General features: G+C 38.2%; 4 protein-coding genes across 15 annotated transcripts; 3 read left to right on the top strand and 1 right to left on the bottom strand.

Annotated features, from left to right (window-relative positions):
- Nucleotides 1-9,825: 9,825 nt before the first annotated feature.
- On the top strand, nucleotides 9,826-41,648 carry CREM (cAMP responsive element modulator). 12 transcript variants are annotated; one of them, XM_030446142.1, is made up of 8 exons: nucleotides 9,826-10,487; nucleotides 14,817-14,936; nucleotides 21,307-21,453; nucleotides 24,739-24,830; nucleotides 24,965-25,110; nucleotides 30,327-30,515; nucleotides 38,671-38,827; nucleotides 40,526-41,648. In XM_030446142.1, exons 2-8 carry the CDS (start codon nucleotides 14,817-14,819, stop codon nucleotides 40,668-40,670), a joined length of 996 nt encoding a protein of 331 aa, XP_030302002.1. In that variant the 5' UTR covers nucleotides 9,826-10,487; the 3' UTR covers nucleotides 40,671-41,648. The 12 variants fall into 12 exon arrangements, with proteins under 12 accessions (XP_030302002.1, XP_030302003.1, XP_030302001.1 ...); XM_030446143.1 differs by having other exon boundaries at nucleotides 14,813-14,936; nucleotides 40,927-41,648; XM_030446141.1 differs by having other exon boundaries at nucleotides 14,813-14,936.
- A 23,129-nt stretch (nucleotides 41,649-64,777) lies between these two features.
- CCNY (cyclin Y) lies at nucleotides 64,778-172,061 on the top strand. Its single transcript, XM_030445595.1, has 10 exons — nucleotides 64,778-65,070; nucleotides 123,869-123,943; nucleotides 129,394-129,428; nucleotides 139,164-139,264; nucleotides 142,105-142,140; nucleotides 145,684-145,741; nucleotides 145,842-145,961; nucleotides 159,034-159,200; nucleotides 163,604-163,766; nucleotides 169,309-172,061. The coding sequence occupies exons 1-10, from the start codon at nucleotides 64,917-64,919 to the stop codon at nucleotides 169,423-169,425; spliced, it is 1,026 nt and encodes a 341-aa protein (XP_030301455.1). The 5' UTR covers nucleotides 64,778-64,916; the 3' UTR covers nucleotides 169,426-172,061.
- Nucleotides 172,062-184,203: 12,142 nt separating this feature from the next.
- Nucleotides 184,204-188,545, top strand: GJD4 (gap junction protein delta 4). Its single transcript, XM_008503877.1, has 2 exons — nucleotides 184,204-184,267; nucleotides 187,371-188,545. Exons 1-2 carry the CDS (start codon nucleotides 184,204-184,206, stop codon nucleotides 188,543-188,545), a joined length of 1,239 nt encoding a protein of 412 aa, XP_008502099.1.
- A 14,943-nt stretch (nucleotides 188,546-203,488) lies between these two features.
- On the bottom strand, nucleotides 203,489-206,580 carry FZD8 (frizzled class receptor 8). The gene has a single exon (XM_030445614.1). It carries the CDS (start codon nucleotides 206,151-206,153, stop codon nucleotides 204,147-204,149), a length of 2,007 nt encoding a protein of 668 aa, XP_030301474.1. The 5' UTR covers nucleotides 206,154-206,580; the 3' UTR covers nucleotides 203,489-204,146.
- Nucleotides 206,581-272,238: the final 65,658 nt, after the last annotated feature.

Raw genomic sequence — 272,238 nt, 5'->3', positions numbered from 1 at the left:
AATCCTTATACCCTTTTCCATCAAGTTTCTTTGTCAAGACTAACCAGGGAGTTAGCACTTGAAAATACACAGTGAGGTATTGCTGGAGTCTGAGATAAGGATGCTGTGAGTTCTACTGTATGTGGCTAAAATCATCCCATCTGTCCCACGGTGCTCCCTGCGTATCCAGAAGAAGAGAGAGGTTCTCCTACAGACCCTTAAGAAATAAATTTAATGTATCCACTCAGAACAAGACTGAAACTTGTGCGTATGCACCAGTGCTTTCCATTAGTGGGTTCATGATTTATGCATCAGTGAGTTCAATTCAATGTTAGCTCTGCAGTGGAGCTGCTTCTGCTTGCTGAAACCCAGATGTTGATCAGGTGAATTAATCATGCTTGGCAGACATGTCAAGACTATCAGCTAAGAAAGCTGCCATTTTACAAAGCTTACCTTATTAATGGAGTGTTCAGCAAACTTAGCCATGTCTTGCTGCATTTGTTGATGACAGCAAATGTTCAGATCTACTTTAAATCCTGCTTATCCTTGCTTATCTCGGGCTCAGTGCTATCTCCTGGTGTCTGTAGCTAATGGAATCATAGATGGGTGACACAGATGGAAATTTGTGTCGAGTTTTCATAGGATGGCCCTATGAAGAAGTCAGCCTCTCAGTAAATTCCTATAAAATCTTTATCAATTCTTGATTAGAGTAGTAAGCTACACAGATTAATTTTGTAGTACCTACATATGCCACCTAAAAACTTGCCACACCATGTCTACAAATTTAACCTTTCTATGATTGCATTTGCTATCATCTGCTTGTCATTAAAACCAGTATTGCAATAGTTCCTGAAATGCACATTGTTTCTATGCATTTGTTTTCTCTTATCTGATACTTCTGTTTCTCTGTTTGTATTAGCTTTTTTCCTTTTCTCTTATGCAATAAATTATTTTCTAAGGAGGTGTGTATTTTGTTTCAGTTTATGCTACACTAACACTTGTTCTGGTCCAAAATTAGGAATCCCATAGGCCTATGTCAATACAAACACTATATGAAATATGTCATTATGTGACTTACTGCTTTATTGAGAGGCTGTTTTACAGACTGCAGTCTGAACTGTGAGTAAATAGGCCACATTTCTCACCACCACCATTGCATTTGCAGATGTCTTCCATACTACTATCTGCACTTTTTGTCTCAAATTTCAAATCCCCTTGTTACAGTAAGTAAGTAAGACCCCTTAACAATTTTTATGTAGAAAAGAAGAATATTTGCTAAATTCTGAGAAAGTTACCTGTCTCTCCTTCTCTTGCAGCAACATTGTTTAGTTTGTGCACAAGATTTATGCTGGATTAATAGTGTTACGTTTGTATATTAAATTTTCATTAAATTAGTTACTCTGCATTGCTGGTGCAACTAATGATATTTAAATAATTTCAAAATATTTCTTTCTAAAAAAACAAGATAAATGAAAGCAGGAATGGACCTTTATATCATGACAGTTATTTTTAATCTAGACTTTTATTGTGGCTGTCTTTCATAGGGTGATGTACAAAGTATGAGTATAAATTGAATGTACCTTTAATGATTATAAAAATCCACATTAATAAATTATTATCCTTGTAGCTTTCATTTTTTCAAGCTTATGAAGAATTTAAAATGTGTGATCATTTTATCTTACCCCTTTAATTCTTGGTAAGAAATGGAAGCGCACTGCAATCGTGTCCACTAGATGGCAGTGCTGAATATCGAAAAAAATCCTTTAAAAGTTTTTAAACTTTCACAGCCTACACAAAATCTAACAAAATCTACATCTTTTTTAATTCATGAAATAGGAAAACAAACAAGAACTGAGCTCTCGCAAACAACATTTATTATCTAGCCATCAGCTGCTTAGTTAAATTACCAGTTAAACAGATTTGTTCTGTCATTGCCCAGGAACTGAGATTGCTTGAAAAAAGTTCACAAATGTTATTTTTCTCTTCGTTGTTAAAAAAATGGGAACCAAGTTATTTTCATGTCACTGTAACTAAGCAGATAAATTATGTATGAGCAATTATCTAGGTTAGATGGCTGGGTCATGACCTGGTTTGCTTCCCATAATTTATTGAAGATTTTCCTTTCAGGGTTTTGATTTGAATATAAAACCACTCCCGAAGTTTCATGTAGCAAATTAGCTATTGCTTCTACTGTTCATGTTTTAGCTTCTATGCGTAGAATCTCAAAGATTTGATGAGTTACCAAGTGTGGTAAGAGAGTTAAGTACAGAGAGCTGGCAGATCGTGGTGCAGTAGGAAAAGGAAAGAGCCACATGAGGGCACTGTACACAGTGGAAGGAAAGTTCCGAAGTTACTTCACTTCTTCTCATTTGTTACTAAGGAAGACATTTGTTTACACCATCAGCAATGAGCCAAGCAAAACTCTACAAACAGACCAATGTTATTCTAACCTCCTCTCCTTCCCCTTTAGTTCAGAAAGTGTGTATTTGCCTACAGATAGTGATTCAACACCCCTTTTTCAGTAGTGTGACTACTTTTTATCATACATCATATGCACAATCATGCTTCTTTTTATTTGCTAGCAAAAAAAAAAAAGTTTTGGAGAAAATAGCCATGTAAGTCTTGACTGTTTCTACCACTATACTAAAAATGTAAACCCCAGAGTACTTTTCTTTGACATCTCAGGGGGAGGGGTGGATGGGGGTGGGTGGTACAGGTGGAAGAAAAACATTTGAACTTGTTTATTGCACGACCTTTAGTGATGATGAGTCTTGTACAATACAACTTAGCATTCAAACAAAGCTGAATTTGCACAACTGCTGTCTCCAGAGGAAAAAAAACAAACAACAACCAAACAACCAACCAAACAACCCCAAAAAAACACCCAAGTAATATCCATTTTCAATAAAATTATAAATAGGAAACATCTAGTGCCCATTTCTAAAACATTATTTTCCAAATTAAACTAGGTATTATTCCACTGACATTTTTTTTTTTTTTTGAGAAACAATTTTAAAAAAAATATATATTTGCCTCAAATAGTTGAGTAAACAGTATTTTTCATACTTAATGGAGACTGTAATGTGCAAAACTAGCATACAAATAGAATCAGAAAAAACAGTTCATTAATAAAACAGCTGGCAAAATAGCATCATCAAGGAGATAGATTAGATGAGCTACCATTTGATAAAAGATACTTCCTCTGCAGGAAAAATATGTTGTTAGCCATTTATGTGTGTTACTGACAGATTAAGAATTTAGTATTCTTGACACAAAAGAAGAAAGATCTGTCACATAAACTAGACTCTGAATAGCCTGACAATCTTCTATTATAATGAATATTATTCAATTTAATTAATTTTCATTTGTATCTCTTCCTTCAGTTTATAGCTTCCAGACACTTCTACTTTGTGTCTAGTGAGCTACATTTATTCAGCTGCTTTTGCTTTCATTTTTTATTTCTCATTTTTGTTCCTCACTCTCATTTACAACCATTTGCCATCAACAAAAATTTCTGCTCCCCCATCAAAAACAACATACAGGTGCTCGAAAATCTAGTTTACAGCCAGGCTCTTAATCAAATTCTTCTTAGCATTTTTTGCATATTTTCATTGCATATTTTTTAATTAATATGAGATCTTTATATGCATTTGTCTTTTACTGCATTATCTGAATGGTTCATGTCATTCACCTTTGTGTGAGTCAGTTTATCAGTGTCTGTATTAGTGCCTGACCCTTATTGCACTGGTTTACCTTGCTTTACAGGATAAATCTGCAAAGCATGATTGAACAACAGCAAACAGTCTGTGGCATTCCTGTGGTACCTCACACACATTAAAGCTACCTGAGCCTTTCTGAACTTTTCAGAGATTTTTCATACTGTCAAACTCTGTTTTCTGTGTACTTCCTTTAACACAGCATATTCAGAAGACTTTTAATAGCAAAGTTTTATGTATTTACATTTTAAATACCATTCAAGGAGTTGTTTGGAAAATAAATATTCATGTAATAAACACAAATGATTGTTTTATACAAACCTTATACTTTTAACCAAAGAAGTTCAAAGATCTCTACAAACAGTAATAAACTGTAAATGGTTAAGAAGTGCATAGTATGTTCATAAGTAATTAGCATATATGGAGAGTTTAGTATTCAGCAGGCAAAATGAGAAAATCTTGGATTAGACCTCAATCACTATTCTTTTTTATTGCTGCAGCAGAAATACCATCATTCATGTATCTTGAACACACAAGGCAACCCTTTAAACCTATCAGCCACCTCATACTGCTACCTAGTCAGAATATTATCTTTTTACTATAATAATTTCTCTCATGAAATTATGTCATGAGTGACATTATCTGTCATGAGTGACAGATGAGCTCACAGCAGTTCATAGAATATCAAGTTTTGTGCCTGACTGTGGGTTTCTCCATTTTTTCTTTGCTCTGGCTCCAGCATGTAGGGACACAACAATGCTGAAGACCCAAACTAGGAATGGTAGATGAGAAAAAAACCACTGTCAATTCTTCTTCTCATAAGGCTTTCCTTACAAACACCATACCAAACATATAGCTACACATTCTCAAATCATTTTAGTTGCTTGTGGTGTGTTCAAGCAGTGATGAATAACATGACTGCACTGCAGCTGCTAGGGTGCTCTGGTTGGCTTTGGCGTATTTTGGCACATCAATAAGTGCCCCTCCTTTCAAACTACAGGATATACCAGACAGGAGAGTATAACTTCTGATTTATGATTAGTATTTTACAAAATTAGATTTCTGATTTAAAATCCTTAAAAAGTATATGAAAAAACAAACCCACAAACAAACCACATTGAAATGTTCTATTACTCTGAAATGGGGTGTAAAATATTGCTGCACTACTCTAAGTTATTATTTGAAGTCAAATCATTACAAATGCAAGAAAACCAAAGTAATAAAATTCCATCAAAATGGAACTAGTAGTACTTGATACTCCCTTCAGCAGTAATAATCTTCAGGCCTTCCAAATAAAGTAATGAAGCTCTTTATGTGACACAGGACCTCTGTCATACTTGGTACTCCTCAAGGCTGTTCCTGTCTGTGCTTCTGGCTTCTGCAGCCCACAAAAATCAAGGTGGTACTATGGTACTAATTTAGACAGTATCAATTTTCAGAGGTTGCCCATTCAGTGGTGGGTAGTAGTGAAAAATAAGAATAAAAGGATCAGTAATTTGCTCTTTTAATACTCATACAGCCACTCAATCTTACTTCCATCTTAGCATAGTTTAGGAAAATTAATATTTGTAATTTTCTTTTAAAATTTTTCTTTTAAATTTTCTTTTAAAGAAATAAAATTTTCTTCTAAAACCTATATATATTTGGGAAAAAAGCACTAGGATTTTATCTTTTACAATATTGTTCAACATTTTCCTTTTTAAGGGTGTGTGATTTCTCTTTCTATTTGTAAGCCAACTGAAATGCTTATTATTCTTGCATTGCCAGCACTTTTTCAGAAGGAGAATAGATAGAATAAATAGAATAAATTAAGTCTTATATTTTATATTCACTACAGTATTTTGTATTTTAGAGTCGTTACAGTGTACTTCTTGCCTAATCTGTTCTCTATTTCAGACAGATAAGGATTCTGTTGTAGCATGAAGTTATTGGTTACTTCTGACTTTCATCACAGTTACTTACAAAATAAGTTGTGAAAACTGTGGCTGTGTTGACTGCACTTTCCTGTGACCACTCTTAGACTTTTGTTCTTGTCCTACTCCTTTAAAGTCAATGAAAGAATAGAGGTACGTTTATGTCACAACCATCTAAAACTTAAAGTTTGAATGGTCCACAAAAATAATTATTTTATGGCAATTCAGTTTCTTCTATGTTCCTATACCCAATAAGGAATTAATCTATGACAAAGATGTAGACATCAACTATAAGATTGCCTAAGTGAAGAAAAACAGAACACAGAAAAGCCTAACAGTTAAATTCACTATTATGTGAGAATACATTTACTGCACATCTTTTAGCTAAGCAGTCAGTGGAAATTATTTCTGGCATAATAAACTAATTATAAGTAATAATTTTCTTTATATAAATAACATTTAGAACATTTCAGACACAATTTGAATACAGGTGGGTTTTTTAACCTCTTTAACCTAAAAGTTGTGTTTCATCATGTTCAGGATGTGTAGGTGTGGAAAGGGCTGAAAAGAGTAACAGAAAAAGACTCTAGGGTGACAAAAAAAATCAAAGAACAAACATTTAAACATCAGTCAAGAAAACAATATTGGGATAATTTCACTAATGCATACTCAAAGTTAAATTATTAAATATCAGAATTACTTCAAGTAGAATGACAGCCTGGTTTTCTATCATTAACTATATTACCTTCAAGTGTCTAAATCCTAATTGAATAGAAATCTACAGCTTAATTAACATATCCCCTTTTCTATCTTTACTTATGTCGCCACCCTGATCGGGCACCCAGCGAGACACAGATCAGCCCCCCCCCTTTCTTTATCAAGTCCTCAGAGAAGAGCCAAGGCAGGGCTGGATCCAACCCCATAGTGTCAGACCCAGTCCTCCCTGGGAGAATGACTGAAATGTTACAGACCGAGGAAACACTAAAAGGTCAGATATCCCTTGATCAGAAAAAGGTGAAAAGACACTCAAGGTATTTGAACATATGATTTCATTAAAACTACAGAAGGAATAATTAATAAAAGCTGATACTTTGATTGTTACGTATGCTCAGGTTGTGCAATCATAAAGGCTGATTACTTTGATACATTATTTTGATCCATTTATGTTCAAGCTGGGCAATTTGGGAAAAAAATTGTGGTAAGCATTGGATTACTTAATGATTTTAGGAAAATGAAAGCAAGACTATAGAAGAAAAGTTCAAGAGGTAGACAACCAGTTCTAGATCCAGAGTTTGGTCAGCTAACAGGGGAGGGTTGGTGTCAATGAAGCTCCCCGAGCCACCATCACAGCTACTCTGTTTATAGGCACGGTTGAGACACATCTGATTGAACAACTGGAGTAGGTATATCTCTGCGCTCCCGCAATCCTTATCTCTATCGTTGTCTCCATATGCAGGCCCTAGGCCATATGCACACCATTTACATAGGCGCCAGGCGGTCATTAGCCTGGCAGGACTTTTGTTTTGTCTGAGGACTTGCAATGGTGCCTCACACCACTTCCCAGAACACACGTCCCGAGGGCTGGTCCCTCACAACTTATGCCAAGACAATGTATGAATTTTTTTACATGAAAGCTACATAGTTTTCTAATAATCCTATAACTGAAATGCATCAAATTATTTTAATCCTATTCCTTAATAATGCATGTATATAAAAGATAGCTGTGAAGAACCAGTATGTAAAATCAGTTGTCTGAGGATTACGGAGATGACTTTCATATTTATGTAATATGCCACATGAAGTATTTATGTTCTCTGCAAAAAGCACCGGGTTTCTTTTGGTGTCAGTGCCAGCTGAAGTTTCTTCAACTCCCTGCTCATGCATTTATTCCCTCTCAGTTGATGTAGTACCTCCTGTGATGGTGCAGTGCAGCAGACTGAGGTATTGATACAGGTTGAAATAAACCTTCCTTGATACAGTGTTTCTAACTCAAATTACTTTTCCAGATAAAGTCTTGGGTTGCCCAAGAAGTTGTGTCACTGTAACTGAAGTGGTGGGTATGAGACCAGGGATGTTTTAATTAACATTGCTCTTCCAGTTACACCTCTAACTTCTCTTTACAGAACTTCTGACTTAGCCCAACGAAGAAATAAATAAGTATATAAATTCATAATATAAATAAATTAATGTTCACAACCATCTTATATAAATAATGCCAATCAAAAAGAATCCTGACTTGTGTCCTGGTCTTACGGATTGCTTTTGGTCCTAGCATTTGAAATTAAAGTGGTTCATATCAAGATAATAATTTAGAATTATTTTAGTTAAAGTGATGCATTTCAGTTTTGACCTCAAATAAAAAAATAGTATCTCAACCCTGCCACACTAAGAATGGAAAATTTCCTCTTCATTGTCCTCCCCATTCAGCCCACCAGCCCTGTGGCCAGACTAAACCTTGGCAGGACGCAACTGAATTCAATAAGCTATGTCAGGAGCTGAAGCTCATACTTTTATCACCAAAGACTAAATCCCTTCAGCAGTTAAATAACTCCTCTTATTTACCTCATTAAATTATCAGAGACAAGTGGAATAAATTCACAAACACTTCGAAGTTGCTTATGACTTCCTTGGAAACTAATAGAAAATTATTGTATTTCCAAATTCCCACTGTAAATCTTCCATGGAAATAAATTCTCAGCTTGTTTATAAATAACTCATTCCAGTGGTTTCCGTTATTTAACACACACATTTGAAATATCTTCCTGTTTGTAATCAGATTTCTATCTTCAAAAATATTTTTGAGGTGCTACTAGTATCACAACAGCTACTTTTGGCTTTTTGAATGTACTTGGCAAAGCCAGATCTTCTTCCAAATGCTTCAGCAGATATCCTCAGTAGTTTTACACTTGTTTGCTTATTTGATTATTACATTACTGTATTTTCTAACTGACCAAAGATTTTCTAGTAAAGCATATCTTCTGATGAGTGGGCATAACAACTTTGAACCTAAAGGGCTAGCTGTCAAATCAGAAGTTTATTAATTGTAGGAAGAAAAACTCCTCTACAAAATTCTGCAAAACACATGAAATATATGCAACAAACAAAAAGAGGGAAACAGAACTCAGAACAGGAAGGGGGTGTTGTTCAATATTTCAACGAAGGAAATGTACAATGAAAACTGAAAACTTACATAAGCAATAGGGATGTAAAAATTTTATATTCTTTGCACTAGATTATTATTTTAATAGATGTGTTAATATCTGTGAGGAAAAATAACATATTAAATGCTGAAAAAAAAGAAAAAAAAAACCGCTCATGAATAAATATAATTAAACTTTCGTGAAGTCGTAGATAAGAGATATGTGGTTTTCTCTAAACACAGGAAATCAATACCTAAGTTCTCTTCACTCCATGAATAAGACTGAATATTTGACCTGTACAGACATATTACCAGTCTTGACACACACATCCTCCAATTCTTCAATTGCAATGAGTCATTTGAAATTAACTTAGGATTTTCATTCTTATTTAACACATTATGGAGTCGTCTGACAGAAAACAAAACAAAACAAAAAATTTAAAAATCAAAAACCCAACCATCCATCCAACCAAAAAAAAAACCAACAAAACAAAAAAGCTCCCCCCCCCCGAGGAAAAAAAAATCACCAAAAAACCCAAACAACCCACATATAACGAAACAAAGTAAAAATGGACAAATACATTAAGTAATTTCAGAGTATGAGTGGAGTGATGTATAGACATGTGGTTCAAAATGTGCTTTCACACTTTATAATTCAAATTGTGATCCTTTCTGACTCTATAAAATACTGAACAGCAGTAAGAGTTTAGGTCGCAAGCACTTATGGCGTTTCAGCCTTTCGAAACAGAATATGGGCCTTCTACTTCCTGGAACAAGAAATGCTCCAACATAGGGTACAAGCCAACCATGACTCATGACATTTGAATGTATCCTGTGGCACCGAGGTGGGAAACACGAACGTCGTTCCTGTTCGTTGTCTCATCAATTTCTAATTTATTCAGCCGAAAAAATACAAAATATGATGTCACACATTAATAGGGACAACAGGAGAGGTGCTTTCAGTTCGCAGAGGAATTCAAAGCCAAGCCGAGGGCACTATCTCGGCGGGGCTGCCAGGCTGTTGGCTGTTCCACGGGCCAGCCGCCTGCTGGTCCCTCAGCAGGTGCCCTTGTAACTCAGGATTCCAGCACCCCCAAGGGGACAACGGGCGGTTTGAGGGGAGCCCCTTCCCTTTAGAAGCGGCTCGGGGGTAAGCGCCAGCCTCGCTCTGCCGAGCGCCAGCGCGGCCCCGCCAACAGCCCTTATCGGTGGATTAAGGAGAGCGGCCGGCACTGCGCCCCTGCTATCGCACACCTCGAGCGCAAACCCGGTCCAGGGAACGGGGCCACCCTCCACCCGGCCGCCGCTGAGGGGCCCCGGCCCGAGCCGAGCCGAACCGAACCGAACCATCTCAGCGCTCGGGACTCTTCCCCGACCCCACACACCCTGCTCGAGGAGCCCGCCGGCCAGCGGCCACCGAGCTGCCCGGCAGAGGGCAGGCTCCCCGCACCCCCCCTCCTCCCGCCCCGCAGCCAATGAGAGGCGCTGCCAGCAGCCCGGCTGCGACGGTTGGACATTCCGCCAGCCGCTGGGCGCCCTGTAGCCAATCGCTGACGGCGGCTGAGCCCCGGCTCCGCCTCCCCCGCGGCCGCTGGGGTTGGGAGTCGCCGCAGACGCCATTTCCTCAGCGCCCCCGCGGCGGCGCGGCTGCATCAGCGCTGACGTGAGATCGACGTGCGGCTCCGCCCGGCCCAATCCCCCCCACCCCCTGTGACGGGGGCATCACGTACAGGGCGGCGGGTGAGTGCGGGAGGGGGCGGGGACACGTGTACGCGCAGCCCGACCCCCTGCGGGCTGGGAGCGGGGGTGCGCAGAGGGCAGCGGCCGGGGCTGCCCGCACGGAGGGGAGGGGAGGGCAAGACAGGGTAGGGTAGGGCAGGGGGGCGCTGTGCCGTTCGGCTCAGCCCCGCCGCCGGGAGCGCGCAGGAGGGGGCGGAGGCGCGTCCCCGCCAGCGTCCGGGAGCGCGCACCGCACAAGGAGGGCCGCGCGCGGTCTACGTGCCGCCCTCCCTGGGCACGGCTCTGCCGAGCGGCTTCCGGAGGTCTCCCCAGCCCGGGAAGCGGGGCGTGCGGAGCCCCCCCCGCGCCGTTACAGCGCGGAGCAGGAGTGCCCGTCGGACCCTGTTGGGCAGCAGCTCGGGCCGTCCCTCCGGAGCGAGGCCTGGGAGGGAGGCAGGCTCGACTGGCCTGTCGGCGGTCCGACGGGGGAGGGGCCGGGGCAGTGTGCCTGCACGCTGCGGTCAGAGGCTCCCGGGACGGCCGGTCTCTGGGGCTTGCGGGGTGCTGCCCTGGCCAGCCGGGGGTACGCTGGCCGAGGGTAGGGGGCTGGCCGGGGCAGACAGGCCCTGGTGCCTTGGGACTTTTTCCCCGAAGCCCGGTAATCCTGACTGATGACATCCTTGCCCGTAAAGCTTTCCGCGCTGGACAGGAAAACGGGTGGGAGAGATCACAGTGGGCTCCTACGTCTCGCTTAAGTCTGCATCCACCAGCGCCATGTCGGCGTCTCGGTGCTGAGTGGAGCAGCGTGTCCTGTAGCAGTTAAACGGTTCCACAGGTACCGACACAGGTACCGCTTACTTGTTCAGGGACTGGTTGGGCTCTTCTAAACGCCACCATGTGCCCTTTTCACAGGAGATTCAGCGCTGTCTTACCCCGATTGAGGTGGCAATGCACTGACTGATGGGGAACATCCGTGTGCTCATAGGTTGGGGGTTGAATTTTTTTTGAGGGCCTTGCTAGATACTCTGGGAGGAAAAGGAGGGGAAGAAAATGAAACACAATAGAGCTTAGGATACATAAGAAACTTAGTATTCTGTTGGTACTGAAAACGAGTTACACTTTCAGATATGTTGCACTGTCACTCATTTTACCTGCCCGAATGCTGTGACCACCCTGCCAGTTGGTGCGCTTCACAAAACAATGTAACAAATCATGCACTTAACACTTGAAAACACAGTGATCTTCTGAAACTGTAGTTTTCATGCTCACTTTGAGGTCATCAATGAATGCAAAATAGATGTCTGTAAATTCACATCCTTGCTTTCTAGTAACTTACCAGTAAATAAAAGCCTTCAAAGAGAGCTGGAGCAAGGGCATAAACATAATTCTTAGCCTCTTATGATTTCCTTTGTAATAACCTACCTTTGTAAACAGTCTTTGATGTATAAATTATTGTTGAAATAAAGAAGTTGTCTTTAAAATGTCTCTGGGTATTTAATTAGACAGTTGCACAATTCCAGTTATGCAAAATACTGTGCCAGTTTGCTTATGCAGTTTAATTTCACCAACAGTCATTAGATATTTGAATTACTATTCAGAAATGTAGTTGTAATACAGAAGTATTTAGGGAGTGTTAAAGGGTTTTTTTGTGCTCTTTATTACAGAGGAACACACCTTGACAAAGATGCTATCCTTGAACTTTTATCCAGGGACAAAAACATAAAATGTTCACACTTTTAGCTGTAGATTACTTCCAGTCTTCTAGGTTGCTGGCAACATTTTTCTTTAGCTGATGCCATCAGTGTTGTCCTATTAGGGATGCTGCTGCTGTCAGCTGAAGAAGCTTTTGATGTTCACTATATGCATTGTCTTAATCAGTGTTTACCTGCAACTGACCTACTGTACCTTAGTCTCAGTGACTAAACACATGCTAATACATATTAAAATGTTACTAGCTAGGTAAACAGTTAAACCTCCTGCCAGATCCTAAAGATTTCTTTGCTATTTTGAAGTAAAAAGAAGGTATTTTTGCCTGCACTAAGCCATTCCCTTCCCCCCCCTTTTTTAACTCAAGGGAATAGATAGTACTTCTCTATTACTTTAAAGATTCAGACCAATATTTAAAATTACCAAGGTGGTAAATAAAACGTAGTAATGAATCATACAATGAAAATAACCCATGCATAAGCAGAACTTAAAACCATATACTTTAAAGCTATATGCTTCGTTTCCTTTAAAATAGGAGGAAGATAATGTAAACTTTAAAGCTATATGTGTACTATTACTGATACACTTTTATAAAGGATTTTAAGTGCTTGGAAAAAGATTTTACGTACTTTGAAATGCAAAGCAAACACGTTAAATTTTGCTTGCAGTGTAGACTGAGTGTGATACATGTGAAAACTTAATTTTAGTAGTTTCTGGGCCTGATTAATTATTGTTCCTTATCACAAGCCATATTACTGGTGTTTTAGAAAGCAAAACAAAACAAAAACCAGTTATGATTTTGCTCTGTATCTTTCTGTGTATACAAGCCTGCATGAAGTAATATGGCCCTGTGCCACTTGTAACTCTGTGGTCTTAAATGACTGCAACTGAACTTCAGCTGCAAATTCAGTAATCCCCTATGTTTATGTCTACTGAAAATTCCTAATGTTATAACATACTTGAATTATGATACTAATGTGCTACATTTTATCTTTAGTCATCTTTTACATTGATATTTTATGCCAAATTAACTAGTATATATTTGAAAATTATGTCTTTTTTTTGGTGTTTTTTTTATAGGCTACAGTTAGGTCTTTATATTTGGATGACATTTTTAGTCAGGTCTCTGTATACAGATGTACTAGAATTGCTGTGTTGTCAAAAAAAAGTGCATTAAGTGTATTTTGCTGTTTTCTAGAGTGACAGTTTCATTTTATGGAAGTCAGATAAAAAGCTAAATAAAAGCAGTATGTGAATTTTCAGATTTTACTCTGTTTTACTAAAAGTTTAAGATAGGCAATAATTTGTGTTCAATGTCAGAATATACACAATTACAGATGGAATATCTATTTAAATTATTTGGTATAGTGTATAAGTCTTAATTATATTTCAATTAAAATATTCTCAAAGATTGTGTAATTTTCTGTAAAATAATGTCACAAAAGGAGTTTGGATTTATATTTAGTTTGACTTAATGTAGTTAACTTTTAAACTGTGGGACTAAATTTGGGAGCCTCAAAGTCAGATGTGTAGCATACTTTCATCTCTGTCTCTTCCATGTCTCACACAGTTTAAGACATGACAAAAAACCACAGTAACTATTAAGCAGTTGAAATAGTTGGAAGTTTGATTTCAGATGGGCTTACCATCCCCTCTTTATAGTAATGGAACACAAGGAAGTGAGATTCATTGCCTCTTAATTCCCACAGCTGTGTCATGTTGAGACCCTTCACAGCCTCAATTCCTTGTGCAGGGTGTAGGCGGGAGCGTGCTCACAGGGCATCCTGCCTGCCTCTGCCTTACCCAGTCCTGTCACTGTTCTGTCTGTAAAATGACCTGTTGCCATGGCAATGTTTGTGACATCACCTGTTCCATATTGCTGCTTCAGTGAAGGGTTTTGTAGGAGAGGGAGGGAGTTGAAGAAAACCCAGCTCTTGTTTCAAAGCATACACCTTCCGTTATGACTAAGTGTGCCAAGTAATATAAAAAAGCAAATGTCAGATAATTGCATTTTTGTATAGCAGATCTATTTGGAAGCTTTCTCTCCAGAGTTTAAACTTACAGCTTAAATTGAGGGTCAGAGACTTGCTTATTCTTCTGTGAAACTTACCTTGCTTTTAAACCTGTAAAATTAAGAAAAATCGTTGTTTGTCTTCAGCCATGAGTAGTTTACAGACCATTCAAGCATAGATCCCACCTGAGGGTCAGTATCTCAAGGTTTAAGAGGGCTGTAGCAGCACATGGCTGCTGGTCAATTGGAGCCTTGTCCAGTGGGAGATGAGACTCAAGGGACCTGCTGCAGGCAGTGCTGATGGGCTGCTCTGGAGCACTGTGCTCCCAGCCCCACCATCGACACTGCACAGGACCCTGGGTCTCTCTGCTTGCTCCCCTCCTGAGAACCATTTCTAGAATGGCCCCTTCTCACAGCTTTCTAAAGTACTTGTTTTAGAGCTCCTGGCTAGATGAATGAATGTTTTATTGTGCAGGAATGAGAAGGAAGGCCTTCAGTTAATCTGATAGTTTTGACAGAAATATCCTTATTTTCCATTAGTTGCCTGTTCAAAATATAAAGTGGCCTGAAGCTGCTCAATATATATCCTTGTACTGCATTATTTAGATGTATATGTACTTACTTTTAGACAGATGACCATGGAAATGGTTGAATCACAAGAGGAGGACAGTGCAGTGGATTCTGTGCTAGAGAGAGATGCTGGTCACCTTCAGCATCAGCCAGGCCGAAGTCATGTTTCCCCAGGATCTGAGGTAAGATGAAATGTGGAAAGATCAGAATAATCAATAAAGTCATATGCAGAACTGCTATGATTTTTAAATTACTAATTTGGGTGGAGTTCTCGTGCTCTCTAAGTCTTGTTATTAAATACAAAAAAGGTTTGTTGAAAGTAACACTTCTAGGGAAATGGGCTTTTCAGACTGATCAGCAGGCACTCTTTATTTATTTATTTATTTATTTCCTCTCTTCCAAGATGATTGTTTGTTATGGAGATAGAAATAGGATCTTGAAGAGGTGAGGTGGCTGCAAGATAAAATACAGCTAAAACCATTCTATCTTGAGGATGGGTTGTATAACAAAAATAATAAAAATAATCATGGTTCTTTCCTAGTTCCAGTTTTTGTACAGAACATCTTTCCTCTTCTTGCAAGTACATTTGCAAATTATGTTTGTTTTGTTCCATCCCTATGCGTGCAATGACAATGTCTGGAGTTCTAAAATGTGCTTTATGTGTTCTGTATGGTAGTTGTAACTGGTTTCTTCTTTAATACTCACTGGATAAAAGTTGGCATAATAATTCTCAAAAATATGCACTGAAACATTCATGCTTGAGAGAAATGGTGTTCTTGCCAGTACTACAATTTATAGCTTCAGGAAGCTCTATAGGCCTTAGAAGGATCTTTAAAAACCCCTTAAAGAAATAAAGGAGCTGAATTTAAAAAAAACATTTTAAGAGAATTTCTTCATCATCAAAAGTTACTCCATAAAATTTGATGCTATGTATTTGGTATGTTAGATAACTGATTTACCTTATTGGTGTATTTTAAGGCTAAATGCAGCTGCTTATTGTCAGGTCTTCAGACACAAAGTAGGCTGCAAAATATTTATGAATGTTTTTGTTACCTATGGCATTTGTTGTGGGTTTGATCCTTGCAACATTGGGAATAGTGTTTGTTTTTTTTCTTCAGAAATGGAGCATGAAACCAAGAATTTTATTTGGCTTGTTCTGTTGATGTAATCCTCTAATCTCTTGCTTCTTTGATAGCTCAGTTCAAATTTTGTGTTTTAACTTCATGGGATTATTTCCATGTAAAATCTGTTGGCTTGTGCCATAGTGTCTGAACAAAATACCTGTGAATTCTGTCACTGTGGACTTTTAAAGTTGATCTAGAGACAAAATGGTCACTGATGCTGTAGGAGGGCTTCTGCCGGATCTCCGAGGAAAACACTTTTAATGCTTAAATGCATTTAATTCTTGAGTACTGTGTGTGAAGGTTCAGCCATACTGGGCATGGGCCTCAGGCTCTTGCACTTAAAACTAATTCTACAGTAACGAAGCCCTTAGTTTTGGAGGCTCAAGATAATACCTAGTTAAGCGTTTACATCGGGGTGGCTCTCCTTTTGGTCAGATGGCCTAGAGGGCCCGCCTGGGACCTGTCAGAACTGCTCTGCGCTCATCGCCGAAGTAGATGTCCCTCTCCTGAGCCTTTCAGAAAGGTGGGGTCGAGGTAATTGTGCCACTGTGCCAAAAACATTGAAGCCGAGAGGTCAGCGGCAGGCAGGGCGGTCACCACCGCCGCCCTGCAGCGGGGACATCACCCGCCGGGCCTGAGGCTGCGGGGAGCCCGCGCCCACCCCCTGGGGCCGTGCGGCTGAACGGCCGCAGCATTTCTGCTGATAAAGCGGCCCCTGACGGAAAGCTTATTGCTGAAGGGCTTTGTTGTGGCAATCCTTTGGCTTAAGATGCAGAGGACTTTCTTATCTTATGTTAGTCCCTGGCAGGCTGTGGAGGTGAGGCGCTTTGTCACGGTGAGGGTTAAAGCCGGACGTTGGGACATTAACCGCTGTGTGAGGCAGGGACCTCGTGTGGGACAGCGTGGGATTGGAAACAGGGTGTTTCTGTGCTGCTGTTCTGGTGTTGGTGTGTTTTGGCTGTTGCAGAAGGGCACAGGTAGCTCCTTATACCTTTTTAGACTCTGAGGAGAGCAGGTAAGAGAAGACATAAAGAAGGCATAAAGAGACTGAAATGGACCTTGTGCAAATGTCCAGTCCTGTCTCCTCAGTTTCTTGCAAATGTTCAGAAATACGAGAAAAGAATTACTTAGTTCTTGCTGAGAGGTAACATGAGTGATCACATGAGTGAAATTAAGGGCTCCTTTTTGGACATATCTGTGAAGTTTGTTTGTTTGTTTGTTTGTTTTTCCTAGCTAAAAATTATTCAACCTTCAGTCAGAACTAAAGCATTTTAATGCTAAGTTTGCAGTTTTCTATGTATTATCAAAGAAACGCAGAATACTTGAGGTTGGTAGGGACCTCTTGAGATCACCTACTCCATCCCCCTATATAAGTAGGGTAAGCCAGAGCAAATTGCCCAGGACCTTGTCCAGTTGGGTTGTGAATATTGGCCAAGGATGGTATAAATATCCTCCCTGGGCACCTGTGCCAGATTTGGACTGTCCTTACAATAAAAATGATGGGGGTTTTTTGTTCATATACAATTTAATGTTTTTTAATTTGCCTGGGTCTTTTGTTTAATTGTTACTTTGGCCAGGGAATGACTAGCAAAATGCTGAGCAATAGAACTGCATAGGAGGTGGGTTCTAAAGAAATATCTACTATTTAGTTTTCCAAAGGTGGACAAAGCATTCAATAAGATGATAATCTCTAGGGGGCAGACATTATGGTGTGCTTAAGCACTCTTAATGTCTCCCCTGTTGGGATGGGGGACAGACATTAAGAATGAGTGGGTTGGAGCACTGCAGTGTGCTGTGGTAGCAGTTCAGTGCTGAAGAGAAATTATTCATTATTAATAGAGAAAAAAAGAGTGGTTTAGTTTCTGTTTTGTTTGTTTTCCTAACTTGTATAAAAGATGTTGTTATATACTCCTGCAGTTTTTTTGTGATGGAAATAAAATAGCTTTCTCTGCAAATGCAAAAATTATTAAATTAGAAAATAGCAAAAATGAGATGCATCTTTAATACATTGAGGCAAAATTGGCAATTTGTCTTTATAGCATTATTTTGAAAGTGAATTAATTAATGTAGAGTAAGATTGTATTTGTGTTAAAATTTCTTGCATACCTCACATTCAGCCAGTAAATGAATTAGTATGGTATTGATCCAGCCACCAAAAGACTTACCTAAGGAAATACTAGTTTGTTAAATTTTGGTGGTTGTCTTTAGAAGTGGTGCTTTAGTGTGCCAAGTCTTTTGCTCTTTTATTAGGTGAATTCAGGATGTGTTTGCCTTTGTTTTCCTTTTCCAGTTCTTTTGCCTTTACTTCTGAAGTCATTGTTGTGTTTAGCATTCTACCAGCAGGGACAGGAGTCAGATAGAGCTGTGTACTGTGTGTCAGCTGTCTCTGATGTATGAGGGACTGAACGCAAACGCAGCCTCCGTTGTACTCCATAGGGAGAAGTTACCTGACCTTGGGTGAAGAGCGTGTGTACATTCACAGTATAACTTGCTCAGATGGAAATGAACCTTGAATGCAGATAACTGATGAGTAGCTTCTTTCTCTGCAAAAATGTGTGTGTCTTAGTATGAAGAAGTTCATGGTTTTTTTTTTTTTTTTTTTTTTTTTTTGCTGGCTACTTTTCTCTCCCCTCTTGGAAGAGAGAGCATCTACTCCAAACAAATTCCATTTGGGTCCATACTGCTATGACAGAATGCATGGTTGATAGTTGTTGAAGCAATTTGACTTGACTGTTGAATACCTATGAGGATCGAACCCAGGAGGACATTACAGTATCACTGCCATTGCCAGGGACACAACCCTTACACTGTTTAACCAGGTGTTTAATAAATTAAGTTTCCTCTCACGCCTTCCTGAGTTGCATCTGTGAATTTTTTAAGTCATAGTGCCCGACAGCCTTTGGAGTAATGATGTTGAGGGTACAATTGCTTATCACTGATGTAAGAAAGTAATTTTTTTGTTAAGTCTGTTGCAGTCAGCATTTATGCAAAAAAACATCAAAAGGTTATTGTGGTTAACATGGGAATATTCGATTGGAAAGCAAGGCAAAGGGAAATGTGAATTGAAATGGGTTTAATAATTTCAACTATTTATAAAAGAGATGCAGATTATGAAGTTGGAAATTTTTTTTTCACTTTATAGAAAACAAACATTTTAAAGTTCAGATATTTGTGGAAACCCAACAAAGAGTGATCAAATAAAACTGAGCTATTTAAAATAGATAAAAATGAACAAATAACTTTAGGCTTGATCCAATTTCAAAATACTGCCATTTCCTCTTCCCATAACACTACTCCTCCATTTAATCTCTTATTTTGAATGATTTGAGACAAAACAGTTTCTCCTGTGATACTGTAAACTTTAGTATGTTTAAAAGAGTGTTAGCTGAGTGGTTTTTCTTTTGCCCTTGTGTGGAACACTCATCGAGGAGCTTTAAATGAATGTAGTGTTTCTTAATCTTGAGTACTGGGTTACTTCCTGATCATATGTGCTTAATCCATTGTGTACTGAAAACAAACTCATAAACTGTTCACCTCCTACTGTTTTGTGGGTGTTGTACTCAAAGTTTTTTCCGATACGCAGAGTATTATATCAGATTGAAGCTCTCACAAACGTAGCAGTAAATTAAGAGGTATGGTTAAATTGCTTTTGTATTGTAAACATTTCAATTGCTCTATGCTTTCCTTGAAGCTTGGGTTTAGGGTGGTACCAGCTTGGACACAAAATCATACTTTTCAGATCTTTGTGACTTTCTAAATCTCATTCTCAAATAGCTATTTCTAGCTGTTTATGAATGACTTCTGGTAATATTACTATTTGTTCTATAGATTGAGAAGAAGTTTTGTGTGTTCTATTCACATGCTGCCATTTAATGCCATTTAAGGAATTATTCCACTTTGGGGTTAGGAGTGCCCTCAATTGTTCTGTTTCCTGAAAAGTGGTTCAGTTTCCTATACCAATTATATAATTACATAGTGAATCTTGACAAGATCCTGCCTGTTTCCTAGAAGCATTGTTTCTTTAAGACAGTTTGAGCCAACAGCTGGTCTTTTTGATAGCAGTGCATCTTCATTGTACTTGAAATTTTTCTCTTGCCTTAAAAAAGGAATATTTCCCAGACAAACAATGGCTTGTGGATCAGGAAAGAAAGCTTCTTTAATATCTGGAATTCAAAAAACCTTTGCTGTGCATACAGATAATTACAAAAGTTTGTTTTTTGTTTTTTTTGTTTTTTTTGTTTGTTTGTTTGTTTGTTTTTTTGTTTTTTTTTTTCACCTTTATTGCTTATACCAGGTACCCATTGGGCCTGAGAACCAAGCTAGGAAGGGAATAACACCAGAATTATATATATGAGTTTAGGCTTATTCTTGTACACATAGAATATAGAAATAAGATTTTTTCAATGCATCTTGCTTTGCGACATGTATCTCCTTATCATATGATTTATGTTTCACAGAACTTGATACTGATTCTAGAGTTTCCTCTTTGCTGCAATGTTTTTTTTTTTTTGCAATTTTTTTTGCAATTAATAATAGCATAAATATTGGACTATTTCTTAGTTCATAGGTGTTTAGCTGTTTTTAATGTGCTAATCCTCAGTACTAATGGTGGAGAGCCAAGGGCTCAAGAAAGTTGTGTGTGCTCTAAAAATCTCATCAGAAAAAGAGATCAGATTATTCCTAGGCAGGACTTTATTTGCTTTACTAGTCTTCAAGAAGATATGGGTGTTCTTTATTTTTGTTTTTGTATCAAAGCACCAATACACTCCAACTGTTTTTCTTCATGTATAAATATATATATTAGGATTTATTGAACTGAAACAGTTTACATCTATTAACATCTATTGCTTTGTTTAACAGTTATTTGGTTTTGCTATGTGAAAAGTGCATGTCTCCAGACATCTATCTGAAAAATAAAATTCTTGTTTAACAAACAAAAGAAAGCCAAAGCAGTTTGGATTTTTTTCCTTTTTTTTTCTTACTAAGAACATTCTGCCCTTTATGTTTTTGCAGCAACATATTGCTTCAGTTAATACTGATATCTTTTATTGCATTTCTTGAGGTTCTTCCTAACCTTAATTCTAGCAATAGCAGATTTAATGTGGGAGAGCATAGGATTTTGTTGGGCTTTTTTTATTGAAAAGAAAACTAGAACTCTGGGGAAAAGAAAAAAAAAACGGAAGAGAAAAAGAAGAGGAAGAACCATTTGTATTTTGATAGGGAAATAGTTTTAAGCTTTCTGTACTCTTCAGAAAGATACACACAACTTTTGTTTGTGGAACTAGTTTATTTCTGTGTGTGATAATTACACACATTTAAATTATTTTAGGTATGGAATCAAAACTACTTTCTTTCAATATCACTTCTAAAAGCATTTGCTGACATCTCAAAGCATGTTACTTAAACATTATGATTGTAATTTTTGCAGGTTTCTGTAGCTGCATCAAGTGCTGGAAGAGGATCTCCAGCTGTAAATCTAGTGCAGTTGCCTTCTGGTCAAACTGTTCATGTCCAGGGTGTCATTCAAGCCACACAGCCCTCAGTCATTCAGTCACCACACATGCAAGCTGTTCAGGTCAGCTCTTTTATTATTTTGCTTTCATTAATATTTGGTGCCTCATGAGTCTTACCCCCAACCCCATCTTCAGTTTCTCTTCATTTGTACCAGTGCTGCAAGATTTAATCATATGATGCTTAAAACAAGGAGGGGGGGAAGGGAGATGGCAAACTGCCAGCCAGCAGCAACTCTATGAAGTATTGTGTAGTGATTACTTAATCTTCCTGTTTATCCTTTAAGAAATTGTGTATCAGAACCTTGAGCTCACACACCTGTAAATTTGTGCAAGAAATAATGTGGCCTTACTTTAGTATATCTAGAAGTTTTCTGGTTTGTTAAGTTCTCTGGGCATGTTTCTAATGACACTATGAATTCATAAATTTACAAGTATCTCATACTGTATTTTTAGAGAGCATCTGGTTGTAATGGAAGCAAACATATTGTAGTCAACTGATTCCTTGTTGCTTTTTGGAGGGCCCTGTTAGAGCATCTGGTATTGCCTTTTGTGAGAATGGATATGTGAAGACCAAAAATATGGGCAGCCTCTAAAAACCCCATATTTATTTGGCAAATCTTCACATATGTAAAGTTGCTGATGTTACAAAACAGGGATCAGTGCAACATGCTTACAAGTTTTGAGAGGTTTGAAATAGTGAAAAAGATTAGAGAGAATGAACTTGCAGTGTTTTGAAAATGAGTTGGCATGCCATTGGTATTTTTCTTGTAGTGAGGAATGCCTTTGCTCTGCTTTTCCTAAAATGTGATTGTGAAATGTCAACTGAATTGCTTTTTGCAAATTGAATTGATATCTCTGGTAAGATAGACTACATACCTGTATTGTGTTAACTGGTTTATCTGCAGTCATCACAGTGTGTTAGGAAAAAGACATGCTCGTCAGTCTTGAGAAGCCATCTTCAATTTTGAGACATCTTAGTTGCTTTCAAGTATAATAAATAAAAATGTTTACGAAAATATTATTTAACTCAGAGATTATAGAAAAATAATAAAACCATGTCCAGATATTTCCTTTTAAGCAGTAGGTATAAATGATGGGAGCTGGTAAGGTTTTGAAATTCTAGATCACTACTGAAATAGATGCAGTAGATGTCCAGACACTTAGGTTTAGTCAAACTTGAAGTCAAATCAGAGTATTCAAAATAAATATGTCAAAAATGTTATTTTAATTCTAAAATGGAAATTTAATTTCTGTCATTTAACAGGGTAAATTTTATCGGAGAAGCATATTACAGTCATGCTTAGCTTCTGTCACTGCTTTTCTTCAAGTCAGTCTAGTCAGGACATAACATGCCAAAATAGAGGACGTGCTCCAAAGCTCAGGAAGAAGAATTTATCTGGAATCTCTTGGCAGCTGTTTCTTTTCAGAGAGTCGACTACTTGTATTGAGTACAATCTGGCAGTTTTCCCTTTCCCAAATGAGTAGAGTCAGGAAAGCTGTATCCTGATTAATATTGACCAGTTAGTTCCAGGGTTTTGCTTTGTTTTCTTTTGAGTGTGCGAATGGCTAATACATTGACTCTACAAGAAGGGCTTGAAGATGCTGTAAAAGACTTGACTACAGAGGTTGTTCAGCTCTTCTGTGATCCTCTTAAGTACTTTATCCAGCCACCTGGCATTTTCCCAGGATCATTTTGCTTTAACTCGATATCCTGTCTCTAGACAGTAAGGAACTTGGGAAATGCTATTGGTTTACTGTGATTTTTATTTTTATTTATTTTAAAGTATGCTGAAGGTTGATGTTAAACCTTTCCCTCCAACACCTGCAGCCTTAAAACCTAAAAGTGTTAAATTATTTTTTTGTAATACTGTTGATTTGGGGATGAAAAAAAATGTTTATCTATATCATGTTTTTTACCTGTTATGTGACTATTGTTTTATTTGAGGGAAGGTTTGAAGTTCAGACTGTTATTTGACTGTTCTACTTCTCTATTACTTGCTATTTGATTCCCTGAACTGTAGTATATGAGGGATTGGCAGACTAACATGAAATTAAATTTTTTCAAATGCAGAGCAATGTAGTGAAGTTGAATTTTGAATGAGTTCTGGGAAAAAATTAGAATGTTTTCCATGGGTTAGCACTGAGAATGTTATTGTTTGCTATTAGAACAGGCTGAAATGCTAAATTGATTTGTCTTGGTGAAAATTAGAACTTAGGAAATTTCTTGAAGAAAATGTCTTCTTCCACATGAAAATTCTCAAAGCATCTTGTGATTTCCTTATCTGCCTCCCTAAGTGCAACTCTTCCTGACTTCTTCAGTCTTCACAAACTAGGAGTGCCTTTTGTCAGCACTTAGTGGAATTGGAAGATTTAAGAGCACTAAATTCTTGTTTTCCTGCTGCTCTGCCTGGGACAAATAGTTCAGGGGGTTTCCCCCCTTGGCAAATGAGAGTGCTTTTTTGAGATACCATACCCAGGCTCTCAGCTGTGTAATATTATCTAAAATTTGAACCTTCTAGTCACTGAATTAACGTTTGTTCAGCGTTAGTTTAACACAGTGTTTAGTCTGAAACAGTGCAGGTGTAGCTGAATGAATGATCAAAAAGATCATTTCCCCCACAAATATTCCAAAACAACAGTCCAAGTAACTAAAGTAAATAGTATGGTTTACTTGCTCAGTAATCACTCAGTTCTGTGTAATGAGATGGTTGCTGGTAAAGATGGTGATTCATCTCCAGGTCTTAATGTTGGCTTGAGTAATTTTAAGAGAACCAGAACCTGTGAAAATACTGTTAGTAAAGGTCTGAGAGAAAGTGACATTGTAGACTTGTCAGAGGTTTCCAAAACTCATGCAGTATTGCTAAGCAGTGTATTTGTATTAATGTATATGTTTTGGTAAATGTAATAAATTTGTATATTTAAATAAGCTTATTTTCTAAATACCTTTGGTATGTTTCTGAAGAGGCATATGTATTGTATACTGTTTTTAAGGTTCATTATTGCAGTATTCTGTATTTCAAATACTTAATTTCCTTTTAAAAGCTAAATAAATTGTATAATATTTTTTTATTTAAATAAATCTTCTGTCTTCACTACTTTTTCAAGGTGTCATTCACAAAAAAGTAACTTTATTTTGCTTGTTTTCCTTTTCAAATGGAAGTTGTCATCTAAGTGGTTATGTGTTGCTAACATAATTTGTGATTTACTTCATAAAAAGAAGTGCAAGATCACATGATTAGTGATAAATTAGTGTATAAACATGGAAGGTATTTTTTAAAAAAATTTTTACTCTGTTGCTCTCTGCTTTTTTAATGAAGTTATGAATTTCAGAAACTTTACTGTTACAGGTAGCATCAATTGCAGATGAATCTGCAGAATCAGAAGGGATAATTGATTCTCAAAAACGTAGGGAAATACTTTCAAGACGGCCTTCCTACAGGTAAGACCTTTTTATTTTGGTCATGCTGTTTGTTATAGGCAGCGTAAATACAACAAAAGTGTTTGATAAAAGCTGACTTTGTTTTGATGGATGTAGAATTTCAAATATATCTAATTATTTCCATCCTTTTCTAGAAAAATTCTGAATGAACTCTCATCAGATGTTCCTGCAGTACCAAAGATTGAAGAAGAAGATAAATCGGAAGATGAAGGATCACCTTCTGGAATTTCTCCAATGGTCATGCCAGCCAGCCTGTATCATGCTAACACAGGGCAATACAGTATGTTTACAAAGATACTATGTGGTGTTCAGAGTAGAGTGTTTCTAAATAATTTCAATTTTTACACTTAATATATCCTGATGTGGTCATTATAGACTTTTAGTCTATTTCTTGCAGTGTTTATTGGTTGTTACATTTAGTCCCTTTAGAACTCCAGTGCATTAAAAATGTGGAGGTGAGGCTTAGGTGAAATGAAAAATACTGTGATGTGATTATGTATTCGTGCTATTCATTACACAAAATATCAATTAGTGATTTAGATTTTTTTTTAAGTCTAACTAAGGCTGTAGTATGAAATTACTTCTTGATTTTGAATTTTCTTGCTTGAAACAGCTGTGTTTCTTCCCTTCTGTTTTCAAGTGTAAACCCTTTAGCTGCAAAATTAACCTAACCTGTGGTCTCCATTATTTGTTATTTCATACAAAAACAACTTAATAGTTAGATTCACAGTCCTGTTCTACAGATTTACTTCCTTTAAATTCCTACATTTATGTTAAAAATGTTGCATAACTCATTCCCCATGGCTTCTTTTCACTTAATCGTATATCATTTAAGCAATAGCTTTCTAATAACTTTTTTCATTTATGTATTGGATAAAACTTCTGCAGGTTTGGGGTATTGATGGTTGGTTGGTTGTTTTTTCATGTATAGACACACTGACATGGAGCTATTTTTCCTTTGACATAATGACAGGAAAATTGTAAAAGAAATGTTATGGGGGTTTTTTTCCCTGAAAGAAGAGAGCAGAAGTCCATTGAAATATTAAAATGGCATATAAAAGAGGATAGAATGGCTCTCTAGCTGTGTTCTAGTCACCCTTAGATTTTTTCAGTTTACTTGCATAAGTTTTTGATTTCTGCAAGTAAGGGAATTATTAACTCTGAGAAAGCAGAATTTCCTATCATCTATTCCTTCAGCATAGAAATAATTTTACTTGCTCTCCTAAGCTGATTTTGTTACCCTTTCTGTAAGGTATAGGTATAAATAAATGTCTGCTTCATGGTGTCCAGCATTGTAAGTGCTCTTTTCTGTGGATTTGTGAGCATGCTAAATGACCTTACCTAGTACAGAATCTGGCAGATACCCTCAACTGAATGAAATTATTATCTTTTATTTTTTTAATTACGTAGACTCTCCTGATCCTGGCTTAGAAACTTGAAAAATTTCGTCTTCCTGGAAATGATTTTGCTTACCCAGTTAACTAATTCATTAATTTGATACTATTTTTTTTTTAAGTCAAATTTTTTAAATTAAAACATTGCACATCTTTTGCTGCTGTGAAATTCATGCGTTCTCTCTTAATTCTTGTTAGGGAAAATTATATCAAAATCTTTCTTAGGATGCTGGTCATTAACCTCAAAGTTGTTGCTTGCCAGAACATTAGACTGCAAGTTGAATCCAAGTGTTAGCAAGGATGGTTTCATCCTTGATCTTGTAGTAAAGGGTGTCTTAATTTGGAATTTACTAAAGAGAACTTGACTGTTGACTTCTAGTCTTGATACATTCAAGGCATAGATCTGCAGTATTGCTGAGCAGCTGTCCTGTTGGCTGCCTGTGATCCTCAAGAACTCCTGCCAGTTAAAACTGGGAACACAGTGGGAATGCAGCATCTCCTGTTTCATTTCAGTCTGGATATGATGCAGAGGGTCGCTACATATGTCTGCTTTATCTTTATGTCTCCTGTCAATAACTCTTCTGTTTATCATTCTGAGTACTCCTCTTTTCTTGGTCAGCATTGGCTGTGTGGATTCTCTTGTGCAGGCATCCAGCAGTTTTTTCATTAAACTTGTACAGTGTCCATGGCAATGGAGAACTGGTCTTGCAGTGTCACTACAGCCATCTGCATTGTGCCCTGGTTTAGAACAGATACACTGTGTTACTACATTTGCTGATTCTCTATTTTCCGTGGTGTTCTATCTGTTCCTGCACAGAAAAGGCAGTTTAGCTGAAAAGATAATTTTTACTGGTGTCTGGATGTCTGGGATGACAATTTTTGGAAGAATTGGATAAGTAAATGTTTCTGACAAAGAAATATATTTTTTTATTAGCAGCAGCAATTGCTCTTTGCTTTATTTTCATGAGCCAGAATGGTATGTTGCCATGGTTTCCAAACATCTTTTTCCTTAGAGCTTCTTGTCTTTGGCTTATGGAAGCATACAGGCTTGTAGGCATGACCAGCTAGATAAAATGTTTTTCTCAGTTACCCCCATCAACATGGGTGTTATCTTCCTATAAGTGGAATTGATAGTTTTGTGTAATGTAGTGTCTTGTGTACAAGCATTGTAGCCTGATCTGACTACACACCTACTCTGTTGGCTGTAGTTCTGTCATGTTAGTTATTGAATACTGGGGAAAAAATTATTTGCATCACCTCCGGTAGTGGTCTAATGGCTCAAGAGCTGTTTGTTCAGTTGTAGGATATGTATCAACTACTGTGTCATTCCCTGCCCCCTTTGCCAACTTGTGAATATTGTGATGTTCTGAAACTATGCATGGGAAATGAAAATTACAATGTTTTTTGTCACCTCTTTGTGTTGCTTGCTGTCTAGGACAGGTTTTTAACAGTTGGAGAATTGAGACATCTTTTGGGAAAGACCAACTTTAGTTGCTTTTCCCATTTTTGGAAGGGAAGGAAAGATCTGATTTTTCTGGTTTAGAGCTGTTGATTATACTCAGAAAATGGTATTAATATAAAATATTCAATTCTAGCTAGGTCAGAAGATACCACTCACATCCACCTGTATTATGTACAACTCCAGCAACTGTCCTGTACCCTTCACAGAAGCCCAGATTTCCAGTATAGTTCCAGAACAACAAAGGTCTGTGTGGTAGCTGAGATCAGGGTGGGGACAGTGTGGTGTTCTGGTAATAAGCAGGAATCAGCCCTTTAAGATTTACTAGAGTTAATTCAGTTTCATGTAGAAAGTACTGGATTGTGAGTTGAACGAATACTTGCAGGACAGCTGTGACATAATTGTTTACCCAGGCTCACTGTGGAGCCAATAATTTTGTGTTATTACATGCTGATGTTTTACTGCTCAGGAACCCAGACTGACTTTTTTGTGTGATAAGGATAGGGTGGTGTGGGCATACCACTCAGTGCTAACTCTGTGAGAGGCAGAAGTATGTTACTTCCTTGGGAGGCAGAGGGGACAAACCATGCTGGGAAGCTCACATGGTGTGAGGTACCTCCTCTTGTTCTGGATTTCCTGAAGAATAAAGGAGAAAATTACTTATTTTGATTGCTTGTCTCTTCCACTGTCCCCCAAAATGGGGTACTTTCTGCTTAGGAGTCCAGACTGGTTGGTTGTTTTTTGGGTTTTTTTTTTTGTGTGTGTGTGTGTGTATGTTGCTTTTTTGTTTTGTTTTGTTATGTTTTTGGTTTTTGTTTTGTTTCTTTTGGTTTTTTTCCTACAATTCTTTATTTAGGAGTCTGTGTCCAGGACCCAGCTAGTTCCTACATTTAATGTTCCCTATTCTGAGGGTAGAACTGGAGGCCCATGCTGGACCCTGCTCCAGTGTTGCACATAAGTCTCAGTGCTTCGTTCAACATGAGAGGAGCTCCTCATTATCCCCTGAAGCTGATTAAGCTGCTGTGATTTGGCTGTGTTTTGGTAGATAACTCGATTACACACTTTAAAAATCATCTGGGCTTCTAGTAGATAGTTACTGTTGTCTAACTGACTAGTAACAGTTTACTAATCAGCTTTTAGTATTTCAGTGTTCTTTGAGGTGTTATTATCTGATGTTGGCCTTTCAAGGTCATAGAATCACAGAATGACATGTTGGAAGGGACTTCAGGGATTATCTGGTCCAACCTTAAGAGGACAGAGATAACCTACTGTTGTCAAGACAGAACATTTGAGATCAGCTATCTTCAAAGCTTACACAAGTGTCTAACAAATCATGTGCTCAGATAACCAAAGCTGAACCTTCAAGGATCTAATTAAATACTGTCAAACTGACTGTGAAAGCAGTCCTGAATCTGTACTCACATGTGACATTTGTGCCATGTCAGATCACTTTAAATACACTGGCAATTTTTGTAGGTTACATGACTTTGGAGGGACAAAGGAGTTTATTACCACTTGGGATCTGTATTCTCATCTAAAAGTTTCAGGAGTATTTTAATTAAAAGAAACATGGATTTAATGGGTGGACCACTTGATGGATAAAGATTTGGCTGGATGGTCACACTCGAAGAGTTGTGGTCAACAGCTCAATATCTGAGTGGAGATTTAGGTTGGATATTAGGAAAAAATACCTCAGTGTGAGTGTGGTGAGACAGTGGACCAGGTTTGCCCAGGGAAGTTGTGGCTGCCCCCTCCCTGGAAGTGTTCAAGGCTGGGTTGGATGGAGCTTGGAGCAACTTGGTCTAGTGGGAGGTTTCCATGCATAGGGCAGGGGGGCTGGAACAAGGTGATCTTTTAAGGTCCCTTCCATCCCAAACTACTTTGTGCTTCTATCATATTTCTTCATTTAAGAAAGACACCGCCAATTTTATAAGGAATATGTAACTAGTAACTTCTATAGGGAATTTGATTTTTGTCTAAATATAAATTTTGGTGATCAACACAGTATGATTTTTTCTAATGGGGAAAATATACTTTTATTTTCATATTGTTTTACATCGGGAAAACTTTGTTCTGTGTCTCTTTTTACCTAAGTATTGGACTTTGTACAGCTTTGTACAACTTGAAAACCACTGTTGGGCTAGACTTTCTTTCCTACTAAGGAAAGGATTGTGTCAGAAGACTTCCTTTTCCTTTTTCTAAAATAGCCTTGTTTTTGTTTTGTGGGAGTCAATAAACACAGCTTTTAATTATTTTTAAAATAACTAACATTAATATTTAAAATAACAATGATTCTCTGTGACTAGGAGCTTTTATTTTTTCTTTTCTCTTGTATTAAAACTACTTTAGAAGAGCTAGTATTTCTGGAAGTATGGAGATAAAACATGGAACAATGCTTTTTATCTGTTATACACATAACGTACTATAGAAAAGGCTTTATATTTGTGGAAATCAGTATTAACATTCTTTAAGTTTTATTGTGTAATTGATCTTCAAGTAAAGAGAGGACAATATGTCCTATCAAACAAAATTTGATTTTAAAATTCATTCATTTTAAGTTCATTTTAAAATGGGAGGTGTGTGTTTTAACATGTGCTTTATCTCTTTCTATTGCCTAACTTTCTTTTTTTTCTTTATGTTTAGTTACTATAACTCAAGGTGGTGCAATCCAGATTTCTAATCCAGCTTCTGATGGTGCCCATGGACTACAGGCATTAAGAATGACAAATTCAGGAACTCCTCAGCCAGGTGCTACCATTGTGCAATATGCAGGACAATCGCCTGATGGCACACAACAATTTTTTGTTCCTGGAAGCCAAGTTGTTGTTCAAGGTATGTTTTATTACTCTAGTAATAATTTTTTTTTACAGTAAAAAAAAATCTTAAAAGGATTTTTATTTTGTGTTGACATTTTTACACTATTAAATATTTGTACGTAACAAGGTGAAAGTCTTAGGATGAGACTCGGTTTCTTTGCTCAGTAAAACAGCTACTTCTTTTGATTTTAAAAAAAAGTTATGAGGAGCAAATAACATACAGAAACACTTTTTGCTTTGAATATTTGTCCAGACTTTGAGAGATATGTTTAGTTGCAGTAAAAGTGCTGTTACAGATGGAAATGAGATGCCGAGACTGCATTTAATTTAAGATATATGAAATTAATTTCACTAACTAATAAAAAACATCTGCTGAAGTTCTTTGGATCTGTTTAGGGCAGAATTTTCTTACAACTTCTGATTATTGTAGTTATTAGAAAAGAGCTCCTTTACTGAGGCTAGTATTCTCACAAAAGAACACTTTGAGGTGCTATAAAATGCACAGTGATTAGTGAATTCTTGAACCTTACTGTAGTTTTGGGCTTGTTTGTTTTTTTTTTTCTACTGTTCCCAGCATTTAGGAAATGCTGACGAAGACTGAGAAGCAATAGGTGTCTTGGCTTCTTATTGATAGTAGGGAAGGTAGGGTTGGGATTTGTGTTAACTGGTGAAAACCTTTGAAAATGATGAAGAGATTTCAGTATGGAGACACTAAATTGATGGCCCCCATGAAGGATACAGAGAATTTCTTTTCCCTGTTTCAGTGAAGTCCAGGTTGAGATGCCTTTTTTTTTTTTCCTGATATGGATGTTTGAAATAAGCTCTATCTTTAAGTGGCTGTGTCTCTCCCATTGCTGTGAAGGAAGCCTTGGATGTAAATAACACTAATAGGTTGCAGATAACTGAACTTGTTGAGACAATGCTAAATAATTATACCAAATTTGAATCTTTCCATTGCTGCTGGTTCATTCTTTGCTGAAATATGTTGTCTTTCCAAGACTTTTCAAAAGCATTTAAAGTAAGCTCTAAGACTGAAAAACCCTAAGCCAAATGTTAGCTTTCTTCATGCAGAGTGCTGTCGCAGCTTCCCTAAATATTATTATGAACACACTCATAGCAAGGCCTTAAGACACAAATGTGGCTGTCCCCAAAACCAATCTCACTCTGCTAGTGCATGTTCACTGAGTATGGGTTGAGTATGTTCTCTATACACGTGTACACTTGCTTAAATTAGAGGGCTTCTTCAGGTTGACTGTAGTATTTTTTTACTTTGTGTGTATTGCTTTGATTGTTCAAAGCTTTATTGGTGAAGGTGTGGAGCGCAGAGAGAGTAGCTCCTCAGATTCTTCCTAAGACCTCCCCAGTCTGTGAAGAAGCATGAAACTTAATAGTTTTATCCAGCAGCATTTCAGTCCTTGGGAACTGCATTTGCTTGCCCTTCTTTACAGATTCTTCATTACAGAGTTGTCTTCTGATGAGGCTGTCCTCTAACCTCCCTGCTCAGTCTCAGTGATGGGCTCAGCTCCTTCATGGTATAGCCCATAAGTGTCTTGCCTGTGATTAAAACTAAAAATGGATCCAGAGACAGTTGCTATATCTGCTCTATCTTGTTTCTGGAAGCCTCTGTCTACTTTTAATTAAATTGATTAATTTTCTGTTTGCGCTCAAAGAAGTTGACTGCTTGAAATTCTCTTATTTCTGTGGCCCAGATAAAGTCCAGTGTTTAGGGATGCTTATAGCTATTGACATAGAAGAAAAATGCTACATAACATATACAGGAAAATATAAAGGGAATAGAAAGTGAGCATGAACCTGGAGATGATGAGAATATTAAAGGTTTCAAGTTATTATATATGCTAATGATACCAGAAAATCATAAATCTTTAATTAAAAAAAATAGCGTATAAAAAAAACTATGAAAGCACCTATGTTTACAGCAATACAGATCTTCAAGAAACCTGAGTTATTCAGGATGGAGTGAAACAATGAAATAATTTGAATATACAAATTGCTAATATGTTCTTGCTACAGGTCATCTTGCCTGTGCTAGAAAGTCTGTAGGAATATAGTTAATTAACATTTATAATTTACATACATTTTGCAGTTAACCATTCACCTAATATCATGATAGCACAGTTTATAATAGGAAAGCAAGATTCTGCTTAGTAATCTTTACACTTACGTGTAGTTTTAGAATGCTTTTGAGTAAATAGCATACATACCTTATTATATTACACCTCGAGTGCTGTGTCCAGTTCTGGGCCCCTCAATTTAAGAAGGATGTAGAGGTCCTGGAACAGGTCCAAAGGAGGGCAACCAGGCTGGTGAAGGGACTCGAGCACAGGCCCTATGAGGAGAGGCTGAGAGAGCTGGGGCTGTTCAGCCTGAAGAAGAGGAGGCTCAGGGAAGACCTCATTGCTGTCTACAACTACCTGAAAGGAGGCTGTAGCGAGGTGGGAACTGGACTCTTTTCACAGACGACCTTCAACAAGACAAGAGGACACAGTCTTAAGTTGTGCCAGGGGAGGTTTAGGTTAGATATTAGAAAGAATTTCTTCACGGAGAGGGTGATTAGGCTATGGAATGGACTGCCCGGTGAGGTGGTAGATTCTCCGTCCCTGGAGACATTTAAAAAAAGACTGGATGTGGCACTCAGTGCCATGGTCTAGCAACTGCTCCGGTGGGTCAAGGGTTGGACTAGATGATCTCTGAGGTCCCTTCCAACCCGGCTAATTCTATGATTCTATGATTCTATGATAATCATAGAAGTGAAAGAAAGAGAGAAAGAAGGGAAGAATGGAGGAAAGAAAGTACCAAATATTGGTGCTAGGGCAGAAAAGATCTCTTTCAGCATTTTTCAGATAGCAGATGTGTTTATATTTTTTCTAAAGTATTTGTTGATGAATCTCATGTTATAATGGATGTCATCACGTAAACCCTGTGCTTGATATTTTCTGGTAACCTGAGATGGGGGAAAGGATTAGTAAAAAAGCATCAAAGGGCATTTAATTTGCTACAAATTTATATACATAGGCAAAATAAAAGGCAGTTCTGATGGTCTGACAGTTTCCTAATGAAGGTTTGGGTTTTTTGCTAGCTGAAGTAAAAAGAAAGTGTTTAATTATTAGTGAAAATCAATGTAGAAAAGTATCAAAAACTCATTCTGTTGGGATCTATGTGGCTTTTCATAATATGGTCAGTGATACTTGAGGTCTGTGGCTTGAATTTCTTGTGTGCTTCAGTTCTGATCTTCTGCTCATGACCCTGAAGTGGTCCTGTAATCACAAGGTGCTCCTTTTTGTCATTGCTGCTTCTATTATTGCTGTTCTTGGCATGGTTTCTAAGCTGATGAATTACCAGTCTTAATTTATTTATTACAGACAAAGAAGTTTGCTCTGCCCTACATACAGACCAGTGGCTGACTGGTCTGATAGTGATTTCATTTGGAATTATATAAATAAAGAGTAATTCCATTAGAACTGAGTGTTTTTATTTTATTTTAATTTATTTTATTATTATTTTTTTTAAACTAAATAAACCAGTTCTCTTGAACTTATTTTGAACAAAAAGGGACTGAAGGGAGAGGTAGCCCTTATCCAGAGTTGCTGTTCTGGCTATTACAGCATGTGAAATCTTTAGGCTGACTTACTTTGAAGCTTTCTTCAATCTTCTCTGAATCTTGTAACTGAAATTAAATGAGTGGATTGGGAGTCCCCCAACTCTGTTCCCCCCTGCCCCCCCAAAGGAGCTTTAGCCTTTCGTTTTCCTATTTGTTATAACTTGTTAAGCTTTCCTGTTTTGCATGTCTGTCTGACAGGAGTTCTCTGCCTTTTTTTCAGAAAAACTTCTCCAATCAAAACAATTGAATGTCATTTTCAGCTCCCTATTTTCTATCCAATCGTGACTTTATCCTGATTAATTTGTGAATTCTAGAGCCACATTTTCGTGTCTGTCAGTCAGTGCTGTGAATTTTCAGGTCTTGCTTTACAGTCAGCTTTGTGCCGAGTGCTTTCTGTAGCTTTATGAATAATTCAGGGGAAAAGAACAAAGGCTAGGTTTATAGAAATATGTAAGAGGAAGAAAAAGGGTTTACTGGAAACAGAATTCTTTGGGCTGCAGATTCAGTGAGCTGTTCCAGTGACAGAGCATATTAATGACAGTGGTAAGCAAGTGAGGTCACTGTGATGTCAGTGCTCTTGCTTGTAATCCTGCACATGCTTGCTAGTTTGGAGCAGTTCATGCTGAGCTCTGGTAGAGGAACAGGAGAATCGTGTATGCAGAAACTGATCATGGCTGTAACAGGAGATGAAACAGGTACAAATTTTGTTAGTCTTCTACATTGTATTTTTGGATGTCTAAACAGTGCTTAGTTGGTATTTGTGACATTTTCTTCTGAACCTGTTGCCGTAACTCCTTTGTCTTTCAAATCTCGTACAAATAGCTTCTGGTTATATCTAATCAGTGTAGGCTTTCAGGGCATTTTTAACAGCTTCATTTTGGGGGAAAATAAAATACTGTTGGTGCATGAGTTCTTGCAGAGATTGATTTAGAGAGTTACAGTAATCTTTACTGTTCAATGCAGGATTTTGCTGAAAAATCCACCACTCTTCTTTTAAATCATTTTTTATTGTGGAGATTGTAATGCATGTTACTATGTTTATAATCTTTTTCTTATTTTGTAGAAATGACACTGCTCTTTTGTTTGGCAGTGAACAGTTTGGTTTTGAGATTTAAATAAGCTTAAGCATAGCTGTAAGACAAAGCTGCGCATTGTTTCAGTAGTGTAAATAAACCCTGTGCTTTCAGTATCAAAGAAAATATTGAATGCAAACAGATTTTAAAAACAGTAATTTCAAGTATTGTAGCACCGGCTTGTTTTCTCCTCCACTGCTCAAATGGTTTGTTCCTCAGCTAATTGAGTTCAAAAGGCTGACGTCATTAGATTTCCTGGAATCGTGTTGCAGTAGGGAACTGGAAAAGTTAAACTCCAAACAAGATACACATTGACGTCAGCTCCAAGTCATGCTGCGATTTAGTCAGTTCCTTTCTGCTTCGTCAATCGCCTCCGGCAGATCTGTAAGGTTAACCCCTTCGCTGCCGGAACCTACGTGCTGCTGCTCATTGCCGGTACTTACTCTTTCATTAATCCAGAGATAAGTATCTTCTTCAAGTCCACGGTTTTGTGTTGTGTGGTGGGTTTTGGTTGTTTTTTTATTTTGGGTTTTTGCTTGTTTGTTTGTTTGTTTGTTTTTGTTTTTTTTTACTCAAAATGTATGATTCATGCCTTGTTAAGCCAGTTTGGTGGTGAAGTTCAAAACCCGTTGATAATCTGGTCCCATCATTATGACTCACAGAAGGAGAGAATAGCTGTACTAATAGGTAGCATTCATCAGGAGTTTTTTCTCCTGGATAGTCATTGAAAGAACTCAAGTGCAGGGATGCTTTCTACTGTTTAGTAAGTTTCCTTTTCCATGAACCTGCTGCTAACTAGGTGGTTGATTTTTATTTTTTAATTAATTTCTCAGAACTTAATTTTCAAGGTTAGTTGTACTCTTCCAAATGTGATTTCTATTTTTTTTGCTTGGCTTTTGTTTGTTTCCTGTGAATAATTTCCTTTTTTTTTGTAGGACTCAACTTAAAGCCTCAGGTTTTCAGTGACTTTTTACTCACTTGCAATTTAAGGAGGGGAAAAAAAAAGAACTGGGAAATGTGTTAGGGAAATGCACCATTGTTGTTAACAATCTCAGTCCTACTTCTGATATTTTAGGAATCTCTATGCAATTTCATTAGAAATGGCCACAGAAGTTTGGCAGTCTGGATCAAAGTGTGTAGGATTTTTGTCTCAGATGCTGAAATGGAAGGAACTCTTCTCTGTAATATGGATGTACATTGCTAGACTCAAACTATGAATTTTAATGTTTTTAATTTTTAAACTGCAGTGTCTGGTTTCAAAGGCCTAACCAAACCACCAAAACGATTATTTATCTCTGTTATCATGCTGGCAGCTGTCTCAGTGAGCCAACTGTTAGGCAGAGACAGACACTCCTGGAACCTGCTCATGCTGTTCACCTAACATGTTGTTACTTACTGTGGTGGTGGCTGATCCCAGCTGAGATTGGACCTCGCCTTTGTTAAGCCGCCTATCAAGAACCGTGTCACACGGAGTCCTCTGAACAGCAGCAGCAGCAGCAGCAGATGTTTGCTGACATCTGAACGTGTGTCAGACAACAAAGTACTTGGTCTTGTCAGGCTGAGGCGACCTCGGTTATGGGTCTTTACTCATAGACTTGATCTACAAAATTATACCTTTGGATTTCTAATTCATTGTAGATAAAGCAAACAAAAATAATAGCTGGGGTTTTTTTTGTTGGGTGGGTTTTTGTTTGTTTTTTTGGTTTTTGGTTTTTTTTTTTTCTACCTGTTAATGAGATAAAAAGGTAGCTCTTACCTTAGAGTCTGTAAAATGTATGCAACGTGGTTAGCATAAAGGTGAGCCTGAAGTATCTAAAATTCCCTTTTTATGTATAGTGAGCTGAGGTATTGTTCCACTGATGTAACTGGGACTGCTAGCATATGTGGTGAACTTAAAGAAAGGATTAAGTAATTTTTGTTTTAGATCTATAAGAAAACCAAGCCCTGTGTTTCTGGCAGCTGCCTGTTAGTGCTCACAGGGCTATCCTGGGCTGATTTCTCTCTCCCTCCCCCATCCCCTGGGGATTATCTGCAGCCCAGGTCAGTTCACTAGTCCAGTTCATCTTGTAATTCCACAAACATTTTCACCAGCAGGATCGAGAGAGGGGGGAGGTGCAAAATGTTTAGGCTGTTAATGATTTTAAGACGTGGTTGTGGAATTGTAGTCTAAACACAGCTTTGATCCGTTTTTTTTTTGTTTTTAATTAGTGAAGGATCTGCATCAACTTAATAAGAACAACAGTAATTTTTAAATTAAGTCTAGTGTTTGGTTTTGGAGTGAGGTTTTTCGCCCTGTACTTGGATAGCATTTCTTTCCACACTATCCATCAGCCTCCTCAAAGTGTTTTTATTTGTATTTTATTTTTCTAAGTTGTTTTTCTATTATGTGCATATTGCTTTAAAGAATTAAATTATAAATTAAGTTTAGTATAACAGTCTCTGAAATGCCATCTTTGATGTTCGGTTTCCCTAATGACAAAAAAATTAAGTTTCTTATATGATAATATAAATATTTATGGAAAGAAATGGGTAAACAGTTGCATATAATTTGAAGAGGGATACATTTTTGTCTGATTTTTTTTTCTATGTCAGAAAAGACACAGAACTTTCACAGTGTTTAAAAGTTGGGGTACATCATATAGGAGCAAAGTACCCCAGGATACAGAGGTAAGACTATTAGAAAGTTATTGGATCCAAATAACATGTCAAATTTCAGATATTGGGGAGATCTCAAAACAGAGAGGCTCAGGAGCAGAATCTGAACTTTTGCACTCTGATTTACTGTGAAGCTACAGCCCTTCTGTGCGACTGTTACCATCTCCCCTTGCCTACTAATGCTGCAGCAGCCAATTTGTGGTCCTCTTGCTCAAGGAATATACTCCTGTTCACCATAAGTTCTTGTCTGTTCCTTTTCATTTTGTCAGCAGCAGCTCCCCCTGATTTCCCAAGGATTTTACCAAACTGCTGCTGTAAAGGATGAGGGGTGGTAGGGATGGAACTGTTACTATTACAAGGCAGGAAGAGAAAGTTGAGTTCTGAAGCAAGATTACTCCTGAAGCCTGTTTATTGGGGTATATTATCGTTTTTATACCCCTGTTTATAAGGGGTAGTTTATAAACCTTAATGGCTGCACCAGCAGAACCATCTTTTCGTGGCGCTGTGCAAACAGGAAATAAATGTGGATACTCTAATAGTTTTTCTCAAACAGTTTTCCCTGTGGTTTGTGAGAAGAGCCATGTGGAAGCTTTGACAAGCTTCAGACTGGCTGTCTACTGGGGTCACATGCTAAATAACTTATTTTTACACTTTGGAAATAAAAGCTAGTAAGATAACAAATCATGGTTGTGACATTACAGGCCTATGAAATACTTTACTTTGCAGGGATCCTGGATGAATCATCAGCAGAAATCTTTTATTTGCAGAGAGACTTGCAGAGTTCTTTTTTTCTGTAAAGTTCAAAATATGGTTCTTTTATGCAGCTGCCACTGGAGACATGCCAGCTTACCAGATTCGATCTCCCAGTACTACTTTACCTCAGGGAGTTGTAATGGCAGCCTCACCAGGGACCTTGCACAGCCCTCAGCAACTGGCAGAAGAGGCAACACGCAAGAGGGAGCTGAGACTAATGAAAAATAGGTAAGACTATGTAACAATTCATACAGCATTGAAAAAAAAAAACCAACCCCAAAACCCCCAAGCATTCTAATGAATTTTTCTTAAGGTCATGAGCACTGCTTGTGACTGATGGAAGGGAGTGCAAGAAATACTTTGTCAGTCAACCCACATCCTAATAGCACTGAGTTTTGGCTGTTAACTCTGGAAAGTTAGAGTTGACCTTATCACTATAGATTTTTTTGTTCTGAAATATTATGGTAATTCAGAAATTAGTATTATTGTTGTCCCTTTGGGGCAATTTTTGTGAAGATCTGCATGTATACTTATTGTTGAATTTAATTTTTTTTCCCTAATGGCAGTAAAATTACCAATGTGGGTTTGTTCATCTTGAAACATCCCAGCAAACAATTGGTTAGGAAAATAACTGAGCATCTAGAAGCTGTCTTAATGATGCTGTCAAGAGGGCTTAATCTGGGATGGAATGATAATTACAGACTTTCCTAAATCCTTGGCTACTGGGATAAGTTCTTGTACAGCCCCCCTGTCATTTTGTGAGGTGACTGTATATTTTTTTACCAAGTTGGCATGGATGACTGTATGCTCTAAATACCACTCTATCTCTTTGCATTCTTCCTGCTGTTCTTAGAGGACTCTTTTTTTGCTTTTATTTTTTTTAATGCATAGCCACTGCTATCAATAGAAGATTAATGGAAGAAATAATCTGCTATGCAGATCTCTAATGCACTAAATAGCCACTTGCTTTATGATTGAATTCATGATATTGCTTTGCTCTCATGCCTGGCCTTTGTTTTAAAATGCGAGGATCACTGCATTGTTGTTGCCCCCTAATGTTTCTCTTCTCTTCAGTTTTAAAACTAGTGTCTATGCTGTCTCATATGACCTGCTGGAAGTTACATTCTCAGAATTTGACAATTTATCCTGTCCAAGAGTTGAAGGAATGGACTCCCAGTACTTCTAGAATTTCTTCTGGAATGGAATGCTTGTTCAGTCATATGCTTCTGAAAATGCTAGCCAAAGCATTTAGTTTTAATATAACACAATTCTGAGTAGAGCTGTGAGGATGGCTCCAGACTGCCAGTAGCCAGCAACAACAACAAAAAAAAATCCCCCAAAACAAACAGATTCAGGTGACTGAAATGTGCTCTGTGGACAAATCTAAATTGTATTTGTTTGGACTTAAATTTTACTGTAGATTACATTACGGTAAGAAAATTACAGCAGGTTGCAAGCTTAGAATCTAGCTTTTCATCTGAAGAGAGTAGTTATTCTTGTGTTTTCTGAAAGTGAGTTCTTTTGGTTTAGCTTTAAGGTTTTGATTGCAGAAGATAATACTCCTGGTAAACATGCAATATGGAGTGTGACTGGAAGAAGAAATGCTGCTTTCATTCTTAACATTTAGGACAGCTCAAGTTAATGCATTATCATTTATTCACTGTTTTTCTAAGTCCCTCTGTGTATTAATTCCATCTTTGTATTTGTTGATGCTGAATTTGTTTCAAGTTCTAGTCATTTTGGATTGTATTTTAACCATGTTATTATTATGGCTGTTATCTGCTGTTCTGTCTGTGCAATCCAACAGTTGTTGTTGTTGGTTGTTGTTGTTATTGTGGAACTGCAGGGATTGCAGGTAATTTTGTTTTTCCAGTCTTTGCCATATTGTGGCTGTTCCTGTAGTCATTTGCCTTGTATTGGTTCCAGGGAAGCTGCCAGAGAATGTCGCAGAAAGAAGAAGGAGTATGTCAAATGTCTTGAAAATCGTGTGGCTGTGCTTGAAAACCAAAACAAGACTCTCATTGAGGAACTCAAGGCCCTCAAAGATCTTTATTGTCATAAAGCAGAGTAATTGTCTTTCATTTGGACCTTGTTTATTATGAACTTTAATCAAGGCATGAGAGGAAGCAATTCTACAGATTGCCATATGAACTTGAGAAAGAGACACTTGAGGCCCTTGTGGAACCCAGTTTTGCTTAGTGTTTTCAGACTGATTTGGGAAATATTCCAAAATTTGGAATTTTATCATAGTCTCCGTACTCTGCTGAGCTTTCTAATGGCATGCAAATGGCTTTTTTGTTTGCACTTTTTACTTCTGCTTTTTGCAGGGAAGCTGCTAAAGAATGTCGGCGTCGGAAGAAAGAATACATAAAATGTCTGGAGAGTCGTGTTGCAGTGCTAGAAGTTCAGAACAAGAAACTTATAGAGGAGCTTGAAACCCTAAAAGACATATGCTCTTCCAAAACAGATTAGTAAAAATATTTATTTTACTGTGAACTGACTTAAATATGTCCAGTTGCTTTATAAGGCAATACATAGCCAACATGAATTATGGCTTTCTCTTTGTGTCATTTATATTATATTCCAACTTTTAACATTCCTGAAATGCTTTCCTGCTTTTTGTAAATTCATAGCTTATTTCAGGTTTTTCATGCTCCTCCCTTCCATCTCCGAAGGACGCAAATGTTAAAAAAGTGTAACAAAGTAAAAAAGCACATAATTTCTGCCAGCTGTTTCTTTGCCATATATTTACATACTACTTTTTACATGTTACTGAGTGTCCTGCATAAGCAAAATATTTTACAGTTGTTTTAGATCAATCATAAAGATAATGCATCTAGTAATACAAGAAAATCAAACAACCTAGGGTATCTCAGGAAAGAGTTTATAAAAGAATGTTATAATTACATGTATGTACTAGAGTACTAGTCTACAGATGATTTTATGGCATATTTTTATATTAGTTGCTTTGTGGAAAAACGTATTGTATTGCTGTCACTGAGTGCCATGGTTAAAGATAGTTTTTAATAGAACCATGTTGTTTAACCTGTGTAGTGTCTGCTTTCCTTTAAACACCTGATTATTTGAGGTGCTTTGAAACTCTTAAGTATCTGAAAGAGGACGAAGGCAAAAAGCATACCTAAACTCATGTACACAGCTGAAAGAAGCTGTCTTTTATGTGGCTATTTAGTTTTTCTGTAGTCTTATAGATTATTTGATTTATTAGAGATGTGTATAAAAATTCAGTTTTGCATCCTCAATACTTCATGTTCTACGTTCTTGACAGTTGAAGCCAGTTGACTATAGCAAAGGCTGATGGTGTAGTTCTTTTCACACTTTCTGCAAAGTACTGAAAGGAAATAAAGTTGACATAAAGGATGAAGCTTTCTAGTAAGCAGCAACTATCTGCTGATCCACAGGGTTCCAGAATAGCCTATAGGTGAGAGCTGCAGATTTTTAATAATAAACCCATGCTAAAGCTGTATTACAGGTCTGGTAAATGTAGTACGTGGTTATACAAAATTGCTCTGGGTATTTCTTTAATTCAGGAATGATCTAATTGATTATTGGCCAGTACAGTCTATGAGCAGAGTGTTAGGGGGCTTTGCTGGAACTAGCAGCACCATTGTCTTACTGATGTGTTAGGCAGAAAAGCTTAGTTCCTACTCAATTGGCTCTTTGGGGGAGAGTGGGAGGGTGTGTGTGTGTGTGATGGATTCATACCATTATTAAAGTCACTGGGATTTCTTCACTTAATTTAAACTGAAGTCACATTTAACCCTATCTTCACTCATACTGTTGGGGCAGTGTGTGGGGGGTTTTTGTTTTTTTTTTTTTTTTTTTTGTTTTTGTTTTTCTGCTTGATGTTTTTATTTTTAATCTGGTTTTCTTTTAGCTTTCCCAAGTAACCTGAAATAGACAAGATAACTTTCTGGAATCTTTTGAAAACTCTGCTGGGTACTTAGGTGAGACCATTTGTAAGAAGAGGTAGTGTATCTCATGTCCCACAGCTACATCAGATGTTTTGAAGAGGAAACAAGCTGCCTTTTGGACCCACTGGCTCTGCTTCAGCTCTGAAACAAAAGTAAAATCAATTGCGAAACATCTATTTCACTGTGAAAATACATCTTAAATGCTACAGTCATCAGAGATCAAAGGTTCATCAGAGGAAAGCTGGACAAGATAACTAGAGCCTGTTGCAGCCTCTACCCTGCAACAAAAATGTCCAGCAAATTGTTCTTTGTGGCTCTATCACTAGAATCTGCTTTCAGTTACAGGTAGGCATTGCTCTTTACGCTCAAGAGATTAGACTGGAAACTCTAGTGGAAAGGAATTTGGGCACATGGTGGATGTCTCTCCAGTATAGAAACTTCTCTTTATCTGCCCAATAATACCTGGTACTAACTGCAGTTAGAAATTTGATAGGCAGAATCTTTGTATGTTTCACATCTGTGTATTCTACAGTAATTTTCCTGGTGGTAATACTTTTAAGACAATATTTTTTATTTAATTGTGTGTGGGAGGGTGCTTTGTTAATAATGGGAGTTAAACCCCAATTCTCCTAATGTGTTTGGTCATTCTGAAAAACTCTGTTTGATCTGTTTATTTGTATCAGGGAGAAGTACCTTTCTTCAGAAAAGTCAACAAAACCTGGGTCATTTAGACTAAGACTGGGAAAAAAAGAAGCTTTGGCATACTCTCTCAGGCTCAGTAATTCAGGTTGTATCCAATTACCAAATATATCAGACACTGAGCTCAAAGTATTTCCCTCTGTGACAACAGCTGGGAATGCTGTCCCTTTGAGTTTCTTCACATCCTATTCTTTGTGTAAATTGTAGATCAGTCCCTTTTTCTAGAAGTACTATCATCTAAAGTTGTGCAGTGCAGGCATGCAAACTCTTAATTTTTGTGAAGGGTCTGTGCTGTGGCTGTCTTAAATAACCTAAGGAGGGAGTATTGGTGGCTGTTGCAGTTCAGGTGAGTACTGGGACTTGCCATCTGTCCCCATTTTCCTGCTTCAGTTCTCAGTTGAACAAGGCTTTGTGTTCAGTACTCTTTCCAAGTAACTTCTTGACCACAAGATCAGAAAGGACCTCTGTAGGGTGTGTGTATTATTGGTTTGACTGCCTTTTCCCACAGTTAGGTGCAATTTCTACTCTGGGAAAAAGCAGTTGCTAAGAACATACAAACAGCAACTTAAGAAGTGTTTGGTCTTATCTTACTTGATGGTTGTGTTAGTGTCTCATTTGACAAGGCTGGGAAGCACCTACCTCTGTAATAAAAACTTAGCTCTGAGCTTTGGATGCCAATATAATTTTCACAGAAACCTGATTCTGTGAAGTGCAGAGTGCTTGATGTGGTGCTGGGAGAAAGGCCCTTTGAACACAATATTAAGTAACATAGAAATAATAAATGAGTTTTCTTATTACAAGAGAATTTGAACACTGCCCAAGCTTTGATTCATCAGTCAGGAATATTGTTCTTTTCAGTACCAGAAAGCAAGGCTGAAATAATCATGATTTTTGTTCTGTAAAAAAAAAAATCACACCCCTGTGGTATGAAACACTTCTCCCTTGCTGAAACCATGCAACTGTTACACATTTATTTGAGACAGAGAGGTAGAGGATCTGCCTTTACATTAGCTGTACAGAAGACTACATGTATGTTAGGGGTTTTTTTATTTTTAAATAGAATTTCATGTATGTCAGGAGGAACAGTCTCTTAAAAAATGTCTTCAACTTCCTAGAGTTGTGGGCAGTGAGGAATGTAACAGTCAGCTTCTTCATTAGGTACAACTTTGAGTCATAGCTGTTTTCTTTCCCATCTCCATCTAAATGGAGTGAGGAGCAGAGTTATAAAGAGAATACTCTTGGCTATTCAAACAGAGCTGTCTCTCGACAGTCTAAAACAGCCAAGGCTGTTGTGACCTGACAAAATAGTGATTAAAATAAGTATGTTATGAGACTAGGTGCGGGTTAGGTTTCTTTGTGCTTTTTGGGTTGTTTTGGTTTGGTTTTCTTTTGATTGTTAGTTCCCATGGACTTTTGTTTGCAAGAAAAATAGTAGTTTGCCTGCCTGCATTGGTACAGTCCTTAAAAGTGCAAGCTCTTGTCTCCCACTTGGTTCTCCAGGGTTTATTCTTCCATTCTTATCAAACATAATCACTGATCTGTTCTGTTATCCTGCAGACATCTGTATAATAGCTAAATTCAGTGGGATCTTTCTTCTTCAAAGAAAACAGAAAGGTCTGCTCAGCTGGTTTGGATTGACTACTTTTGCCCACAGATTTTTTATGCTTTATCCACTTGGTATTTTATGCATGGGTGTATACATGACAAGAATGTATTGAATGCTGAACTGTTAAGCAGCTGATAGAAGTAGCTGCATTTTGGTTGTCAGCATTCCTGTATAAAATAATGTCTTATGGGTAGTGGGTTAAATTTAGTTAGAGATGTGATATGGTACTACGAGGCTTTTCTGGATGAGGGATAACAATGATTTCATAATTTCAGCACAAGTTCTGTTAGTTCTAGTATTTGCTTAACTAAAAAAATTAACAAAATGAGTTAGTTAACTTTTAGGGCAATTTGATATTATCTCCTGCAGACTGGCAATGGCAGCCAGTAAAAATGAATTTATTCTTCTGTCTCTATCAAAGCTTTTCAAGTCTGTTTTCTCAGGTTTCTGGTTTTTCCTACTTTTAAGACAGTTTCTTTAATGGAACTTACTTGTTAGACATAGCTATGACTTTGTCATACGAAGTCTCACAGAGAAAGAGGGTAATGTGAGAGTTGAATGCCATGTGTGTAGACTAAGGAAAAAAATAACATCATTGTATTCTGTAGAGCTGAATGGGAAAAACAGTGAAGGAAGTGTCTTTGTTATGGTACCTGCTGAGGTTTTTCCTCTCCTTTAATAGCCATATCTGTAGCAGGGAGAGCCTTTCTTGCTCCTGAGGCTCGACGAGCTGCTGGCTTCTCCATTGCCTCGTACAAGAGTGAGCCTCTTTCTGTGGGTGTGTGTCCCACCTTTATTAGCCCCCTGGTAATAGGGGCCTGCCCTAACCAGGCACAGGTGGACTCACACCCACTCTTTGGCAGCTCGAGGCACCTGGTTTATCTTGTTTCTCTACACATATCAGTGTATTTGGGTGTGATTAATGCATCTTGTGTATGGAATTATAAGCATAAAAATGTCACAATTGAGAAGTCTGGCTACCCAGCCAGGTCATTGTTTTTGTGGTTTCAAAAATATAATTTCCAAATGGCCTTGACAGAGGCTTTTAATGATCTCCATTTAATGTGGTTGTGGGTTTTTTTGTTTTTTAATTATTTTGCTCATACCAGGTAAAAGTTGCAGGAGAGCTGTTTGAAAAAACCAGTCTGGATGACGAGGTCTGCTTTTTGTAAAGTAATTCTCTGAGAAGTTGGTTTTGCTTGTTTGTTTGTTTTAATTTATTCTTATCTCAGCAGGGTATTTATCACATTCCTACCTTTCAGTAATTCTTGAGAAAGTGAGAGAAGTGCAAGCACATTTCTATAATTTAATGCAAATTGAGGTGTTGTTCTTGATGAAATCAATTGGAAGAACTAAATTCTCAGAGATCCTGGTTGTATGAACTAAAATGTTTCAGAACTTGGTCATCTGCCATACAACTAAGAAAATGTTTAAATCCTCACACACCTCCCTCTTTTCCAGTAAACCATTCAGTTACTTCACAAGTCTGGGGATGAGCCAATAACTGCAGCCTTCCTGACACAAGTGAACCACCAGAATCTGTTGGGATCTTTGAAGCAGATCTCCTTCTATTTCTCTGTTTGAGACCAGCCTCACAGCTTATTCAGAAGGGTGTCTTAACCAGAAAAGAGCCTAAGGTGAAAATATGGCCAGAGAGGAACAGGAAAAAAAAAATCAGAATAGGGTGAACAAAGTTTTTCGAAATCTGTAGCATTGGAGTAAGACAAGCAGGCAACTACTGTCAATTTGCATGTTGGATCTTCTTTTTTTTTTTTTTTTTTTCGTCTGTGTTACTTGTATTAAGAATATTTTGGTCTATGCAGGGAGCCGAGCTCTGCTGTGTTGAGTACAGGATGAAAAGCATTAACATGTGGCAAAGATCTTTCAAAAGTGCATTAAAATAACATGGTTACCAAAGAAGGCATGGGTCATAATAAAGGAAAGCTACGATGTAGGCTTTGATAAATGGAAGAAAACTTAGCTTAATGAAACCTCATTTTCCTATGGTTCATAGCTGCAATCAGTGAATTAATTGGACTCTAAGAGGAGAAAATTCCAGCTTCTTGCTGACAAATTTTTATATTTTGGAGGTATGTTCAGCTCTTTGGAAACACACATTTATTTGTAAGGAAAATGTATTTACAGACAAAGTGTAATTTTATTAAAAAAGCTTAAATGTCTTGCAGACCTAAGCTGTTGGGTCTGAGGTTGTTCTCTGCCTCTGGGCTAAGCCTAAGTAGTTGACTAAAGGGCAATGGAATGTACCCAGATAAATAGTTGCTGGATACTGTCTCGGATTTAAACAGCTACTGATAATTTTGCAGGCTTATAGCTAGGCAAATAAATTAAAATAGGCTGAAATATACTATTTACAAGAAAAAAAAAAGTCTGTCTTTACTGTTAAATTGTAGTAGGTTTGAGCAGAGAGTTTGTATTTCTCTCTTAAATGTTAGTAATTTCTGACTTTTGGGCTAAATTTGAAAGCAAAGTACACAATTTTTTTCCCAGCTGTTTTAGAGTGACACCTTGTGGAGTATAAATGTCTACACTTAATTTCCAAACTGATTAAGCAGCCAAAGTATATTACAGAAGTAGAGAATTTCCTGTATTCCCTGTGGGGGAGAGGGAGAAGGAGGTAGGGGGTGGGGTGATCTGTGGCTATTGAGAACACAGACTCATTTTTCCTGCTCTTCCTATGTTAATATGAAGTTAGTAATATGTCATTTGTAATTTGATGGCCTTCTAACAGAAAAGAAAATGTATTGACGAATTTCTAATTTGTCTTTCTGATTGTCCCATCTAGTGCAAGCTAAAATAATAATAATCTTAACTTATATAACTTTAACAATCATAGAATGTGTCTAAATACTTTAAAAAATATACTGCAAATACTGCTGGTGAAGAAATAATATATTGGAATATATAGGATGGAACATAGTAAACAACTTCTGTATCTTCTGAAACATAATGGTTTGAAGGGAATGGAAATAATACAGTTTAATCCAGGCATTTGGAAGGATCATTTTGGAAATAGAAAGGGAAGGGATAAAAAGTAGGAATACAGAAAACAGGAAAAATATAAAGGCACAGTGATAAAGAAAATCCATTCTTTAGTCTAGATAGAATTCACGTCTCTAATAAATTGCTCCCTATTGTATTAAACCATGAATATACAGTATTTCATCTTGTAGCCATCCCGTAGTCTAGTTTTTCCATAATTCTAATTATGGAAAATCCTAAACAGATTTTTTTTTCCCCTTGATTCAAGAGAATTAGCCGTATACCGTGAGATGTGAACTCAGCATCTAGAGCAACAAATGAATTTCTATATGGTAAGTTGAGTCTGTACTACGAAAATAAAAAAGATGTCTGTTTTCAGAATTGTTGTTACTAAAGAGATTCATTTTATATATCAATAATCTTAATGAACAGTTATTAAATACCATGCAATTTCCAGTCCTAAATTAAGGGTTAACTTGGTCACAGTTTAAAGCTTTTCTTAAAGTTTGTGTTGCAACAGAGAGTCTTAAAAGGGTATCCACTTTCACTGTAGTGTTTGAGTGCAAAGCTTATGAAGTGATCCTGTCCCAGCTGTTTTCAGCATAGTTGGGTTGACTGATGTTGGATCTGTGTATTGCTTCCCCAGACTGGAGCATTCCTGAGGTTAGAAAAGTTATCCTTAAACAACATTTAACATTAGCTCTTGCTCTTTGACTGTCTGAGTAGATCACTTGGCTTCACAGACAAAGCCTTTCTGTTTCCAGGGTGCGCCACCCCCCACCCTTTCAAGACTGAAGGAAATAAATGCTACATTTCTTTAGCCAATATTAGCCTCGGAGATGCTTAAGACTTTATTTAGTCACCCACATCTGCCTAAGTGCCCCTGGGGAAAGTAGCTTTCTCTCGTAACACAGCTGAGCTTTTTTCTTTTACTAACAGCAGAGCTCTCACTGTCCAAAATTGAGGAAGAAAGAGAAAAACCCCGTCTCTACTGAACATTTGTCCAAGACCATATACAGGAGGGAATGGGAACAAATTATTCTCATTTCTACAAGTCGGGGTTTCAAATATGGCTACAGAGGTTCTGAAGAGCTTTTTGAAGTGTGCTAAGGTAATGTAGAGGTATATGAAGTAGGAAAAATTTTCCTCTAGGAAGAGGGGCAAACCCATAATAAAGTTTTAAAACCTGTACTTTAAAGTTTCGTAACTGATTTTAAATCTGGCCAAAGCATTTCCATACCCACTCCTCTGCCCCTTGCAAAGGTTTTGAAAATATGCGGTTTCAGCTGTACAGCAAATCTGAAGAGTCTGGAAGAATCAGTTTACAGCAGCTTATATATATATAGGAAAAAATTGATTCCAGTGCCTATCTTTGCTGAAATTAAAAGAAATAAATCAGTACTTACATGGGTTTATTATGCACTGCATGAAGACTCTACTTTAGATGGAGGAAAACATGATTAACAGTGGCAACTTGAACTTAATTTTTTGTTTGGATATGGGCTAATTTTATTATTCTGGATTATTCTTGGAAACATCTTCATATACAGACAAGAAATCAATAATGTTTCATGATTTATGCAATTGCATAAGAGAAATTTTGTATACATAAAACAGAAAATACAAGTCAATTAGTGTACCTTCTGAACAGGCACAGTAGTTAAGGATGTAGGTCACTTTTTAGAGAATAGTTATCTGAGATCTTGGGCAGATGCCCAGTGGAGTGAAACACACTTAGTGGAATTGCTAATGTAAGAATAATACCATTAAAATAAAACATGCATTTTGCAGAAATACAGAGAAGCGGTGTAAAAACAGTGGTTCAGTCTTAAAATACATTCTTGATAAGGAAATACCCCTATTTGATAAAATATTTTCATGAAATACAGTGACTAAATCACATTTTAAAATGTGATTTTAAATTATATTTTTTATAAACCATCTGCTTTGAATCTTTAGCAATGTAATGCAAGATGAGAGGTATTCAAACATATATGACCAGGTGATACTTGCTGTGATGGTATTTCATCCAGATCATCAGGTTGTGTTTTATCACCTTAGACGATAATTGTGGCACAATTATTTTTTTAAACTTATCTAAGCAAAAGAAAAATTAAACTTCAAATGCAAAACAACCAACCAACCCTCTCCAACAACAAAACCCCAAACCTAGTAAGTGCCTGGGGCAAATGAGTGAGTTACTGTAACAAATAGGATGGAAAAATAGTGACAATTCCCATCTTAGCCAAGTATTCTGCCTGGAATGCTATTCCTAGTTCTCATTCAGCACTTTTGAAGATGAATATGTCCAATGATGACAGAAGCAGAACTACCTGAAGGAAAGAGTACTTCCCATCCAGAACTTGGAGTGCAGATTTACTTGTGCCTCATCACCAGAGTCTTTAGAGGGGGTGATCTTAAACAGCATCTCACATTAGCGCTGGTACCCAAGAGAACTGCAATGGCATTTCTGAAGCTAATGTGGGAAATGTATGGTGCCCTGTTAAGGGCCAGACATTAGATCATACAGTACAACGTTGCAAGTCTAAACTCTAGTGTGGTTAACTGTGTCTCTCTCTTAGCATGCATAAGCTCTTTACACAATAAGTGACTACTTACATTAAGAATTGGAAATGTTTGTAAGAGCAGGAACGGAGAGTGCAAAACCTCTTTCTTCAGTTTCTTAGTTGCTTGAAGGCATATTTGTCTTATATAACAAAGGCCATCTAAAATCTAGGTATTCCTCTGTAGTCTAGTTATCTGTTTTGGTGAGGTAGCAGGCTGTGTTTCCACAGTGAAAACCATAACTCTGAGGATGGAATTGCTTGCCCTAAATCAACTCCTTTCCACTGAATGTACACACAGTTCAGAAAAGAGCTGACTTTACAATAGCTAAAGTTACTTAAGATACACCCAACACCAAAGTTATAGATTCCTGACCTTTACATTAACAGATCGGTCTTGAGGAAAAAAATCTGAGAGGAACAGCTATGCTAAGGCAGTAGAGATTGTATTGTCAGTCAAATGGTGTGGAGATGGCAGACCCTGACTAGCATGGTAGTTAGACTCTTCCCAGAAGAGTTGAGGTTGAATATTTCATTTTAGGTAGTGAAGCCTTTCTTTAGATCTGACCTTACTACCTTATGTTTAAACAAATACAATATTCTTATTAATTCTTCTACCTTGGTGAATGCAAGTAGAAATACTTTCATAAGAATAAACTACAAAAATATCTGTGACCATTAATGCTAGATAATTATTTATTTTCTCTTTTCTTGTCCTTATCAGATAGAATATTTTATTTAGCATAACCCATGACTTAGTAAAAACTTGAGTATATCTGAGTAGTTCTTAACCTTTTGGATGTATTCTAGAAATATATTATGGATATTTACAGGGTTGGACAATAGCGTAAGAGTACAACAGGACTTTACTAATTTATGACTCTGTGAATCTTGGGAATGAGGCAAATATTTATTTAGAACCAAAAATTCCCAGTCCCAGGAGAAGATTCTAAAGTGTTGTTAAGCTATTTTGTTAAAATGTGTTGGATATCTGTCAGTAAGTTGACAGCAATGTTATGTAAACGAGAACTCACTGCTACCTGTGAAATAGTCTCACAACAACCCCCTGAAGTCTTCACAAGGTTTTAGTGTTGTTATTAGGGATAAAGGTATAAAACTGAATGTTGTACAAATTGCAATAAAGTTGCTCAACCCATATCTCTATTCTAACCCAGATAGTTAGTTTATTTGGATTCCAGATGTCAGCTTCAAAAGTGATGTTATTCAGATGAACAACATAAATTAATAATCACAACAGATCTGAAAATGTTTGAAGTTATTTTTGTCTTTTATTTGCTGTACCACTTGCCACTGATGCTGGCAGCTTTAGGACTCATGTGATTACTTCTTGTGAAGATAGAAACCTAATTGTTATCCTGTATTTAAGTGTCTGTGTTCATTCTTACCAGTATCTTACAAAAGCATCTTGACTTACAGAGTTGAGCTGTGGATCTTATGTCCGCAGTTTTGTATGTCTATGACCTTTCAATCCCATCTGCAACCCAGTGGTTGTCTTACACCCTTGCAGTTTCTGTTTGTTATCCTCTGCATCTCCTTAGTTGCCAGAGAAGTACATTTACTCCTTTTCTGTAGAAAATCTCAGAGACACAGAGTTAGTTTCTACTTGCAACTTTTCAGCACCTCATTTCTGTATTTAGCAGTACTCTTCCCTTTATTACAAGAAGGAAATTGTATAGTGATAAAGGCAGCTGCCTCCTGATAAAAATACTTGGTTTGTGTTGGAATAATACTTCATCTTTTTTAATTACACACAAAAAAGGGCACAACAGGAAAACAACCATCCAAAAAAAAAAAACCACACAAGAAGCCCAAAACCAAACATATGATCATATGATCATAGAATCATAGAGTGGCTAGGGTGGGAAGGGACCTCAAAGTTGATCTAGTTACATCTCCCCTACATGGGCAGGGACACTTCCCACTAGATCAATTTGCTCAAGGCCCCATCCAGCCTGGCCTTGAACACTTCCAGGGAGGGCACATCCACAGCTTCCCTGGACAACCTATTCCAGCATCTCACCAACCTCACAGGAAGTATTTTTTTTCCCTAATGTCTAACCTAAATTTCCCCTCTTCAAGTTCTAGAACATTGATCCTTGTTCTCTTTTGGTATACACCCATACAAAAAGCCCTACACCAGCTTTCTTGTAGGCCCCTTCAGATATTGGAAAGCCTCTGTAAGGACACCTCTGAGCCTCCTTGTGTTCTGAACAACCCCAACTTTCCCAATCTGTCTTCATAGGAGAGGTGCTCCAGTCCTCTGATCATTTTTGTGGCTCTCCTCTGGATAGGCTCAAGGACTCTGTCCTTATGTCAATGAAACTGACTCAACAGCTCAGGAGGATAAAACCCCATAATGGAAATAATGACGTTAAACTTGCCCATGATACGTTCATTGGCCTCTTTTGACCTGAAGAAACCAGTTGTTGTGATGAAGATGCCATCTAGTTTATGGCTTTCTGTAAAAATCAACTCTGGAAATCATAAAATGAGGTGAAGATCATACCCTCTTCTTGGAAATTGGCTTGACACAATGAATGCCATTTAACTTACATCCATGACAGCCATAATGCAGGAAGTGATGACAGTGCCTGCTCTGTTCTGACGAGTCTTAGGTTCTCCTTGGATATATGATGAAAGAATCGGGCTGTGCAATTAAGATGCATTTCGAAATATGAAATTGAGCAGAAAAGAATATCTTTTGTGCACTTATCTGTGCCATATTTATTACACACTGGGAACTGAAGCAAAAGCTTTGCATAAATGTGTGTTTGATAATGCTTAGTTAATGGCATATATGCATTTCTCATAGTGATGTTTACTTCTGTGATTTTAGGTCTCAGATCTGTTACCCTGTATCGTAACTCCTGTTCTTGTTACATCCAGCAAGGTCTTTCAAGGGTCATGAATAAGATCTAAATGCTACAGCAATAGTGAAATCCTGATTTCCTTAATTTATTGCCTAAGCTTCTTGTACCATGTTTGGAGATGATAGTCTTGTAAAGAAGATTCTGTAAATCTCATTGGAGTTCTGCTGAGTTCAGTGGTTAGTGGGGACACTACGTTTTTATGTGCAGAAGCTTGAGCTGAGAACAGTGTTCTGCTCTTAGTCCCATACCTAATATAGGGACTTCACATGAAAAATACTAATCCAGGTTGTGCAGTGCTTGTGTCAGGCCTTTTTACAGAGCTGGGTTTTGTGTTTATACAAGGCAAGTCCACTTGCACTAGAGTCAGGTTAGGTTTTGTAGCACCAGGGCCTGAGGCCTGGCATTCTAACCATTTTTTGTGAAAAAAATTTTGGTCAAAAATTGGACAATTTGATTCTATTTTTTTATCCTAAATAACATTTTAAACTCTCATCAGTCCACTTTTCTTAGTCTTTATGATTTTTCTTGTGTATACAGAATATAGTAATGGAGACAGCCACTACTCTGCACTATATTACCATGGGTAAGAGAAGCTTCAAATATTTGAATGATGTTAAGATGAATAAAATAGTGCTACTAAAGGGCCTGTTTCCTTTCTGTGTAAAATGAAAAAAATAACTAGAAAGCTTTGTCAGAGGAAGTTGGATTTCCCAGATTTCTTGGGCAAGAAGTGAATATACTTCACTGAGATATACACAGCTATGAATGTTGTGAATATACAACACTATGAAACTTTTCAGGAAAAGTGAAAAATTAATGTATGTAGAGTAGATAGGTAGATAGATAGATAGATAGATAGATAACACAGTAGTTCAGTCTGGACATATCTGGATCTAGAAACCTTGGACACAATCTGAAAACCCTTGACATTTGTATATAAAAATATTTCCAGAGGAAGTCCCATATGTGTATACTCTCTTTGTAAGTAGAAGTTTTAATGAGATACTCAGGAAAATACACAAGCACCCTTGTCTCAATAATGCCTAGAACTAAACCTGCCCACTATTAACTTGTAGTACAAGAACTGAAGATGTTATTTTCCTCTTCTTTTAGGTGGAATTCAGTAAACCTGGGAAACTACTCCAGAGAAGCTAAGATTTAGTTCTTCCACATTATTCTTGTTCTACAAGTGTGTGAAAATTATTTTTCTAGGACTCTCAAGCCAACACTTCCATAAAAATAACCTTGTATAATCCCAAAGGCATTAGTAAGAACTGAGCAAGCTCTGCATTTGCAGGCCTTTTCTCAAAGGGAAAACCACTTCAAATTTATTATAATTGGTTATTTCCTAATGTAATATATTTTTGTTGTTTTTGTGTAGGTATCAGCCAGATACCATTCTCAATCTTCTCTATTGCATTATCTCCTTTACCACTCAAGCTAGATTGCTAGAAGCCAAGACTAGCATGACATCACAATTAGGGAAACAGAAGCAAGTATTTTGCCATTTCCATGTGTTTAACTGATCATAAGCTGAAGTGAGTGGGTGACTGTGCAGTAGCTGTTAACATTTTCGTTCAGAAAAGTGGCAGGAAAAAAGATTTAGTTTCACTTGATAGCATAGATTCTCATTTCCAGATGAGCTTTTTTCTATTGTTGGAAATAGTAATTCCTGGTGTAACATTATGATTGTATTTTTCCTTCAGCAAAGCAGAAAGCATGAGATCTTTCCAAAATTATATGAGCAGAGGTCCAGCAGCTCTTCTTATGAAATAATTCAGAATTATGATTTCCAGCATGGTAGATAAAGATAACAGGATTAATAAAAAGCAAGTGCTTGTTTCAATAGGTCTATTGCATAGTTCTGATTCTTAATCTGTGCTCAGCAATGCAGTGTGGTGTTCCAGGTTCTTGAAGTAGAAGCCAAGGCTATAACCAATATAGAGGGAATGACACATTGCAGGATTTCATATAAACTGCTTAAGGTACAGTTGTCAGGCACTACTCAAATTCTCTTGATTAAAAATACTGCCTTGCTTTTATTTCAGAATCTTACTTAGAAAAAACAGTGAGATGTCCTGGAAAAGGAAGTGGCAGTATAAGAGAACTAATACATAGAGAGGATTGATGAGAATACATTTGCTCTCAGAGCTTCTGTCTCAGTCACTCAAGCCCCTTGAGTGAGACCATGACCCAGAAAAACAGTTCTATCTTGTTTCTTTTTCTATTTTTCCACTGCTGCTAATGACATCAGCACAAACTTCTTGGTACACTGTGTTAGAAACCAGCTGAAAATTTTTTTGGCTGATGTAGCTTCAACCAGAACAGACTCCTTATGTAGCTGCTTATATGGCTCCACCACTAACAAGGCTGGCAGAGGGGAATAGACATGCATATGAGAGATGGGGACAGCCAGTGTTATAACAGTGCACACATGATTTAAAATGAGTTTCAGATAGCATATTTTAGCTTTCTGGGGAGATCAGTGTAAAAGCTAGGAAGCTACATCACTGGAGGAAGCAAGAGTTCACACCTTATATGTTTATGTGCAGAAGGAAATAATACAATGATTTTCCTTCCTCTGGTCATGTACTGTGCTTTGCCTCATGAAAAGGAAAGGATGATTCCATGTCTTTTTGTGTTTGCCATTTTGAAACAACTTGCATACCATAGTACAATTTAGGAGTTCTGTATATTGGAAACTTCTGTTGTAGTGAGATTTTCAGTAGTGAGATTTTACACTGTTTGCAACATAACCTAATTTGTATGAGAAAAGATTAATGTTCTTAATAAATACAGACAAGCTAAAACTGATCAGTGATGGGTAGAGTGGTGATGCAGTGAATTGCTATTCAGGCTTGGTCTTGGAGATGTTGGGAATCTCCCTATTGACATATCCTACAACTTGAGTTTTAGTGATAAATTATTCCACAGGCTCCCTGGCACATCACTGCTTCAATAGTATCTGGAGTTTTATACATAAAGTTTAAGCATGTATAAAAGCAGGGTATTGGGGAGAGTGAGTGATTGGAGTAAGACAGTTAATTCTTTTGATTAAGGGTATAGATGAAGCTCAAGGAGTCTGTGAGCTCTAAGATGGTAGATAAATGATAGAAAATGGGGGCTTTGTGCATTGTTTTTATGACTAATTTTTTCTCCTTTTGTTTGCTACATAGCCAGCAGCATGATTTATTCTGAGCCTTGACACTTTGCCAGCACATATTTGATGAGAAATACTACCCATCACCAAGATGCATATTTAAGCTATGTAGGCAGTCCCATACCAGCTGTGAATTCTTAACATATCTCAGTCTAAACAACTGGGAAAATGAGGAAACTGGTTTACAGATTCAGAGAAAATACTGTATTATCACTATGCATATACTACCATACTTAAACTGTGGGATGTATCTTTAGCAACTTTATTATTGATAAATGCAATGAAGCTGGAGATGAGAGACTGTACCACTTGAATACAGTCAAAACAGTGGATTTCATTAGCTTCAAATCTTTAAAAGCCAATTGCAAACATCTGACCTGGATTACCTAGCCACTCCAAAGACAGAATTTTGCTTTGAACTCTTGAAGCAAGTTTTGCAATTTGTGTAATTCATCCAGTATTGTAAATTATTTTAGTTCAGAAATTGCAGAAATGTCTTTTTTCATTGGGCTTTTGCCATTTATTGAAAAGATCATGCTGCTTTTTTGGAAGTTTTATAATAACATTTGAAGAAAACTTGCATATGCTTATAGACAGATATTCTGTCCTGTATGATACAAGATCCCTTTCTGCTTTTAAAGAAGGATTTAAGGAAGTTTGTCTTCTCAGTTTAGAGCCAAGCATATATAGGAATTTATACTTTATGTACTTTCATGTTACTTAATAGAACTTGGTAAATTGTCAAAATATGTAATGGTTCCAACTTCCTGGAATGTGAAAATTCTGGTGTCTCTGTCCTTTACAGCTGAACAGCTTTAAAATACAGGGACAGATGCATCACTAAATTATTAATTTTCTTTTGAGTTTTACATTCATGAATGCTACAAAATTATGCTACAATAAACATGGTGTTACACTGAACTGGGTCTCAGAAAAGACATGTTTTAATGCACCTTGTTTCCTGTAGCCCTCCTCAAATAGTATTTTATGAGTGACAGAGGTGTAACAGCAGAGGACACTGGTCAAGTGTTAACTGAAGAATTCCACCAGAGGACAGCATTAACTTAAAAAGAAAAAGAGTGAGATAGATCCTTATTTGAGATAAAAATGTCAATGTCTTCATAAATCATATTCTCTGAAGTGTAATTCATATTTACTAGATTCTCCCCAATGGTAGTCAGCAGTTTTCTACAGAAATTGCTATGCTGAGTTCCCCACTTCACAACATGCTGCTAGATGCAATGCCAAATCTCAAAGCCTTCTGGCTGGCCAGCTGCTAAAATTCCAGAGCTGCCACAAGGACTGCAGGATAGTGAAAATATATAATAATTTCCTCAAGAGTTTAAAATGTATTCTAATTTGTTTTAAGAAGCATCTTTAAATGAGTCTTTTTGCTATTTGATTTTTAGGATAATTTCACAATTGCATTAGAGTATTTTATTACTTGTACTTCTTGGTTTGTTTGTTTTTTTGTTTTTTGTTTTTTGTTTGTTTGTTTGCTAGGACACTCTCTTCTGTATTTTACCACGTGGTCCTCCTCCTTTATCTGCTTTAGTTCTTGTCACCTTCAACTATGTTAAATAGCTTCACAGATGTCCAGAGGGAAGTGTTTGTAGGTCAGTGCCTAATTTTCCCAGGCCCTTTTTGTGGACTCTAGTGGTTTATACCACCTCTGAAAAATGACTTTTTAAACCTATGAGCTTACTATTCTCATGTTGCCATTTCTTCTATCAACTGATGTATCTGCTTGTTGAGTGATGATGACACCAAAGTTAGTAGAGTGGCAAAATGTGTTACAACATAGTAGCATTTGTTTTTACATTTGATGAGAGATACAGGCACTGTCTGCATCAAGCAATGTTAGAATGCAGAAGAGGTATCATAGTAGAATAGAATATCTACAATTACAGACTAATACAGCAATTTTATTTATTTTGCCCCCTTTCCTTTGCACATGAACAACTTGGTGTTCTAAAGATTTTAGTCTTAAAATTACCCTTTGATACAATGGGACTAAATTGTCATTTCTCTGAAAGGGACCTGAGAAACAGGCTTGAAGGAGTTCTTAATAGTCTTGCACAGTCTTCAGTGGAGCACAAAAATTAATGATAGCAACTTAAGTAAAACTAAAGCAAACCTTACCTAGTTAAGGTAGAAAGCTTTTCCTTCCTTTTTTTTTTTTTGGGTTTTGTTGTTGTTGTTGTTGTTGTGGGTTTTTTTTGTTGTTGTGTTATCTTTTTTTTCTAATTTTTTATTTCACCTCTTATTTGAAAATTAACTGAGAAAAGTCTATTTTCACTCAGTACAGATGCTAATACTTAACAGACCTTTACTCAGTTTGAGAATGTGTTTCACAGGAACAGTTCTTGAGATGAGTGTGTACAGTTCACCCTATGTAGTTTCCCTGTCTCTGAAGCCTTTAACTTTTCTTCACATTTGTTCTTCAAACAAAGCCCTCTGTTATTCTAGTTAAAAAGGTTGGTCTTCTGGGGAGCTGTAGGCTAAAGTAATAAACTTCCTTGATGCTCTTCTTCATATAGAGGCTCATAGTGAGCACATGTATGTACAGGCACAAGCTTTTCTGATGAGCTGTGTTTCTGAATACTTGAATCCCTTGCATATTACCCTGTATTAGTTCACAATACAGGACTTGTAAGCTCATATTACACATGAATGTTTGTAACTGCCAGCTGCCATACTATACTCCAAACTCCTAGTTATTGAGAACTGAGTAAAAGTGGGGGGGGGTATTTTCTTAAGATGAATTTGAGGGAAAGCATTTCTGTCTGAACATGCTATCCCAAATTGCTGGGCCTGGTTCAGATTTCATTATTAGTGTAAATTAGGACTAACTGAACTGAAATGAAAGAAGTAATATTTTCCCAGACTTGTATGAAATCAAAACAGATCAACAGATAGATATCCTTTTACAGAATGGGTTCTTGTAGAAGCAAAAAGGATTAAAACACAGTAGGCTCTTATTCATACTCCATACAGACTCTCTGTCTGACAAGTCTGTTGTGGCAGTGCCTATTTTTACAAATTATTTTGTTTTGTTTAGTTAGGCTTTGCTCTTCTAGGGGGTTTATTGTTCAAGATGGGGCACTTCCACTCTCCGTCATAGTTATCACACCATACTATTGGGTGATTATTGCTCCTAATGTGCCAAGATCTCAGATTAAGAAAAGGCAGACAGTCCTGACATAGGAAGACACACCCTGGGACAAAAAACACTAAGTAGGGAGACAATGAAGGGAAAAACCAGAGACTGTATGGGATTGTGCTCTATCTGACTATGACACTAGCATCAGGGGCAATGTTATTTTTCCCCAGTAGTTTTCCAATACAGTTATTCCATTCACTGATGAATTAAGTATATGTGAAACTGTGCCAAAGCTAATCCAGTCAAGTTCCACCCAGATGGTTAAATCCAATTGCCTGTGCCTTCCTCCACAATGTGAAAGCATCCATGGTACAATTTGCTAAACTGACTCCTCCCCACACGTCCCCACAGCAGTATGGGTGATCTTCCCTTGTATGAATAATATATGGGTTTCTGACTGCTTCCCAGTACAGATCTTAACTTGTTCCATCCCTGAAGAAATAAAATGTAAGCCCCACAAATATATACAAAATATATAAATGTTCGAGTATAGTTGCTCCTCTTGCTTGCATCAGTGATTTTAAGCTACTGAATAATATGGCAATAATAATAATAATGAAAAATAATATAATATAAACTTAGATATGTACACTTAGGGAAGTATGCCAACACCTTTTCTCTGGTGTATCATCTTCATTCTTGCATTGACTATTTCCTCCTCTATAGTAAATTACAACTGATAGTATCCTTTAGTTGCCATGCACTTCAGAGCAGGACCTTGACTTTGAATTATTGCCTAGAACAGTATCTCTTCATTGGCTAGCACAAGGTTAATATCCTAACTTATGCATTAAATTTAAATACATGCAGCAGGGAGGTCAGAATTCTTCCTTTATCTTCAAAAGAAAGCTTGATTTATTCTTTACATGTTTCTCTGTGATTCAAGTAAAGTACTTGGTTTCTGAGAAACAAGAATGTAAGGACTAACTTCACCAATATCTAGCTTAAAAAACACTCGAATTAGAACACTGGGCAGTAATGTGCATCTCCTGCATACTTCCTGCTAGGTCTTGATGTCTTCCCTGTGAACAGTATCTGAAGCTTTCTGCTAAGTACCACAGAAACCTCCAGTTATCTCTGATGACAGCACAATAGTTGGGGCAGGCACTGAAAGGCCTTCAGATAACTTGTGACAAGGCTGAAAGGACAATTTTTGAGAAGCACTGGATTTTTCACTCTGAGAAAGAGAAAAAAACCTTAATCCTAGAAAAATCACCACCCTAAGCAAATGGGAAGTCTGCCACAGGACTAGTCCATCCAAATCTATAGGGGTAGGAATCTAAGACATGATCCACAAATGCGTCCTCTTGAGTAACGCAGTGAGAAGCTTTGCTCTGACCCACAATCTGGGTGGGGCAGAATCAAGCATGATGCATTCTGAACTTGCCTTGAAGAAGAAATTCTTTTATTGCTACTGAGTTTAGTCTTGTAACAGTAAATGTAAGCAAAAGCAAACAATTATCAGAAATATAATTAACATTCCTCACTGTTCACCACTGTTAATACTGTAGTGAAAAGAGATTTAGCTACTACAAACAAGAGAATTTTGGCTATGACCCAGCTGACCAGCCAGATCACTTTTAAAATAGGAATGTTCATTTTAAGCTTTTGTTTAAACTCCATGCAACGAGTAGCTCTGTGATAAATTTGAGTATGTAGCATTTTAGCGCAAGTGCTTGCCCAAATGGCTACTAGGACTGTGATTAAACATTAGGTGGCGGTGTGGGGAAGGTATTGGGTGACAGATTTCTCAGTCTGTATTTGAAAGACAGCCGAATCAAAAGATCTGGTTGTCACCAACATTTATCTTAAGGAATTCTTTTTTAAAGTGTGCTTACACTCATTACACTGAAAGAAGTTTTGGATAAAATAAAATTTTTATCTACTCAAAATAGATAAAACTCTCATCTAAGCAAAATTGACCTACATCTGCTGCTTTGAAACACATTTTTCAATGCTCTAGGTTTACTTCAAGCGCAAAATTTAATGGATCACATCATTAATATTTAAACTACTAAAATTAATTTTCTTCTATATAGCGGAAATGCTAGATATTAAAAAAATATCTTTGTGCAGGAATAAGCCTCATGTAAACAGAGGTACCTCAGTGCCGACCAATCTTGAAAGCCTTGGCCTTAGTTGAGGAGCTTTATAGTGCTCCCCAGTTGATGAATTAAGTTGCTCAGGGGGACAAACTCATTACTTCACATAATCTTAAACCTCAGGAATGGAATGGTCTCTAATTGAAGAAAGACACAAAAGATCTACTTGTGACATACATGATACCCCAGCATGTCACACAGTGGACTGTTTTTGCTTTACTGCACCCATATTTATCAAATAATACAATTACATTTGCCTCATACACTTGGTATATCTGAAATAAAGTAATCCTAATTGGAAACCTAATATGCTCTTCTGACACATATTTCACCTATATTCTTTTCTCAGCTCATATACCAGCAGGAGACCATTACCAGCAGCAGTCCCTTTCTTTGACTTTAAATATGTGTTGGAACATTTCTGGCATCATAATGTACTTCAGCAAGCTCCTTAGGGTGAATGAACAGAGGAGGAATAAAAGTATACGAAAATTCAGAACAAAAGATTGACAAGTAGGAAAATAGGTAGCTACATAGTGATTACACAGCAAAAACTGATTGTTCCAAGTTTTAAATAATTTCTATTTAAAAGCATTTTATATGTTTACTTTTAAAATATTAGCTTTACATATCAACCAAAGTTTAAATAATTATTTTTTAATGAAGAAAACATGTCTTTTAAAGCTCTGCTGATTTACTTAGAGAAGCAGACTGCAGTTAACCCATTTGCATCACTATGGTGTTGCTTGTTTTGTTTCAAAGCCTATGAAAATTGTGGAATAAGTGTAAATTGCAACATTTAACTAAGGATTTGCCACACTAGATTTAGAGCTGCTAAGAAGTTTCTAAGTAATTAGGGATTATTACAAGTTTCCTGTATGTATGCCCCCAAAATTTACTGGGATTGGCATGACAAGGCAACACAATGGCTTTCCAGTTAACATTCCCCAAGCATGTACTTAGAAGACAAGGGCACTGTTGCCCTGAGAGTGAACATGCTGGGATACTACCTACCTAGTCAGAAAGGTCATAAATGGGTAAGTGTCCCCAATTACTGCAGGAAGGTAGAATTTAACAGGGCAGGTTAGGGAGCCATGGCAGGCAGGCAAGCAAATAATTATTCCACAGATTTATCTCTAGTTATTTAGAGGTTCTCCTGTGAGATGTGATGAGTTAAGAATAGCAGTGTATTCTGCTGTATATATACTAAGATGACTTGACTCTTACAAAATTGTGTTTGAAATTTTCTGATTGCTGTTTATGCCCTTCAAGATTTAATCAGCTCTGCCAACAAGAGCAGAGTTAATGCCCAGTTCTGGTCTGAGCAGAAGAGCAGGCCCTGTGGACAGCTGAAGAACAGGGTGTGATCCAGGGAGGGGCCAAAGGACCAGCAATAAGCAAGGACCTACATGGTGGTGGGGGTGACCATGAGTTACCATGAGGTCCTACAAGATAACATTTCTGAACCAGAGCAACAGCAAAGCCTTAATTTCCTTTTGTTTAGATTCAAACAACCGGAGACACTAATACACAAAACATGTTAAACTTATTCATCTTGAGCTACTCAGACACAAAAGGGACAGTGTAACTCGACAAACCCATGCTTGGGGAGGTGTCACAAAATTAGTCACAGAAAACAACCTCGAAGTTTTCTTTTGTAATTGTCTTTCTTGCCATTACTTTGTACCCCACAATGGTACATTTTCATCATTTAAACGTTCAAAGGTAGCTGAAAATTAAAATTTAATTTTTCTTTGTGATGCATGATCTTAAAAAAAAATAGGATGAAAATTTGGAAGTCTTTTGTGTAATCATATGACTTTAACAGATCTTTGAAAACATCAGACATCATGAGATGCCCGTAAGAATAACAACTATTGGTTCCCTCAACATGGAGCTGTAAGTCAAAGCATTTTTTATAAATACACAAAAGTGTTTTTCTCTTATAAAATTATCAGTGTATCTACCATGACTCAGACCCCCAGTAGTCATGAGATTTACTTAGACTACAGCTATTCTATAAATAAATAAAACCGAACTAATAAAAAGCTTGCACAAGCCCCATCATTAGCATTACACTGATACCAAAAAGGTGGAACTTGACTGGGAAAACTCTGAACACAGGGAAAGAGGTGTGTGACGGCACACGCACCCTCTCCTTCCTCTTTGGCCAGGTATCTTCGACACCATCAGTCTAAAGAAATTCTTAAGTTCTCAAAGAATTCGTACAGTCTTCAGAAAGCAAAGAAACTAGGGTGAAACTGATCTGCTGGACAAAGGCTCCTAAGCCGTGGGGTGGGTGGTCTGGTCCCTCGGCTGTCAAAGCCTGGATCAGAGGCCGAATCGGCGAAGCTGCGGGCGGGGATGCCGTGATGGGGGCACTGCCATGGGGGGCTCCTGAGGCGCCCAGCCCCACTGAGCCATCCAGTGTGGCTCCCTCAGCGCCCGACAGGCAGCAGCTGCTGCCACCCTTCCCTTCCTTTCTCAAGCAACGTCCTTTGGTTTTATATTATGTAAAAATGTACGTGGATGTGGGGAAGGGGGGGACGGACGGGCAGGGGACGCGCAATGCAGGAGGGCTGTGTTCTCGCCAGCTGGCGGTACGGCTGTGGCGGGGCCGCAGCCCCTTCAGCGCCGGAAGCCCCTGGGCGGGCTCCGGCAGCAGGGCGGGAGACTGCCACGAGTGTCCCCTCTGCCCAACTCGGCACCGCCGTCTCCCGGGAGCGGGCACTGCTGTGGCTGCCGCTTTCGCAATCCGGCTGCCGGGAGGCGTTACCGCCCGCTTGAACCGGAACCGGTTAGCGGGGGCCGCCCGGGGCGGCTGCTGCGGCTGCCGCTGCCGCGGAGGCTGCGTGCGTGGAGCGGGCCCAGCGGCTGCACGGGGGCGGGGGAGGAGCGCGGCGGCCCCGCCGCCGGCGATGGGGCTGTGCTTCGCGGGCCCTGCGCTGCCTGCCCGCCGAGGAGGGCTTAGCTGCCGCAGCCCACGCCGGCGGGCCGCGCTGCGGGGCTGTCTCCGCGGATGAACCGCCGGGGGGACCCGCCGGCGAGTGCAGCCGCAGGGCGCCGCAGCCGCCGCCTCTTCCCCCGCCGCTCCCCCTCCTCTCCGCCGCTGCCCATGGCTTCCAGCCGCCCCTGCTGACCGGCCGCCCCTCGTCTCCTCCCGAGCCGGGCCGGGCCGGGGCCGGGGCCAGGCAGAGAAGATGGGGAACACCACCTCCTGCTGCGTCTCCTCCAGCCCCAAGCTGCGCAGGAATGCCCACTCCCGGCTGGAGTCCTACCGCCCCGAGGCCGAGCTGAGCCGGGAGGACACGGGCTGCAACCTGCAGCACATCAGTGACCGGGAGAACATCGACGGTGAGGGCGGTCGGTCCGGGGACCCCTCGCTTCCCTTCCCTTTCCTACCCCTCCCTGCGGCGCGGCCGCGGTTCTGCCCCGGGTGGCTTCTCCGCGGTTGGGGCTCAGTCCGGGCGCTGACCCCGGCTGTCCCTCCGTGCCGCGGTGGCCCGGGTTTGTCCCCATGTCCGCCCCTGTGGGGCTTAAGGGGTGTCGTGGTACATCTGCGCGGGATTTGTTCTCCAGACCCTCTCCTTCTCTCAGATAGAAGCGTGTGGCGGTGTGCGGGTCCCTTCCAGCCAGGGCCAGGTAGCATCCCCCCCGCCCAGCCGCATCCTCTGGCAAGGTGAAGTTTTTTGGTGCCGGGGCTGTGCAGCCAAGACCCTTCTCCCTCCCGGGCGGGGGTTGAGGTGCCATTGTGGACACTCGTCCGCGCTGCCGAGGCTCGGGTCACTTGAACAACAATCTGGGGGTGCCCAGGGACGCGTCCCTCATCGCAGGGCTGGCAGCGCAGTCCCTGCTGTACCGAACCAGCGTCACCCGCCGGGGATGTCACCTGCCAGGCCTCTCTGCAGGGGTGAGAATTTTAAGGACAAACCCTGCCAGCAGCAGAAGTGGGAGAAATGTTTCCCATGACAACCTTCTCCTCCAGTGACTTTTTCTTCCCCCGTTACTGTCATGATGAGGCACTGCTCTCTGAAATCATAAATACTTCCTTTCCATCTCTTTCTCTGCAGTGATACTCAAGCCATATTCCTGCTGGTTTAGCAATTACTGAATGGGCTGTTGGTTTGGATAACCACAATACAGCTTTAAGTTTTGGTTTAATGTATATATGTAATTTAGTTTTCGATTAGCTGAAGTATTTAGCCTTAGAACTTTACTTGGTAAGAGGTCAGTAATCTCATGGATTAGTTTACATGAACTGCCTTTGGTAGAAAGCCAGAAAGAGGGACTTTGGTGTGCTTCAGTTTGCCCTTCACATTTTTTTCATATCTTATTCAATTGTAATTTTATTAGGGAGTTTGATGTGAAGTCATTTCTTGACACTGGCAAAGTTATGCAGCCCTTAGAGGCAGAGAAGTTCCATCTCTGATTAAGATTATTTCTTTTAATTTCTTTTATTTAAATACACTCTGGAAATATGAATGTTTTTCAGATGTCTTTTCTACATGCAGCTGAAAAATTGGAGGGTAACAAGATCAGTAGGTCTGGTCTGAGAAGCTAGGGAGATGAAAGAAACATTGTTGATCTATGAATGAATAATTCTTCCAACACCAGTGTTGTCCAGCATAGCAACATGATGGTACAGATCTCTCCAACTACACCAACACAATCTGCAGTTAAGTTTTTGGTCAGAGATATGTGAGGCTTTTTGCATTGTTCCAGATAGCTGGTGCTTTTTTTTTGTTTGTTTTTTGGGTTTTTTTTCCAGTTTGGAAGAAACACATAGGTGGAAGCAGTAAGTCCATGTGAAATATGTTAAAGTGTGCATGTAATAGAGATAACTTCATGCATCTTAGTAGTTTTTTTGGAAAAAAAACCCCAACCTGTATACATTGGTTGTTTTGTTTGCTCAAAGCATGTGTATATTCTATCTCTCTTCTCTAAACTGTGGCATGTTTCAAGCCTGGACTGTAACCTGTTGTTACAAAACAGAAACTACATTTATTATAATTAATTTTTAAAGTTGTTTGGTTTCGATCTGCAACTGTTGTTAGTACAATGTCGTAATTTCAAATGGCCAGTCTGCCTTAGATTATGAAAAAGAGAAAACAAGCCTTACTTTAGTCTTGTCCCTTTTTATGTATAGAATCTGAGAAACAAAATTTCACTTGAGGAGACTGGTGCACAATGATGTCTGTAAACACAAAACAACTGGAGAGGCTCTTTTGAAGTGTGCATTGTTGCTGGTCTGGAGTCGTAATCACAGACAATCTTTCAGTGAAAGATGGTAGACTGCTAAATGTGATAAGATGATATTGTGTTCCTGCAACTTTGTTTTCTCTTAAACAAAGTGTTATATTTTTGTTAGATTTTTTTGAAGTTGTATGGCATACGAATGTTTACACATGAGACCCTGGAGTGGGAAACTAGTGGAACTGCTTCAAATTAGCCAGTCTTATATACTTAATTTGGAAATATTAATCAAATCTGCATTGAGGATCATGCCTTTGAATTTTCTCCTGTAGCTGAAGTACACTACCCAATCCAGTAATAGTTTTTCAAGGAATGGTTGGAAGAATCCAATTTCAATAGGAATAGGTTTTATAGTAAGATTTTTACCTCTGTTTCTCTGGTACCTTGTTAGAAACTCTCAATTTGTGTAGTATTAACAGGTGTTTGTGAAGTGGTATCTGAAAGAGATGGGAATTTTAAGAGATTTGATTGGGAGTAAATAATCAAATTACTTATTCTGGAGGATGATGAACTTCTTCCTTTGAGCTTATATAAAAATTCATCCTTGTGTAAAATTGCCTCTGAGTATTGTGCAGTCAACATAACTTTTTAATTTATTTGCTGTTGTGCAGGCTCATGATAATGAAGGACACCTAACAGATTTTTTTTTTTTTTTTTTTTTTTTTTTTTTTTTTTTTTTTTAAGGGCCAGAGGATAGCTGTGATGTACAGAGGTTGCCATCTGGTTTTCATAATTTATTGCTGAGGGGGATGGGGACCTTCAACATTTTTCAGTGCTTCGCATTAAAAAATTTACTGTAAGAAAATTATGGCAGTGGAGTCAAGACTTGCAGATTCCTAGCTTTGTTTGCCATCAAGACATTTTTTTACAGAAGTGTTAATGACAGCAGTAAGTAAGACGGTAGAAATCTTACTGTGTCAGATTTTGTATCTCATTTGCATATAAACTTTTGTCTATGCAGATCATGTAAGCATCTTGGTGTTATTCTTTACATCAGGTTGTCTCACAGTCAGACCCTCTGTTGGTTTAACTTGTGAAAAAGCAGCCAGTGCTGGTGTGCTCAGATAGGGTATCACTTTTTGAAGAATGATTCCTGTAGTAAACTTTTCAAGCATGGAGCTGTAAGGAGGGGACAAAGGGGGTGTCTTACCACAGATACGATGGCATGAAGCAAAGCTGATACCCCATAATGAAACTGGCAAATGTGCTATTTTTGAAATAGAGACTAGGTGGAGAGTTCCTGGGGTAGTTGAAGGAAAGACATTTTTAATGATTAACCCCTCCCTTATCTTATCCTTTCCTCTATCTTCTCTCCTTTGACTCCCCCCAAAAATCTGATTTCCTCCCCCCCCCTCCCATAATCTGCTAATACCACTATGAGATTTTCACTGCTTGCTCAGATAATGTCACCCTCTGTAACTCTGCATCACTGATAAACCTCTTCAGCCCCTTTTCATGCTGGGCCAATCATGTTAATTTTTTCCTGAATAATACAGAGGCTCATAAGAGTGTACTATTTTTTAGAAGCTATTTATTTGTTCATATTTTTTTCTCCACCTTCTTGAAGCTGGCATGTGTCTCTGAAATGAGATTAGTTAGTATTTGTGTGTCATTGTCTATTAAGTTTTATAAGATTTATGGAATTCTAGCAAACTACAGGAAAGTTTTAAAATATCTGGCCCGTTTATCTAATGAAATTTTGCTGAAAAGCAATACTGTTGTTTTCAAGAGCTAGGGCATGATGGGTTCCATGTTGTGCAGGAACTGACCTACATTCACAAAGTCAAGATAAGCACTACAGAAGCAAATTGAAGGTCTAGTATGTTGCACACAGACATTCCTGCTAACACCTGGATTGTAGAAGGGTGCCCCTTAAAAAATAAAATTTGCTTCACAGAAATGAATCTATCAAAAATTTTCTTGTTCCTTTAGCCAGAATTCCTCCACAGAGGTGGTCATATGCTTTTCAGTATTGTTTTCATCACCTAAATATTTGTTCGGAGGTCATATATCAAGGTACAACTGCAATCTTGTGCATCAAACAAATAAAATAGAGCCTGCTGTGGCCTACATCACTGATCATAGTCCTATAGCACACACTGCTAGTGCTGCATTCCTCCTGGCTTTCTTTTTTCCTTCTGTGATCAGCTTCATCTGTTTATTCTGTGTTGTGCCCTGCTTCTCAAAGAGGCACCATCATATTCTACAAAGCCTTTCTAAAACTTCACTTTCACTTTGTTCACACCAAATCAGTGGATTTACACCCTTTATGAAGTCAGTATTTTCATCTTCTGCAGTAGAAGCTTTCAGATCAGGCTGATCATATTGAATTTATTTCTAAACACTTTTATTACTATGCTGCCATCTGATTAATATTTTCTTTGAAAGTGAGTTACACAAGATCACTAGTCTTCACTTGGCAAATTGGTACTTGAGGCAGAATTACAGGAGTTTGAATGACAGGGCTCTGAAAATGGAAGGATGACTCTATTTTGAGGTAGTTTTTTCCATATGTGTGTGTAATAAGAATAATGTATTTAAAACAAATGAAAACTTCTCCAGTGTGTGGTCCCAGATGTTTTACCTGATTTTATGTGCTTACTGAAGTTTTTTCAGACTTTCAGGATATATTTATTGCATCTTCAGGCATTGCTCAGGGTCAAACAGTCTAAAAAGCAGTCCTGAGGTTTGGTGCCTGATATGGTATGGTGCCATTTTCTGAAACACGTGAGACTACAAAATGTGAGTTGCTGTGTGCACATAGCATTTTACTTATACTGAGTGCTTTTTTCAAGCTGCTTGTGTAGCATGAGCTTGGAAGAGGAATCACAGAGTTTTCATGGTTGGAAAAGGCCTCTAAGATCACCGAGTCCAACCATCAATCGAGAAAAAAGCACCATGCCCACCAGAACATGTCCTGAAGTGCCACATATCCATAGTCCTGAATACCTCTAGGGATGGTGACTCCACCACATCCCTGGGCACCCTGTTCCAGTGGCTGACTACTCTTTCAATAACAAAATTCTTCTTAATATCCAATGTAAACCTCTCCTGCTACAACTTCAGGCCATTTCCTCTGGTCCTGTTATTTACTTGGGAGAAGAGGCCAGCACCCACCTCACTATAACCTCCTTTCAGGTAGTTTTAGAAAGCAGTAAGGTCTCCCAAACTAAACAATCCCAGTTCTCAGCCTCTCCTCATAGGACTTCTTCTTTAGATCCTTCACCAGCTTGGTTGCTCTTCACTGGGCACACTCAGCAACTCAGTGTCCTTCTTGTGGAACTGAACACAGTATTACAGCTGCTGCCTCACCAGTGCCAAGTACAGGGGCATGATCACTTCCTTACTCCTGCTGACTCCACACTATTCCTGGTACAAGCCAGGATGCTGTTGGTCACCTGGGCACACTGCTGGCTCATATTCACCTGGGTGTTGACCAGGAACCCCAAGTCTTTTTCTGCCAGGTAGCTTTCCAGGCAATCTTCCCCAAGCCTGTAGCTCTCATAGGTTGTTTTTTATTTATGTGCCGTACAGCTCTATAACGTATATGAACAGCTAGGAAATGTTAATAAAATTGTTAAATTTTAAGATTTGTTATTTTCACAGGATAGTCTCAGCATTATGCTTATGTGATGCCTTCACTTAAAATTTAGAGATGGTTTTATTTAGCTTCACTTAATTTGCTTCTGTGGCCGTTTGTGTAGACCTCGTAAGTCATCATAACCCATTCGCCCAGCCAGCTCAGTTTGAGCATCAGCAGTTGTTAGCTAGAATAGAGGCTGGCTAAGGAGCTATGATTATGGCACTAGTGAAAAATTACTAGTGAAAGGAGGCTGGAGAATTTATGTGAAATCATTCCCTCCCCCCATTTTGCTTTTTTGTTTATTTTCTTGTCATGTTAGCAACATTTTGGGCCTGCTAACTCTAAAAGATTTATTAGACCAACTATTATTCAGTTAAGCCAAATTTCTTGGATCAGCAAGGATGTACCTTTTTAATATATTGGTGTTATTAAGGCTAACTCTCTTTGTTGGTGTAAAGTGTAGAAAACTGTAATATTTGAATGCTAACACAAGTTTATGAAATATAGCTAATCCTGAGATTAAAAGTGAATTGTCATTCACCTCGCATAACATTCCCCACACTCTACTTTGGTTCTTAGAGGGGAGGAGCATTTTCACTGGTATCTGTGTGATACCTTTCTCTTTACAAGGAATAGAGTCAGCCTTCACGTACTCATGCATAATTTTCTTTAAAAAAGAAATCAAATCACCTTTAGTTGAAAAACATGCATCTCAGGCTTTTTGCTTGCTTGTTTCTTTGTCTGCAAAATTATTCTTACCCACCTGTGGCAGAGTTCCAGAAGTTATCAGATAGGAAGTGAAAAGGTTTTCTTTCAACAGTATGGAAACCAATATGAGATTGTGTTGAAATTTTGGAAGCTTATTTTCTTTGCTGTATGGATATTTCATCAGGAGTGGCAACTGATGAGTTATTCCTGAAGCCAAAAGCTGAAGTGTAAAGAGACAAAGCTGTTACAGAAGGTACAGAGGGAGTGGTAACTGCTCCAGGTTTTTGGAAAGCTGGCCTACCCAAAGTCATTATAAGGTGCACTAGTGCTAAATGAAGATGTGATACTGATGATACAGGAATCCCCTCTAGATTTTACTCCAAATCAGTGGATTATTGGCATGCTTTTTTTCTTTGTTTTTTTCTGATTTGCAATCTCTCCTTGCACATTACTACTTTGATAAATGGTACTTTTTTGTTGCTGTGTTGTTATTTGTATTATGACATCTTACTGAATGCTTCCAGCTGGTAAAGAAACTTATGATTGTCTTTGTTCCTGGAAAGAATTTATTGATTTCAGATCCTGAAAGCAGTACTGCACAAGAGAGAAGCTATGCTTGATCAGCAAAGATGTTTTTAATACTATCTTACCCTTTCTTGCTTGTATGTGAACTCTCTTTTAAGAGAGGGTAATACAGGAACTGTGAGTGTGTGTGAGGTTGTGATGTGAAATGACAAATGGCAATAGTTATACATCTGTGCATGTATTTCACCTGGGCTTTTTTATTTTTTAAATGTATCAATTGTTCCATTATATACCGAAATATACTGTGACTTCTTTATTCTCTTTCCTAAGGAAGGAGATTGCATTAGTTGAAGATCCAAACTTTAGGAATTGTAACTGGTCCTGAACAAGGCAGGACATGCCTGCTTCAGCTGAAAGAAACTTTCAGGCTGTGGTCAGTTAACTTTATGAGCAGTAATTACATCTCTGAACTACTTCAAGAGCTGTGTTGTTTTGTAAAATTATGCAAGTTATGTAAAGATGTTGAAGAAGGTCTTTCAGCATTTGAAATTAAAGATTCTGAGGTCTCTGTTCAGAGTTTTAGATCTCATCTCTTTTTCTAGCTTGGAAAAAAGTTGTCTGTGTATTTATACCATCTTATGCACAGTTTGCATTCAGTAAGCTGTAGTCTCTTCTAATTTGTCTTGTATCCCATCCATCATCTTCTCCTCGGCAAATTCTATTGAATTACCAGTGTGAAATACAGGTTAGAAAAAGTTGTGGTTGAGAATACACAGATACTCCTTACAGAAATTTCTAGACACTTGGTTTGCTAAATGTAGGATTGCTGTCTCCTGTGTGTCCAGGAGACAGTATCACAGCTGTTGTGAGTTAGGATCTTTATAATACGTTTGCTTTGCTTTCTTTTCATTTTGGGGGACTTCAAGGGACTTGTATTTGGTTTATTCATTAAGTTTATGAAACTGTGTAACTAAAATCAACGGGGATAATTCATAAAGGTAAGTTACTGAAGAATGTTTTGTGTTCTGCTTCTATGTCTGTACTTACAAAATACAGAATTTTGTTTCTAGTTACTAACACATTTTCAAATACAGCTATAGGTAGATTCTTAAATTTATCGTATCGTCAAACTTGGTAAAATCTGTTGAAGTTGATCATTATTTTGAAATTCTCTGCCATCATTACTATTAAAATAGGGAATATAATTAACCTCTTGACATAGTTGTTCAGATACATGGTTTGAAATTCTAGTATTTTGAATACTAAATAGTAATCAGTTGTAGATTTGTTTGCATTTGGAACATTTCCTGAAAAGAGGTTCTGAAATGAAGATATGGGAGCTTTTGTCTGAGCAGTATCATGATATCTTTTGCTTTGTGTACATATCTAGCAGATTTGAAGTTCCGATGTTACAGTGAACGTCAAGGTATAAGGAAGCTTCTTGATGGAGTGACAAGATCACTTGCACGTGCATCTACTATAAACTATGTGTTGTTCCCACCTGATGTTCCTAGGGAATGCACAGCTCTCAGTGGGACTTCATTCTGGAAGCTTTTTGTTGTGACTATTACTGCCTGGCAGAAATCCATATGCATTTGATTCAGTCAGTGGAGGTGGAAGGGGTGTGTGAAGAGTTTGGAATGCAGTTATATTTTAAGCTTTCAAAGCGTGCTTCCTGCAGCTAAATGTCCTCCTTCCTTTTAAGAGAATTCATTTGGATGGTAAGAGTCTAGTAGTCTGAATGGAGAGTATACAGTGATTTCACAGGGATACATGTGCACTTTATGAGGGTTTAGGTAGGAGGAGGATTCCTATAACTGAGGTTGTCCTGGAGATCCAGTCTGTGATAAAATAATATGCAGGAGGAGAGAGGTCTAACTGTTTGTTTTGTAGACCAATACTGCCTTTGAAAGCTAAAACAAACAAACAAAAAATAATTAAAATTCCATGTATAGGCAGTGATGTAAATTCTAGGAACTTGTTTCCCCTTGGCAAAATGGATATTTAAGTCAAAGGGACGTTGCCAAGTTGAATTTAACTGGAAATGAATGTTTTGTGATAAGCAAGCTCTTGACCTCATGTCACATTTCTTTAAAAATATCATAGTAAAGAGTTATTTTTATAACAGGCATTTGAATCACAGTTTCTGCAATCCTAAAAGCAAAGCTTTATTTTACTGCATAAGAACCTGAACTCAAATTGAACAATTGCTCCTATTTTTTAAAATATCTATTTGTGTGGAGTGGTGGGGTTTTTTTGTTTGTTTGTTTCTTCTTACTGCATGCTTTAATTGTTCAATTTAAATTTGCAGTTCAACAGCAGAGAAGCTATGTGTGGATGTTGGTACAAAAGAGGTCGTAAGGGAGCAAACACATCAGTAGTTCTTTTATATACATCTTTTTATTATCATGTGGGCATCAAGGCATTTGTTATTCTAGACAAAATGGAAGTATAATGCTTGTTAAAATAACTGACAACATGGAGTTTGCTCCTGCAAGGTGCTGAGCAATCAGTTGTCTGTTCAGCTAAGTCCTTACTGAGTTCATCTGATTTATAAGGAGTCCTATTAACTTCAGCCTGCTTGCACCAGTTCTCTTTCCTCAGGTAACTCAGTGTTTTTAAATATATATCTGTCAGAAAATAATAGGGGAAAGTATGTGCTCATAAAGTTTTATTAGTGACATCTTCTAGAGAGTTGGTAATACTTGTTTGTAGTCTGGAGTCTGTTTGATTTCTGGAAAGACCGCTGCAGCATCTGTAAAGTAATAATCTGACAATATTTGTAGAAAATCCTAAGACTTGTTTCAAGAAAGTGGTGCTAGATGGCATTATGTCTATCTATCTTGCTTCTCTTTGGTCTGGTGTCTTTGTTCACCCACTATATTTTCATTAGTTCCTTCTCTTTGTCTTCTGTTTATTCGTCTATGGAAGGGCTCATTGTATTGCAACAGGCAAGCTTTCTTATCCTGCCAGGCTGAAGTTATCCAGGATTGGGTCATGATAGCATTTTTTTGATCCCATAAATAAAATTGTGTTTAGTGTATTTTCTTAATGTAGCTTAAAACAGATGGGAAGAAAAAGGCACAGTTTTCCTATGATGATACATAGCAGTAAACCCAGTAAGCCCTGGGCTTGTGCCTATGTATATTAAATAAATAGGTACTACATTGGTAGTTATCAATTATTTCCATTAGCTCTATTTCTTCGATCAAAAGCTGTCATTGTCATCTCCATGATGGTATGTATTCACCTAGTAAATAATGGAGAATTAGAAATTACTTGCAAATGAATGTGGTTGTGATGAACAACACTCTTTATGTATTCATGCCTGTGCTTAATAATATAATAATAATAATAAGTGACTTATTTTTTTACTGCTGTCTGAGTTTGAAAACAGTGTCTTCAGCTCTTCATTTACGAGAAAGATGAAAATAAACAAGAACAATTCATGAGATTTACAAAGAAAACTGAAGGCAATATGGATATTAAATAACCTTGCAATTACTGTGCATGACTCCAGGGAAAATAATTTATTTTTAAATTAATACATGTCCTCTTCCCATTAAAGGAGATTCTTTTAGTTCCCTGTTAAAGATTTTAATTTTTTTTTAAAGACAGTATTTTGATGCCACAAGTTAGCATTAAAAATAACAGTAGGCATTTTTCAAGCAAAGCAGTCTCTGTCAGCAAGTAATATTTGTGAGAGAATTAAAAGCCCTTGAAATACATTCAAAGACAAGTGACAAACGGGTTGGAAAATACTGTTTTATTCATTGGGACTACAGACTGTAGTAATTTTGGTGTCCCTAAATTGCTTGCTTAAATACGCTTCTCAGCTCAGGGTTAAATACTAATCTGTTGTAAGTAAGCTTAACTCAGTGGAGCTACATTGAAGAAAAATTATCGCTTTATTTTCCAAGGCCACGTATCAAGGCAGCTCTTGAAGTCAAATCCAAGTTTGGGGATTTTCTTCAGGCTGTGTCAGTTTTCTGTGGACTGTAAGCAAGTAAAGAGAGAGGTTTTATGTCATTTTAGACCAAGTGAAAAGTTAATCTAGTTCTTGTAGTAAGATTTTGTGTGTGTATGTATTCATATATGTATATGTTAAAAAACCACCCCATAGTGAAGGCCTCCTGTAAAAAAAAATCAGGGGTTCCGTGTCAATGTAAAATCCATTGGAACAGATGTTGCTTCCAGGAATGTGAAGTCAAATAGAGCTGGGAACAGCCAAAGACTTTGCTGATTCTTTTCACGCTTCTGTGCGCTGTACAATAGCTCTTCCTGACTTCCATTGTTTGTTCTATTCAGAAGCTAGATATCCTTCTGGGTTTTGGTCCTTAGTTTGTGGCTCACATGGGAGTTTTTAATTCTCACCACACCTGGTTGGAAACTGTTTTCCTCTGTTCTTTACTGGTCAGGTGTGAAGGATGGGTACTGGGAAATGCCTGGGGAATAGCAAGGTGAGCAGCAGATGGTATGCTTGCTGGAGCGGTTGGTTGGGACATAGGTAAGACAAGAGCAGCAACTTTGCTCTCCTTTGGAAGTTGAATTTAGAATTAAATTATATATTTGACTTGCTGTTTTCTTTGAGTGAAGTCCAGCAGTGTCTCTGCTTAGAAATTTAGAGTTTCTTTCATAGTAGTTACAACCTTGAGCTATAGAAATCCTTTCTCACCTCTTCAGCCTCCTTGTGAGTTTTAGCAAAGGACAGAATTTTTTTCCTTATTTTCTCTGTGAAATTTTAATTAAAGGGTAGCTGACCAGCTGCTCCTTACATACTTGTCTTCAAGTGCTGCATTAGCATGTAGCAGAAAATTTGAGAAATCCCACAGCTGGTCAAGCCAATGTCTCTGACAGCAGTGGCTGCTCAGAGAATGCATATAGAAACATATGCACTGTACTATACTAGATGAAGAGCCTTACAGAACTGAAGAATACCTGTAAACATGTAGAAGATAGAGACAAGAAATAGAATTGTCTTTGGGTGTGGCCATATGTTGAAAGGAAGTATAGCTTTAGCCTTAAAGGAAAATAAATAAATCCATTTACATTGCTCATTTATAAGCCTTTGTATTGGATTTGCATAGCTTCTGGTACAGGAAAGTTAGTTTGTCTGTGAGATTGTTTTGGAGTGTGTCCCTGTCTTTCCCAGGCAGAAGGTCACACGCTAGAGTCCTACAGAATTATGCTGGTATGTGAGCAGCAGACTTAGATATTTGGCATTTGAATTTCCTGAGCCGAGGCTGCATTGAGGGTCTCTGAGCACACTGTGAGGTGTTTTCAAAGTCAACTAGAATGTTGCAAAATGCTAATTTTTTTTTTTTAAATTTTTCTTAACAAAAGAGGTGTAATTTTGAATGGCAACAATCACATACTGTTAAGTTTTCCAAGGACATACAAATCAGGCTAGGTTTTCAATGGGAAACATGATTTTAGTCTTCTGCAGTAAAACTGTGTCCTTGCAGGCTGATGTTTGCCTTTAGCAAAGGGATCCACTGTCCCAGAGTGCACTATGGAAATGCCATAGGGTCTCCAAAACTAAGTTACTAGTTTACTTAAGTCTTGGTCTCTTAATTTCTGAGAGAGCTGTACTTCAGCTTTATGCTGTCTGTAGTTTTTAACTTATTTTTGCATGGAATGCTGGGGGTAATTTTGGGTATTACATTGCCTGTAAATGCTGTTTGGTGGGAATGCAGTGAAGCCATCAGTTCTGCTTTGTAATTTGGGGTTTCCTTGCCTAATAGTAGTGTGCAAAGAGGAAAAGAAGCTGGAAACTTTAAACTTATGTTAACAGTTACATGTTTGCTGCTCTGTGTATTGGAGAGCATTATTAGGACACTGAGAAGAAAACTGAATTTATATTGGGAAATGCATTATTACTGGCTAAAAGGAAGTGTTTTCTTCTAGAAAAGGTGCCTTCCAGAATGTACTGCACTTGACTATACAGGCAGCCTTTGTAATTGCAAAAATTACATACTTAGCCACATGGAGAAAAGTGGATGGTGCCTTGAAACAATATATTAGGGGGAAAAATATCTTGCATTCCCCTCAGTCTCCCCACCCTGTACTGGCTGCATGTATTTACAGGGTGGGTGTTAAAGGAGGAAGCAGTATTGGAATTTGAGACTGCAGTCAAATACTCATTCATTTGTGGCATTATTGTTTTGGTTCATTTTCATTTCCCGTGAATTGAAGAACCTTTTCAAATACTGAATTTCACAAAATGCTAGTGTTCAGATTATGGTAGTCAACAGGTGACATTCTAGACCATAATTTTAATGTATTTTACATAAAGTCTTTTCCAGAACTCTGATTAGGGAAATGCTTCTCTTTTCCTCTTTTACCCCAGATTTTTTTTGGGTTAGTTAAAAAAAAATAAATTCAGTAAGTCTGTTTACATATCTTGATTTGAAGTCTAGTGAAGGACCCAACAGATAAAGCCTACAAAATGTTACAGTCAGTATTTTTGAAGCTGCCCATTATCCAGCTCAAATTCTAAGGTTTGAAATCTTGTCCACCTTAATTTAGCTTTTGTCATCAATGTAAAGCCCCTCCCAGTCATTTCTGAAACTGCAGTAAAGTCTCTGTGTTGTCTGGTGCTACTTTACAAAGTCTGAATGTGAAAGTAAAGAGACAGAAGGTGATATTGTTGTTACCTCTCTGCTACTGCTTTGTTGCTTCTTGCCGCTGCCTCTGACTTCACTGATGTCTCAGGCTCCTTTCTGATTGCTTTCTGGAAGTAGAAGTGTTATACACAGGTATAATAAACAACCCTTTGGCATTCTGCAGTTTCTTGTATCTAAAGATAAGAGAAAATCAGCTGATAAGTACCTCCAGTGCAAGTGTATGCTGTGACATGGAATATTATATGCAAAATGGGCATTTTAGCAGAGTATCCCCTACCCAGTGTTTTCTCAGTTGCTTTCTGTATCTTTCATTAGGTGTGTTCAGCAGCAGTGTCAGGGACAAGGTACAGCAAACATGTTATGTTTCTGCTTGGAGGTGGCTCTGTTTAATTGGTGGCTAAACAGTCAGAGTCCATCATCAGCTTTAATCCTCCTGTTGTTCTTTGACTGGAAATTGTTCAGCGATGGGCACTGAAACTCCAGCCAGGCAGAGGGAAAGGCAGAAGGCTTTTATGTGAAACAAAATGAAAGTCTTTGCTTTGGCATTTACCAGCCCAGTTCTTTCTTCTGTTTTAACTTTGTCTTTAGGGAATAGAAGAATGTTGCTCTAATTAAAGAAAAATAATTGCAAGCAGGTGTTAATGTTGTTAATTCTGGTTTGTGTTTATCCTTTCAACTGTATCTGCTGGCCAAGATATTTAAGGGTTTCCTTTTGGAGGCTGCTCTTTTGTCATTTTGGTAAGATTAAGTTAGCTATTAGACGGTTAGTAATTAATTCCAGTTCTATTTGTCTTGTCATATTCTCTATGCATTCATTACAGATTTTCATGCTTAAAAGGGATTTTTCTGTTACTCATAAACACTGAGTATTTTCTGATTCTGTGGGACTTCTTACCTCATGCTGATTGCTGTGTGGAAATGCCTATAGACTACTGAAGAATTGTCTGCTTTCTAGATAACTGTTCTTGTTTATTCCTTGTTCTGAATAGTTAAATATTCTGATTTTGAAACTAATAAATTTTCAGAATCTTCTTGTTACAATTGAAATCCAGCCAATTGACTTTCAGTGTTTGCCATTTCAAGTGAATCTTCATAGTCTGCTTGATTATGTATTTTCTGCTCTTTTCTCTGTTGCTGTGTGAAAAATGTCCTTTTTCATAGGATAAATCTATTATTTGCTGATATGCTCAGGTATGTTATAACATGCTCATTTTTAAGATTTTTTTTTTTTTAAATTTACATTATTCTTTCTAGTAATGATGACAATTCCCGGGTACACCTATTTGCATATGTGTCTGTATATATTGAAGTATATATACACACTTAAAATCATGAAGAGTGGCTTGGGACTGCTGCCTTTTTATACACTGCAGAATATTGAGAACTCTATGATACATGAAAAACACATCAACGTAGTACAGCTGCCAAAAATACTGTTGTAGAGATTCTAAGCAAATACTTGTTTCTCTCCCTCCATCTTTTCCCTTCCCTTTCAAGTGCTTAATAAATGTTTGATATGGAAACTTATCATGGAGAAATATTTACAAAATAGATGCATATAAGTGCACTAGAAGGTGAGATGAACAGTGTTTAAATATCATGTTAAGAAATGGATCCAAACTAAAAAATATATATTTCTATTTTGATTAAATATTTGATTCCAAATTGTGCAAATAATTTTTTTTACAACTGTGAATCTGCTGTTTTCACTTTCATACATTTGATAGAGTTAGTTATCTGAAATTAAAACTTTTTAGAATAGCTTCATTGTATTTCCAGTCTTGACTGGGGACTTCTCACAGAATGAGGAAAGACCAGGCAAATATGCCATTTGTAATTAGTGCTAAATCAGAGTAATAGATGGAGTTTTCTAATTACCTTCCACAAAGACAGGAGTCAGAAACTCCCTGTAAGGAATGCTAGTCAGTATATCAGGGAGAATAATACAGCTCTATTATTCTCAGAAGTCAGAAGGGACTTGCTGTCTTAAGAGATATGTTTAGTATTCATTTTAAGTAACTTGATGATGCTACTGTGAAATTAAGATTTAGGAATTCAATTCTTAAAGGCTCTGTTATAGCATTTAAGTGTGTGAACTATTTCACTACATTATTTTCCTGCCCCTGTTGAAGGTGGCAAATGGTTCAGTAGGTTTCAAACATATAAATAAATGGCCTGCTTTCCAGCAAATTTCAGATACTTCTTTTTTTAGGGAAACACTGAATCACATCTGCATGCCTTCACATTTAAGTGTTAAAAGTGTTAATTTTGTATTGATCAACAGTATTTCTGTAAAGGGTTCTTCCCATCACAAAGAAGTGGAGTTTCTCTTTGAGGCTGCTTTAGCCTGTTGCTGGATGCTGTAATGCAGAGATAGTTCATTTCCTGGCAAAACTGAAGTCAGAGCAGAATTACAACTGTGCTGAGAGTGAAAAAGCTTCAGGGTTAACCCTGGTCTCAGTGGGCCCACCGATCCCTTGGAAGGAGTATCTTTGTGTGTTTTGTCTGTCTCTTAATCTTTGCCTCTTTGGTGGAGGAACTTAACCCCTGAGTAATGAATTTCTTTAACAGATTATTTTCCCTCACCAAGTTAGTTTATTTAGACTTCAAAACATTCTAAATTGTTGGAAGTCCTAAATTCTGATGCTAATTCTGGATAAACCAGTGACACCTGTGCTTATTTATCTCAAACCTTTTAAGGGCTTAAATTTTTCTTTTTAATCTGCAGGCTCACATCACAGTGTCTCCTTTCACTGTCACTCATGTGTGCTCTGAAGTTGGTCACTGATACCATCTGAGGTCATGGCAGGCTGGAGTTTTATCACTGGCTGCCATAATGTGCCTATAGTAGGCAAAATTTCTGGTATAATCATCTTATGTTTGTATACTAAAACCACCTATATTTTGTACTGTAACCAATACAAAACTGTAGTTTAAAAATCATGTTCTTGTGCAGTTAATACAAAGCTGCCATGTAAATACTGGACTTCAGAAATGTGTGAAGACTTAAAATTTTACAATATTTGTGAAATGACTGTGCCATTTGTCAAGCATTGTGGGGCATAAAACATGCAGCACACTTTGGTTTTGCCTTGGGAGAGTGCTTGAAGGTTCGAGTTGTGCACTTGTTCCAGAGTTTTATGATGTGAATGAGACAGAGGGCTTGAAGCTGCTGCTCCATGGAGAATTCCCTACTCCAGACTTGGTAGGATAGAAATACAGTAAATTTACATCCTCTCTCTGTGTGTTGGTCCTGTTTCTTGGAGATGTAAAGGTCTATCAGTCCTTAGAACTGTGATCAGAGCTTCCCTTAAAATCTTTTCAAAATGGAAAGAGGACTCTGGCACGTTCTAAGAGACAAATTGGGTAGTTTTTCCTTACTTTGCAATTGAAAGCTCCTCTATGGTTATTTGTGAAGTGCTGCTGTTTCAGGAAAGAACAATTACTGATAGCAATTAATTTAATGTTGCTTTTTCTTCATCTTCCTAAAACTTACCTTATGATTTGAGGGTTTCAACTAATTTTTGTGTCTTGGTCATTGATTTGTCCCTTTCGGAGGTCATGCCTGTCAAGTTCCCTCAGATCTGACAGGACAGTTAATGTTAACTTGTGGCTTCCCTGTGGCTGCCCTCTTTTCTGAGATCTCTGCAAAACCAGATTTTGACCTTTTTGAATCAGTACTGTTTAAGGCCACCCAAGGTGTGTTTGCTCTTGAGTTCCTCAGATAGGCCATTACTATAAATAGGAACATTGTGCTGCACCTGTGTGGAGAAATAGGAATGTGTCTTCAGCAATTTGAAACTGAGATTTTGTTATATACCTGATGCTTAGACTCAAATTACATTCCTCAAGCATATTTACTCACTGAGCTAAATGCAAAAGTCAAGAACATTTAATGTTCTCTGACCCAATTTGGTTTATTAGAGTTCTTTATTTTTTCCCTCTGATTGAGGTCACTGAAGTAACAAAACTTGCTCCTGGTTCTTTTGTTGCACTGAAATGTAACAAGTGCACTTGAAATGCCTTCAAAATTCTGAATCAGAAGTATATTGTAATCTTTTAGTTTATTTTCCCATAATTATTCTGTCTTCTGAAGACAGAAGTGCTACATAATAGGATTTAAGGAGTCATGCATTGGAGAGTTATTTGTAGCATAATCTTTAAATTTGACAAAGTTGTTTTAATTTTTAAGAATCAGCAATTTAAAGTTAGGATCTATTTTCCATAGGTTGATAATATTGGGGGGCAAGTGACCCAGTTCCAACCTGTTTGTTGAAGTTGTAGTTTCTATATGTTTGTATCACTGGAGAAGAATAATTTAACATTATTTTCTGGTTGCTGAAATGCTTATTTTCTTTCTGTAAAGTAGTTTAGCATTTTACCAAGTGGCTTTGAATAGTCTTCTTCATTTGCTTCCCAAGCAGCCCTTCTTCCAAATTTGTTGCATTTTAACTTAATTTTTTATATCAAGGCTTATAAGCCATAGTATTTGTTTCAGTGCTACAGTGACAGTACTGTTATATTTTAACTTGCTGGTCATGCTTCCCCCAGCTGAGCACTTTGTGGCAGGACAGAAAACCTTCGTGTTTATGCCTGGCTGACCAAGGGTGCTTCACTAAAGTGGACCTGTAGCCTGAGGAAGTGACAGTCTTATCCTGTTTCTTAGGGATGTGCTTAGTGCTAATGCAAAATTTGGAGACTTATGTTACCATCTAACTTTTGGTAACAGGATAAGGATGTATCAAGTGTGAAGTGGCACATTACATACACTGGAAGGTTGTAAATTTATTAGCATTACGTGGGGGAAAGTATCTCGTAAGTGGGAAGATTTTTGCCAAAAGGAAATGTTTGTCTTGAGAGCTCCCCTGCTCCATCAAGTTTGTTCAGATGACTGACCTTTTTTGCCTGCAAATGGTCACTCTTCCCACTGTTTGCTCTTCCCTGTGTTGAAGTTTGTTTTTCTTTTGACTTGAAACAAAGCCAAGTGTTGGCTTGGCCCTGGCTGTCTTTTTGTTACAAGTTTTGTTGAGTTTGTGCTCTCCTCTGGTTTTTGTATATAATTTCATAAGTAGCATGTTGTTGGAAAAAACAAACCAAAACAAAACATTTATTGGATTTTTTTCTGTAATATTACAGCTTGGATTCCTGCATCTGAAGCACCCATCTCTCCCTGGCCTTCTTGTTTGCCCTTTTGCTCTCTGGTTGGCTGTCACTGTCAGTGATGGATGAAGATTTTTTCCTCCTTTGTTGGGGTAGCTTGACAAAATAGAATAACAGAAATGAATAAACTGAAGTTTTACCTTTTTTTAGTATGATAAAGTAGAGGAAAAGGGAGGAATAAATTTGTAGTAGGTGGTTGAAGTGAAGAATTTGCATCCTTATAGATGATGTAAGGTATTGTACTGCTAAGCAGAAAAGTATGTCTGTAGCTAGAGGGCTGTATATAGCATAATTCAACATGTATATATTTTTCAGTGGATACCAGCAAGTGAAGATCACTGTCAGAGAACATGGAAAGTAGAGTGTCAAATGTACTGTATAATACATAAGGCAGTCTTCTGTTTCAAGCTTTAACTGTGTTAAAGCAGTCTTTAGGATAGTTTTGGTTCAAACAGTCCCACTGCATACAAAGATTCTCCCATGGGCCAACTACTTTTATTTCTTGTGGTTAAACCACGATCTGAGTGATTAACTGAACTATTTTCTCTGTTTCCTTCATTCTTAGAGAAATGTACCATGAGTACAATGTACCATTGTCCTTAAGTTCTGTCTGGAAAGTAATGATTTCTATACATCCCTACAAATGGGAAGGTCTTGAGTGGGAAAACTGAACAAACGAAGTCCTGTTGTTTATCATGCTGAGATTGAATCAAAACTGTTAAGACAAGGGAAGGCCTTGTAACTACAGTCACAGAGACAATGACAAGTATTTGCAGCTTGTTGAAATAATTTTCCTTTTGATGGGAGTTTTGGTATTTACTTTTAGTTCCTACTGCTTTCCCATATGCAGTTTGACTGAAATAGCATTAATTATGACACTAGCTAATAAACATCCTGAAGTCAGTGAGCTACTTGTTCTCTGTTCCTTCAACCAGTGCAGATGGAGACCTTCTCTACAACCACAAACTGTGCTGTAAACTTGTCAGTGTTTTTATTTTTTTTTCTACTGCCGGTCTTCAGAGAAGCACAAGTCCTGCCAGGAAGTCAGCTGGTCCAGATTAAATGATAGGAGTTTTAGGGGATTGTGGAGGGACTTGGGCTGAGATCACCACCTTTACTGTGTTTTAGACTTAAAAGTTAAAGTAGACTCTCAGAAATGAGATGCACACAGCTTGTCCTTATGCCTAAAGGTATCTTTCTGACATTTACTTCCTGAGTTTTGGGGTTAGTACCTTAAGGTTACAGGAAGAGGGCGGATGCTCTTCAATGACTCCTTTGTTTTTATTCCTCAGTAGCATATATGGTGAATACAGAGTGCTAGTATCCTAAAAAAAAAAAAAGTAGAAAAATTGTTGCATGTTTTAAGATCTCCCATGAACTACATATACATAATGAATGGTTTAATATATTTATTTTTTTTGTAACAACAGTCTTCCCTCTCCTCCTCTTGTTTTCATTTCTTCTGTACAAGCTTCTGTTGTTGTCGGGTCATATATATATATATATATATATACATATATATTATTTTTTTCAGTGTTGCTTTTGCTGTGTATGAGAGAAGCCATTTTGGAATCTTGTCATATAAATTGAGATTCATGTTTTCAAGGCTTGGTGCTTGAAGTAAATCTTTTGAATAAAAGAAGCCCTGTTATTAACATTGTGCTGAGTGTCTGTTATTTCTGTGGAAGCAGCATATGACCACTATGTTATCCCTATTTGGTTTAGGATACTCATCTTGGGAAAGTTTTTAACTTTGAAGCAGCTTGTTATGTTTATGCTTTTATGATACTGAAGAGCAAGCATTTTTCTGATTTTTGAAATGTATACAACACTTCAAAAGCTAAGTCATTAAAAAAAGCTCTCTGTGATGAGGCCTTTGTTTCTCTTATCTAGATTTGATAATGAATCTCTGGACTGTTTGGTGGAATCTGCTTAAAATTAATGTGCAGTAGGAGTAGTATATGTGAACTTTTACTACTGATATTTTTTTGGTGAAGTCCAAAAAGCACAGACCTACTTCTGTTGAATGGGACTGGGGGTCCTTTTATCTGTTTATCTGTTTTTTCTTTGAGTCAGATGTCTGGTAATGCCTTTGGTAAGCAGTGTGCTCTCAAGATTGCAACATGAATTGCCATTAAGGCAAAATAAAGAATATAATTACAGCATCTTCCCTCTATCCACAGTAACATAATTTAGCTGTTGCAGTTCTTTCTTAATGTATAGTCAGCTAGGAAGGTCTGCTAATGTGCTCTGCAGCCTGGGAATTTTATACCTTGTCCTTTCTCATGATAGATTACTGGAAATGGGTTTTCCAAGAGCTGTGAAACAGATGTCAAAAAAGCAGCTACGAACAATGACCAATTTGCTTACTGTGTTTCTTGTTATTGTTTGATCTCAGTATGGTTTCAAATCAGGATGAAAGAAACCATGTCAGTATAGCAATTCCTTTTGCTTGAGGTGGCTGTTTATTCTACGCGTTGCCTTCAGAATATTTTTTGTATATTCAGAAGTATCTGTTACAGCAGCAGGAGAAAGCTGACTTGGGTGCTTTGCTGCAGTGTGTTGGGGAGTCTCTTGCTTTACAATCACTAACTTCTGTGATAGTGTATAGGAAATCAAACTCTTATCTGCAGTTTTCCAGACTCCCATTCTTGACTCTACAAGAGTCTGAAATAAAGAGACTGAAATAAACAGTCTTAAGTATTCATAAGGCATGTTCTGTTGTGAATAGCCTGGATTTACACAGTATCTTGGTTTGTGGAACACTTGCACATGCATTACAGTTAGGGAGGTAAGATTATTGCAAGCTGTTGTTACCCTTAGGTTAAATATTTAGTCTTGTTTTTCTTAATAGTATTAGAATGGGTGAGTTGTTTTGCTGTAGTACATCTAAATAGAGAATTCCTGCTGTTGCTCAGTTGCTCTATAACTACTATGCTGCAGCTAAAAGCATCTCCATTATAATTTAATTTATTGCCATGACTCTGTTCTCATTTACAATTTTTTTTCTTGAATCCTAACAAAAAAAAATAAACCAAACCAAACCAAACCAAAAAACCCACAAGATTTTATGAGCCTATGCACTTTGTGATGGAATTTTTGCCACTTACATCTTAGTAGGCATGGGCTTTAAAATAGTGTTTTGTTTGATGGAGATTAGAATCTTGTTGAGTTACCATGAAGAAACAAAAATGCTGCAAAGTTGATCAACCAAGCTAACTCTCCATAGCCTTTAACTGAAGCAGAACCATTATGCTCATGGGTTTGCAAAGATTTTCAGAGACCCTACAGGTAAATATTACTTCTGTCTTGGAAGTTAGTGGCTGTGGTCATGTATCAGAACTATGGGATGTTCCCTGTGTCTCGATTGCTGCCTTAACAAATTAAGTTTTTAACCCATGTGGCACAGTGCAATAAGTCACTGGCAAGTGCATGGTAAGGAACCATCCTGAAAGTGTCTGATGACTGTATTGCTCTTGTATTTCTAAATGGATCTAGTACCCATCCCAGCTTATTCTTTCCTGTTTGACACAGAGATGACTCACCCCAAATCATTTAGCAATTCATTGTTGCTATGCAGATGGTTCAGGTACCTTGAGGTACTTTTTCTTCAGGCATCCCATACCACCTGGCAGGCTCTGGTGTTTTGAGACAGCGTGAGAAATCCTTCCATGAGCTGAGAAGTCAGACATACCTGTCTTGACCTCATGTACAATTCCCCAGTGTGCAGCCATAATTACAATACAGAAAAAATTGTCTAAGTTCACATTATTTTATGGAAAAAGATTTTGTGGAAAAACCTTATCAGGTGAATTCGGAGCATGAATCTTGCTCAGATAATATTATTTATTTTGCTACTATACAAATCAAAGCATGTATCCTCATATATTCCCTTTTTTCCTTGTAGCAAAATGAAAGTGAATGGAAGTGTTTAGTCCTAAAATATAGAGATGTTTAGCTTTAATTTGAACACTTAGAAGAATCACCACATCAATAAATAAATTGCTTTCAAAAGCTAATTATTCTCACAGTTAGTTTTATCTAAATGTATTTATCATTGCTTCCAGCTAGTAGGTTCTACTGTGGCTTTAATAATAAATTGTATTACATCTGCTATGTATGTATGTGCCTCTGCAATTTCCACTTAATTTTTTCTTAAGAATTCAGCTCTCATCAGAATACTGCTGTCAGTGGTTGTTGGGCACTGTGCCTTCTCCATCAGCTCTGACTGGTAAATTTCATCATTACTAGAGTAGTAAATTGTGTATTTATTTCCTTGTCTTTCATCCCATTAAGCAATCAGTAATTCTGAGGCACAATCAGTAATCTTCCCCATCCAGCCTGTTTATTCAACTGTTGTTTTTACCCACTCTTCCAGAAGGAGTTGGCTGTGTTCTGCTCATTTTTCTCCTGTTTATGCACTGCTCTGATGATAATAGAGGGGTAGCTGCTTGTCATATAGCCTGTGGGACATAATTTAGCCATTATAAGGCTTGTCTGTAATATTGGTGTGACAGCCTGTTTCGTACTGTTGCATTATGTCTTCCTGATATGCCATGAACCAGCAAAACCTGTGAGAGCTTTAACAGCAAGAAACCAGTCTGATGTATTGCTTTCTCATTCTTAAAGGGAGCTGAAGACTGTTTTCTAGAAGAATGCTTGTAAATGGCTTTGGAGGGATTGTGGAGACAAATTGAGCGCTGTGTGTGTGGTGTGGGTGTGAGCAGGGGTTGGGAGGGACCAAGGAGCTCTCACCTGCCAGGAGGTGCCTGATAGCGGCATTATGAGCACCGTGTCCTGCTCCCCATCTGCTCAGCCTTCAGCTTTAGGGTCTGGGCAGCAGCTGCCTGGCACCAACATTTCAAATGCCTTGGTTAGGCAAGCTGCCAAGGAGAAGGTAGGGTCAGTCATGCCCCTGCAGCTCTCCAGCATCTTTCCTGTTTGCTCTTTGGGGAAGGTGGAGGCAAACAGCTCTTCCTCTGGTGTTTGGCATTCACAGTGCTGGTGGGAATTATTGCACCATTAAATGCAGCAATATTGACATTTCAGAACTTTCAAAAAAAAAAAAAAAAAGGAAGAAAAAAGTTGAAGGTGTACACAATGCTAATTTGGCTGTATTTTCTCAGGTGTAGGGGTTTTTTTCTAACAAAATTTGGTATAGGAAGAATATGCAGCATAGATAGACCCAGAGCTTCTTCCTTTTCCTAATTGTACAAGCTTATATTAAGCTTTGTAAGCTTTTTGTAGGGCTTTAGAATTAATTATTTTCTTCCAGAAAAAGTTGGCTACTCTTATTACGCTAGGCTTGAATCTTGCACTTAGATTTCATTTTAAAAAGGTAACTGAGGTGTAGGATGAAAACACTCATAATGTCTGTGTTTTCTGTAAATACAGTTTTTCAAGGGCTAAGGTATAGATCAAGGCAATATGCAAGTTTTATCTGCTATATGAGCTATATCTTTTTAATTAAAAAGAGAATCTGTATTTCTGTTGAAAGTTAAAGGAAACATCTCTATTTTGAACACAGTTTTATTGTTTCTGTTTAATTTTAGTATTTTTAAAATGTCTTGGTTGATTGTATATTGATTTTATGTTGGAAGATCATGATACATAAATAACTGATACTTCACCATTCTGTGATCTCTAATGTGATGCTCATTTGTGGCCCATGGTGATGCTGTTTTTAAGATGTACATTAACTGCAAATGGGGTTTGTAATTGGGGTTTGTCTGTCTTTTCTTGCAAATGTCCCCTCAGCTGGAGGTGCTTTTTTATGGTTTCTTGATGTTACTGCTTGTTGCACTGCAGATGAGAACACTGCCCCTCTTGCACTGGGAATTTCTGTCCTGTTTCGCCTCAGACTGGAGAAATAGCAAGTTTTTTTAAAAATGTTTGTCTCCTCTTCTGAAAATGATAAAACCTAATACATAACCTAGCAGCAGTTGCTTTTCTAGTAAAGATAGCAATCACTGCCTATTGTATCTGAGAAGGACAAAAGCTGTTGTAAATTCCATTGAGATCTGAGCAAATGCTTCTAAGTGTTCTTGGAAATAAATAACAAACAAAACAGTAATCCCCCATTACTTACCATATGGCATTGTTTTAGATCTTGCTGGGAGGTCTTGACTGTTTCATTTCAAGGATTGCATAACCCCTCACTTCTGAAACTTGTTCACATTAATAGTTGGCTAAGGGAAGGATGGACCTTCATCTTCTTAAAGATATATATACTTGAAATTTTAGCTTTAGTGGGATTCACAGCAAGACCAAGTAGCTTTTCTTCTCAGCTTTGTTCCTGCAAGCTCTTCATCTAGGTAAGCCATAGTGTCTTCCTTTTTTGAAATTATTTTCCCTCTTCTCCTCCCCAGTGTGCTGTTGGATGGACTGGAGAGTGTTTATCTAAAAGGATGAGAGATAAGAATGGTTTTGGTAGAATTATTATGTGCTGTTTGTCTGCCCTGTGTAGTTTTGGATTGTATATGGTAGATAGCCTAATACTAGCTTTTCTTTTTGCAGAAACTGCTAAAAAAGAGAGGTTTTTTGTGTTGAGTTTTTTTCCCAAAACTTCTCCAGTTCAGGATATTAAATTTTTCAGACAGTGGTATGCTTCTCATCTTCCTTGGAAGATGCTTGTCATAATTTTGAAGCATAATCAGTGAAATACTATTTTAAAGCATTCCCCCTCAATATCTCTTCAGCATTCCCTCTGCACGTATCTTCCATAGCTGTAATTGTGTTAGGAGTTGCCCTCAAGATTTTTATGGGCACACTGCATAAAGAAATTAACTCATGCAAATTACTGCATAACTGTGTGTTCTAATGTATAGGAACTATTGTGGGATTTAATTTCAAAGTTTAAGATGACACTACACTAATTGTTGCAACTTTTGCTTTTAGATTAACTGGTCCTGTGAAATGCAGACAAAGTGACTGGGGGATACAGGGAGTTGTGTGTGTGTCATTTAGGTGACATTAAGTATCAGTTCTTTTCTGTCCAGGGAAGAAGTCTCTGCTTCCATACCACAGATGCACAATCAAAGCAGTGTTCTCATTAGAAATGCACTTAAGGTATTCTTGATTCACTGCAGGTTTTTTTGTTGTTGGAAATTTTTAAATAAAATATTTAGCATTGTAGACAGGCAATGCATTTTTACTTTGCAAAGTTGATAAATCTGCTGCTTTGTTGAATAATTCACTTTCTCAATAAGTTTAACATTTTTACTTAGTGTATACAGTTTATTTGGTAGAAATACTTGTGTAGTAAGATACTTTCTAACATGATTAAACTTGCAAAAAATAAATCCAATAGCATATTATATGCTCTCTTTATTATATAGAGACAATTGTCTTACAGTTCCTCCTCTACTATGATTCCTACTTTTATAATTGTAGTTTATCAATTTCTGTAATGCAGTTTCATTATTCAAATTGTTATGGAATTAAACTTTGTCACTAGAGATCTCTTTACTTCAATCAGTGCCAGCCATTGCATGAACACCAGTAATGAAACAAGTCCAAAATTTGTGTGGGTGTACCATGGGCTTCCAAGGTTGCGTGGCTGGAATTTTGAGCCTGTTGCTACATCTATGCTTCTACTAATGTCTGGTAACATTGCATTATAGTCCTCATTGGCCACCATCTTAGTCCTAGATTTAATGCAGAAATTTATGAAGGTGGAAGCTTGATTTTGAAAATTAATTAAGTGGTCTTGTCCACTACAAAATGAAACCAAGTAAACAGCATATGACTTACTTATGTCTCAAGTCTGAAATCTGTTTTTACTTCCCTAGAGAGCTTCCTACTTCTTCAGGCATGAGTTATGTGAGCTTCTAGTATGTACAGCATTAATGTGTCTGCTTTTGTATCCTACATCTTGAGAGAGAAACTATTTGCCAACACCAAAATACAGGCTTGTGGTTGAATTGATTTCTTTTAGCAGGGGTTTCACTTAGCATGTTGTGTTTCCTAATGCTTCAGGCTTGATGCTATTTATAGTTAATAATTGAATAGAGAGACAAAAATTACCATGAGTGGAAATCTTTCTAATGCAATAGTACACAATAGAGTAGTTACACCCATGCTGTCGTGGTGCTGTGTCTACTCTTAAAAAGAGCCCCAGCCTTTTATAGTGGCTTTGTGTTGGACCTTGGCATTTGCTAATCTACTCTCAGTATGTGAATATTGCCATTGTATTTGTTTTAGGTATTCCTGATGCAGAGATTTTATCTATTTGTGCTGTATTACACAAAGTCTTGAGTAAGTCTTCATCCTAAGGAAGATTTTTCTTTTAAAATTCTGAACCATCAAGAAAAATCAACCTGAATCAACCAAATATGCCAGCACCCCATCTCATAAACCAGTATTCTTCTTGAAAATATTCAGCATTCTTCTCTAAATTTCTATATGCATTTAACGTGATCTTGAAATCATCTTTAAAACTGATAAGGTTTTGTGGCTTCCCATGCTCCAGAATGAAGTGCAGGTAAGTATATAAATAATGTATTTCTTATCATGAGACAAACTTTAGTTATGTATTCTACAGTCCAGTTTCTTTGCCCTTCTGCAAAGCCAATCAATTAATAATCCCCATTTTTTTCTCTTTGTTGTACCTTTTTTGATAGTTAAGTTCAAATTTGTTTTTATTTATGTTCTTATTTTTTGCTTCTAATTATTTTCATTATCAGTTTCTATGTGATTATGTCACTTTGATTTACTGCTTTACCCAAAGCAAGTATGATTTTTACCTGACATCAAAAAATAAATATTTATTACATTAAGTGTGGGCCTGAATAGATACTTGGTTCCATTGGCATTTGTGTACTCCTGGTAGTTTGGCCGTGGAGTTAATGGTTAGCTTCAGCCCACTGCTGAGTGACAGAGCAGACCCGGGGGGTCCTGAATTTATCTGAACTTGCTTAATTTTTTATGTGAACTGCTGTTTTCTTTGCTTTAGTGAAAGCATTTATAGATGAAGTCTTGCTGCATAGTGTATGTGGAAAAAGAAAAACATATGAGGACTCAGTGGGCTTCCTGAACATTTAGTTCTGTCCTTCGGTTTTCAATAATGTTGTTGTTAATGGAAAGAGAAGTGGGCTGCACAGTGCTGATGTGTTGTGTGTCCTCTGAACGCGTGCACAGGCAATGCCTTGCACTAGAGCCAGCACCTCGTTAGTCACCCAGCCTTGGCAGCAGAGCTGGCAGGGGTATTGTGCTTTCTTCAGGAATGGGGTTTGGGTTTTTGAGTGTGGGATTTTTTTTATTTTTGGCCACCAGCTCCTTTCTGGAAAGAGGTGTGCCTGTTGTGGGTTTCCGACAACTGTTTCCTTTAAATACTTGAAAAAAAGTTGTATGTAACCAGTGTCCTTTTTATAGCTGCTCTTCATTCTTTGAGTGTGACAAAAACCTGCCAGTCTGTTTTGCCTTCGTTCTTTTATTTATCCCTGCATCTTCTGAGTCATCTTGATGAATTAATTGACTTGTAGGATTGGATAGTGTGTGCTTTGGGCTGATGGATTGAGGTGCTAGAGGTGATATATACATACCCCTTTCAGTGTGGGCTCCTTGAAGAAGTGTGCATTTGTCTTGGGTGATGTCCTAGAAAGGCCATGTTTGGACACTGCTATAAGGGGGAAGCTACAAACACTCAGGTTCCCTTTTTTAATGCCAATTATTACTTGAAAACGCCTACAGTGCTTTTGCCATTGTTGTTCTTATGTCTTGGAGTGTTTTTTTTTGTTTGTTTCCACCAGCAGTAGGCCAGAGATGGAAGCATTCCTTCAGGGCAGCACAAAGCCTCTGAAACTTAAGTTTCCACTTGTCTGCCTGTGTGCACATCTCCCAGTAGTTTCAGAAGGGCTGTCTGTGACCTGACCCTTATTTTCTTCCTTGATTACTTTTCCCTTGTATCTCTATGTGTGGATGGCTCTTTCTGTCAGATGTTATCCATTTTTTCCAGCAGTGGTGGCTGCTTTGTGGAGTGGGGCTCAGCAGATCTGGCCGGAGAGAACTGTGGGGCTGTTGGCTCTCTGCAGCTTATTGCCACAAATGCTTTTTGGAAAGCTTGCTTTCTTCTGCATGATGGCTTCACTTCCCTTGGGCATTTTTTCATTATTAAAATGCTAATGGGAAACAGTGCCTGTCCTTTCTTGGGTGAAATTGGTGTATCTGGAAGCTATGCATGTCTTTCCTCCTTCAGGTTTTAGTAATAAAAGATTTAAATTCTTACACTGTGCTGCTCAACAGAATTTTCTTTGCTGCCTCTCTCTGCTTTTCCTTAATTTCCCATTGCTACCATTTATTCCTTTCTTTTGGTACGTAGCTCCGTTTTACGAAGATAGTGATTTCTCCTACTAGTAGCCCCAGACATTTTAATGTATGTTCCTTTCCTTGAGAAAGGGATATGTAATTTTGTGTGAAGATTATTTCTAAAATAAGCACTACATTTCTGCAGACTAATTTGTTTGATTTCAGTTGTAATTCTGCTTGCATTAGATATGAAATGGTGTGTGCAGTGCTTGTTTTGTTAACTTTGATAATTTCAGTTGTGCAACACTCAGTAATTTACTTTGAAAACCCATCAAGAGAATATTGTGTATTTCACCTGTCTTTTTCTTATATTCAGAGATGCTTTTCTTCTGAATTTTTTAAGTAGAGGAAAATTACATTATATATGTATCTCTGACAAAGAACTTGTGCCTGTTTGCTTTACTCAAACTGTAGAGTCATTTAGAATGGGCCATGGCCCTTGACAGGTTGGAGAGACCTATAGAGATTCAGTGATATTTAAAATAAATAAGTAAAAAAAATCAAATGCTTATCCTCAAAGGAAGGAAAATGGCAAGACTAGAACAAGAGGAATTTTTGGTGGGGTAATATATCTTCTTCCTCAGTTTACTTCATGGAAGCAAGAACTTCTAGCAGTTTGTGCCTGCTATATGAAGTGCATGTTACATGTACCTTAGGGTTAGATCTTTGCCGTCTCTTTGGTCAATATAGATCTAATCAAATTCAATTAATCCTGCTGTAGAGGCACAAATCAGGTCAATTTAGTAATTTTAAATTTGTGGTCTCCTTTTTTGCATCTGATAAGAACTGTTTCCATTCTGTCTTTTAATGTCAGTGTCTAATTTGTATATAAGTGTATACGGTTTTCAGCTGGAAAACTTTGAAAGTCCGTTTAGACATGAAACAACCAAGTTAATTAGATTTGTTTTCTTTCAACTCCAGAGGTACTCTTATCTCATTAGGGGCATTTTTCAGACGTTTAACATGGTAGTTCATTTTACTCTCTTACTCTGTTTTAACCAGACTGTCTGAATAATAAGAAATTTGCCATTTCAAGTAGAAGTGGAGCCTGGTGTAAGTATGAAGTTAAAAGACTAGGTTGAACGAGATAAAAACATTTTTGTCTGTCTAGTACAGCAATAGAAATTATTAAAAAAAAAATACTTCAAAAAGGACTTGACTGAAATTCAGTACACTCACAGCTTGAGTTTCCAAAGATGAGCAGTAAATTTGTCCTCTCTCTTCATGTTTTTCCCTACAGAACACTCAGAACAGGCAGCCTGGCTTTTGTATGGAAAACTGAGGATTGTTGTATGGAAAACTGAAGCAGTTTTGTGCAAAGTAGTAACATGCACAACATGTGCAAAGTAGTAACAGAAGATGGATAGAATTAAGTCAGAGCAGTACAAACCCCAAAATATTGGTAGATACTTTTTTCTAACATGGTCTGCAAAATGCCTTTTTTCAAGGCTTCTATTTTTCTAGGCCAGGACTATGTTTATTGTAACTGTCTTCTTGACGTGTTTTGTGAGATGAAAGTTTTAGCTCTGTTTATGGGACACAGCTGTCATTGAAGTGTTTCGTTACCCCAGCAGAGAGGTAACATTATTAAATCTTAGCATGTTGAGTTCATGCTGGAGGGTAAAAAGTTCAGTTGAAATTGCCAAAAAATGTATTTGATGTTTTGAAGTGGTATTCTGTGTCGGGTGGAAATCTTTGCAGAATTAGGTAACCTTATTTATTAATGTGTCATTGAGCACTGTTAAAGGCAAACTGCTGCAGTAGCCTAGTTTATTACAGTAGTGGATACTAGTTTACAACATTGCATTGTCATTTTCTTAAGGTGGGTTACTGCCTTTATCTAGCGTTTTTTCTTTCCTATTCTGACCTTCATCTGCCCTTTTTAAGGGTTTTCCTTGCTTTTTTCCTCCCTTCACCCTCATTTTATGCAAGTTCCCAGCTGCCATCTGCATCCCTATGTGCCCATCTGCAGTGTGTAGGGCTCTGGGGTGATGTTGGTGAGATGTCTGTACTCTTCCTTGTGTATGGGCTGTGTTTGTAATCCTACTGGCAGACTGAGCTGAATACCAGTTTCTGGTCTATGGACCTTGCTGAACTCACATATTTTTTCCTTTTCTAAACAAAAGTCAGGCTTGATTTCACTGTGGGGGCTCTGAGGTATCCTCCTGCTGTGGTTGGCATTAGGAGATGCTGGTCCCCATCTCTGCCTGAGGGACCAACCCCAGCAGCTGGGTGATACAACTGTGCTTGCAGTTACCCCTGCAGCATTAGTCTTCTCCTGAGCTTCCTCATTGTTATGGTGAGTATTTGTTGCTGGCCAGGCATGTGTTCTGCTTTCTGTTGAAATGAAAATGCAATTTTAAATTTCTTTAAATCATTTTTCTGGATTGTAACTCCATCCCGAAGCAGAGTAATGGTGGCTTATGGGAGAATCTTCTGTGCCTGGTGCTGTTGAAAGGAGCAGTGAGTATTACATTGCTAGGCATGAGGAAAAGGACTGGGACATTTCCTTTCCCTTATTTGACCATGACAACCTGTTAATATATTTAATTTGTCTGCCAACAAGATGTTATACAGTGACATTTCTTGTTTTCTTTGTTTCCTGAGTAGTATGTCTTCTGGATAAACTTGAGGTTTGGTTCAGGTTTACAGTGCCTTGAACTTCTGTGGGTTATGTGGGTCTCAGGTTTCCAGCTAGTGTATTCTTTTTGCAGTTTGCCACCAGAGAAGATGGTGGCACTAGACCTGGTACTAGAGCAGGTGAGGTCTAGTAGCGAAGGCTGGTTTGGGAAAGCATGATATGTGCTGCCATGCTGTTTGTCTACCTGTCAAGGGCAGTTATGTAAAATCCCTAAATGAGCAGGCATGACTTCTGACGTAGTCTTTGCAGCCCAGGAGGAAGAATGTAGAATACATCTGATCTTAGGCTTCTGATATATATTATAGAGTACACAAATATACTTCTAGCAAAAAAAAAAGTACCAGAGGTCCTCTGGAGATGTCACCTCTTTGTCATGGTCTCAGAGTCAATTTTTGCTTGCATTGAGTTTTTCTCATGGGCCTGTGATGGATTCCCCTTCTCTCCATAGGAGAATACCTGTGGGACAGCACTGTCACTCACTTGCCACCTCTGTCTGAGACCCAGTGACAGTTCAGAGTAGCTGCTTTGTGATACGAATCTCCAGTCTGTCCCAGACAAGCCTGAGATGGAGGGCTAATTTCGTGGCTGCTTCTGTGATCCTTTAGGTGGGGATACTTAGTTCCTGAAGTTCCCTCTGACACTCTTCTGTTAACCCTTGAGTTGGGTGCAGGGGTTCCTTTTCAGTATAGCAACGGTCCTGCCAGTATCAGTGGATTAGCTTCATCTGAGCTGCTGACCAGCACTACATTAGCACTACAGAACCAATAATTGGGTCTGAGTGTGAATGAAAGCCAAATCTTTATTTCCTTCATAAATGGGCAAGGAAATAAAAACTTTAAAAAAACTAAAAAGAAAAAAACCTTTCATTTTTAAAAACAAATGCAGCCTTACAAAGTTGTATACCTTTTCCAGTTAAGGGTATTGTGACCCATTTTATTCATTTGAAGGAGTCTCACTGTAGTCTTAAATATAATATTTGAACTATTCATTTCAGTATTGCAGTGGGTACTCCATCAAGGATGCTGAAGTCTGTCCTCAACAGAGCTTTAAATCTCACTCAGATGTTTGCTCTGTTGTCTTTATATTGAGATTTAATGAGCTGCTGTAAATATATTTTTTTCACTAACACATTAAATACTATTTGTGAGTTCACAGGTGTTATGTGTGATCTTATTTCCCCTGTGGTGACCATATGTATATGTTGGCATGCAGAAGAGATGGCAAAAGTCTCATCCCCAAGACTTTTGTTTCTTCCCCCCCCCCTCAATTGAAGGTTTTGGCATGATATTATACAGCTGAAATATTCTGCATATTCTGAAATATTTTACAATTTTAATTCTGCATGTATTTCGTGGTACACAAGAGGAGAAAGCTAACCTGTTGTAATTTAGGGCTGAGTGTTACTCCTCCTACAGTTACTTTAGAATCCTTGTAGGTGTAACCCTCTGTACTGTTTTCTTTCCCAGAGCAATTAGTTGTTGAGTACTTGACTTTTCAAATATGCCCCTGATGAGTACACAGGCTGTCTGCTCTGGGCATGTGATTGTCTTGTTGGTACCAATCCTTTGTGCACAAAGCAGAGAAGAAATCAGTAACATGATGTGGGATTTGCAGGATTTTTCTATGCCTGCTTTTATGTAGCAATTCATTTTTTTTTCTGCCTTCTGTTCAGTGTGTTCCAGCACTGAGAAAGTCAGTGTTTTGACCCTTAAATAGAACACAACTGCTTTGTCAGAAGATTGTACAGTGGTAGATGGCTTAGAAATGTGGATAGGATATTCTTGAAAACTACATATCACTCAGAAAACTATTAAGTTCTGCTCATTCAGTGGTGTATAAAGGCAGTTAATTTAGCCTGATGTTTAGGCTTGCATCTTGAATATATAACACTGAGATATACTTGCTTCAGCTTAGCAGTAAGAAAATCAGAAGGGCTCTAATAATATGACAAAATAACAGTGAGTTGAAAACTGACAAAGTTTGGACAGGAAAAACAATCCAGTGCTGTTTTGTTTGATGTAATTTGTAACATAAGTGGTGCCTGTGGAAGTGAAAACCTACATCTACCCCACTCATTTATTTGTTTATTGAGGACGTTTATGTTCTGTATCTCCACATGGAACTCTGTATCTCCACATGAAACTGCAGAGAATAACTTATAGGCATTAGATTCATCTCTGTCAAGAGTGCAGGGAGGCTGAAGTGTTTTGTTTGGGTGTTTTTTCTTTTTTTAATTAGTTATATTTAGTGCAATTTAGTGTTATAGCATGTTCTCTGTTCTCATGTTTTTTCTTCCTGTTCTCATGCAACCCCCTTAATCTTCCATTTTTCTAGGTCAGGCCACAACCTTCCTTTAAGTTGTTCTATGCTTTAGCACACTTTTTCTACACAGCAACCTTCTATTTTTGCAATTGCATTTCTTATATTGAAAACAGAAATCTAGTGTGGCCTTTCCCTGTGAAAGACTAAGACTTCCCTTGTTCAACCCAGGTTTTGGATTCTCTGTGGCTCTCCAAAGTTCCTAATTTTCCTGACCTTTTCTGAATCGTTCTGGATCATTTCCTCTCCTTCACCCTGGGCCTTTTTGGCTACCTGAAGCCATCTGGCCATGGCAGTGTAAGCTTTGCCCAGAGACTGCATGAGCACATCACTGCCTAAGAAGCCATCACCCCTTCACTTGCACGTTGTGTTTGTTCCTGCCTCTCTAAACAGTGCTGAAGCCCTGAGTGAGCCCTGCCAGGTTATTTCAGACTCTGATTTTGGTGCTGAACATTGGAGATGCAGTTGGCTCAGCTACTTTAGAGCAGGCAGCCACTGGTGCAGCTGCTTTGTGTTTGCTCATGGCTTTATGTATTTCTGGATGGGTGGAAATGGGGTAAAGAAAGCACAAAAGGAGGTGAATCTCATGAAGAAATAACTGTGCTCAATGTTGATTTTAGAAGAGTAGAGAGAAGTAAAGTTGTCTCCAGTGTCTCTTCTGCTAAGGAAGAGGACAGGGAAAATGTAGTAAACCTAAAAACAAAGCGTGGAGAAAGAAAAAATTAATAGAAAAGAGGCAAGATTAATCATGTAACTGAAAAAATATACCTGGAGGAGAAAAAAATTGAACTCTGTTACTACAGAGCAGGAAACCTAAATCCAGAAAAGAAGATGTACAAATAGATAATGCTATATATTATTGTAACAGTAGAGTTTGTTGTTGAAGAAAATAGAACAACTGAAAAGTGAAGGAAAATCAGCCCCAGGAACAGATGAATGGGAGTAGACACGGTGGTGTGACTTCCCAGTTGATGATATGAAAGTAGTTTATGGTGATTACTAGTGATAAGGCCACTGACACAGAGGAAAAGCAGATGCTGTTAGGGTCTCTCCTGTCTTTGCTTCTCATTGCATCTGGAGATTTTGTTAAGACAGATCTCCTTTATGTGTTCCTACAGGATATGAGAATAAGCATGAAATTGCTGTTCAGAATGAACATTGGTATCAGTTAGGCTAATGGAGTTTACCTCAATTTATTCAATTTGATCTGAACATCATTTAGTCTTCATCATAAAATTATAAGTGTCAAGGGAGATATTCTAAAGATTGTGAGGAGCACTTAGGATTATTTTAATCAAGGGTGGATAAGTCCCATTTAACAATTGAGGTAATCTTTCTTCCAAGATGGAGGATAGTGTGTCTGCTATATGCAGATGTGTATACATGGTGTTTCATGAGCAGCAGATCTAATAAAGTCTCTCTCTTCTTTTTTTTTCCTCTTTATTTATTTCTTAATTGATGATTGTTGCTTGTGCCCTGTGCTGCTGTGTCCCATCTTGCTCCCACCTTTCTGCCTCGTAGTTGGACATGAGGGCTGTCCCTGGGCTGGAAATGGCAACTGCACCATTTCTCCCTCCTTCCTTTTAACAAAGTCTTTGCTGCTTTTCTGACATCTGCCTGCCAGCTTTCCCTGAATGTGCAGGCAGGTTGTATGTTTGCTGTTAGTCTTTTATCAAAACTGGTTGAAGCTGGCTGTAGATTCAGAAGCTATGGAGAGACAGCTAAGTGTTAACACAGTTATGTGTGCCAGATTTCCTTAGGAAGTGAGCTAAAAATAGTATTATGCTTTAATATTTATCTACAAGCCAAGAAGCTGACATCATCTATTGTCTGTAAAACCTGTTTGGAGACAAAAAAAAAAAGCATGCGTGACACTTCCGTGTCAATTTAGGAAAAATGGTACCTGAAATTTCCTAATCTAGGTAGACTAAGACTCTAATTACTTTCATACTTATTTGCCGGAAAAATCCCAGTCTTTTTTTTTTTCCTATTTTCCATTGTTTTTCCTCTTTTTCTTTTTTTTTAAATGGAGGATAACTGTTTTGATGTAGTTGCCTCCCTATGACCCAATTTACATAGTAAAAATATGTTAATTATTTTTGTGTGCAACAATTATGGGAGAACTACTTTAAATGCACACCCAATTAGAAGCACATCTAGAAAATAGTAAAATGGATTGCATAGGGAAATTGTTTCATATATAAAATACCCTGTTTTTGTTTTGTTTTGTTTTTTCTGTAGACTGCTTGGCCCTTTGGGGTAGGTTGTGTACTTTGTATGCCAAGTAGTACTTTGCCAGTTGCCTGTGTTTCACTGAGTTTTGATGAAAATCTCTCTGGAGTTGGCAGGTTTAGCTGAGTAATAATAACAAAAACTGTCTGCGGGTAGTTGGTATCTTTCCCTTTGTTGCCTAAATCCAGAGCCTCTGTATCTGTATGTACCTACTTTATTGCCAAGGTTAATGAAGACAATTGCTTTTCAAGGAACAGCCCTCATACAAATGCTTGGATTTCTGTGTTATTAGGCTTTTTGTCTTATATCCTCTATTAAATACTCACTAGTTATCAAACAGTGGGAAAAACTAGACTCTTAAAGCGGAGCTCTGCTAGTGTGAAATATAGCATGGGACCAAGCAATAATGAAATACTGTGTTGGAGACAGGTTGTAATCCACCTGTAACACCAGGTGTTTTTTTTATGCCCTGAATATTACCTGCATTTGTTCTTTCAATTTTCCTGTGTTGTCAGCATCTTTTTAGATGATAATACAAAACATTTTAAAAATAGCCATGTATTTTGGCTTTGAATTTTAAAAGAAGACTACATTTTACCAGTATGATAATAGTGTTTTATGATTTGAAGTGTGATTCTATGTTGAAATGTGCAGAGATACAGCACCTGTTTTCTGAGAAAAACATCCTAGTTCACCTTTCTGATGTCGGTCTTTTCTTATCATTTCTAGCTGCTAGTAATAATGCTTAACTGCAAGGGAAGGGCAATACAACTTTAGTTGTTAAACCCCATTACAGGCAACAGATTTCCAATTTGATTAGAAATACTTTGTGTACATCTGGGAGATTGATTTAAAGCCCTGTGTGTTGCTGTTCAATCTGGCACTCACCACAAAGATGCAAAACAGAATAGTGATGATATTGATAGGCTCACAGGTCTGTTTACATGATATAATATTAGCAGTGTAGCAAGCTTTGCTGTGCTTTGAGTGAATGGGATGTTAATACAGCCAGAAGGTCCCTGGAGGTTAGGTGGAGTAATCCTGCATCTGCCTAAGATATTCTGTGTAGGTAAGCAAAATTTCTAGTGGAACAAAACTCACAGGGAAATGAATACTGCATGATATTTAATGAAGAACTTGGGATTAGTGACCTTGACTAGCTAAGGTTTAGCTACTTTATTTTTTTGGTAAACAAATGCACAGTGGTATGAGAGCACACATTAATGGTTTTGAAAACAGCATTAAAAATGCACGTAATGGGTTTTGCTCTTTATCGCAGACCAAATGACACTGAACAAATATTTTCATATTTCAGCTGATGCTAAAACTTGATTTACTTAGTGTCTATTCAGTATTAGGATCTGTGAGGTTATTAACTAGTATTGTATATTTTACCATTCACAAACAATTCATTTATTGCATGCCTGGGAAGCTGATAGCTGAATAGTGTTTGTTGTGGTCTTCTATCCCCAAATTCTAGAGCAGGAAACACTCATTCTCTTCAACATCCTATGGCACATGACAATAAAAAAAAGTACATTTTTATTCCTTGCCTTTTGGAGACAATAAACAAGTAATCCAAAATGAAACCATGTTTAAAAACTTCTTTCAGGATTGTACTTTTACTGAAAGTTCTCAAATGCACTTTAGCTATTGGAAACACTATTTAATTTATTAGTATCATATGCTCAATGTTTTCACAATGCAGTGGGGTTTTATTTATTGCTCAGCTGGAAAGCCGAAAGAGAAGAATCTGCTTTTAAAATTACATAGTGGTCAGCTGTTTAGCACAGTTCCTGTTACTCTTAAGTTTTTTATACAAAGCAAATACAGTATAACATTTCTTGACAGTGTTACAAAAGCAGATGGGCAGTGGGCATTCTCCCGCTGAATTGTTTTATAAGTGGTGCATTCATATTAAGATCTTGGGGGAAAAATGGAAAATATCATTAAAGCTGTTTTGCGAACTTAATTAATCTTGCTATTCCCCTCTCATCATGAGAATTCTAGAACCAGAGATTCTCTCCTGTGTTATTCAGTAGTGTTGGTCACATAAGGAGCAGTTTGTCAGTGTTTTTCTTAGCCATTGTTTACCTTGTGGGCCAAGGTCTTGTGCTATTCCACTCTTATTCCAATAAGTTGCAAAATAGTGCTTGTGGACACAAGTGTTTTTCATAGCCTTTCAGGAGTTTTATCAGGTTTATCCTTACATTGGAGATGGTGAGTTGATACACAGAGTAATTTTCAATATCTTTACTAACTTAGTGCTTGTGTGTAAGTTCTCAGGAACTTATTTTTCTGGGTACTGAACAGTGAGTAGTGGTTTATGTTTTTAGCAAAGCTGCTGTTGGTTGGGGGTTGTGACCCTCGATTGCCCTGGCAGTGTTTTATTCAAACCTCAGGAAGAGTTGCACATGCAGAGTATCAGCAGCCTCCAGCTAGGGAATGCCTCTGCACAGTTTGGGTTTTGCCTGGCAGCAGACAGGCACTGTCTGGAGGCAGAGGAACCATTTTTTTCTGCCATCACGAGAGACTGATTTCTCTCTTTACAGTCTACTGCACAACTTGTTTTCAGTGATAAGAGGAAGGCATCCTTCAAATAGCTGTTGTCTTCATTTGGTGCTGCAGATTTTTTTCTACAGCTGTCATGTTTGTGCATTGTGTCTTGTGCCCCTGAAAGCACTGGGGAGAGGGAAGTTAATACTTGGTGAAAATAAGGTGCCTGATTACAGTTACACATAGACCATATTGCTTTGGCTGCACTTCCCAAAGTCTGAGAACTGTGCTGCAAGCTTTCTTCTCTCTTAAAGTTTTCCAAAGTTGTAATAGGTCAAAGTCTGTGGGGTAAACTTTGTAAGGTGATCAGCTGAGAGTGCTGGGAAGGCTATTAGCCTAGCCAAGTATAAATTTTTCAGAATACAGTACATAGGGGGTTCATACGTATATACAAAACCTTGAATATTGATTTTGGTTGAAACCATGCCTTTGGTTGAAAGAGTAGTGAAAAGTTTCCCTTGTTCAACAAGTGGGAGATACCAGGGCATCTCAGGATATTTAGGGGAATAATTTAGAACATAACAAGTAGGATAACTATTCAGGATATTTCAGAATAACATAAATTATTTGGGAGCTCATGCTACATACTTTAGACCTTTCAGTTGTCATGTGCCAATTATTTCTAATCCCATTACTGTACATTTTCTCAGCCTCCTCCAGAGAGAGGACCCTATCATGCCATGTGTCCTGGTCTGCAGATACACAGAATTCCTTGAGAAGAACCTCTGAGAGGTAGTTTAAGGCAACCCCCTTGTCTGTGGCAGGGAACTTAAGCCTGAACTCTAGAGTCTTTTGGTCTGTAAGTTGTGTATTAACCATCAGTGCTGCAAATTTCTTCTTCTGATCTGTATTGTAATGGGCAGTAACTACAACAACAGTTCATTCTGTAGTCACAGAGTTTGTCTCTGTTGGGCTTCCCTCCAGCTTGGTGAAAATGAGTTTCAAGGTTGCTTCTCTTAAAATCTCATATAAAGAAAATCATAATTTCAGTATGGGACAATGGAGAAGTGTGGTAGGAAGTAGGTAAAGAAGTGGTGAAGGGAAAACAGAATGGAAAGCAGCACTGGACATCCTCAGAGTGCAGAACCTGGTTTTAGTAATGAGAGCATCATATTAAAGTTATACTCAGTAGTATAATACTCTTTCTTAATGGCATCCCTGTTGTGGAACAGGAATCCAGACTGGGATGGTGTAGACCTCAGAGCAATGAGCTTTTCAGACTTCATTAGCATATCATTGGCCCCCTGACTGGCAGGTTGGAGAGCAGAATTTGCTGTACTCTGTCAGAGCATCAGTCTGCCAGCACAGGAAAACTTTCTTCTGCAGTGTCTGCTTAGTACCTCAGGGTTCAGAGCAAAATGAATAAAAGGTGGTCTCACTAGAGTATCTGACAAGTCAAGGAGAAAGCTGCCGTGAATTTATGTGATGCTTGTATTTCCAGCGTAGCATTTGCAACTGGCAATGTTATTAGCCTGCAGTATTCCATCTGCCAGAGCTCTGCTGCATGGATTTAGTTTAAATAGAAAACATGTTCATCCAGTTATTAAGGCATGCATTAGAAGGATCAATTGTGTTTGATATTTTACTACAGTAGGAGGTATATGTGATTGTGAAATGACTATCTTATGGGCTCTGTAAAATGAAAAAATAACTTTTTTTTTTTTTTTTTCCTATACAGTATATTAATACTTAGCCCAGAATGAACACAGAATGTATCTGGAGAAATTTCAGATAATACTGTAGGTATGTCTACTTCTAAAGGCAAGAAGGATTCTGTCTACATTAAAATGTAAACAAACAAACAAACAAAAATTTTCCTTACTCTGTCAACTATATCTCTAATTTCAGAATAGGACTTTATATTGTATTACACTTTGACAAATGTATATGGTTTGGCTCAGTCTGACGTGCTGTCAATAGAATTTATTTAATTTATTGTGGAATAAATAAAAAAGTACAGTTTTCTTTATGCAGAGCATCTTAAGATGTTAAAAGATGTTAAAAATAGTCTTAATATTCATTACCAGTTTGCATTGCCTTAAAATATTTTACAAATAAGGAGTAAAATTTAAAAAATTAACTGTTATTCAAAATATTCTTAAGTAAAGCTTTTAAAGTTTAACTTTGTTATGGAGATAAAAATTACAGAGAGAAAAATTCCACTGTGCTTTTGTGTAATCTTGAAAGTTTCTGCCCATGTATTCAAGAAGTATTTTCCTGGTGTGGCATGTAGAAAAAGGTGTAGCTGCCTGCTTTACAGTCACAAGTTGAGCATTAGCAGCTAAAAGAAGGAAAAGAACTGAGCTAATTTTAAAGCAGCCGAGGCAGTTGACTGACTTTTTATTAATTATTCAGGAGAATAAATTCATGTGAAGTCCTTCATTGTCTGAAGTGTCAGACTTCCTGCCATTTAAAACTGAAATCTAATAAACCTCTCAGTGAAAAGTTTCTATTTCTGTTTTAATACCTCCAAGCTCCAGGAAGGGTGATTGTGGTAAATAAGACCTTGTATCTTTTTGAATGCCCAATTTGTTGTTTTTCTGAAATCTGGTTTGTAATTGTTTTCCCTAGTGTACTTTTTGTCTTTTGATCTTCCAACTAATCAACCAAATATACATAAATCTGCAATGACTGCACTGAGATTGTTATTTAGTAAAAAATTTTTCCCCAGTGACTGAAGGCTTTTTTGTTCTCTCCTGTTATAAAAACAAGACCACCACAAGAAAAGCAGTAAAAAGCGAACTCATACTGTGTTTTCTGTGTTATGTCAAAAAGACTTTTTCCACTGGAATGGTAATTTTTAGTATTTTTTCTCCTCATTTTTGTCATCTCTTATTTATTAGCATTGTCAAGATTTTATTTCTAATATTGAAAATGAGAAGGTTAATTCCCCTTTAATATATCTATTACCACGTAAAATAAAAACGTCAAGGAAGAAAGTAAATAAGGGAGGAATGCTGATGGACCTCCAGGTTTACCCCTTTGCACTGTGACTGAACTAATTGCTAAGTTACCTGCAAATTCTACTCTCTTGGTCCTCTGATGCTTTTCTTGTGGTGCCTCATTTGCTATCTTTCACTGTCTAAAATAGGAGGGTGAGAAAGTGATATTTGCTTAAATCAAATAATCAAGTACTGGTTTATTTGAATTTGCATTCCAGATTTCAGGGTTGCAAGGTTTTCTCAGACTTCATTTAAAAAAAAAAAAAAAAAAGCTTTAATTTTTCATGACACTGAGAAGATGCATGACAATCTAAATGTAGTAAAACATTTAGTGAGAGTCATTGGCAAAACTATGAGGATGCCTTGGGAGCAGTCCAGTGCTCTGCCCCACAGGGAGTTGTTTTATCTGTGTTGCTGTTTGACCTAGTAGAGAGTGGGCCAGAAGCCAAGAGCCAAGCTTTTCATTGTGTCAGGAGGATGGGAAACCTTTTTTCACTGGCATTTTCTGAAGCCTGTTACCAGCTATCAGGATGATGCTAAAAGTCAATTATTGGAAAAGTGCTTGATGAGAGGTACAGCTGAACATCTTTTCCTTTTTCCTTCATCTGCTCCAGTCAGTCTTTTTGTCTATTTTCCCTGTTGATTTTGTTCCTCCTGAGTTTCTTTATATTTCAGGCACTTGTCACAGTTTTTCTCTTGAGCTAGCTTTGCATGATCCCTGTGGAAAACAAAACAGAATAGATGAAGCCTTCCCTGTGCTTTGTGCTTTTTTTTTTTTTTTCCTTTTTGATGGAATGTACTGTTGTTAATTGTACTACTAGAATTATGGGAATTCAGGCAAGATGAAAAAGAAACCACCTAACAGAAAGAATGATTTTTATTTGAAAATTTTTCCTGTACTAGCTCCAAGATTCAGTGATAATCATGCTTATAAAAATATCTCCAAGGAGTAAGGAACATCTTTCATCAACACCCAAAGGCTCTAAAACATTTTGGTGATGAAAAATATGAAAACAGGTCAAGGTACCAAAGCTGGGAACTGAGCCAGATACTCATATTTGCTTTCACTGGTGATTGGTGGCATCTCCCTGTGAGGTAATGAAGCCACAGCAGATGTTTCTGTGATTTAAAAATAGAACTTTATGCCAGTCTGCTGACATCATCATTCATGCCATTGGTCATTTAAAATTAAAACCAACAGCCTATTCTCAAGCCAGTGTTAGTATGGCACAATAAGAGTAGAATATAAGTGATGGATGATCACTAGTTACTACTAATTAGACAGACTTGGTTGTACTTGGATGTGGAGAGATTATATTGGTTGCAGAAAATGTTACTTTTGATGACTTGGATAGCACTTTTCTCCATTTTTTGTTTCATTTTCCAAAGATGAAGTAATGATTGAGTTCTGTTAAAGGGTAACTCATACAGAACACGATGCAGTGTTCAGTTCTACACTCCTGAGTGCAGAAGAGTTAAACTTTCCAGCATTGTGATAGTATTTCTACTTCCCAAAATAATGTGTACATGCAAGTTTGTTAAGATAGTCTTATTGAGAGCAGAACAGACCCTTGGATGGAGGATTGCAGTCTTTGTGGATGCCAGACTGCACCAGTAGTGTTGATAATGTAGATGTTTGCAGGAGGTGATGGCTTGAACTAGAAAGAAGGTTCATCCCAAGATCTCTCTTTAAGTTCTGCTTTTGGCTTGAGTGGAAATCAAGCAAAACTGGCAAGATAAGCTTCTCTTTTAACTTAGATTTCATCAGGGAGCTCTACCAATAAACTATATGAACCTTTATCTGCCTACAAATAGTGAATTTTTGAGATAACTGGCTGTGGTGGGTTTCAATACTCTGTGCCGTATTTCGTAGTTTCTTAGGCCTTTACTGTTGTGTTCTTGCCTTTATGAATAGAAAATAATTGAGGCTTGGAAATAAAAATGAAGAAGTGGCAAATGAAGTGAGCAAGTGGGAAAGGGGAGGTTGGATTCTGTGAGTGTGATGAAGACTGCAGGCTGGAATACTGTTAAGTATCATATACATAACTTGACAGATTTGCTATCTTCTTAAGGCTGCTGTACTTTCACTTGCTGATGTGTTCATTTACAGTTTTTTTCAAACTTCTGTTGACAGTTTTGTTCAACAGAAAACAATAGGTGTTAAGGAAAAATAACATGAAATCAGTCTTCTCTAAATGGTGAAATTTATAATGCCAGCCATCTGTAACCTCAGTAGAAAAACTTACACTATAATGTTTTTCATTCCAGGAAATAAGAAATTGGCTTTAAAAATGCTGTTGATGATGTTAATAAATTATTTTTCCTGGAGAGATCTAATCAGAAAACTTGAGCTTGGTAAAAGAAAGGGAGGTAAATAGATATTTTGCAAGTTCCTGTTCAGTTATTATAATAATTTTTTTTTCTTTCCGTGGTGAAGAGAACAATTTTCCACTAGATTGTGTATTACTGTATGACAGCTGAAGACATATTAATTTATTACAAAATAGATATGGAATTTTTCTAGTGAAGAGAAGTAGGAGGGAGAGCATAGAGCAGAGTTTTCTCATAACAATTAAAAATAATGAGAAAAATTAGCTTGGGAAAAAAAGATTTCTGCAGAACTTTCTTACAGCTATTTTGAGAGACCAGCTTTTCTTGTCTTTGCTAGCATGTTTGCTAAGGTTACCTTGGAGTCAGATGTGAGCAAAGCAGTGGCTTGGAAAGCAAGTCCTTTGTTACTAAAAATATGATTCTTTTGACACTGATGTGACAAACTCAGACCAAAAGCGAAATAGATGAGCTCCTTAAAATTTAACAGGATTACCTCTTTTTTTCCAGGAAAATATGAAACAGTTTTCTGCTAGGTTCTGATCTCACAAATTAAAAAAAGCAAGCATGGACTGTTTGCAGTGTCAGCAAAAGAGGAAGTGCAAACTTACCCATGCACTGAAGGAGTCATCCAGTGACAGAAATGCAGGAATTTTGATTTGTAGTTTTCTGTCTTTTCCAGAGGTGATCTGACTGGTTCCTTTTTTTTATGTGGAGATGGACACAGATCTGCTTGAACGTTGCCCAGCCTGCTCTCACACTCAGGGCCTCAGCAATGCTGGGAGATCTGTGCTTTCTATATCTCAGGAGGTCATGGTATCATTTCTTTCTTGGCATGTCTGAAAGATTTCCTGGTTTTAGGCTTATTGTTACACTGTCACAAAACAGAGCTTTATCTCCCAGCTACCTTAGACTCTCAGATCTGTGCTGACTTTCAGGATATTTTGAGCCTTAAACACCACAGTGTCCCAGATCTCCATCCATATTGGCTTTCTAGGGAGTCCACTGTACAAGTCGGTGTGTCTACCACCCTGTACTTCTAAAGTCTTATAGGACATCATCACTATTTACTTAGAAGTATAAAATAAAATAAAATTGACAGATAAGGCAAATGTGTATGTTCTCTGTGGCTTGGGTGGAAGATCCAGGATTCTTTTGAATGAGCACCCATATTCATCCCTTCCCCATCTCAAACCTGTCTAAAGCTTGCCTGTGTCAGCTCTTGGCTTATCTGGTATCTTCCATTCCCCAAACTCATTTTTTTTTAGACAGCTAAGAAAAGAAGCTTTTTCATGCCATTTCATTGGTTCTTCAAATATTTGGGTTTAAGTACAGGTGTTTTAGTCTGTCATCTTGATCTAGTGGGTATGTGCTAAAGCCCTCTTTAAAAATGATAGACTAAGGCACTCCAACATATGGCAGCTTAGTAGCAACTTGTTAAAATCTGAAAGTTTTGTAAGCTCTGTGTAATCTCTTCACCCTGAATCATTACACATGGCTATTTACTTGAAATAATTTGTGTTGCTTTAGTGCAGACAGTGTCTAACAGACTTCTATATGAGCCCTGAGGTGCTCTGTGGCATCCTTGAAGCAAGAAGCAGCCACTCTTCTAAAAGACTGTGAAGGTGTGAGTGAGTCAGTACACCAAGTTTAGCACCCAGGAGAATTGTTTATGCAAATTCATGTAGTAGAGTTGAATGCTTACCCTGAATCTGAGGATTTCCAGCCTTTCTGTCTCAACATTAATGACAATCTTCCCTTTCTCATGGTGAAGAAAAGACAATACCAGAAGTATTGGTGGCTGTGATGGTGTATGAGTTCCATGGAATACAACACATGTATGCAAAGCCAAGAAATGAAGCACATGGTGAACCTCTGAGATGAGTGTCTCAAAAACTGTGGCCATATCTTTAGTCATCCTGGTATTTTGAAAGAATGAAGTACTGTGAACTTGTAAAATACATTTTCATATTAATTTGATTGAAATAATTTAAGATATCTCTTGTCTGCACTGGTGAAAAGTGAGTAAGATCTTAAAAAGACATCAAGCCATTAAAAAGACATTTTCTACTTAATATCTGGGAGAAAATTGGTGTCCGATTGTTGGAGTTTCATTTACATATCTCAAAGAAGAAATGTAAGGTAAAAAATGTCGAAGTTAAAAACACTCAATGTAATTTTCAGTATGCAGATACAGTCATATTGAGGACAAATAATTTTCTGCTTTTGAAGTAGACAGATTGAAGACAGCATCAAGTTTTAAAGGTTGGAAAACAGAAAACAAATACGATGCTAATGATTTTTCAAAGGCTGATACCTTTCAGCTAGATTCACCATTACAGTTCTTGTGCTGGAAAAATATGTTTAGTTGTAAAATGTCTCCCTTTAATTTATTTTTCTTCAGTTTTGTAAGTCTTCAAAATGAATAATTGGAATTTTGCTTAATATTGCAAAAGTGAATGTTAAAACTTTTTTTTTCTGTGCTATTTTAAAAAATCTTAGCCTATTATCTGGTAAATCAAAACAGACTGACTACATTGATATCTTTAAGACTTCATTTGCCTTAAGGCCATGGCACTCTGAAGAGTGACAGATAAAGAGAAGAGGAAGACCTGGCTAGCTCTGCTGTCACTGGTGCTACTAATGTGTTATGTGCCTAAGTGTTTGTTGCATAAAGGCTGGGTTCAGCCAGTCCTCACATTCTTGAAAAAGCAGTGATGTCAGTGTCAGTTCTGGTGGCTGTATTTTAGTGACTGAGCTGCTGGTATTTGGACTGAAACCTCTAAAGTTATTGGGTAGTGTAAATTGCTGTAAATCCATTAAGTTCTTTGGAGCTCTTCTCACTTAGGACAGGACCAAGGCCAAATTATTGGGTAGATACCCTGCATGGGTGGTTTTTACTTATTTATTTATTTATTTTACTGTCTTGCCTGTATAGCTTTTATTGGGTTTTTTTGTGTTTTTTTTTTTTTTTAAGGTTTTTGATGCTATAGAGCGAAGAAACTAATTGTGATTTCAACTACATGGATGTCTACTTTGGGAAAATGTGCTGTGGAGATTTTGAATGCATAGGAAGAGGCAGGTTTTCAGGCAAGCCTCCAAATCTCTCCCACATATCTGCAGATTGTATAATCCAATCCTGCCTGTGTTGCATGTCGCTAGGACGAAGTACAAACAGCAAAGTGAAATTAATTATTTTCTTTATATAAAAGCAGGCCGGGAGCTGCAAAATTTCATGGTGTTATTACAGCAAAAGTAGCAGGGAATTTCTGTGAGGGGTAGTGAGGATGAAGTACAGATTGGATCAAAACTGAACAGAGGCAATAGGTGAAGCTCTGGTCAGCCAAATAATTTTTCTGCACATCTAAGATGCAAATGAAGGGCAGGCAGGGGAGGACAACCCTCTTGTGCTTTTGCAGATGTTCAGAGGCCAGTCAGGTCTTTAAAATCATAAGCCAATATTGTATTTTTCAACATTTTTGGGGAAATTTAAGACAGTGAGGGAACTTTAAAACCTTCTAGTTTTGAAGGAAAAAACCTTTTTTCTTTAATTGGAATGTGTCTCTCTAACTTGCAGTGGTCATGATCTACAAAATATGTGAAACATCTACTTTAAAAAGTGTGTGTCAGAATGAAAATATTACATTGGACATTCCTCTGCATCCAAAACCTGTTAATTTTTCGAAATGTGAGCTTGTGGTGTTTTGTAAAAATCTGACCAAAGATAGTTCACCAAGGTCTTGGTTGGAGTCTATAAAAAGCAGCAGCAGTTCTGAACTTCAAATACCAAAGTCGTAAAAGTTCCTCTGGCTCTCATGGAGCAATGATGTGCTTCTGCTCTTGGCTTTTTGGTGGAATCAGGATCTGGTCCCTCCTTTCAGCCAAGGCTTTTTCACAACCTCACTGTGGTGTGTAAATGCATTGTAATTTGTGTGTTGAATAACACGTTTAAGAAATAGCAGTCAAGAGTGTTCAACAACAGCTGTTAGCTGCTAACTCATGAGCCACTGCCATGCCTTCCTATGCTTTGGTTGACTCCTGTGCCTGTTTCTGGGTAGGCTTTCACATTTTAGGAATCCTCTCTTCTTAGCTGTTGCAGCTTTTCTTTTCCCTGTGCTTTACACAGTATTGCCTGTCCAGTATAGTGCCTCTTTTTCTTTTTAGTTTTAATTTAAAATTTCTTTAGTTTATTTTTACACTGTTCTTCATGCTATTTTACATAATGAAGCAGCTTCCCACTGGAAAATGTAGGGACTATATGAAGCAAAGAAAGCCAGCCCTGGGAAGCTGTGGCTGCCCCCTCCCTGGAAGTGTTCAAGGCCAGGTTGGATGGGGCCTTGAGCAACCTGATCTGGTGGGAGGTGTCCTTGGCCATGCCAGAGGGGGGAGTTGGAACTAGATGATCTTTAAGGTCCCTTTCAACCTAAGGGCATATACAATCCTCTGCATTTATTCTCTTTTCAAAGTGTCATGTGGAGGAAAACAAGCCAAACCTAAAACCTAGTGCTTTGTTCCTCTCTACCCAAAAGTACTGTCATTTTTTTTCCTGCAGAGTGATTTTGCACATGAGAGATGTATGCTTTTTGGTATATGGCTTCAGTCTATGTAAAGACTGGTAGGAAAAAAGAAGGTTGGTGACCAGTTCTTTGTGGACTGGTCTGGATTCTTAGGCAATTTGCAGTGGATCAAAATGTATAGAGTTTTAGATGGGACCCGAGCATTATTCCAACCAAAAATTCCAGTCCAGTGACCTGAGAGCTGACTCAAGCAGCATGGCCTGTAGTTTAGGAATAATTGTGTCCTTACTAAAAAAGTGGCTGGGACTTGTTTTGCTTCTGACATCTATATTTTGGTTCCTGTGGCTTATGCACAAGGCATGCCATACCTCCCTTTTCCACTGCTTTCCAGAACACCAGAAAGATAAATGCATGTCTGATCTGTGCTCTCTGAGGATTAAGGGCCATATGCTGTGATAAATCTGATGCTGGAAAACTGACAACACTGCAGCTGTGGATAGAGGTTAGCTAATGTTAAACTACTAGGCTATGACAGCTTTTCTCCTTTCTTAAAAAGTAAATGCTGGTCTGTTAAATTCCCTGCTTTTGATTTAGTTAATTCATTCAGATATTTTAGTAGCTCTCAAAGACAAAGGACCTACTTGGTTTAATTTAAACTGTTTATTTTTCTAGTTCTTCAGATTACAAATTTAACAGGATTTTAAGGTGAGGAGTATTGGTTACATGGAAGTTCTGCCCAACTCTCTGTCCTGTCTACCACAGGAGCTGATGGTAGAATATAAGAACAGAGAATTGTAGCAATATTTCTTCAAAATATCTACTCGGCCTAAAATTGCACTTTGGGAACCTCCTGAGCAGCTATCATGTACTTTGCAGTACTCAGTGAATTTCTCATCCTAATTCCTTTTTGAACACTTTTAAACTGTAGGGACTTCATTGTCTTGTAGAAAGGGGTTCTGCAGTGATAACACTGCTGAAGAACCTCTTCCATTTGTGTGGTTTGAATCTCTCTGTGCTCGGTGCACTTGGTCCCAATTCCTACAACATATTTCTTGCAGAGGAAATTCACAGCTCTTGGTTTTGAAGATGAAGTTAGAGGTTTTTTTCTTATGTGGCCTGTTTTTTTGCATTTATTTACATCTGCTGTTTTGTTTGCCAGTAACTAGGACATTCCCTGTAGCTAATGCTAGTTTGCTATGTTATGTTGTATCATCTCTAGACTTTGCAAGGTTACTAAATTCACTTCATGGTTTTGAGTGTGTTGAAAAACAACAGAGAACAGTTGTTGAAAAGTGACCATTTAATCCTGAGCTTTATTTCCCATCTTTCAAGCAATTTATACCTAGTCTTTCAGAAGCAGGTGACCTCATTAAAGCCTTCTGGAAGCCCAGGCAGGTTGTATCATTATGCAAATGTTTTTTATTCCATTAATGGAGTTCAGAAAGTTGGAAAAACATAATATCCTGTTAAAAAAAACTTCTCGACTTTCTGTCTGCATCCAGGTATTCTAAATATCAGGATATTTTTTAAAAATAGGTTCTTCAGAAGCATAGGGACCTTCAGGTAAATACCACATGTTCATTTTATGGGATGATTCCAGAATGCATGAAAGCATTTGACTTTGTTCACTTTCAAAGAGCAATTGGAGTTTGACTTCTTCTATACATACAGCTCTTGCCAATAAAACCTTTCCTGTGATGACAATTGTCTGTCCTGTTTTAATGAAAATACCTCTGACAGGATTTGAAATGAGGAACTGCTGTCCTGAGTGAAATAACTCCTTTTTTTTAGTTTTTCAGTGGCAGATTAGACATAAACCTTCAGATTGGAAAATTTCACATCTGCTTAGCAAATGCCTGAACAGCTCATCTGGTGTCATTAATGCATTCCTGACAGAGGTACAAAGTGCTGCTGATGTTGTTATTCTTTCCTGTCAGTGGATTCCCTCAGATTATCTTGAAGGAGCCCAGATGAAGTAATTCTGATTAGTGTGCTGCATTAGGTATTATATATTTTGATTTAATATATAGCTTTTCTTCTGTTATAGCTACTTTGCAAACAGTATTGTAGACTGACATGAAGTGAATGAAACTGTTCTGTGGTAGCAGTTCAGCAGCTGTTGCTTTCAGTATATCTACCTGATGGATTGAGCACAGGTGTGAATTTTGCAATGAACATTGGAAAGTGTTGAAATATTTAAGGCAAAAAATAGCTAAAAAGAATAGAACTAGGTGAGTTAAATTAGCATTTTCTTGTCAGGCAATGATAGGAAATGTTCATCCAAAAACATATCACATAACATCTGACATTGGTGTGTATCTTTTCAGTAGCCTTGGTACATGGAGCAATTCCCAAGGTATATGGTATCAGGATAAAGTATCAGAAGCAGATGAAAGCAAACTATGACTGGCTTAGTGCAGCACTTCATATGTAGTTGAATTAATTCCCTTTGTCAAGAAATGTATCAGGAAAGATGAAGGGTCAGCATATCTAGAGTATGATGTGTCTGTTCTATCACAGATTTTTGGTTTATGATTAGGCAAAGAGTCACTAGAAAAATGCATTTCTAAAAGTGCATACTTTATTCATTTTAGAGAAACTGGGTAGACTGTCTCTGAATTAGGGATCTACAAGTATCAATGTAGAGGTTATGGTCCCTAAATGTGTGCTCTTCATCTGGCTAATTAGGTGGATCGAGGCCTGGAGTCTGATCTGCAGTGGTGTGGACTAAGCACAAAATGGCGCCAGGATCAGGGATGCATTGAATTTATTCCTCTGCCTCAGTTCCTCATCTGTAATGGAAATACTAGTACCCCTTTCAGCATTTTTGCCTGTAGTGTATACAGTCTAACCTTGGTATGTTCTCTGCAACATGTCTTTGAATTGCATTTTCACAGAGACCTTCCCCCTTTCTTACTAATAGCACAAGTATCCCTGTTCTGGGTTTGATCTGGTAATGTTTTATCTGCCTGAATTTAGAATGTCTGCATTACTTTGTGGCTGATCAGGTCAGCCTCAGGGCTTGAATATTATATGCAGTGGCTGTGTCCGCATGACTAGAAGAAAAACAATTAGGAACCCTTTTTCCCATCTAGTTGCTTTCCCCTCTTCCTGCTGCTTTTTCTTTGCCTGGTATATAGGACATGTGAGAGAAATTTTAGGGGGTTTTGAGGATGGACAAAATACCTGGATGTTGCAGGTTTTCAGCTTTCAGAAGCTATAGTGCCTGGAGTCTGAGCAAGAATTAGATGGCAACATCTGACGTGGATATATACTGACCAACCTATATTGTGTGTGTTCTATCCTAAGGCATTTAGGAGGCTGAGCCTTCTGGGCTTAGGGGCAGCACTAGAGCTCAGTAGTGGAAGTGGCTCAGGTGTGTGTGTGTATCTGCCTGCAGATGTGCTGTAGCTGGGTTCTGTTTATGGGCTTCTGCATACAAGCACAAATGTACTTTCAGTGATGAGACAGGTTTTTAATGTCAGTCACTTTTCAGCTCTAGGTGACAACCCTCATGTAGAACTGATTTTAACATTGTATCTTGGTAGCATGGTAATTTGGTTGCCATGTGAATACAAATCTGCAGGGGAAAAATGGAAAGCCTGTTATTGTAGTCTACCACATATCCTGTGGTGTTCCTCAGGAAAGATTGCAAATGATATTTTTACATATTAAAAAGCAGCTGCTTCCCTTGAAGTCACAGATGCACCCTTACAAATGTTTTGTAATACACTTGCACTAAATCTTCTGAGAAGCCAGAACAGGTTATTTTTGTTTATGTTTCATGGATTACCTATTAGCTGTTTGATAAATACTTTAAATTTAGGTCACACAGCTCAGTAGGGAAGTAGAAGGAAAAAGAAGGGATCCTGGAAAGATGCCATTTTCACTGGCATTGATTAAAATAATTTGTGTAATTATGGGCTGGTGTGAAGGCTCCTCAGAACTTGAGTCAATATTATGAAGTTGCTTTTTTTCAAATGAGCAGTTGAGCTACAGCTCAAACTCCTATGCCCTGATTTGCAGAACACAGCACGTCCTTAGGGAAATTTTGTTTCCTAATTTTTCATACAACAATAATGTCTGTTTTGAGGAATGGTGCAATGTGTATGCCTCAGTGCAAAGCTGCAGATAATGCCTCAGTCTGAGATTCAAGTTCATAATGCCAGCTCACTGTGATATGCTGCTGCTGACTTTATATTAAGCTTTGTCGTCAAGTAAAGTTGGTTCACTTTACTCTAGGTTAACCCAGCTCTTCTGCTGACTTTCATGTGTATTTGACTGAGGAACAAATAATCCCCTGCCAGCTGCTAACCTCTGGGTAAAATTTGTGGGAAGGGTGGCTAGGATCACAGCCAGTCTTGCTGAGGGCATTGATGGCTGTAGAGCCTGGTAGGACTGTTTCCATGTTTTGAAATGGCAGGTAAAACGTGGCAGGAATGGCAACAGCTGGTATCATTTGTTTAGGTCTGTAATGATACTGTGGTAAGATTTCTGTGGAGATGACTGTGGAGAAGATTTCACATCTGTCATGTTAAATGATTATTATGAGTGGTAAGTGAATCATAATGGGAAGAAAAATTAGACTTTTTTCATTATTATTATTTTTAAAGTATTTCACAACTGTTTATATTCCACTCTTTCTTTGGATCTAATGTGGTGGTAAATTCATTTTAAAGCTATGTATGTGTTATGTAAAAATGCATCAGGGAGAAAGTCTTCATGGTGTTCAGTGTCACTGGGGGATTAAAGAAATGCAGAAATTTCAGTTTGAGGTTAATAGGACAGCAGCTTTGTTCCTTTTGTTACCGCATGTGCCATAAGGGGGACACGAGTATCATTGACAAAAGCAAGCAGTATTTTGGGTATTAGTAAAACCCCAGTGGAAACAGGTGGTGACTTTCTGCCACCTTATGTAGAAATGCACATGGAATGGAGAGATGCCAGCCTGTGTTTCTGATGGGATGCATGCCAATACAATCGCTTCTAGTGTTAGCTGTCTCTGTGTCATTTGATGGATTAAGGTTATTAAGAGAGAAGGTGGAACTGGGGAACTTGAGTACTGTGTTCTCAAGTGCCAAAAAGCAGTGTTTAGTGACAAAATGGAAAGGTCAGCAGTGAGAAAATGGGCAATGATGGAAGATGCTCAGGGAACTGCAAAGCAAAATACTCTTTACAATGGGAACCGTAGTTCTTCTTTTCATCTTGAGGGCAACCATATCACAAAAGTTCATTGAAAAAAATTTTGTATGGGAGTAATGTCTTCATATTACTTATATTGCGTAAAATATTCAGAGCAGACCGTGCATCTGAGAACATTATGACAAGCTTTTCCCCAACTTTGTATTCCAACAACAGAACTAGAATGTGGTGTCTGTGTTTCCTTGCCTTTAGGTGAGAAGCATTAGACAACTTCACTTGGTTTCAGCTCTGTTGCCCTGACAGTGCAAAGCCAGATGAGCTGAGGCAGGAGGTATTTTTTTTAATCCTCTGCTACCTTATATATCAATGAAACTTTTAAGCTTCTTGTTGGTTACAGTAAAAGCAAAATCTAATAAATGCAGTACTGAAATATATGAAAGATGTTTATGAGAGGAACTTGAGATGGAAAAGTTTTATTTCTTAGTATTTTTTCCATTCTAAATACAAGTATATGATAAAAAATAGACTTACTATGTTGTGTCAGTTCATCTAATTTGCTCGTGATGTGTTTAGTTGGGACAGACTGCTGTGTAAGGGAATGCAAATCCTCAAAAATAAATAAAACCTGAAAATCCCGGGTGCAAACCTTGTTCAGCCTTGTTCTGTGCAAAGTTAAATGTATGTGATTTTTCCTTCTAGAAGAGAAAATAAATACAACTGTGGCTGTAAGAACTATTTGGTGTTGTAACTTGGCTGACTGGGGAGGAATAACTGTGGAGAAACAAGCATTATTTGCCACAGACAGCTCCTTTTGTTGATGAACTGTCTTTGTGCCTCCCTTGAAGACTGAGATCAGAGCAGAGCCTGGAACAGAGTCCCCGTGTAATTGGAGCTTGCTGAGAAATGTCGTGCCTGTCTTTTGCTTGGAATGGTGCACAGAATAATGTAGCTCCAGGGTAGCAAAGATCACATCCAAGTTTTTCCAGCAGCGTAGCCAAACCTGAAGGAGTTTACCCTTCCATCCAATTGCCTCCTGAAAGCCTTCCAATTTACAACTTTCTTTTCTTCTCTTCTCGTAATCACAGTTAAAAAGCACTGGAATATCATAATTAACATTCATTCTTGAAAGAATACTACAAGCAGTAACACAGCTAAGATGCATTTTTATTTGAGGTAGATAAGTTGCTGCTATCACAAGACACGAAGTATTTAAAAAAAGGTACAAATAAATCTTGTGGTCTGATACAGATAAATCTTCCTGCTGTTATTGTGTGATGCTTGAATGACATCTGAAACTTCTGGTATTGGATCTCACATCTTGGAAGCTTTCCTGTAGAAACATGCAGTTATTGTTATTACTCAGTGAAATCAGCCTATACAATTCAGTTCTATTTTGTCTTGAAAGGTATAAAAACTTCTGAAGAGAAAGCAACCCAGTTCTTTGTTTATTCATCCCAGTGAATTATTTTAGTCCCAGTGCTTGGCACTTCCCACGTTTTGGAGACCTTAGTGTACAGAAGTCCCAAATGGAAACTTTAGTAGTAAACTTAGTCATATAGCTTTTCCAAATGTAAGATTTTATCATGGCTCCTTTGCATAAGTCATGGTGATTTAAAATAAAGTTTAAAAAAATTTTTAATAATGGTGAGGGATTGCTTTTTTCAGTCTTTTGCCTGTGGTCTCACCTCTTACCTTAAAGTAATCTTTGGGGTTTTTTGCTTCTTTTTTCTTGAGGCACATGAGGGGGATCCTCTTGGCTGAGGTACCCATTTAAATCTTACCAACTTGTGAAGGAATTATAATAATATTTATATAATAATATTTTCATTACAGTACATTTAAAGAGCTAATTGCTGTTACTAAGGGGGAGCAGCCCACCAGAGTAAAAGAGAAGCATTAAAGACAAGGTGCAATAAGACTTGGGAAATTTATTTTGGCAGGTTTTTTTCTAGGTTCATGGTTAGGGAAACTTCCCTCCTGGACTGTGCCTGGAGACTTGTGTTTCAGTTTCTCTTCCCCCAGATGACATCAGCTCATTCATATACGCTGGGACACTGAAACCTGGAGCAACAGCTTCATTCTTTCTGCCAGCCAGAGTAATAACACCTCGAGTCCAGAATTGTGGTGGTGTGGCAGGCTGGGGAGGCAGATCCCTGGTTTGGTGGCACAGAGCTGTGCTGTTCCCCACCTATGGCAGGGTACACCAAAACCTCTGCCCTTGACATCTCTGTGAAACCCTTTCCCTTCCCTCGTATCACCTGTGCTTCTCTTTGCTGTTGTTTTCCATTTCAGCAGGAAACATGTAGGGCTTAATAAAAAATGGCTTATTTCTTGCGTTCTTTTTATTTTTTTATAAGCAACTTTGTGCCTTTTTTGTTGTTTCCACTCACCAGGCCACACCAGGCAGCTGCTCTGTAGAGTCAGGCTGTCAGTAGCAAGGAGGTTGACTCACGTGTAGTCCCCAGTCAGCTGCAGTTTCCTCTCTGGCATACACTGGATGGGTCTGCTATTTTGTTACCTGCAGTTCCTTTAAATAATTAAAAAATCTTATGGGAAGAAGAAACATGGATCGATCTTCTTTTTAAGAATATGAAAGATCATTAAACTAATCATAGAATTGCTTGGGTTGGAAGGGACCATAAAGATAATCTAGTTCTAACCCCCCTGCCATGGACAGGGACACCTCCCACTGGACCAAGTTGCTCAAGGTGCCATTCAACCTGGCCTTGAACACTTCCAAGGAGGGGGCATCCACAACTTCCCTGGGCAAGCTATTCTGGTATCTCACCACCCTCAATGGAAATAGTTTTTTCCTAATGTCTAACCTAAGTCTCCCCTCTTCAAGTTTTAAACCAGTTGAATACACAGCACCATCTCTTTCCTTATTGATAATGGTGGTTGTGCAGTGGCAGTGAGAGCCTATGGTCCCAGGCCTAAGGGAAAGGAAGCAAAGTAATTTCACCATATTATTTCAGAACTGTTTAAATCTGAAACAAGTGTGTTACTCAGTTTAGAGCTAAGTTCCCTATTGAATCAGCATCAGAGCCTTGGCAGTGCAAACTTACCCAGCTTTCATTGTTCAAAAGGAAGGAAATAACATCTTATTTTTCTGATAGAATCAGTTCTGTTCCCTGCACTGCAGCCCACGTGCACTTTATAAAAGCAGTGACTGTGTTGGTTTTTCCTGTTTGTGTCACGGCAGAAGCTTTGATGCATGTTGCTCAGATGTTTGTTGCTACAGCACCCATCCTTCATCCTCTTGTGGTGTGTCTTTCTGTCTCAATAGATTATTTAGTCTCATCCTTTTCTGTTTTTATCTTGCATAATATATTCTGACCACAGGTCTTAAAACGTAGCTCTTTCTGAAGAAGTATACGAGTTTGGTGCAATTTTAGAAAGTTTACAAATGTGCCTCTGGGATTTGCTGAGGTTTTGTGCATAATAATTTAAATATTGCTATTTCTGAAGATTTTATAGAACATAGACTTGAGGCCCCCTGGGATCATCTGATCTGACCTGCATATGAATCATAAGCCAGTAACTTGAATGTAGTTATTTTGAATTGAGCCTAAATACTCATGGTGGACTAAAGCCTAAAGATGTTTGGCTGAAGCAGTCTTCTAGAAAGGGAAAAACATCAGTTGAGTTCCTTGGATATGGGGCTTCAGGGCCTAACTATCCTCTGCTTTTTTTCATTCAAGTTTGTAATTAAGGTCTTTCTGCTTTCATTTGTCACTGGTTACATGCTAGATTAAAAAGAGCTGTCGGTACTTTTTGTTCTCTCTTATGAAGGTACATTTGAACTGCAGATGCCTCCTAATTTTCTTTTTTCATCAGCTAAATGGTGTGAACTCAGAGTCTCACTTGAAGGCATTTTCTGCAGTCCTCCAGTCATTCCTGTGGCTCCCTTCTGCGCTCATCTCAACTTTATTCTTATCCTTTTAAGCAGTGCGAACTGAGGCTTTATTCAATATTTTTGGTCTTAGTAATGCTACTTAAGATCTTGTTTTGCGATTTAAAACCCTGCCTGGGCTTTCACCCAATGCTGAAACTGAACAGAATGCAGCTACTGTGGCTTTGGGAGCTAAGTTTCTGACTGTAATAACCTGAATCTCATCTGATTGTGATCTTCTGGTGTTCATCTTAGCTTGGTACATAACTGCACAGAAGATTAAGTTGTGTGCAAAGTCTACTTCTTTTTTTCTTGGAGAGAGGTTAAATTTATTTCAATGTGGTAAATCAGAATGCCATTATAATCGCTATTTTTTTGGTGTATTACTAAGTATGTTTATATGTATTTGTATTTACATGTTTCGTAATTTTGGTCTTGCCTAAATCCTCCAAAACTGTGAATTTTGTTAGGAACATGAGCTCTTAGTTGAAGTATACCTGAGTCTGGCTTTGCTTTAGCTAACCAAGAATTATTTTTTATTTAAATGTACATCCATATAGATGTATAGATGTGTATGTATACATGTATTTATAGAGAGACATCTATGGGTCCTAATCCTGAGAGCACAAAACCACTGAAGTTTTCATAGGGCATCATGATGAAATTTACTGAATTAAATGTATTTCAACTGCAATAGGGAAAAAACATTCATGGAAGTTTGTATGAGCTGTGATAGATTCAAATAAATTCAAATATTTAACATAGTAGCTTTTTAAGGATTGGTTTTATTTGTTTTGTTTCTGTGGGGTTTTTTGTGGTTTTGAGTTTGTTGTTTTTGTTTTTTGTTTGTTTTTTAGAAGTTGTCACAGCAGGGAATATGTTTATCTATGAAGTATCAAGGAAGTTCCAAGTTTCTGTAATCTTGTGTTGTAATCTTGACCATTTAAAACGGTCTGACCCTACACTCTGCTTGTTTACATACAGCTGCAATAACTACTTCCTGTATAACATCTAATCTCTCAAACCCATCTATCTACAGAGGGTTTTGTATTTGTTTTATAATGCTTAATTCTTCTATAGTTGCATATAACAAGCTGACTTCTTATGCTAAGCAATGGCTTTGGACCATGGTAGGAAGAAACTGATGGTAAATGAATAATTCCCGACTTCTTGTGTACAAATTTCTCAAATTGCTTTATCTGTTTTGATCCTAAAGCAGCCCTTAAAACCAAAGTCTAATCCCAGAGATGTGTAGATGCAAATGATTTGCAAGCCAAAACGAGCCACTTGTGTGAAGAAGGATAAAAAAGTAGGCCTCAAGATGCATTTTGTTCTACAACACCTACTAAAGTATGTGAAATCTGTGTATGCCATTGGATAATAATAAATGTTTTCATGCTGTTCTTACTCTCCTTCTTTCCAGATCTGAACATGGAATTCAACCCATCAGATCATCCACGGGCCAGTACGATATTTCTCAGTAAATCACAAACAGATGGTAGGTTACTGAATTTATTACAGTGTTTGCTATTGCATTTATCTGTAAATGTTTTGTTAGAATGCATGTGACAGTCTTTGAATATATAAAATTCCCCTCCCCAAATAAGAGGTTTTTATAAGCATCATATTAGAGTTAAATAATACCTTCAGTTAATTATTTTGTCAGATCAGTAGTAGAAGGTACAGGTTTGAGTCCTGTCATATCCTGAAATTATAACGCATAAATAGTCATTGTATCAGAACTACAAATATGGATAAATTTATATATATATATATAAATTTCCCTAAATAACAAAAAAATTGGTGTAACCCTTTGCTTTGTTTTCTTTTTAAACTCTGAACAATAGGCCAAGCTTCTGGGAAACGTAGGGATTATATTCTTGAGAAAATGCCCATTGACACTATCTAAGAGACAATCCAGAGTTTCCTCCAATGTAGCTGATACTGTAAATGAGCTCAGAACTGGATTTTAATAACAAAACAACCTTCATCCCACCCAAACATGCTTAGTTCTTCTCTCATTATGGATTTGATATAATTATATATTTAGATGGGGTATTTTTTTTATTCTTAGACAAAATGATCCCTCTGAAATTACATCTGTTAAGCAAGTCTCTTGATAAGAGTTAGAATAGAAGCCATTTATTCTTCCTCTTTAGTTCCCTGCTGGACATGTATGACATGTTGTTTCAGAAATAGATGAATAATTGATGCAAACCACTTTATTTTGTACCAAGGATTTCAAAGCAGTTTCTGTGTGGTAATTCTTACTGTTCAGTATGAATTCTTTGTCCTTCTTTCTGCTGCTTATCAATGCCATTTTTGATTTACATATCAAAATACAGAGTCAAACATACCATGTAAAAATAATGTAGCTTTCATTTACTATATATTTTTGGCTAATTTTTGAACATGACTAGAACAAAGAGGATAAACATTTATTCCCTAATTGAAGAGTTGATTTATGTGAGTACCTCTTTTGCCCTTCAGATTGTCCTTCTGAATTCAGACTTGGTTTTGTCCATGCCTTATTATGTGGCATTCTAATCTGGTTTAGTAGTCTGCAGAATGAATATGATAATATTGCCATAATACACTATATTGTGGAGATTGATTTCAATTTCATATCTTTTCTTTATAGTTTTTTGAGACTGTATAATCCCATATGGATGCTACATGTTTCTTGTTAGAGCTTGTTAAAAAAAAAAAGCAAAAAAAAAAAAAATCCCACAACAGTAATAGTTGTTAAATTATTACACTATGTAGTTAATTGTAAGTAATTTAAAATAATTAGCTTACACCTGTGCTAGAATTGGTCTATGAAACTTTGTTCTATTTTAAGTAATACAAAGAATGTATTTTTGAGTGAGGACAGCTAATTTAATGAAACAGTATAGAGACTGTATCAAGAGGAGTGTAAAACTGTTCAGCTAGCCTTGATCATAGTGGAAAAAATCCAAAATCTATCCTGCTTCTACAAAAGAAAAAAAGAATTTGCAAATGTTTATCTGTTGATGTATTGCCAAGAACCATTTTGGTGGGACAAGTCACGGTAGTAAACATTTTGCTTGGCTGTCCTTTGAGCCAATTGTGGAATGAAGTGAGTTATAGGAGTTCTCACATTGTTCAAGGATGTTGCCTGACACCAAAATGCAAGAAAATGTTTCTGAAGGGGAAAATACAAGGGTATTTTAGGGTGTGTAGCTGTATTCTGACAGCCTGGCATGGAGCCTTGGGGACCCCCAGTACTTCTTAAGTCATTGTAGAAGGGGGAGAGCTGAGCTGGCAGTGTTGGAAACACCAAACTTGGGTAGGGGACTGCCAGTAGTGTTGGGTTGGCAAACCTTCCTGATGACTTCAGGTGAAAATGTATCTGTGAACAAGAACTGAAGATGTTTAAAATATATGCATTAGAGAGATGAGGGACAATCAGGACTCAAGGTTTCATCCAGAATCTGGCTGTCACTCTTGGGTGTTCACCGCCGTGTTTCTACAGCAGGACAGGACCAAGTCCATCGCTAGGCTCTAGAGAGACTTGGCAACATTACCTTCAAGTAGTTCCACATTTGGCTTTGCAGTAGCCCTTTACTCTTCTGGCCTCACTGATGATCTTGTAGCACTATTCTGAAATAGGAGCTGGGCTTGAGCTGCATGATCAACTTGTGAATGAAGAGCAGCCAGCTGACTACCCCAAATATAATGAGACAGACGTGGTATTACATGCCCTGAATTTTTGTTTGTCCTTTGAAGACTGAAAGCCACTCTAAGCATCTAAATCTGTCCTTTCCCTCTTACTCAGTGGGCCAAATGCATCTTTAACTACCTGAGAGTTCAGTGCATCCATAGAAGACACAAGAAACAATATTAATTCAATATCTAATTGAAAAGCTCAAGTGGCTTTTCTAAATGTTTCCAGCTCTCTGTGAGAATTTTCTCGGTGCTGAATCTTAAAAGAGGAATTCTCCCTGTCTAGGGAGCTAGTAAAGAATATGACCTTTTATGTCTTTAACTTCTGTGAGTGCTTTATGCAAATTTTATCTTGTTTCCTGAGTCTGGCCTGTAAGCAGGATGGTGTAGGTGACTGGAAAGCCATGCACTATGTAGCGTGTGATTATGGTTAAGACAGGGTTTCCAAACATAGCACTCCAATAATGTAACTTCCTTTCCTTATAAAGCAAGAGGGCAATGGTTGCTACTTAAGGGTTCTGGTAGTTGTCGTTCCTGTGTTTTATAGCTGCCCATCTCTGCTAACTTACTTTACACACTCAATGTACTGGCTAAATTTTGCAGTATCCATGCAACAATGGGCTTCAGACAATGAGGATTTTGAAATTGTATTCATATAGTGGAAATAAGTGAAGTAAGCTGCACTTATTCTTTAATGTTAACTGGGACCAGTGTCCTGTCTCAGATAAAAAGAAATTATTTACAGACTCCCAGAATGTGAGACATTTTTACTGATGTAACCCTCAGGGTTTTTGTCTTTGATTATGAGTAACAGTAAGACAGTCTAGAGAAATTGCACAGCTAACTCCTCTATTTCAGGATAATATATTTTCCTAGTATTACAAAAAGCTCAATAGTAACAATTAGAAGTACCAGCAGAAATAGAAACAGGTTACTGATCTTAAACTAAGAAAAAATAAAGAGAGTTTGACACTACACCAGTCTCCAGCTGAGGAGTTCCACTCCACTTCCAAGTTTTAAAATGTTAAGAAGAAATTACAAGTTTAATTGTTTAAACTGACTCTAAATCTGCTCAGCTTCATTTCCTCAACACCCAGTGCTTAACAACCAAAAATCTGGAGCTGCAGTTGCAATTAGTTTTGTAGTTTATGCTACAAAGTGACAGTCAGGTGTAAGACTGTGGTCTGGTCTGCTGAAGACCATGCTGAGCCCTATGGACAGTGCAGAGGATCTTTACACTGACTTTGGATAGAATTGAGCCTCACACTGTGGCAGGGTAGGCCAGAAGCACAAAAGCAAAGCTGCTGCCTTGTAGTCTCTTGCTGGAGAATCCAGGCTGAATTTCTGTTCTATGGGGGAAATAAGGGAAAGGAGGTCAGCATGGTGCTGAGAAGAATGTGCAGCACAAGCAATGAGGGGAGGTGAAGGGTGTGTATAAATGCATTAATATATTCTCCTGAGATTGAAACTAGCAAATGTCAGTAAGCTGTCAGTGATATTCTTTCTGTGGTACATAAATAATTATACTTTCATGGTGAATTGAATAATATAATGGATACAAGGAAAAAAACCAGAAGAGAATAACTAAGGTAGGGGAAAAAATGTGATGAAAATGGAATTTGGAGTGTACTTTATAGAATTTTGTCCATAAGAGCTTTGTTTGTAGCATAATTGTTGATTAAACCACTGTTAAATACTTAACTGTGTTCATAATGTTGCAGTTAATAGGTGCTAATTTTCAGTTGTGTATCTGATTAGGTTTAACATGCAATTTATCAGAATTGTTTACTGCCTATATATTGCAATATGCAATACTAGACAAATAAAATACTGTGGCTGTTCCTACCATCATTTTATTGTTCCCTTTAGATTACTTATGACCCTTGCTGGTGATAAAAGCAGTGTGTGGAACTTAAGTGTAGGTCAGTGTTTTAGCAGGATTTTAAGCAGTTTAACTATTTAGTAGATTATCGGAATTTTCCTGCTGTTCCTGTTTAATTCTGTTTCTTTTACAATGTCCATAATTGTGGATCTAAGCATGTACTAAGTGACATGGCTAACATCTGTCATGTGTGATTCTCCTTTCTGCTCCCTGGGAGGAAAATTATGTAAGATTTTTAAAAGTTTTTTCTTATTTTCTTTTCATTTTATGTCTATGCTGAACACAGTTATTTCACAATGTTCACACATATAGCCTTGTTTATTTAAGATTGCTTGCTTAAAAAAATACCACAAATAATGGCTTCTCATCCAACAGGGAATGGACAGGCTGTCCCACCATTATGAGCACTCTTATTTTGCTAAGTGCTTTGGGTTGCATAGCTTTTAAATCATGGTGCACCAAAGTGCATTTAATCACCTACAGCATGAAACCATTATTATTTTAATCCTGCAGTTTGATTTATGTGTTAGTTGCCTCCAGACTTGTATCCTAAATGCTGTGGTATTTTGACTGGAACAGAGCTCCACAGGCTCTCTATGGGGTGAGTTAATTGGGAAAGTGCTTAAAAAGATTAAATAGAGTATATTTAATCAGCTGTAATAAACATTTTTCTGACAATTAAGCCTCTGTACATCTATCTTCCTCCTTGTTGCTGTTTACTTTCTGAATATTTTGACTAATTGTGGCTTTGACTTGCAACCCTTTGCTTGTGGTGACTGGTTCATACTTGCCAAAGTAATACATCTTCATTGTTGCATCTGACATAAGACATAGTTTCAGGCTTGCACCTGATCATTATAGAAGACAGCAGTATAATGTATATGGTTTCAAGACTCTTCTATGGGAGTTAGTGCACAGTAAGCTACGATGAGAATTTGCTAACTCCAAAGTATGTAGCTATTTAGGTACTTTCATGCCTGAAAAGTAGTATAGGCCACTTCGCAGCAAGGTGCCTTGTACATAAGTACTGGTGGCTCAGGAGTACCCACGCAGAGACCTGGTAGAGGCTGGCTAATCCATTGCTCACTTGGACTTAGCTTACTGCATATTAACTTTCCCATACAGCCCAACGCCTGATGAAGTACCCCAAAGGATGAGAATTTTAATCCATCACCACACTCGTGAGCATAAATGGCTTTCTGCATACAGCTATATGATTCCTTCTGTGTTTGATGTATGAATACGCTTGATTAGTGCAAAAGAAATTGTAATGTTGCACATAGATAGCCTCCTGTTCTTTTTATTATAAATGGTATATAAGAAGCTTAATCAGGAAAAATAGTCATGTAATATTTCTATCATATTTTGTGTTTTTGCAGTGAGAGAAAAACGCAAGAGTCTCTATATAAACCACGTAAGTGAAAATGCCTTGCTATGCAGCTTTCTCCTTGTTGTCTACATTATACAGTAAATAAGAGTTATCACACGTGATTTCCATATTGGTGAGAGGGAGCTGGTGCTTCAAATGTCTGTTCTGCATCAGGATCCAGAAGTTTAGGTCTCAGCTACTGAGTTAGTGGAATGGATCTCTTGGTTGAAGACCGTATCATGCTCACAGCCAGTGTGGATAGGTAACTGGTACCTGAGACAGAGAGCTGCATATTAATATGATTTTTTAAATTACTACAAAAACTATCAAAAATTTAAATTACATTATATGCAAGTTTGCTCTGGCAGAGAGCTGCAGCATTTGGTATTTACACAGAAGTCCTCAAGTGCCTGACAAGTGCTGATGCAATGTAAATGTGGATTGACATGTGGTACTTGCTGAGTATGAAGATGGGGTTTTGATATACTTGTGTACCCTGGGCATTTTTCAGTTCAGTTCTATTCTTTCGAAGCAAATTCTAGGTGAAGCTGAGAACAAATCCCTGTTAGCCTGTTTGGGACCTGGCTCTTTGCCCCAGTTGGAATTGTTTGTATTACTGAAGAGCCTGGAATGAGAGTGGTTCCCAGTATGTTAAGCCTTGTGCTGAAATATCTGGAGTCATACATCAGTAAAACTGAGAAGGGTGTTTCCCAAACTGTATTTGCCTTTATGGTGAAATGGAGAGAAGTTCTCCAACATTTGTTGATCTGAAAATATGGACTATAATTTCACAAATAGTTTTTAAGATAGTACCTATACTGGAAGAAGCAGCTGTGGTTTATAGCCTCTGCATAACAGTATCATATAGCCCTTGTGTTCAGGTGAACATTTGTGCATCTCCTGGTAAATGGAATTGAGGCATGAATGCACAAATTCAGCATGGCTAAAAGCTAAAATGTATTTGCTTCTAAATGCAATTCACTTCAAGGCTTGCACCTGCAGGAAGGGCACAAGAGGCAGAAGTGAACCTCTGAGCAGGGTAAAAGGCAGGACTGCTTCATTTGTTGGCAGAACTGGTTTGTGCTGAGTGTTGCATGGCTTCAAAAGCAAGCTGAGATTTTCAGTTTCACAAGAGTTAACATTCTGAAAAATAAGGCTTTATAAAAGCCTTACAGTTGGCCCCACCAGGTTAGCAGATATTCTCTGCTTCTCATCTTTTGTGTCCTTATAAAACGTTTCCACTGTTTACAGCATACATGAGGGTGATTTGGGGTGCAATTGTATTACTATAAAATTAGTTGTAAAGCTAATGCACTGGGTTCCTGTAAACTTAATAATGTGTGCTCAGTAGCTTCCAACATGCTATTGAGCCTTTGAGTTGGAAGGTTCATGTAGACACTGCAAAGCAAAGTATTAAGGGAGTTCATGTGACAGACCACTCTGTGTCATGGGTCAAATTCTCATGTCCCGATTCTCTTCACATCATTCAAAAGATGTATTAGGGAGACAGCAAGGATATTCCTCTGGTGGAGTGAGCAAAGATGACTGTCACAAATGCTGCTGGTAGCAAGCTATTGCAAACCCTTGTGTAAAATATTTTTACATAGTACTGGACTTGTTGCAGAAAAGGAAAGTTGCACTTTTTCTTTAACTGCTTGTCAAGTTCTTTGTAGTAATATATGAGGAAAGTAGTTTATACAAATGCAGTTTCAAAATGTTATGTATGAAAAAAAGAATTGACTCTTTTTATTTAGAAATGCACTTTCTCAGTATGAGTTCTTTTCCTTTTTTCCTGCTCTTGTTTGTGTAATATTTTAATTGGCTGAATAGTTTCCTTTCATTCCCAAATAAAAATAGTGGGTTCCTGCTTGGATTTATTGCACTTTGTCAATGGCTGGCAGTTGCAGAGTTTTGAATTCACCTTATCAGTAGGTGATGTGTAAGAAGCCAGCAGCTGCTCTTTTTTTGGGATACAGAAGGCAAGGGGGAAGAAGTGAAAGTGGGGGTAACAGGGTGCTATGAAGAAGCTGTCATCTCTGTTTTCCCAGAGAGACAGACAACAGGTTGGAGATGGTGCTGGATCCTTTCCATAACTTCCAGCATCCTCGTTGGTGCTGGGAGCTACCTGCCTGCAGGGGATCTTGTATGTTTGCTTACTTTTAACCTGTTTTAATTTCTATGAAGTTGCAGCAGACTCTACTTCCAGTTACTCTTGAAATGGCAGTTGTTTTTTGTTACTTGCTTAAATGCTGTTTTAGTGTGCGCTTGTCTTTTAATCTGCTTAGTCAAGCTGCTGAGGAAGACAAAGATGCAGACTGTGAGATAGAGGCATTTCCTTTTTCTGAGAGGAGAGATTTCATCATTGTCGCTGCTTGTGCAAGGAAAGCAAACAGGAAGATGTTTTATGGTTTTTTTGGGGGTGTGGTTGGAGAAAAAGTGACCTTTTTGTTGGTTGCAGGAGTTACTTCTTTGTGCTGGGTAATTTTTGATTTTTTTTTCCAGGGGAAAGGAGCAGGGGAGAGGAGAAGTTTTCTCCATCAAGTTTTTCTAGAAATTTTCCCTTTTACACAAGGTGAAAATGCTCGGTTTGCCAAAGTACTTTCTTCTTGACAAGATACATTTTTAGAGTTGAATCTGTGTTTATAAGTAAAAAGAGAATTTTTGTTGCATATTAAACTATTTCTGAAGGAAATAAGGGGAAGTAATATCTCTCTTCCACATATTTTTTTATGCTGGAACCCCCTTATCACCTTTGTAGTAACAGCTTCCTTTCAGCACTATTTTGTTTAGGGACCTGGGCATGACTTCCCCTGTCTGCTACTCAGCAACTCCCAAATCTCTGCAACTCGGCATCCCAGCAGACTACTACTGGTTTTGTCATTCCAAGTAGGAAAGCTAACATCTGTATATAAACCAGAAGGTACTTAGCATCCTGGAGATAGGTTCCTGGGCATCATTCTTGAAAGAATCCCAGTCCCTGTGAGCGACCCTCTAGTAACTCACATCAGGGAAAGCTTTGTCCCAGTGGCAGTGCTGCTGCTGGGCACTAGCAAAGGACAGTGCTCTTTTGTGGTGTGGCACAAGCAATTTTGTGCTTTATGCATGCTTGAAGTGGTGTGTGGTATGTTTTCCTGTGAAGCCCCCAATTCTTCCTGTAGAGAGGATAAAGTGGCTATTCTACTTCCGTAACATAAAACTATTAGGTATGTGGTTGGTAATCAAACACTTTCAGCTACTGGTTATGAGAGTAAATACAGTACATGCTGAAATGGGAACATAGTCTAAAAAGTGCTTTAATCCATGAAAAATGCAAAGCACACCATAAAATGTGAAATGTTGTTCCTGTTAAGTGCCTGAGGCTGGCTGCTGTAAAGGTTTATAATTGCTGTCCAAATTCCTTAAGATATTTTAATTAACATTCCTTATTCAAAGAGAAGAACAAGATAAACTTGAAGATAGATTAGAGGCTCCTCAGGTGCTTTTGAAGCTCGCCTTGAGATTGCTTAATCTGCTCTTTGCTCCTCTCCATTGCAAGATCACACACACAAAAAAAAAACTGGTCTAGAGGAGGTTTCTTTTTCTTGTTTTCTCCCCAGTCTTCCAGAAACTTAGAATCAACAGGTTTTGTTTAATGGCTTAAACTTACTGTTTGAAACATTTTTTCTAATGTCTTTCACCCCCTTACTTCAATTCCTGTCCTCAAGGGTGAAAAATTTTACCTCTCCTATCAGCCTGAAGGTAATGATTTGTAAAGAAGCAAAAGTTGTAGGGGCAGCAACAAAAAGAAACTTTTAAGATGGAAGGAGAGCACACAGAATCATTCTTTTACAAGGTTGCTGTATAATACTTGCTCTGCTGGGAGCCTGGAAAACTCCCTCTTGTCAAATTGCGTAACAGTAGCAATTACACACTATGTAAACATAAGGCTTGGAGCTGCTCAAAGCTATTCAGAGAAATATTTAATCTTTTCAGGTTTGTAAAACAGGGTGCTTGATTAGTGGTTAAGCAGGACCTGTGTGTGCTGCAGAAGTTTCTGAGTCTCCTAAGAGCTCAGTGGTACTGTGACATAGTTTTCAGTAGCTGACATGAGAAAGGACAAGCTTTAAACTTGCAAGTGTAGATCTAGTTTGCAGCATCAGTTTTGGACAATATCAAACATCAATGAGACCAATCAACTGAGGACAAAGTTGTATCATGTCCTAGACTTATGAGGTGCAGTGTGTATTATTTAAGAGTGGTTGGACTGGATCTTTTTTAAATTGTAGATGTTGGCAGCAAAAGGTAAGCATACAATAGTGCAGTTTCCCATAGTTATTCTTCAGGTGAATGTATCCATATCTAGCCACTAAATGTACATGATTGTGCTGTAGCATCAAATTATGCAAGATGAAAATAAATGCAGAGCTTAGCAGAGCCGTGAAAAGAATTGTGTTGCATGCCTTGCTTGATTTTGGAAACCCTTTGTTGACCTGTAAAATCATGTTTTTTCTTTGAAAAATGTTGTCAGAACTAAATCATGTCCTGAAGCAAAAGAAGATCCTCAAGATAGAAACCTCCCTTTTCCAAGTCAGAAGCAGTCCTAGTATTTTTGCTTGCTTTTGTAATTTGGCTTTGTGTGTACTTTTACATGCCAGTTTTGCCTATTAGCATTTTGGCCTACAGCCCCTACTGCCTGGGAGCTAATGGGCATGTTTCCACACACGGGTCCACCAGGCTTCAAATTTTCCATTAGGGAAATACTATTCAATAGTATCTTTTAAAATCATGCAGTAACTTACACCTAGTTTGATGGAGGAAGGGACTGTACTATCATTATTTAGGACAGAAGCTGCAATTTATTTTTTGGTGGACAGTGCAAAAGAGCACTGAAAGAAGCTGAAACTCCTCTTCCAAACTGGAAGGTGACTGGCTGAAGGGCAGCTGTGGTGCAAAAACTGTATGGCTTCATTAGGGAAATATTGTGCCCAAATGAAGCAAGCCTGCTGAGCACGGGGCAGTGTCACACCAGGGTGGCTGATGGGCTCCCAGGGCAGAGCTGGCTGCTATCCCTCTGGTCAATTCTCAGTGTAGGGTTTGGTTAGCATGCAAACACCCATTAGACATTTCTACCTCAAAACACCTTACAATGACTATTTTAAACAAATCAAATAACAACACTTCCCCTTTCCCAACAAATTTAAGTTTAATTTCTGAGTGATGCTGAAATGAAGGCTGAGAGAAATTCATCCCTTTGTGTATTCTTGTAAATCAGGTAGGAATTTCTTGTGATTCTTCTCTATTCAGTAACTAGAATCAGTTCTGCAGAGTTTTTATGATTTTGATGGCAAACTAAGCCATTCTGTTTCTGATCAGATATATTTTATGTAAGCTTCAAGTAAATCATATTGTTCAAACATAATAAAACAAAGATGATTTATAATTTTGCAAAGTTTCAGAATGAAGGTGGGAGAAAAACAAAGCAGGGATATTTCCTTAGTTCTAGCTGTGCAAGAAGGAAAAACTGCTGCTTTTCAGAGCTAGAAACACCTGGTGTTAAATTAAATCATCATCTCTTAGGGTCTGTCCTGTAACACATGTAAAAGCTTAGCAAGTTACAAAGCAGTTTTTCCATTATACTTCTTCTTCTGTAAAGAAATTCCACAAACCATCTATAATGTGTTGTATATTGTAACTTCTGTTGCCAGCACTTCTTAATGAACGTTTTTGGCTGAAATGAGAAAAATATCACTGCTTCCGTAGTGGAGAGCTATGAATCCTCTCCACCAAAAGAAAGCATGAAACAATAGAAAATTTTTCCAGAATTCATCACAATAGGTTGTTCAGGCTGGTTTCTTGCCTCAGAACATTTAAGATACCTCTTCTTTACAGCTTCCAGTGATGGAGATTCTGTCACTGCTGAATTCACTCAAGCTATCCCTGCCATTAGAAAAAGGTGATAGATTGGGGTAGGCGTTTTTTGCCATCACCTCTTCTCATACTTACACATCCACTCTTTTTCCGAGTTCCATGTAAACCTGCTCTTTCTTATACCATCTACAGGATCATGAGGAACAACATGCCCTTCTTTGAAACTCTTTTCAACATGAATTAAGGCAAATATTGTTTCTTTATTCCTGCAGAAAACCCCTCCATTATTCCTTCTATATCAAGTATTTCAAACCTCTGATTAATCTTGCTACCCTCTTCTCTTGACTCTCTGAAATCAGTTAATATTTCTTTAAATATGATGGTCAAAACTGGGCATAAAATTCCAACTTAGCAGAGTGGAAGGGTGCTCTACCCCATTGTATACATGGTAACTATGAATCTATAAATTCTACATGATGTTTTCCTTTTTTTTTTTTTTTTTTTCTTTTTGTAAGAGACTCATTTGAAAGTTAATGCCAGTTGCAAAGTCAATAAAAATACCTTCATTCTGTTATCTAACTCATAGCTCAATATTTTACACTGAGTAGACTGCATGTGTGGAATGTCCCTTACTTCAGTCTCTCAATTTGGAAGTGATTGCTGGGTAACCTGGATATAGTCTTCCAAGTAGTTTTTACCTGCCTAGTTTTGCTTGTTCTGCCCTTTGGGAATTTTATACAAGGTGAAGTCAGAGTCTTGCTGAAGTTGAGAAGCCTGACATCTACTGGGTCTCAGCTTGGGTACTAAAATGGTATTCTTATTGCCAATTAAAGTACATTTAAAGTGAATTCCACTTCATGTGAATGAAATATTATTGCTATGTGAATATTTGTAATAGCAGGGATTGTCAGGACTCCACATATGACGTGTACTCACAGTCATCTTTCCATATGAAGATTTACAAAAGAAGCTATACCAGACCTTTCTTTCCCCATTTCAGCATTAATAGTGGGACAGTACCTGAGAATGATCCTGTTAATGTTAGAGGGTTTGGCTGGTTTCTTCAGAGGCTCTTAGAGTCTTTCTCATCTTTCCTGATTTTTCTTACTTAGAGCCTCTGTGGCTTGTCTAAATGGAAGATTTTTGTGGCATGCCATGATGGATTTGAAATGTGAAGGCATTATGCTCCTGTACAATTTTGGGTGTGGACTTACCCCATTGAAATGGACATGAAAGTCTTTATCTGTAGGATGGTGCTGAGTACTGAGGTGATACTCAGTATTTTGCCCTTTGCAAGGGTGAAGAAGGTTCCTGTGCACCATTTTATGGAGGTTCAGAATTGCCTGTTTGAACCATGAAACTTGAGATGTCTTCTGGTTTAGTCAAGCTAGAATATGAAATTGAGGGTGTTTTCCAGTAATTTGGAAAAGGCAAAAAATCTGTTACCTCACTTACCATATGCCTGGAGTAGGACAGTAGAGTAGAAGCTGAGATCTACTGATAGGTTAGTTATTCATATGGCACAAATGTGTATAAATACCCAAGGCAGTAGGTTTACACTTGGCACCATTCTTCAGACTCCAGACTCAGAGAGGTACCTGCCAGCTTGTTATGAAGAGAAAGCAAAGCATGAGACACTACATATTTTTCTGAAGTGTGAAAAGTTCTAAGCCTAACAAAGTGTGATGTGGGCTCAAAACTGTGGGGAAAAAAACCAACTTTCCATGGCCTTTTTTTTTTTTTTTTTTAATTGATTCTGAAATGTCTGTACCTCTCCCTCTTTTTTCAACAACTAAACAGTCTCATTTTCAGCTGGTTTTACTTGGCTTTGTTTTTATCATGCCCATGGAAGGTACTCAACAAACTAATCCAGAAATTTTAAACTGTGGTAGAATAAAAGCTATAAAGCACCAGTACCCTAATAATTCTTTCTGCATGCATTAATACCAGAGCATACACTTTACAGCATTACTGCATTCAGTTGTTCTAAGGTGTTTCTTTATGGCCTTGCTAAACGTATATAGCTTGGAAGGTAGATGGATTGTGGGCTCATAAAGTATCATGAAGAATCCGAACACCTGCTGAATTTTTGAGGGAATAATTTTCATTTTCTTGGTAATGTTTCTTCAGTTCCGAGAAAAGCAGTTCAGCCTGTGATTTTATTGGTCAAGTGAGGGGCCCTGAGAGAATTTATTAGTGAGCTTTCAAATAATTTGAACATAATGTTTCAGTTGTAACAGCTTCAGAAAATTATTTTTTTCAATTAACAGAAGACTTTGAATACTCTTTCGCCTATAGGTGGGTAAAATAGAGATGATACACAATGTATGTAGATTTTACCAGGAGTCTGTTCTGTATCTAATGAATGCTGCAGAGAAGTCTGCTGCCTATGGAAAATGAAACATTAGTGAGGTGATGGAGTGCTGGCACTTGTGTTAGTATCTATTTGGGAAATTAGGCAGAGTGTGCTGAGGTTGGACTTCAGCCTAGATACTCATAGAATCATAGAATTGGCTGGGTTGGAAGGGACCTCAGAGATCATCGAGTCCAACCCTTGAACCACCATTGCGGTTGCTAGACTATGGCACTGAGTGCCACATCCAGTCTCTTTTTAAATAGCTCCAGGGACGGAGAATTCACTTCTTCCCTGCGCGGCCCGTTCCAATGCTTGATCACTCTCTCCATAAAGAAATTCTTTCTAATATCTAACCTAAACTTCCCCTGGCACAACTTAAGACCATGCCCTCTTGTCTTGTTGAAAGTTGTCTGGCAAAAGAGACCAACCCCTATTGATCAATTGATCAATTGAACTCAATTGATCCAAGTTGGTAAATGACTGTGGATTCCACCAATGGTATTGATATTAGTCTCTTCACTGAAACCCTGGAAATGACATTCCTTGTAAGGCAAAATAAATTTTCTACATTATGCCAGCTGAATCTAAGCCTATTCTCTTGTGAGTTAAATATGTAATTTGGCTGGTCTTAACTTTCCTGACACATGTTCTTGGTCAGGTTACCCACTCATGTGGGTAGAATGAGCGAGGATAATGCCAAAGTGTATTAATGACTGACTGCAATTAGCTGATGTGTTGAAACTATTCTCTTATACCAGTGGAGTGCTGCCTGCTCTAAACAGCTGTGGAAGCCTTACCAACAAATCTTCAGACATAAGTAGTGTTGTCAAATGTCATTTTGTGGCTGAGTTTTCCAATGTTTCCTATCATGGTGCAGAAATAGGATTGAAATCTGTTGAAAACTTCTTTAAAGAGATAATTTTATTTTCTTTCTGCATATACACTTTCTCTTGCATCCTTTAATCAATTTCCTTCCAGTCTAATAACAATTAATTCTTGATGAATTACTTTTTCTGAATTTTCCTCTATTAAATTTTAGAGATTTTAGTAGTTTTACTGTAAAGACCCTTTTCTCCTACTTCATTCTGTCAGGGTTTGTTTATTGTTGTTTGTTTGGCTCTTTTTTGTTTATTTCGTTGGTTGGTTTTAAAATTTTCTTTCTTCCAAGCACAGGTTTATGTCTGTTTCTAAATCAAGCTTCATTGCTAACATGATTTCTTTTTCACTCTTCCACTTATTCTTTTGGAATGACAGAAACATAGACCTTGTTCATCTTTGTTTTCCAAATGTATGTATGTATTTGAGTAGTTCTGTACAAAAATATGCATGTTGCTGGGGAGGGAGGAGTGGAGGGGAGGTGGGGACTTGAAAGCATTAGTCAAGGCTTAGGCATTGTTGTGACTTCTACACTGGTAATCGTTTCTGAACTTTCGGAACTGCTTCAAAACATGATCACATTACTGTGTGCATCATTGTGAGAGAAAGAGAAATATTTTTTTTTCTAATTTCTTACATCTCTTCAGAAAAATGCTTTGGTATTACATAATTGCCATTGTTCTTTTGCATGTTTTTCATAGCATCCTCCTGGGCAATTGAGAAGGAAGTACAGTTCCTGTTCCACTATTTTCCTGGATGACAGCACAGTCAGTCAACCAAACCTCAAGTATACCATCAAATGGTGGGTTTTATTATTTAACTTTTTTTTTCTTCTTTTAGAACCTACATTTTATATATATGTTTATGTATATGTATTTCTGAACATAAGCAAGGTTCATACTAAGCAAGGTTCAAAGGTTTTAGTTTTTGAATTAGTGAATGTATTTAATCCAGTCATGCTCCAGAGGAAGGGAACAGAATGTGGAAAGTGTGTTACTCTTATTTTAGATCAGTCTCCCAATACTATATGTCTCAACAGAAAGCAGCAATTAAGGATCTCAAATTCAAGTTGCTGATATCCTTGTGCTTCAGCATTCAACTGGGTACTTGCTTAGGGTGAATCCTCAAAACTTACTTGGACACTTGTTCAGAATTTTAGAATTATCTGAAATTCAATAACTCTTTTCTGTTCATGAGGCAATGCTCATGTGCTAAGCTTTCTTTCCAGTTTTCAGATAGAAATTAGTTGCCTCCAGATTAATTTTCTTACTGAATACAAGTAAGTTTATTACCCAGCAGTGGGCACCTTTGTATTTGGTGCACACTAATGGGCTAACTAACCCTTGGTTGAGATCTCAGATGATTACTTAGGTTTTGCTGGTGCCTTTTAACATTTGGAGAGAAATGAAATTGGTATTTTTGTTCTTTACATTTTGTACAGTAGGGGGAAAATTGTTTTATGAAGTTTGTTTATTAGAATTGCTGATAAACTCTCTTGAGTTGGTTGTAGGATGGTTACCTTGGTGTACTCAAATGCAAAAATTTATCAAGACAAAATCAGTGCTGCAGAGAGTTACCTACATCAGAGAGATATATTGAGACTAACACATCCAAGGAAGTTTGTAAAATTGGTAGTCACTAGAATAGAAAGAAAGGCAAGCTGGGGGTGATGGAGGTGGTGATGTTCGGGAGAGAGTCTGCGTGGCTGGCAGGGATCAGAGCTGAGGGAGGATAAGGGTGCAGGGCTGTGCCAGGCTGGGAAGGGCTGAGAGCTGCGAGGAGTCAGAGAGTTTGAAAAGGGTGATGTGAGGCAAGAAATTGGACTCTGGCACATGAGGCCTCTGGGTGTGAGGAGTGTTTTCTTGCTCTCCTGTCTGGCTGCACATTTAGTAGACTGAAGGGCTGGGTGATTACAAGATTTATTGCTTTTGTATACAATTTAATTTGTTTGCCCTCATCCTGGCAGTCTCTAGATAAAGAACTGCTACACATAGGCAGATCTATGAGGGGTGTATTTTGGCCAATTCATTGGGAATGAAACTTGGATCTGAGTCTATTGGATCTATTACAGCTCTGAAAGACTTTGAGATTCTGATATGGATTTCTAAATAGTAAACATTTTCTAACCGTGTTTTGACATTTTGTTTCAAAAGGAGCCATCAGGGGACCAAGTAGAGCTTTGCATGTAAATTCTTTCATAAAGTGAACTGGAGCTGCAAGTGAGTTCCCAGGGACATAATTTAAAATTATATTTTAGAGATAACTCATTTTGCAAATAGCTTTCAGTCAAGAAAGAGTCATTCATAAATGTGTTTTCTGTGTTCAGCAAGGGCTCAGTCCTTTAAATGTCTATGGTGCACAGTACCTCTTAATTCCTTTAAATATGTATCTATAAAAATAAATCAAATTTAAAAAGCACTTATGAACTAAAGACATCTAATGCAGCTAGGTAAAAGCTATAGTGCTCATATAAAATTAGTACAATATATTTATTTTCAACTAAGAAAAACAGTTTTCCGCTACATGGCTTAAAAAAAAAAAAAAAAACGAAAAACCCTCAAGGGAGAGCTCTTAATATATTGATTTCCCAAGACACACTATGTCATTTTTCATGTAAAAATTCTTACAGAGCAAACAATTGACTTATAAAAGGCCTTTTATCAAAAAGGGGGGGAGGGGTGGGAATTTTGCATCAGTATGAGATATAAACATTTACAGTGAACCACAGAGGACAAATTGTCAACAAATAGAATCATTGAGCTCCCTCCTCATTTTGCTTTGAGTTGGTTTTATGCTGCTGGAACAAGAGGGTGCTGGCTCTGCTTTATCCTTCAGTAAAGCTCTATCATGAATAAAGCATGTGTCCTTTGATAAAGCTGGAGTCATCAGTTGGAAACTGGGTAATAACCATGACAAGCTATGTATTTTCTTCAGTCTTAAATGTGAATGAGACCAGTTAGTTGTAATACATAATTAAAATCTCAGCTTTCTGCAAATATAAGGACACTTTGTTTTTGTGCAGGATATAAACAGAGGTACTTTGGTGTGTGGTTGAGAACATGGGAAATGCATAATGCAATAAATTATTCAGGGAGTCATCTTTCCTGAGTTAAAATAAGTAACTCAATGCCATAAAACTGTAGGAGCCTGGTATTTGAGTCTGCAATGTGAGTAACTACACAGAAAGACAGCTAAAAGTTAGAGGATTTAAATATAAAATTGTAAGCCAACAGTGATTAAAGCATTTCATGTTAGATTGACAGCATTAGTGAACAACAAAAGAGAATGTCCAATGCCTGTGATATTTTATCTTCAACCTTGGAAGCCAGTAGGAGTTTTATTATTGACTTTAGTGGAGTAGGGCATTAAGTGGAAGGTTTGTGCAACTTGGTATGTGGAATACAGGTATTGTGTAAGGCACTTCATTTCTTGTGAAAAGGAGGCACTTTGCATGTGCTGAACAAGAATCATAAAATTGTCTGTTTACAGCAGTTTTCCTGTTGTGTAACAAGCAGCAGAAGAAAATAGGCCATTGAGCATACTTTTGTCATGCATTGTGCTAGATTTGAAATTTACACATTAATATGACAATTATTATAATTTTAAAGTGCTGATATATTAATTCTTTATTTTTCTTTACAGTGTAGCTCTTGCAATATATTACCACATCAAAAACAGGTATGTGAATAATGGAATCTTATACTGAATATATCTTTAATCAAAACAAATTAACTGTTCAAACCCTGAAAATCGATGCTCCATTTTTAAAAAAATATTTTTGGGTAGTTGTTTTTTTATTTCTTATGCTAGAAATGAGAAATACATTAATTTTTGTTGTTATATCTATTATTTTCCTTAGAAAAATAAGAATTAGAGGATTACGAACCATAAAAATCTGGTCATGCTAATGGGTTTTGAAATAAAAGCTATTAATTATACGGTAGGAGTAACATTGTGAATACATGTAATGAAAGATGTTTCAGAAACAGACCAGGTCCTGGCTTAGCTCTTTTGTTGTAGTGTTTTAGATCTTGCTCAGTGAATTTCATTGGAATTGAATAGAAAATAAGTTTTCAAATACATAACTTGGTACATAAATAAGCTTTTATAATGTTGAATTGAGCTTTTGTATCTTTAATTGCCTATCCTCATGATATGTTACAGTATCATAAAATAATATTTCCTGACATTTCTAAGGAGAAATTGTATAAATACTTCATTTTTGTGTCTCTGGTATTTCAATGTGTCTTTTAAGAGAACTTGGTTTAGATCTTGATGTAGCAAGCCACTAAGATGTTTTTTCTTCTGGACTGCAAGAGTCCAACTAGAACAAAAGCAATTACTGATAATTTAAGGTTAAACTGGTACGTCATTGGGGACCATGTTTCAGGTCACTGGAACCCATCATGCTTCTTGAAACAAGGCTGACATTAAGAAGAAATCTTTAGAAGTGCACAAGGGCAGAAAGGCTTAGGGCTTGATTCCTGCTGAAAGCTCTTAGAAGCCTTTCCAAGACGTCTTGGTCCTTGGACTGAAACATGGCAATATGTAAAGGAAAAATTGGAGTGAAGTCTTTTGCAGAAAATGCAGAGGCATTAGTATCAGTACTTGGATTACTTGTTAATCCATCTATGGTTCCCTTTTTCTCCTTTCCCCCATTGTTCCTGGATTAGTTTGGCTAACTAGTCAATTTTGACTGTGCTTGAGTAAATGAGATAGAGATCTCAAAGACAGTCAGACTCTAAAGTTTCCTGGAGAGAAGTTATTCTTTAGTATCATGCCAGCTGAGTAAAAGGCTGAGGTCATGGGGCACAGAAGGGACTACATAGGGATAAGAAATTTAAGTAAGCAATCACAGTTGTGTAGGAGGAATCCAGAGCCAAAGGGATCCAGACTAAATCTGTGTGGGTTGCCATGGAGCCCATTTCTGTCTGCAGGAAATATGCCCATTTGTGGTCTCACAGAACCTGATGCAAATTTGTTCTATGACTTGCAGACTGAGGGGCTAAGCCTTTATAAAATAGAGAGGCCTGTGTCACTGTCTCAGAAACAGTTACATTCTGACTGTTATCTTCTTGGGAACATTGTTATCTGTCCTTTCATTTTTGGGATGGAGAAGTGCTGAGTGGTTGCTGCTTCTCCCTCCTGAAGCTGTCTGGGCTGGAGAGGTGTGTTGTCAACATGCCCTCTGCCATGCTTGGGACAGATGATCTTGACAGTGATGCTGGGGCAGACTCATGTTTTTCAGTTAAACAAAGGATGTTTCTACTGAAACAAAGGATGTGAAGTGACTGTTCTGCCTTCAGTTGTCTCTGATTGAGAAACAGAGGAACAACAGGGTTACAGCCTTCAGTTACTTAACTGCTGAAATGGCAACAGCAAAGCGAATGTTCAGTTCCCTACCATTATAGGTGAAAGGAAGTTCTTGATGTATGTGGTAGATTTTCATTCACTATGGGGCGTGGGTAGTAAGATATCACTGTAATACCAACATAGACTCAAGGTTCATTTACACTAAAAACAAGTCAAGCACCTTCTTTGCCAGAGAATTACTTTCAGAAAAGATTTATTTGTTCCTTGTCTCCTGCACAGTAGACTTAAATTACTTCCTAATATTCCAAATTCTCACCTATCCCATTTTTTGAGAAATTGTAACATTCTAGTTATCATTCCTTCGTTTCCCAGTGTCTCCTGTCATTGTTGTATTGGTTTGCTTTCTGTGGCTGTTGTTATGCTTAGCTATTCAACAAGTGGTAAAAGACTCTGAAAGCTATCTTGTTTTTGGGGGAATGCATAACTATTGGTAAATTTGCTAAATCAAAAACTAAAATAATATAAAATAAACCCCAACAAACTATACATGAGAAATGCTTAGATTGTTTAATGAATGGTTCAATTTTTAAAACTAACATGGTGGATTTGGTCTAATGAACACAAAAATCTATCAACTTTTTTTTGTGTGTGTGTAATAAAATTTTTGATGGCAATCAAATGTACCTTCAGAGCATGCAGCAGCCACAGCATGAAGAAATAAAATATGTAGTTCTTCCTTTCTCCCCTTATTGTGAAGGGCCATGTTTTACTGTAGCACATAAATGACTCCAGTGAGACTGCTGCATTCAGATGGTAGCCTTTTTATGTAGAGATGAGTCTGGCCTAAAGTCATTGTTTGCTAGGAATTTTCTAGCAATTATCTCCATCTGCTTTTTTGTTTTAGTTTTGGTACTCCTTAAAAAACAGTGTTTATGTCCAGTGTTAGGAGACTTGATGAAAAAATGTAATCTTCAGATGTCAAAGTTTACATGTTAGCTGTCAATAAGTACATTGTGTAGACATAAATGCACTGTAAAACTCATGTTTGCATGCTCAGAGAGACACGTGCTGTTGAACAAAGATAGAAAACACATTCAGTGGTTTCTCTCTTAAGAACTCTATGACCAGAGTACTAGGGATGCTATAAAGAAAGATGGGAATGTTATAAGTAGGTCACATGGACCCCTTTGCCAGAAAGTGTCCAGTTCTAACTGGTACTGTTACATCACTTGTTCTGTTCATAAGTGTTCCTGCCAAGATTACACGTGGCAAAAACCTTACACTGAACACTGGATATTAGGTTTGTGAAGTTAAATCAACTGATTTTGAGCAATAGGGATCTGAAGGAGAAATAGCAAATAAAACCAAAGAATAGGATTTTGTCTGATTTTTTTTGTATTCTCTCCTTTTTGCTTTTAGGAATCATTAACAGATAGGATTTTCCAAGTAAATAAGAAGTGTGCATTTATTAACTAAAAGATAAGTGTAAAAATACTGTTGTATTTGTAAATGTTCATAATGTTGACAATAAGGGAAAAGGAATTAAGAGATTGCAAGGATTAACATGATGAAGTTTAGATGAGGAGAGTAAACTGGACTAGTTTTATTGTAAGTTTATAGTAGTACCTTTTAGGCTGCAAAAAAGCTTCACAGTAGAGACCATAAAAGCAGCCTGTCTTGGGCATTGAAGCCTGAAAATTTTAGCACACTTTGTAATACAGTTTTCATATTGCACGGAAACCTTATGGCAGAAGAGATTCAACTTCTATGTGGAAATCACAATTCTGTAATGTTTCTAAATACCCTACAGCATGAGGAGTACTGGAGTTATACTGATACACTGGTGTCTATGAAAACTGTGTGCTGTCGTGTTCAGACAACTAAAACTTTGGTTTTAATGCTTTTTAGGGACACAGACAGAAGAATGCTCTTAGATATTTTTGATGAAAACCTTCATCCCCTTTCGGTAAGCTCATCTACCTCTTCTTCCCTTTCGTGTGAATTGTCTTTCTTCCTGTCTGCTTTGTTTTGTTTCAGTCACCTATTTTGAAGTTTTTGTTCCTTAGAAATCCGAAGTGCCACCAGACTATGACAAACATGACCCGGAGCAGAAACAGATTTACCGCTTTGTTCGGACGTTGTTCAGTGCTGCTCAACTGACTGCTGAATGTGCCATTGTCACCCTGGTGAGTGTCTGAGAGATGACATCAGCCATCTGACAGACCCAGTTTTGTTCCCAAAGCTTGGGTTAGGATGATTTAACAGATCTGGTGCTGCCAGGGAAATTTTTCTCCCCATGGAGACCAAAGTGAGATTGATGTGAAGACCAAGATTTCTTGATGTGAAGAGATGCTTCAGTTAATTTTCTTGGGCAGAGTAAGTGATGGAAGAGGAGATTGAGTAGCATGTGACACAAAAAACAGGGTTATGTCTTGCCCTCCCAGAGTGATAATGTTACAGGCCACCAGGGTGACTAATAGAAGACACAGGTGGTGTAAGTGGTCTAAACAGGAGGGAATGTTAAAAGCAGAAAGGAGTTCGCTTTTGGGGGTTTGCTGTGTATCATTGTGGCTCCCCTAAGAGACACAGGAACAACTGTAGGTAATTTAATAGCACTAATAAGAATGATGGGCACGTGAAGGATTCAGTGAGTGACTGGGATGTGTTGGTGATGGCTCTTTTTTACTTGCAGGGTACTTGTCTTTTAAACCACCTCATAAGATTGAACAATTGTACTCAAGGCTGAAGTTTAGCTACTTAAAAATAGCACATCACAAAGAAAGGTTCAGATATTCATCTGATGTAGATCAGCATAGCAATGTGAATTAAAGGAGCTAAAGTTATCTCCATCACCTGAGAATTTCTTAATTTTCTTGAATTTTTTATCTGCCTAGCTCTGACAAGCTTTTTCAGCCTTCAGGCACAAATTTGGCCATGTTCTTGACTGCAATTTAAAAAGAATGATGATTTTTTTTAACACTACAACTTGTGCTTTCATAACTGCTTTATTATGCACTTGAGATGGAAGAAAGGGAAATTGGAGGAAGTGGGTTTTGAAGCCCAGACCTACTAATTTCCTGTATTAATCTCTGCCCCTTGCCTTTTAAGATTAGTTGTCCAGCTCTTTCTCCTTCAGACAGAATAAGTTTTACTAGCCCATATAGTACAGGAATATGAGAAAAATGGGGCAGGAAACACTCTGCAGTGCCTCCACCCTTGCATTTTGAAATATTACTCTGCCAAGTTACTTGACCCAGCCATTACTTGGTTGCTGAAATGACATTTTGTCTGTCTCTTGTGCATAATTGCACTAAGTACTTGTCCTTCTCCCTTTACTTCCTAAATGGTCTTTGCTGGAGGCAAGCTATGTGGTGTGAATCAGTATGTTCTTGTGTAATTTAATTAATCTACTGTCAAATGCAGTGGAATCTTGTAGTTATGTTTTTGCTCTTAAGTTATTTGATCAATGAGGGCACTGTTTAGTAGAGAGGAGGAGGGAGTTTTTAATAACAATATCTTCCTGTTATTGCAATGCATGGAAAGTTCTCCACAAATCTTGCTAGCTCAAGCACATATTTCAGTATCTTTCATGGGTAACTACTTCTTTGCCTCTTATGGTTCTCATGTCTTTTGTTGTGATCTGCAATGAAGTATAAATGGTTTTAACTCATTTGTTATACTGCAGAGGTAGTTTCCATAGTTGTTAGTGCTTGAAATCTTAAGGTGGCTTGGGTTTTTTACTCAAAATAATGATAACAGATGAGCTGTTTTATAGCCTAGTTCTCAAAGCAGCCATGCAGATGTTTGCAGATAGATTTGGTGCAGGTGATGAACATTACTGCTCTATTATTCTTGCCTATGTTTTTAGAGTAACATGACCTGCCTTACCTCTGTCTGCAAAGCTTCAGAGTTTTTGTATAAATGGTGTTTTACAAGTATGAAATTCTGCTGCTGCTGTTCTGTTTTCTTGGTACTTCTAGGTGCCATTACTTTATTTGTTGATGAAATCTGGAAGGGCCCCAGAGACATATCATGTTGTTTCTGAAATGTTCAAATATAGAAAGCAATCTGATAAAAAGCAATCAACCTTTCCCCCCTTCCCACACTCCTGAAATCTTAATAGTGCTGATATTGCTATTGATGAACCTTCCAAGTGCTTTACATTTTGGTATCCTATCTGGAGAAAAAGAGAGCAGCATTCCCTGCTGGAGCTTCTATTTTGCCGTAGTTGGGCCATCCATCAGAGAGCAATCTGATAGCCCAGTCTGCCACTTGTTCCTCCTGGGACGGTTGCCAGAAGGCAGGAAGTTTATCTGTGGAGATCACAGTACATTTTGAACAATATGCTGTGACTATTTTTCTTTCACCCAAACTCTTTCCAAAGAGTTCTAACCACCCCTTTTTACTGCCCAAGTTACTAACGTAGGTTAGGGTGTGTAGTTGAATGCCCTTGCTCCTTGTTTTTTTATGTTCCATTAGCCAGGTAAAAGCAGCAGTTACAATTGGTGATATAGCAGTTTGTACATTCAGCAGAGGAGCTGAGTACATGTGAAACTCCAGACTGTGAGATAATCCAGTCTCCAGCGAAGAACCAGAATTGTGTTGCTTCAAGCAGTTAATTAAAATATTTCAATTAAAGCTTCCGCTATTACAGCAAAACTAATTTATAATTAAACAAAAATTTTAATTTTCACACAGCCTCCAGAGCTGCCAAGAGGTTTCCCATACTGATAGGTGAAAAATTAAAATCTCTAGTTGAAACAATTAAATACTAATTTACATTATTTATAAAGTAATAACATAAGAATAAAGTTAGTTTTAAGAATTGTGTCGGTGATTTAAAGTCTTGCAAATCATGTTTTTGTCCCAGCAAGCAGCTGAGCTATACTCTGTGACCTGACTGTGAGAAAAATAATGCATGTTTGCTTCTCCTTTGGCCCAGAGTATTCCCACCCTCACTGAAACTGAGGAATGCCTGTCTCATCCTCACTGTTCCATCAAGTACAAAGGTGGCAAGTTGTGCTTATGCTTATCTACTAATTGGATAGCAAATAAAAATGAGAACAGGAGTGTTATCCATACCAACAGGAAAACAATACAGTGTTTGCGTGTCATGATAATTAAATATTTATGCTTTGTTCTTTTGTTCTGTAAAAACAATCCTACTAACTAGACCTGAAGAGGAAAATGGTCCAAGTTTTCTGCTTTGCCTTGGCATGACTTTCTGAGTTTTTTGCAAACAGGCCAAATCTCAGGCTCCTAGTATACTTCTCTGTCTGTAGTAGTTTCAGAGGGGATATACATTTAGGGTTTGCAAATGTGCTAGATCTGTATGCTATAGACTGATCAGATACAACGATATGTAAATGCATGCAGTATGAGAATTGAATTATTTCTGTGAAGTTCAGAGGAGCCTGCTTTTGAAATATGTTGCAAAGTTCATGCTGTGACTGAGGGGATTTGAAATTCATAATAAGAAACTCTCCTTATGAAAAATAGGTATTGAATTAATCCAGCCAGGATTTCCTGAATTCATATTGTACTCCTCAGTTACGTTTTAAGCAACTAGGAAGATAGAGAACGTGGTTGAACTGTGTTGTGAAAATTATGGTACTTGAGAATTTAGTGTTTTGATAAAAATACCTTTCTCCCCTCACTTTGCCCTCTGATATTTCAACTGAAGTATGAAAAATCTGATACTATTTCAGGAGAAAACAAAAACACAAAAACAAGTGATCAGAGCACATAGGGACACTTGATTGGCAGCTGAGGTACTTTTCAGCTAGTCTAGTGTAACTACTGATCCTTATGCAGTTAATGGAAGATGCAGGTTCCTCCAAAGACCTCATAGTAGAGTGCACAGTGCTGTATATTGCTTGGTTTGACACTGTACCTCTCCATCCTATCATGATGGGATCGTTACTGCCACTGGGTGAGCAAGGCAAAGCACTGATGCTGGTCTCTGCATTGTATATGAAATCCATGAGAAGAGTTGTATGTATCCAAAATTGTTGTCTACCTTTGTCTGGGTCTTCAAGCATTCCGTGGAGGTGGCCGAAGCCCACCACTTTGCCACATCTGAAGAAGTTCTCCCAGGTACAGTGAGAAGGTCTCTGCAGCTGTGTTGTGGATCCTGGACCCCTTAGCAGCTGGCCATATGTCATGGTATGCTCTGGAGAAGGCCAAGGGGCTTCATATGTGTTGGCAGGAGTAGAAGAGTCAGGTTCTGGTTCCTGGTTTTAGGCCTTTTCTGCTCTTCTTTTGTTTACAGTCTAACTTCCAGCACAAGAATGATTATCAGTTAATATTTAGTGCGTTAGGCCACTGGGATATACACTTCATAAAAGGTGAACACTCAAGCTGGGAGTTGGGAGGGAATTTTTTTTTTTATATATTTTTTTTATATCACTGAGGGGAGAGGGCATTCAGTCAAAGAATGTATGTCTCTTTCCTGATGGATCTCTAAGGGTTTCTGTGTGGACAAGGAATGAATACTGATCCCAGTTTTAGACTGGAAGGTCAATGCTGTGTAATAGTTTGAGTGCATTTTGTATGTATTATATATCTTTGTCTTAAAATGGGCAAGTTAGGGGACAAACCTGGAGATATGTGACTTTTCTCTTATTTCCTTTAGTGCTTCCTATAAATGTCTACAACGGTGCTTTGCAGTTGTTCACATTTTCAGTTTTGTAACTTTGTTATACTTTTTTCAACACTTTGTCTCAAAAATAAAAATCATATTAATTTGCAAGGACCATGATGATGTGATGTCCTTTTCCACCAAACGGATGACAGCAGACCTTTGTAGAACATTTCAAATGCCCAGCTGGGCAATTGCAAACACAGTTATTTCTGGAGAGTCGTGGTAGGGAACTGGCTGATTGCTGAGAACAGAGCATATGGCAATTTAGAGATTGGATTAGAGCCGTAATTTGGCTATATGGGACCCACTACCCGTTATGATTTTTTCTGTACAAATATCTTTCTTGTTGCAAGACAATGTTACACTTGAGTTTTCTCACTAAAGAGAGGGCTGTGGATTTCTTCATGATGTGTTGGGGTGGAAAGTGTCTGTTATTCTGTGCTCCTGCACTCCTTGCCAAGCGGGTTACCAAGAGAGTTCATACAGAGTTTAAATGGGAGAGGAAAGGAATGAAGTTTTTGCAAATACACGTTCATTTGTAGATTCTCAGTTATGGTGATTAAAATACCAAAGCATTGTTTCCTTTCATGTAAATGAAGCGAGAAAAGCACTGGAGTTTTAATGGTACAGATACAACTGTACATAAAGTAATATAAAAACAATGTGAGAAAAAATAATGCTTTGCTCTTGCTGCTGCCTCAAAATTCAGAATTGTTCTAGTAATGTCAGTGACATTGCTCAGTGACTGCTTGTTCCTTCAGTGTGCTGAGACTCCCACAAGGTGATGCACAGCTTCTGACCTCTCCCTGTTGCACCACAGGAAACTCCAGCAATGCAGGCAGATACAATCATAGCATAATTTGTGTTGGAACAGAACTCCAGGGGTCATATCTGGTCTGGTCTCTGCTCAGAGCACAACCAGCTGGATCAAGCTGATCAGAGCCTGCTCAGCTGGGTACTGAATTTCTCTGAGGATGGAAATTTCAGAACCTCCAAAGAAGACCTGGTCCACTGTTTTAAGGGTGGCTAAGAAAAGAATTATATTATCTTGGGTGCTTTGAATACAATCACAGTGTGATAAGAGGTATCAGTGGGATATTGAGAGGTTAATGTTGAACAGCTTCAAAATGAAGTAACAAACACAAACAAAACTTATATAAAGTAGTAAAAATAAAAAATAATAAAAATTTGAATGTTCCTTTGGATTTTGAAATACTGAAATGAAATTATTTGGCACTTTGCTATTTGGGAGATATGCTTTTGAGGGGAAAAAAAAAGAAAAAGAAAAAAAAAAAAAAAAGAAGAAAGAGAGATTGAGAGAGAGAGAGAGAAGTGATAAAGCTCTTCCAGTATTCTGCTTACAAGTAGAACATACTTTATACAAAGACTGTTGTAATGTCCTCTGAGGTGGAAAAATATTAAATGCTGCTTCACACTAATTAAAACTGAACAGCTATCATTAGTTTTCAATTACTTAAAATGGATTTAGGTTCCATTGATTGGGATGTTGCATAACCAACTTTCTGCTATCCAAGTTCATGGGTGAGCAGGACATCCTAGGTAACTGGGACAGCGTTGGATGCTGTGATTACAATCAGACACTTGGGAGGTCCAGGATCAACCCAGCTGCAGATATTCACCCTGGGGATTAGATCTGCCTCAGGAGTGGCCTCCCTGGAGCAGCAGAACTGGAGCTTGGTTGCTGTTGTTGATCTGATAAGCCTTGGGCCATGTTACAGTTTTGTGTCTGGATAAAACAAAGTCCTCCAGGACCAATGGCAATATTGGAATGCTAACTGCTTCTCCACTGTTCTCTGGCAAGTCCAAGTCCTGGGAGTTAATGTCAGAGGTATCCATACTGGGTCAGCATGAAGTAATTTTGCATCTGGCAGCTTTATGAGTTCAAGATATGTGCTGAAACAAATGAGTTCTGTATCTCTGCTAGACCTGGTGCAAAGCTAATGAACCTCTTCAGAGTTCACTGAACTCAAAGTCAATTTGGTATTATCTATACTCATGGAGTAGTAATTTTATTTAATTAATAGAATTCCTTTAATTCAGATAAATTAATTCTTTACAAAGGCGATTCACTCAATTGGTTTCACTTATGATTAAATAATAATTTTCTCATATTTAAAGTATGAAAGTAAATAATTACAAAATCTTTGCGTGAGTCTTTGGGAAGAGATGGAAAATAATAATCCAGTATTGCTCTTTTGAAGTGTCGTCTCTGTGCATCAGGTATATCAGAAGACACATCTTCTGACCTTCCCAGGTTATTAAAAAGTCTCCAATGAGAGGTAAATGTTGTCCATCAAGGCTTGCTAAACTAAGAGTTGTCTAAAACCCATTTGGTTAATTCTCAGCACCAGTAGACTAATAATGGAGGTATCAAACTCTCAAGGTACAGAGTTTCTAAGTAAAAATATATTATATAGATGGATTGATGTCCACGGATAGTTTCCAGATCAGAGCTGCATTTTCATTTCAGCTAGGAGTTGAAATATTGTACAAGTGAGTTCCTAAGGTAATTTTGTAGCTTTATTGGTATTAACTCTATAGTTGTTTGCAAGCTGGGAAAAATTTAGAATGATACATTATTTGGCTAAAGCCACTGACAGCTTCTGCTAATGTCACATCAGTAACTTGAATCTTTTATTTAAATAGTCTGGTTATCATTCTGTAAAAATTTATCATTATGCAGTCATCAAACTAGGTGGGTCATGGTTGGTTTGATGAAGATGGTTCTTGGAAGCTATTAGTGTTTGAGGAGAACTATGTGTTGAATTAAGGCTTAATGAATCTGTTGTCTTTCTGGAATTCAGCTTCTGAATGTTTACTAGAGAAGTGCTCAGATGTTTTACCACAAAAGCTTACTTTCAGAAGAGGCACTGCAAAGGATGAACTGAAGAAAAATAACACTGGTATAATAGGTTCAATTTGTTTAAACTTTAGTTCTATTCTTAACCATGGGATACAGCTGTTCAAATTGAGTGAAAGCACATCATGGCATTTATTGTAACTTATGTTTTCTAGATACTAAAAGCTCATGTGAACTTTTATTAGTTGTGGTTCTGTAAAGGAACATCTACTGAAATAATCCAGATGAGATGAAGTTTTCTGGGTTTTTTTAAAGTTGTTTCTCACATTGTTTCTTCTGCATTTTTTAGCATTTTGAAATATTTGTAAATTTCCAGTATTCTGACATGCAAGTTACAGTATTCTGTTTTATAGTGAGATTTTAAAAGTCAAATTTATTATATAGCTTTACAGCAGCTAATCCTAAAGAAAAATGTAAAATGAAAAATGTTTTGTGTTTGAAAATAAAGCCAGTGAAATACATTGCAAGACACAAATATATTGAACTGCATAGTAACACACAGAATCTGGTCTGTTTGATTTAAAACTCATATTTAAGTAAATGGCACCTGTGTTTAAGAAACTGTTCAATGTATAGACATGATTACATAAAAGCAGCATTTCCATATGTCATGTTTACAGGGTCAATGTTTTCAGTGATTTTTTTCTTTCTTTGGTGTTGGGGTTTTTTTGTGTGTTGTTTTTTTGTTGTTGTTTTTCTTTTTAAAGGAGGCAGAGCCTGCCTGCATGTGGGAAGACTCACTTACTTTTGCCAGCAGAAGCAGGTGGTATTCTCCCACCAGCCACGAGTTTGTTTGGGATGAGTAGCGTAGTGATGAACCACCCACCAGCCTTCTTCTTGACACAGGCTGAGAGCCACCTGGCCTTTCTCCAAAAGTCTGCACTGATTCAGCACATCTTTGTAGCAGCCAAAAGCATCCACCTTCGGTCAGATGTGCTGCTAAGCACATGGCAGGCTCTGCCTTGCCTTTGTACTCTGATGTCCCGTCAGAGTCATGGTACTCAGGCTTTACTCTGGTCTGGGTCTAATATATTGAAATGCTCTGAGATAAAATCAGTGGTCAACAAATCCTTTTTTTAGGAATAATGAATTTTCTCACTTTTGCATAAGAGATGGCTCATTTGGCTGTGCATATAGTGCTGTTATGAGGATACTCTGCATCAGTAGGGCGAGAGCTCAGTACCAGGCTTTCCTCTGCCTAAAATTTCACTAGCTGCTAAGTCACCTGGTTCTCTCCACACTAGAGCTAGACAGAGCTAAAACAAAGCCTGTGTGTGTTAACGAGTGAGTTTTATTAGAAGTTGAAGAATGGCAATATTGTGACAACATGGTTGTCTTTGGGACACAAGTCCTAGATTACCGTGAATTCTCACATTAGCTGAAGACCTTGACAACAAACTTTTACAAATGTTTGCTGCAAGAAGTGTGCTTTTTTTGGTCTTGTTTTACTTGAAGACATACAATTTAAAGCCAAGACCAAGTCAGCGAGGCCACAACACTCTCTTTTAAGGCATTTTCAGGAAGGGAACCAGAGGCTGCCCTAAGTGCCTTTCTCCTGGTGAGGTATTTGTTATCTTGAGTTTTAGCACAACATGATACAGTCTCACTCCAGAAAACAGTATGTCTGGATTTAAGCCCAGGTTATCACTGAGGACTTGAGCAATCATTCATGTCCTTCACAATGCTACTAGAAGATGCTCAAATACAACAATGGAGGTGGTAAAAGTCTAGTGTCATATAAAGCTCCTGTTTGATTTTTAAAACTGATTTCTCAAGTGTGTGCTGTTGGAAAGCTAGTTGCAAGTTTGTGCAAAGAGAGCAATTTTGTGCTCCCTTTTTACCTAGGTGTAAGGTCATCTGCTCACAGTGTAAGTCCCTTTGTCATGGATTAGTCTCATTTATGTCTTTCATTGGAATTTCATTTTTATCTGTTCTTACCAGTTTACTTCTCTGAATGCCTCATACTGAATGCCACAGCAGAGCCTTTACTTTTTCTGTTTTTTTCTCTCTTTCTAAACTAGAGCTGCACATAAATACATCCCTGTCTGCTTTGTGTATCTATAGAAGTGGCTCTGGTGAGATCCATGTGCCACCTTTTAACTGAGCTTTGTGTTTCTGTGGTTTTAGAAGTGGTTTTGGAACACTTTCAGGAGAGATGAGGCTTTTGAATCTCCACCACTGTTTCCACCTCACCCACTTACACACTTTTATTTCAAGGCAGAAACTGAAATAGTGGAGTGACCACTTGCTTATTTTTAGAGACCTAAGTTTCATTTCTCAAAGCATTTAAACTGTGCTGGTTATTTTGGACCCACACGCTTCTTGGAAAGTCTGCATGGGCAAAACTCCCAGTACCAAGTTTTATAAATCAAAATCTTTTCAGAGCGATGCACTAACTAAAAGGTCAAAATTCTGTTTTCAATAATGAGCTTGACATATTATTTGGAATCTATAATTTTCTACTTAAATAGTTTTGCCCTACCTATGAATGAAAATAAAATTAATTTTAGAACAATTTGTATTTTTTTATTTTATAGTGCTACAAAATAATGTTACTGGTTTCTTTCAGCATTAGTATGGCAGGCAGGGACAAGTCAGCTAAAAAAGAAATGGTTTATTCAGGAGTCTGGCAGCTGGTTTCTTGAAAAACACAGTTTTAGTTTTATGTTAATTTGCTACCTATATGTTTCCTATTTAAAAAAAAAAATGCTTCTAAATCAACAGTTTTTTCTGTGGCATCTCATGCTGTAAATATTCTGACTTTGTAGCTCCAGATACCTTTGTTTTCACAGACATTTAATGTAATTATTATGCCTGTCTTTTTGTGCCTGATGACATAGACTGAGGTTTACAGAATGTCTGAAATGAGATTAAGGATTTTTTATGGATAATTTTTTTTAAGATTAAGGTTTTAATTTTTTACTTGACCAGTCTTTTTAATTTCACGTCCAACATATTGACACTTCTCAGCTTTTTCTGAGTGTTCTATTAATTTCAAAAAATTATGCTTTTCCAAGTAAGATTATTTCTATGGATTGGTGATGTTGTGTGTATGCTTCTATTGTAAGGGATCTGTTACTGCTTGTTTAAAATTAGTCCAGTATTAATTTGAAGCAACAGAAATCCCTAGAGTTTGGGGTAAATATTTTCTAAATTTTTTGTTGATTATATTAATTATCTATAAATCAATCATAATCCCTCTTTAAAAATGTTTTAAATTCCAAGTAAAATGCTTAAACATTATTTCAAAAAACATTATCTTAAAGGTGTTATTTTCAGTTTTTCTTAGCAGCCATGTATTTCTTCTGTTAGAGCAGAAGTAAATTTCCTTCAGCATCTGTCAAAGAAGATTTGTAGTGATTTAAAATTTAAACCAAGATGCTGGTCTTTTGGAATCCCAAACAGTGTCTTTTCTCATAAAATATGCAGCCTTCCAGGCAGGTATGGCATTTTGCACATTTATTATACTTCCATCAGAGTATCTCATAAAATCTCCTGCTAGTTTCTGTCAGTCCTTGTAAGAGTATGAGCAAACTAAATAACCACCTCATTCTTTAACACAGTGCATTAAAGAGGGTATTATAAGATCTATTACAAGATACAAAGAATAGGTTATTCCTCAGTAAATACAAACTTGTATTTTTATACACTAGCATGTCTCAGCTAATTGTTGGTTTTAGTTAATGTGTCTCTTGTCATGATGAAGCACTTCCACTTGCAAGTTCTGCTCCTTCATGTACAGCAAGTGGTTCCACAGCTGAGAAACAGAACTGTGGAAGGGGTTCACTTCCTTCACGCCAATCACAGCAGTAAAAAAAGTTGCCTTCCAAATCAGAGTAGGATTTGCTAACTTAATGAATGCCTGTATCTCATATTCCTTAAATCACTGCCAGAAGTGAAACCTGTTTGAACAGCCTTACAGTGGACTGAGAAACCTGTTGCCTGGGAGAGGTGGTGTGTTGAGAAGAGAAAATTGTATACTTTTTATGTGTGAGTTCATTGTAATGTGGCTTACTTACAGACATTGTAACTTGAGTTTTATTTTCCTTCAGTAAAAAGAAAGAACTTTTCTTTGTGATGATCACTTTGAACAAAAGCTGTCTGGTATTATGAGGTTTGTATATATTCCTTGCTCATGCAGTTCGTACTGCAGTAAGATATTTCATTTTGTGGGCTGAATCTTTATGTACATGTATTCAGATATTTAATTTTTTTCATATATAATTTTCTGTAAAACACTGAATTATACAGCAGCTGTCTACTCTTTTCACTGGTCTTGTTGCCAAGTTCCAATTACTTGTATGTATCATAATTATGAAAATTAATGAACAAAACTGTATGAGGTATGTAATTGGCCTTGATGATACTGTGAACTCAAATTAGTTTCAAAATGGAGTAATGTTTTGTATTAATGCTAGACCTTTCAAGAAGCTCAAATCACTGAGGGGACTCTGTGTGCTTGTATGAGTGCAAATCCTTATAGAAAATCACAAGTGAACTGTTCTGGGTGAGAAAGTTTCCCCTGTGTTTCTCCTCTTCTTAAATCCTTACCAGCATGCATCCTACATTGAGTTTTTTATATATTAGCTATTCTTCTGCTATTTTTTTTAAAAATGTATTGGGTATTATTTGGTTAGGTGCCAAGAAGTATTAACTTTGTCAAACTGCAGGAGTTTTATTATGTCTGCACAGATAGTATAGAAACTGCTTAAACGTGGATAGCAGAAGTGTTCAGTTTTTTTCACCTCACATGCAAATATTCATGCTTATATGAATATGAATAAGTGTTAATATACATAAATGCATATGTATATATACACATTATATATATTCATATCTATAACTACGACTCTATATACTTATCTAAATATCCCTAAATGGGATAGAGTAGGAGACCACACAGATCACCTACAACTAGTATTTCTTAGAACACATTTTGTTTATCAGTCTTTTACTATTAATGTAACTGAGCTGCTATCAATATCAGGTGGATATTCACACAGAATGTTGCCTTATTTGCTGCAGTGGATCCCTAATGCATTCACCCATAGTTCTCTGGCTGGAGCATCAGCTGGTGGGAGCCAACCCAGCTCTGTGGTTGGACACAGAGGTTCATCCTGCATACACCTTCCCCTGCCCTCTTGTTTGTAAATGGTAGCACCACCCTCTAGGATGAGGTCTGGGTTATATTAGTTCAGGTTGATAACCTGAGTTGGTAACTGTTCCTCTCTCCATCCTGTAGAAAATGCCTATAGAACCTCTTCACAGGCTCACCAGAGGGGCCCCTGCATGACATGATGCCATATTTGAGAACTGATTGCCTGTGAATGACAAATATAGTTGTTTGTGTGGTAGAGTAACTATTACTGGTAGCATATCCATTCTTTCCTCATTAGTAATTACAATGTATGTTATTATTTTAATAATGTATTAAGTTCTCATCTTAACTCATCCTCACATATGATTACATGAGCAAGAGTTATAGATAGAAAAGTTTGGGTTTTTTTCTGGTGATATGATCAGAAAGGAAAGGCCAACTAAAATATGAATTGACCACATCCAGTCTTGAGCTTGACATGAATGTATGTATTTAAACCTACAGCTTTTATGAAACAGTCTCTTGAAAGCAGGTTACTCTTTTAAAATTGCTGACATGAGTTTATAAGAGTAATTTTCTTTTTTACTTCTACTTAATAGCAGAATAGATTGTCTTGATTTTAATGTGTTTCCACAGGTATATCTTGAAAGACTTTTAACTTATGCAGAAATAGATATCTGTCCAGCAAACTGGAAGCGAATTGTACTGGGTGCAATTCTGCTGGCATCCAAAGTTTGGGACGACCAGGCAGTGTGGAACGTGGATTACTGCCAGATCCTGAAAGATATCACGGTTGAAGACATGTGAGTGCAGTATGTTTATCTTTGTCAATGAATGTCAAGATCTGGGTGTATGAGGGGGATGGGAAGTTTTCTCATAAATTCCATAAAGTTTGTGTATCTGCTTTGTATCTAAACATGATGATGCTGATAGATGGCATGAAGTCTACTCGGCTATTCCTTTCATAGAAGACATTAATTATTTTTGGGTTTTGGTGAAACTGTTTTACCACTGGATGTTCATACTCGGTGATGAAAAGAGACCTATGGATTAATTGAATGTATAACTTGACAAAGAACCCCACATCCAATAAGCCTGTGTGTATTCAATTCAGCAACTTTTGCTGTTGGGCTGTTTCTCTGTATAGACAGTGGAGAAATATGTATGACAGGAAAAAAAATTTTTGTCATCCTAGTGACCCTTAGATGATCACCCACTTATTTTTTGCCTTTATTCAAAACCAGTGCCTTTGGATTCTCACACATACACACCCCTGCTGAGGTCATTTCCAAGATGTTTAAAATTAGTAGTTTAACTTGTGAAGAGAGGTTTAAAATGTTCCATTTTTAAATCTGACAGTCTTCATAAGAAGTGCATATTGGAACTGCAGAGAGAGTTGTGGTATCTACCTGGATACTCCAGAGGCATATCAAGAGTATATTACAACAGTAATAAAAGAAACTGTAGGAAGAATAAACAAAATTAAGATCTCAATATTTACAAATATTAAAATGAATTATCATAGCCAAGTCCTGTTTTTTGTTTTTTGTTTTTTTTTTTTTGGTTTGTTGGTTAGCAGGTATTACATATATTGGCTGGAGTGCCTGGGGTTTGTATCATCTCTGTGTTGAGTCAAGTACCATGCAGACATCCCGAGGTGCCATTACCTGAGCCTGAGCTGGTGGGTGGGCAAGAGTGGAGCTGGAGGGGAGGCTGTGGGATTGGGGCTGGAATGGTGGCTGGGTCCACAGCAGCTCCTGCATTCAAAGAGTGACCTTTGCAGTCTACTGGTGAACTGCTTCTTTTATAAGAGCTAACAACAATAACATTATTAAAAAGATGTTTTATTACAGTATCATGTTTCAGAGCTCTTTTGAGCAGAGCTAATACGTATATAAACTTGTCCCTGATTTAACTAACTTAAACCAGGGTTGAAGACACTGAATAGTTTGTTGTAAGTACTCTGGGAAGAGGGAAGGAAGGAAGTAGATGAGCAGAAGTGTTTATACAGACAGAATAGTTTTTTAATCTCAATTTGCAACCAGTTTGCAGTGAAAGAGCAAGTGTTTTTTCTAAAACAGCCCTAATTTTATTTCTTAGTCATTCATTGGTTGTCTGATTTATAACTAGTGTAAAAATGATCTGTAAGGGAAAGGCTGAATGTTAGGAATCAGCTGATTGCTTTAAACATGCTCTTACACTATTAGATAAGGCTTATAAATTGTAACTAGCAGTTGTTGCTCAAGTATTAGAAAAGTTCTCTCTACATCTTGTTTTAACAAGCAATTTGTAGTAAGATGGGTTTTCCCTAGTCAAAGTGAAAGATTCAGAGCTTGCATTGCTGAAGGTACTTCCATTAGTTTTGGGGAAAACTCTCTTCTCAAAAAAAGAGGTGGGAAGTACCATAGAATGCCATCTCAGTTTCTGTTTTAATATGTGAGCTACTTTAGGGGTGGCTGATGATACTTCTTTTCCTAGATAACCTAGACAAAATGAGATTTTTAAAATAAAAGAGGGCAAAGTGGACAGGAAGCTAAAATCAGTCCCTTCACACTTCTGTGTGCAATATTATTACACACAGAACAATTTGGTAATGCTTCCTTGACTGTTTTGGGTGTTTCCTGAATGATTTTGCTAAGCTACTTTTCTCTTGATCCTTTTCTCATGCTTTTGGGCATTCAAGTGGCAGTAAGGGCCTCCCTCTGTTCACTCCTCACCCATGGCAAATCTGAGAGCTTTTTAAAGTATTCCTGAAGGTGTAACATGAGCTGAAGTAGAGTACTGAACAGCTTGAAGCAGACTGGCAGGTTTGACTTTGCTATTTGATGGCATTTATAAGGAATGGTTATAAAGACAAGTTTTGAAATTGCTGATTCTCAGGGGTTTTTTTGTAAGGCAGGTGATGAAGGCATACTGTGATGGTGTGAAGAATAAAAAAAAAAGAGGTTATTATTTTTGACAAACAGATGTGATGGTGTTACTGTAGGAAATTGTTCTTGAGCTATGTTAACACCATTACTCATGTGACAGGGCTGTGCTCCTGTGCTAACATCAGCCCTTTTTCAGTGTGGCACATTCCTTAAGCCAAGCTTTGAAGAGTCCTTGTCCTCAAAGCTTTTAGCTTCTTAACATTTTCTTAATGATTTTAGGGTTCTCACAAACTGCAAAACCGGAGGTCATTGGGAAGCCTGTGTACTCTATATGTACTTGGTGATCTTGGTCATTGGCTTTGTGTTTGGGGCTTCTTGTGATCCCTTCAGATTTTTGTGCTTGTTGACCCGATGTTAACATTCCCACCTCCAGTTTTTCAATTTTTTTTTTCTCCTGTCCCTGGTGTAGTTGATAGTTTTTTATTTCTTATTTTTCAGATAGATGGGACAGAACAGTATTAGGAGTTTGAAGTTCCTAGGTCCTGTGTGAGATCAGGGCTTTCATTGTTTATAGTACTAAGGCAGAAAAACTCCAGATGAAAATCTTCAACTGCTGTGAATCAGTCAGCATAGGGGTATCTTCCAAAACATCATCCAGAACTTTCTGAGCTTTATAACTCAGCAGCAGCACACTGAACTGTGTGTAAAAGCTAACAGAGTACTTGGGAGGACTGAACTGCAGCCTGTGTCTGTAATCATGTGTGTAGCATTACCTGGAGTTTTCGTAGGAATCTGGGGAGGGACTACAGGACATGCTAAAACAGTCTTGTGTATGCACTCAGGAAGAAGAGTATAGTGGTTAGTTATGTTATTAGTTCAAATAAAAAATACCTGTATTTTTTTGTTCTTTGTCTGCTGATCTAACCTTCAAATCTGCCAACTAGAGGACAGCAAGAATCTGAGGCTATGTATTGTTCTGCTTAGCTTGCACAAAAAGAATCTTGGCACTATGAAGGACACTTAAAGATTATCTTCTCTATTTATTGATAGATGTCTTAAAATGTAATATTTTTAATTTAGATTATTTTTTTTAAAGCTAGAATCTTCAGTGTTGTGAATTCATGCCAAAGAGTCCATATCCAGCTTTTAGATAGTCTTTTAGTGTTAATATTTATCATTATGCAAACATGGAATTTTGGCTGGGAGAGTGTGAAAATAAGGACAGACAGTGATTATGATGCCAGAATAGAATGAAAATAAAAATCATTCAGTATTGAAAAACCACTGTACCAGTACTTTTTGTCCTTGGATCCTTCCTCTTCTCTTGCCAACAGACTGCACATTCCTTGCACATTCACTCTGCAGTCGAAATGTAGCTTAAATGCAGCATCTTAGTTGGGCAATACCTGCTGGTAACACAGCTGTGCAGTCCATATACTCTTCAGCAAACATGGATAACTCTTACCTCTATTTTTTTAAAAAAATCATGTCTTAAGATCGCTAGTTTGAATATATCATGTGTCTCTGCATAAGTATTGCGTAGGATATCTTATTACTCTGCAATCTATGAAAATTTCCATACCTTAATTTTGCTGATTAACTTATTCCTTAACATAGTTTTTTAATGTACTGGTGTAGGTAATAATGTATTGCTATACCAGCATTTTCATGGGATGGGAGCTCGAATAGGACTTGTGTTCCTATAAAGTATTATGACAAACAAATTTGGTTTAGGTACTGAAAAACAAATAATCATCACTGGATTTTGATTGCACATCTAGAGGAAGATTTCTTCATTGTGTTCATAGAGAGATAGGTCAGGATGCTAAAAAATTCAGGTTTCCCATGACTGGTTTTAAATTTTTCATTATGAAAGGCTGAAGATAGTAAATAAGTTCTCCAGTAATTTAGCTGTTAGAGTTTGCAGCATTTATAAGAGATGTCTGACAATTCTAGGGCATGTCTGTATGCTGTGTTTGCATATCTGTGTGTGCAGATCCACCTAGTGGAGGTACAGGGTAAACTACAACGAATAATTTTTTCCAGATTTTCTTTTGCTAGCTCTTTCACATATTGTATTACCTAAGCTGGTGTTCTGCTAGGAAAAGTTTATGTCTGGGTTTGATTGCTGTTGCAGTAGCAGCTGCAAGGTGCAGCATCTTTCATATTCCTCATTGTCACATGTATGCTGGTAGAACTTGATGGACCTTAGGCTAGCATAAGTGTGTCTGGAAAAAAAAAGAAGTTAATTGGTTACTACCATTTGCAATTCAAAGTAAATTACATACAGAATGCACAGTCTGAAATATGTTTTCATATCTATCTTGTTTCTACAGGAATGAGCTGGAACGCCAGTTTCTCGAGCTGTTGCAGTTCAATATTAATGTTCCCTCCAGTGTTTATGCCAAGTATTATTTTGATTTGCGTTCCCTGGCAGAAGCAAATAACCTGAGTTTTCCCTTGGAGCCTCTCAGCAGGGACAGGGCGTATAAACTTGAGGTGAGACACTTTGTTTTCAGATTGCTCTGAGCTGGTTTTGTATGGGGGATTTAGAATTTTTATGGTTTTTCTCCCCTCTCCCATCTCTTCCCAAATATTCCCATCAGATGCTGGAATATCGTGTGCTTCAGTTTCCATGACCATTTTGTTTGTGCCTAAGTTATTCATGAATATGGAGATAGCTTTTTGGCTCAATTTGCTTTGACACTTTGCCTTGCTTTTCCATTTCTCTTTCAGTTCCAGTCAGTCTGTAATTGGCCTTGTGAAAGTAGCCATAGTTTTACAATGACTCTGCTCAGAGTCTGGTTTGGTGTGTTCATTTGGTTTCTTAGAACTGATTATCTGCCTGAAAGGACAGAATATTAACAAGTATTGCAGAAAATAACTGTTGCATGTGCTAGTTACCTGCTGCTGTTTCACTTGGGTCCAAGTCTTCTCTCCTGTGGTGTTTTTCTCGGTAATGGAAAAACAGAAATGAGCACACATCTTTTGTGAATAATTCAGGAATGCTTATGAGACCCTGAATTATACCAGGTACAGAAAACACTTTGTTGGATGGTCTGGACCTGTGAATTGCAGGGCACTATGAATTCCCACAAACACAGGAGGAATTTAAAATGATCAGAAAATTGTGTGCACTTTGCAAGACAGGATTTTTTTTTCCTAAGCTTTCTGATATGAAGTTTTCCAAACAGGGACATTATTGCATGAGTATGTACACATTCTGTTACTAATTCTGGAATGTCTGATAAGGTAGTAACTGCTTTTAACATTGCACATCTTTAATTACATAATAGCTTTGCACTAGAGGTTGTTTGCCCGTGGGTTAGAGTGATCTTTGCATGGTCTAATGCTCCTGTAAAACAGGCAGGCAAAACCACTCATGTTTTTATGGAGGGAAATCATATGTGGGAAGATTAATTGACTTGTTTGTGATTGTAATTGGAACAGAATGGGTGGAGAAATAATCAAAGCAGATTTCACTGAAGTCATATTTCTCATCCCTTGTAATGGTTCTTTCTAAATTTTGCACATAGCTCTAATAAGAATGTAGCTTCAATCTGTGTGAAGAGTGTAATGTAAAAGTGTGTCAGATTTTGTTCTTATTTGAGATAATTTTAAAGAATGAAAATTCATTATGATTGTAATCTTAAATAAAAATGGGGTAGTTTACCAAGTTATTAGATAGTGGGTCTTGATCAGTGCCACTATGTATATTAAAACTGGGTGAATGAGTTTTTAAAGAAAAGTTAGTACAGTCTCCCAACATTGTCACCTTATATTGCACACAATGTATAACAGAAGGCTTCAAATGATAGTAATAGCAATAGATCCTAAAACTTGAAAAAAGGGAATGACTGTAAATACCCAGAGAACACTGATGGTTCTTCTGTACTAACTAAGGCAAAAGCATATTTAAAAAGAAAATAATGGAATAATTTAAAGAAATAAAGAAATTTAAAGAAATAAAAGAAATAATGGAATACTTTTTAAACAAACCCATATTATTAAAAATTTTCCCATGTTGGAGATGCTTTTTTTTTGCTAGCAAAAGTTGGTTGCAAAGTAATCCTGCTAGCCAAGGACAGTGTCTTCAGCGAAATGGAAGAGTATCTGCTGTGAAACCAACTTGGTCAACCAGCTCCCAGCCTCTGTTCTGCAGCCAGAAGGAAGGGAACATGGTGGGAACTGCTGTGTTCCCTGGCAGTACTTGGTTGTCATTAGTGTGCCCTTGAAACTAGTTGACAGTATAAGTTATAGCCTAGTTCCTTGAGCACAGTTAAGCATTTTACTTGTCAAGGGTTATCCAAATGCAGTTGCAGCACTTTTCTAGATCTCTTGTGAGCTATTCAGTCCAGAACTCTGTTTTTAAGAGTTGCCTGGATTGTCAAATGGAGTAGATATAATACATATAGGTTGTAGTATCTTTGATACTGAGAAAAACTGCAGTCTGTGGTGAAAGCCGGCAGACTCATAGTGAATGTACATATACAGTGAAGTATTTGCCTTGTCTGGGAAGCTGAAAAGACCTTGCTCAGTCCTAAGAATGAAAACAACTTACTTATTGACATTTGACATCACAAAAGGTAGAGGAAATAGAGAAATTGTAATAACACCTTTTTGCTACTTCTACGTTTTCAAACTATTTTATATATCTAAGGCAGGAGTATTAGGTCTTGGATGGCTGAAGATGAGGCTGACACATCTGTGATTAAAAAAAAACAGAGACCAAGCACAAGGCCTGGGGATACTGATCCTCATCGTATGGAAATGGTGGACAAGATCCATCAGCATTAGAGTGTTATAAGAGATATAATCTTGTTAAGCGTTTGTTAAAAATTATGTTGCTTTCTGGAGCATCTGCAGTGGATGTTTTTCTTTATTTTTTAATGTTCCCACAACTGACACTTAGGCAACTTTGTCATTTAGATGATTTTTTCTTACTTTTCATCAGCCTGTGGCCTAAAATGTACTGGTTTTGTTATACCATTCCACCTCATATCCAGGAGCCATTTTCATGACACTTCTTTATTTTTCTTTTCTTCCTTGATATGGAATCATTCAAGTTAAAAATGGCAAATAACCTTTCATTAGATCATCTGTCTGTCCACCTGCCAGTGCTGTTTGTTTCAACCAGCATATGTTGTAGTGTGTTTTCCCCTTCATTTTAATTATGTCAAATGTCAAGGCTTCCTTTGCTTCTCTTGAGAACTATTTTGTAATTTGGGAGATTTTTCTGCCAAGAAGGTTGTTAGATATCCAACCTCAATCCACTATTTGTAATTTCCTACACTTGCACCTGGCTATTCTCCTGTGTACTAACCTAAATATGAATCAGATTTTGCTTTTTGTGCTAGGTCCACAAGATGTGCCTACTGTATTTCTGCTTGTGATCTGCTTGTGATTTTGTAAGATTTCATCAGTGCACTCCCAGTTTAAGTGACTGTATTTCAGATGAGCTTTTTATTGATAGAATAGTGCTTGAGCTCATAGTTCAAACCTTTTGAACTGTGTGCTTTGTTTTCTTGACCCTAAAGAGGAGTAGCCTCATAGATCAAACAGACAAAACAAGAGGAGAAAAAGATATACAAGTAGAGGAGAGTTTTCATATCCCTCCAGCTGCCTGCTGTCGCATTGATGGATTGCAGTCCTCTGTGTTTGGTGTGTGTGGCTCTCTGAGCAAAGAAGAGATGGGAGAGCAAAACTCTTGCTTTTTAATCAGGAGTAACCCAATTGGTCTTCTTTTCGTTCTTCATAAATTAAGAACAACTCACATCATCACAACTCTAGTAGTTCCAGTAATTTTTTTTTAAGTATTTTAAAATTATTTTTCCATTATCCCTATATATAATCCTTCCAGTTTAGTGCTGTCACTGCTAAGTTCTCTTTGGTTTGTCCATTTTTTTCACCAGCTTGACTAGTGCAGCTATTTTTAAGAATGTTTTGATTTCATATGAGAAATGGCCCCTTGCGTTTGTCAAAGCCAAAAAAATCAGATGACAGAAAGATGTTCAGAAGCTATTTTTTAATTTAAACTTAAGGATGTAATAAGTATTTTTAAATTTCTGGTTTTGTCTTGTTTTCCTATAGGTTATGCTAAAGTTGACTAACTAACATGCCATATAGGCCCCAAATGTCATTTTTAAGTTACTTGCAAATGAAGAGGCATCTTTGGATATAGCATTTCTTTGGATATAGCATTTCTTTAGATACAGCAGTTCTTTAAGCACTGTCCGTGTGTTTCTTATATATATATGATTAGTCACCAGAGATTAGAGATGCCAAATACTAAGTGACACTTCCAAGGAAAAATTCATTTGTTTGACCAAGTGCCAGAACAGAAATTTTCCTGTGAAACAAGCATTTTTGAAATGCTTACCTTCCCTCTCTATTTGGTGCCTAAGGTTATATTCTAAGGTGCCTAAGGTGATTTGGCAGCTGAAAGAAGCTGAGCTCCATCTCTGTAGACCCTTTTGCTAATCCATGCCTTGGCACATTATTTCATGATTAAATGCTTTTCATCTATTGGATTTTGAATGTCATTGAATTACATAAATGTTCTTAGTCTGTTGAGTTCCTTTTTAAATTAAATAAAATGTTATCAAGCTGTTTTAAGTGAGTTAAGTTATTGTCCACAAAGCAATGGAAATATTTTTGGATTTTATTCTGTTCTCTTCATGTACCAAGAAAGCAAGCTCTGTTTGAGAGTGGCCTTAACAAAAGGAAATTCAGTTTCCAATTAAAGAGCAGCAACTTGTCTCTTGGTGGTAGTGGTAGGTTTTGTGTTGTAGTTCTTTTGTTGTTTGGTTGTTTTTTTGTTTTGTTTTTTTTTTAATTTAACTATGTTTTGTGGCTGGCTTGACCAGAGCATTAGGTGTACTTACTCTCAGATGTATGAGCTGTTTGTTTCTGTCATAACTCTGCCTCTGGTCTTTGCAGGACTATTAAAATTAAAGGACTCTTCACTGCTTCAACTTCCTCTGATACAGAAGTAAAGATTAAGAAAGAAGATTATGATTAGTGGGCTCAGGCTGTTTATTTGTGTTGCCTTGTTTTATAATCAAACACTTGATACTGGCTTTGCTTGTGCAGTACATTTTATTAAACATCCTATGTTAAGACACCACTTAAAAGCATTCCTTAGTACATAGAAGTATTGGCTTAGTTCATTGCATTTTTAAATTTGACCTACAATACTCCTTGCAGTAAACTTTCTCTGCAGTTCTGCACGTTTGATCATTAGAGTTAACATCTCTGCTGATGTCAACCAGAGCCTGTGCCAGCCATACGAATTCTGATACACATGCTATTTTAGGGCACCGTATATTTGTGCATGAGTTCCATAATAAATATTCATTTTAAACTTGGCTAAAACTGTAGAGGAAACAAAATTTTAACTCTAGTCTAGTGTTGTAGGAGTTGACATTTGAATAATGTTTGTCTCTCTCTTTAAAGTTTTTTTTACTTTTCTATGTCTTTTTAATGCAAATTGAATTATTCTATATATGAGTTATGTTTCCCACTGGCACCATGTAAGATAGCCTGATCATACAGAAATCACCATCTCCTTTCGAGAGGCAAGTAAACATCTGCTATGTAAGCAAAGCAGGGCAAGTGTTCTGCCAGACCAGTTGTCAGTAGAGAAAAATATAATTACTGCAAGACTTTCTAGGAAATAAAAAAATTAAAAGCTGCCTTCTTTATAAGTTCTCCCAATATACTTACAGTTTCTCTACTTGTGTTATTAAATTTTCCAGCACTGTTCAGCAATGTATGGGACTTACTGTATAGCAGTGGGTAAGATTTGGCAGTTGCTGCAATGAGATTTGAGATGGTTAACCTGGGAGGAAAAGGCTTGGAATAAGCTCACCGGGTCCTTCAAAAGCAGCTGTGCTGGGAAATGCAATGTCAGTGTGTTACATTCTTTTAAAATTAATGAAATAAGAAAGGATCTAGGGGAAAGAAATCTACATTTAGTTTCATTCTACCTTTACATGCCTGGTGAAAGCAACTGAGAGTTTTTAACTCTTTTGCCTTGCAGGCCATTTCCCGCTTGTGTGAAGATAAATACAAGGACTTCAGGAAAGCTGCAAAGAAGCGGTCAGTCAGTGCTGACAATCTGACTGTGGTTAGGTGGTCCCCTGCTATTATCTCCTAACACAGGAGACTGGAATATTCCTACAGATGTACTGTTTCATCCATCCATTTTTCTTGGGGCAGGAGTCTAAAGAAAAAAGACTTTTTTTTTATTTTTAAATCTGTCAAGCTGCCTTTACAGTGCCTCCCCATCGTGTAGCACACAAGTAAAATACCTTCTAGAAGAAGAAATGGAGAAATCGGTTTTTGGGAGAGAAGATGGACAACATTTTTTTTCTCACCTTTGCTAACAGCTTTACCCTTTTATGAGGAATCAGCAAATTGGGTGCTTGGAAGAAGAAACAGAAAAATGAAGTAGAGGCAGAGAAATAGTTTAGAACTGTGCCATTTTCTAATATGCTGTACTCATGGAGACAAATGGCAGCATGAAAACAAACCATGTGGTCAGATGACTGTGCACGAGAGGAATGAAATTGGGAGAGTTCCATCCTAAAAGTTTCTCTTAGTATCTTTTATTATTTTCTGTTGTTCTTTGCATTCCTCATTGATGCTTCCCAGGATGAATTCTTCCCCTTGCACAGCAGCAAATACAAAGTCTGTATTTACAGTAGCACAAGCCCCTGAATAAATAGTGTTGGATTTTTTCACTGCACTTTTCTCTGTATGCTGTCTTATTAGCATTATTCTTCATAATTATTATGCATATGTTATATTTCTTGTATGCCTTTTACTGTATTTCAAGAGAGAGAACTTGACCATAGTGCTGAACCAAAAGTGTGTACAGGGATCAGAAGATCTTTGTAATTTCATGATGTGTTTTATTTATAGTATACTTGGGTGTGTGTGCCTTCCTGAGTTCTTGGAATCATTTATTTTTTCCTTAATATAAAGATACAGTTAATTAAAGTATTCAGATGATTATGATAAGACTTGGGCCAAATCTCTGAAATTTGCAACAGATCTTGTGATCCTTTTTGCAGATTTTCATAGCACTAGAAGTTTAGCAGAATTCATTTTGCAGAAGGTTTAGTTTAGGTTTTTTTGGTTGGTTTTTTTTTTTGTATGGCCTGACTAGTTCATTCCTTCACCTCCAGGTCCATTGTTGCAAGCAATATTCTCAATTTTTATATGTTTACTTTAAATCAAAGTGAATCTGTTTGTATAAAATAAAAAATAAATAAAAAATTGTTCCAGTGAGAAGGCCTGTAAGAGAATAGAAAGGAAATCTTAATGAAGTATTTGTCACAGATAGTTTTGATTTTAAAGCTAAAATACAGCCCCTCATGTTTTCCAGTGTAGGTGCTTATAGAAATTTAAAGTAACCGAACTGTGAACACCGATTAATATTAAGCTCTTTGTTGTTACTAGTTTCCTCTTACTGTGACTGTTGCCCCTTGGAATTTGTAAGAATCTTTTATATATCATAACTTGTCAGCATAAGCATATTTGCTTTATAATGCTCCAGGGTGGGATTTTTGGTTGGTTTTGTTTGTTTGGTAGGCTGGTTGGGGTTTTTTGCACAGTTTAGAAAGATTTAGCTGAAAATTCTCAGTTCCCTGAAATCCTTTCTCTGCAACTATCACTGAAATGAATGGCAACAGACGTCCCTGATTTATGCACTACTGTGGTAAACCATAAAGATTCTGTATTTGTTTTATTAAGCCCTATGGGCTTGTAGCAAACCACGGGGCCCCAGGATGCACACTTGACTTCCAGTGCAATGCTAATTGGATGCCTCTGGGTGGGGAGGCTCTGACACGATTGAAGTAGTAATACCAAACCTTGCTAATGTGATTTGTGTAGTTTGAGACATGAAGGTTTTGTCCATAAATTCTCCACATGTCCTTTGGGCCTTTAAAATAATCTAATTCTCATCACTTCTCCTTGTTGTGCCATTGCATCAGAACTGTGAGTATCCAAGTCCATTTTTCCCATGAATGTGGAATGTAAGGAAAGTCTTTATAACAATACAAATGCAAATCACAGCATTTGAAACCTCTTTACAGATAGTATCAAAAGGAATGCTTTCAGAGTATTTGAAATTCATCCTTTGTAAGCATAAATTTAGGCTTTAAAAATATGTAAAATATTTTGATTTATCAACACTTTGCTAAACTATTTTCCATTTAACTTGATATCAGGAATATTGGGTTTATCCATTTCTGGGTGATAGAGATAGAAACTTTGGATTATGTAAAGATCTCAATGCATCTACTATAATTTTTGTGAAGTTTATTAAACTACTTTAAAGATTGTATAGTCTATTTATTGTATGTATGTACATACAGTCTGATACTTTAAAAAGTGGATTCCGTAAAACCTGGCTCAGTCTTGTTTAGACTATTGAATATCGTTTTAGCCTTGTGCACTGGACTCTACCTCTGTATAGGAGAATTTTCCATATTCTTAATTAGTACTGATTCTGTGATTAACTTGGTTATGTTTCTTGCACTAAGAATTAAAAAAAAAATCTACTGTAAGCGTGGATTTTTTTCTTTAGTTTAAGTTTGCCATATGAATCCTCTACATTTTGATGGATGTTTCTTTCCCAAATGGTAATAGAATAAATCTTTGCTTTTTTGTTCTGGTTTGTTCCAGGGTTGCCAAAAAATACCTGTCAGTAAATCTTAATGAGTGTCTTTTGTTTGCAAGGTGTTCTATGCCATGTAATTAAAAATTAATTATTCTTTAGGATTATGTTGTGTTTAGTCTAGTTTTTTAATCATTACTGTATGGAAAATGCCATTGCAAGGTTAGCGAATCACCTGGGGTGTGAGAAGGGAGGAGAATCAAATGGTATTTTTAACAGCACAAATACATTTTTTTTTTTTTCATTTCAGAACCTGAAACTAAATTTGCTGTAAATGTTGTTTGGATTAAGGTTTTAATTATTGCTTTGGCTCAGAAACTAAAAGATGTAGGAGATATAATAAAACTGTCCCTTTAAGCATCATTGTCTTAATGAATTATTTGTATATGTTGAGCCAATGGGCCATATGTTTAGTCATTTATCTATCAGTAGTAAGATAAATAATTGAAAAAAGTGTCTTGTAAGGATTTTGTTCTGCAGCCCAGAAATGTTTGCCAAATTACCCTTTCCATCCACAAACTTGTTTATATTTTGTTTATATTTAATATTTATTGTTTATATTCAATTTTTATTAGCAATATATAATCAATCTGACAGACATTGTTCTTTTGGACTGACATCACTGGAGTTGTGTGATAAAGTGCAGAAAGAAGTAAAAAGCCACATCATCTTGTCTGTCTCCTATAAATCCTATCAGTCTTTCCAATTATGCATATTTTCTATTGCTAAAAACACACTAAATCCTGGGCCACCTCATGGTAATGGTACCCTTTTCAATAACTGTATTTTTTATTTATCTTTATTTATCTTTTGTTTGGTTTTGTGTGTTTTGAGAGAGGGAGAGCGCAGTATAGAGGGCTTAGTTTCCCTTAGCTTATTTATTTTATCACATACCCTGATAGCTTAATGGAAGAACTGTTTACATTTACAGAGTCTGAGTTCGGACTTTGTTTTTTTAACACCTCTTACTCTACTTCCTATATTCCCTAACGCCAGAAGCCTTAGAAATAACCTAAAGATTGGTAGTAGGCAAATACCTCCTCAGAAAAGGGTGATGGTGTATTGGTGGCAGATGACAATGTGTCATCTGGTAGTGTTGACTATATATAAAAATACCAGTATGTGGGAGGGTATAGAGGGTTGGAAAGGGCAAACCAGAAAAGATCCAAAGCCTTAACAGCTGAAGCAACAAATTATTTACAGTCATCCTTTGTTAGTAACAATCATTGCATTTCCCAGTGACAAATGTAAACAACTAACTGAAGTGCTGCACATCCACTCTGGACTTGTATTTCTCTTGGCTTCTGTGTAGTCAAAGAATTCACTTGACCTGGCTTTTAGCACTTTCCTCACTTCTGTTTCAAACACAGTCTGGTAATCACAATATTTTAATATTTTTTTACTTGAATTGACAATTGTTGAATCATCTGCCTACCTCTGCAGTGGAGTGCCCTCTTACTGTCTGTAACAGGTTCTGAGGAAACAGCTCAAGATAAGCACAAATATAAGGTAAATGTGACCTGGATGTATACAGAAATGTTAATCTTTCTGCCTTTTTTCTTCAACAGAACTACATCTTGAGGAAACCAGAGAAGCAATAAGAGTTTCAGTTGAGTAAACTAAAGGTAGTAACAGAAGATTGGTAGTGACCACTGTTAGAAGGTGCTTTAAAAAAAGAAAGGCTTAGAAGAAAAGTTTCTGGTCATAAGAAAACCAAAAGTGATAACAGACATAGATTATAATGCTGAAAAATATTTATAGTGTGCATGAACCTGCTTTTCTGAGTCCTCTTGAGAATCTACAAAATGTGACTGGTTAATCCTAGAACCACAGCTTGAAGATAAATGAGCACTTGTAGAATGGTTGGTGTGCTGCAATTTGATGACTAGGTAAAGGTCAAGAGTTGTTTTTTCATGCCTCTTGATGTGGTAATAGGTGACAGTATACATATTTCCCATATGAGTTGTCCAGAATTTCTGTAAAGAGTTTATAAAGTTCAGTCAAGGCACTGGTCAGCATCTTGAGGCTGAGAAAACTGGGTCTGTTCAACCTTAAGAAGAGAAGGCTTATGGGAGAGGCTTATTACAATGTTCAGGTACTTAAAGGGCAGCAACAAAGAGGATGGTGACTCCCTGTTTACAAGGAGTCACATGGACAAGATAAGGGGCAATGGGCACAAGTTGCTCCTGAGGAGATTCTGATTGAACACGAGGAAAATTTTTCACTCTGAGGACAGTCAGACATTGGAATGGTCTTCCACGGTAAGTGGTGGATTCCCCCACTTTGGAAAATTTTAAGTCTTAGCAATATGGGGTGCTGAGACATCTCAGATAAACAATAATATTGGAAGAGTTGGACCAGATGATCCTTGAGATCCCTTCCAACCTGACATTCTATGATTCCATGATTCTGTGATCTCTTGAGAAGATGTCAGTGGTCTCTACAGATTGCTAGTAATAAAAAAACAAAATGCCAGGAATCATATTCATGAAGCTGTACAGTTTCTGGCTTACTCAACATTCTTAACATATTTAGTTTCAGACCCTTTTTGCTTACTTTGCATCTCTGACACAGACTGGAATGCTATGGGAGTTACTGCATTAAAACTTTGAAGTTAAAGAGTCATTCGAACTAGAATTGGTGCCCCTTTGAATTCAGTGGTAGTGAAGCCATCCTCAAAAGACAGATGAAGACTTAACTCACGTGACAGGGGCTTTACTAAACTAGGCATTATATTAAGACATTTCTTTCACATCAGAGAATATGCAGCACACAAGTTTAGAACTAATTCTTCTCTTATCTATGTTTTCATGCTTTGCTGCCTCTGGGTTTTCATGCCCCTTTATTTTAGACATCACTACAAATATTCTCCATGGAAACAGTATCTTGGGAACTGGCAGCTGTGATAAACTTGCCTTAAATATAGGAAATACAGCTCATCCTTCAGCCACATACTTCCCTTTTCTGTATTTTAGCAGAGTTAAGCATCCTTTTGTGGGGAAAAAACAAAAAAGGTGGGTATTGATGTGCTAGAAGGTAGAGTTATGTATGCATCATTTTAAAGTAAATTAGGGATCAAGATGGGAAAATGTATTTGTATCTTCTGTGGTGTTAATACCAAAAGGCATTGATGATACTTAAAGTAGTGTGATGTTAAATCACCAGGGCATGGAGCTTGAGAGATAATTGTCTCCCTTCAGAAGGGTGGGATATTGCCATAAATATAAACATAAATAGGAGGAGGAAGACTAGAGACTGAGAAGAATGAAACAGAAATGACATGTAAAATACATGCACCAAATAATCTTGAATGTCATGTGTTTGAATTGCTGGACAATCTCAGTGTTGCTGATCCACAGTCTTAGTGTTTGGGAGGTGTTGGTGATGATCTTATTTACATAACTACATCCTGTTCCTTTTGTGGCCTTAAAGAAAAATGTCCTGCATATTCAAAAGCTTAGCACACTTTATGAAATACTTGAGTATATAATCAATAATGTTTGGAGGTAGACTTTACCAAAAAAATATAGAAAAGCACCTGTTAAAAATAAAAGGTCCTGAGGGTAACTTGGTGGTGCTGTGTGGCTTCATCAGGAAGAACATTGGGTATAGAGAGGGATAAGGAGTGACTCCTGCTTGTGACATCTCTCAGTATGTGTAAATGACACTTCTAAGTCACAGTGTGAGAGGGTGAGAAAAATAGCAGGACACACACACAAAAATCTTAAATTTCAAAATTACCACCAGCATTTGTAATGTTAAATATTTTGCTTCATGCTGCTAGAGTATGCACCTTGCATTTTGCAATGGGAATGAGTCCACTATCTGGATGTGTACTTTGAGGGTGCTTTATAGGTCAAAATTCTGAAGAATTCTTAAGAAACTACAGAGCTGATTCTTGTATACCAGGAAAATAGTTGGGCACATCATGAGTATTTTTAAATAAAGCAAAGTACTTCACTGCTAAGTAAAGTAATCCTTCAGATCTACTTGGTTTTAAGGCCTTGGATCAATGATTTCTTCTGCTGGACAGAAATAACTATTACAAAGTATAAAGCATCTGTATTGGCTTCATCTAGAGAAACAAGACCCACTAGTCATGTCTCCCTGACATAGAGTTTGGGTGCATGAGTGAACAAAGGACTTTCCTGAGTCTTCTCTTTTCCTCTTTGTTGATAAATCCACTGCTGGATCTCAGTGCCAACATGTTCAGTGTTTCTGACCTGTGATAAAAACCAGACCATGAAATCATGGCTTTTCTGCGCTGACCTTTATTGTAGTACATCAGAAAAGCTTTTTTCCGTTCTGCTCTGTTTTGCTCGCATGTGATAGAGCAAAGTTGTTCTGTCCCTTAAAGCATGCAGACAGCTAAAGCATGCATGAGCTGGGGCTCTGTGCTTGGAAAGCTGACCCCAGCTGCAACATTTTCTCTTGAACTTTTCTAGAAGGATTTTCCATTAGAACGAGAGACCAGAGCAAGAAATTGATTTACGCTGAAATACATAGATTCCAAATCAGTATATAATTTTCTCAGTTTTTATTTTTTATATATAATTTCAGACTTGAGGGGAATTTTCCTTAACAAATGTAGTATGTGAGTGTGTGTGTATAAGCACTTATTTTGGTTATTAATAGCATTAGATAAGTAATTTTTATGGTAGTTGCTAATAGAAAAAGTAGTTATTTAAAGTGTCATTTGAACTTTTTTGTCCCCCTGGGAAATGCATTTGTCTGGATTCTTTGACTTACTAAGCATAGGTAAATCCAATGATACAAGATTGCAGGTTGGGCACTGTCCCCTTCATATTGTAATACGAACAATGAACTTTTTACAAATTATAGTATAAACTGAAAACTTCAAAATATTGGGAAAGACATGAAAGAACAGAAAACTGGAACTTTCTTTGCTTTAGCACACTCTAGTATCTGTCCATTTCCCTCAGCTTTTCTTTATCAAATATCCTTATAACCAGTTTCAGCCTCTGCTGTCGAATGCACTGTGTCAGGGAGACATGACCAGTGGGTCTTGTTTCTCCTGAATGCAGAATTGCTCAGGATTTGACAAAAAGAAACAAACCCGAACCCCATCAGTCCCTGCTGAGACTTGAAGGGAGATCCCAGGGGAGATCAGGCAGTGTAAAAAGGGAAATGGGGGACAAGAAGCTCCTGTGGAAAGCGGCTGCAGGCTGAGCTCCAGGACCCGGTCGGAGCTGCAGGACCCAGGCTGGGGAAGCAGGTGAGGAGATTCAGCTTCCCATGACAAATTCTTCACCCACAAATTCTTCGCCCTCCTCCTTGCAGCTGAACTCCTGAGCATTGAAAACATCTAATTCTGCAGACCTGCACTGGTGAAATTGTGTGAAATTGGGTCTGTATAATGAGGCAGCCCCAGTGCTTCTCTAACCTAACGCGTCTGTAGCTGTTTCTCTGTGTCGATCTCAGCAAGGCTCCTGCTCACCTCTGGACTCTCCTGTGCCCTTCCTGTCACAGCAGGGTGGGCTGGGATATTGTCACCCTGCGTGCTGGCCTCAGCTCCTGGCGTTTTTAAGCAGACCTAATCTGGTCTCCTCCCTGCTCCAGCAGCTGATGATCTGCGTTAGCAGCACTACTGCTCTCAGGGTTAGATTGCACAGATCATTGGTAACACCGAATTTGGAGGTTATGTCAGAAAATAGGATTTATTTTTTTTTTTTACATTCCAGAGCAGAACAGGATCATTAGCTAGGTTTTGGTTTTTTTCTTTACATGCAGATGAATAAATCAAAGTGTATATAACAGGGTTTGGTCATTAAATCAGTGTAAGCCCAGGGAAGGTGGAAGGAAATCTTGTTGAGTACAATTGGGTGGCAACCACCTGCCCCAAGAGCAGGGGGAGAGAGCTGAACTAAACCACTAGGCTCACATCAAACACTGTCAAATACCAGAGGTGAAACCTCTAAACCTGGGAGGTGAAGCACACAGTTGTGGAAGGTAAGAAGGGTAAGATGGTCACATTACTTGAAAAGAAAATTACCTCTGAGCATTGCAATCTGAAACAGGAATTCCTTCACACCAGGAATAAATGTCAAAGGATTTTACCACAAGCCACTAAATGGAGCAGAAGACAATAGGTAAGAAACCTGTAACATTAAACAGTAATTAAAAAGCTGTAAGTCCTCCCGACTGTCTTGAGAGAGGAAAAACAACAGCAGTAGTGTAGAGGAATGAGAGAAATGCACTTTAAACATGGCCTGAATTCCTCATGCTAATTTTCAAATATAGAGACTATAGTCTTTGAAAGTTGTGTATTTTTGCAGATAAAGGAACTTGATCCTTGAAAGAAATATTTGATTGTCTAGATAAGGCAGAAACATTACACTCAGGTATTTGGTAATTTATAGGATTGGTTTCCCAGAAATCATGTAAAGCACTTAAACAGCTGTCCATTGAGATGTTTTCTAAGACTTTTTAAGTGCCCTAAGTATTTTTTTGCCATGAAAGGAAATGAAGGCAGCAGAAAGAGAAAACAGCAAAATGTAAAAAATGGGGGGGAACCTGGCAAAACTGAACTAGTACCAGCAGTCAGAAAGTACAACGCAGTTCACAAGGGAGTAAATCTATAAATATCTGTGGCCAGTTGTAAGAACTAATGCAATTTAAATGTGTCAGGAACACAGTAATTGCTAGCAATTTTGTAGATTAGATTGAAATGGCAAGTATCTGTCATAATGCAGAAGAGGCAGAAATATTGAGCTAATAGCCCTGCTTTGTCTTGGCACGATGTGTTCTCTTGCCTTGCAACAGTAATGAAATTTCATTTCTATTGTTGTTACTAAATGAATTTTCAGTGGAAGCTGTTTGATGCCTCAGAGTGGGCAAAATCACTTTACCCAACCAAGAGGAAAGGTTTTGCTGAGGCAAACTTTGTTGGCTAGAGGCATTTCTCAGGTCTGGCGGGAAGCTGCCTTTGGAACAAAGCCTAAGAACGTGAGATAATTTAGTCTGCATTTGTCCTGGGCACAGCTGAAGTGTATTGCAAGTTGTGGTAAAAGAAGTGTAATCTGTAGTCCCTACTGTTTCATGGAAAGTAGACTGTCTCATTTTAAAAGAGAACACACTGTTAATTGAGATGGTAGTGAAAGACTAATACACTTCTTATACCTTTATGAGTAAGACTACCAACATATTCTCTGGAATCAGATTCAAAGCATTTGCTATATATTTTATTGCATGTGACAGCCTTGACTGTGTACCCAGAAACTGTAATTCTTGGCCTCCTCCAGTAGCATGAACCATGTAGGACTTAAGGAATCCCTTGCTTTTCCCATCAGCTCTCCAATAATCAGCCACTGGGAGATGTCTACAGTAGTGGTTTCCTAGGAGCCCTGAGTGTAAAAGCTTTGATAACTAAAAGCTAAGTAGCTGCTACCTATTAAAATAGCTGCTGTCAGTATAAAGCCAACAATGGTGTGTTTCAGCAGGACTGCTCAGCAGCTCCATACCAAGCTGAACACAAGACTGAGATGGGCTGTGTTTAATCTCCTTGTGCCTAAACAGGACCTGAAGCAGGACCTGGTTCACCTTCCTGGCAAAAAAACCCTTGTTGCTCTCTGCTTTGGCACAAATAAATGACATCAGCTGGCGTACCTGCTGTGGGAAATCTCCAAGCTCCAGGAGCATCTGGCTCCACTGGGGCAAGTGCTGCCAGTGGGCTCCCAGCTGCAGCTGCCTTGGGACTGGGGGCAAATTGGCTTTTCCCCTTTTTCCTGTGGGGAAATCAAATCTTGGTGATTGTCTGTTTTCTTTCATTCTCTAAAAAATGAGAAGACAACCTTCAGGATCCACATTACCCTTTTGGGTTGTAATAAAAAATTTCAAAGACACTAATGAGAACTGGATATTGAATTCCTATTAATTTTATTAAGGACTGAGCCATCTGTCTCTTTAACACAATGAATCCTGATTGATAGAATAAGTACAACTATTGCAGTTTAACAGGGGAATTCCATGTGTCTTGCTCAGTGTGTTCTGAGTTTGTTAATGATGAGTATTAAAAAATGTTCTTTGGGAGAAAACAAAAGAGAAACCATGGAAACTGTAGGCAACTAGCAAAGCAGGTGGGGGTTGTAAAGTAAGGGTTTGGAGGTGTGGGGGGAAATTCAGATTCTGAAAATCTTCCCTCTCCCCCAGTGTTGTGGAAGTCAGCCTACCTACACTTTCTTTAAAGTACTTTTTATAAGGCTGCTTTAAACTTTAATAAGCAGACTATTAGCAGGTCACAGATTAAGGTCAAGACAAATCTTGTAAAATCAAGATGAGGATTAAAAACTCATTTATTTATTGTCCTCTAAATTATATTCTATGGCTAGATAAATGTACTTACCTAACATGTACATTCTGATACTGATACAAGTAATCTCTTTTTTTTTTTCCTTAAGAAGTTTTGATAAGCAGCTGTGAGAAATATTAGGGTGTTTTCTTCATTATTCTTAACATGCAGCGGAAGATCAAAGTCTTGTGTTGTGAGTCAATATGATAAATGTGCACATTCTTTTTAGACAGAAGTAATTGGATAAGGATTTTATTTTGTACTGTACACAGCTTTTGGGGGATTTGAAGCTGGAATTTCAAACTGTAGATGAGCTTTAAAAGAACTACCTCTTAACTTCTGCATAGGAACAAATTTAACTTGAAACCGTTTCTTCAAATGCAAGAAGAAATCCTCACTCAGTACTTCCTGCAGTGGTTCCTGAGGTTTAAACTGTATGTGAAATAAAGGTAAACCCACCACATTTTTCTTTTCATCTCCCTTCTTTAGTTTTTGTGTTAGTTTAGCCTTTTCTCCATGTTGCCCAATGCTTGGTTTGAATGACCATGTAGTCACAATTCATCTCCTCATAGTGAAAGAAAAAGCCATGTCAGTGTTCAACAACAGTGTAGATTTTGTTTCTTAAAGTGATCAGCTATGAAATATGAGAAGGTGTAAAGAATGATTATTTTAACTACACAGCAACTGCCTGTATGTTAAATCTAACATGACAGATTTATTCACTGATTCCCAGAACCAACACAATAACCCTTTTTGTTGTGCATGTTGAAAACAAGGATCTATTTGCTCTCCACAACTGCAGCAATGCTCATACTGAGAAACAATAATATGTAAGGACTAAATTTTAAGCATAGGCAGCCAAAGATATTCTTACCATCCTCTCTTTATTGTGAAATCTGTTTCTCAAATCTTTAGAGCATTTTCTGGTTTAAACAATTTCCACAATATCACCAGCTTTTTTTGCCTGCTTGATCATTGCTTGGCTTGGCTCCACTTGAGTGAAGAACTCAGCCTCTAATTCAAGTCTGGTGTTGGGCACTATCGAAATGTGTTTGCCAGCTTCATCACAAAATACAGGATCCCAACCTTACCAAAGATTTGGATTTGTGTACACTGCAAAAATGTAAGTATAGAACTTCATGTCATATGTCAAAAGAAAAATTTTTTTTTAATTGCTAGAACCTCTCTCATTCTAGGTTTTTTTTGAATTACAGCTGAGACAATTTCAGTAATAGTGTCATGTGCTGGTGTAGCTACGTAGGTCAGTGGGAGCTGAGTAGATATTAATAATGTGTGTTTGAAAATCCCGTGGACTCATTTTGTACTTTTACTACTTAGTAAAATTAAATACCTCTGAAAAAGTTGGCCCTGAGCTCCTGAATCAGAATGTACTTCCCATCACTTAATTTCCCATCAAATCATTCTTGAAATGTTTAAAGTTCTTGGTTGAATAGCTTTGAGGCTGCTGAACCAAAGTCTGAAGGAGAGCTGCTTTTTCCATTTGTTGTTCTCTTAGGAACAGATTCCCTCTAGAAAGCTGGTATTTCTGAACCTTCAAATATTTATAGTAAGAATATCTGAAACAAAGTCAGAGTGAGAATATTCTAAATCCTTACAATCATGCAGCAAAACGCAGTCTGTTTTTAGATTTACTAAATTAGCAGAGGAAGAGGGAGACAACAAGACATATGGGAGACAATATAAGTACCAGGCTTAAGTATCCAATATAACCAAGCTAGTGTGGAAGTTATCAAGTTGAAGTCCAATCAATACAAGCAGCTAAAAATGAGCTTAACTCCACTGTTCTGGGTGTCCTTCTGGACTGTTCCACAAATACATGCATGTGCACTTATACATATCTGAACATGTGTGTATCAATCTCCTTCCTGGGAGTGGAAGATGGACAGAAAGGGAACAGCAAGAGGGACAGGTTCTTTGCAAGTTTCCTAAAACACCTCCCTAAACTGTGGCACCTCTGGGGACTGAAGAGGTTTCAGGCTGAGCAGAGGGGAGTAGGAGCAAGTTGTTTAAACTCCCCATTGAATAGTTCAGGATGAAAACCAAGTCAGTTTCACACTTGCTAGAGGTCTCTCACAGTAACAACAAGCAAGGATATTTTAACTGACAATACCGACAGAGACAATTTATAGTCTATTGTGTGGATGCAGCTGCTGAGCATTAATACCCTGTCACCATCTTGGCATTCCTGACTCTATTTTGGGCAAAGGGTGTTTAATGAGGAATACCTTCATATCTCAGAATAGTTTATATCTTGGCCATTTACATCTTTCCTTTGTTCCCTTCCTCCAGCTTCCCATCCTTCCCATACTTATCCTCATACACACACATCTCTGAAAAAAAAATAAATTTGATGGTGGGGAAAGAAGCTAAAACTGTCATCATGCACCATAAGTAAAACTCGGTAAGAAAAGTAATGGTTGCTTGGCAAATATTTTATATGAAACAGTTAAGAAACCAAGAAAATGCCTGTATTTACTACTGCAGCTAAAAAAACCTCATTATTCACCTAAATGGTAAAGAGTTTTTAAGTGCCATCCTTTCAAACCCTGCTTATAGGTTCCCTTGGGATAGGGCTCACCACAGAAAGGATGCTCAGGGTGTTCTGCCAAGGGCCTGCATGCAGTGGGAGCAGAGGGCTGGGGACAAGTTGCACGTTTCTTTATTCAGTTATTAGTTTTACCATTTTTTGTAAGACATGCTCACTCATAAAGTTTAGCCCAGTCACTCTGACCATAAGTAAACCCTGCAGTATCTGCACACAGCTGCCTGTCTGAGCTGAACCACCTTGTCCCCCAGGAAAGCCTCGTTGGGCAGGAGCAGGGCTGCAGTGACAAGCCTGTGCCTGGACTGCTGGCAGCCCTGAGGTGTCAGGTTGTCACCACATCAGTTTTATCCCTTGCTATATCAAATGCAGACTCCCCCTCTGCTGTTTGTCTATGTATTGATAAGATTTCCTGACAAAAGGTATCTGCTTTTTTATTTTTTTCCCCCCTTTTTTTTTTTCCCCTTTTTGTGTGTGCATGTGTTTTTTGTCATTGTTTTTGTTGTTGTTTGAGAGGGTTTTTTGGAGGGGGTTTGTTGTTGGGCTTTGTGTTTAGTTGGGGGTTTTTTTTGTTGTTTTTGTTTTTTCAAAGCTTCCCCTGGTTTTCACCATTCCTGTAGGGAGGCTTGGCCTGTTGCCTGGCTCAGCACATAGGAGAAAATTTGGTGCAGCTGTGAGTGACAGGGCCATGATGTCCTGTCAAGAGGGCTGTTTTAGAAATAAAATTACTTTGGGAAATTGCAATGTGATAGCTTCCAGTAAGCTAAACTGAAGGTGCCTTTCAAATATAGAGATGCTCCTCCTTTTCTGTCCCCTTCCATCACCCATCCGCAATTCTTGTTGGGAGACAGAGAGGTGTCTGTTATTTTCTGGCCTATGCTTTTCTTCCCTTTCTCCCCTCTCCCTTCCTTTCACCACTGAAATATCTCAGCAATGCCAGGAGGCTGGTATGCCCTAGGAGGGTAAGAATAGCCTACAATGGCAGAGATCACTCCTGTTGTTGTTTGTCTCCTTGCAGTTGTCTGGACAGAGGATCCACAAAAGAGGTAGGAGCATTGGGACCTGAGAAGCTAGAGCTTTTGCAAGGCAAGCTGTTATAGCCTTAAAAAGATTTGTTATAACATCCAAAGCAAGCAGTCTTATTCAAATCATCAAACTAATCATCAATATATCACTGTGGCTGGGTTTATAATTTCCATCCTTGACTCTTACAAAAAATTCCTTTTTTGTTTTTTTTTTGGGCTTTTTGTTTGTGTTGTTTTGTTTTGTTGTTTTTTCTTCCTTTTTTTCTGTTTTCTCTGTCTAGGTCTAACCTCCTTTGGCAATGTCAAAATTGTTAGGATATCAGGAGCTGGAAGTGTTGTGAACCTGTTCAAACATGGAGCGCTGGGACTCACTGGGATTTTTGATTGTCACACTCAACTATAATGTGACTATTCTAGGTAAGTACTTAAAAAGCCCTCTTATTTCTTTCACTGCTCCATATTCTGAAGCCACCTAAGTGTCCTATTGATAATCAGCTATAATTTCTAGCTATCCCTCTGTGATCTTTACAGTAAGAAGTTATTATTTAGATTTGTGATAGGAGTAGTTAACGTATTTCTTTTGTTCTTAAACAGAATACTATTCCCTTCCTAACAGATATTTTCTGAACTTAATGTAAAACATTCTAGTAAGGTTTCCAAATTTGCTTGGCATAATGGTGAAAACACATAGAACACTTTATACCACATAAAGTGAGCAGTAGAATGTATATAATAGCTTTATTGAAGAAGTCTGTGACTTATTACCATTGTGGCTAATTACCATTGCTTTTCAGTCTTCAGTCTTCAGTCAATATAGTTCACATGCATTTAAAAAAATTAACAAAATACCATTGTTTTTCCCCAACTAACAGTTGCTGGAGTGCTGCTTTTATGTTTTATTATTATTTTTTCTTTTAATTCCTTCTTATTTAGATAAGAAACCACTTCTTTTTCAAAGTGTTACCTGGAAAAAAAACTTTTAAGGGTCCTTCAAATACCCTTCACCTCCAGTTGCAGATAGATGCTGTAGTTTGTGCTGTGGATTGCAGGTAGCATCCAATAAGCCACAGGGGGGTTGGTGAAGGGGGTTGTTCTAGTATGCTTAATCAAGATTGAGTCATTAAGGAAGGTGATGCACAGAGGGGTTATCTCTAAAATGTGTGTAATGCTAAGCTACTTCCTAAGGAGCCATTAATTTTTCTTAAGCAGCACTCCCCATTGTACATATTCTAATTAAAAATTGATGGTGAAATAGCACATAGTATTTGGAGCTTAATTAACTAATGTGCTCCAAACACTCTGAGGTCCTCACAGGGAAAAAATGCTACCTAAGTATGAAATATTGGTTGCTAAAATGACTGATTCTGTACAGCTGGTGGTTCCTATTGATCTATGTCAAAAAGAGAATGAGTGCAGCCTGTCACCAAAAAGCAGGAAGATGAAAACACAGCAAAGGCCCCACTAAGGTTTAGATGATTAGAGATAAATAGAAAGGCCTCAAATCATTTATGGTCAAATAACATATTATTTTGCCAGCAGTAGCAGGTTTCTTTGTTTATCTCTCATAAAGTTTGGAAATCTGTAACTTTTTACAGCTGAAGTTTTCCTGCTTAGAGTGTTTTTTACAGTTCTAGCCTATAATGCATTAGCTACAAAAGGTTTCTATGGAGTATCCACATTGCAAGTTTAGTACAGCAACAGGAATCATACAATATTTCAGAAATATTTGTATTATTTAAGATTCATGCCAAATGCAGATAAATACTCTTATAAGAAATAGAAAAGAACATTGTTCAGGACAATGCCTGTGCCTAATCATATATTTCATAGGAATAAAATGTTTTGTAGTCTGAATTTTTAGAAAGTATACTAGTGCTACTTCACAGACTGACTTTAAAACACTGTGTGCATGTGAGATGTGCAGTCACTGTTAATGATTTAAGGAGTGCACTTCTCATCTATTAATTCCACATAGCATGTTTCTTTATAGTCACTGAGTATTATTGTTGGTTTGTGGGTACAACTATTTTCTTGATAATTCCTTAAAAGACAGAATAAATATTATTGTTCTTTTCTGTTTTGTTTTGCTTCTATTCCTAAGTGTGGGCTGGTTTGCATTTTTTCTCTTTGATTGTTTTTAAAATCTGTGAAATTAAAGTAAGGAATTATTAGATTATGTTATTTTTTCAAAAGCACATAGGGAACCAGTGACAGGGCTCTAAAGAAAAGAAATTCAAGGGCTAAACTTAACATCAGGTCTTCGTTATTTTAGCACATGTTTGTACAGAATATATTCTTAATTCTTGTATAACATAATTTATTCTTAGGTTTTCCTCTCCTCCCTAGGAAAAAGATTTATTTTTCTCCTTTTCTTTCTTCTCCTTTTCCTCTCCTTTTCATTTCCTTTTCTTCTTTCGTTTCCTTTAAAACAACAAAACAAAACAAAAAAAACCCCTGTCAGCTGTGTCAGGAATACTGACACCTTTACAAAAAGACTTTTAATAACAATCTACCCCATCAAAAATGCTAAAAGAAGTCGTCATAAATTGTACAGTGTCATTCAAAGGACATGATAGGTAGGGTAGCAATGCTTGATCTTTCACTGCTATTTCTGTAACAGAGTAATGATAAGACCTGATTTTTCCCACTCAAGTAGGTGCAACCAAGCCTTACCTGAAGCAAACATATGAATGAATTAAAGAAAAGACGAATAAAAGTGAGCAGCATATGAAAATGCCAAACTTCTAATGTTTTACTTGGTTTTGGTAATCAAGATAGCAGAGAACTTTTGTTTTGAATGGAGACAGAAGCTTCACACCAAGGAGAATGAGGGTTGGAAGACATGATCAAGATGGAGCAAACAAAGAAGCAGTAGCAAGAAATGAGAAGAATACACGTGCACTTAGAAATGTACATTTTATTTTACATTTCATAAGGTTACTAATAGTACCTGTTTACTAGCTCACTAGTAAATACCAGTCTAGACACCATAAAGAAGGTTTGTTGACTGTAATTTACTTTACACATGATTTTATGGCCAAGATGAAGAACAGATTTTATGTTGTGGAACAATTTTTTTTGTATCTAGAAGAGTTTCATACTGTGTTTGTAGGTCTATGTTATTGAATTATGACAAAATTCAGATAGAGAGGTATGCAACCCACAGCAAGAAAGAACTGTGAGTCAAATGGGATTGTTTGCTTAGTTGTGAACTCTTTGGAACAAATTTGTACATGTTCAGAATGTTTTTGATAGGCTGAGATTTTAATTGGCATGTCTTCCTGTACATCAAACTCCTACACTGTCAGGATGTCTAGATGAAGGTTATGGAATGAGCCAGCTAACATATTTTCATATGAGCTTCAGTCCCAGCCAAAAACAAGCCAAAGAGGAGCTTCTAGGAGAGAAGACTGATTACAGAAGCTATTTCTTCAAATGTTTCGTGTATAGAGAGAGCAGCACAACATTACCTGCCTTCCCTTCCTCCTCTTTTTGTTTCTTATGTTTTCTTCTCTTTTAGGAAAGATCTGGCTAATGTTAATAATTCTGCTGCGAATGGCAGTGGTGGTGTTAGCTGGATATCCACTCTACCAGGATGAGCAGGAGCGCTTCATCTGCAACACCCTGCAACCAGGATGCTCCAATGTTTGCTATGACTTATTCTCTCCTGTATCTCAGTTTAGATTCTGGCTCATTCAAGCAGTGTCTATCCTGTTACCTTACGCTGCATTCAACATTTATGTTTTGCACAAGGTAGCTCTGTACCTTGTAAGAGTGCACTGTTTGGTGCACGGATGCAAAGGGGACAAAGATTTATCTGGCCCCAAAGACCTGAAGAAACTCTGTGGAAGTGCTGTTGTCGATAGATTAGATTGTCATGGTGGCAGCCTAAGTGTCCTTAATTTTTCTGGGGCATACACTGTTCATCTTTTTTGTAGGACACTACTTGAGGCTGCCTTTGCAGCTGTGCAATATTTTCTTTTTGGATTTTTTGTTCCTGACCGCTTTTCCTGTTACCACTCACCTTGCACAAGCACAGTTGACTGCTATATCTCCCGGCCTACAGAGAAATCCATCATGATGCTTTTCATCTGGGGGGTCAGCAGTCTATCCTTTCTGCTTAGCCTGGCTGATCTGGTCTGTGCTCTCCAGAGAATGACAGCAAGTAACCAAAAGAAGAAGCTGCTTGCAGACCTCCCCGTAGAGAATGAGTGTGTTTTAAATCTTCCCCCAGTACAGCATGGTGGCTCTTCTACATCTCAAAATCAAAACTGCCCAATATCAAATAGCAGCCAGACCAGTGATGGCTCCTGCTCACTTCTCTCTCAAGAAGAAGAGGCCGTTCTTCATGCTGAAGTGGTCTCTCAGCAAACTGCCAGGACTAACATTAACAGCAACAGCAATAAGCCAAGTTTATCAGGAGATGTTGCTGTTAAGCAAGATAGCACTGAAGAACCCTTGTGCACTGGTGACCATCAAGGACCTAAATGCAGATCCAGGCTTCAGCAAGACTTCATAAAAGATACTACCCTGACTTTGAGACCTCAAATCAAGTCTCACCTTGGAGTTTCTTCCTCTGTAGTTCAGAGCAAGCTTTTAGGGTATTACCTGTCAGAGGACCTAAAAAATGCTGATGCACAATCAAATTATAGCAGTAGTAGTTGCCTGAGGTCAAAAAAGTCAGAATGGGTATAGAACCATGAGTGAACACCTCCCTGTGACCCTGGCAAGACACATCACTGCATCACTGAGGAGGTTTTGGGTAGTTTCAGCTGGATCCCCTGGCTAACGTTATGATGCAGAGAGACTGCTGTGCTGTATTCCTCCACTTAAGAGTAAGAAAAAACCTTGGAGAAGAGTTTGAAAGATATTACACATTCTTTGGAAAATGTAACCTTTTTTTTCTTTATCCTCTTTTTTTTTTTTTTTTTCTTTTCTTTTTTTTTTCTTTCTTTCTGGATGTGACTTCAAAAAGCTGTTGGCTTTTGCTGATGTGACTGACCTGGTATTCTAGGAGTATGTGTGAACACTTGCTTGCCCTAACCTAGTTTTATTACAAAAGATTAACTTAGGAAAGAAGTGACTCTTAAACCCAGTTGTACATTTTCTACTGTCAGAAGATTTATTTATCTCCTTATACTGGATTCTACAAGCCCACTCAAAGGAAGGATATTCAAGCAAGAAAAGTAGGCAGTGAATAGAAGTAAAATATGGTTTGCAGCAAAATATTTATGCATAAAACCCCTAAACCCTTAAGTCTTACTGATTGAAGACTATACTAATCCTAGCAACACCATGGCAATACCTTTCCCTGACCCTGAGGTCAACTAGCATAGTCTGACCATCTCCGAGTTGTTCAACTCCATTAACCACAGAAGTGTGGCTGCATCCAGATTAGCTTTTGGGACTGGTCCTGTGCTTGAAAATTGCTCAGGAGAAGACCAGGAGGTGTGGGTCAGGGGTGTGTCAGTGAGTTCTTCAGCAGCTTGACAGCACAGGGGAATGAGCTCCAGTCCTGATGCTCTAGTACTCCTGAGTGTGCCCTGGTGCAGATGGACTGCTGGCACATCTACAGAGTGTTACTTGTCTCAGTCTGAAATAGTGACACTAGGATCTTGATTTCAGTAAAGGGAATGGATCAGCTGAGCTGTTTTAGGCATCTAAGGTAAGATGAGTGACTTTGTAAATATAACTATTTCCCTCACAGTGTGATTATCTCAGACCTGGGCTCAGGGAAAGCAAGAAAAGGGTATAGTGCTAAAGTCTGTATCAAATTACTCACTTTTTTTTTTTTTTTCCTTTTTTTTCTGACAGACTTCTAATGCTAATTTGAAAATGTGTCTAAATTGAGTGAATCACAGAATATTGTATTACTGTCATACTTTGTGCTTTCTGCCAATGTTCATTCTGTTGCATTTACAGAAGCATAGTGCAGCACTGAAGCAGAGCACTGTGTGAGCTGAATTATCTTGTAGCTACAAGTTAGTGAGGGTTAAAGGCTTCATATACCTGCAGTTCACAAGTGGGAGTGGATGTGGAGGAGCATGTACCCAGAGAAATGTACTGGTGGTGGTGTCTTACAAAACAGATTATTCAGCAGGTGTGAAGAGCTGGTATTTGTAGGCACTTCTTGGAGCTAGAGTAGCTCCCTCTCCATTTAGACCCATACAAAGGAAAAAACAGGCTCAGATCCAGCCTTGCTTTTACTCAGCCATGCAGGAAATTTCTGTAGTGACTTAATGGCTGGCTCCTCTGTGCAGAACATCAAGGGACAGAAGCTTTCACATTGTTCAGAAGCCTTTAATACAGTTTGACTCAAAATGTTTGTGTATCATTTCTCACATATGCAAAGTAAACTAGCAGTTAATTACCCCTCATCTTCTGCATCCCCTCAAAAATTAGGTAGCTTAATAGATGGACAGAACTGTTCTTTGGGTTGGAAGCAGAATTTACTTCTTCCTGCAAGGTATTTTGGGATCCTAAGGTATGCTACAGAGGTTTTTAATTACTACATTTTAATTACTACAATCTAAGCAAAGTTTTCCTCCCTATTAGCTGTGTTTGTTTCTTTTATCATGCATGCTTGTTGTATGATTTGTCATTTCCAGGGTAGGAGCAACATTAATAATTAAAGTCATCATAGGCAGAAAACCATTAAATATTTAAACTTCTCCTCCTCCAAAACCTCTTTAACAGGGTCTGTGCTGATTACACATTCCATGACAAAACACTGCAACAATGAAACCTTTTATGATTCATTGCATCTTCTCAGCTGCGAGAAGGAATGCAAGGAACAAATGTGGATTCAGTCTATCATGTACAACCCTCATCATGAGATATAAATAGGGTAGGATAAATAATAAATGCATTGTGGAGGGACACAGTTTGCTTTTTGGTGTTTCTAGCTAGACATTTTTTTAATGACTAGGGAGTCTCATTTAAAATCAGAAAGATTGTTTATGTCTGAAATAGAAAATGAAATTAGTGTACTTCTTCCTTACTCTGCAGTTCCCTGCTGTGAGATTGTGGGCTTTGGTTTGCAGCACTCGGCTGCAGACCTGGCTGCTTTGAGGACTTTCAGACCCTTTGACTCATAATTCAGAGTCAGTGTAAAAAAGTACATGTTTATAAAAGGCACGTGTTAAAAGAGTAGGATTTGTATGGGCTTTTCACTGGAGAGTGAACAGAAGCTTCTGGCATCAACAACCTGCTCTTAAGAGAGCATCTCTAAGTCCCTTCTAGCAACTGTTTCCAAGTCACATTTTTTATTACAAAGCTGTGAGTTTACAAACTGGGTGGATCTACCAGCAAGGGAAGACCAAGAGAAGCTGTGCAAATGTGTTTGAGCTTCTTGTGAAATACGAATGTATTCTGAGCTTCCACAGCTCAAGAAAATGAAAAGAGATCATTGGAGGATCCACAATGGGGAGAAGGAAAAGGGAAAGAAGAAAGGGGACCACCTCTAATTTTCCTTCTATTCAGTATCACTGAATGTTAAGGTCCTGTGAAGATGCCCAGATGTCCTAAAAAGAGTGAGCAAAAGAAGTAACATTTGTGGATCAAGGAAGCAACAAGATTTTCTACAGTTTAAGCAAGGATTTAATCTAAATTTTTTGTTTCATAACTCCTTCCAGAACTTATTTATATTCAGAAAAATGTTAAAAATCTGCTCATTATACTTGCAAGTGTGTCTTTAAGTCTTTTCTGAATGCATCTACCTCAGAAAAGCATTTCTGAAGATAAATTGAAAACACAATGCTCCAAATCTTGCCTTGAGGCTGCAGCACGGGTGACACTTGCACCCTGAGGTGCTTTATGGAACAGTACATAAGCTGCATATATTGCCCATCCAGTCTTGTGTGGTGCTCAGCATGAGACTAAACAGAAAGAAACTGAAATGGAAATAAAAGTTGGAGCTCATCAGGAAATCTGTGACAAAAGAGTTTTCACACTGAAAATAAAATCTTTCTTGGAAAATTATAAAATGTCTGTAGTGTAACGAGGCAACCAGGTGCCACTAATTGCCAGGGACTGAGCATGAGCTTGTGTCAAGCCCACCTGTGCCCAATTAGGGTGGGCCCCCACTGCACATGAGCAGGACCAGGGGGCCAATAAAAGGTGAGTCCTGAAGCACAGGCTCAGCTCAGTCCTGAGCACGTTTTGCAGAGAGGTCAGTCGCTTCTTGGAGCACTGTATTACCTTCATTGTGCCACTAGTGCTCATTGCCCACAGGGTGAGGCTCTGAGGAGTCTCGAGCCTGGGGCCTCGGCATTGCAGTACTGGGTCTTAGACAGCTGCGCCACCAGAGCCCCACCATTTCTCCTTATTTCTCTAGAAATCCGTGTGATTTCATACATCTGACAGAGCTGCACGCTGCATCCCTGCCAAAACAGAATGAGCACCTTAAACAAGGAGTACTTCTGCTGATTGACAAGAAATTAATAGAGTAATTGAAAAAATACTGTGCTATGGGGTTACATTGAAAAATTGTTGCAAAGCTAACGCCACCTTGCAAGAACAAGCCATTAGTAGATATGTCAAATAATTGTATGTTCATGAAAGTCTTGCAGGAATTGTTTTGTGAAAAGAAGGTGCCAGCTTCTCCCAGTTTTGCCTTAGTATTTTGTCTGCCTCAATACTAGGTGGGGTGTTGTGGTGCAGAAGGCTGTGGTTTTCCAGTCCCACATAGGACTGCCTCAGCACAAAAAGCAGCAAGGTACAGTCTCTACCACCCACCCTGGATTACCAGTTCCATCATTTTCAGGATTTTCAGTTAAGTGTATTTCCAAAAATAAGGCAGAACTTGTTTGCCACCCCACCTGTGTTGCTGTACTGGTTGTATCTGAATTTATCTGCCTCTACTTTTGTAGAATCATAGAATTATTTGGGCTAGAAAGAACCTTAAAAATCACCTACTTCTAATCCCTGCCATGGGCAGTAACACTTTCCTCTAGACCAGATTGCTTAAAACCCCATCCAGCCTGGCCTTGAACACTTACAGGGATGGGGCATCCAGAGCTTCATTGAGCAGCCTGGGCCAATGTCTCACCACCCTCAGAGTAAAGAATTTCTTCCTAACATCTAATCTAAATCTACTGTATTTATTAAAACTGCTATCCCTCATCCTATCACTACATGCTCTTAAGAGTCTGCCTCTACTTTCCAGCCTTCCAGCAGAAACTAGCCAGGGCACTGCAGTTACTGAAGAGGCAGTATCCTGGTATGAAAGATGACCCAGGAGTGGGGAAACTGTGGTGATAACCAGGGTCCTTAGCTTCATGTGGAGCATTCCCTCTTGTATGTCTCTCTTTGCCTGCCTTGACCCCCATACTGTGCTAATATGCCAGGACTGGTTGAGTATCCTTGATGCAGGCAGTGGAAGATGCATCTTCCACTATGCATCTATATCCCTATCTACTTCCCAGACCTTCCAGCCCTTTCCAGCTCATCTGTACCCTTGCCTTCCTCCCTCTATGCCCTACCTCATGGTAAGTCCATTTTCCAGAAGGGATTTCAGCTCCTTGCCTCAGTGTGGCCTCGGCATTAACTCTTAAGATGACAATGTTTTGTCTGTCCATAGTTGTCTCTTAGTGCCCTTTGCATTTACTAGAGCTCAGGTCATTGTTTTGAGGTAGATGGTTCTCATTTCTACCTCTAAACCTAGCAATTTGAAGTGAATGTCACCAAGAGGGTTGATAGTGGTCATGAAATTAGTGTGAGTCAGCAAAAACTGTGAGAAAAAGCTGCTAAGCTTGCAGCCATGGGTCTTCTACAGATCTGACATTGGTTTAATTGGCCAGGCTTATATATATGAGAAAAAAAACCTTTGCAAAAGCTGCTTTAGACAACAAATAAAAACTTGAGCATAGGCCAAAAAGCTCTACTGGCAGAAAACCTTATTGGAGACAGGCCTGCATCCATGAGTATGTTTTTGAACCCCCTTTTTTTTTGTAGTTGTCCATTAGAAGGAGTTCACTTCTCGGAAAGGTGTGTCAGTGCTTATGCTGGCAGCTGTCAGTCTTACTTTGGAGACTGATCTTAACAGAGAAAGCTTTGCCCTTCCTTTGAAGATGTTTGTATTATTTAGGTCCAAAAACATGGTGGTTTCAGTCTGAAAAGGTCTACAGCTGGAAAGATTTTTCATTCTTCTTTACTCTTTACCAGTAGTTAGCAAGCTCAGTTAATAGAAATCATGACTGTTTTAGGGAACGTTAAGTTGAATCATGTTAGATTTTATTTTAATATATTTGCTGCTCTCTAGAGGAGCTGATGGAACTTGCATGTCTTAAGGACACAGCTCTGTACTTCAAGTGATCCTAGAATTTGAATAAATGAAGAAAACAATAGTCTCCCTAAAATGTTGCCAGGAGATGAAGCAACAGCCAAATAAATGTAAAAGTATAAAGAACAGAGAAGTTAATATAAACTGAAGAAAGCACATAGTAATTATTGCAGGTAAGGGGGTTGCCAAAAGAGGTGTTACTAAAATAATACCTTTTCAATAAATTATGATTATAGTGAATAAATCATTACTATTACATCAATCAAATGTCTTGTTAAGAATCACCTCTCCCAAATCCTTAGCAGAATGAGCAGAGTGCTTTTAGGGGGGTCAAAGAGGCCAGACCATTTAGCAATCAAAACTAGAAATTTATACCAGGTTGTACAGATAGGTGATAGAGCCAAGCAAAATGTCTAAAAATTGAGGAAGCAATAATTAATCCACCAAGAAAATATTAAAATATTGCAACAGAGATGTGACTGATGACAAAAAGATTCACCAGACTCTTTTGGTAGGGTTCAGCCAAGATTAAGTCACCTACATTTTGTTGCATAGCTGTGAGGTAGGTGTCCAAACTCCCCCTGCTTTCGAAGAAGATGTGGCCAAATTTAGATCTGGGCTCAGATCATTTGCTCCAGTACACAAAAGGAATTCTCTGTTATTATAGTTTCTGGAGGGTAAGTAGGATATTTTAGATTTGACAGAAAATTACAGCACACCCACGATCATTTGGAGGGGAAGGAAGAAACTGGAAAGGAGTTTCCAGGTCCACCTGGAGTCTATGTTTGGGAAGCTGACTTAAGGCCCCTATGTATACTTTATTTTACTTTACTTTACTTTACTTTACTTTACTTTACTTTGCTTCAGAGTGAACTGATTCACCTGCTAGGACTCTCTTGCTACATTACTAACACTAAGGAGTGCAACAGGAGTTTATATGATTGCTTATCTTTAAAAAAACCAAACCAAACAAACAAAAAACCCAACAAAAAACACTAACAAAACAAACAAACAAAACCCCACAAAAGCATATTTAGATACCTACCTACCTGCCCATAAATGTCTTAGTCTTAAGCTGAACCTCAGTCTTCACCTAAACACATCACTTTCAAGAGGGCAAAAGAAAAAGAAAGAAAGATGGAAGTATGAAAATATAAAGAAACATTTAAACAATAATCACAGCTGGCGAAGTACTACTGCAGAAGATGTTAAACTTTCACCAAATGTGATATTGTTTTGTAACAGGAGACAGAGACAGCAAAGCCAGAATATGAGTATTGCTATTGACCTTGAATATCATGATGGCTAACATTTTTGCAGTGGAATTATTTAGGAAAAGAGCTGCAAAAACAAACCAACACTGGACACACCTTTTTCAAGATTTTCCAAATTTCAAGAAGACATCTTGCAGTGCACCACTGCAACACTCTGAAATCTTCTAAAATGCTAAAAGAAAAACTGACACTGAAGTCTAACTTTCACAATTACAAGCAATATGGCCACACAGATGTAGACTAAGCTCTTCCAATTCTCATGTGCATTGTTGCTAATGACTGACTTGAAGAAGTGCATAAAAAGAATCCCTGTAGTTTCACAGGAATATGCTAAGAGATGTAAATGCACAGCTAGACCAATGCTTCCATAGAAACAAAAAGTTTGTCCAGTGTTGACAGAGACATATGATACCTTATTATCAGAAAACACAATACATTAGAACCTGCCACATCAGCCATTGCTTCAAAAGACAGTATTTGGAGGCAGATACATTGCTTTTAGAAGCCATTAAATAAAAGTTTCTTCTGCCCAGTGTTTATGGCAACTGACTGGAAATTAGTAACAGCAGGAGTTTCTTAAAAGAAATTATTTTACTTTTCTCAAAGACAAAATATAATCCCACATGATGTAGAATAACATATCCCTTGTCTTCCAAGAGACTGACATCTTATAATAAATTATATTAAAAGTCTTCCATGATTTAGTTGAGAACCAGCAGACAGTCTAGAAAGGTTCCTCTAGGAACGTTATTCAGTTTTGACTTCCACAGTTTTTTCAATGTTGACTTTTGGACCTTATACAAAATTCTGCCCTGAATAATTTACCCAGAATAATGCTCCATTACCTTCTTCTAAAGGATGCAAAAGTATGCTGGTTTTTTTTTTAATTTTTCATCTATCCTATTTTCCCAGAAGGAATTATGTTTGAAAGCACTGTACAAATCCATCAGTTAAACTCTATATCAGAAAAGCAGTCTGGTTCAGGAAAACATTTACGCATGCACTTACTTTAAGCATCTTATAAAATCTCACTGAAATCAATAGGACTTTGGCATGCATTTAAATAGTCCTTACCACCCTACATGCTTATGATCCACTTCTATTCAAGAAAGCAATCAAGCACAAGTTTCTGAATCAGGATCTAAAGGTATTCTCTGAACACCATTTCTCTTCCAAGCTCTACTAATAAATTAGGGTTTTTGTGATTTTTCTTTTTTTTTTTTTTTTTTTTCATTAAGAATGTATAATGTGAATGTGCTTTGCTTCATTTTAAGCTGCAAAGGCCCATTTTATATACTGCTTGTTAAATCAGATTCTAATGATTCTTTCCTTCATGCAAATCTTTCCTCTCATTCATGGATTGTATTTAAATTCTGCTCAGCTTGCATTCATGATGCCTTGTCAGTGATTTGCATTGCTCTGATGCGTTTGCCCTGGTTGCACCCCTCACTCACTTTGGCTTGAGAACACAGAAGCCATAAATAACTCTTTAGCTGCTAAAAACAACACACACAATTCTTGTACACTAATGAGCTAGAGGTTGGCAGCAATGAAGCTCCTTGTGGGTCTCTGGTTTGCTGATCTGACTATTCCCAATGCCCTGCTCCATATCCCAGAAAACTGTGATTTTCCAAGTTGCTATAGGCAAAATATTGCTTCCCTAGAGTTTTGCAAAACAAAAGGAAATTTCATCTTAAAAATCACAGTGGTAAAAGTGCTTTCTGACCAGCAGGTTTGAGGAAAAACAGTAGCACAGCTCCCTGCTGAGTGGCTGCTCTCCCTTCTGCGGCGCTGGGAAGCTGCTACTCCAGATGGCAGCACCGTACAGAGCACTGTACGGAACACAACCCGCCCCAAAGCTGCAGGTTTTGTAGCTGGCTGGAAAGCATTTCCCCTTCCATTCAAGTAAGTCAGATTTCATTTTATTCCCACCCTACATTAGGACAGAAAGGCAAAGCTAGTAATTTGCATTTTGTTTCATAAGCCAGATTGCTACATTTACTGATATATATGGAAAGAGAACATTTATATTTCAACTACTGAGAAAAGATAAGGGTGTTCGATCCAACACATGGATTTTGAACCAAGTCAGTTCATAGCATGAAAATTATTCTTTCTAATTTCAGATGTTAAAATGGGACATTCTTGTAATAAGTTTGTTTTCTGAGGAAAACGAGTAGAAAAAGTAATTGAGACTAACACTGCTTTCTGGAAAATTATAGGTATGATTTAACAATGACTAATGTTTGGAAGAAAGAGCATTCAGCTAGTGCATTTAAAACATACATATAAAGCATCTAACAAGTCACATATAAGACAAAAAAATTTAAAAAATTTAGAAAACCCTGTTATTTTTCTGCATCATATTAAAAAGATCAGATAGTATCCAAGAGTCCACCAAGTCCACCTTTCTCCTTTATTATATTGACATGTATACTAACTTGCCTACATGTTTCTGACTAAATTTATATTTTCTGGGCAAGTTCTGTTTTAAAAAAGGAGGTTATAGTTCTATGTTTTTCTCTGCTGGATGCAGTGATAGTCGTCCGTTCCCAGAGGGCCACAGCAACACGTGTGGGCAGGGTCCCCGGGTGCCCCTCTGCCCTCCCGGTTAGCCCAGGGAGGGGGCAGTCGGCATCGCTCCCGCTACGGCCCCTGCTGAGCACCAAAGGCAGGGGACAAGCCGAGAAAAAGATTGCAGACCTTAGACAGACAGAGCCGGGAACAGAGGGAGAGCCTGAGGCTGAAATTCCCAGTCTTTCCCAGTTGAGGGCACTGCTGGATGGGGAGCGGAAGGTCCCGGTCCGCCGTGGCAGCAGCTGCATGCACAGTGCCGCGTCCCCGAGTGAGTCCGTTTGACGGGAATTCTTCCCCGATGCAACTCCAAAAGTGTTGTAAACCGTCTTTTCCGTACCTGCCCGCCTTAGAGAAAGGGAAATAAAAGTAATTTTTCTCTGCTTTTCTAGGAGCCGATTTAGCTTTAGCTCTTCATCACACACAGTCCAAATTCGGCTTGGTAAGCCTGACTGATAGCCCCACATTGGCCTGGTCCTTTTCACGTAACTCCCTCAAGTCTCTTACTGCTTTCCCGATGAAGAGGATCACATCACTCACCCAGGCCCCATGCAAAGGTGAGGGCATTTCACAAGTTATAAAAGCAATGGGTGTTTGAGAGCACCCGCTTGTCTGAAAACAGGTGATAGATTTGATGCAGGGCTTGGGAAACCACGTAAGCTCCAGGCGTATGGCACTATGGCCTTTCAGGGTAGTGTTCTTGGGAAAAACAGATGGGCAGGGCATAGGTGAGAGGATATGCTTGTAAAATGCAGCATTATTGAGAACACAGAAGAGCCAGGAACTCCAGGTTCTTCCCTGAGACTTGCGCCTAAATTTCATTACCCTGGCTATTACTGCAATTTTTGTCTCCCAAGAAGAAAGTTGACTATTAACTCTGTAGTGACTGTAATGTGGTTTGAGATCATAGATAAGAGACTTGTAGGAGTGAAAAAGTATTATCTCAGCCTTCAAAAGGCTTGGTTCAACATTTGACCTCAGGTACTAGTTTCTGAAGTGATCTGACTGTCCTTAATCACCTCAGATCATGGCTCCACATTTTAATACCAGACACTAGTTATTTCCAAACCACCATAGCATTTATGATGTGTGATCCTTTCTGCTGAACTAGTGAAATTCATACACCTGATTACAGTAATGATGGGCATCTATAAAAGCTTAAATAGAGCTCTCTGACATTTCTAATTGAGTTCTCCTAAAGACTGCCTAGAAGTCATCATGAGCACATGCAGGCAGTCTGCCCGGTTTAATATTTCTTTCTTGGACAATCACCTGTGAAAAACTTTCCTTATTCTTCATAGGTTCATCCTGTTGCTTTCAGGATGACCTTTGTTGCACAGCCTCTTGAATTCTAAGAACAAGCATGCTATCTTTTCAATATCATCTAGTATACAAGGCAAAAGAGAGAACACAGCCAGGATGGGCAGTGGAGAGGGATTGTTTTCCACTTGCGTCCCTGTTGGGCCAGAAGCTGGGGAGGCAGGTGGAATAACAATGTGTCTAGAGAAATACAGGCTGTGTGGCTCTGGGTAACAGGGTGCAGGAGCAGGACATGTGCTACAGGCAGGTTGTAACAGGTACTTCGGAAACTGGTTGTGATTCCACAAGCTGGTTTGACTGGCCCACACTGAGCTTTCCTCCAGCATTATCTTGATTGTAGATGAGCTTTCACTCTAGGAGCATCTTTTGTCTTGTTCTAATTTTCATTACCTACCATCAGTTTACTTTTTTTGTCACATTGGGTGGCCTGTTTATACCACATAAAATTGAATGTCTTTATTGGTTAAGGAAATTAACAGGCTAGGCTTGGCTTTTGCACTGCATGTAGTACTTGTGGAAGAAATATGTTGAGCACAGTCGTTGAAATCAAACAGTAGTATCTTATTTGTCATGTTTTTCTGTTTCAAAGTGGATCTGTGGACCACTCTCCTCCTAAGGATCCTATTATTTCTTTCTTAGCTACTGATCAATTTTTAAATGTGGGCATTATGCTTTGGCTCCTAGTTATAGTTTTTTGTTTTTGGTTTTGGTTTTGTTTTTTTAATGGAAAATTGCTGTTGATTTTTCCTACAAGCCAGCTTCAGGTTCTTGAGAGGTTTTTGCCAGTATGCACCTGGAGAAAACCTGGGCTCTGAAGCTGGGGTGAAGCATGATGTGGGTAGAGTGTGCACTGAGGTCCCCCTGCTTCCAGTTTTCCTACCCTACATGGTATTCCTTTGAAGGACTATAATGCATGAGCACCCCAATACTTTGATTTTTTAAATGTTATATAAGAAAAAAAGAAAAAGACTCCTTGTGTGCCAGTCTTAGCCTCCCCAGAATGCCTGGACACAGTCATGTTATTTCAACATACAAGGATTTCACAGTTCCTCCCTGTCTGAAGTCCTTTCCATGAGAGATTATCAGAACTCCCAGGAACCTTCTTGTGCACAGGGAGAACTTTGGAGCAGGGTGCATGATGCTTTCAAGTAGGTCCCAGTGACTTGACAGCAGGGCCCAGGGGAGGTGTAGTTTTCCTGCTGAGGCCCTGAAGCACACTTGGGCTGCTCTATCTCTTCTTAAAAGAAGGCCATCTTAAAGAAGAACCTCTTAAAGCAAGGCCATCTCTTTGGAGGCTGGAGGTCTATTCAGTCATAACAGAAGGAAGAGAATTATTTCCATAGGATTTCCTTTTGACGCAGAAACACATAAAGCAGGGAGCTATCCTGGAAAGGAGCACTCTAAAGGTATGTTGCTTACTACAGAATAAAAAAAATAAAATAAAATCCTATTTTGAATAGAGAACAATGCTTCTCTATTAGCTTAGTCACACTCCTGAACAGAAGTTTGTTAGACTGTACTGAGCTGCAGGAGGCTGTTAGTTGCCATCTATCTGGATCTCAAAGTGCTGCTATACAAGTTGTGCTATGAAGCCACAGCAGTGATAATACAGCTTTCACTTAGCTCTCATGAGCTGGCATGGCTGTGTGAGTCTATGGGTACTGTCCCTGCCCATGGGTGAGCCTACATCAGCAGGGATGCTGAAGTCACTCCTGCTCCAGAGGCCATGTTTCTGCTGGAACTACTTTTAGTAGCTCTTTAGCAAATTTAGGAAGAAGGCAGTTAATAATCAGACCTTAAAAGTTAACGTGTAACTCGTATCACCTCACCAATATTATTTGGATCTTCATAGCAAATTGACTTATGAAGTCTGGTAATGGGTATAATGATAATGTGTAGCTGTGGATTTTTATTCCTTGTATACCTAAATGACTTGCTGTTGATTTTTCAGGTTTTGTTTCCCTAAACACAAGCTTAGTGTTGATTCACAAAACTGCACTTGTAAATCAACTACTCAAGCACCATTTCCCCAGGTCTGCGTTTCTAGTGATTTAAATTTTGTCTAATTTTTATTTGTTTAACCTTTTATTATTACTCAGTTACATCTAAATGCCAAAGGAGGCATCTTGTTAATCAAACTATCTCTAAGGCTAAATCCCCACCTAATTCACCTGCAGCACCTGATAGCTTGTTCCAGGGTGGGTTAAGCCACAGATACTAAAATGTTTTTACCTCTCCACTATCAATTTGCACCAGCAGAGCTATCTAAAATACTGACAAAGTAGTGGTTGTTGTATCCCTCCTTTGTCTTCCTTGCTAGAATCCACTGGAGAGGAACACAGATTTTTAATCTGAAGAAGTGATTGTGCTTCCATATGTGGGACTTCCCCAGCAGGAAGACGTCTCCCTCAGCTAGAGAGCAGGGAAAATTGCCACATTGATTTAAATGTTTCAGCAACTGTTAAAAATGCTTCCAGCAACACAGGAAAACACCAGGGCCTTTTCATCTTCCAGGTATGTCTGATCTTTTCTGATCCTGGTCAATTTTTGTACAAATAGGCACCATGCATAAATCCCAGTGGAACATCCTTTGCATTCAAGAGGTTAAAGACATTTTTCCCTCCATGGAACTAGAGACTGGCATTTTCAAATCCCAGCAACTTCATGGAAGAGTCTATTAAGTTATGGGATCTTTGAAAGGGACACTAATAATCAAGTCAGAGCTCAATGGAACAAGATTTTTCCCACAAATCGTGATTGATATCTGTGTCATTAGTAGGGTAGCTGCCCATCTCTTATAATGATTGACAGGTTAATAAGGGACCTGGGGCTATCTTTTCACTGCTAGCACACAACCTAACCAATTGCTTTTAAATGATTGCTAATTTGATAGAATATAAGATGAAGGCATAAAATATCTGGAATAATGTTTAATGCAGCTTTACTACTGGTATTCTGAGCAATCTCATTTTAGAAAACATATTAGAATGCAGTTAATAGATTTTCAAATTTTTTGGACTCTGTATTTAAAGAAAATCTTGTAGTTGTTCGTTGGTTCAATTAGGAGCAAAAGAGAAGGGAGTTTTGTAATGCAATTGTCTTGTAAAGGAAAATGTTTTAAATTGGGGAGATTATGTGAGCAGACCACCTGTAGGGCATTCATAGCTCTTTTCTATAATGCTCCAAGCCATCCCTAGCTGCCTGCAGTCTGGCTAACAATGCAGGGAAAAGCTGTTTAAAAGGCTGTTCTCCCTTTTCCCTCTGGTGTTCACTAACTGTTACAAGTCTTCCTCTTTAAAAAAAAAAAAAAAAAAAAAGTCCCACATCCCTTTAATTGAAGAACTTTAAGGCTCCATGGTGGCCAATTGGTCTGCAACAAGAGGAACCAGGCAGCAGGGAAAGAAACTGCAGACTATACATCACGTTTGGTGAAGAGAAAAGATCAAAGTTTTCCCAAACTCAAAAGAAACCAAGTTCCCTACAGATTAACCCTATTCATTTAGCTCCTCTTAAAGGAATGATGTTCTGAGCCACTGGGCAGACAGGTAAAAAGTTCAACAATTGCCAAAGCATTCTTCTGCTAATTCAACAGCTTTCTGCTCAAATAAATTAGCTTAGTCCTGACAGAAGAACAATACCTTTTTTTCTTGAAAAAGGACCATATTTGATAGACAAAAGTTAAGTATGAAAGGTTAAGATGTTAGTTTAATCTGTTAAGAAGAGATTGATCTAACAAATCTCAACTTGCTTTTCCACTGTAAAGGCTCTATGAATTTAAAACATTAACCTTTTACACTTCAATATACATCATCCAACAGTTAGGTGCTTACAGAAGTGTAGACAACCAATACTAGAAGTGTGTGCACATTCCTCAGATAGCACCCATTTTAAAAGGATACTTCACATGCCATGTGAGATGACTGTTCTGTAAAGGCTCAGTTAAAGACATTGACATCTTTCAAAAAGCAGAACTATGGTAAGGCACCTCCCAATTTTGGCAAACACTTTTTCAGAACAACTTGTTGAATAGCTTTACTTCCTGTCTACACATCTCACTCATTTAACAGAAGCTGCTTTCTATTATATGGCCATGACTAGAGCATGAATATAGTTCATGAGTTTTAGATAGTTCTATAGACACAGCAGCTGGAATAACCAGAGCACGATTAGGAGCAAAGCTTGAAAAAGTCATTTATCAAAAGTCATTTTATTGACAAAATAGAATACTCATATTTGCTCTTACAGGGGTAGCCTCTAAACTTTTTTTACAAAAAAATTTACAGACTGTATAGCTTTGGATATATACATATTTTACACATTTGTACAAGGTAACAAATAATTATATAAATACATCCTTTAATGGAGGAACCCGTATTTAGCTGGGGTGTATAATTAAGACATGTTTTGATTCAGTCTGTATTTTAAGGCATTTGCCTGGTCATCAATATCCCAAAAACCTGCAGTCCCAGCAGATTCTCACCTCAGGATGATGTGAGGAGTGAGGGAGGGAAAGACTCTCCCTCCCATGCGCAAAGAGCTGCTACTAGTCCAGAGTGAATCAGAAGCTGCTTTGCTTTGCCTTGCCCTCTGCAAGACACGGGTGAGCCTCTACCCTCCTCTGCCAGCAAAATAATAAGCTGGCTCCTTGAAGTACATGCTCCCTGCATATGAATGGAGGGAAAGGAGGAGGGGGCTGGAGCCTGGGGCCTCTGCCAGCTGCATTGTTCTATACAAGCTGTGGCTAATAAGGACCATTAGAGGTTCATTAATGGCACCAAACAGTGAGGGGGCATTTTAGGCAGGCCAGTGTCCCTCATTCCCTAACCTTTGGCCTCTTTTCTCCTCCTCACACTTGAGACAAGGGCATCTGCTTGGGGTAGGAGACAGAGCTGGCAGTGCCCGATCTCCACGTCAGGCCAGTGCTGACATCACTGTAGAGGGAGCCACCTCCTCCAGCCCCAAGTCCTCCTGCTGCAGCGATTGTCACCTGCGCACCTGCTCCCGTGCCTGCGCCCCCAGCCACGGCAGCACCTTTGCTAGCCCAGCAGCAGCGGGTACAGAGGGCCCTCCAGGACTCGAGAGTCTTGCCGGACCAGACCCAGACACCGGAGGTGATGCCCACCACCAGGCACATGAAGTACTTGAGCATGAAGACAGCATAGTCAGGGCGGCGGGCCTGATCGGGCTGCTGGTCACGCAGGCAGGGACAGTTGTGCGTGGCCTCCCAGCGGGGCCGGTTGTGCTGCTCATAGAAGAGGCAGGCGACCACGCTGGCAGCCGGCACAGTGTAGAGCACAGTGAAGAGGCCCAGGCGTATCATCAGCTTCTCCAGCTTGTGGGTCTTGGTGGGGCCACCCTGCTGCTTGATGACACTGCGGATGCGGAAGAGCGAGACGAAGCCGGCGAGCAGGAACATGGAGCCGATGGCCAAGTAGATGAGCAGTGGTGCTAGCACGAAGCCCCGTAAGTTCTCCAGGCTCTGGTTGCCCACGTAGCAGATGCCAGCCACGGGGTCCCCGTCCACTGAGCTGAGAGCCAGCACGGCGATAGACTTGACGCTAGGGAGCAGCCAGGCGGCCAGGTGGAAGTACTGCGCGTAGCCGGCGATGGCCTCGTTGCCCCACTTCATGCCAGCAGCGAGGAACCAGGTGAGGGAGAGGATGACCCACCAGATGGAGCTGGCCATGCCGAAGAAATAGACAAGCAGGAAGACCACGGTGCACAGCGCCGGGCCGGTGCTCTCGTACCGCACGTGCTCGGCCACCGCCAGCTCCGGCTGCAGCTCGGCCGCACCGCCCGCCGCACCGCGCCCCCCCGCCGCTGCCGCTCCCGCCGCAGCACTGCCGCCCGCCCCCGCCGCCCCGGCCCCCGCGCCGCCCGCCCCCGCCCCGCCGCTGCACGCCACCTTCTCGTGGCCGGCCACCAGGCGCACCAGGTAGCCGAGGGAGACGAAGAGGTAGCATGCGGCCAGGAAGATGATGGGGCGCTCGGGGTACTTGAAGCGCTCCATGTCGATGAGGAAGGTGGAGACGGTGGCGAAGGTGGAGAGGAAACACAGCACCGACCAGAGCCCGATCCAGAAGGCGGTAAAGGCGCGCTCGTCGGGGCTGAAGTAGGGGTTGTGGCAGGGCAGGGCGCAGTTGGCGATCTGCCCCGTCTTGACGCGGTTGTAGAGCGGGTGCCTCTCGCTGGACACCGAGACCATGGGCGCCCGGCACTGGCAGCCCGGCTCGCAGGGCGGCGGCGGCCGAGGCTTTCGCGGGGCCTCGGCCGGCGGGGCGGCGGGGGGAGCCTTGGCGGGGCCGCCGGGCTTGGCGCCGCGGAGCGGGGGTTTGGCGGGCGGCGGAGCGGCTGTGGTGAGATCCGTGCGGTTGTAGTCCATGCAGAGCGTGTCCGGGCTGCCCTGCTCGGGGAGGCGGTCGCAGCGCATCCTGTCTGGCCAGGCGAAGCCATACTGGCGCATGAGCGGGGCGCAACCGGCCTTGGCCCGCTCGCAGACGCTGCGGCAAGGCGGCAGCGGCTTCTTGTAGTCCTCCAGGCAGATGGGGGTGTACATGCTACAGAGGAAGAAGCGCAGGTCGCTGGAGCACTGAATCTCCACCAGCGGCCAGAACTGGTGTACCTCCAGCCCGGCCTCGTCCTGCGTGTCGTGGTTGAACTGGTTGGGCATGTAGGTGTAGTTGTAGCCGATGCCCTTGCAGAGGGGCACGGTGATCTCCTGGCACGACAGCTCCTTGGCCGAGGATGATGATGAGGAGGACGCGGCGGCCGAGGCAGCGGCGCAGCCGGCGCGCTGCAGCACGGACAGGGCGGCGAGCAGCGAGGTGATTTCCAACAGGTAACTCCACTCCATGCTCGGCGGCGGGCGGCGGCCCCGGCTCTTCTCCCGTCCCGCTCAGCAGCCACAGGGAGCGCGGCGCCACAGCACCCCTCGCCCCGGCTACCCCTCTGGGGGGCGGAGAGCGGCCCCCTCCGTGCCAGCCGCAGGTGAGAGGACTCGCAGCCCCCGCGGGGCTCCGTCTCCCGGGAGGGAGACGGCCCCGCGGAAACCCGGTGAAGAGGAGCCGCCGGCGAACGCTCGCGCGGCACCGGAGGAGGGTCAGTCCGCTCAAGGAAGGCCCCTCAGCCGCCGTCGCATCGCTCCTCGCGGAACTCGCTGCGCAAGGGGTTCGTCGCCTCTCTCGCCGCTGCTCCAGCGCCGGCCGGGCACGGAGCGGCTCTGGCGGCAGAAAACTTTAGCCGTCGGCGCCCGCGCGGCGCGGTCAAGATGGCCGAGGCGTCCCGGGGACCAGGCGGTGCGCGCCCCGCGGCGCCGGACTCCCACCGCCCCGTGCGGGCGGGCAGCGGCGAGGCCGGTACTGGGGCGGCCGGAGCGGCTCCTCCTGCTGTCCCCCCAAGCGCCCGGCTTTGCAGGCTACCACCAGCCGGCCGTTCCTCGCTCTCCGCCGCCTCCTCTTTCTCTACTGCCGGCGGGGTGAGCCGGGCACCCGGGCCGCGATCGGGCCACCTGATCCACGGGTCGAGCGCGGCAGCAGCTCTGCACAACTTCTCGTTCTCCAGCCCCAGCAGCGCCGCTCCGGCCACCGCGCTCTCATGAATATTTATAGCAAGCGCCGCCAGGCCCCGCCTCCATCGCCCCGGCCGCCTATCAGCCAGGCTCAGGCAGGAGGTAAGGGGGGTGGCCTCAGCATTCCTTAAGGTAGAGCCGGAGTCTGGCAGTAGCGCTGCAGGAGCTGCTTGGTCTCCTTCAGCTACAGAGGACGTGGCCGTGGCTTTTCTCTGCGTTGGTCAGGCTGCTGCCCGCACGGGATGGTGCTGTTCTGCACCGTGAAATGCTCCCTGCCGGGCGTGTGGGCTGCGACAAGGCAGCACCGCTCAGGGCTGCTGCAGGGCACTTCTGTTGCCTTGCGAGGGTTCTGGTCAAGTCAGGTTCACTCCAGCAGCAGTTCAGCCACTGCCCGGAGTCTCCCCGGGAGAGGGTTTCTGTGCAAGCGAGGGGATCCGCGGGAGTTTCCCGCCTGTGGCGGTTTAGGCGGTGCAAGCGCTGATTGTCTCAGTTTGAGCTGTGCGAGTTGCTCCGGCCGAGCTGGGACCGAGCGCTGCACGTGCTCGTGAAAGCGGCGAGAGCGCGGCGAAGCCGGGGGCTGAGACCCAGCCTGGCCACGGGCCTCTGCGTCCCCGGTCACCCTCTGCGCGGCTACACTCGTGTACGCTGCAGTCTGAAACGCGATGTTGGTGGTCTACTATCAGGGGTCACGGCTAAGGCTGGAGAGCGGGGCAGGGATTATGAAATGAATAAAACCGGGATTGCTGACACGCGGTTGCGTGTACAAGCGTGTTTGCCAGGCAAGGCAGCTCCGTGACTGGTGGGCTGGCGGGCATCCATCCGCGCACGGGGAGCAACCAGCAGCTCAAGTGCCCCGTAGGACGGCCCCGCGACCCGGCAGGTGAACGCTTTCCTCGGCCGGGGCACCGATGAGGCAGCTCCCGCTGATGCTGTGCGCAACCTGTCGGTCCAAACCGCTGTCTCTCCGGACAGGGAGGGACCGAAGTCCTGCTCGGCGGCCTCCGGTGGGCGCACACAGCTCGCTCACGACTGCTGCTGGAGACTTGACCCACCCGCGGCCCAGTCGGAGTTTAGGGCGTCCGGTTCCCACTGGGCCGCGGCTCCCCGAGCTTTCGCGTCAGGCTGGAGGCGGTGCGGCCACCGAGGACTGGATGACCCGCCCGTGCCGGTTTACGACGGGCAGAAGAGCCGCTGCGCCTCCCGCCTGAAGCGCAGCGCGGTGCCTCTCGCCGGTGGAGCCGCGCCGCGGGAAGCCGTGAGGGCCTGAGGGCACCAGGCGCCACGCGCTCTCTTCGCCCCCAGCGCAGGCGCCGTCGCAGAAGGCCGCGGGCTGCCCCTTAGGCCAGGCGGGGGCCGCTGCCCTTCGCTCCCTGGGGCCATGGTGTTAGCCCCGAGAAGGTTTTCCCCCTACCCGTTCTGGTCCAGGGCCAGGGGTTCATCTGCCCTTCCGTATCGGACCACCTTAAGGGGAGCGGCGGCGGGCGCGGGCTGGGAGCGCGGCGGGGCCGTCCCGGGGGGTTGTCGTCCTCCCAGGACGGGGCGTTTGTTTGTTAATTGACGCGCTGTTGCGCTTCGCGCTTGTGTGGAGCTCACGCTGAGGCTGTAATGACTGTAATCTCGGGAACACGCCGCTCGGGGAGCCGGCGGGGTGGCGGCGCGGCGGGGTTTATCTTCTGGCGGCGTGAAATTTTGTGTTTCTTCGGGTTCCAAACCGGGAGCGTACGAGCCGGTGCGGGTGGGGGGCAGCGAGCCCGCCCCGGGGGGCGGTGCGGGGCGGCGGAGCGGGCGCCGGGAGGAAATTGAACGCGTGAGGCGAAACAAAAAAAGCAATCCCAAGTTTGTTGGCTGTGCTAACAGGAGGCTTTCCACTCCCCTCTGTCTCTCCATGTAAATGAGCACACGGATTACCTCGGGAGGAGGAAATGGGCAATAATGGGGCAATAAACGCGTTTACTGGGTAATCACAGGTAATTTGCAAAACCTCTCTCGACCCCAGTGCCCACCTGAAGGAAGGTTTTGCGTTCAGAGGTGACAGATAAGTGCTTGGAGGACGTGGCCGTGCTCCCCCGGGTGTCACATCCCGGGATGTGTAATAAAAAATCCCACTACAACGTCTATGTTGTAAATTCTGATCAAAATCAGTACTTTTCCAAAAGTGTCTGAGGGTTATTTTAGTGCTTAATTTAGTTAATATCCTACAGAAAAGTGTTAGGAGATTGAACAATCCGCAGTGAGGAAAATGGAATGAAAAATTTGTCATCTGGCTGAGATCTCTGTGACTGACAGGGGTTTAAAAAGTCTCTTTCCAGTCCTGGATGTGATGCTCCATTTTAAGAACTGAATGTTACGCTGCTAGCGGCTTGAAGAATACCTTATTTAAAAATCTCTACAAAACGTAGAAAAGGAGTGAGTCTAGTCAGGAGAGCTGGGTGAGCCTGTAAATTACCGCTCTTGTCAGGATTCCCATTGCCTGTTACAAAGTACCTTTTTACGCTGAACTTAAACTCTACACTACCGAGACAGCAGATGTGAGGGGATGTCTTCCAAAAGCAACACAGATGCTGTAAAATTTCCATTGCAATATTTCAGCAAGGAAACTCAGGAGACATGCTGAATACTACAGTTTAGAATTACACTATAACTCTCTTAGAAATAAGAGAATGCTAAGTTTCTCAACAGTACCTTTGGCTTCATTTTTACTGTCGTTCATATGCTCTTGTTTTCTTACAATATGAAAAGAGATGCAACACAAAGATACTGTGTGTCTTGAAGCTGTTCATTAATGGCATACATGGAAATATGGAACTTTATGACAATTTAGCAATGACTGCATATCCGAATTCCCAAGTAAGACCATGATAATTTTTGAAACTGTCTTTCAGGTATATAAAATGGCACAGCTGTGGGGAGGTTGCTTTACTTTATGTGAGTGAAAAGCAGCCTGGATAGCTCAAGGCTGTGGAATCACAGACCATTGTGTGTTCCTCATGTACTGAGACTTCCCTGAAGTCAGAAGAAGTACTGAGATGTAGGAATCAAAGGTCAAGTCTTTAAAATGGTTGGTGTGTTTATTCTGGAAAATACAGCAGCTGCTTTTTCTGAAAAGCTGAGCTTTGCTATAACAGTACAGATTACTTCAGAGCACTTTTTGCAGGGGTTTCAAACCAGATGTCCAGTCATCAAATCATGCAGAAGCATAAAGTGAGTAAAATGTTACAGATGCTACAACCTTTTGCAAACTTACAGATTTGACAGCAAATAACACTTCTACAAGTCTCTGTTGCCACAGATACTCATTTAGTATGGCCTCTCTAACATAAGTTTAATTTTTGTGTGCATATAAAGCTTTGCATTTAAGATAATATGGATAACACCAAAGTAGGTAATGATAACTAGGGTATTTTATCTTGAAATTAATAAATTAGTAAAGGTTTTTTTGGTTGGTTTTGGGTTTTCTGGTTTCTTTGTTTTACCAGAAAGAAAAATACCACACAAAATCTAGGATTTAAAATTATATTTTTAAATTGGAAAATACAAATGTTTATTTTATAAGATTGAAAAACTGCTTTTTATTTCCCACCTAATGTTCTCCAATAAATTTTATTGTGGCATTGTCTGCCTTGGATAGGTCGATGAACAATGCTTTTATTAAAATGTTTGAAAAGAACTCAGTCCATGGAAATTGTTCAAATAATCTTGTTAGAATGAAGCTTTGATTGAAGGCATTAATTTCATGGATTAAATCCAGAAGGGGCTGTCTAAGATTATCTTCTTCCTATTGTAGGCCACAGAGCTTTATCCAGAGAGTGTCTACACAAATACTGGTTAGCTGCAAGACATAGGGGATTTTGCATGGCCAGTACATTAAACAACACTATGAAACTAGAAACTGAGGACCTTTTTGAGGACAAGTTAAATAGGAGTAGAAAGAAAGAATATTTTACCAGGCAAGTTAGTAGACAGTGTAAGGTGGAATTGTGTCATCTTACTGTGTTCAGGGTTTTTTTCAATTAGAAATAAGAGAAACCTTTCCAATCCATCCTTTTCTCTCACATTCCACAGGTATTCCAGAACTGAGGAACATGATGGACATTCCAAACGTGGGAAGGAACACATTGATTTATGCTTCCATAAGTCTGTGGAGTACAGTATGCATATGTACCTTGTATTTTGGTAGATATTTTTCCTTAAAAAAAAAAAAATTAAATGGCATTGACACATCATCTAAGGCAGCCTGTATTTTATTGTGATTCTTGAGAACTGTTTGCAGACAAAACCAATATTCTTCTTCCATATTTTCAGAGATGCTGGATTGGCTTGTGGATGGGCCATGATGCTGCTGTTGTTCAGTGAGACATGAGAGAGCCTTTAGGCAAAAAGAAAGTAGGCTGAGTACAATATGCTGCAGTAGCTTCTGGAGAGCTGTGAGAAAGTGTCAGAGAAGGAGGAGAAACTCCAGGAAAAGTATTTTTCTGTCCAAAAAAGAAGAATGACTGTGTGATTAAGCAGTGCTGTGCTCTGAGGCTTGCTCCAACAGTGAAGTGGCAGGTTGTGGCCCTGGAAGTGGCTGGAAATTTTCTGCTGAACATAGGAGCAGACTATGATTAGGTATCTTGAGGTTGCTTTGGATGTCTGGGCTTTACTAGAGAAGCAGCATGAGCAGCTGATTTGAGCATAAGCCAGTGTGAATAGCAGTTTAGTATGAGAGCAATGTAAGACCAACAGGTATTGAAGGTTTTACCATTATTATCCAACACTATGCAGTTGATGATCAGGTTGCAGTATGTTGTCTGTCTCAGTGTAATTGTATATTGTCTCATTTCTTATTAGTAACAATGCAGGAGAAAGGAGTGCAAGGAAATACTGACTGTAAGGATCATGAAAGAAAGTAAGTGTTCTTGAGGGTAATCTTTAATTTTCCTTACTATTATTTAAAAATGTTTGTCCATTATTTAACAATTTTATTTATAATATATCTGTGATACAGGTTGTAATACCTTGTTGTATGATGTTTCACACATAATAAATCCTGTGAATTTTAAAGACAGATTGTCCTGAGTTAAACAGTCCATTGATTCATTGTCATGGTATTTGGAAAATTGTACAAATATCGTGCAGTTAAATTGCTAACTACATTGAGTATGGAAGTCTGTAGTTACTAGCGTTGTCTTCCTCTGACTGCCCAGCTAACCATTTACTTTCTGGCAACTGCTAGAACATTAGTATGTAAATACACTCTTGAACCTCAGAGAGTTTACATGGATCCAGGTTGGCAAGGGGAGGTTTGCTCTCTGGGCATAATATGAGAGTATACACATGCATGACTCTCTCCTGAAAGTCAAAAGTTGTCCACACTTCTAGCACACCAGTGGTATCTGCCATCATATTTACAATTCTCTCACTACATGCTCCATCAACATGTTGTTAATGCTCATGTATACTTAATGGCATGTGGTTACTCCTAGCATGGGTTGGGAAGGCAATTTGGTCAGTTTTCAGTTTTGGAGACCTCAGTTTTAACAACCTGGGTGTAAACCCATGCAAAGCTTGTAGTAAATAGTTACTAGCTACAAGATTGTCAGCTGGCATAGCTGATGGAGTGGTAGCCACCTGGGGCTTCCAAATAAAAATTGCAGTCTGGCCTTAAGATTGTATGGCATGGATGTACCTGGTGTTCAATGTCAGGTCTACTGTAGGAATTAGGAGGGATCTATCTATTAACTTGACCTGCTTCAGTCTGTGGCATCTATATTTAGGTTAGGTGATAGCGGACAGGGTAATAGCACAAATAACTCTTACCAACTCTAAGTATCAGTGCTGGCAAGGAAGAATCCCAACAGAGGAGCTGGGGAGTGCAGGGTTCTCTCATGTACTGTGCATCGGAGTGGCTCAGTTGCCACACTGCAAGGAGCTATGGTACTCCTAGCTAGAAATCTATCCCAGCCTGTGTGCAGCTCTCTGCTTCCTGATCCAGCCTTGTGGAAGCAGATGTGAAAAAAAAAAGCTATGAAAGGCTTTGAGCTAAGGATCTGCAGTAGGCTAGTCTGGGCTACCTGACTTGATGCAGAGACAAGATGAGGCAGCATAGTCCACTTTGACTTACTAACTTTTGCATAAACCATATGTAGACATAAGCTTATGTGTATGCCCTCTCACATACTGTAAATTAATGAGAAGTTAATGAGGTGATGCACTGATGAGTAAGAAATGAAAGAAAAATGAGACTTTGCATTGAAAGGTATGGATAAGGATAAAACCCAGACAAGAGAGCGAAACCATATAACTGATTTTAAAAGGAACATGTGTTGTTAAATCCTTGAACAAAACAAAGTTGTTCATAAATTCTAACACTACTTTTTGCACCTCAGTAATGGCATAATCGAAGGAACTAATGCTGTGCATGCATATATGAAGTAGACACTTTTTAGGTTTCACTGTTTCCAATCCCAGCTTTTTATGAAGGATGCAGAGTGGTAATTTTTAAAATATTGAATCATCAAAATCACCCTGAGAAATTATTTCTGAATTTACTCATTGCCCTGGAGTTAAAATGGAAACAACAAACATATCTTTCATCATTCATTTTGAATATTTCTTCTTCGTATTTTACTTACACTAAAAAAATTTTTTATCTCTAGGGTTAGATCCTGACTAATCTTTCACTGTGCTAATTTTGCTGGGACAACACATAAGTGGCTGGTGATTCCAAATATGAATAAGGATGGCAGGCTTGGGCATGTGGTAATTTTTATGAATAAATTTGCCTCAAGAATGACAAGCCATGTTAGCACTTTTCACTTTATAACATTAAGCAGTCAAAGATGTTAACTCTGTGCAGGGAATCAGCATTAGGCAGTGTTTGTAGCTGATTATGGGGACCTCTCAGGTGTCAAGTCTCAGTAGAAACTCTCTTTTAAAAACATTTATCTATTTCTATTTTGCTTTCACTGCAGAGGGATGTAATTGTTTGGCAGGAAAGAGCCACAAGGGAAGAGATGGAATTGGGAAATTTAGTTCTAACATTATCCCTGTAGTTGGGTGCTTCCTTGTCTTGGTCTGGTCAGAACCTATTTCTGTGTGAAAGTCTTTCAATTCTTCCAGTGGATTGTGGGGTTCCAAGAAAATGGGTGATAATAGCCTTCTGGTTAATTTACTGAATTAGAGAGCCCTGAAAGGGAATGATAAATGCAATATCTTGTTTACTTGCCACTTTGCCAATTTTGCTATGCAGAGTTTTTTGTATTACAGATTTTTAACTAGGAAGCATGGTCATTGTTTGAATCTTAGCTTCATCCTTTGCTTTTGTATGTTAGGCTACTTTGTCTGCTATAACTTTGGGCTCATACACTAAGTTATCCCATTAATAAGCCTTTACTGGTTTTGTTTGATTTTATCTCCTTAGCTTTTGAACAGTCCTGCTGACAGGAAATTTTGTAACATTTTACTGTGGTTTAAAGTTTTTCTGATTTGTGTATGGGGGTGGATGCAGATGCTAGGTTTCAATCTTTAGGTCAATGAATTTGCTTGACCCCTGAAATTTTCTCTATGAATTTTTTATCAAAAAATACAAAGTTTTTTTCATTTTTGTCTTAATTTTCCAGAAAAGAATGATATGCTTTGACAGAATTCAGAGGACTGGATGGCTTTATCTGAAAACTAAATCTTCATGATTTGAAAAATACTGGCTGTACTCCTCTGACATTATTGCCTGGGTGTCTGCTGGTCCTGTTCTGCAAGGCTGAGGCTGCCTGCCACCTTCAACACTGCCATGGTTTTTCCCCTTTGGGAAAGTGCTGGAAGTAGGAAATGCCTTGAAGTGACTTCTTGTAGCAGTTGTCATTTAAATGGTAAGTCTAGTTGATAGAGGATATTTGGCATGTAAAGCAGGTTAGCCACTGATTTACTGAAGTATTAGTAATAACGAGACACTAGCATTTCTTAATAACATTTTTTGTTTTCAATTAAAATATTTTGGTTTTTAAGTTTGACTTTTTGGTAATAAAAGTATACTTGCAGAAGCACATATGTAGATATAACAAAGAAAAAAAATCCAGCCAAAAAGGTTGTAGCTTAAAGCCTCATTTTCCAACAAAAATAGATGCAGTGGAAAATTTTCAAGCAGTCCTATATTTAACCTCTTTGGATCGAAATTCAGTTGCTGGGCTGAGGGAGGCTCACAGAGGGTTTTTTGCTGCTTTTGTTAGGGTGTCTGTTTTTTTAGACATGACATCTGCTTGCTTTTCCAGCTATATTCAACCTTGTTATAATTCTTGCTATTCCAACATTTTACTGTGTGCAGAACACTAGTTCCCACTGGACTCAACTTGCTGGGATATGTACAAACTCAAAGTTTCTTTCAAGGGGTGTGTCAATCTTACTTTTTGTTTTAGCTGGGCTAAAACAAATAAGCCAGTGTGAGTAGCTGTATCCACTAAACACTGGATGAGCACAAGACATATCACCACTGTAATGCAGCTTTTCGTTCTCTGCCCAAGGCAGCCTTGCTTTGGGATGTTGTGGATGCAGTGTGTGTGAATTTAAGGGTTAATGGGCTAAGTGCTTTAGGGAGAAGTCTCATTGTGCAGGCTAAACAGACAGATCACATCAGTCTCAGGAGTTCCAGAGAGGAAAGCAGGGGAGTTATTCAGGGAAAACAGTATATTTGATTTCTTTGCTCATGCTCTTTTCTCTTGGCTCTGACTTGCAGCTGCTTTTGGAAGCAGGCTACTGAGCTACCTTTAATCTGAATTGGCATAGCCATCCTTGGGTAAGGAGAAGTACACTGATAAATGAGTAAGTGTGCCTGTTGGCAATCTGCAATTCAGCAAAATTTACCATAAATAAAACTTCTTCCTCCAAGAAAAGTGTAAGCCAATCACAAAAAATAGGCTCCTGGGGACAGAGAGTTTTGTCTGAATAGGTTGGAATTCTGGAGTCTCAAGCTTTTGATTTTTGTTTTCACTTTTGCCACTTCCCTTTCTCTTTCATTTCTTCTTGTAGCAGCAAGAATTTGCCACAAGTTTCTTAAATACAACCGTGAGCTTTTTCCAGTGTTCTTCTAAAGGTGGTGGGTACAACATTAGTGCAAGACTCCTGCAGAGTTCACTGGATGGACGAGAAAACAAAGTGAATATTGAAATTCAGAGAGGAAAATTGTTAATATGACCTACATTAGTTTTAATACGTGTTATGTTCTGTCATTAGTTCAGTGTTAGAATGCAGTTTGTAGCCAGAATCTGTCAGTAACTGGCAACATATGGTGTTTCTTATGGAAAAGTTGATTGTTATTCTTTATTGGTTGTTTTGCGTCTTAGCACTCTTGCAGAAATATCTAACCTGATATTTTGTTCTCATGGCAATTCAATTTAGATTGCTTTATGACTGCTAAGAAGGACTATGCTTTTTTAGCATTAAGGATCAATCTGTAAATGAGCATGTACTTAGAGTTTTGTAAGGCAGCAGCAATTTTTTTTCTATATTTTTAATAAACTCTTCAGAATTTTACAGTTGCCTGAAAGTAGATATATCTAGTTATACACCTGTATACTTAAGGTTACTTAATAGCTATATTGACCAAAATAGGTTGGGTCTCTTTTATTTCTTTTCATGACAGGGCATGCATTTTTCCTTCAAATTTCTGTCAGCAGAATTTGATTATAGTATATTTTCAGTGGATGAGCAGTAATTTCCCCTCTTCCTTGTCATTATTTTAGATTTTCATTAAATATTTAAAAGAGAAGGTTATAGCCAGACAACATTTGAAAAGAAGAAATAGTTTGAGTAGTGTTGAGAAGGAGATTCATCATTCTAGTATCAAAATTGTGGTGTAAAAGTGGATGGAGAATGGAAAGGGCAATACTGAAGTATAAGAGTGAGCTCCTATTGAACTATTCTCCAGCTGTTCCTGTGTGGAATCCAGATTTTTTTGAAGCATAGTGCTACACAGTCAATTAGCTGGACTTCAAGCAATCATTTTATAAGGAAGAAATTTTAATACATTAGAATTCATGGGTGGGAAAAATCAGCAAAGAATTATAAAATTATGTCCAAGTTTTCCTAAAAAAAGCACTGGAAGTATGTAAACTCTTTTAGAATTAACTTAGAAATTTTGTGAAGTGAGAGGAGAGATTGTAATCCTGTCTCTAAAGTGGTCAAGAATAGCGAGTGCAGTGCAACCTCTCTCACATCATCTGTATGCCTTAATCTGAGTCTTAATGATAGTGTCAAGAAGTGAGAATCAAGTAGAGTTGCCAAATCTGTCCACCCTTTTAAAAATGGAAGAATTGTGGGAAGTAATTGGGTGTGAAATAAATGTTTTCAAAAGTAATTGGACTGAGACTGTGAAATTTCTTTCACTTAAGTAGTAGATAGTAACTACTTAAACTTCAAGGAAAAAGGAAGATTGCATCCTGCAAAACTTTCTCATACAAAATAGTCTATCCTCATGTCCTGGTTACTTTCAAGAATCAGCTTGTATGAGAAAAGGTTTGTAAATTGGGTCTTTAAATGGGATAGGGGATTAGCAAACAAACAAAATCCATTTTGCAGTGGGAGTTAACTTTTTGGGGTATAGGGCAGAGAATGGACAATGAATATCACCATCTTTTCAATGTTCATACTATCAAAACTGTTTTTCTTATAGGTAACCCTTTATTGGCAGACAATTTGTGAGAGTCAGTGAGGGAAAATCCCATGTTAAAATGCCTATGAAGAATCTCATGCCAAAACCCAGAGAGTTTAGGGTGTGTATCTTCTACAGGTGTTGGAAATTATGACAGTAAATTGTTTCTGTGCTCTAAAGGCCTAATTATTGTTGTGTGTGTCAGCCTCTTGTCAGTTTTATACAGCTTTCTCACTAGTGTTTTTGAAACAGACAGTATTCTGTAAGGCTCACTACTTTAAATTGTGATATAAGAAATAGTTCTTACTTTTATGGGTAGTAAAGCTAAATAGCATAATTTCCACTTTTAAGTAAGTTGCTTCATTATCTGTGTAAAACAAAGTAGCTTCAATATGCTTGGTTTTGTAATTAATAAACGTGGAGTTGATCAAAAATATCTTCCCTCATATGGAGACTAGGTTAGACTTTGTTACAGAATAATAATATAGTAATGCTTTCCTTAAAAGAGTACAAAAGCATAATCTGGGTTTCAACTGACGTTTATTGACACACAGCATCAGTTGGGAGCCCCATCAAACTTCCTGTTCTTTTCTGCTTACCACCTCCTGCCTTTATTTACAGTCAGGATATCTGTTAATTAGCCTCAAGTACAGCCAGTTCTTCTAAGAAGATCTCTTGTCTTCCTGGTGATGGCCCCATGAGGTGACCATGTACACAGTCTGTGAGTGAATTAATCTTTAACTCATTCATTTCAGTCCTGATCCTGAAATGTTTAACTGCTGGCTTGGTTTCCTACTCTGAAATCTGTACTTGGAAAATTATGGACCTTGACTCCCATTGACTTCAATGCCCTGACCACATCCCAGTGAGCTCTTGTGCTTACCTCACTGGAAGTCATTTGTTCTTGTAGTTTTTTGGTTTGCTATGATTGGACTCTCCTCTTCAACAAGACAAGAGGGCATGGTCTTAAGTTGTGCCAGGGGAAGTTTAGGTTAGATATTAGAAAGAATTTCTTTACAGAGAGAGTGATCAGACATTGGAATGGGCTGCCCAGTGAAGTAGTGGATTCTCCGTCCCTGGAGATATTTAAAAAGAGACTGGATGTGGCACTCAGTGCCATGGTCTAGCAACCGCAACGGTGGTTCAAGGGTTGGACTAGATGATCTCTGAGGTCCCTTCCAACCCAGCCAATTCTATGATTCTAAGATTCTACGACTGGAATGCAGATAACTGGTTGGTGGCTTCCAGGTAAATGGTCTGTATCACTGAGGCTACTTACCTAGTTTTCATTGCACTTTTGGAGAATAAAATTACCCCTCTGCTTCCTCAATTATATGTCATGCAATATCTGAATGCAGCATTTTGCAATAAATCTGATGTAACAATCTGACACCTGGATCTCACAAGGGGTACTCTGTAAGGAGCTATTCCATGTTAGAGAGTCTCACCAACCCCCATTATACCTTGTGATGATACAGAGCTGTTTATAGCCACATCCTGCATGCTAGATGTGGTGGTCCTAGTGCACTGTTCTCACAGCTTGTTTGTTAGAGAAGGAAAAAGTTTCAGTTATATTTGCAGGAAAAATTCAGGAGCATGATTCAGAGATCTGGGCAAGTCTACAAGGTATGCTAGAAGTGTTCTGTGAGGTATCAGCTGATCTGTGCATCTCACTGGGGTGTTAGAAATCTTGTAATTTCATTGTTAATGGTTGTGGGGTTTTTAATCTGAAACCTAAGAAAAGAATGTCTGGAATGCTTATCTGCATAATCAACTCTAGGAAATTTCTTAAAGTGATGGCCAACTTCCTTACTTTTGCCAGAATGCCATTTATTCCTTCTTCACCCTCCAGCTGAGGAGTAGCCAAACTATAAAGACCTAAGCAGTGCTGGGCAGACCACACCTTGAATTCTGTGTCCAGTTCTGGGCCCCTCAGTTCAGGAAGGAGATTGAGGTGCTGGAGCAGGTCCAGAGAAGAGCAAGGAGGCTGTGAAGGGATCCAGCACAAGTCCTGTGAGGAAGGGCTGAGGGAGCTGGGGGTGTTCAGTCTGGAGAAGAGGAGGCTCAGGGGAGACCTCATCACTCTCTACAACTCCCTGAAAGGAGGTTGGAGCCAGGGGGAGGTCGGTCTCTTCTCCCAAGTAGCTCCCAGTAAGACAAGAGGGCCTGGACTTAAGCTCTGCCAGGGGTGGCTTAGGCTAGATGTTAGGAGGAAATCCTTTACAGAAAGGGTGATCAGGCATTGGAATGGGCTGCCCAGGGAGATGGTGGATTCATCATCCTTGGACGTTTTTAAGAAGAGACTGAGTGTGGCACTCAGTGCCATGGTCTGGTAACCACAATGGTAGTGGATTAAGGGTTGGACTTGATGATCTCAGAGGTCCTTTCCAATCTGGCTGATTCTGTGATTCGGTTATTCTGTAAGCATAGGTTACAGATGCCCTTGACATCCTGCCCAGAGCAAGCAGGAGTATGGAAAGCCATAAAGTACACACTGTGTCAGTTATCATAATTTAGTGAAAGCTTTACTGATATTCACTGCTTCAGTTTTTAAAAAATACCAATAATACTAATAAAAATGAAGAAAAAACCCAACCCAACAATCAATATAATCCCTAGAATATATCCAACTTTTATACTGGAAAAGTATCTCAGAGTAATATAACTTCTTCAGTGTGGGAGGATTTGTGCTGATCTAAAAATCACTATGCTAGCATATGTGTATCACATGTGATTTTTGTAGAGAGGTAGACCCAGGTGAAATAACTTAGAAACCCTGATTGCTTTAAATCAAATTCCTAAGTCATCCAGGTGTCCAAGAGGCTGTGAAAAAGAGATGAGAAAATTTAAAAAAAAAAAAAAAAGTAAAAAAAAAGTGAGTAATTTCTAGGGATGGCTGATGGCTGAGGAGGGTTAATGATGATGCAGTGTTCTGTCAAAAAAAATCAATGAAAAAGTGTCAGTGAAATTCATTGCCATCTTTATTGAAAGAAGCCAATGCTGGCTGATCTGTTAATGTTTCATGAGGAAAGTCAACACTGAAGGGAAAAGTTGGGTGATATTTCTGCAAAACTTGTTAACTGCTTCCATGTATTTTGTGGTTGAAGGACAAAGAGTAAGAGATGCTGTAAATATTTTTTAGAATTTACTGGCCCTTCATCAGTATTTTGTAAGTACTGTTTAAGTCATCTCTGTTAAGGAGAAGCTTTACTTTTATGCTGTCATCTTTCAGATCTCATCAAGGCAGCACCAGTATTTTTTTTTGCACAGATTTTGTTTGACATAGAGCCTAAGTAAATATGGAAATTACAATTTAAATAATTTAATTTTTTTTCTCACTGGAAAGCAGTGCAGAGCCAAAATTCACTGAATTTAAACTTTTTTTTTTTTTTTTTTTAATGTTGAAAGACAGATATGCAAATTTTAGTAGCAATATGCATAGTTTAATTTAGCTGTAAATTCCAGTCAGGGATTTCTGCTTTGTTTATTGTCCAAGTCAATATGTCTATGTAGAAAACCTCCTGCTGTGCAGGAATACATAGTCAGCTACTTGGAAAAGTGGAAAGTTTAATTAGGAGAGCTTATACTGGAAAAAGGTAAAATAAAGCAAGCACTGTTTTTTTAAAATTTATTTTATTTTATTATTATTATGACTTTAGCTAAGAGAAAATGTATAAGGTTGGTTTTGACACCAACTTTTATCAGACAAACCACTTGAATTTTCTTTAACCTGGCCACCTCTGTAACTGTGGAGCTCTGAAATAAAGTTGAGGTAGTGAGTAAATGATGCATTTCTTAAACTTGTGAGATATATCATGACATACAGGAAATAAAATCCAAGTGTGAAAAAAAAGTACCAACACATGTATTGCTGATATTATCTTCATTAAAATATAGTTAACCCTATGAAATTTTTAGTATCAGGTTGCTTGAAAAATGTAAACTTCCTTTGTTGCTTTCTCAGAAGTTATTCTGATTTTTGTGCATGTTAATAGAGAGGTACCTTTATATAAGATTTCTGCATAAAGAAGAGTAAATTATTGCTGGAGTATGTGTTATAAGTGATATGTAAACATATTTTCATGTTTATAATAACTCTCCATGATTTTAATTGCTGGAGTGGTTCTCATTTCTGCAGTTTTAATATGTCATTTACCTGGAATACCTTTTATCTAGCTATCTAGATTTACAAAAGCCACTGCATACAAAGACAATTCTGCCTACCTAGAGTATATGTAATATTGCAACAATCTACATTCTGCCTTGTGGTTCAATGCATATTTCTCCTTTCCAAGATTGTTCAGCTGTAATACAAATAATGTTTTTATGATAATTCTACAATGGCTAATAGTATTTTGATTTACTCCAAGCCAGTAATATTTTTTAAAAATGTGTTATGGCTAATATTTGGGTCATGTGACTTTCGTTACGTGTTTAAGCATATTCTTTTTTACTTTGTGTCTGTGTAGGACCGATTCATGACCTGAGCTTGTAGGTTCTACTGGAATACAAGTAGTACATGATAATTGTGTGTGAAGAAAGGCTGGCAGCTTTACAGAGGAAATTTCCAAACCCGTGGCTAGGTTCAGGATAAACAATTGCCTGTATCTTCCCTTCCCACTCTGCAGCTGTACAATATAACTGCTCTTCTAATGTGTTTACTGAGTCTCATTAAATGATTCTATGTGTAGGACATTAAATGTATTTATGGTAGAGTGGGAGTTTTGTTCTGGTCACTGGTGCATCAAGAGTTTCTTTGCAATACTCTTCTGTTTGCCTGCTCCAGTGAGGCATGCACCAGAGAGGTATCTTCACTGATGCCTTATGCTAGTGAACCTTAAGCCCAAATCCTGAGATTGGAGGTGGCTGATTTCCTGTAGTACTGAGTGGGTTTTTAAGTAGGCCTAAGTAGGCCTTGGGAGCCTAAATATCTTGGAATTCTCCATGAATAAAGCTTAGTTGGAATATAGCCCCTTAATTCTTCACACATACATTCTTCCACATGTGGTCCTCACTGGCTATTTATTGTTAATTGGTAATTTGGATCTTTAATTATGCTTCTGTTTGCAATATGTTTCTTCCTAGTCATATCCTGTATTTCTTTGAACTGTCTGTTCTTTTGTCTTTCTACTCTTACAGGTTGTATACCTATTAAAGGCACTAGCACACTTAATTTCCTGTGACTGGCTTCCCTCTCACATTGGAATGTATGAAACATAAGACTCCAGTACTAATAAAGCTAGCTAATTTCTAAAAAATACTATAAAAGGAATCAGTAAGGCTCAAAATTGACTATTTTGTTACTCAAATCTGGGTTTTGACCAATGTGCATCCAATATGCAGTTTTCCGATTAGCCAAATTCTGTTTCATTGACAAAAGGGGCAGAGTTAGGACTATGTATCACAGGTAGTTAAATAATGCAAAACCTTATGTCAGCTAAATGCTTTTGTCACTGAAATGACTGCAGGTTGCTCTTCTGAAACTACTAATAGTAATTCAGGGTATAAACCAACCTTTACTTTGGCTGTGTATGACCTGATTTCTCCACTTTTAGTTCATTCCATGGGTTATCTCTAACTGAAGTGCAGAGTGGAAACACAACACTTTCCTCCCATGCTAGACCTTTACCTTCCATGCTGCAGTTTTCCTTAGAGTGCAGCAGAAGTGGAAAGGAATCTAAACAAGGATTCTAATATTAAAGAAAAACTATAAAATCTAGTGTCCTTCAATTGAACTGCATCATTTTTCATGTGACGATGAACCAAGTTTTCCTAAGGATCACAGTGGTCATTGGCAAGATGGATCCCTTGGCTTACGTCCTAGTAGATAAAAGTGGCTGGAAGAATGGAAATAGCTTACAGATGTTGGCTTCTGCTGCTGCCCAAATCGCTAGACAAGTGTCAGTAGCTGCTTTAGGCAGGAAGATGAAGAAAAGAGAAAGCTTCTAGGTTTTAAGAGTATTGGGGAAAGAGTGAACAAGCTGGAACTTGGACTTTGACAGAAAAAAAGCCTAAGAGCACACAGTGCTGAGGGTACAGAGGCTACCAACCACATAGGAAAGAGGAAATTGTCTCATCAAAGACTGATGTCCAGGGCAGTAGGATTTTTGGATAGTGCAACTAAACGAATTGTTGCAAGGGCAGTGAACAAGGTGAGGATGGAAGGGGGCATGTGCCTAGTGTTGCTTTTGCCTCATTGCAAAATTGTTTTCCTTTAGTGTTGTTTGCAAGAATAGAGCTAATTCATAAGATTAATTGGTGTCTGAACTAATACCAGTGTTTTTTCTCAGCTAGTGATATGTGGACAGTTTTCACACAATCTCAGTTTTGCCACAGTTCTGGCTATAAGTAATCTTAGTGGCTTATAAAAATGCTAAAAAATATGTTAGGAGTAGGATACAGTTTTGTAGTAGTGATTTAAATGCTTAGATACCACAGCCTGCTTTTTGCTTGTGAAACCTGTTTTCTTTCTGCATATTCAATATGTGATCATTATTTAATTAAAGAAATTACTGTGACTGAGTCTTTCTTGCATCTCAGAGGTTCATGCTGCTTGGCTAATCAATAGTCTTGAGTATTGCATGTGTAAGGAGTTAGAAACATTTTGGTTTATTCATGCTGATTTTTATCGCAGGGCATCATTGCTTGTACTGAGGAACCTCTCAGGTGGACCATAGCCCTTGCATTTCACATCAGTGAGGGGTGCTTTCAAAGGGCCTTATCTATTGCCACATCAGTGCAAGGCCTAAATCTGTTCCATAAGTAATTTCATACGGGTAGAGAGCAACTGAACTGGTGATGATGAGAGTATGGTAGGCTAAGTTAGGAACAGTATAGTGATGGTAATCCTCAAGGGACACTCTTCGGTTCTGCTTGTGGGAGCATGTCTTCTTCCAATCTTCTCTTCATTTGTGGGGTTATTGCCTAATGCTGTATGCTATGTATTAAATTACAAACCTTGTAGTTAAAAGCTATGTGCTCTCAAGCCAGTAACTTTCTACCTAACAATGTTGATTAAAATTAAATGTTTGTCCTTGGTCATCTTGTTTCATGATTTAGAAACTCAATCTATAGAACCTCTTAGAATTATCTAAATCTTTCTGAATTGCAAATGCAAGCAGCTGAAATGTCCAGTGTTTGATAGATTTAAAATAACTTTTAGTCTTATCTAAAAATCACAACACATTTTTACATAGAAGTGTTTCTACCTCCCATGCTTTCATTTTTTTTTATGTGACTTTATTGCCATGTAAACAAGCATTTTTTAGATGGGAATGCAGAATATAAGTGGCTTGTTGATTGAAATTATATATTTACCTACTGTATGTGTTAATACGATACAATACCACATTAGTATTGTGTTAATCAATTCTTGTGAGAGATTATGCTCGTGGAAAATATGATCATGGGATTTGACCTCCTTGGAATAAGGGCTTTTCCAGGTCATGAAAGGCTACATATTCAGCTCCTGACTAGTGTAGAACTCTTTTCCTTCTCTCATAACTGAAATACTGACACCTGGTTTGCACTTGAAAGTGTTATCAAGGAGGCCTGTCAGGGAGGGATATGAATTTTTTGCTGACATATCTATGCCAGCAAAAACCCTAGTGCAGAAGCTGTGTAAGAAGTTCTTTTACCTGTACATTTTACTTCTCTTGAGGGTTAGGTATAAGTTGCTTGGGAAGAGAAGTCTTGTTAGCATAATTTCTATATTAACCTTTCTAGTGTAAATCAACTATCGGCCTTGTCCTGTAGGGATCTGATGTGAGTTTATCACTGCACACAGATATGGTGTGACACAGCCTCTGCTCATGCTGCTCTGAAGGACGACTGCCAGAGCAACCCAACAGTGATCTGTCTCCTGTTCATCTTCTGTCTACGGGGCTGTCCTACAGCTGAAAGTTCCACAAATAATTCCTGACAATGTTGAGGTTCTAGTCTTAAAGATACTTCTGGGGTCACGCTTAGGTGACAGGCTGGGCATAACCATTACTGAACTGAGCTGCTTGCAGGAAGAGAGGAGGTTGGATGCAGACATAACAATGAAAAGGAAGGAAAGTCCCTAGCAGTGAAGCTTGTGATGTGAAACACACAAACTAAAGGATGAGAAATGCTGAAGTGGAAGCTTCCTTGGGTGAACCAGTTCCAGAAAAATTTAGCACATGAAAGCACTTGATGGATTCAGATTGTCTTTTGCTGATCTTACGTGCAGCACCATAAATCACAAGTAGCTCTAAAGAAGTTGGTAGTGGAACAGGACAGTAAAATGGTATGAGTGAACTCAGATTATGTCTTGAAACCTTTTTCTCTTAAGATGCAGTTCCTGTATGTCTCTATTTATCTTTCACTTAGATGTTCAGCCTTAGTTAGAATTGATGACCTAAAGAGTGGGCTCTCAGTGTTTGTCTGCAGGAAGGACTCCTTTTTCTCTTATGCAGAAGAGACTTTAACTAGAAATTACAGCTAGCCTCAGGAACAGGCATATTTTCTATTTGTTCAAGTTATTTCATCACATCAGAAATGAAGGACCAGATACCAGAATACATAATTTGTACTAGCAGAATTATTTTTACATCACACTCTGCAGGAATTAGTACTTGTTTTATTTTATAGCTTGAACAAGCTTTGAACAACAAATAAAACAATGTTTTATTTGAGACAAAGGTTTCCTTTTTTTTCAAATTTTTTTTTCAAGAGATGCAGAAAGCCCATTTCAATTAATACTGCCAGAGCCAAAGCTGACTATGTCAGCTTTGTGGTCCTTCACTGAAATTGATTAATCAGTCAAGCTTAATAGAAATGGGTATTTTCACTTCACATCCCAGAGACTTACTTTGGAAATGCATGAATTTGTTGGCTTGCAGTCTCTCTGACAGATGAATTTAGTCTTGGGGATGGTAAGTAGAAATATAACTACGACACTGGATGTGATCATAATTGTAAAAGGGAGATATTTTGAGATACAGAAATTGCAAATTCAATCCCTGCTGTTACCAGTCCAGCCACAGGGGCCATTTAACAAAAGATCCCTGAGTTAATGATTGCTGTTCTATGACAGGGATATTGGACTTATTATACACTGAACACAAAGGTCTCTGATCCATATTCGTGCCTTGTTTCCTGCTTGGGATTCAGCACCACATGGTGGTAACTGTCAGCTTCATGCAGGAAAGTGCTCTGCTGTGATATCAGTGAGTGATCCTATCAGAAGAACATCCATTTGCCATGAATTTAAACTATTACCGCAGTTAGGTGCAATTATTGAGAATCCCTGTCGAGTTGTACAAAAAATGTTGTCTCTGTCCAAAGATGTTGATTCTGGAATGTAGCAGTGCCAGTCTATGACATTCTTATGGGTCTCAATGGCTGCTATAAATTGTACCCTAGAAAATGGTTACCAGGACTATAAAGTATAGTGCTGCATTTCAGTCTATTTTAAGTACCAGTGGCTTTGTCAAACTATACATGTAATTTAAATCAAATTTACATGGTGAAAATATGTTGAAGATGAACCAATGGTAGATGACTGCATAACAAAGAATATTGACTTTGCATATTAACTTCATTAACTTAACAGCTGTCTCTTGTGTATTGGAAAATTGTTCAAGTGAGAATAATAGCTTTTGAACTACTTACAGGCTAATAGGTAGTGATTGTAGTCACTAAGACTTTGAATAGCTGTGGCTGTTGATTACACAGATTAAATGTGAGTGCAGTTTTCAATATGTCTGATTTTCAAAAAACTAATTTTCTGTCCTTCCTTTTGACTTTCATGGCTAATGACACTGACTTCTAATGCATATTAAATTCCAGGAGTGGGAAATGAAATTCCTCTTTCTCTATCTCAGCAGCAACATGAGTGCAGAAGCATGCCATGTGCTTATTTTAAATTGTTCAAGATTGAAGCTGTATTAGCCAAATATAAGATTGCATTAGTGGTAATTCCCATACAGTGGGACATGCTTTGTTTAAACAGCTGTTTGGTTATAGATGCTTGTAGTATTCATAGCACTGATTTTTCATGCACTCCTTCCCTTATGGTTTTTTTTCCTCATATCGAACTCTTTGCCTCTCTTTTTGCATCCCCTGTGATTTTTCAGTGAATGCTGGTTCCCAAGTTCTTTCTCCATTCTCTTTTTTTTTTTTTTTTCTTTTTTTTTTTTTCTTCTCCCTTCTTCTTCTCCAGGGCCTAATTATGAAACAGCTTCAAATAAATACAATTTTTTAACAAAAAACATTCTGCTTCCTGTGAACAATGGTCTGAATTTTTCTCTTTATTCTTGGGGAGTTCTTATTCAGTTGGAGTGCTTTGCAGTTGGTTAGGCCTGAGATTTCTGGGAGCTGTAATTGTGTCTCATTAATTCTTACAGTAATGTAGGGTAACTATAAGGAGCATGCAATTAGTGGTCTGGTCAATGAATAGAGCAGTTAATCAGCAGACAAAGGATGGGGCTCAGGACCTATTAGGCTGAAAGGAAGTGTTACTATTGTCACAGGCAGTAGGAATGCATGCAGACATGCCTTAAAGTTGAACTGTTGAAGCTGAACTGTGGATGTCTTTTTGCTAAACCTGTTTTCCTACCTATTCCACTACTTCAGAGATTCATTTAAGGTTACCTATTAGAAGCCAGAGACCGTGTCTGAGGTTTCGACAGACCGAACAGACAGCTTAGTGTATTTTATCACCCTAACAGAGGCAGACCCAGAGTTTGTCAAAAATAAAAAGTGGCCGAAGGGATGAAAGGCTTCCTTAGCTGTTCCTTCTTGACAGAAAAAATGGTCTGTGAATGAAGGAGACTGATAAAGTTTAAATCATCCATTGTGGAGATTGTCACTCAGTCATACTCTGCATGTTTGTCTTAGTAATGAACCTTGTTTGTTCTGAATGGCTGTGCTTTCAGTGCATGTAAATGTATGCAAATACTCATAACAGTTTAAAAATGGTAGCTCTTATGGTAACAAATAACCTTTCCTACTTTCATGAGGCCCTGTCTTTTACTTAAAATGCAAAAATTAGTCCAGCTCTAGAGAGTGCTTTGGGTTTTTTTTGTTAGCTCCAAATCAGAACTTAGAATTGTTTCTGCCTTTGTAAAATCAGGAACCTCATGAATTGTGCAAAATGTTATGACATATGATGATTATAAAGAAGGCTTTATCAATAAAACACTGCCCTTGAGTAACTCTTGTTTCAGTAGGCAATGCTTCAAATAGAAAGTAATTTCTTCTCAAGTAAAACAGACACTTGCATTAAAAAACAGTGATTAAAATAACTTTTTCTTTTCTTGGGGGGGGGGGAAAATGGAATCAAACTTTAATAATTAACTTATATCCAGAGTCTAGTGTTTTTCTCAAAACTGAAAGTAATTTGTTACTGTCTTTATATTAACAGGTCCTTAGCTTTATCTCTTCTCATGGTATTCACATCAGCAGCAATCAACATTAGAAGAAAAAAGTCTCTTAGGCTTTGTATTACGGATTCAATAATTCTGTATAATTAGTCTTGATTTGTCAAATATTTGAAACATTTTCTACTCTTAGGTATGGAAGAGCATACTGGAGTGATCAGAACCACAAATGACTTGTACCTTTACTCAGAAAATTCTTCTTATTAAAAAAAAAGGGAGATTAAGCCTAAGTCTTTCTCTTTCTTTCTGTTTGGAATTTATTCCCACAATAAATATCAGTTTTGTCCACAATATTCAGTGTATTTTTATTCCCTTGAAATACAAAGAAGCAATGGTAGATTTAATGAAATATTTGAGTTGTAACTTGTGCCTTGAATGTAAAATACTTGAATGAGGCATAAGTTATTTGCAGATGCCATTGTCATTACCTCCCAGTTTATTCATTCTTCTGTGCCTGTTTCTGAAACATGTAGGGACGGTGGAGTCATGGGAATGATAGTTTTTGTCTACCATACATAGTGAGTCTTTCTAAGGTCAGATTTTCCTTTACTGTGACTTCTTTTGAGGAGACAGGGCAGACTTACCTGCAAGATGAGAACATGGTGCAGCTTCCAAAATCAGAATCTGGCTCTTATTTCATATTTATTCTACTTTTCCATTTAATTAGAAAGTGATTTTTCATCTGGTGTTGGACAATGACAAAAAAGTTGCTGCTCAGTATTCCTGATTAGTATTATGGGTTTAACAATAAAGCTTTTCATGTTGAAACACAGATTCAGTCATGAGGGGAATTGGTATGGAAAGGGTCTTAAATAATTGTAAAGCCACTGAAATAATAGTTGGGGAGGTAGCAGATTAATTGTAATGTTCCATAAGAGCGCAATGTTTTGATTGGAATGGGTGTTATGATAGAAATGATACATATTTCTTAATATATGAAGATTAAAGGTCTTTAACCTTCTTTTAAATTAACAAAGCATCCATCTTTGTATCTCTCTTTACATAGACACATATTTTTATTTAGCAATAAGAACTAGTGTTACTCTGATGGAAAGTGTAGACTGGGGTAGATGAAACAACTGTGTTGTTTTGAGAACTTCTCTTTTTTAGTATTATGTGAATCTTATCTGGTGTACCTGGACTGTGGCACAAGTTGCAACTCTGAAAGAATCCCAGAGCAGAAAATGTTTATAGGCACTAAGAACATAATATCACTGTATTTTGAAGTCCATTAGCTTTAAATAAATCCTTCTACATGTGTCATGTTTCTTCTGGTGCAAGATGACTTTGGCTATCATAATATAAACACATGGACTTTGTTCTTTAGTTTAAATTAGATGTCTATGCTGCTTCATCTGTTGTCAGAACAGAGAAAAAAATATTGCTCTCAATCCCATCTGTTTTAAACTTTTTTCATGAGTATTTTTAGTCTTTAAGTGGGAGGTCTGACCTAATTGAAGTTGCTGCTTAAGTTGGTAGTGTCACCGAATCACCCACCCATTATAAAAGATAATTAATAAGATACATAATCAAGAAAATACTGATTTTTAAAAGATAGATGAAATGAAGAGAGGTGAATACCTCCACAGTGAAAATAATTTCACTATAAGTACTTAATGTATTATTTATATAGTATTTCTATCCTGAGGACTCATCTTAAGGATCACGCTGTGGTGCACACAACCAGGAAATAATTTTCTTAGTCAAGTAAGGAATAAATTTGTAGAGTGTACAGTACTTCCAAGACAAATGGATCACTGAATGCCCCCCCTATTTTTTACCTAAAATGAATTTTTGAAGAGCAAACAGCTTAATTCCAAAACTATGACAGTAAGAGTGCATCCTTAACTTCAGTCTGGCCCTGGAGACTCTTAAGCTCAGTGAGCATCTTTGCCATTCCGTGGTGTCTGGTGTGCTGTTGCAGCTGAGGTCCAAACCAGCCCTGTTTTGGCAGAGGTTGTTGCCTTGCTCCTTAAGTTTGGTTGAGATCCAGGAAGCAGATGTTCTGGAATCACAATTACCTGGGAGAGCTTGTCTGGTAAATGTTCCCAGAGCACATAGTATCTGTGGACAGCTTTATCACCTCATAAACTGCAGTGACAGCTGCTACCACTGGGGAAAAAAAAATAAAGATGAGGCAGTTCCCTTTATCTAGAGTGGCTCCATAGGCCTTCAAGAAATGTCTGAGTGGGCCTACATCCATACTGAATATTGCTGTGCAGACTACCCTTGCTCCAAGAGTAGAGGCTAGTCAGAGCTAGCAAAGGAAAATGGTTCTAGATCTCCAAGGGCTTTGCATATGAAATGGTTTGTCTGGAATTAGAACCAGAAACAGTTCAGTGACCCAGAAGAGAATATGGAGTATTGGTGCGTGGCATGCTCTGTGAAATTTGTCACAGCAAATGAGCTGCTGTATAAACTACTTACTTCAACTTTTGTGTAAATTTTTTCTATATACAGTATCATTAGCAAGCCTTCCTGGCTGTAACAAGAGCATGAATTGAAATGGCTAGAAGCAGGAAAAGGAGTCTTTGTGATGGCTGGTCTGAAAGAAAATTTCTTGTGTCTGTTGCTCCTCATTTCACTGTACTGTATACTAAGGTAGGAAATAAAACCCTTCCTGACCCATTGTTCCAACTTTGATGACCTGGGAAATTTATGTACAACGTAGATATTATGGCTGGCATTGTGACTTTGTTATTATATTTCAAAATATCTCTACATATCTGCTTTGCTCTTAAACACCTGCTGGAAGGTTAATGGACACTGTACTTAGTGAATAGGTTTTGACTTGCACATGAGAGAGACTGGTGGCACTGGGAAGATTTGTTTTCTTGCAAAGACCTAGAAAATACAGTGAGAAAATGGCAGTAGCGTGATCACAAGTATTAATTCATGGAAAGAGAGGAAAGAAATATTTGTGGGTTTTAGTTTTAATTTTTTTTTAAGCTTTTTTTAATAGAATAGACTATTTAAATGAAGGACCACAGGAGGGTAGGGAAAGTGGTTTGACTACAAAGGTGTCCCATGTCCTAAAGACAGTTCATGAAAAGTATGAGAAGGATTTTGGATGGTATGCACTTCTCCCAAGCATGAAGACCACAGTGATCAGAATTTGCTCAGAGTTGACAACCCTCAGTTTGAATCTGCTCACTGTTGCATGCTCTGCCTGCATCAACTTCAAGTTTCACATGATGCCCCTGAGTTGCACATAACTTTCTTCCTATCCACATTTATGTCTTATTATCACAAAGTAAGAGCAGTCATACAGGATCAGACTAAACATCTGTCTAGCCGGGTATCCTGTTTCTGACAGCAGCCTGGGGGAGCATATAAGAAAATGTCAAGCATGTAATGATCATTTCTGGGTGCACTATCCTACCTTCTACTGAGTCATGGCTTTGGGACTTCCTGAGCCAGAGATAATACTAACATTTTTCATCCCTCCTCTCAATTCTATTAGTGGTGCAAGCCTTGGAGACTTACTCTGTGTTTTGTTTAAAACAATATATTTTTTCTTATGTGGTATCTTATGCATACTCTCTTTCTTACGCTTAACTGTAAAGCTCATCCATCTTTTTTCCTGTTTAAATTCCTTTTTGAGATTCCCTTCTTCCTTGACATCTACCAGGATAATTTAGTCACTATTTTTTTTTCTATTTAGTCTGTAAGTTAGCCACTTGTTAATGTGAGAGGAAGGGTGTGGGGATCCCTGGGGTAGCTGCTGTCTGTACAGGCTCCAGCAGGAGTGCTCCATCTTAGCTGCTGAGGTAGAGAACAGAGAGGAGTTAAGGTGCTCAGTCCAAGACAAAATAATTGGAAGCTAACAGTTCCAACAGCCTTTCAACTCTGGAAACCTAAGGTTTCTGTTCAAGACAAACTTGTTCTGCAATCCAGGTCTCAGTATGACTGGAAGAAAGCCAATTGCCACTTACACTGTTTTTGTATGATGTGGATAATCAAACAGTAGAATCATATTCTTGGTTTCTGGTACCCAGCAAGTTGTGGCTGGTTCTTTTCTGAATCAAACCTTGTCTAAAATGAGTAAATGCTGCTGCACTGCACGCTGCCTCTCTCCACCTTCTTTGCAGCAGGAAGTAAATGCCTCTGTGCAAGAGCTATGGTGATGCAAGTGACTCAATATTGAGCCAGGAAATGTTTATGCAGGAGCCTGTGGAAACCTGAAGGGAAATGTGGATCTAAAAAAAAAATCCCATACCCAACAACTACTTCCCCTTCCCCTCCAAATGTAAAGGAGTTTAAAATTCCTTGGTATTTTAGTGAATATGGATTTTCATTTTTTTCATTTATATTAGAGCTATAATTCTAAGATCATTTCTTTCTAACTTCAGTGTTTGCTTCTTCTAATGGATAACTCTATAGGCCAGTATTAGCAGGAAGGATTCATATCCTTTGTAGCTGTAGATTTATAAGTCCCTAGGCTCCTACATTAGAAAAAATTGTCCTTGTTACTAAATTCTTATAATTGTAACAATTCTGACTACTGGAATTCTTATTTTAATATTAGATAAGTAGGAATAAGAAGAAAGGAGGTATTTTCTAAAAATGACATTCATAGGAAGCAAGAGATATTACTGAGTCATCCCTTGTCACACACTTGCTGTCCTCAGCTATGACTAAGAGTTTATAATTTTTTTTCTATTGCTACTTTTACTTGCTGGTAGGTTTAAGGGAAGCGATTAAGCCATTGGAAAACAAGATGCAGCCTATATGTCAGCTAATACAATGCTGACCCCTACTTTCTGGTCTCAGCTGGAAGGTTCTCTTCTGCTTCAGCATCTTGTCAGCTCCTTCAAATGCTCTTAATCCTACTCATATTTTGTGGTGTAGCCTAGGCCAATAATATGTCTTTATAATTCAGTCCAGGCAAATTAGAAGATGTTAAGACCCATGTTGAAAGGGTTTGCCTTCTAGGCAAACTCACAATTTTATTTCTCAAGTGTTTCCTTATGAAAGCAATGTCTTGTTCCCCCCTTGTTTCTCAGCAAAAATGGTCTGAAGTTGCCTGCTTTTCCATCTTTCCCTTCACTATCAGGTCTAAGTAATTTTTGATGCCATGCATCTACCTTTCTGCACCTCTGTTTTTCAGATCAATACCCCTCCTCTTTCACTTTCCCCTCAAATTTGGGATCTTCCTGTTCTCATTGCCACATGGCCTCCCTGTTGCCGGCCATCTCTCAGAGTCACTCAAAAGTTGCTATTCTTGTTACTGACAAACAGATAAAAGAATCTGGTGAGCAACCTGGCTATAATGAATGGAAAAAAAGGTCATTCTATCATAAGTAAGTTATGCCCTGCTTTGCATTTTGCTGCTAAACTCTGGCTTGTTGAGACCGATTTTCAACAGGTTGATCATGGGTTAGTTTTACATTTTCTGGATCTGAACTATTTTTGGGTACAATAGGTTGGAGGCCACTTGTTAGAGGCCTGGCAGCAATGCTAATTATTCTATTCTTTCAGGTTTTCAGTTGTACAGGGTGATACACTGGTTAAAAAACTGTGTTCTAAATTTCAGGGGCATGATTTTTGCTTATGCCAAGGAAACCTTCCTGTGTTTTGGAACAGAAAACCTGATAATAAGCTAGGATTTGGAGGTGAGAATTTTATATATATACAGTTTGTTTTATTATCCTTTTGGACTAGACTAATATTGACAAAGCAGCTGCTATGTCAGTGGCAGGTTCTGAGCTTTAGGCATAATTTTATGACTTACTATTTTGGGAAAATAAACCCATACACATTCTAACATTTACATGAATGTCCCTGATTTAAACAAAAACCTACTACACTCAGTACTCATTTTCATCCACTTGTTTTCATTTTGATTTATTTGAATGGAAGTGGGTATTGAGCTAGGGGACACAATACAGACAATGCCAGAACCTCAGTTAGGATTATAGACTAAAGTGAAAATAAAAATTATAAGTGTGTGCAGCTGTGGTTACATGCCAGTTGGCATATTTTCTCTGTTGGTCTGCCATTAACATTTAAAATTTTTTTTTGTAATAATGACAGAAGTAGTATTGGCCTTCAAATGTTTAATCTTTCCCTGAATTTCTGATTTTTATCTTCCTCCACTATTATTACTTCAATTTCTGTTATTAATTGTAGTCAAGTAGTGTTTAAAACAGGCAAACTCCTACAAGAATGCAGCAGAGAGATGGTTCTTGCAACAAACCAAGATACAGAGATGGAAACTGCAGTGAAACTGCATTCAGTAGCACAGGGTATGGAAGGAGAGCATATCGTTAGCACTACTGCTATAAAAGTTTTTGAAGGCCTCAGGTGAAAGAAGAGGATGAAGGTAGAGTTGAAGAATAATGAAGCTGTCATACAATTACTTACAGAGTTTTCCTGCCTTTGAAGGAGATCATGCCTAAGGAATGGGCTACAAATGCAGGACAAAGATAAGTAGAGAGAGCTGTATGACAGGTGATACTCAGATTAAAGTGAAGGACAGGCACAGGTTCAGTGAGTCATGAATGAACTGGTCTCTAAGGCTAGGTTTAGCACTCTTGGGCCTTACCTTTCTGTGCGGATGGTCTGGACAGGTGGGGCTGTGTCTTTTAGAAATCCAGATTCTGAATCCACTTCTCCACTCCTGCTTTATTTTCATAAGGTGGAGTCACTGATGAAATACAAATATGTGTGTGGGTGCTGCTCATCACCTGATTCACTATGAAACTGTATTTCTAGGCTTTCGATAGCCCTATCTGAATTTATCCCATCCCTACCATATTGCTGAGACAGCACAAATTTTACCAGCCATGGATTAGCTGTTGCTTTGTACACTGTAGTGTTGTTGGTGCTGCTAAAGCTGTGGTTAGAGTCCATATTCAGGAATTGTATGGTAGTGCTGATGTGCCCATTAATGGATGCTGCTGATATTCTGAATTGGGAAGGTATTGATGTCCTGCTTTGCCAAAGACAAAAGTTGAGGATGTCTCAAAGAACTATAAACAGGATGGATGGACAGTGAGTACTGTAATCCAGAATACCTTTCAATGGAAGCAGAGGCAGGCTGCTGGCGAGGTGTCAGACAGGGATGGCTGAAACTTACTCTATGGGTTCTAAGCAAAATTTAAGAGATTTAAAAACATTGTTTAAAAAAAGTCAGTCTGTCTGCCTGTGTATTTAGCAGTCTCACTGCAGCCTCTCCATTCATCCCTTTGCCAGATTCATTGTGTTGCAATTCCTTCCCTTGCTATGTTTCCTACCTACCAAACCAACACTTTGATTCTGCTTGTGTCCTTCACTCTTTTCTGCATGACACTTCCCTTGCCTCTGCCATGCACTGTAAAGACTGGCAAGTATCCTATGTGTTGAAGTAGAATGGTGATAATCAAAGACTGGGTGATTCAGCCACCTTCCTGTCCTTTTCACTTCAGTTATTATGAATTGTAAATCATATTTATTCACTGAAACAATATCTTTGTTTTACTGACCGTGTAGTTTACCACTGGGCTTGTCTGCTATATTTTTAAAGCATAATGCCTGCTGTCTTATCCATTGTTTTACACATATGCAAAGGGTTCTGAAAGTAGTTATATAGTGGAATTTAGCAATGTATGGTATATTTTATTAGTATTAAGAGCTTGTAAATTAATATAATAGTTCTGAGGGCTTCTGGATATACCTGACTGAAAAAATAGCATTAGTAACTTGATATGATATTTGTATGTTTGCTTTTAGTTTGTCTCTGAGAGACAAGCTTCCTGCTAGCCAATTTATTTTTCAGATAACAGAGAGTGTCTAGGAGTACATTCAGAAGGAAAACACAGTAATTAATTTGTCACTGAAACCTGAGGGGTCCTCTTCCTCATATAGGTGATAATGAAGGTTTTGCATGTAATTAGCAGGAATAATTAGCACGTTTCTGGTAACAAATAGACTGAGTGGTTCTCTGCAAATAAATTAATTGTTGTGCTAACACAGGCAATTGTCTCCTTATTGTCTGAAAATGCTCCTTGTTTGCAGTAAAACCTATTGCAGACCTTAGCAGCTTAAAACAAACAGCAAAGAGAATCTGTAAAATTGTACCTTATCCATCTGCTTCTGAGAAACTTCAAGACCACCAATGGACTTGTTTGTCAAGACTTGATAAACAATTTGTAATCTCGAATGTGTGTTTCACTATATTAAGAATTGTTCAAATCAACTTAGTGAGCAAGCCAGGAAAGCCACACTAATCAATGAAACTCTGACATGGCATCTAGGAAAGGAAATGTCCCTTAAAAATACAATAGCAGTAAATCCATAGCAAAACTGCACAAATTCCACTATTCCACATATAATCACACAACCAAATGGAACTGGTTTTATGTGGAAGATGTTCCTCATACTACAAAATCACACTGTGATCTATGTTCCCTTTGCTTCCCTGCAGTAAAAAACTAAGGCTCCACAGGTCTGCTGCCACATATCCTCTGAGCAGCCTTAGTTTTGACAAGGCTTAGTTGTCAGCCCATATTCTGTCTGCACTTGCTGTTTTTGGAAGATCTAAAACGCAACTATTGAGCTAGTCTTTCTACTTCAGGTGGTTTGTTTTCATCCCCCTTCTCTTTTTTTTCCTGTGTTTCCTCTGCTTAGATACAGCTGTCATCTCAGCAATAAGCTTACATTAGCTTCTGGGCTTTCATAAATATAGAAGCTGTTGATTATGGTGAAGTCTGAAAATAGGTTTCATCCCTCCCATGTGTCTGTGGGGAGGAGGGTAGAGGAAAGGGAGAAAATGTAGTTTGGAAACGGGATGGTGCAGGTATAGGGTTGGGCAAAATAATAAATTTTGGTTTTGGGAAATATTGGCTCTTCTGTTTCTTGTTACAGTAATAATTCTCCACTCTTCCTTCGGAATGGAAACAATGAGAATATAATTGATGGGTGTTTCTTTTTCTTTGAGGGTAGGGTACTATATTTTTCTAAAATAACAATTCCTAATTTTATTTCCAAATGAGTTTTTATATTGAAGTTTGTTTTGATTTTTATTTTTTCATTATTTCCTCACTTTTCCCTAGTAGCCATGGCACTATTCAGTGCTTTTATGAATCACTGTTAGAATAAAAATAATAGTATAAAAATAACAGTGAATATCAGAACAAAATGCCAGCAGTTTTTGGAATGAATGTTTAAAACTGCAGCAGAAGAACCAGTCCTGCATATTTTAGTAAGAAATGATGTTTAATCGAGATGGAAAGAAAAGAACAACCCAGAATGAAACCCCAGCAGTTTCCTAATGTTTTCTGGCATGAAGTGTTTCAGTAAAAATGTAACCATTGGGCCTACATATCCCCTTTTTCTGCCTTATTAGAGAAATGCTACTCATTGTACCATTTCCATGTTCTTGTTTTAGTTGACTAATGATGTGTACAAGAATATGAAAACCACCACCAACAAAAATCCCACGGCCAAACAATGCTTTTGCAAGTGTCTGTACAACTGTGAAATTTAAGGCTTATCCAAACCTGTAGCTGGTTGACTTCAATCCCTTTACACTTGTGTGGGGCATGTCCCCACCTACATTTTGTTGTGAATCATGTTAAGTGGTAAATAGTTTTTAAAGTGCTGAGATGTTGGCTCAGTTAAGTGAAACTGTGAGTATAAGTGTATTCACCACTAAAAGCACTGTGAGGAAAATAATTTCTATTTTAGCAGCAGAGGCAGAAACACAGGTGATTTTTTTTTTTTGTTTCACAGTTTCATTAGTGTGATCAGTGTCATCAGTGATGAGCCAACATGGGCTGTTATGAGATAATTTGGCCAAGTCATACTATGAGACTTTTCAAAAAAGAAAGCTATTTTATGGTACTTTAAAAATTATGGTACTTTCTGGTTACTGCAAAATTCTGTTTATTTTGTACAATGCTGATTGTTGACAATTGGGAAATAGCATTTAAACCGAAAGATTATTCATGCCACATGGAGGTGGCAATAGCAGTCATAGCATAGCATGGCAGAATAGCCAGCACAGTCTGGAATCTGCTCTGTACATCCTTTACTCTCTGAGGGCCTCTCAGCTGTCCTGTATAACAAATGTATAACCTGTCCTGAGCTGCTGCAGCCCTTTGCTTGCTGTACATATTAGTGCAGCTCTGATAGTATGTGGGGTACACATTAAATTTAAAGATGGGGTTGGTAAACCCAGCTGTCTTAAGAAGGATATATTCAGTCATGAGATGAAACGTTTTTATGAGGGTCTTACCATGGGGTGCTTGGTCCTACACTGGCAATACAGTTGGTTCCAAAGAGCAATGGATGTTGTGGTAGGTGGTGTTGATGTGTGTTGAAACCACGGGGCTGGGCATCATGAGACAATGGGTTAAGTGACTGCATGATTTGTGCTAATGACAAATGTTGACAAGAGAAAGAGAAAATCTTGGATTAATATTGTTCCCATGAAAATGTTTCTTTTGGAGCTAATTCTGCCTACTGAGATATGTAATTAATATTTAACTACTTCTGTACACAGAATTTGTTAGGATGAATCAAGTATAATTCCTCAGCTTTATATAAAGCATAAGGGGGGGGTTGTGGTTTTTTTTAATATATTTTTTAAATAGAGTCAAGATTTTTTACTTTTGTTGCTTTAGAGATTCCTATATATGATGACAGCACTATGGTGGTGAAACAGATATTGCCTCCTTTTGCTTTTGTTCTGTTTGTAACAATGAGCTAAAATCACATTTTTTTGCAGAATCACCTGTAAAATTGTTATCCAGTACAAACTGAAGTTTCAGTCGCTGATCCAATATCTCAGTACTTTATCTGCATTTCACAAAACTGAATCAATCAGGGTGTGATAGACAGATCTTAGAATATTTCTGTAGTGACCTTATAACAATTGAATGACACCAGAACTTCCTAGAATCACACAAAGCACAGCCTAACGTGATAGTGCATAATGCAGACAAAGGGTCTGTAATGTTTGCCTCAATCATGTTCCAGAAAGTTCCCTAATATAGTCCAAAATCCAGTATAGAAGGGGACAACAAGCAAACAGGTAGTTTTGCTTTTTATGATGGTTTTCTCTGAAGGCTCAGTAGCACTGATAACTTTAAAAAGCCTTCTGGATTTGCTTTTAGCTGTTGTTGGTAGCCTGACTTTACATGATAGGATTAACTGAGGACACTTACAAGAGCTGGAAAAGATTTTCTTTGGCTGTTGTTTAGATTTTTTTTTCCTCTTGATTTAGTTTTAATCTAATCTCTTCTGGGCACCAAGCAGAGCTGAAAAGTGAGTGACTTTTTATCTAAATTGAAGTGATAGCAATTGATCAGGTTTTCATCATCTGTCTTTGCTGTCATTGGAGCTTTCTCTGTGATCTGCAGTTGACTGAGAGAAATGAAAACTTAATTGAATTCTTTAGCTTGCTAGATGTTTATTTATAGATAGGTATGTTGAAGCATGGTGAGGTAGGGCAGAGTTCTGTTTCTTGCCATGAATATAAAAGCTTTACTGATTTCATTGAGAGCAGGAACATATTTGAGTTCTGTGAAAAATCAAGATGAATCAGCTTTGTACCATGACTTGGGAGTTGGTCATGCTTACTGACAATAGAAAAGAGAACTGAATTTTGTTATTTAGACAAGGACTTAGAGAATTTTTAAATGCATTTTTCAAAAATATTCTGGTCCCACTACCTTTGTGGAATTTGATAAATTCCCCATAAAGTCTTCAAAAAGTGTTACAACTTTTTGTTTTTGTTTGTGTTTCAGTTTTCCTTACATATAGTTTACATTGTTGTGGACATCTTATTATACAGGTTTTACACCATTAGAAGAAGAGTGTCAATGTACATTAAGTAGACAAGAAGCAGAGAGAAATTCAGCCTTGTAAAATGAAAATTAACTGTAATGTTTGTGAGTAATAAAAAGCATGTAAAAAGCATTTACCAGAAGTGCTTAATTTTTGTCAGCTGCCAGAGGTATTACCTTAAACGAGAAATTCAGTGATTTTAATTGCATTGTGCTGCCTGGTCACAAAAACAAAGTTTTCTGAGGTCTTATTCCAGGTAGATGTGTTGTCAGTGCCAACTTTTCTAGTTACTGTGAACTGACTCCACCAACACACGGGAATTCTTCAGTCCAAATTAAATATTAACATAGTTTTCTGCTTGCAAGCTCTGTGCTGTTTTTTAACTTAGGAAGCTCCTTGACCAAGGATTTGATCAAATGAGGAAGGAAAAAACCCAAATCACCAAAATACCTTGAACGTCAGTTAAAGTTTGATTTTCTTTAGATAGTAGTAGAAAATAATGTCAACTTTTTTTAATGTTTGTAATTGAAAAATTACATTTCCAAATGTCATGACATTGAAACAGATCCAGGAGTTCAGGAATATATATGTTATTTATTGTGATAAATGTCTTTGAATTCTTCTTGCTAATCCACCATATATTTGCAGAGCTGATCTAAGCATTATAGCAAACATTGACAGTTCATGTTATTAGAAGCATAGGAGAGATCTAAGAATTGTGTACCATGAAAGTAAAAACTTTAATTTTTTATTTTTTCCTATATATTGGTGGCTGTCCCCCTGTATTCAAGGGCAGAAAAACATGTTGGTTCAGAGCAACAGCCTTTTTTGTTTGGATCTTTACCCATTGCTCTTTCTCAATGATGCTCACTGAAGTTCGCCAACAAAACACTTTGAAATGTTTATTCACTCACAGTCTAAAAATCACAAATAGCAGCTGAGCCATTATTGGGAATTTTTAATATTCCAGAGGGGTAAAAATAGTTTCTATGAGCACTAAAATATAAACCTGCTTAACACTCATCTAATGTTTGCATCAGTCAAGTAAACAACTCTTACTAAAGTTATGGGTAAAACTAGAATGTATTTCATAGGCAGACAGGTTCTAGGGGTAATAACTTCTTCTGCCCCCTGAGAGTGTTACTAATTCAAGTCACTCATCAGTTGTACCCTGTACCCTGTCATTTAATCTGAATAAGTACATGTAGTAGGAAGGTTGCTGTGGATGTCACTGTCCCTGTCTAGTCTTAGGATTTTTTATTGATTTGATTGTAGAAAATGCAATCATATGCATTGAGCTAACAAAATGTTACAGATGCTGTCACTACATGCTGAAATATGTACTGATATATGTAATGAAGTAGACCTGGTTACATGTGTGAGCATTCAAAGGGATATCTGTTGATTACTGTCATCCATTATTCTGACTGCTTAGTAAAAAAACAACAATAATAAATGGCCTTAAACCTCAATGGAGAAAGAAAACCCTTAGTTTAAGAATAATCAGAAAGCTTTGCATTCTGATGGTGAGAAATATGAATAGAAAAATTTATTTCTTCTAATTTTGAATTCATCATCAAGTTGAGGGTTCAGCCACTGAATCTCCTTTTATGCATTGAGAAGCTATTGAGGGAGAACTATAGTAGGAAAGAGCAGAGAATGTCCAGAGGTAAAGCTGTAGTGAAAGAATTCAGCAACTTGACAGCAAAAGTCTTCCATGTGTTCAAAATATTAAGTTTCAACCTAAGGCAGCATAGCTTTTTCATGGCTGGTAAGATTCAGTTTCAGTTAGAAGGAAAATGGATCCCCCATTTCGATTTTATTTTTTGACTCCTCAAAAAAGACAGTAAGATATTGGCAAGTTTCAAACTCTAAATAGTCAGCTTAGCTCTTGTAGAGGCAATTCCACAATAGCAAAGGCTGCCAAGAGGTGTTTTGTAACCAGTATCACTGGATATATGCAAGACTCAACAAGGTGCTTATCTGTCAGGGGTGGTGTAGGATTAGTGAAATTATGCTGCAGGCAGCTTGGATTTAGATAGCCTTTGAAATACTACAAACTGAAATTTTTCCTAACCCAGATGATTCTAGGAACACATTGTAAGAGCTGTTACAGAATGGGAGCAGCATTAGAAGAATATTATATATTTGCAAAATATTTTAGTTAATATCTTACTCTTTCTTGCAAAGAGGTTCATTTTTGTCAACATGAATACACTTGACATAAAGTGCCTGATATTAAAAGCGAAGAAGAACAGTTAGTTTTCACAAGGGCACGTGGTGATAAGACCAGGGTTAATGGTTTTAAACTGGATGAGGGCAGATTTAGATTAGACTTTAGGAAGAAATTTTTCGTCATGAGGGTGGTGAGACACTGGAGCAGGTGAGCTGTGGATGTCCTACCCTTGGAAATGTTCAAAGTCAGGTTGGATGGGGCCTTGAGCAAACTGGTATAGTGGGATGAGTCCCTGCCCATGCAGAGGGGGTTGGAACCAAGTGATCTTTAAGGTCCCTTCCAATGCAAACTGTTCCATTCCCATGATTTCAGCTATGTCTCCCTACACCCTCAGTTATTCCTAGTTGTCCATAACAGCCACTTAAAATTCATATGCTCTTTTAATCCCAGTTGAAATATGAAATATAAGCAGGCTCTAAGGGAGTCAGTAATGTTAATATCAATCTTCCTGAATTTATAGCACTTGCTAGTAGGTGTTTTAGGTAAAATGCTTTAACTTGGGTTTATCACAGCTAATTCTATCACTAGGCTGAGGTATCACTGCTAAGGATATTCTGGTTTGTCCTCTCTCTACAATTAGATGTCTGCAGATCAGGATTACCCAGAAAGCCAATCAGCATGTCTAAAGCCAGTCTGTGTCTCTCTGTGATAGCAGAAGGCTCCTGAGATGAGAAGCTACTTCTTTTGGCACCTCAGTTAAATGCCAGTTTTCTGTGGGATGAATCAGGACTCGGGTTACTAGGGCCTCCATCTGTACAAAAGATGTTCAGACCTATGTTCTGATTCCTACATTTATGTAGCCTCTAAGAAGCCATGAAATTTTCCAGGTCCTAGTGTAATTTTATTCTCTATTTTTTTCTACATAGCTAAAAAAATAAATTACTATGTAGTGTGACTATCACTGAGGCAGTGATTTCTGCCCTGCTTTCAATGCCATCATAGTATGGATTACAAAATTCAATGAAAATTCAATTTTTCAGTTCCAATTAAACTTGTATTTAGTATGTGGCATCTCAAATGGGGTTAGTGAGTGTGTGTAAGAATGACTGTACATGTGAAAGAAAGCTCTTGTAGATAAAGAAATGCAGAGGAAAGGACCTAAGACACAGGCAGGCATGAGGATAACCAGAGCTGATGCAGGAGGGTAAAGAAGCAAAGGCAATGCCCTGAAGTTAATTACAGTTTTACAGAAATCTGGAGATTGACCTGTGGTGTCTTAGTGACCTTACAAAACTTCTCTTCCTACTGTAGGTGGAATGGAAGTTGAGGCAGAGATTTCTTTTGATTCCATACCTGGATCTGACAGAATGTGCAAGCTGGAAACCTAATTGAACCAAAACATCCTAACCTGGCATGAAGACTAAGTGGAAGACATCTGGGGACAGCAGTGCCTATGCTAGCTCTGGAACAGCATGGCAGAAGATGGCAATGACCAGTATCTTCTGAGGAAATCTGTCACCTTTTTGTACAAAATCCTTCTGGTGTCTGTGAGGATATGCCTCAAGGTGATGTCCTTCAAAGATAATCTTCCCTCCCCCAGCTCCCCACCTCCCCAATAAGTAGGGGTATGGCTTTCATCAGTAGCTCCCTTGCAATTAAAAAGCTCAGTCATACTTATAATTTAATAAAATGTGTATTTTTGTCATTGAGGCTCAAGGACAGAGCATCTTACAAAACCTGTGAGACTCATGTAAATTATCTGTTGACTTTCTGGAATCAATCCCAGTGATAGTCATTCACTTCTACACACAAATGGAAGAGGTGTCTGTGAGCCAAAACAATGTTAAGAAAATGAACTTCTCTAAAGTATCGTGTGTATCTACAGAAATGATTTGTTCAGTAATTTCAGACAAGCCTGTGTGCATCCGATGCGTCTGACTGGTTAATTTATAGAAAGTAAGTCTTAAAGTTAGTCAAGTAAATTAATCAGGGTAAATTTATTCTCCCATGTACAATTTTTAGAATTTTCTCTCACGTGGGAAAGCTTCCTTTTTGCATTTAACTGTACCACCTACCCATGTGACATTTCTCTTCTTTATTCAGACAGAGTCAACAACAGTAGACACTTCTGAAGAAACATTGACCCACTGAAATTAGTGGAGAAATTCCCGTGGATTTCCATGAGGATTTTTCTCTTACAAAAGCACCTTCCTAAGAAAAGCAAAATACATTTGAATTTCTGCTTTATGTTAGACAAGGAATGTAAAAACTGTGACCATACCTAATTATATCACATTCTTCATTACACTGTTTTCCTGTCATTTGACTTGCACTTAATTAAGGAATTACCATTTCTGGGCACATTATTCTTCACATGGAATTTAAAATTCCCATATCACCTTGAGATTATTTTTTAATCAAAATGTAAATATTTCTTCCCATTTTAACCGATTCCTAACCTCTGATGCTGATGGCAATAGAAGGATTTAATGTTTTAATTATTTTCTGTAAATTATTAATCAAAATATTAGGGATAGCTATCTGATATAAATCCTATGCAAAACAATTCTCGTCATGTTATGGTGAATGGATACTTTAAATTCTGATCTTCTTTCTGTCTATAAACCAATTATTTATTCTTATAATTTTCCTTACCCAGTCTCAAGATTTTCCTTAGGGCAGCTTATATTTAATACCATATACACTAATCCATCAAGTGAAAAATTGTCACAGGCTTTTTGAGAGTCTAGGTATCTGTTGCTGCTATAGTTTGTGTCAATGGCTATTTCCCCTAGAACCTTGAAGTTAATAAGATGTTTTGATGTAATTTGGTTCATAAAGCAAATATGATCTGTTTTTATGTGTATTTATGCAATTAATTAATCAATCTTTTGTAACTTTAACACTTCTGCTTCTGGCCTTTTTTTTGCCATGTCAAAATTCAGTTTTACCAGACCAAGTTAAGCTGCTAGAATTGAAGAATTTGCCTATTTCAATCTCAGTGGGTTCTGGACATCATAGTTTTCTCCCTGATTTAGTTTTAGAGCACAGGTATATAACAGATTCTTTGAAGCTGAATTTTTGTTGTTACCTATATGGTTTTTAATCCTTAGGCTGAGGTCTTCTTGCAGGTTATCTATCAATGTATGTTTTAACATTCATAACCATTTGTATGACCTACACAAAGACAAATGAGGAAACAGATCACTGAAAATTACTAAAACTTACTTAAAGTTGGAGAGCAAGAGGAATCAGAACCAAGAGAATATACCAAGACTTCAAAAGTAGCTGAGAAATGGCATTCTAGATATAGTAGATACAGATGACAAATTAGAAAGTTAGGCAAACGTAAGGGTTATTTATTATTGTCTTTGCATGAATACCTTTTCATAAATTTTTTAGATGCATGGGTGGGTGTTTTTGCTTTTTTTTTTTCCTTTGGAGATGCACTCATATTTTGATGCACCTTAAGGCATCATGATTCTTGACATTATGTTGAAATTAAATCTTTGATTCTTGACAGCTGCTGGCTGCATAGAATGCCTGTTTTTTTCCCCTCTTTCAGTGCAACGTTTACTACACATAATAGGAATGTGCTTCATTTGAAGAATAATTTTAATTCCCTTTATCCAAAAAGCTTTCTGTAAAAGTGATAAATTCATAGGAGTTAAGCATTTGGTGAAGAATGATGGCAATTTTAACAGCTGCATAGATATGTATGTGTGTAAAAGTGCATACTAGGGATAAAGTTTTCCACGTGGTAGCAGAAAGATGCCATCAGATGTGTGCTGGAACTGACAGTATCATCTTGGCATCCCTGACCAGTGCTCACTGAACACTAGAGAGGAGCTGAAGCTGGGAGGCTGTCAGGCCTCGTAGAAAGAAAAGCAAATGTCTCCCAGAAGAAACTGCAAATGCTGTTGTGGTGCTAGGGCTGTAAGCTGAAAAGCCAGATGGTTTGGCTCCTATGGCTCATGTGGGTCTACAATGCAGGAGTAGTCCCATTGTTGCAGAATTCCTATGGCCCTGGAGACTTGAGGGAAGAGGTGTGATGATGGAGTAGTGGCTGTGATAGCTGCCATCTCTAATCTGCAGAGTGATCACAGATCCAGCTATGACTGATATTTTACACTGAATAATTTTACCCTTAGGACAATTTCTGTACTGTATTTTATTTTGTGTTTCTGAAAGGTGATGTCTGCCCAGCTGGTCTTCATCAGTGATAATCACTTTTCACCAGGGCTAAAGAGAAAGGACAGTGACCTATACCTTTGTCTTGTGATGGCAGAAACATTAAGAAGCCAGTGTCCAAGGCTGTGGAAAAGCCAGACACTATCCAAACTAGCCAACCTAGCCAAATCTAAAACCAATGGGATAAATTTCACAGGGAATTCCTTCCAGTTCAGCTGATTTGCAGGTGTCTGTGGACGAGGGACATCAGTGAACAGAAAGTTAAGTGAATAAAGAGAAGCAGAGATAGCAATGGGGAATGTGGAGATGTTTATGGAGCTTATATGTACAGTACTAAATGGAAAGGCATTCATAAATTTCAAAATAATTAGACTCACATTTAGTAATTTTTTTTCTTTTATTCAATAAAGCAGGACTTTGTATACATACTTTCCTGCTCCAAATAGAAGCAAGCGAACAAGACCCCAACTACTGCCAAACTCTCAGACAAGTGGGAAACAAACTTTCATTAATTTAATCAAGCCTCAGTACCTATGGCAGGTTTTCAAACGTGGCCAGGGCTCATTGCTGTATTTGGGGTCACTCCTGTGAGGTGCTGAGAGCTCTGGGCTTGAGCCAGCAGCAGGATAGATTGTATGAGGGCTTTTAAGTGTGCAAATAGCCCCATTGCTTCAGTGGCACCATTTACATCCTTAAATTAAACGTGCTGGAGTGCTTCAGTGCTGCAGAGCCAGGATGCCTGGTGCCTTGCTGGGCCTAGTTCTAGGAAATCTAATTAATACATTTCAGTGCCAAAAGAGGAACAAAGTTCTTTTGAAAATCTCTCTTTTGATTTAGGTGTCTAAATGTTGAATAATGAATTTTCCTGAAAATCTACCCTTTAAATATCAACCCTGGTAATTTTCACTGATAACCAGTTTAGGAGAAACAACTGGTCAGTATTTTTATTTCGCTCCTACATGTCATTTAGACATCCTAAGATGGGGGTTTTAATATAAACTAAATAATACCTGGGCTACTGTAGTTGTTAATTTATTTTGTGGCTTTATGTTTGTTCTAAGCAATGTAAGATCTGAGGTTTAATTAAATCAAAACACCATAAGTTTCTGAAAATGAAGTTGCCTTTTATATTTAAAATTATTCTTTCTAGAATGTCTCAAAATCAATATGCAGTAGTTGTCATTGTAATACAGATTGCATTGTTTTCATGCAAAAAGGGCCTCAGATCTACTGCTAAACCAGTATTGGCCTTTGCTCTACTTGTGTTTAGGAAATACTGTATTGCTAACTGCTATTTTATGGATGTGGCTAAGGCTGTATTTATCTGTGCAAGGTGTACTGGTTGTGTTATGCTTACAAATTTCCATAATTAAAATTGCAAATTCCATAATTACAGCTTTAAAGCTGTTTTGGCTGTTGAAATAATGAAAAAGGTTTTGGTTTTGTTTTTTTTTTTCTGGGGGATAGATATTACTTCATTTACAGTAGGATTTTTATTGGTCTGCCATACTTCTTTACTACCTGTGACAAAACTATGGCAGTGAAAGTTTCAGGTGTAGGCAAAGCTTCTGTTTATATTCATTTTCTTGAGATTCCAGATGCTAGTTTGTAAAATAATCAGCCATTGTGGACTGACTGGGGAGCTGAATATGAAGCTGCATTTAACTATCCTTATATATGTACTCAAAATGTAAGCGCAATGGAAAAAATTTATGGCTGTTTTATGTAAAAGGAAGAAATCTTAGATTTTTGCAGCTAAATCACTATTACAAGCAAGCAGTTTAAACTTATTTTTTCTGTATTAAAAATATTGCCCTATAGTATGAAAAATTGCTTATGAACTTTATTCATCAGCAACCTATGATTCATAGTTTGTGACTATCATATTTGCAGAGATTGACTCAGTGGCACAAGAATTTCTCTAATGAATCAGAAGCTGCTCAGACTTGCAATTTTTCCACTCAGAAGTACCATTTGGTATTTTCTAGAAAGTTGTCCTTTATTAGTGATGAGTCAAAAATAAAAAAAAGGATTATAGTACACAAAAGAGACATGGCAAACAGTGTTGTTCAAGATGTTGCTACTTGTCAGGCTGAAAAGATCAGGACAAATTAAAAGTTTGGATCCTGTGAAAGGAAAAAAAAACACCATTGTAGTAATATGTAACTTCAAAATGGAAAAAATTATAAAGCGTTAAAATAAATTTAAAAGAAAAGCCAGTGGTGTAATTAAAGTTCCTACATTAGAAGCTCAGAGTAAAAGTGTGCCACCTCTCTAAAAAAAGTTTTAGAAAGAACCTTTTCCTAAAACCAGCTTGGCCATCAGTAGAGCAACATGCTACTGCTCAGAAGTGCAAATGACAGCAGGATGAGATGAATTGTGTCCTGTGATTCTCTATGCTACTGCAGGAGTCCTAGAAGAACTCAGCTGTGGAATTTTTAAATTAAATTGAACTAAACTAATTAAATTAAATTAAACTCTCAGCACCTCATAGGAGTGACCCCAAACACAGCAAAGTGTGGAATTAGTGTTCTAATCAGCCTCATTATTAAAGCAATGAATGGTGTTAAAATGTGTTGCCTTCTTAGAGAGTAATAACTAGTTAAAGATTAAAAACAGAGGGTATAAAAAAATTACGGGTTTTCATAAAGAGGTTGTTAGTGTTTTCTCTCATAGAGTCTATAGTACAATCTGAACTACTCAACATATTTATTAATACTTTAATAAAAAATTTATGATGAACTGCTAAACATAAAGAAGTGGGTGGATATAGCCTTTGGGTCAGGCTGTCCCTAAATTTCAAGTTGCCAAAATAGGAAGGGTACCATAGAAGAAGTTCCTGTTTTGTTTCTATAGTCTTTACTTTGAGTATCCTGTGTTGTCCACCTTCTGATACAAAGTAAACTTTCAGTCTTAAGAGTCAAGTGTGCTCTTGCCTATTTTTTGATTTGTAAGATTACTGAAATGGGGGAAGGCGTCTGGTAGCTGCAGTGATTATTTCAGTCTGGAGTCTGTGGAAACTATTTGTTACTTTTGCTAATTATTTTAAAGAACTTTTTGTCTCGTAGTGGTTGCTGAAACTGGTCCTACTATTTGCTCTGTCACTCAGAGCTCACCAGCTTTGCTGATATTTCTGAAATACACTTCTTAAAAGTTCTTTTCATAGATTAGTTTAGTCCTGAATCAACTTTTTTTCCACCATTCTGTATTTCCAAGAATTAATCCTGGTGTCTTCCTGAATGAGAGAGAAAAATAGTCCTCTACTTAAATACTTCCTGTCTTCTGATATTACATGTTTTTCTGAAAAAGTTAATGATACAAATGGCAATTAAAAGTTAGTCTGTTGTCAGTCCAGGGAGCCATACATTTCTCCAACACTACAGACATATGCACCATTAATTCTCTGTTTAGAAAATGACCATTTAAATTAAAGTTAAAGGCTTTGAGACATTGCCATGTTGCTGAATAAACTTCTAAGAGTACTAACACAAAGTAATAATATGTCTGATACCTGAGTGCAAGTGCTAACTTAATTGCACTTTGGGACATCAGGGACCACATATACCTCCTGCCCAGTTTAATGCTATGCTTAATTTGTTTGCTCAGGTAACATAAGACTTTGGATTATAACAGAGACCTAAAGGTCCTGTTACCTTAGGTCCTCAGAGTAAGCCAAGAAATAGTCCAAAGCCAAGAAGAGGCCCAAACATTTTCAGTGTCCATCATGAAGGACATCTAGGTTCTTTTGCCATTTTTTTGTTAACAATTTGCTGGCATGAAAATTGACTATATTATGTAGTGTTTTTCAAATCCTCTTGTACTGTGGTTTCTATAGTTTCCATCATGGAAATATCTAATGGTAGCAGATTGCTTATTTGGACAAGATAAAATGGCCTGCTGTAAGCATCTAAAATGAAATGCTGGGTGAATAATCATGAGATTAATTACTGTTCTAAAGCCTTTTCTACTGTGTCTGGCACTTGGTATCTATCAGCCAGAACAGACATGGTGTTCGTTGGTGACTGGTTTTGTGGTGCACGCACGTACATCCTCTGAACACTGGCAAATAAACATTCAAGGCAGGTTATCTAATCCTTAGCTGGGAGGAAGGAAACTTAAAATTAAGCAAAATGTAGTTGCCTCAGATGACCAGAAACTCGGGAAAATGCATCATGAAACTGTAAGTTCTGTGACTTATTTTTCCATGGTGACTGTATTTCTTTGCTATTGTTTGATATCTGCTTTCAATATTTCTGCTGTAGCTGGAGTAAACAGTAGATATGATGTAAAAGATAACTATCAGCCCCAGAGAAAAGCCATAATGGCACAGATAATCCTCTCAGTAAGCAATGATTTCTTGAGATGATAATATATGTGAAGTTTGTGTGTGGTGTGTGTATTTAACCAACAGAACTGAGCATTTACAGATAAAGATTTTGCTTACAGGTGCTGAGTGTTTTACCATTCTGTTCTTTCTGAAAAGCACACTAAATTCTCCCTTCTCCCCAAGTTTGATACACCGTGCATTTTTCTACCTAATTTCTGTCGATACGAATGCCTAAATGAGACATGAAAATGTCTCATTCACTTTGGCCCTGAAGGTTTCTCTGGAATTCATCAAGTGCTCTGACTATCTGCATTGCCCAGTCACTTGCAAAAAATTAACTCACTGTCATCTCTTCAATTCAGCAACCCAGAATGATGAAGCATAACTCTGGGAAACAGCAACATTAAATTAGAGATGCAAGCTACAGACTGTAATATTAAAAATGTGTTCTCCTACTGTGGCCTAATTTGCCTTTTTCTTTTTATGCTGATAATGTATCTGAACTCACACTGTGAGCACTGTGTAATAAGTTTCTAGGCTTTTGGCATCTGTTATGGACAAACTGTGGATTCTTTGCAGCTTCAAACAGCAAATGAAATGAGAAGATTGATGGAATTCGTGTCTAGATGTGTGACATGGAAATGTGCCTAAACAAATGTGATTTTGCAGCAGGAGCACTTAAACTGTGTTGAGGCTGAAAAAACAGATCTTGGTTATCACAGGCATTAATTAACTGCAAAACTTTTCCTTCTCCTGTTGTTACATGAAGTAAATGGCTGGGGATTTGAATCCTGTAGTTCAGCATTCAGAAATTCTGCTGTCAGAACCTCTGGCTAAGGAAGCCCTGAAACTGCAGGATGCTGGAAGTGTAACCATCACTGGATGCTTGCCTTGCTCTGCTGCTTTTCCTTGGGCATCTGCTACTGGCCACTTCCAGAGCCAGGGAATCCACCTGGATAGGCTTTTGGTATGACCCAGTGTGGCCACTCTGTGTAAGAATTCATGTGATCACAGGTAATTTTGATCTCCAGCCCCTTCCAGGGCTGGATTATGACTGAGGATGAATGAAGCTGAGCTGTAACTGGAGTTAATTTTGAAACAGTTATTTAGATTTGAAGTAATTTTGTGCTGTCAAAAAATATAAAAATTCACTGGATATACAGTTCTATTCAGAAGAAGTAAATTATATGTGTTCCCATATTCTGAAAGGATTTGAAGTAACACAGACATTGTCACCTTGTGATTCAGTGACATGAAATACCTTGATGGGTGTTACACTTAACTCTCTACACCTTTCCAGTGTAAAGAGTGTATGCACAAACCTCATTTATCCGTAAATTATCTGGAAATAAGAAAATTTTCTCATTCTCCTTGCCTGCTTTAAAAAACACCAAAAAACAAAACAACTTTTTGGTTTTGTTTTTAATGGTATATTCTTTGAAGCAAGAGCTCATGGCATCACACTTGAAGCACCTACCACAAGGCTTCACAAGTTTATATTGGGGCTTTAGATGTTGCTGCATTGAACATGTGGCAAATTTTTTAAGATGAGGTTGTAGGAGCCAGTTTTTCTGAGACATTATGCAGTCTGCTTGAGATGTATCTTCTTTTTCAGATTCTAGACATTTATGTAAGGCTGTGAAAGTGTACATTAGAGTTTTACTAGCAATGGAATAAATAATTAATTGTTTTGTTTAAATAATGCACCCTCTTTCCCAAATCTCTGCTGTCAGAAAAGTGGGGTTGTGTAGTGGGAGGAGCCTTTCTTGCTCCTGAGGCTCGATGAGCTGCTGGCTTCTCCATTGCCTCACACCAGAGTGAGCCTCTCTCTGTGGGTGTGTGTCCCACCTTTATTGCCCCCCTGGTAATAGGGGGCCTGCCCTAACCAGGCACAGGTGGACTCACACTCACTCTTTGGCAACTCGAGGCACCTGGTTTATCTTGTTTCTCTACAGGGTTGGCCCTGGATTGTTGTCTCTTGGTAAGTATAGAAGAAAAAAGGTATGAATTTAACGCTGCCTGTCAAGTCTCCTTCCTCAAGCCCACAGTCAGGGAAAACTGCCCTGGAAGGAGGGAAGTGAATTCAGATTTGACTCCAAGAGAACATGGTCAAGTGCCACTTTACTCACAGCTATTCATGCTGCAGAGAGCAAAAAGTAGAAAAAAGGGGTAAATACCATTATACTTGTCCAGCCAGCAGTTAAGGTGTTTCCAGTGTAAGGTTTTATACTGGATAGTATTTGGTTGGAAGCAAGATGTGTTGGGCAACTAATGTAAAATAAGGGAACTTTTCACTGTGAGCACATATTTTTATTGGTATTGACCTTTCAGATGTTTAAAACAATGTTACAACAGTGTACTTTATGATGACTGAGCTGTCCACTAATTAGTGCCTAAGAAATACAAGCTATAATTAAAAATCTAAGGGATAGTATGGCAAGGTTTGTTTGCTGTTGGAAGAGCTGCTTATCCCATGAATTTTGTTACTGCTGGGCAGATCAAATTAGGTGCAGTTCTCCTTCAAATGCCCTTTGGATAGCATGAGCTGAAGGTGGCAAGTGAACGGGGAGCTAAATCTATTCTGCAGTACGTAGACCAAAAAAGGAGAGAATACTGTAGAGGAAACAGGAAGTCTGAGAAAATCTTGATTTAATTTCCATAAGCATGCTAAAGATACCACAAGTACCAATATGGAAAAGCTATTAAATAATCCCATTTCTCCTGTTTTTCTGGAATTTTTCTGATTACAACTCCTTCTATAAGTTGTCTTTTTTGTTGTTTTTTTTTTGTTGTTGTTTTTTTCCTTTGAGTGCTATTATTCTGTGCAATGAGCCAATGTTTAAAACTAATGCAAATGGGAAAAGAAAACCCTACAATTCAAGCAGCACATATCTGGAAGACCAGAGTTTCAGTTGAATAAAGTTGTTAATGGAGTTAATGACATACTGTGAAAGGCTTCTCAATAATACACCCCCATGATTTATGAAGGAAATGGTCCAGACTCACACAAATTCTTGTGAATAGTGAGGAATATATACTTTATTTTGCCAGATGACAGATATGTGTTATATAGGCCATGTTAAAGCAAATGAAAATTTAGTGCAGATTTCAGTGGAGGTAGCCTTCTAGAGAAATTCACTCTTTCTAACCTCTTGAAAACTCTTTATCAATCAGATGCTTAAGAGCAAGAGATTGCACTGTATCAGTCTGAATTAGCTTTACCTGAATCTTCAGCTGACTTTAGGAGAGCAATCCAAGGCAGATGAGGGACATGAATTTAATCAATTGCCTGAACTCTCTTTTGTTGTTCATTTCATATTCTTGTACTTGAAACCAATAAGATTTAGAAAAAATTAAAAATTTGTATTTAATACAATAAGTAAACACAAATTTTAAATATTTTTATTTACTTTTATTTTTTAAATTACTTTGGAATTTGGGCAAAATATGACACTAAAACCTGAATCAGGTACTATTGTTAGTGGCCATTCAGATGCTGGTGTGGTATCAATTTGCCTAGACATCAGTTAAAAGTAACCTTCCTTATGGAATTTGGTTAAACTTACTGACCAATGTATAGGAAAATAAGCTATTTTATTGCAGTTATTCCAGTATAGCTTCCAATATAGGAATTCTGTTACTGAATTACATTTGTTAGTTTATGAACAAAATCGTAATTCTACAATGCAGTCTTCTAGTGCTGTTCCAAGAATGTGTTCTGAAATAAGGATGGCAAAATACCTTGGTATATTAAGATGCTAAGGTTCATTTATTTCCTATTTTGCCTTTGTAGTGAGATTTTCTGTATGAGTGCTGGGACTGATAGGGTGCCAGTGGCAAATACTCATTAAATGTGGAAGAGAATGATTCCTCACTGCCTGTAACTGGGACTATATTGTGGGGAAAAGGCATTTTTTTTTCTTTTTATAAAGTGAGAATTAAAAAGAAGGAATTCAAGTGCTTAAGAATTAATTCCTGAGCATTGATCATTATTTTGTGGTTTTGAGTTTTTCTCAAAATGAAGCCCACATCTATCTGAAACACCTTCATTTTCATATAAGGACATTAAAATTAGGTTCCTAAATTAGATATTGTAATGCTGGTTGTAAATGACGTTCAAGATAAAATGTGTTGAAACCTTTTCTTTTTGTTCTAACTTGGAGCAAAACTTGAAAGTTTCAATGGATGGGAATTCTGAGAAATTTAATTTTAAAATGCTGAATTGTTGTAACATGGTACTTAAATGGACTTGCTTTGTTTGTATTCAAGCATTCTACTTATCAGTATTTTTAAGTAAAAGTATAAAATAAATTAAGAAAAATAAAATGCAAATTAAATGCAAAATACAAATGAAATTGGTCATTAGAAATTATCACCTCTCAGATTTCATCAAAATTGATGAAAACTTTGGGTTTTGTTAAAATTGCTTTTTCCCCATAAAAGGACCTGATCGATTTTTCTTTGATCTAAAGTCAGATCTCAGTTTTTCAATGAGTATGGTAGATATTTCAAACATGAAGTGAACAGGTTTTTGCCTGCTATTAGGTGCCTCATTTTGGAAACCATGCCTCCACTAATATCAGTGAGAATAAAAGGTGAAACCATACACAGATATTAGTTTTCATTATCTGATGGTCCCTCTATCCATAGTTTTAGAGTTCTTTCTTATATGTGTGTGGGAACATCCCACTGACCAACTACTTTCTGTACATCTTTAGGTCTCTCACATTTGATAGTCAGAGCATACCAATAAGCAGCACTGGGCATTCTAATGCATGAAGATGAATTAGACTTTTCAGCCCCTACAGGTAGAAACCTCCCTGACAGAACTGCCATTTAGAATGCAATATCAAATAATATGTATTTTTAGGCTGAAAGCATAGAGGCATTTAAAGTTTGAATTGTAATCATAAATGAAAAAGTATCAAAACCAGTGGTGGAACGAAGCCAAGAATTTATCAGTTTTTCAAAACACCATACACAAGAGGCGGGTTTGATTTTTCTTTGGTTACACATAGATAGTTTGCAGACTGCATACTGAATCATGACAGAAGGATCTTTGGTGTATGAGGTGATGGGGTTCTCTTTTTCAAGTTTTTCCTCTGCTGCTGTTTAATCTGGAATTGGTCCCTATTCCCATCCATTTTAATTGTCTGCTAAGAATTTTGAGGTTTTATGTTGGTATATTTGGCATACTTCCATTTTATCCTTCCTTGCCATGCTGGAAATGGGCTCCAGATCAGACATTATGAAGGACATGCATTTACAATCATTCTTTTGAAAATGGGCCTATCCCCAGAAGCACACATCTGCTTCTTGATGCTGCTTCACAACTCGGAGTAGTTGTCAGAGGTGCAATCTTTCTTTCCATGTCTAATAATAGCAGCTGAGCTGATCCAGTGAGAAGTGCTCTCTCTGGCTTCATTTTCATAGGTGTTTGCAGGCTATTTGTGAAGGCCAAGGGATTGAACACTTTGACTCTGGAGCATGCAGAATCTTTGCCTGGTTACCTCCCCCAAACATCAGGAGCATTTGGGTATTGCAGAAGAGTGAGCTTGCTCTCTTTTGGTTTTTCAGAGACGTTTCTGCTCAATTGAAGTGTATGGGTTCTCTGGGGACTGACTAACAGAATTTTTCTTTACAAATCAAATCCAACCTATCTGGAGACCTCTCCTGCCAGACATGCTGCCATGTGTTGTTGCAGTGGGTCAATGCTTAATCACTTCAGAAGACAATTCTTCAGTCTCACTTTTTCAGTTTTGGTTGATCCCAGTAGCACAAAGGAATGCCCTGCAAAGTGGCACAGGGCTGTTGTTTTCCACTATGGTTCTACAGGTGGGTGGCTGTCTTAGTGTGATATATTCCAGTCTGTGCATTTTGTCACCCTGAGGGAGTGGTGACATAGCATAATGTTTGCAATTTTATGTTTTGAGTATCATGGCAGCAATTATATTGTCTCTAATGCAGAGGCTTTCCCATTTTTTGTAGAGAAGGCTGATCTTCAGACTCCATGACATACACTAGGAACAAAGAACAATCTAATGGAAGAGAGGATTCAGGTGTGAAAATGCATGCAATGTGCCATGTGCTATGCACCAGACTCCCATACTTAGTTTAGTAAATATTCACTAACTTTCAGAAATCCATACATAAACTCTTTTTCTACCATTTGATATAGCTCATGAATCTAGTAATGTACATCCTCCTGAATACCATTTCACTTTTCTGCCTGAAAAATGGGCCTCAAAGTGGAAATATATCTGTAAAATCCCTCAATTTCTGCCATGTGATCACATGGAAGTGAAGCAGAATTTGAATTGTGAGAATTTTCCTACTAATACATTTAGAGGAACCCAAAAGTTTCTGCTTGAGTAAATTTTGTTATGCTGGTGTGGTGCTTAAAGATAAAACCCTCCTTGGTAACTGAACAAAGCCATCAGGTATGTTATCTGACTTGACAGTCTGGTGTTTGATTAATCAAACTGTTAATTTGATTTTAAATGACTGATGCTCCTTCACTACATCTGACTTAAATGCCTGTTTATAATTATGGTACTGAATCAAAGGCTCTTCCCAACCATTGTACAGATTAGTTTGGGAAGATGTGTTTTGATTTTAGTAGTTGTAAAATAACTAGCATTGGTGTTTACTTTAAAGCACAAATATGTTCAAAGAGACACATAGTTAAAGTGATAAAGCAGTGCCCTCACACTTTTTTATCTGAAAAAGGAATGCAAGGGTGCAATTTTTAGTAAGTTGTATAAACAGCACACTTTATCTTCTAAAGCGATAACCAGTTTGGGGGCATTCAGAGCAGTTTCATTGGTGGGCACTTAGCTGTGTGTAATGAACATATATCACCCAAAACTTTTGTAAAACTGCTGGAGGTAGGGGATTTAATCCTTAGTGGAACTGTATGGGACTTTTAATTTGCTGGGGATTTGTAAATGTCCGGTGAATTTGGAAACTAAGTAATGGTATCCTGTGGCATATAATGACTTTGTGTACTTTGGTGTATTTTCAAATGGATTGTAGTTAATGTTTAGATTTTAGGATATCTGGATGTCTGAATATAAACAAAGGTGATGCTACATGGGTAAAGTACTAATCCCATAAAGATGGCCAAACATTTGCTTCATTGAAGTGATCTGTGTAGTCCCGTTTGGTTTGCTAGTCATATGAACTCTTAAATGCAAAGCAGATCTTCCAGTTTCTCCAGGCTTCATGTATGATTTCAAGGTGTAACTGCATCTGGAAGAAAAGCCCACTAATTTCTTCAAAAGCACTATTTTGAGATAGCTTAAATTATGGCTAATCACTGATGTGGTAAATTCAGTTTAGAAAATGTACAAATTACTTTAAAACTATTAGTCTTGGTATAGCAAAGAAAAAATTATTTGTGCCTATTTTTAAACTGTACATGTCTCAGATAATACATTATCATCCCTAGTTTCCTTATGAACTGTTTGACTCTCTCAAGGGTATATATTGCAGCACTGTAACCACATAGCAGATAACAAGATCCCTTAACAATGACATTTTTTCCAAATCTGTTTTCTGGCATTATAGCTGCTAGGGTTTCAAAAAATATTCTAAATTTAACGAAAGTTTTCCATGCCTTCTTTTTTGCTTTCCCAGCTATATACAGTTTTAAGAGGTTTGATTTTCAGAGGAGAGATACTCAGCACTTTCTGGAAATTAATCCTCAGAAAGGCGATTCAGGCATTGTAACAGCCAAAATCATTAGTCATTCCTGAAAACCTTGGCTGAAGGACAGTAGACAACACGATCTCTATTTCTGTAGGGTTTTCTGTTTCTTTTTTTCTTCTCACATCATAATTTCATAAATTTTTCAGTCACTTCAGCCTTTCCAGAGTACACACATATGAATTTTGACTGGAAAACCAAGCTAAACCACCTTCTTGGTTCTTCCCTTTAGTTTTTCATGTCATATAGAGCAGTAAAAAAAGATGAGAAATCATTTTTTTTTCCTTAATAAGGCATTTGTTTGGTAAAAGTAATTTCTCAATGAAAAGAGCACGGGGAGATAAAATTTTGTCTCCCCTCTATCCTCATCCAAGCCCTAGACACCTGAATATTCTCATTAAGCATTCCTAAATGATCCTTGCTTTGTTGGCATGCCACTAGCCTGCATGTTTTCTGACCTAGTTTATTGAAAGAATGCTGAATATGACTGAGTTCATGGAGCTTGGAATGGGGTTCTTCAAAGCAGTCTCCTGTGACTGTGGTAAAGCATTTCCTGAGAAGTTCTTTAAATACATTGATCTCATAATTTTTTGTCTTTCAGGGCCCTGTGTCAAATTCACCAGCCCGTTACTTAAGGAGCAGATATCTTTGTGAAAGTTTTATGTCCTGGATGTCCTCAGTACTCTCGGATGGACTAACTCCTGGGTCACAGATGCAAAAAGTTCCTCTGTTATTTTTTCCATCTATACTGAAAACCACCACAGGTTTGCAGTGGGAAGCCATGTCACTGTTCATCTTTTTCCACTTTATGCTGTGGCAGATCCTTCCTGGGTATTTCACTCACTTAAAAAATAAGGTGAATTAGAAGTTCAAGGAAGCTCGCTAGAAGTTCCTGTCTACCAGGAGCACTGAATCCAGTCTAAGGCAGTGGCATTGGTTCTGACTCTGTCAAACCATGACACCAGTGACAATGGTGCTTTTCATGGTTTGCCAGAAACCTGCAGGGCCACGTGAAAGACAGGAGCATCTGCCCTATGTGTTCCTTGGGTTTATGAGTAGAAAAGTTTCTGAGAATGAAGAGAATAAAGGAAAATTCTTACTAAAAGAACCCTAGGGACTGGGGCCAGAATTAATTTCAACTAATTGTAATATCCAGCTGAGATTAAGAGCCCTGTTCTATAGCCCATGAGAAGAGGCAATTTTAGAGTAGCAACACGGAATTGTCCTTTAAAGCTGCCTCTCAGCATTGACTTATATAGGCAACCTTTGTTGATGAGGCTCCTAATTAGGCACCCCAGAGAAATTCCTGCAGTTAGTGAGTTGAATTTGGATAACAGTGAAATAAAACTTCCTCAATTTTCTCTCCTGTACCTAGCAAAAAATATATAGAAGAGCATAAAAGCATTTAAATTTAACAGAAAGGTGTATTTTTAATCTGGAGAGTTCATCACTAAAACTTACTTTGGTAAGCACCTTGCCTTGCTTGGCCAAGGAGATGAGTCAAAGTACAGAACTTCTCTTTTTTTACAGCTGATTTTCATTTGTACCATCTTTATTACTTTTGAGCTTATTTTTACAGACTGGGGCTAGAAATTTCCATTTATATATCATAGTTGATGAGTATATCTTATTTTATGATGCTCTGCAGAAATATTGTTTGATTTGGATGACTTTCTTAAGGAGAAATAGAAGTAATGGAACTATTTACTTGCACTGGCAGCTGTAAAGTCATGAAAAAAAATTAGGAATATTTAATAGACAGCAATAATAGATGAGAATAAACACTATTCTGTAACAAGAAAAGAAAGCATTCTTTCAGCAGTCCAAAATTTGACATGAGGTTTTGGATATACTTTACCCACTCTCAGTTTTGTTCTGTCAAAACTTAAAATTTGGATTCTGAAGAGCTTGCTTATACTTTTTTTTTGCCCATTTCATGTGTGTGTTCTATTGGGATCTCTTGATAAGCCTGAACAAGGGCAAGCACTAGATTATTTTCAACCCAGATAAAATGCTGCAACGTGGCAGGAAAGTCCTGTATAGAGGATTTAATATTCTTAAAAAAAAATTACTACCATTCATTCAGTCTGTGCAAGTTTTCCAGATTAATTCTTGGAGCCTGGAATAGGCATCTCCTTGCAGATAGTGCTGTCCATTCTCTTCTCTAGCAGTGACCTCCCAAAGAAATTCCTTCACAAAGAAGTTTCTGTGGGGAAAATGAAGAATGTGAACTGGTGTATCCAGATAGGTTGCTGCTGCTAAATTATTAAGTGAATATGTAAGCCTCTGTTCTGGCAGTTCCAGTGCTTGTTTGTTCCTAGGAGCTTTGGCCTTAGTAGTTTTATATTTAATAAAAGTAAAGGAAACTGGAGTTTAAACTTAAAAAGAAATAAAAATCTTGCTGCAAACCTCTCTTGTTCAGGTGTCCTGGCTTCATTATAAATACCTATACGTTATTATGTTATATATATATGTATATATGTTATTATGGCTGCCAACAGTTTATTGTTGTTACCAATTATTATTAATTATAATTTTATTATTATCAATAATAACTATTTTTTATTTTCTTCTGGTCAGAGCAGAGATTTTTGAATACGTATTTAGGAAACTCCTGTACTGCATATGGATTGAAGTCAAAAGCTATGAGACTCAAATATTCACAGTTTTAAAAACACTGAAGCAGAGTACTTAGGAGAGAAAAAGAACAGTGATATGTATTTACTGCTATTAACTGCAGAGAGGAATTACTGGTGCTAGGTTACACTTTTGGAATTTCTTTGGATATACATAGCAATTTATGGTGAGGTTGAAGGACTGTCCACTGCTGGGTGGACAGTTTTACCTGTACACCAGTTTTGGCTGGGAGTTTGTAATGGTTTTGGTACCACATATTGTTGGTTGAATTTGAAACATCCTGGGCTTGCCCAGGAGCTGATGATATTCAGCTGATGGTCAGCCCTATATTGGTCAGTGCAAAGAAGCTCAGCTAAGATGACAGAGATATTTGCAGTGGTATGGAAAGGGAAGGATTTTGCTGTGTAGATTATGGGGGATCTGGGACAGATTTTTTTCTGTTTACTTGCTGTTAATTGCTTGAGAACAAACACTCATTTCTTGTTGTTAACCTGTGAGTAACTGATTCCTCAGCTGCTTGAGGATCTAAATCAAAGAACGTTCCAAAAGGCTGTGTGGATGTGTTTTTGATAAGTATTCACAAGACTTTGGTCATGTTAACTTGATTGCAAATTAAAATATATGAATGATTATAAAAGAATTTCAGTCCAGGCAGATCATACACATTTTTGCTGGGGAACCACCTTGGTGCTGCTGTGACATTGCTACAGTGAAGGGATGAGGCACCCTGCAGAGCCAATTTTATCACCCTGTGATTTCATTGAACTGTGATTCCTTCAAATCTCTGAGATGCATTGGACTCCCTGTGGTAAGAAAAAACTTTAGCTTAGGATGCAGGCACAACTATGCAAACTATGTCTTAATTGTAGTTAAAATGAAGAAAATATGTATGAAATTGCTGAGTATCTGGTCACGCTACAGTTGTTAATATGAACAGGCTTGTTCAGATTAACTGGAATATTTTTTTTGTCTATTACATAAATTGGGATTGGATCCTTAAGAAAGGTTTCATGAATGCCATCTACAATCTAATATTTCAAAACTTACTCACTTTCTGATAAAAGTTGCTAAACTCTGTCAATTTGGGAGGGAGAATATTCTACTGAACACCACTGTGCTGAATAGTGGTGTTCAGTAGAATGTTTTCTAGGTGTTCTAGTAGAATGTTTTCTACTAGATATGCAGGTGAATGGAAAAGATTTTTAGAGTTGTCTGGTCTGATGTTACTGAGATGATAAAATTTTACTCAGGAATATTTTTCGGAAGGCTATTACTTGTCTTTGAGTGGTGGTGTGCAGTACAGGATATATCATAAATTTATATACCCACATACATATATATGCTGCTTAAACTTAATGAAACCTTGGTTGTGGTCAGTCAAAGATGTGAAATTCTAGAGGGTTTATTAATTGCTAAAGGGCAACACTAGCTAGAAGATATTGATGTAATTAAAAACAAACCATGGCAGATAACTAAGGTAATACTTCTAGAAACAGAATTGGCGTGTCTTCATCTGTATTGTTTATTAAAACCCCTGCTTTTTGCTTTAATTCTCTCATGCTGTGCTTACACCTCTTATTTGATGAAGACTTAAACATTTGCATTTGCTTCCTGAGTCTTAAGCTTGTATCAGAAAAAATGAAAGAAAAACTAAGATTGGAAAATCTGAAGTAATTTAGTTTTATAGATCTTTTCAGGAGAGCCTGTGTTTACTAAGTGAACTACATGGGGTTAATTTACTAAAGTGTTCTGAAGGACTTAGCCAAATGAGAAAAGAAACATTACCTAGAGTTGCTGTTCTTTGCCAGGAACAAAAGTAAAACAAATCAGTGGCAGGATGAGTGGATCCGGTTAAATAATAATGTCTCTCCAGCAGGAAGTCTGTCTGTCAACTGAAAGGTGAGACAGCAACATAATGACAATGCCCTGTGCATCAACTCTGAGAGTAAAAAAAAAAACCATCCCACAACACAACCCACCCCCAAAAGCTCTTCAATGAAAATATAAGATGACAGAATTCTCATCAGCATTTTTTCAGTCTTTAGGCTCAAGTGTCTGGAAACACATTTCTCCTCTGGGTTATTCAGATGCAGATTCCTTCTTGAGGTGGAATGCCCTAGGGTAACTGAAAGCAGAATTTGACCCTTTCTGTTTGCTCAGTGAGGCTAAGTGCTGCTTTCTCAGTGAAATACCTGCCTTAAAGCTGTACAGCTGAGTTATGCAAGAGCAGTGCTGGTATTTCCTTTCTTGTTTTTGGTATAAGAGGTGAGTGCTGCAAAAACTGAAGACTTTTGCATGAAAACGAAGCTCACAAGGGTAAGTGTCACACACCGGATTGGGGCTGAGAACATGGGGCATGAAGATGCATGAAGATGCATGTGATGGCAAAGTAGACAAAAGGCTTAACAAAATTAATAACAAATTATTAAAGCATCAGCAGAAGTTCTTCAGTCTTTGTTGCTCTGTTATTTATAGTTCAGTTCCAGAGTGAGTGCAATGCTCCGAGGGCATGTGAAAATTCCCTGGAATTCAACCACCACTGTAAGTGCTCATTGTCTCTGAGAGGAAATACTGTCATTTAATGTACTTCAGTATGGATTTAACAGCTGACAGAACTTTGAAAACTGTGGTCTCCATTTCTAGGACTTTCAGCATATTTTTCAAAATAACTTTTTTTGTTTTTTCTTTTTAAATATGGGGAGTCTTCTCACACATTCAAAAAATCCTGAATTGTCATTTATGCGCTTACAACATGTGCAGGAAACAAAGATGTTGAATTATTTTGCAATGATCATTTCAGTTCTCATTTCCATTTGGTAATTGCTGTGACAGATTTACCTGGAGTAATGTAATTTAGTTTGTCTGGAAAAGCCTTTGTTTCTGGGTATGGCTGCTAAGCAACAGACCAGATATTTACTGTCAAACAAATAAAACAAAAGCCTCATCTGCCACTTGGAGGACCAACATCATAGTTACTGAGCCACTCAACTGGATCATCATGTTTGAGAGTCAGCTCTAAACTTAGTTTTCCACCACAAAGTAATTTAACTGCACTAATCTTCCAGTCCTCACATTATCTAGTGAGATTATAACTATATAGGAGTGTTCCAATGCCTTATATATTATTTATTTAAAATTATCCCCCCCCATCAAAGGGGAAAAGGAAAACTTATCTCACGAGACAGTCTAATTTTCAAAAGTAAATTTGTCTTTCCAGTTGCCCTGGAACAACGAGAGATTTCTTTATAAATTCTTGCTGTGATTAGAACTGAGCTCTCCCTTCTATTACCTCCCTTGCTCTGCCCCAAACAGTAATCAAAATATAGTTCTTGTAACCAGTCTGGGAAAAAGGAGGAAAAGAACAGAAAACCCAAGCCCAAGAAGGATGTCAGGCAGAAATGCTACCATCAAAATGAAGTTATCATTGAGGCAAGTCGATAATCAATAGCAATCAAGCTGGTGGCTCTAGAATACAGCAACTTCCCTCACAACTTCTGTGTTCATCTGTATTCAGTCAGAGGCCAAGGCAGACTGATTGCAACTGAGGAAAACTTTTCTGAAAGATCCAGGTGACATGACAAATTAACTGTTTTTCATAGCTGGAACTCATCACCTTCTCCAGCAAGTGCTCCTTCGTGTTTCAGCATGTCTGTGTTAGTGTTCTGATCAATTTGGGAACAGTGGATGACATCTGCCAGGTATGTGTGCACATATGGTCTTTCAGGGGCTAAACAGGGGGAGGCCGAGCATCGTTCTGAATATTGCTGAGAACCTTTTTTTAGGAATAAGTTCAATAGTGTTGCTAAAACCTATTGGCAAAGGTGAACACCCAGTACCTGTAGCTGCCATGTACTGTACACATCATTGTACAATAGGGATAGACAGATAGTTATGTGTAAGATAGATAAATGAGTTTTGGTCTGGTGAAAACCAGGTGTGCATTGGAAATGAGTGCTCCTGGAATTGTGAAAGAAATACTCAAAGAAGCTGGTGGCCCCAAAATACCAAAGTATTCCAGAACTGTTTTTTGCCATTGCAGGTTCCAGCATTTGTGGAGGAAATAATAAACCAGGCCTGAAAAATAAAATTCACTGAAGTGACTTAATGGATTTTGAAGCAGTAAGTACCCACACAGAGTCCTGCTGTGTATGGGTTGTAATATTAATTTTACAGGCTGATCCATCTGGCCATCTGCTCATCTGAAATTCTACCAGGGCTGTGTATTGAAAGATAATACCCTATACAAACCATTAGCTATACGTGATCAGCAGAATATGTCATTCTGTCTCACTCTTCCATCAGTGAATGAATATGACATGTCATTTAATACTTCAGATTCTGATTATTCCTGATGGGGAGGGGGGTGAAGTAAGAAAACGTATGACTTAGCTGGTAGTGTTGTTTGGCATGTATCTTGTGGATCCCCTTTTTTGTAGCTCTCTCCTACGGTCCAATTATTATGGGTTGTGCCAAAGGCTAGAGGAAAGACTGTGTTTAGATCTTCAGATTGGAAGTAGCATGACAAATAATTTCCTCTGAGAATTACTTTCCTGTGGAAAGAATTGGTCTTGACTATCCAGTCAAGACCAATATTTCAAGCTCATGACTGGCCTGTGGAAACCATGAATATATGCAGTTTTTTTCAAACCTAGTAAAAATTTGATTTGACGTGGTTCCAACAACCAAACCAAGGGTTTCTGTGCAGAATTGAGAAATATATACTGAGCTTTTTAATTTGTTTCAGACTTTGTTAAACATTCAGTAAATAAGTAATATTCTCTGAATTAATATCTTTAAGTCACTCATACTTGCCTAATATTATTAATATTCTAACTCAGGCATATCAGAACTAGTATTTGTCCTTGTCTTTTTTTTCTAACTTTGAACTAAATTTTAATTATTGCAAAAGATGCCTTTGCAAACTATGTGATTTGAGTAGCTGCTGTAGTCTTTGTCATGTTACTGGTACACTGGAAATATATGAGTTTTTGATGCTATGATTTTATTCTTTTATTGTATTTATCTTCTTGATATGATTATGGCATTAGCTGTGTAATAAACATGAAACTTTAAGCAATAGCTATTCATTCTTTATGTCCTTATGTTGCAATAATACAGCCAGGGTAAGACTTCTAGAAATAAAATGTGAGACAGGATCTCTGATGCTTCCCAGAATGATTCTGCAGCTGACCACCATTTGTGCCTTAGAAATGCTTCACCTCTGTGAGATACTTAGAATCAAAGCTTTTTCTTAAAAGAAAGGAGCCTTGGCTTTCAACCATTTTGTTAAGTGAAGTTACTTAATGTCTGTGTTTCTATTTCCCATTCTGCAAAATGCATACAGTCAAAATTATTTCACTGGATTGTTATGAAAAAAAGTATTGAATAATACCCCAAATTTTCCCAGAACTTAAATATAATTTGCTTTTGCAGTAGTTCCATTTATTTTCCAGGTCTGTGTGAGGAATGGTGGCAGGATCTGAATCATAATGTTTGGAAAGAACTTTAAAGTCTTTAGAAAACTATAAAATCTTATTAACTATGCAATTAATTGCTCAAAAACCTAGTCTTCCTAATGGATTTACTTTGTTGTTGCAGTTAAAGAAGTTAGATTGCTTTAGGAAATACATTTTTGTAAATTTTGAAACCACAGCAATTTAGATAACACATTTTAGCCCAGATTATGATTATGAGCTGCTGCATCACAAGGATTCCACATAAAACCACTTCATACCAGAAGAGGTAACACCCTTATGTAGACAAGTAATAACCATGAGAAATCAAATAGAGATTTAGAAGAAATAGAATAAAAAAGAGGAAGCTGGGTATACATAAATTGTAAAATCATGGAGATGATATTTTTATTTTCTCTGCTGTTAGTTAATGCTCAGAGGAAAAAAAAGGCTTGATGTTTCTTTACATGCTATTGAAGAGGAGCCAGAAAAAGAAATCCTTTCCCTCAGAGCTCTGACTTATTTTAGTTTTGTTTGGCACCATCCAGGTGCCTTAGACCAGGATAACAAAGAAAGCATTCAGTTTGTCTTGTTGTTGAGGTTCACTGAAAACAGAGAGTGTGACTGAAGGAAGAGTTTAGGTAGAGCCTTGGGAGGCAATTAGGTAATTTAAATATTCCTGTGTGCTTCTCACTGGAAGACAACACAGAGTTTGGAAAACACACATAAAAAATACTGTGCAGTTCCCAGGCAAGATGGTTTTTGCTCTTTCCCACTCTGTCATTACTTGAAAAAAGAAGCAAATTTTCATTCAATTAAAACCAACACCAAAATGCTATGTGCAAATAGGGATTGAATCTTCATGAAGAAAAAATGATAAGTGGAAGAAATGATAATAACATGGATTAAAAAAATCCCTAATAACTTCAACCTTTTCTGAAACGATTTTCACAAGTGACTCAGAAATACTGAATTGTAGATATTATTAAGAAATTTGTTAATCTGATTGCTCTTAAGACACACAATTTCCTTGTCAAAATATACCTGATTTGGCTTCTCCTTCTATGATTATTTTTATAGAAGCTTTTCTACATTTTCATGTGATCAGAGTAATTTTCAAACTATACAGTAAAGACTTTCTGGATTGTTGAAGTCTCAGTTTAAGTTTGGGACAAGGGAACAATTAATATGTTATTTGCACTCTGTTGATAATGAGTATATCCTCATGTCTGAGTCCCAAGAAAAAAATTAAGTACTAGGGTTTGTTACTGTCTTATTTTCTGTTTTTCTGTTGCTGCTCTGTCTAATCCTATTCTGACAACTCGAAATGTGGAGCAAACAAAGTAAGCACTATGGAAACCACAGATCATAAAATATTCATATGCTTTGAAAAAAAAACATATTTAAGTTTCTTTTAGTCCCTTTAGGATGACTTTTGTTTCACTGTTTGTGTTTCAGTCAGAGACAGCATGGACTAAACAGATAAAGTATCTATTTATGTTTGAGGATATCCAGCCAAGCTTTGCTACTGTAAGTGCATTGTAACTTCATTGGAGTTACTGTGGTATTATCTTGACAGAAGTAGACAGTAATTAATGAGGAATATACTTAATTTATATTCTATGAAATCTTTAATAGTGATATCTAGCCACAGGCCAGATTTCTCCCTTCATCTCTGAACAGGAAAATAAAAATCAGATTCAGGTTTTAGGTGCATTCTGTAGATGTTCATGGGTTGCTACTCATGCAGTGCAATGGCACACTGGAGCATTTTGATCTAGGGCACTTACTTTAAAAACAGGAGATGAACATCTGTTATCTCAGGAAGGCATAGTAGACAAGGTCTCCCAGGATCTGACTATATGCTTCAGTTCATGTAGTGATTTTATAGATATTTATTTTGCTTTTATACATATTTATTCTTTAGTTTTGATTATATGCTATATTTGCTCTACTCTTATTTAAAGCAAGGGCACTGAGAAGTTTTCCATCAGTTTTAAAAATGTAGAATATGTCTTCTCATTGGAGAGATATCTACCTCACTGCCCATTTGTTAGAGAGTTCCGCATGAATAGTGACCATTTGTCTGGGATTTCAAAGCAATAGGATTGTGTGAAGTGTTTCTACATAAATGAACTTGTGCTACTTCCCCAACTCTCCCTTGCCAAAAAAAAAAAAAAAAAGTGATAGAAACTAGAAACATTATGATCAAAATATATCTGTCCATTCATTTGGTTGCAGGATCAGCACTATTAGAACACAGTAAAAGCTACTTTGTTTGTGGGAAGTAAGGAAACCAAGGACTGAAAAATGCAGAGATTTTTCCAAGGTGCTGTACTATGGGCAATCTCAATGATAAGAAAAAAGGAAAAGCCAAAGGCATAGTAGGAAGTGAGATTTCTGGGCTGTAAACCTTGCTGTATTCCAACAAGAGAATACAAAGAATTGGCACCTGCAGTCTAGTAAAATATTGGGACAGGAGTATTTACATCAGAGGAGCTTGTGCTGTTGAAATGTCATCACAGGTTTTACAGAAGAGTTTACTATGAATAATGTAAAGTCCTAGAGCTTCATGTTTTGGGATAACTAACAAAAATCAGCTGATACAATGTCAAAGCTGCTGACTAGAATGAACCATCAAGCTAAACTTAATTAGGGGAGGCATAAAGAGGGAGGAGGAGCAGGTCAGTAATGTGGCATCTCCTTGGCAGACAGGAAAGCTTCATTTGTAGTGATGAGTTGGTCTAAGTATCACAAGAGAAATCCAGCCAATACATTTGATTGGTATCTTTCCTTCTTCTCCCCTCCTCCACTGAATCTTAGGTAAGAAACAGAGTATTTTAAAATCTGAAATGGATACCTTTAGCCAGACAGAAATACACCTAAGCAAAGAGAAAGAATGAAGATGTATTAAAATTAAATGTCTTTCTGTCCAAAGTTGGTCTTTCACAGGTAACTTTCATTGGTTTTATTGGTTGGTGGAACATGTTTTTAAAGTGCTATGCCTTTTATTTTAAGAGACCTAATGAGAAAAGCTGTACTGTCTGAGGGGTAGAACCAGTCACATGGCTAGAAAAGTGAATTCAGAATTTTAAGTTCACAGGTGAATAAAGAACAGCTCATGTGCATCCACTTATATGTCCTTTTTTATAAGCAGTGAATACTAAATGACCATGAATAATTCACAAAAATTGTCTTGTAAAAAGACTAAATGTGCCAATTGAGCCAGTTCCTTGTGACTGGAATTTAATCAGATTTAAGTGCAAGAAACATATGTTCTCTAGTTCTCTATATATTCAGGTGCATTAGATTTTACAAAAAAATGTAGATCTTGTTATCATACACATACAGTCAAGAAATCCTGAGTGAAGACTGTTGATTGATTGTCTTTACCATCTTGTATCTTATCTAGAGCCCTACACTGTGCAAAATAAGTTTAAAATGCTGCCACAGCATTGCAAGTATAAATGATAATATGAGAGAAATAGAATGCATCCCCAAAGAGTTGTGTTTGTATTAGCAGTGTTAGGCCTTGGGTAAGAGTCTAACCAAGTTTCACTGTTAAAACTATGACTTGCAAACGTGTTAAATACTTGCAAGAGTATTTAGTTACTAGTGAGCCTTCTAGTTTAGTCTACAATAGCTAAATGTGGTATTTAAATATCAAGACTGACTTCACTAAGTCCAATGTCAAATTCCCCACTATCTGTCTTACAGATCTAAAAAATAATCATAATGTCAGTACATGGATTCATTTGACTGTCATCTCTTGTGCTGGGTAGGTTACCAAAACTGCACAAGAATGAAATAATTTGTAGATGAGAACTCACCAGGGAAGGAGAATGCTGTGCAGTGTGAACAAATCTGGATTATCAGCTTTAACTATATTTCCTCAACGCTTTTGATATGTCAATATGTCACTGCTACTCATAGCACTATTAAAAAAAATTATTTTACTGTTGAAAACAAGTATCCCTACAGACAGAAGCCTTACAAACTTTCTAAGATACTTCTTGTTTCATCTGCAGTATTTGGGCAGAGGATTGTTAAATTTAGTACTTAAATAAAATAAATACTGACCCATTAATTCCTGATGATTTGGTACAACAGGGGTATCTGCTGCAGAGCTGTTTGCAAATTCACCATCCACGAGCTTTTTTCCCAAGGAAGCAGGAATCCCTTTGCTTCTTGTTCAAGAATATGATAAGTCAAAATACGGGGATTCTTATATTACTATTTAACCTCGTTTCTTCTTGAAGTTATGTAGCAAGTGTATGAAGGAAATCTCTAATAGGATGCTTTGTGGGAAATTTCTTGGACAAAAGTTGGGCTCTGACAGTGGTCACACAGCAATATTTAAAAGGTCTTACATGTTTGTAGTTGCCATCTTGGCCTCAACATATTTGAGTGATGTCTCTGCTGATGTGTATTTTGTGTGTGCATGTGAAGAGAGTAAATTTCACTCACAGTGAAAAAGCCTCTGGCAGAATTTCTTCCTGACACTTTTGTGTAATCACCAGAGTGTGCCACCTCCTTTAGCTAATATTTGCAGTAACTTTATATGTTAAGGCTATGCAGTAGCTGTTGGTAGCTTAACCATGTGGCTGCAAAATTAACCTTTGACCTTTCTTAGCCTAATCAGGAAATTGACTTTAGGAGTTATTCCTTTACCCAGGATATGTGGTTAAAGTTAAACATCACTAGTAGGAAGTCTAGTAACAGGAAACGTGTGAATGTTAATCCATACAAACATAAACAAACCTTTGGCTTACATACAATTTTATTGGAATTTTCCTCTTGACTCCCTTTCCTCCAGTAACTCAGAAAAAAAATAGAAGCAGCTTGTTAAAGTCTTTGAGAAACTGCAGCTTTTTCTGGCTATAAGTTTATTAGATCGCTACATAAGGAAGCTTTAAAACTTGGGTAGGATTTTGTCCAGAATCTTCTTTGGGCAGGTGCATACAATTCCCCTCCATTGCAGTTCTGATTAATGAGATTATTCACCAGGATAACCAGAATCTTGAGGTAAAGGATTAACTGGGAGTGTTTCTTTTTTGTGCAACTTAAAATTGGGTAATTTGG

Source organism: Calypte anna, chromosome 2 (genome assembly GCF_003957555.1).
Source record: "Calypte anna isolate BGI_N300 chromosome 2, bCalAnn1_v1.p, whole genome shotgun sequence".
Taxonomy (NCBI): domain Eukaryota; kingdom Metazoa; phylum Chordata; class Aves; order Apodiformes; family Trochilidae; genus Calypte; species Calypte anna.
Note: the sequence above shows the minus strand (reverse complement) of the source record. Positions and strands in the feature narration are given on the sequence as shown.

What these genes read in the sequence shown, in the direction of transcription:
- FZD8 (XM_030445614.1), bottom strand. Translation starts at nt 206,153, where the DNA reads ATGGAGTGGAGTTACCTGTTGGAAATCACCTCGCTGCTCGCCGCCCTG.
- CCNY (XM_030445595.1), top strand. Translation starts at nt 64,917, where the DNA reads ATGGGGAACACCACCTCCTGCTGCGTCTCCTCCAGCCCCAAGCTGCGC. An exon ending in TGACCGGGAGAACATCGACG is followed by an intron (nt 65,071 to 123,868) that starts GTGAGGGCGGTC and finishes CCTTCTTTCCAG; the next exon opens with ATCTGAACATGGAATTCAAC. An exon ending in CAGTAAATCACAAACAGATG is followed by an intron (nt 123,944 to 129,393) that starts GTAGGTTACTGA and finishes GTGTTTTTGCAG; the next exon opens with TGAGAGAAAAACGCAAGAGT.
- CREM (XM_030446142.1), top strand. Translation starts at nt 14,817, where the DNA reads ATGACCATGGAAATGGTTGAATCACAAGAGGAGGACAGTGCAGTGGAT. An exon ending in ATGTTTCCCCAGGATCTGAG is followed by an intron (nt 14,937 to 21,306) that starts GTAAGATGAAAT and finishes TAATTTTTGCAG; the next exon opens with GTTTCTGTAGCTGCATCAAG. An exon ending in CACACATGCAAGCTGTTCAG is followed by an intron (nt 21,454 to 24,738) that starts GTCAGCTCTTTT and finishes TTACTGTTACAG; the next exon opens with GTAGCATCAATTGCAGATGA.
- GJD4 (XM_008503877.1), top strand. Translation starts at nt 184,204, where the DNA reads ATGGAGCGCTGGGACTCACTGGGATTTTTGATTGTCACACTCAACTAT. An exon ending in CTATAATGTGACTATTCTAG is followed by an intron (nt 184,268 to 187,370) that starts GTAAGTACTTAA and finishes CTTCTCTTTTAG; the next exon opens with GAAAGATCTGGCTAATGTTA.